Below are 222,500 nucleotides of genomic sequence, written 5' to 3'. Positions count from 1 at the left end.
ATTGAAAGATTGTCAAAACATCAACATATGTTACACATTGTGAGTCTCTGGTGACATCTGCTGGAGTAAAATATAACAATGACATGAAATGAAATGACAACTATGGCCAGTAGATGGCCACATAAGCCAACAAACTTCATTTCTAGATAGTATTGCATGTTATGCATTGGATATACAGTATATCTAGACAATGTAAAACTCAAGTATTTGTAAAATTGTAGCATTTTTTTTAAATCACGTGTGTTTGAAGGTTGAGATTTTACAATGATGCAACAACATGCTTACGATCAAACCTGACCATAGACTTTGATCTCACCTTGAAGTGTGCGTTCTGCATTGAGGATGTGTTATAGACTCACCCCTTTATTTCATTAGTGTGTAATTGTGTGTATTCTGTACTGTGGATGTTTTATTGTATGACCCATTGCTTTATGTGTGTGTGTTCTTCACAATAAGTTCATGTTTTGTATTTCGTTTGTAGATATTTATTTGACAAATGTAAAAAAATGCTCTGTGTTTTAGTCTCACCCATTCATTTCATATAGCAGGTCATATTTAACTCAAGCAGTTTGAACCGGGGACTTTTTGTTAAACCACCTAGACTCATCAAATCTAGTCCAATTAGTTTTGTGTGCACAGGTGCAAAGTTTAGAAGGTCACCAAGCTTTGTACCGCTAAGATGAATGAAACCATTATATATATATATACATATATTAAAAAACATGATTCGGGTCAAAAATGAGCCAAACAGTCATTAGGGATAAAGTTACAGAGCACTGAAGGAAAGTACAAAAATATATAGTTGTAAAATGGTGAATGCAAGAAGTTTTAGACCATTATTACATGCAACATTTGCTTCATGTGTCACATTTCTCTTGCTTGATTTTCAGGGAATTACCTCAAACGAGAACTATGCCAAAGCTCAAGGTGCCGCATTTACAGTTCTCCAGGCGGATGACCAGGTTGTGAAGGCATTATTTGGAGAAATTGCTATGACGTGTCTAATCACTATGGTGGTGTTACTGGGCGCAGTTAACAACAGGAGCAAAAGTGCTTTGGTTCCCTTTATGATTGGCTGCACTGTCATTATTAATGTGCTGGCAGGGTGAGTTGATTTATAAGGTGTCATATATATCTAGCACAGAAACACATCTGCTTGTGTGCCACTTGGAAATGAAATGATTCTCTGGGGTTTCTAGGGGTGGCGTGTCTGGTACCTGTCTGAATCCTGCAAGAGCTTTGGGACCTGCAGTGCTGACCAACTACTGGACTCACCACTGGGTCTACTGGGTTGGACCCATTTCTGGTGGGCTCATTGCTGCTGCATTAGTCAGGTAAGGCTCTCGTTATAGTGGACAGCTACTGTAATCAGGCAACAAAACCGTACATTATAAGAGAGAATTCATGTAAAACAAGTGGGATCTTGTTAAAGGAATATTCAATACAAGTTAAGCTCAATCGACAGCATTTGTGGCATAATGTTGATTAACACAAAAAAAAAAAAAAATTGCGTTAACGCTTATCTTTAAAATAAAAAGCAAAAATGGAGGTTACAGTGAGGCACTTACATTGGAAGTCAATGGGGCCAATTTTTAGAGGGTTTAAAGGCAGAAATGTGAAGCTTCTAATTCCATAAAAGCTTTTACATTCATTCAAATGTTAAAACTCATGTATTATTTGAGTTGTAAAGTTGTTTAAATCATGTTCACAGTCACATTAGTGTTTGCGACTGTACGTTGTCATGGCAACAATGTTGTAAAATTGGATATAACTTTACACAGTAAAGGTTAGCAAGTGATTTGATCACACTAAAATCAAGTCGACACGCATATCGTTTATGTCTTGTGGCCATACTTTTGAAATAGCTGAGTATATTTTAGATTTCAGATTGGCCCCCGTTCACTTCCATTGTAAGTGCCGAACTGTAACCAAGATTTTTGAGAAAAGGAGGGACAAATCGAAATTAAATTTTAAATGCTGTTTGCCACTAATGCTGTCAATTGAGCTTAACTTCCTGTTGAGAAAATGAAGATATAAGCTACCGCATATTTCAAATAATTTAGCTAAAAACCCTTTAACCATTTTCTCTTCCAGACTTTTACTCGGAGACAATAATACGCGCTTGCTGATGAAGTAACATTCAATGCAGACTTTCCATTTTTATTGTGTCAATTCTACATTTGAGTTTCAGCTTTACTAATGAGAACTCAACTGAACAGAGCGTCACATCAACACTATGGTAAAATGTGTTAATTCCCAACTGAGAAGTTTATATGTTTTGTTATTATATAGTAGTTCAAATTTGTCTCTTTTTTTTAAATCACATCTTAAAGGGAAAGTTCACCCAAAAAATTAAAATTCTCTCATCATTTACTCACCCTCATGCCAATCCAATGTATTCATTTCTTTGTTCTGCAGAACACAAATGAAGATTTTTAGAAGAATATTTCAGATCTGTAGGTCCATACAATGCACATGAATGGTGACCAGAACTTTTAAGCTCCAAAAGCACATAAAGGCAGCATTAAAGTAACCCATACAACTCCACTGGTTAAATTAATATATTCAGAAGCAATATTATAGTTAATTATGTAAGCATTCAAGATATTTAAGTCAATAAATCTCCACTTTCACTTTCTTTTTCTTGTTTTTGGCGATTCACATTATTTGTGCATGTCGCCACATACTGAGCAGGGAGGAGAATTTATACTAAAACTGACTTAATATTGATCTAATTCTCACCCACACCTGTCATATCACTTCAGAAGACATGGATTAAACCACTGGAGACATATGGATTACTTTTATGCTGCATTTATGTGCTTTTTTGGAGCATTAATATTTTAGTACCCAATTCGCTTGCATTGTACTGACCTACAGAGATGAAATATTCTTCTAAAAACCTTAATTTGTGTTCTGCAGAAGAAAGAAAGTCACACACATCTGGGATGGCATGAGGGTGAGTAAATGATGAACTCATTTTCATTTTTGGCTGAACTGTCCCTTTAATGGATAGTCACTTGTATAGAACTGCAAGTGTTATGAATTGGTGATATAAATCCTCACAGATAAAGCTTACTTCAAAGTGCATAGCTTGTATGTGCATTAATGGTTATATATTGTGTCAATCATGAGTGTCAGGGCGCATGAAGATGTTATTCATATAAATAATGGGTTTACTGGAGAAGTGCCTGATAACATTTTGTTCCCTGAATTCAAACATCAATATTCATGAAACGCATAAAGCCTCAGGGGTGACAGTTGTGCAATAATAATGGTTTAACTCAAGATCAATTAAATTCACTTTGGCAGATATATTTAATCCTGTAAAAATGTTGAAGACAATGATTTGTAAATCCTGCACATTAATGTCAGAAGCATGGGAGAAAGGTCATGTACATGGGCACGGTAGTCAATTCCATATTAAACATGTATGGCTATTTGACATCAAATCACGTAAACCATATTAAATTTGTTTATTGTTTTGTTTATACATGCACATTGATATATTCCATGTGTTGAGCAATCAGTATAATTAAAAGTCTACAATACAAATGTCTCTTTTATGAATGATTTTCACATGTTCGATGAGCCCAAAATGTGCTTATGTAGAATCACATGTTCAAATTGTGTAAATAACAACAAAACATCAAATGTGGTGTTGTGTTTGAGGCTGTTAACAACTATGAGATTTATAGGTTTCTGTGCATTACACCGGTTATACATCAACAGAATGATTTCGCTGAATGAGTGAATGACTAGTTGGAAGCACAGAGGCATGACACATTTTGGGAACCTTTAAAATCACCATGTCAAAGGTGATGACCCTGTCAAATCTGTCAGTCCATGTAATTCACCTTTTGGTAATAATTCAGTACACAGTGCTGTGGAAATAGTTTTCAATCTTCAAATGAGATGTAACATAAAACAAAGACAACATGAGTAAACACAAAATGTTTTCATACATTATAGCAAAAATTAGCCAACACCTTTATCACCCATGTGAAAAACTAACTGCCCCCTGAAACTTAATAGCTGGTTGTGCCAAGTTTATCAGCAACATCTGCAACCAAACGCTTCAGATAACTGGAGATCAGTCTTTCACAACGCTGTGGGGGAGATTTATCTCACTCTTCTGTGCAGAACTGCTTTAGTTCAGTGCCAAGTTTTCTCCGTTTGGAGGTAATGGCTCTCCCTGTGGTGCTTTGGAGTCCGAGAGTCTTTGATAGCTTTATAACCCTTCCCAGACTGATGTATTTCAGTCTCCTTTTTCCTCATCATTTCTGGAATTTCTTTCAAACTTGGCATAATGTTCTACTGTAAGGCATTTTAGCCAACTTCACGCAGGCTGAAAAAGTTATCTTTATGTTCATCTGATTGAACAGGGCTGTCAGTAATCAGGTCTGACTGTGTCTCCTCCAGCTGAACCCCATTATGAATGCAGTTTCATCCATTTGGGTATTTAGTAACAGAGGGGGCAAATACTTTTTCACACATGCCCGGTTGTTGTTGGATAACTTTTTTGCTTGAATAAATAACATTAGCATTTAAAAACTGTATTTTGTTTTTACCCAGATTGCCTTTGTTTTATATTAGATTTCGTTTTAATTTTTTGAAACAATTTAATATGAGATAAACACAAAAACAGAAGAAATCAGGATGGGGCACTATTGATATTGATAACACTTAAAAATCACTTTCATTAATATGTCAGCAAACATGAAATAATGCTTAAGATATCAGTAGTTCATGCACATTCAGATATGAAAATATATCATTGAAAATACATGAATCGAAGGTTACTGTTTATATATTCATGACCTAATAATAGGCTATGTTACGCAATATTATAAGTTTGTTAGTAGACTTATATATATATATACTTAATATAGGCCTACTTATATATATATATATATATATATATATATATATATATATATATATATATATATATATATATATATATATATATATATATATAGGTCAAATGTGTTTGTTTGTTAAAGTAATGACTATTCTACAATATAAATTGAGGTCGCATTAGTTTTAGTTAATGCACGCGCACGGTGTGGCAACGAGCATCAGTCGCGAGCTCGTGCAATATCGAGCGGTCACGCAATCATTGACGCTCCACTCAAACGGTAAAACACGTTTAACATTTATTATTTTTTTTTCAAGTAAGGCGGCTGAGAAATGTTATATATATTATACACATATATTATTCAATATTTTTTCTGGAATATTTTTTTTTATATATAATGTTTCATTAAGCGTTGAGTTTTTAAAAAAATGGCCCAAAGAGTCTCCATCTTTAATTTAAAATGTTCAACTGAAACAATTACATTTTTTTTTTATTATGTTTATGGCCTATTAAATCATATTGAGCAGGAGTTTTTTTTTGTTTGTTTATTTGCTTTTTGTTTGGCATTTAATTTTTAAGTACAAATCAAAGGCTATTGGTGAGACTGGGATTTTAGGAGTCAGGACCTGCTTAAATTCATTGCGACATCTTGTGGTTTTCAATGGACTGGATTTTCCCCAAACATGCATCTTCACCTTCACAAGCGTCAGAATTCCCATTTCAATCCTGCATGGTGATTTGCAATCACCCCGTTATTTTTAAACAAATTTCAGAGTTTGCATTTGTATTATTATTTATTTTTACAATATTGATAAAAAAAACTAATCATTCATTTAATGATCCATTAATCATTTAAACAGTCTGATTTAATTTATATTAAACATGGCCCAAGACGGCCAAACAATCTTGAGAATGACGTCAGTTCTTGACATTTCTGTCACTACGTGTTTTATTTTTTATAAAACCCAGAAAGGACACATCATGTTAATAATAACATTAACAATATATTGATGTCTATAAATATAGTATAAAATACTATATTTTGATTTTGTCTACTCTTCAGACCATAATAAGCTGCATCTGCATCGGTGGATATAAATGAACAAATAAAACATGTATTCACAAAAGTGGGTAAATGAGCCCGATTAGATGCACTGAGTGTCCTGCGGATTCAGTCTGAGAGAGTTTGGAAAGCTTTAAACATTCATTTATTTACTAAATCACTAAATGTAAGGTTTGTGATTCAAACAGAGAGAAACGCACAAGGATGAAAAGCTTTTCTTTCCCTGTATGTGCTGGACTGCATATTCTCAATAATTGTGTGAATTTACTCGATAATGAAAAAAGGCTCGAAGATACAAATGCAATTTTATTATTCAATATTTTAAGCGACACATCTCTGCGGAACTCTTGTTTACTCTAAACAGTTTATTTAGAGGTTATCGTGTATTCTTGTTTTCAGCTTCTCGTTAGAGGAGCGGCATGTGTGAATGTGAGGCACATTTTTAGAAGTATTTGAAACACATATTTGCATCTTGCGTTCCTAAATCTTAAATGCTGGTGCCTTTATATATATATATATATATATATATGCATCTTATTTCCTTGTTATTTTTTAAAGGATGTGCTTTAATAAAGACTACTTTTATATAGACCAAAATATATAAGATCTCACCAAAAAACAACAACAACAATAATATTTTCATAAAAGATGAAAATGGTAAAGATGTCCTCCAAAAAGGTGCATTAAAATGATAATGTGTGTTAACAGCATCTACGCCAACATTCATTATAAAGCTGAAGGCAGCAACAAAGAAACAAATCAACTGGTGTACATCACATACAATCTGGGACATAGTAAAATACACTTCATTTTCATAGAAAATGTGAATAGATCTGTAGGCTAAACATAGACTCATATATATATATATATATACACACACACACACACACACACACTACCAGTCAAAAGTTTAAGTTTGCTTAAATGTTTGAAATTAGTTTTGTAGGCAAAAATATAATTGTGCCGCCATTTTAATTTTTTTCATTGTAAAACGAAAATTGGATTAAAAAAAAAAGTTTTTGAAATTAATGACTTGGACCAAATAATAAAGAAAAGCAGCCAATAAGTGCCCAAGATGGGAACTCCTTCATTACTGTTTAAAAAGCATCCCAGGATGAATCCTCAAGAAGTTGGTGGAGAAAAGAGTTCATTTCTGCAAATTCTAGGCAAAGCGGGAATACTGTGAAGATGCTCAAATATAACACAGTTGTGATTTATTTTGGATTTTCTTTAGATTTTTAGCAACAACATAATTCCCATATTTCCATTTGTTATTCCATAGTTGTGATTAATTTACTATTATCCTTAAATGTGGAAAAAAAAAACACAATTATAATAAGTTTCAAAACTTTAGACCAGTAGTGTATTTATAGGCTCTCTCTCTCTCTCTATATATATATACACATATATATATATATATACACACACACATACATGATTGCAAGACTTTACTGTGCAGTTACATATAATTATTTAGAAATTTAGGCTTTTTCTATTTGGAGTCAAACATTTCACTTTAAAAAAAAATTATATAATGTTTTTTTCTTTAAAGAAACCTTTGTCAGTTGAACTCTCTTTAATGGTCACAGTCAAAGAGTTACTCGTTACATCCGTAACAACAATTTTCTCCATGTTCTTCAAACAGGGCAACCAGGACTCCTCTGTTTCCTCCACAAAACTCAGAGACAGTTGCTCCCTGGTTTTACCGGTGGGTCGAAATAGATTACTTTTAGGTCGATTATATATGGCACCAATGGTACTGTCCTTCGATCGATGCCCCAAAATACCAACCCCTGTTTTTATGATGGTGCCACCATGTGTATAAACGTCATCACTTGACCTTCTTCCCATTTGCTTTTTAACGTGGCTGGATTCCGCTTGGATCTGCGATAAATGCATAATGTCACAGCTCGATGCCTCTCCCGATCTCCCCGTTTTTGAAGGCCTGTAAGAGGACGGTTCAAATGCTTTTCTTTTAAAGCCTTCGGTAGACGAACCTCCACTTAGACCCGCGGCGGGACGCAATTTTGGTTTTGGTCCTCGCTTTTTCTGCGAATTGGCAAGATCCAAAGGGCGTTGCGGTGACGTCAGTGGGATTCTCTCGGGGTCTGGTGGTCGGACGCGAACACTCTCGCCTCTATTGACGGCGCTCGGTGGGAAAATGGTCGGCACGACTGCCCGTAGTCCCTCGCGAGCTCTTGGCGTCACAACCGGCTCTGCGACCGGGAAGGACACCTGCATACCTGGAGACATCTCCCGTCTAAACTCAAAGCGTGTGCATTTTTCTTTAGCTTTTGCCTATAGACATAAATACAATAATGTTTTGAATAACAAAGCACAATATTTTCCAAAGTCTAAAATGACCAACTAAAATACCCAGAAAACCAAAAGACATGCGTTGAAGTATGCAAGTAAACGGGCCTACGAGGCCATTTAAAAGGAATATTCCGGGTTTAATAAAAGGATAGCTCAATCGACAGCATTTGTGGCATAATGTTGAGTATCACAACAATTATTTCGACTCATCCCTCGTTTTCTTAAAGAAGCAAAAATCGAGGTTACAGGGAGGCACTTGCAATGGAAGTCAATTGGGCCAATTTTTCGAGAGTTTAAAAAGGCATAAATATGAAGCTTATAATTTTCTAAAGCACTTACATTAATTATTCTGTTAAAACTGGTTAATTATTTGAGCTGTAAAGTTGTTTAAATCATCATTTTTACACATTGTCATGGCAACGAAGTTGTAAATGTGGCTATATCTTTCCACAGAAAAGGTTAGTATGCGATTTTATCACACTAAAAATCGTATTTAACGCATATTGTTTAAATCTTATAACTATACTGTTAAAATAGTGAATATTTTAATGTTTACAGATTGGCCCCCATTCACTTCCATTGTAGCCTAAGTGCCGCGCTGTAACCGAACCTCGATTTTCTCCTTTTTCATTTATTAATTTATTTTTTTAAAAAAGGAGGGATGAGTCGAAATATATTTTCGTGGGAATCAGCATTATTATACATATACATGAAATTATTCTCTCACCTTTAACAAGAACGTTTCGGTTTTGGGTCCCCTCTTTTTTGGCCCGAACAATTCTCTCTCACGCTCCCTACAACAGACAAATAAGCATAACGATAAAAATAAAAAAAGCAGTCGGAAAGTAAACCGGCTGCAGGGATGTTTTAATAAAATAGCTTATAAGTTCGTTTATTGCAGCCTTTTCCAGAAATAACAGAGACACACAAACCTCTCTTCAAAAGCGGCGAAAAGGCGTTCATCTAGAATATTTTCCTCTGGTTCCCAAGTGCTGTATCTGCACCAATAATTACAAGTTCAATTATCAGCAAGTCATAACGCACAGACGATTCAAAGAGCGCAAAAATAAATAAACGGCACAAAAAAACATTTCAAGTGTCACATATTTTAGCGCATTTTTATTGCGTGTAAATATGTGCGCGTGTAACATTTATTAACTCATATTTAAATGCATGCATGTACAGTGTTAATGCAACGAAAAGCCTTGTTTTGAATCATGCAACTAAATCTTCTGGAGTCTTGACGGTCTCCGATCACTGGCCTTGTTCACCGGAGCCCCGTTACACAGTGCCGGGCTTCAGCCGGGCTAACATTCAGCGAGCTCAGGAAGCCGAAACCGCGTCTTCCGTCGCGATCTCTGCACTTAATGTGTCATTACCACTCACTTTTGAGACCAGCCTTTCCATTTGACCAGATACTCCATCCGTCCCTGAAAATGAAAGCGCAGACAGGTTCACATTAGCAAGCTAATGCTGCTAAGCTAACCTATAGCGTACAACATGTCACTTCAGCAATCGTAAACAAATAAACAACCGCTTTTAACGGAACCGAAACGCTGACGGGGCAGTTGCGTAGAGCACTTACTCTCCTAATGCGCCGTTTAATGATGGATTCAGCGGCGAAGACCCTCTCCCCGACGGCCGAGAGCTCCATGTTTACTTCTATTTTTTTCCACAGCTCTCTCTGCCTAACGGATCCTCGATAGCCCATAATACTCTCTCCGAAGGGACGTCATCACGTTCTAAACCGTTACCATGGCGCAGCAGAACGGCGTTGCTGTGTGAGTGGAGCTGGCGTTCGATGAGGGAGGAGTCGAATCACCGTGGACAAGGCGAACACATGTTAGACATGGTTTGAAAAGGCAAATATGAAGGCCTGATATTATGACCAGTCAGGCCTGATATCGACAAGTCTCCTGTTAGTAATACTAGTTGGAATAGTCAAAAATAAAACAAACAATAAATACTAAATAGCCAAATACACTATAAGCAAAATTAACAATAATAATAAACAATATATATTAATAAGCGCCGTATCGATATTTTACTCTGTCGGCTACATCTCCGAAACTCGCTAGCATACCAACCCAGGAAAATCTAGATAGGTCAAGTGTGCATTCGGGTAATACAATTAATGATAGATGACTTGCAATGATGCACAAACCATGATTTTTTATTTTTATTTAAATGTCTTTGGACTTTAAAGACATAAAACGTTTCCTGAATATTTTTGATAAATGTATTTAACCATTCGATTAGCTTATAGATAACCCCTTTCTTTCTTTCTTTCTTTCTTTCTTTCTTTCTTTCTTTCTTTCTTTCTTTCTTTCTTTCTTTAACGACTAAACAAATATAATAAATATATTCATTATCAAAATAATAAATATAATAATAATTATTATTATTATTATGTCGGTTTTTATAATCTTGTTTTATAAGATTTTGTTTTGTTTCGCTTGGCTATCAAAACAAGTTTTTATCTTTATGAAATGTATATAACTTACATGATCAAATATTAAATATTTTTCCTCCCTCCTCATGTGTAAACCTAATTTTTTAACTTTGAAATTGGAAACTATTTTCACCAATCACTCTTATTTTATTAGAGCGATTCATTCGATTTTTACATGTTTTGTTTGTTTGTTTTTGGTGTTATTTGTTTCGATTCGATGAATTCAGAATTTCCCTGGTTTCATATTATTATTGTTGTTGGTGTGACGAATGTAAATAAGCAGCCGTAACTTCCGTTTTTATACGATTTTATTAAGGACAAATCCTAGTTTTTGTCTAATCAAGTCCGAATTGTTATCGAAAAAAATGTAATAAATTGTATTAATAACACAAATAGTGCTTAAACCATTGGTTGATTTACCCATTAATAGATTCGGGCTAGCGATGGTTTGTGTGTGATGATTAAAGGTAAACTATAATTATTTAGGCTATAATAATAATAATAATAATAATAATAATAATAATAATGATATATAGGCCTATATATATATACATACACTACAGGTCAAAACTTCTGAATCACGACTGAAATGTTTCTCATGATCTTAAAAATATTTTGATCTGACGGCGTTTGATTCAATAATTGAAATTAGTTTTGTGGACAGAAATATAATTGTGCCGCCATATTAATTTATTTCATTGTAAAACGAAAATGTGATTAAAAAAGTTTTAATAATCAAATAATTAAGAAAAGCAGCCAATAAGTGCCCAAAAAAGGGGGATCTACTGTGAAGATGCTCAAATATAACACAGTTGTGATTTATTTTGGATTTTGTTTAGTAACAACATAATTCCCATATTTCCATTTATGTTCTTCTACAGTATTGATGACTTTACTATTATTCTAAAATGTGGAAAAAAGAAATATATATATAAAATAACGAATGAGTGTGTTTCAAATCGTTTTACTGGTAGTATATATATATATATATATTCTTTGTTAAATCCAAATTGGCCAATATTATTTTAAAAACATTGATCTAAATATTTGGGTTCACTGTATCAATGACAAACACAAGACAACAGGATTTAAACGTATACAAAAATTACAACAACAAATAAACATGGAAATGTGATGAAGCGGCATTAAGTGTTTTATAAGTGGTTAATTTCACCGAGTCTCTAAAGACTCAAATGAGTCACTAATAATTATGATTATTTTATTCTTTTAACAAAAGCTCAAATGAAGAGTAGCGAATAGAGTTTACGGAAAGGCAAAGAGGGGAAAGTAATACGCATTTACGAACAGAAAGAAAAACGTTTCTTGAATATTTATTTGTATTTCGACTAGATTAAAATGAGCTTCAAGCACCATCAGAAGATCATAACAAACAATCACATAAAGCAGACACGCATTGTTTATATATATATAGGCTATATATAGGCCTATACACAAAATGTCAACAATGTACAGTACAATTGCCCATCGTTGTAAAACATATCGATAATGTCTTTTCCCCCCTTCCAAATTAACCTTCTCTCCATTCCTATCTCTGTTGAACTATTTATATCTGTTTGCTCATTCCGAATGACACGTCGTTTCTAGGAAACTGGTCGCAGAGATAAGAAATAGAAATACATAAATAGCACGCGTCATGCTGCACGTAGACGACTCCAAGTACTATTTCTGAACGGGAAACAGGTTTGCAGGTTTATCTCTCTCTCTTTAAAACAAGCGAATTATTATTTATTGTTGGTACAGAATTATGGGGCAGAGTTGTGACGCCTCGCAGTGCGTCATAATGGCATCTGTCTCACAACAGCACAGCTCGAATGTGGTTCCAGTGTTGTGATTGGTTACCGTGTTGCTATACCGATACCTTGTTAAAACCATGAAGATGAACCATCTTCATGACGTTGTAAAAACATTTAGCTGCCCGGCCTAGTCAGATGACCCACCTGCATATTAGACTTTAGACTTGTGCTATCCACTTTAGAAAGAGTAATGCTTTCAATTTTCATATCTAATATTTTTTATCGAAACCATCAATTTTTTATGGTCAAGATACAAAAAAACATTTAAAGAGTTCACCTATACAAATAAAAACATCTCTCATCATTTTCTCAGCAACACAAATTATGACTTCTAGAAGAATATCTCAGCTCTGTAGGTCCATACATTGTAAGTAAATGGTGGCCAGAACTTTGAAGCTCCAAAAGCACATAAATACAGCATAAAAGTAATCTATGAGACTCAATTGGTTTAATATATGATATGAGAGGTGTGTGCGAGAAACAGATCAATATTCAAATCCTTTTTTCCTATAAATCTCCACCTTTGACCAGCCCCCGAATATGCATGGAGAATGCAAATCACCCAAAAAAAACAAAACAAAAGAAGATTGTGGAGATTTATAGAAAAAAAGGACTTTTGATCTGTTTCTCACCCACACCTATCATGTCACTTCTGAAGACATGGATTAAACCTCTAGAGTTGTTTGGATTGCTTTTATGCTGCCTTTATGTGCTTTTTGGAGCTTCAAAGTTCTGGCCATCATTCACTTGCATTGTATGGACCAACAGAGCTGAAATATTCTTCTAAAATATTAGTTTGTGTTTAGCAGAAGAAAGAAAGTCATACACATCTGGCATGAAGGTGAGTAAATGGTGAGGTTTTTTAATTTTGGGTGAGCTATCCCTTTAATCAGTTAATTGATTTCATTGAACATGGTACTGCAGCATTCCCAAATTTCTAGTCACAACTCTGACCCTTAATTTTAAACTAAGCAAAACAGTCTTCATAACAGTATCGGGTCATGCATACTTCCATAGAAAGAATGTCAAATGTCAAAATAAAATTATCCCATTAACAAATGTTTACATTGGCCAAATGTTTAGGATTCTTGCAGTTTTGCGTCTCTGATTGCACTCAGATATTGAGCCATAATAAAGCAAAAAGTAAATTGCACAATCACAAATTCTCTTTCTATTTTTTTTAATTAAAATTAAACAGTGTAATATAGATTTAAGAAACATTTTCAAATGACAGGTTTTGCATTAAATGCATATTTTATGCATACAAAATAGCTTTAACCTTGATGGCATTATTGCGTGTGTTGGAGTGGTGGTGTAGTGGTCTAAACCACATAACTGGTAAACTGGTAATCAGAAGGTTGCTGGTTCGATCCCCACAGCCACCACCATTGTGTCCTTGAGCAAGGCACTTAACTCCAGGTTGCTCCAGTGGGATTGTCCCTGTAATAAGTGCACTGTAAGTCGCTTTGGATAAAAGTGTCTGCCAAATGCATAAATGTAAATGTATTGGCAGCAAATACATGCTAAAGCTATTGAAAGACACTGTCCAATGTAAGCATCAATCCCATTTTGTCATACAGTGACCAAACATTTTAAACTGTTTGCATGTTATGATGATATCCAATCAATCATAGTCATACTGCAATATAAATGTGGCTTTTATTGGATTTTTATTGAGTTCAATATCAAAACATTTCCAAGAGATGATAAAGTGCAACTTAAACGTCTTCCGGGTAGGGAACATCAAAAAAATCCAGTTGTTTATCTAGAATTGCACAAGACCTCACAGGTCAACGGTGGGTATTCATATACGGTACATTTCTGATGACAAGCAACTCAAGATGAATAGATTATATGTACTGAAAATGTCTTAAATCCCAAACAATCGGAGAATAATTCTGTCATTACTTTTGTATAAGATGATTTAAGGTACGTTGATTCACAATGTCCATATAAATCAAACTATCCAATTGTCATGGGCATTTAAAGTTGTGGGTAAATGCATTCAACATTGACGAAATATTCCGGGTTCAATACAAGTTAAGCTCAATCGACATCATTTGTGGCATAATGTTGATCACCAAAAAATGTATTTTGACTTGGTAGGTAACAGGGAGGCACTTACAATGGAAGTGAATGGGGGCCAATATGTAAACATTAAAATACTCACTATAAGTATAATACATTAATACTTTAAAAGTATAGTTATAAGGTATAAACAATATGCAAGTAAATATGATTTTAGTGTGATAAAATCACTAACTAACCTTTTCAGTTTAAAGTTATAGCCAATTTTACAACTTCGTTGCCGTGACAACATAACGGCATAAATCCTGAATACCTAAAACAACTGTAAAAGCGACAATTTAAACAACTTTACAGCTCTAAATTTTCACACAATAATGAATGTAAGGACTTTAAATCCTCCAAAATGTGTCCCTCTTCACCTCAATTGTTAGTGTCTCTCTGTAACCTAAAATTTAGCTTTTTTCATGCATTAAATTCTGTCGATTGAGCTTAACTTGCATTGAACTTGGAATATTCCTTTAAGCTTCACTGGGGAAGAGAAATCGACCCCGAAGGTTCGCCCGTTTCGTGGCCGGCCCACCGGGAAAAGTCCCGGTTCTCCTTATGGCCCGTCCGCCACTGGTGCGCTCTCCATTAGGCAGCCATTTCCTCAGATTGGTAAAAATTCATAACAATCCAAAGCTTTATACAAGGTATTGAACACTGTACATGTATGTGGCTTCAATTTCACTTTCCTTGGATTTACCCTGAAACTACCGACCATCTCGATTTTATGCATTACAAAACACATTCAGTCTAAACGAATAAACCCTACATATATATAGTTTTCTTATTTGACAATTATATTTATATATAAATGGTTTATTTGCTTTAATAAACATGTAAATATGTCTTCAGGAATGGCTATAATCAGTGCATTTGATACGCATCCGTTTTTGAGCAGGTTCATCCAATGAACTTTCACTGTCCTGGAACGTATTCCTTAAAGGTCACGGTTAAGCAATTCGTTGTGATGTCTGTGATTATAACATTTCCCACAAATGGTTTAAAATGATTGTCCGTGTTCTGAGCCTTCTTAGGGCTTTCTGAAACCTTGTCCATTGCAGAAGGAACATCTGTTTGAAACGGTTTTGGAGTTCTTGTTGGACCACAGCTTAAGTCAATGGGCTCTTCCAGAATTGTGTCGGTAAAGTCATAACTACAACTTCTGCTGGTTTGCCAGCCTCTGTAATGTAAGTTTATAGGTTCTGTCTGAGGGGACGAGATAACTGTACTTGGTGCACTGATGCTCCTCTGACAGAAGAACTGCTTACAAACTCTTTCGTCCTCACTGGGGTCCGAAAGGGTCCGCTTACGGTGACTGAGATTGGTGTCCGTGTGGGATGGCGCAGCCTTCTCCACTATCATGGATGAGGAGTTCCGTTGATCTTTACATATTTCCATCTGATCGCTTACCATGTCCACTGTTTCTTCTGTTTGCATAGGCTTAGCCTTTGGAAGTTCAAACGCTTCATGGACCTCTTTATGAAAACACTCACTAGCAGGAGAAACTTTGCAGTTGTTCTCATTAGAACCATTCTTATGACCCTGTGCTTGATCTGATGTGCCACCGTCAGGCCGATTGTATGCATGATTCTTAACAGATTCCTCTTTGTGTTGTGCTTTTTCCACTTCAGAAGCATCCCTGTTTTTAACTCTAGATGAGTGCACACCATTGTCCATGTATTTGCTCATCACAATGACGATTCGGCCGTTTTTGTTTTTATTCTTGATGATTTTCATCTTACTGCGGAGGCTGTTCGGAAGCATAAACTCTTTAGAACTTGTCTTAAGTGCCCGTTCTGCTTTGTTAGCATTATCCGGCAGTCCTTTAGGCTCAACGGACTGATCCTTCACTTTGCTCAGGCAGCCTGAGTCTTTGTTCCGTATCCACTTCTGTTGCAGGGCTGGAGGGAGGTTCCACCCTTTGTTGGAAGGATCTTGACCCTTGGCCTCTTTGGGTCCTGTGAGCTGTGTGTCATACATCTTAGGGTCTGGCTGGTAATGATGATGCTTTTTGCTATTTAGCTGGTAGAAGTGTTTCTTTTTCCCGCGGATGTGTGCTTCTGCCGGTATCTCCTTGCAGCTGGGCAGGTACTGATGGTGTTTTTTACTGTTCATCTGGTAGTGCTGCAGCCGTGGTCGGTGGAACTGAAGTGAGTCCACTTTGGGCTGGTTCTCTTCGTCCAATGATGTGTCCTGAAGACCACCCATGATGCTGGATGTGCGAGCAAAGGCAGGCAGCTGGAAAAACAACAAAGTGTTTCTTTGAACATCTCAAATGAACTGACAGTTCAACATGTGTTAATTATTTTACAACACCCTAACTTTACTCTAGAGATAGGGTTTACTACAGATAGGGTTTGTCATAAATTTAAATAGAAATCCATAAGTCACCATGAATGATTTGCCTATGGCACAAGCATTAGTAACCTCAGTACATTAAGTGACGTGCAGATAGACAGAAAGGAGCCATCGGCAAACATAATTAAAGTGGAAACCAACGTAGACACTGGCTGATAGGATGACAGCAGTATAAAAGCTATCAGTGCAATTTCCATGCATGTTCTTACACTGAATATGCTTAATAAGCCAACAATGTATGTGGTCATGTAAATGCATTAAACAGCTTTCCTTTATCCGTGTATGCTCATAAATGGCTTAAGAAAAAACAATCAACATGGGCAGATTTGTGCCCATTGCCTCACTGGCTTATCCAATGTGTGCATGTGTTGTGTGCATGCTTCTTCACGTTTGACATCAAAAGCAGAGAACAACTTGATTATTTCAAATCTCATGTAAACACGATTTTCTTGCTTTGTCTGATTTTGTTCAATAATCTGATTCTTTGGGAGTTATCAGCATATTGCTGTGCATGTAAACGGGCTCAATACATGATGTACCTGGACCAGGGTGTGCTTGGGTTTGGGCCCTCTTTTACGATATCCCACCAACTGCTCTTGTCTCTCTCTGAAAACAATGCAAAACAGGTATAATATATCTACTGGTTTCAGTACTAATGGTTAGACATTGAATTTGACACAATGCATTTTATATATATTGTGTGTTCAATATACAATTGAAATTGCTATAGATATTGGTCAAGAGCTAAAATGTTGTAAGGAACATTCATGAAAGGAATAGAAAGTGAGGCACTTACAATGGAAGTGAACGGGGCATATCTCTAAGTGTTAAAATAGTCACTGTTTGTTTTTTCTCCCCAATTTGGCATGCCCAAATCCCAATGACCTCCAAGTCCTTATAGTGGTGTAGTGACTCGCCACAATCCGGGTGGCGGAGGACGAATCTCAGTTGCCTCTGCGTCTGAGACCATCAGTCAGCGCATCTTATCACGTGGCTTGTTGAGCACGTTACCGTGGAGACCTAGTGCGTGTGGAGACTTCATGCTATTCTCCGTGGCATCCACGCACAACTCACCACACACCCCACTGAGAGCGAATAACACCACGAGGAGGTTAACCCAACGTGACTCTATCCACCCTAAGAATCGGGCCAATCGGTTGCTTAGGAAGCCTGACTGGAGTCACTCATCACGCCCTGGATTCAAACTTGCGACTTCAGGTGTGATAGTCAGTGTCTTTGCTTGCTGAGCTACCCAGGGCCACAAAATACTCACTGTTTCAAAATTATAGCCACAAGATGTAAACAATATTTGTATTAACATGATTTCCGAGTGATAAAATCCCTTACTAACCTCCAAAAATTGTCCCATTCACCTCAATTGTAATGGCCTCACTTTAACCTCTCTTTGATCACCAAGTTACAACACAAAACAAGGGCGCAATGGGTACCATGACACCATCCATCCATCCATCGTCAACCGCTTATCCTGTGTACAGGGTCGCGGGGGGCTGGAGCCTATCCCAGCTAACATTGGGCGAAAGGCGGGGGACACCCTGGACAGGTCGCCAGTCCATCGCAGGGTACCATGACACATTTAAACAAAATCTTAAAGCACAACCCAACAGACATCTTGCGAAATCGGCAATCGAATAGTTTTCCAAGAGATTCTTTTTTTCTACTTCTAACTTCTGAAAGGAGCAGTGAGCTCAGAGGAGTGTGTTAATATCACAAGACCATTGAAAGAGTAGATTTGATCTTAAACAAGAGTTTAGAAGCCATTTCCACTTGTGAGCACTGCGAATGCAGTATGTCATACGTATGTGTCCACATCTACAAAAACAATGCTTTATGATCGAAATTTGTCCAAAGTGTGCATGCCCAATTTCTATAGCTTGTTCCTCTGAGTAGGCCTACTTCCCTAGAACTGTCATCAGAGTTGAAGTAAACAATCATGGGTCTATGCAATGCTACATCCATTTAGTATGACTTGCAGTAGTAACGGCAAAGGGGTGTTTCCAAAATGGATAAAAGGCAAGCATCAAGAGAGGCTTTGTACTCAGACCTGACCCATGGGGCTACAATTAATCTTCAGCTCTGGAGCGCTAGAGGACAAGCGGTGACTGTGCATGGAGTTAGCCCCGCCTCCCATGACCATATATGGTCATCACCACAAGTCCAGTTATTCGTCCTCCATCTCACCTGTTTTGGAAAGCGACAAGAAGCCGCGGATCCAAAATGTTCTCCTCGGGTTCCCATGTGTTATATCTGTAATATTAGGGAAGGTATAGTTAATCATGCAGAACAACACTTAATGTGATATTGTGCAAATTGTATCGCAAACATGTAAAGCAGTTTGCTATGGAAGCGTTCATAACATTGGTGGCGTTCTGATTATGAAAACAATTAAATACACATAGGCCTATATAAGCGGAACGCTTAACGTCGAAATTCGGGAAACCAATTTTGGAAAGGTTTTTTTTTTTTTTTGCACTTACTTAAACTGACTGGATGGTGGCCATCATGCACTATTATTATACTTCTTTTCATGCCAAAACGCACATAAACACAGCAATGCATAAATAAAATAAAATGCCACATCGTGACAAAACGATCTTCACACGCTAAAATTCGTGATGGAATCCGTAAAAACACGCGCGCGCCTCTCTCGCGCCCAGTGCCATGTAGGGTATGCTACCAGACTTTCAAAACCCAGCACTGCTCGTTAATCAGCGTTTATGTGTCTACAAAAGAGAATATAAAGACTTACTTGGCTGACCATCCTCGCCACTTCACCAGATATTCGAATCTGCCCTGAAAAACGATGAAAACGGGCATGAGAACAACACCAATACCCTCCTCACCATTTACGGCAGTTCTTGTTTGCGCCAGTTTTACCTTCCGTAGTCGCTTCTTCTCGATGCCCTCCACCGCGAAGACATGCTCCCCGACGGCAGGTAGATCCATTCTCTCTCCGCCTCGCGTTTGAAGCGATTTTACACGTCAAATCTACGATGCAATGGTTCACTGTCTCTATGTCGCTTCGCGTTCTGCCACCGCTGTCGCCAAAGATTAATTTGTCCCTCACCCCTCCTCCTCCTGCCCCTCTCTCTCTCCCTCTGACTTTAAGCGTTGGGCACGAGAAAAACTTACTGGTGGTGCTACTACAGAAAATAGTTCTTGCAATAATAAGCAAAGGCAGGCGCGTGACGTCAGCGCGCGAGGAGGTGGAAAACTATGGCAAATACTGAATGGAAAGCTGTGGTGTGTGTAAACAGTGTTTTGTTGCAGTAACTAGAATTTGGAAATATGCATGAATATTGAACGGATAGCTTCGGTTTATAAAGCCCACATCTATCTATCTATCTATCTATCTATCTATCTATCTATCTATCTATCTATCTATCTGTCTGTCTGTCTGTCTGTCTGTCTGTCTGTCTGTCTCTATTTATCTGTCTGTCTATGTGTCTGTCTGTCTGTCTGTCAGTGTGTGTGTGTATCTGTCTGTCTATATCTGTCTGTCTGTGTGTGTGTCTATCTATCTATGTGTCTGTCTATATATCTGTCTGTCTGTCTGTGTATATCTATGTATCTGTCTGTCTGTCTGTCAGTGTGTGTGTATCTGTCTGTCTGTCTATATATATCCGTCTGTCTGCCAGTGTGTGTGTGTCTGTGTATATCTATCTATCTATCTATTTATCCGTCTGTCTATCAGTGTGTGTGTATCTGTCTGCCTGTCTGTCTGTCTATCAGTGTGTGTGTATCTGTCTGCCTGTCTGTCTGTCTATCAGTGTGTGTGTATCTGTCTGCCTGTCTGTCTGTCTATCTATATATCTGTCTGTGTGTGTGTCTGTCTGTCTATCTATCTATCTATCTATCTATCTATCTATATATCTATATTTATCTGTCTGTCTGTCTGTGTGTGTCTTTATCTGTCTGTGTGTGTGTGTGTCTGTCTGTCTGTGTTTGTATTTATCTGTTTGTCTGTGTGTGTGTGTGTGTGTGTGTGTGTCTATTTATCTGTTTGTCTATGTGTGTGTGGCTGTCTGTCTGTGTGTGTCTATTTATCTGTCTGTCTGTCTGTCTGTCCATCTATCTATTAGGGATGCACCGAAATTTCGGCCGCCAGAAAATCATGCATTTTATGATCAAAGAGTTGCATATTTACAATCCATACTATTATCTCTTCATCCTCAGACACCTGCGTGCTTATAACCTGAGCTGAATCTAAAAAAACAAGTCCCAAATTACTAGTATTTGGTCTCACATTATTTCCCCATAAATGTACCACATAGCAACAAAACACACACCTGTACCCCTCTAAATCTGTACATCAAATGATCTTTTCTATTTGCTGAAGTCATGTTTAAATTAGCGGTAAATGAATCGCTCGATTCGATTGTTCGCGCGCTCGGTTCCGTTCAGCGGCAGTGAATGAATCGCTCATCTTAACATCGTTATAATGTTATTTCAGCGTATATGTACTGCCTTTTAAGCACCTTTATGCAAAATAAAAAAAAACTGCTCTGTATCGCGTAACGAATTCACTACGTTTAACTAAGAGTGACAATAACATGTTATCGCGGTGGAGTTTAAATCGCGTCCCTAAAACGCAATAAGTGAGTTGCATCAATAATAAGATGTTATCTTAATATTAAATATTGCCAGCGAATAAAATACAGCAACTAAAGGGTTAAAACGAGGTTGAGGCGCCAACAGCAGACTAATCTCCATATATGGGAATGAAAGAGAAATGGCCAAATATATCGGGTTCCTGCGTTTTGATTACATTTCTTACGCGCAAACCGAAATATTTACGCAATAAGCTGTGTAATACGACATATATGGACGGAAAGTGTTTGTGCATGAAGCAAAAATGATCGTCGTTTTGTGCTGCATTACTATTGACGGGAATACGCCCTGCTGCCGTGAAACGGAGACAAGAACACTGGTTGAAATAGCCTTTCTATTAACCACTGGGATTGATATCTCGACACCTGCTCAATCTCTATGACATCTATTTGCAGTTTAATTCATAAGAACCCGCCGCCGTTCAAATGTCTTTATATAGTTCAACACATAATAACTCCACGTGCAACACTCAGCAGCACTGTGCATTAGCCATAACAGTAATTGACAGTGCCTGATCTGGAATCCAAAACAATTAATAAGGGCTGCTCACCTTCATCACACAAGCCAATCTTTATCTAGTTCAATGCAGTTTAAATGTACAAGCTTACAAGTTTGAGTGTGAGTATATTCTCTCAGTTAAAGCAACTAAACTCCAACCGAGCTCTTCATTACAGACCATAAGTAGTGGCTTGGATAATGCATGATAATGACAATGACCTTAACCATTGAGAGCACTGGTAGTAATGGGGCTCAGATTGGCAGCAAAAGACAGTTGACTGCATGGCAAACCTTTCCAAAGACATCTTTCAGAGCATTTCCATGTATGGAAAATCTTGCAGGAAACCCAAAATAGGGGTCCCACTTATTCAGTGCCAAGCGCCAAAGAAAGAAAGGGTTTGAAAGAGAGATAGATAGAGAGAGAGAGAGCGGGAGCTATGTGTGCCAGACTATAAGTGTAGCCTCCATTGCCCAATCAAGCGTTGCATTTATCTCATTATAAAGGGTCCCGCAAGAGGTTTGGATTGGCTGGACGGTAATAGAAAATGTAAAGAGGGGCCTGCAGGCATTTTAGTTGAGCTCAGTGGCAGCTCATTAAGCCCCAGTATCCAAATGAGCTAATATCAAAACTGCACGCAACATGACAGAAAGATACTTTTCGAAAAAGTTCTTATAAGCTATCTTTACAAGTGCTTTTACAACGCTGCAGAGCACATTGTGAACATTTTGTGCAGCTCGGTGCTCCACAAAAATGAAGATTCAATCATTTACTCACCCTCATGCCATTCCAAATCTCCGACTTTCTGTCTTCTGTGAAACACAAAAGGGTGTCAGGTAGAATGACAGCCTCAGTCGCCATTTACTTTCATGGTATGGATAAAAGATGCAGTAAAAGTGAATGGTGACTGAGCCTGTCAGTCCCAAATATTGTCTAAAATCCCCACTGAAGAAAGAAAGTCTTATGGGTTTGCAACAACATAAGGCTGAGCAACATTTTGCCAGTCGTAAGGAATGTGATTGCGTTAGAAAAGAACTTGCTACATCAATTTATTTGGTTTAAATGTATTCTTAGCTGCGCGAAACATTCAGATTTAGCATGCATCCAAAACGAGTCCCGCCTCATTCTCTCGCAGCATTGCAAGTTTCAAGTTCTCAATTATTTTTCAATTATTGCATAATTGTTGCAATAAACCAGAGTGCCTCTCTTCATTTTCTGGTTGCATTTTAATCCAGTCTTTAATTAAATTTATGTAGACTCTCTGTACGTCATTGTCATGCACATTGCTGGTAGGAGTGTCTGCTCATCATCAGAATGTACCCATGGCGCGATGCCTCTACCCCCAGAGCAGACGAAGGGGGTTGGGATTGTCGGTTGAGGGGGAGGGGGTCCGAAAACAGACAGCGAAGTTCCCCAGGGTGCAAAAGGGATCCAGTACTGCAGTGGCTGAGCTGTCAATACTATATTAAGCACTGAAGCATGCTCTCCACTTCCATCTTTGCTCTGAAATGCTGTATTCTGTATTAATCACATACAAAGAGCCGAGACAGCAGCATATGTGCTGGGCAATGAAGGCTTTGATCATGATGGTCATTTTGATTCTGCATAAAGGTTTGTATGGAAAATTATTTTGCTTGTGATTCTACCCATCCACTGTAAAAACAAAAGAAAACCTGGTTGAATTTACGGTAAATAAACTGGCAGCTGTGGTTGTGAGAAGCTAACTGTAAAAAATACTGTGACCTTGTTTTTAGGCATTACTTTGGTAACTTTGATGCCTGTCTGTTTTAGAGTTCATTACTGTATGTATAATTAAATGATGTAATGTTTTAATTAAAGTAAACCAACCTACTGGAACTACAAAAGTCAGCTTTGCATTTTAAATGTAATGTTAATCACTATATAACACAGGTTGAAAAACAAAAGGCCACATGGTGACACATTTATTGGCAATTAATATGTATAGAAAGAGCAAAGTGTCCCATACACAAACACAAACATCATCAGGGTAACACGTGACACTAAAATAATACAATAAACAATAACTAAACAACATTAAATGTAACATAAAACACTCCAAAGTACATAACTGATATAAAAATAATAAGAAACATATATATTTCAATAAAAGAGTATGGGTCACACATGGACTTCTGGGAACGGCCATTTAAAAAAAATGTAAAATTTAAAAAATATTTACAGTAAAAGTATATGTATTGTCATGTTAGACATGATAAACAATTTCTCCATGAACTATACGGTAAATTAATTTACCATTATATTATTATATTTAATTATATTGCTTTTATATATTTTTTATATTTTATATATTGTCACTTAACAAGTAAAAACACAGTTTTTTTTTTTTTACTGTAGTATTTCAGTAGAAATTACAATCAAGTTTTAAAGCGTGGGAGCACTCAATTTTTTACCGTCATTTAAACAATAATTTACTGTAAAAAACAAACAAACATTTATTGTCTTGTTAAACATAATTTACATTTTCACCAATAACTACTTGTTAAATCACACTTTTTACTTCTAAATATTTTGTTTTGCGGTATTTTACCGTACTTTACTGTAGTAGCCTATATTTACATTATTTTTCTGCTAAAATCACAAACATGTGTTACTGTGTGGGAGCACCCAATATTTCACCATTATTTTAACTATAATATTTTACTGTAAAATAAATAGTCTTGTTAACCACAATACTCATTTTCACCAACAACTACGGTAAATAATACTTCATAAATACCTTGTACCGTACTTGTTTGTAAAATGATCAATGGAAAGGAGGAGGCGAGAACCGGCTTGACAATATAAATAATGGTTTAATGATAAACTTAAAAGAAGACACAAACACACACATGACGGACATGTCCGCTAACGATCTCTCTCTCCCGCACGATCCTCTGCAGTCGACCTTTATCCCTCACGGTGGCTTAATTAGCCTAATATGGGACCGGGTGTGTAGGATCACGACCCGGCCCCGCCCTCCGCCCAACCACATTGTTTTATCAACATTTTATTCGTATTTTCTTTATTATTTTATTTGTTCTGAGATCAAATAAAATGTTCACTGTACATGGTAACGTTACCAGTTAACAGTTAACATTAACTTAAGTTAAGCATATTTACATTCTGTTTCCATTACAATTACACACAGTTGTTTCTCCAAGTCAGCAATGGAGACTCTTTAAATCTGTTTGACCCCAGTAATTTCACATTTCTCCTCAAGCGTTTCTGAAGTGTTCTCAGATTTTCCAAGACACTGAAGTCTGCAGTCAAAAGTGAGAGATTCAATACGATCTCAAACTCATCCAAGATCAAATGAGCTCTGTTTGCTAGCCACATTAATTGTGTGCCTATATAGTCTTACTGATGTCTCATTTGCTTCCATTTTCATTTGTCCCAAGGAAGTTTTGGATATGTATAAAAAATGGATACACATATGAGATCTTCATTACGTCTCCTAAGCTTCAAAGGAGCAACCTTTGAGTAATGAAAAGTACCTCTGGGCAATGCCATGCAAATCAAGATTGGCATATGCTTTTTTTTTTGACGATTTGGCTTTCCCTTCCTCTGTAGCTTCTCTTGGGAAAGTCTATTTGACTGTTTTCCTTTCATTTTAATTCTCATTTACCTGGCAGCGAAGCTTAAGGTACCCTTCTTCTGCCACAGCCTTGACAATAGACGGTCTGGTCTCAGGGTCAATGAAGCTATTTCACACAGCAACCTTGAGTTCCTGGTGCCCTGTAACCATACCACAAGCTGATGTTACAGCATAGTGTATTCATATATTAAGCACACGAACCCAATCACACACACGGTCGTGGAAATGCCAGGGAAGGGGCCTGCATGGGTGGGGAAGATGAAACATATTAAAAAAGAATATCTCGAACAAACGTTGATGGGATAAATGGACAATGCAATGCACTTTAATGTGGTGCTCGATCTATATGGAAATGCAGGAGTGTTGGACTCCTTCTCATCGCTGCCAGGGAATGTTGAGTAGCCTGTGTTGTGTTTCAAACTGTGATTGGAATGTGGAATTTGGAATTGTCAAGCTGTTATATAATGTTTTCCGTATGAAAAACAAATAAAAAATTGTTTATTTATGAATCAAACGGCATTTATTGCACACTTAAAGGAACAGTTTGGCAAAAATGTATATTTACAGTAAAACAGATTTTTGTTTGCTTATGTTTCCCTAAAAATGTGTTTCATGTGGGAACGTCTAAATTAACTTAAAATGTTATTTAACCTCACTGAATGTGAATGATTCAGGTGACACCTACAAAATTCATATTAAGGTTTGGATAAGGTAGAAATAGCTCCTTGATGTATTGCAGGTTACCACTTTTTACTGCGATATAATTTACCCACATGTCGTTCCAAACATATTTGCTGTTATTTTTGCTGTGGAACGCATATGGACAAATTTAGAGTAATGTACAGTACACGCAACTCCTTTACATTCAATGACTGTTCATGTGTCAATGCATTTGTGTGAGGAACCGACTGAAATTGAAGTCCTAACTTTAACCAATTAATAACATTCTAAGAAAGTTCTTTTTAGGTTTTATTATATTTAATGTATATAATAGAATATATAAAATATTATAATGCATTTTGTAAGCTGATTATGGCATAGCACCATTTACGTTAAACATCTAAATCTCACCCAGCAAGAATTTTATGGAAAATTCTTTTTTTAGGTTTTATTTTTCTAATCGTGCATTTTATTCAGTTAACCATGGTATAGTCCTCCTTACGTTAAACATCTAAATTCTTCTTTTTAGGTTTTATTTTGAATATTAAGCCTATTTATTTTGTATTTTTCTCATTTATTTTCCATTTGGTTATTTTTTTGGGAACCAATTCATAACATTCTAGGAATTTTCCTTTTAGGAATTTTTTTTAATATTATGCATTTCTGTACATAAAGAATGGGATATTATACATTATACATAAACATCTAAATCTTAACCAGAAGACACTGAAGAATTATCCTCTAACGTCAGTGTATGGTTCCCATTTGATTATTTCTAAAAAACAATTCATACCTTTCTAGGAACACATATATATATATATACACAGTATATATACACTGGTGGCCAAAAGTTTGTAATAATGCACAGATTTAGCTGTTTTGGAAGGAAATTGGTACTTTATTTCACCAAAGTGGCATTCAACTGATAAAGTATACAGTAGTCAGGACATTACTGATGTAAAAACGACACATCACTATTTGAAAAAAGTCATTTATGATCAAATCTAGACAGACCCCATTTCCAGCAGCCATCACTCCAACATCTTATCCTTGAGTAATCATGCTAAATTTGGTACTAGAAAATCACTTTCCATTATATCAAACACAGCTGAAAGCTATTTCATTTGTTAAATGAAGCTTAACATTGTGTTTGTTTTTGAGTTGCCACAGTATGCAATAGACTGACATGTCTTGAGATCAATATTAGGGAAAAAATGTCAACAAATAAAGAAACCGCTTACTCTAGAAACTCATCTGTCAATCATTGTTTTGAGGAATGATGGTTATACAATGCTTGAAATTGCCAAAAAACTGAAGATGTCATACAAAGGTGTAACTACAGTCTTCAAAGACAAAAGGACAACTGGCTCTAACAAGGACATAAAGAGATGTGGAAGACCAGATGTGCAACTAAACTAGAGTATAAGCACATCAGAGTCTCTTGTTTGAGAAATAGAGGCCTCGCATGTCCTCCGCTGACAGCTTCATTGAATTCTACCCGCTCAAAACCAGTTTCATGTACAACAGTAAAGAGAAGACTCAGGAGGTCTTATGGGAAGAATTGCAAAGAAAAAGACACTTTTGAAACAGGAAAACAAAAAGAAAAGGTTAGAGGTGGAAAAGAAACACAGACATTGGACAACAGATAATTGGAAGAGTGTTATGGATCTGAACCCCATTGAGCTTTTGTGGGATCAGCTAGACTGTAAGGTTCATGAGAAGTGCCCGACAAGACTGACACATCTATGGCAAGTGCAACAGGAAGTGTGGGGTGAAATGTCCCCTGAGAATCTCGACAAACTGACTGTTTGAATGCCAAAGGATCTGCAAAGCTGTCATTGATGTACATGGAGGATTTTGTAATGAACTCTTTGAAGCAGTTTAAGAAAATGTAATTTTTTTCTCGTTATTAATGTCCTGACTATACATTGTGATCAGTTGAATGCCACTCTGGTGAATAAAAGTACCAATTTTTTTTCCATTAGAGCAAAATATGTACGTTATATCAAACGTTTGTCCGCCAGTGTGTGTGTGTGTGTGTGTGTATATATAAATTATGCATTTCTTTGTGTAAAACATGTTATGTTTACATTAAACACCTAAATCTTACCCAGCAGACAAAGAAGAATGTTCCCTTAACTTTAGTGTGGTTCATTTTGGGGCCAAATAAAAGAAATGTTCTCTCACTTTCAACTGCTTTTAAGTACTGCAGTGCATCTCCTCCTCATGGACTGCACCAGATTTGCCAGTTCTCTCTGTGAGATGTTACCCCACTCTTCCACCAAAGCAATTGCAAGCCCTCACCCTCTGATCCAACAGGTCCCAGATGTGCTCAATGGGATTGAGATCCGGGCTCTTCGCTGGCCATGGCAGAACACTGTCATTCCTGTCTTGCAGGAAATCATGCACAGAACGAGCAGTATGGCTGGTAGCATTGTCATGCTGGGGGATCATGTCAGGATGAGCCTGCAAGAAGGGTACCACATGAGGGAGGAGGATGTCTTCCCTGTAACGCACAGGATTGAGATTGCCTGCAGTGACAACATGCTCAGTCCAATGATGCTGTGACACACCGCCCCAGACCATGACGGACCCGCCACCTCCAAATCGATCCTGTTCCAGAGTACAGGCCTCGGTATAATGCTCATTCCTTCGACGATAAATGTGAGTCCGACCATCACCCTTGATTAGACAAAACCGTGACTTGTCAGTGAAGAGCACTTTTTGCCAATCCTGTCTGATCCAGCGAAGGTGGGTTTGTGATCATAGGCGACGTTGTTGCCGGTTATGTCTAAGTTTTCATAACTGTGCCTACCGTCTGTAAGCTGTTAGTGTCTTAACGACCATTCCACAGGTGCATGATCATTAATTGTTTATGGTTCATTGAACAAGCATGGAAAACTATGTTTAAACACTTTACAATAAAGAAAATTATCTTGAAAATACAGTGTCCTGAAAAAGCTTTTTGCTGAGTTTCTATTACCTTCTAGGAGCGTTCTCTACAGCTTTATTTTTATAATAAGCATTTCTGTTGCTAAACCATGTAATATTTACATTAAACATCTAAATCTTAACCCAACACATATAGTACAGTAAAGTTCTTGGAACATTCAGTTTCACTTTTATTGTTTTATAACCATAAACTAACATTTCCAGAACGTTCTGCGATCCAAAAATTGTTTGTTGGGTTAAAGCCTATGCTGTGAAAATCTGTCTGTGCCTTTTACATTAGAGAAATGGAAAATGACATAACAGAGAATGTAAACGGAAGTCAATGAAATATATTTGCACGTCACATGATAGCCATTACGTAGTCTTGTTTTGTGTCAAACAAACCACATTTGATAACAGTATCACTTATTGTATTACACTGCTGTTACATCTCGCACATTGGCCTGAGCAAATTTGATGGTTATTTAAAGGGACAGCCATTGATGTTTACATCCTATTGAAATGAATGGTAAATCAATAAGCCTGTCTTCACTTGTAACTCTTGTAACCTTTTCAGAACCTTTTCAGAACCTCAGAAGATTATAAAAGCAAACAGAATTATAGAAGAAGAATGTATGTGTTGTGATGTTTAATTTATTATTTACCAGCATTAATTTCAGCTTTTGAGAGTTTCTTGCTTAACTGTAGTGGGCTCACGGGTCTACAGTATCTCTGTGTAACATGGATGCATGGCATGGTTTTGGTTGGCTGTGTTTGCTCAGTTTGGTCGTTATTTGACATCAGGTTCTGGATGTGAGACTTACATTTCTCTGACAGAACTGTGAATCAAACAGAACATATAGATTCTGGTGTATTTTACAGCACATTGTAAAAATTCCATAATCTCAAGCCAAATATAGAGACCGAAATATCATAGAGACTTTTGATTTGGGCCAGTAAGCAACCATACTAGCAACCATAATAATTAGAATAATTGTTTTTTTTAATCCATTTTCAAGTTCTCCCCCTTCGACACTGTTTCCTCTTCCAATGACAAATCTTTCAATGTCAACACAATGCACGTTATGCACCTCATTGCCTCTGAGCCACGTGAACTCCCTGCTTTTGTATAAGATGCACATAAAGAAGCACAATAAGCCAATGTTTACAAAACCTCTTGAGCTTTTCTTACTCTTCCTGGAGCTTGGGATTGGGCACATGCTCACAAACAGCACTGACGCAGGTACGACGCAGGACACTGAAACAAAGGCATTATTCTGACCTCTATATCCCCAAGCCTGCACAGCATCCATTCACTGGAGTTTTACAGCCCTCTGTGCTGTGCGATTGCTCTCCTTGTCCCTCCGTGCTCCCCGGCTCCTGGGGTTTCAGGAATATCTGCCTCACAAAAACAATCAAGGCTGCTCTGCTGAGGCTTACATGCCCTGGGATAATGGAAATCTGTGCTGTAGTAAACAAAATAAATGCAGTCAGAAATACTGGCACAATTCAAGAAAAACTAGAACTATTGCATTGCTTGTAAACATGTTTTAAACCTGTCTGTCTGTCTGTCTGTCTGTCTGTCTGTCTGTCTGTCTGTCTATATATCTATCTATCTATCTATCTATCTATCTATCTATCTATCTATCTATCTATCTATCTATCTATCTATCTATCTATCTATCTATCTATCATGTCTGTCTGTCTGCCTGCCTCTCTGTCTGTCTGTCTGTCTGTCTGTCTGTCTGTCTGTCTATCTATCTATCTATCTATCTATCATGTCTGTCTGTCTGTCTGTCTGTCTGTCTGTCTGTCTATCTATCATGTCTGTCTGTCTGTCTGTCTGTCTGTCTGTCTGTCTATCTATCTATCTATCTATCTATCATGTCTGTCTGTCTGTCTGCCTGCCTCTCTATCTATCTATCATGTCTGTCTGTCTGTCTGCCTGCCTCTCTATCTATCTATCTATCTATCTATCTATCTATCTATCTATCTATCTATCTATCTATCTATCTATCTATCTATCTATCTATCTATCTATCTATCTATCTATCTATCTATCTATCTATCATGTCTGTCTGTCTGTCTGCCTGCCTCTCTATCTATCTATCTATCTATCTATCTATCTATCTATCTATCTATCTATCTATCTATCTATCTATCTATCTATCTATCTATCTATCTATCTATCTATCTATCTATCATGTCTGTCTGTCTATCTATATACCTATCATGTATGTCTGTCTGTCTATCTATATATATCTGTCTGTCTATCTATCTATCTATCTATCTATCTATCTATCTATCTATCTATCTGTCTGTCTGTCTGTCTGTCTGTCTGTCTGTCTGTCTGTCTGTCTGTCTATATCTATCTATCTATCTATCTATCTATCTATCTATCTATCTATCTATCTATCTATCTATCTATCTATCTATCTATCTATCTATATATCTATCTATCATGTCTGTCTGTCTGTCTGCCTGCCTCTCTATCTATCTATCTATCTATCTATCTATCTATCTATCTATCTATCTATCTATCTATCTATCTATCTATCTATCTATCATGTCTGTCTGTCTATGTATATATCTATCATGTATGTCTGTCTGTCTGTCTATCTATATATATCTGTCTGTCTATCTATCTATCTATCTATCTATCTATCTATCTATCTATCTATCTATCTATCTATCTATCTATCTATCTATCTATCTATCTATCTATCTATCTATCTATCTGTCTGTCTGTCTATATCTATCTATCTATCTATCTATCTATCTATCTATCTATCTATCTATCTATCTATCTATCTATCTATGTCTATCTATCTATCTATCTATCTATCTATCATGTCTGTCTGTCTATCTATATATCTATCATGTATGTCTGTCTGTCTGTCTGTCTGTCTGTCTGTCTATCTATATATATCTGTCTGTCTATCTATCTATCTATCTATCTATCTATCTATCTATCTATCTATCTATCTATCTATCTATCTATCTATCTATCTATCTGTCTGTCTGTCTGTCTGTCTGTCTGTCTGTCTGTCTATCTATCTATCTATCTATCTATCTATCTATCTATCTATCTATCTATCTATCTATCTATCTATCTATCTATCTATCTATCTATCATGTCTGTCTGTCTATCTATATATCTATCATGTATGTCTGTCTGTCTGTCTGTCTGTCTGTCTATCTATATATATCTGTCTGTCTATCTATCTATCTATCTATCTATCTATCTATCTATCTATCTATCTATCTATCTATCTATCTATCTATCTATCTATCTATCTATCTATCTATCTGTCTGTCTGTCTATATCTATCTATCTATCTATCTATCTATCTATCTATCTATCTATCTATCTATCTATCATGTCTGTCTGTCTATCTATATATCTATCATGTATGTCTGTCTGTCTGTCTGTCTGTCTGTCTATCTATATATATCTGTCTGTCTATCTATCTATCTATCTATCTATCTATCTATCTATCTATCTATCTATCTATCTATCTATCTATCTATCTATCTATCTGTCTGTCTGTCTGTCTGTCTGTCTGTCTGTCTGTCTGTCTATATCTATCTATCTATCTATCTATCTATCTATCTATCTATCTATCTATCTATCTATCTATCTATCTATCTATCTATCTATCATGTCTGTCTGTCTATCTATATATCTATCATGTATGTCTGTCTGTCTGTCTGTCTGTCTGTCTGTCTATCTATATATATCTGTCTGTCTATCTATCTATCTATCTATCTATCTATCTATCTATCTATCTATCTATCTATCTATCTATCTATCTATCTATCTGTCTGTCTGTCTGTCTGTCTGTCTGTCTGTCTGTCTGTCTATATCTATCGATCTATTTATCTATCTATCTATCTATCTATCTATCTATCTATCTATCTATCTATCTATCTATCATGTCTGTCTGTCTATCTATATATCTATCATGTATGTCTGTCTGTCTGTCTGTCTGTCTGTCTATCTATATATATCTATCTATCTATCTATCTATCTATCTATCTATCTATCTATCTATCTATCTATCTATCTATCTATCTATCTATCTATCTATCTGTCTGTCTGTCTATATCTATCTATCTATCTATCTATCTATCTATCTATCTATCTATCTATCTATCTATCTATCTATCATGTCTGTCTGTCTATCTATATATCTATCATGTATGTCTGTCTGTCTGTCTGTCTGTCTGTCTATCTATATATATCTGTCTGTCTATCTATCTATCTATCTATCTATCTATCTATCTATCTATCTATCTATCTATCTATCTATCTATCTATCTGTCTGTCTGTCTGTCTGTCTGTCTGTCTGTCTGTCTGTCTGTCTATATCTATCTATCTATCTATCTATCTAGCTAGCTAGCTAGCTAGCTAGCTATCTATCATGTCTGTCTGTCTATCTATCTATCTATCATGTCTGTCTGTCTATCTATATATCTGTCTGTCTGTCTATCATGTCTGTCTGTCTGTCTATTTATATATCTGTCTGTCTGTCTATCTATCTATCTATCTATCTATCTATCTATCTGTCTGTCTGCCTGCCTCTCTGTCTATCTATCTATCTATCTATCTATCTATCTATCTATCTATCTATCTATCTATCTATCTATCTATCTATCTATCTATCTATCTATCTATCTGTCTGTCTATCATGTCTGTCTATCTATCTGTCTGTCTGTCTATCTGTCTTCCTGTCTGTCTGTCTGTCTTTCTGTCTATCTGTCCGTCCGTCTGTCTATCTATCATGTCTGTTTGTATATTACAAATAACATATTTCTTTCTTGATTAATTAAATGAAACATAACATTTCGATTTTTATGCAGACATGTGTACTTTATCATCAACGTTTATAATATCAAACTTAAGATGAAAGGATTAGTATGCAGCACTAGAGGTAAATTAATAAATGCCTTGTACATCAGACATAAGAAATCTAAAGGTCACTTTGACATCCTCTTTTGTTTTGTAATTGTATTATTTTCCCTGAGGTCCACTTATAATGTTAGTAAAGTTTATTTGCACTGTCTTTTGCATGTTTATGTAGAAAACTTTAAAAATAGTCCAGACGGGCACAAGAAGGTGTCCTTTGTAAGTCCACTGTGGTGTAGAGAAAGTTGGCCTATCTATCTTGTTCTCTCATCTTCACCTTTCTGACTGAGCGATAGTGGGTGGGCCAAGGTGCAATGATGGAAAAGTATACGCTGATGTCTTGCTATAGAGGCAGTCATGTGCTGATGTATTTATCCACATGATGCCACAAAAGTATGGGAAATCCAAACAAGTCGTTTTTGCCACTTTGTTTAAATAAATGCTCTTTTTGTACTGTTTTGAGTTCTAAAACTTACAGTATGTTATTACAGTTTAATGAACTCTTGCGTAAAGAAAGCCCTTGATGCTTGAGTGAATCTAAAGGTCACAGATGTGCAAACTATGACTAGATGTCTGAAGTCAAAGCCATCCAAATGAAAAATATGCCTGCACATGAAGATGGGATTCAGTGGCACATGCAAATTCTCTTGGCACGATGTGCTGTAGTCTTATTAAAATGCAATAGAGCAAATGAGAATTGGGAAGCTGGTGAAAGATGCTTCCCTTAATCCACTTTTCTCCATTTCATACCTTAAAGGTTGTTGACGGCCAGCTCTGAGTCAATAATATTTATTGATGATGTTTCTCCTGTTGCAAGTGTCGGATATTGTGAGGAAGAAGATTTGAGATCTGGAAACGAGGGCTCACTCAGTGAGCTACCGTCAGAAACTGCGAGGGTAGGATGCAGAATTTGAGGGGTGGGGGGTTATGGTTTCAGGCGTGGAGAGATGCTCACTATCCTTAGAGAGATGACTCCTGAAAACCAACAATCATAACAAACCAAAGAGACCATTGCGCTGCATCTTGGCATTCCTGTGTTATTGTGTAGTTCTCTGTTCTTGAGATTATCAATTTGTTAAGGGGTCATTTACATTTACACTTAAATTTATTCAATTTGCACTTTTGGACACTTTTATCCAAAATTACTTATCAATGGGAAAACAAAATGTATCTTAAAGGAGCCAACAATATTGGCAGTGGAAAAAAAAAGGGGTGTTTGGTGCAGGAACGCTGTTATGGACTATGCACGATTCAGATGGGTTAAGCCATTGAGCATAATTTCCAGAATGAATGTGGGGTCCAACTTGGGGTGGCAAAGCTCATTTTTAGGGTGGCAACTTCCCCGCCTGTGCAATGCACACATAAGTTGTGGGGGAAACACAGATGCTTCACTCTAGTGGGTCATGTTAATGCGGCTGGGTTTGTTTTGTACAAAAAATATGGTTAAGTGGTCCTTTCATATGATCGCTTGATCATAAACATGGAATCACTGTTGTGTGTGTGTTTTTGTGGTGTGTACATCAATGTAATGACCCCGGACACATTGCAAAGTTTCTGCCCTATTCCAACCAGTGTTCAAAACTCACACAGAGCTGAATAAAATGTCAGAATCAGTCAGTTGTTGAAATACAGTCAGAGTATAGAACCATGAGATTAACATGGATAGCATAGACAAGATCATTTGGTTTTGGGAGTGTTTGATGTTGACTTTTAATTGCAGACTTTGGTATCTTGGCAAATCTGGGCTCAATGTGAAGGATTGTTGAGATCTCTAGAAGCTCTGGAGACACATGTGAGATCACTGAAGTTTTTCTCTATGGAGTCTATCTTTGCAGCCAAAAGTCTCTATTTGCTCTCCGTTTAATCCTATTGCTGTCCAGGGGAAACAATTGAGATATTGAAGAGAACTCATTAGTGATGTGTTTTCTTTCCTACGAGAAATTAATATATCATAAGCTTTACACTGGTGGAATTTGTAGAAGGGCAGCTAAATCCAAGACAAATACCTGTCAAAGAAAAAACCTATTATAGTCTAATTTTCAACCCTTCGGCTGTGTTAATGTTTGGTGGAAAAAGAAGAAGCCTCCAGATGCCTTCTTTTTATAATGAAATGGGTAGCCACCTTGTGTGAATCATTACTCCCAGTAATTGGTTGTCAAGGTCAAATAATGGTCAAAGAATCTGAGACGTCTCACAAAACCCGGTGCACCCTGTGCTACAAAACTGTTCTCGTAAGATATCCTGCAACGTTCAGTTCAGAAATCATGTGACGGCGTTGCAGGAAGGACTGAAGCTGTTCTGAAAACAAACAAAGGCCCAAATCCATTGAAATCAGCACTTTCCATGAATCCACTTGGTGTCCCATTACTTTTATAAAGCATTAGAAGGATTCATTTCTCATCACAGAAAAAGGGTTTTGTCATTAAAATATTAGATATGTTATATAAACTATTATCTAACATAAAATTAACGTAGCATGACAAGTAGCTAGTTTTAAACGCATCAAATGTCAGTTTGTGGTGATTTTGGCAGCCTGATCTCATGAAAATTACGTTACCCTGGCAACATTTTTGCAAAACAAAATGACATGCTTAATTTCACGTTTCGTTGTGGTTGCCCAGTGAAATGTCCAGCGGGGGGAGCTAAAAGTGAGTGAAATGGTGCCATTATCAGACAAGGTTTTTAAGGTGAATGTTATATAGAGGTTTTAATGAATCAAGCGTACCTCCTAACCTAAACTTTAACCTAATTCTAACCAATAGAGAGTCCTAAAATGAAATGAGAGCCAAACAAACAGACATCCTTACCCTAAACCGAAACCTAAACTTAACCGATTGTGTTGTAAAAGCAAATGCGACATGAAAAGAAAATTTTCGGAGGCAACCATTGACACTCTCATGTGTCCGTTTGCGTGACTGGCTGGACTTGGTACCCCTTGACTCTTTTGCTATCAGCCAGGGGGCATCAGAAGTTTCTGGTGAGGCCTGAGGCAAATCTAGGGGGGCTATGCACCCACTTAGTACCCCTTAGCCCTAGCTATGGACCCTACTGAGTTAAGCTAATTTTAGGCTAGATTAGTAACCTTGTTTAAATGTTGATTTAATTAGAATTTTTTTTTTCATGTTCATTGCTCCTAAAAAACAAAATTACACATTTTATCTAAAATAATTGGACATTTACAATTACAGACCTCATATGACATTAATAAAATACCTCTATTTTGCACTTATTCGTGGAAAGTGTCTATCAATATATTTTTGATATTTTACAATCCAAACAGCTAGAATAACATGAGCGGTGATGATGAGATGAGCTTTGAAGTGTGGAGTGATTAAGGGTGGTGAGGTGTCCTGATATTTGACTGTGCTTTTCCCAATCTCAGTTCAGTCACTTCCTGTGATTATAGCGCTGCAGACGTCATGGCTCACCATACTGGGATGCCAGCGTCCCTTCTCATCCTCTTTTGATGATGGGAAATGAGTTCCAGGTGTTGCTGCCCCACTTGCTGCATCTGTTTTGTTAAGGTTGCCCATGGCAACGCTGGCATGTGCTTCGACGGCTAGACATCACATAGAGATGAAAGAGGAGAGAGAAAGAGGCAGGAAAACCATGAATGAATGGATGAACAGAAAGCAAACCCCTTATTACATACAGTACTTCCAGAAAAAAAAGACAAATATTAGTGACCCATTTGGAATTGAATTTTTGAATGAATGGCACCTAAAATTATATTGATTAAATAATAGGGAAATCATTACCAAACATGCATTAAAGGAATATTTCACCCAAAAAATCCTCCCATGCCATCCCAGATGTGTATGGCATTCTTTCTTCTGCTGAACACAAAGGAAGGGTTTTAGAAGAATATTTCAGCTCTTTTACAATATTTACTGTAATTATTTAATTTATTTAAGAATTATTTTTATGAAAGATTTATACAGAAATTCTTTCTGCTCGTGTTCTGCTCATGAATGAGGTCCAGGGAGTTTGTAAACTGGATTAAAATGTTATTAAAATGTTATTTTGTCTGAATCCAATTGACTCAAAATCCAATGAATTGTTTGAATGATTTATAATGTCATTATGTGATTGCCTTATATACATATGACCAAAAAAAACACCATTTATCTTCCAGTAAATTTCAATTCTAATAAATATTCTGTTTATTTAAACATATTTAGTAAATCCAGGGGTGCAATTTCATACAATCCTGTCAATGTGTGACATTATGAGTACAGTTTTTCAACTTTGTTACCTGAAACAAATTTTTTTTAAAAGGGTCATGCAATGTAAAATCTATTTTCCCTTGATATTTAGACATATAAGAGGTAACTGTACTATAAAACATACTGTAAATTTGAGAACTCAAAACTTCCTTCCCAGTCTAAAAAGAGAATTTATAGTTCCCACTTTTCTGAAACATCTCATTTAGAAAACTGTGTGTTTGTGATGTCACAAGACATTGCTCAGTTGTATTGACACGCCACACAACATGCATCATCGCACCCTTGGCCCCGCCCACTGGTGTTCAATTCGTATCGTAAACAGAGAGGGAGAGAGACAGGCCTAGTGTGACCAACGATTTTGTTTATTTATAACATGCATTAGACAGACATCATTGACAGTTGTCATGTCTATCACGTCACTTTTAAAAGACAGGGTGTCAAGTTACAACTCAGAAAAGGAGATGCCATTCAGTTTCATTCATCTGCTCTGCGTCTTGTTTTTCTTGCGCCCATTTGAGCTATTTTTGAGCTGACGTCTTTGATCGTTTGGATTAGGGATGTCCCCGAAGCCAAATACCTTATTCGGAAATGCACGAATAATGACTTCAAAACAAATAACAGGTTCATCTGAATAATATAACTAATATTCGTATGACTGATTATCCCAAAAGCACAATGATTAAGCAACATTTTATATAAACATATACATAATTACAAAGAATGTATGAACTGTGAGCCAATATTTACCTTATGCGCGTTGTGTTTTCAGATCGGATGGCAGCGGTCTCGACTCTGTTTGCAGTCTCTGTTAATTGTGCACATCTGGAGCTTATCAAGTGTAACATTAACTAAGGTACGACATCAGATACACTTTCCACATCTTGAAATGTCTTTGTTAATGTATCACACGATTCACACGTGATTCCCATGTATTCATGTATAGCCTAAACCTGATCGATGTTAAAAACCTGAAGTGATGATTTCACGTCAGAACCCGTCTATCCGTCTTTTAAAGTTGACCACATTTATGTCCACATCAGCGATTAAGAAAATGATCTTATTAAGACTTGATTCATTAATGTACCATAAAGGCTTAAATGCTCCATAGAGTATTCATCTATTAGGACATCTTCTTCTTTAAACTGTTCTATCTCTGGTAAGACGTTATATAAATGTATCTAAACAATGGTGCCTCATTGTTAAAATTCCTGATAGACTTACGGGACTTTCACCTGTTTGTACGCTATTTTGATTTTATTTTAATTTGATTATAAATTCACGTTTAAAATGTATTATTCACTGCAAAATGTGTGCTTGACATTTCAAATTTTGCTTGATGCCTCTTGCCTCCAGAATAATGTAGTTATACACGCACAGACAAATAAAAACGATGTTTCATGCAGATATTAATATCTGAAATACCAGGAGAAACCACATGTTCCACAGTTCAAGTATTCAGCTTCACCTGCTCCGAAAAACAAAATCATATTTTTTTAAAATAATTTAATAATAATAATAAAAATTATTATTATTATTAGGCTATTATTATGAAAAGGCATATACAAGCCCTATTTTATTAATCTAAACTACAAATGTAAGAGTAACATTCCAGTTTAAGCCCCGCCCACACCCGGTTCTATCCGAGTGACACAGGTGATTTTGCTTAATGAATAGATACAGATCCAAATATATATTGTTTGGTATTATTTTGAATTGAAAACTGTGATCCAACACAATGTGATTACAACATAATGATACAACATACAACAGTATATACTTTTATTTGCAAAATCTTACATACAGTATATTCCAAACACTTCCAGGAAAATATCTGCATAACAGTGTCTATTAGCTGATTAAAATGTTGAAAGTGAAGCTGACTGATCCAACCGAGATAGGTCTCTTGAGATGCCCAAACTGGAAAACAATGGAACACGAGCTGGGGAGGGCGGCCATGTGTGCTCAGCTGTTTGTTATCTGGCAACAATTGCTTCCCTCAACTTCATTTCACAAACCACAAATGATTCTCTGGGCTTTGTATAGTCTGTTCTTCTACGCCAGTTTTCACAACATAAAGTAATTGATTGCCATACCTCACATCGAATCAAATTGTTGTTTTTTAAATACAGGAAACCTTTCTCAGTTGTTTTTGCTGTCTATAACCCACAGTTCACCAAAAACAGTATTGTACCTAGTGAAAAAACCAAGTGAGCTGTCTTGCTGCTTCCTGCCTAGGCAGCTGCCTTCTGTGGCAGCATACTAACGGAAATGGAGCCTCATAATTTGGATCGTTCTTCTTAGGGCATAAGCTGCGCTGTAACCACCATAGCTAGATGTAGCCTACGGCGTAGGTTTGACACAGAAGTATATATCGACCTTAAGGCCAAACTATACTCAGGTTGTATGCGTTACTGAGTATACATACTACAGTATGCATAACGCAAATTTAGTCATCAGCACAGTCTGCGTGGCCTGACTGCGCATGCCCAAAAATGTCTCGACCCAGCCGCCCTTGTCTGTACGCATCCTCAGTGCATGCGCGACCATTCGGCCTTGAAGGCCAAAGTTTACTTCGGTTGTAGTAAAAAAAAGTCATTTCAAAGGCAACATGGTCGACCAGATTTCCGATCCAGAAATGCACAAAAAAATTAAGTATACCTACATACATATACATATCACACATACAGTATTTTGAGTAAAATATAGTCAGTTGTTTATTACTTTAAACTATTTACTCAATACTTGAAGTATTAAATGGATTGTGAATATGTTTACAAACAACATAATCAGCCTGGTCTCATGAAATGTACGTGAACCTGACAACATTTTTTGCACTTTAAAATGTACATGCTGTATAACACGTTTGGCTGCAGGTTTTCAGTGAAATGTCCAGTTGGGAGCGCCAAAAGCAAATAAAATGGTGTCGTATTCAGACGTGTTTTTAAGGTGAATTTTAGATTTATTTTTTTAAAACATACCTCCCTAATTTAAAACTTTTACCTGAACCTAAACAATAGTGTTTTAAAATATAAATATAAAAATACAAATTGGTGGTGGCATAGTGGGCTAAAGCACATAACTGGTAACCAGAAGGTTGCTGGTTAGATCCCCACAGCCACCACCATTGTGTCCTTGAGCAAGGCACTTAACTCCAGGTTACTCCGGGGGGATTGTCCCTGTAATAAGGGCTCTGTAAGTCACTTTGGACAAAAGCATCTGCCAAATGCATAAAAATGTTAAATAAAAATTATGACGTTTAAAAAAGACATCCTTACCAAATCAAAGCCTAAATTTAACCCTTAGTGTTTTAAAATGCAGAAGCGAAATGTAAAAGTGCATTTTCTGAATCAACCACCTCATTTCGTGCTGCTTCTATGATTCACGTGTCATCTTTGTTATACTTATCAATACACTTTTTATTGATTCTTGAAAAAAAAAAAACAGACTAAACAAAATATATAAACACAGACCTCACACCTGCCTAATATTGTGTAGGTCCCCCTTGTGCTGCTAAAACAGCATCAACCCGCATCTCAGAATAGAAATGAAATTATATTCTTCTCACCACAATTGTACAGAGCTGTTATCTGAGTTACAGTAGACTTTTTCAGTTCGAACCAATCTGGACATTCTCTGTTGACCTCTCTCATCAACAAGGTGTTTCCATCCGAAGAACTGCTGCTCACAGAATGTTTTTTATTTTTTGCACCGTTCTAAGTAAATTCTAGAGACTGTTGTGTGTGAAAATCCCAGGAGATCAGCGGCTACAATAATACTCAAACCAGCCCATCTGGCACCTACAATCAGCCATGTGATTATCTAATCAGCCAATCGTATGGCAGCAGTGCATTGCATATAATCATGCAGATACGGGTCAGAGGCTTCAGTTCGTGTTTACATCAACCATCAGAATGGGGAAAAAAATGTGATCTCAATGATTTGGACCGTGGCATGATTGTTGGTGCCAGATGGTTTGATGGGATACAAGTTCTAAACATGGAATTCTGTTAAAGCTCTGACTTGACAGTTGTAATATTGGCCATTTATTGCTATAGGCAGTATTTTCTGCCGCTTAGAGCCTCTAAGCCTCACAGAGTAAAGTATTTTTTTTTTAAAACATTTATAATTGTTTTTACTGTGAGTAAAAACTGTGAGTAATGTTTTAGGGTGCCCCCTTGTGGCGCGAGAAGGAAGGGAGCGTGTTACTGCAAGGAGAGAGTTGTAGCTGGATGTGACAGGCACGCTCAACAGGTTTTTTTGTCATCGTGAAGCACATCAACAAGTCAGGAGCGGAAAAAAGAAAATAGGAGGAAAGGAATAGGAGATGAAACGCAGCCAGACCACTGGTAAGAAATGAATGAAAGCCAGCTACCTTGCTAGATGGTGTTTGTTCATTGTCATGCATCTGGGCTTTCAAGGATTCCAAGTAGGATTTCGCTTAGGGCCCCCATATGCTCTGTTGTGACGTCATGAACAACGATGACACATTTCTGTTTGTGAGCTTTTTTTGTTCTTAAACATTTTGCAGTGTAGTAATGACATATTTTGCTGTCATCAACTACAAAGCCACACATTGATCCGTTAAGGTTTTATGAGCGTTACCATAGAAACAAATGAATTCTGAGTTTTGGGATGTGAAGAGCTTATTTTCTTTCATGTATTATTCAGTTTGCTTCATCATGGAAAGAAAGACATGTTTTTGTCATGGAGTTCCATATGAGGGTTTCACTGCAGGCTCTGGATCCCTGGAGAGACCACGTGTGCAAGAACTTTGATCAGCACTGGACGGATTAAAGACAAATCTGTGCATTTTGGAGAGATGTTACAATTAGTTTTGAGCTGAATCACAAAGTGAAACAATCAAAACATGTTCAATCTGCCAAGATCATCACATTCATCTCCAAAGAACTCATCCAAAATAGAGCAGAAACACAAAGTGAACTCCAAGATGAATCAGTCAGCAAGACTGTATATCAAGTACACACACAGACCTTTAATAATACTATGTGTGCCAGTGTAATGGTGGGCAGCTGATAGATAGCTGTGCAATGTGTATAAACATCACTCTCCTGACCTCAAGCAGTGCACTAGCGATTGATGCTAGAGGCTTTAGCCTTTAGCCTCCTTGTTAGTGCACCCGCCTCCTATGCCGGAGACGCCGGTTCAAGTCCCGTACGGAGCAGGTAGAACAGGAGCATCACAATGGTGCCGTGAACCGGATGGGAGTGAGGATTAGGGGGGTGAGTGTAATGGTGGGCAGCTGATAGATAGCTGTGCCATATGTATAAACCTCACTCTCCTGACCTCAAGAGGTGCACTAGTGACTGATGCTAGGTTCGAGCCCCGTACGGAGTGGATAGAACTGGAGCATCACAATGGTGCCGTGACCCGGATGGGAGATAAGTTTAGTGGGGTGAGTGTAATGGTGGCCAGCTGATAGATAGCTGTGCCATATGTATAAACCTCACTCTCCTGACCTCAAGTGGTGCACTAGCAATTGACGCTAGAGGCTTTAGCCTTTAGTCTCCTTGTTAGTGCACCCGCCTTCCATGACGCCGGTTCAAGCTCCATAAAGAGCGGGTAGAACTGGAGCATCACAATGGTGCCGTGACCCGGATGGGAGATAAGTTTAGTGGGGTGAGTGTAATGGTGGGCAGCTGATAGATAGCTGTGCAATGTGTATAAACCTCACTCTCCTGACATCAAGAGGTACACTAGCGACTGATGCTAGGTTCGAGCCCCGTACGGAGCGGGTAGAACTGGAGCATCACAATGGTGCCGAGTGAGGATAAGGGGGTGAGTGTTATGGTGGGCAGCTGATAGATAGCTGTGCAATGTGTATAAATCTCACTCTCCTGACATCAAGAGGAGCACTTGAGAGTGATGATAGAGGCTGTAGCCTTTAGCCTCCTTGTTAGCGCAACAGCCTCCAATGCCTCCAATGCCGGTTGGAGCCCCGTACTGAGCGGATAGAACAGGAGCGTCACACCAGGCAGTGTGTGCCAGATACCCCATGTTACAAATGTCCCACATTAAGTCAGATCCCTCTGTACCACTCCGTTCCCTTTAGTGACATTGAGTCCTTATTGTTTTTCTTTCCATGATCTTGTTGTCTGCGGTGCACAACTGCTCTGCTCTCACAGACACACAGAGAGGCGTCATAACCATGAGCGATTTGGGCACTTATGTGTGTCATAGAGGGATTTCAGAGCCTGTTCCCAAGAACATGACTGTTAGAATGGTGGTATTTTATCCTGACAGGAACGATTTTCTGTGAGAGGCTCTAATTACGGTGGAAAACCCCTGTCATGAGTACAGAAGACTGTGAGTCATAGAAGCACATCAATGCTTTAAACATAAATGCAGAAGCCAAAGGATCCATTCTATTACCAAACGTATTACCACAAAAAACTATAGGGCAGGCCGGGGCTAGCTGTCACACTTTAATCCAGTAAATATTTCCCAGGGTAGGTTTATTTTTGAAAGTTAATCTCTGTATAGCCACATACCCTAAAGTCGAATGTTTTCACTGATATTGCCCAGGAAACAGATACAAGTTTACCTTTTGTGACAACTTTCCCCAATATCGACCTCTCTTTGAATTATCACATGCATTTAATTGCCAATTATAGACTGTTTAGTAATGTTTACTGGAACAAAAATATGAGAGTCAGAATTTACTTACTAATGTAGCAGGGGTTTGAACTAGGTGTTTGAAAAAACAAATAAACAATAAATAAATATGGTTTCAAATTTGTGTTTGACCTACTGGCCAATCTAAGTTGATTTTTAAGGGGACATTTAACGAAAAGTTCTTTAAAGTCATTATAATGGAACGGGTACAAAATGATCTCAAAAGACTTCAATATCGTCTGTTAATCCAGAATCAAGCAGATTGCAAAATGGACAAAACTCAAAATTGTTCCTTTTTCCTTTGTGTGTGATGAGAGGGTTCCCGACAAATAACTGTGCAAGAGTTCACTGTAAAATCATTCAGCACTTGATAACATCAGAGTTCATGACTAACATAATAAAAGTTCTGTTCACAGAAGACTGCCATAGAGAAAACCAAAGAAGAAAAAAACCTTCATTCCTGCAGGGACTAAAAATGAAATTAATCTGAGCAGTTGTTTTGTTCTGGTTTGGGCATTCTGCGGCCTCCTTTCCAAAAGTTAACCAGTTAGAATTAAATCAAAGATAGGGTACATTTTAAAATGACAGTACTCTGGTGATATGTCAGTTGCGGTGTTTCCAGATCTGACAAGAGAAACAAGGCACCTGTTTTGGGGGACAAAACAAGCTCAAAATAAGGGACTTGCAAAAAAAGCTTGCTGCCTGTATAGTTTGTGTTCCACAGACTTCTGAATAGACAAAATCGACTCTTGAATCTGTAGAAAGACCCAAAGACCACCACTCACAGATGTTCATCATTAAATCTGATAATAATTCTGCCAAAAAAAGAGTTAAAAAATCTGCACAAATCCACTTTTGGAAAGCTGGTATACGATTCAGTTCCAATTATGATAATCAAATTATTGAATAATCAAGGTGACCTTCTTTGTGAATCTTGCTATCTGTCAGCTGATCAACATATAATCTATGGTAATTCAATTGAGGAAGAATTGAGAAAGAAGGGTTAGGAAATATTTAGTGCTGTAGGTGACAGAAACAGATTAAAAAACATTTCACAGATACATTGTGATATTTAGAGATGTTTGAAGGCTGTTTAATTATTTAAGTGGTTATAAATGTAGCCAAGTGGAGCAATTTCATGTTATTTAACTCTAGTCATGAACTGGACAAGGCCCTTTTAAGAACCGGAGTTTTGCGACACCCGCTTTCCGCCACTCTCTCGTGTTAAACACATGTGTGCTGGTTAGAGACGTGAGAACATGTACTGTTCAAGTGAGCTCCCAGTTTTGAAAATTCTTTGGGTAAATAGCAAATTGTACACAAAATACTTATACATTGCATTAGATATGTGTTCAGAAGAGTCATAAGTTAAAATTAAGTTTTTGATATGGATCAGTTTGAAGGACGCATATAGATTACATGTGTGGAGTTTGACAATGTTTTCAAGATATGTAAGGACTGGGTATCCAAATGTATTTTTTATAATATCTAATTTAATGATTTATAGCCCAGTGTTTAGTGAATAAATGTAATATGTGTTAAATGTGAAAATATGTGTAATGAAAGATGTAGTGTTTTAAACTGTTGTATATGTCCTTAAAGCCTGGTTAAAATGCATAAAATACTGTCAGTGTTTAAGCATGTGATAAATGCATAAAATACTGTGAGTGTTTAAGCATGTGTTAAATGCATAAAATACTGTGAATGTTTAAGCATGTGTTAAATGCATAAAATACTGTGAGTGTTTAAGCATGTGTTAAATGCATAAAATACTGTGAACGTTTAAGCACGTGTTAAATGCATAAAATACTGTGAGTGTTTAAGCACGTGTTAAATGCATAAAATACTGTGAGTGTTTAAGCACGTGTTAAATGCATAAAATACTGTGAGTGTTTAAGCATGTGTTAAATGCATAAAATACTGTGAGTGTATAAGCATGTGTTAAATGCATAAATACAGTGCGTGTTTAAGCACGTGTTAAATGCATAAATACTGTGCGTGTTTAAGCTTGTGTTAAATGCATAAATACTGTGCGTGTTTAAGCACGTGTTAAATGCATAAATACTGTGCGTGTTTAAGCATGTGTTAAATGCATAAATACTGTGAATGTTTAAGCACGTGTTAAATGCATAAATACTGTGCGTGTTTAAGCATGTGTTAAATGCATAAATACTGTGAGTGTTTAAGCATGTGTTAAATGCATAAATACTGTGCGTGTTTAAGCTTGTGTTAAATGCATAAATACTGTGTGTGTTTAAGCACGTGTTAAATGCATAAAATACTGTGAGTGTTTTTAGCATTTGTTAAATGCATAAAAATACTGTGAGTGTTTAAGCATTTGTTAAATGCATAAAAATACTGTGAGTGTTTAAGCTTGTGTTAAATGCATAAATACTGTGTGTGTTTAAGCACGTGTTAAATGCATAAAATACTGTGAGTGTTTAAGCATTTGTTAAATGCATAAAAATACTGTGAGTGTTTAAGCATTTGTTAAATGCATAAAATACTGTGAGTGTTTAAGCTTGTGTTAAATGCATAAAATACTGTGAGTGTTTAAGCACGTGTTAAATGCATAAAAATACTGTGAGTGTTTAAGCATTTGTTAAATGCATAAAATACTGTGAGTGTTTAAGCATTTGTTAAATGCATAAAAATACTGTGAGTGTTTAAGCTTGTGTTAAATGCATAAAATACTGTGAGTGTTTAAGCATTTGTTAAATGCATAAAATACTGTGAGTGTTTAAGCATTTGTTAAATGCATAAAATACTGTGAGTGTTTAAGCACGTGTTAAATGCATAAAAATACTGTGAGTGTTTAAGCATTTGTTAAATGCATAAAATACTGTGAGTGTTTAAGCATTTGTTAAATGCATAAAAATACTGTGAGTGTTTAAGCTTGTGTTAAATGCATAAATACTGTGTGTGTTTAAGCACGTGTTAAATGCATAAAATACTGTGAGTGTTTAAGCATTTGTTAAATGCATAAAAATACTGTGAGTGTTTAAGCATGTGTTAAATGCATAAATATACTGTGAGTGTTTAAGCATTTGTTAAATGCATAAAAATACTGTGAGTGTTTAAGCATGTGTTAAATGCATAAAAATACTGTGAGTGTTTAAGCATGTGTTAAATGCATAAATACTGTGCGTGTTTAAGCATGTGTTAAATGCATAAATACTGTGCGTGTTTAAGCATTTGTTAAATGCATAAAAATACTGTGAGTGTTTAAGCATTTGTTAAATGCATAAAAATACTGTGAGTGTTTAAGCATTTGTTAAATGCATAAAAATACTGTGAGTGTTTAAGCATGTGTTAAATGCATAAATACTGTGCGTGTTTAAGCATGTGTTAAATGCATAAATACTGTGAATGTTTAAGCACATGTTAAATGCATAAATACTGTGCGTGTTTAAGCACGTGTTAAATGCATAAATACTGTGAGTGTTTAAGCATGTGTTAAATGCATAAATACTGTGCGTGTTTAAGCACGTGTTAAATGCATAAATACTGTGAGTGTTTAAGCATTTGTTAAATGCATAAAAATACTGTGAGTGTTTAAGCATTTGTTAAATGCATAAAAATACTGTGAGTGTTTAAGCTTGTGTTAAATGCATAAATACTGTGTGTGTTTAAGCACGTGTTAAATGCATAAATACTGTGAGTGTTTAAGCATTTGTTAAATGCATAAAAATACTGTGAGTGTTTAAGCATTTGTTAAATGCATAAAAATACTGTGAGTGTTTAAGCTTGTGTTAAATGCATAAATACTGTGAGTGTTTAAGCATTTGTTAAATGCATAGAAATACTGTGAGTGTTTAAGCATTTGTTAAATGCATAAAAATACTGTGAGTGTTTAAGCTTGTGTTAAATGCATAAATACTGTGCGTGTTTAAGCACGTGTTAAATGCATAAATACTGTGAGTGTTTAAGCATTTGTTAAATGCATAAAAATACTGTGAGTGTTTAAGCATTTGTTAAATGCATAAAAATACTGTGAGTGTTTAAGCTTGTGTTAAATGCATAAATACTGTGAGTGTTTAAGCATTTGTTAAATGCATAAAAATACTGTGAGTGTTTAAGCATTTGTTAAATGCATAAAAATACTGTGAGTGTTTAAGCTTATGTTAAATGCATAAATACTGTGTGTGTTTAAGCACGTGTTAAATGCATAAAATTCTGTGTGTGTTTAAGCATTTGTTAAATGCATAAAAATACTGTGAGTGTTTAAGCATTTGTTAAATGCATAAAAATACTGTGAGTGTTTAAGCTTGTGTTAAATGCATAAATACTGTGTGTGTTTAAGCACGTGTTAAATGCATAAAATACTGTGAGTGTTTAAGCATTTGTTAAATGCATAAAAATACTGTGAGTGTTTAAGCATTTGTTAAATGCATAAAAATACTGTGAGTGTTTAAGCATTTGTTAAATGCATAAAAATACTGTGTGTGTTTAAGCATGTGTTAAATGCATAAATACTGTGAATGTTTAAGCATTTTTTGAATGCATAAAAATACTGTGAGTGTTTAAGCATGCGTTAAATGTAAAAATACTGTGAGTGTTTAAGCATGTGTTAAATGCATAAAATACTGTGCGTGTATAAGCATGTGTTAAATGCATAAATACAGTGCGTGTTTAAGCACGTGTTAAATGCATAAATACTGTGCGTGTTTAAGCTTGTGTTAAATGCATAAATACTGTGCGTGTTTAAGCACGTGTTAAATGCATAAATACTGTGCGTGTTTAAGCATGTGTTAAATGCATAAATACTGTGAATGTTTAAGCACGTGTTAAATGCATAAATACTGTGCGTGTTTAAGCATGTGTTAAATGCATAAATACTGTGAATGTTTAAGCATGTGTTAAATGCATAAATACTGTGCGTGTTTAAGCATGTGTTAAATGCATAAATACTGTGAATGTTTAAGCATGTGTTAAATGCATAAATACTGTGAATGTTTAAGCACGTGTTAAATGCATAAATACTGTGAATGTTTAAGCATGTGTTAAATGCATAAATACTGTGAGTGTTTAAGCATGTGTTAAATGCATAAATACTGTGCGTGTTTAAGCATGTGTTAAATGCATAAATACTGTGAATGTTTAAGCATGTGTTAAATGCATAAATACTGTGCGTGTTTAAGCATGTGTTAAATGCATAAATACTGTGAATGTTTAAGCATGTGTTAAATGCATAAATACTGTGAATGTTTAAGCATGTGTTAAATGCATAAATACTGTGAATGTTTAAGCATGTGTTAAATGCATAAATACTGTGTGTGTTTAAGCACGTGTTAAATGCATAAAATACTGTGAGTGTTTAAGCATTTGTTAAATGCATAAAAATGCTGTGAGTGTTTAAGCATTTGTTAAATGCATAAAAATACTGTGCGTGTTTAAGCTTGTGTTAAATGCATAAATACTGTGTGTGTTTAAGCACGTGTTAAATGCATAAAATACTGTGAGTGTTTAAGCATTTGTTAAATGCATAAAAATACTGTGAGTGTTTAAGCATTTGTTAAATGCATTAAAATACTGTGCGTGTTTAAGCTTGTGTTAAATGCATAAATACTGTGCGTGTTTAAGCATTTGTTAAATGCATAAAAATACTGTGAGCGTTTAAGCATTTGTTAAATGCATAAAAATACTGTGGGTGTTAAAGCATGCGTGAAATGCATACAATGATGTGGATGATAAAAATATGTATTAAGAATGTATGCTGAAACATATGAGTATTTTTTTGTGTGTTTTGGGTGTTTGTATTTTCTTTTGACATTAGCCTCTACCGTATTTCATGTTTGTATTTCATTTATTCCTTCTTTTTTTTTTTAAATACAATACCATCAACCACTCTTTTTCTTTTCTTCTTTTTTATGTTTATTAAACAGCCATCAGATAAAACCCCCCAAAAAGTGTTTGTGTTCTGTGTTGTTTATTTACAACCCACCGCCGGCTACGTAAAAAATTTGAAGCTTTGGTATTTATATTCTGCAATTGATTGCTACATAATCAGAACACCTAAGTATAAGTAAGTATATGCAGCATGGGTCTCAGTATTTGCGAGGCATTTTACCTGCTCAAGTGCTCTTGTTTGTCTGAGATGTAAGAGTTGATTTGGGAGTTCCAAAGCAGCACCCTGGAAACCGTCACCAAGGAAATTTCCTGCTGGCAGGGGAATAGCAGGACCACAGGGAAAATTCTACAGCTTAAAATCTCATAAAAATGACTTACCTCTGTCTGCTGTTGAGGTTAATTCTTCCTTTATTGAAATTCATGAATGCTCAGGATTTATTTCAAGGTCTGTTCATTTTAATAATTAAATGTATTTTCCCCCTAATCCCCTTAAATGCACAATAGTACTTTTTCATAGTACCCAGTTTGTGGTATGAATGCCTTTATCCTTTGCTATGAGTATTTATGAACAGAAAACACAACTTTTAGCTGTGCAATATCTATTTAAGTTCAACTTAGTATTTATTTAATTGACTCAAACAGACAAATAAAAAGCTGTCGACAATCATTTGTGTTTCATTTAAACACTGTAATAATTTCAACACACTGCACACACAGTGTTATACAGGCATTCAGGGTGACACATACAACGTAACAGTACACACAAACTACCGCTGTCATGCATGCATCACTAATCAATATTCACACAGCAGATACAGTAACACACATTAGAGTCATTTTCACTGTATATGATAATGAGGCAGTGGGACTGAAAGAAACAGGCCTCCGAAATCATCCTGAGAATAACAAAGCATTGTCCTATTTACTCCAACTTTCAATATGCTGCATGAGGCTGTTTTGATAAAGCTTAGAAAAATAAATATATCATCTTGTGTCATGCAGTCCCACACCCTGCTGTGGTATTTCCATTGTACTCTCACAAACGCACACAAAAGCATTTATTGTGTCAGATAGTGCACAAATATATAATAGTGCCTGCTTCAATTGGCTAATGGCATTAATGTAGAAGTGTTGTTGTGTATTACTCAAACCAATCGGCCAAACTGAAATTCTATGCTTGAACAAATGGACCATCAATCTCTTATTTTGGTTTCAGTGTATTTCCAGTTTTGTGTTTATGCAAGATAGGGCCCTACAGAAATCTGCCATGGACATAATTGAATGTATACAATTACAGTACGTACAGTTTATGTAGGCATATGTGAACATATTCCACTGTGATTTGGGGAAACATAGGTCACATTTATGAAAACGGATATTTCTGTAGTATTTTGAAATATATTTGTTGCACATATGTATACGTTTGTCATATACAGTGAAAGCCATATATGAACATGCATATAGTATGTGTTTAACAACCCCAATTCCAAGTAAGTTTATTCACTCTGTGCTATATTGAAAGCACAACAACACTTTTATTTCATGTTTTACCCAGTAAATTGCATTTTCAAATCAGATGATTGTGACACGCTCTAATAAATTGAGACAGGGGCAATTTAGGACTAGGACTGATAACAATGCATCAGCAAATAATCCAGCCCTTTGAGAACAATGATCCCAAAAGGCAAATGGCAAGGACTTAGTGTGCACAATATAGATAAAAGATTCAATGAATCCGATCAATTCTCAATGTGTAAAGGACAAGGCCGAAAAACACTTCTGAATGTGTGTGATCTCCGATACCTCAGACGTAACGGTCTTAAAAACCGTCATGCATCACTTATGGAAATCATAAAAAGGGCTCGAGAATACTTCGGTAAACCTTTGTCAGCCAACATCATTCACCGCTGCATCCACAGGTGCATGTTAAGGCTTTACTGTGCAAAGGAGAAGCCGTACATCATCACTGTCCAGAAGTGCCACTGACTTCTCTGGGCTCATTCTCATCTGAGATGGAAAGTGGAACAGTGGAATCGTGTTTTGTGGTTATTAGCATTTTCCATGCCGTCCCAACTTTTTCAGAATTGGGGTTGTATATATAGTGCCATATATCAGACTTACACAAAGTCAGTGAAAACCAGACTACATACAACAATTCATACATATACATGAAAAAGATCAAACTTTTTGTTTTAGAGTACATTTTTGGAGAGTAAACTGCATTGCTTAAATTGTCAATGTAAAAATAATATAGGTATGAAATGATAATTAATTCACTTAAATGGAATAATCAGTGCACTGAACAGTTAAACTTGGATTTGAAATTACAGGCATGATAGACAATAAGATGGAAACATAACTTGCCTCTTCAAGATCTCTATAAAGCGTTGCTATATTGTCAAACAGACTTCAATGTTCAATGAACGTTCAAGTGTAAATGACTTAAACATTTGTTTTTATGATTGCTTGCCACATTGCTTTGATTTTAGATTTTCTATATCATATATTGAGATGCACTCAAAAAAATAATAATAATAATAATTTAGCCTGCTTTTAAAATTCATGCATTTCACATTCATAACAAAATATGAATTGTGTAATGTTTAACTAAATATAATTAATTAAACTTAAATTATTTATGCGTTTTTACATTTTATTTCATTCTAGATTACTCAATTCAATATGGTGGAACTATTTTTGTGTGTGTGATTTATCCCAGTTTTTAAATGTAAATCTATTTTGCTCGTTTTTTTCTAACGTAGCTGGACACATTTTACAAATAATGTAACAGAAAATCATAGAATCTGATTATTACAGACTGAAGATAATAACAAGCGAAATATTCTTAAAATATGGAAGGCATGGCCTGTTCTAGTGTCCATGATTAGAGGTTCTGTTCATGTAGAAACCCAACTGAAAGACCCTTGCTGACAGCCACCCCCAGGCCTGGGTTCATTAGCACCACAGCCTGCTCCAGGTGGGACTGCCAGGCACAGATAATTGATAATTAGGGGCTATAACACAGCAGTCATTGCAGTTTCACTGTAGGGGGTTCGGCTGCAACTAGCACTGCCATTCAAAGATAGAGGAGGAGATGCATACAGAGACAGGTCCGACGAGGGGACACACGGTGGGGAAACTAAAAGCATTAATGTTGGGAAGATACCCACTTTCAAAATGCTTTTTATATGATATAGAAAAATCCATAATCTGAACGTTATGATAATTGCTATAGTGTGAAGCTCTACTGTAAAGAAAGTACACAGGTTGAATAAAGCAACCTGATAATTCTAGGGATGCAATGAAGGGCGGATGTTGTTACCTGGATCATGATTTTATCAGAGATTTTCCTTTCCTGATATGCCTTACCTGCAGGAAACTGAAAACTTTGATTCCACTAAGCGAACGGTTTAATGGTGTTACGTTATCATGGCAACAAAGTTGAAATATGGATATAACTTTACAGTGATACGGTTAATAAGCACTTTTATCACACTGAATCCATGCTATAACATGATGTTTATGTCATGTGTCTATTCTTTTGAAAATGTGTGTGTGTTTTAATGTTTATGCACTATTCAATTGTATTGTAAGTGCTGCACTGCAACCACAATTTTTGCCTTTTTTTAAATAAAATAAAATTAAATAAAAATATGTTCGTCGCAATCATTATGCCACAAATGAAGTCGACTGAGCTTAACTTCTACTGAACCCAGAACATTCATTTAAAGCATACAGTGGTGTATGTTCTGGTTTCTGGCAAACAGAAAGAGAGATTTGTTTGAATGCCATCATGTTTCTAACAGATCATGCATGCTAATTAGCTGGTTTTGTAAACAGACTGTCTGCTATATAGAAAATCCATATGGTTCAATAAGCAGAACTTCTGGAGGACAATCTCTGCGTGCGTGTTTGTCTGTTGAATAACATCTTTCATGGTCATGCAGGCTATGAGAAGCACATCTTGTCTCTGCTAAGACAAACAAATAACAAATGCACATCTTCAGGGAGGCTAATATCCTACATAAACAATAAAATGTGAATAAAATGACTTTTACGCTAATCTATTATTTTATATTGTTGGGAAAATCTCATGAAAATGGGTTATAGATTAACACCCATTTCTGGGTTATTTTTTAACACAAAATCAAAAGGCAAATTAAGAACTTTAATTTTGCTTTAAGAAAATGAAGCCTATTTTTAGGACCAGATTCTAATTAGCATAATGTATAATGAGTTTTATTTATGTATGATTATTCAGTGATGATGCACAATATATTATCATTACTGTAATATGGTATTATGACTGTAATGACAAGGCAGTACAACAGATACTAAGGTGCATTAATAATTTACAATTTAATAAATGTAATATATATATATATATATATATATATATATATATATATATATATATATATATACACTATCATAACTATTAATATTAATAATAATTTACATAGCATGTAATTGTATTTAATATTATTAATAATTACCATGTATAGGAGTTAATTTTAAATACTAAATAATATTAATTAATTACTGATTTATTATCATCTTAGCAAATATCTTAATGATAAACATATCTGATATTTTTATTACAGTAATTATAATTGTTTTGCATTACTGTAATCAAACGTGCCTACATGTCATTTAAATGTCACAATGCAAAATAATAATATTATTAATAATAATAATAATCTTAAAGGTGCAAAAATAGGCCTCATTGGGTTTTTTTTTTTGCTCATCCTCTAATTATTTCACAAGCGTGTCATCATCCCTTAACACTTTTCAGAAGTGTCACCCATGCCTCAATGGCTCTTGGGGTATTTGAGAGAGCAGCCCAGTTTCCTAATGGCTTAAAAATAAAAGCCCCTAATGCACAACACTGATGGAGACTGCATGTTGAGAGGCAAATCTCATCTTTAAGAGACTAATGTCACCTTCTGACAGCAATTTGCCGATATCTGCCTTAAAACAGGCTCTGGGGGAAACTTAAAGACACCAACCACCTTCATGTTCATTGTTCACTCACGCTGAAACACTGCACTCAACTGCAGAGCGTAATCTTTAAGAGCGGCGTGTTCCCATTTAACCACCATCACCAGATAAACTAATTAAAGTCAGTCTCCCTCTTGGGTTTGGATTTAGGATCATTCTGTTTTGAAGAAGATTAAGACCTTCTGCTATAGCAGTGATTTTAACATGGGAACACGGAGTACAAACACAAAACTGCAAAATGCACAAAACACACACAAAAGATTGCGAATGGACTGAAATCTCTTTTTTAGAATAAAAAAATGTTTTAGAAAACACTTCAGGGTGAGTCAAATTTCTAAACCTATGTATGGGCAATAGTTATTGTGGAGCTTTTCTTGGCAATAATAATAATAAATACATTTAATACATTTAGGGATGGTTCACCAAAAATGAAAATTCTCTCATTATTCACCCTCATGCCATCCCAAATATGTGACTTTCTTTCTTCTGCTGAACAGAAACAAAGATTTTAAGAGGAATATCTCAGCTCTGTTGGTCCATACAATGCAAGTGACTGGTGACCAGAACTTTGAAGCTTAAAAAGCACATAAAAAGTAGCATAAAGGTAATCCATCGACTCCAGTGGTTTCATCCATGTGTTCAGAAGTGATATGAGAGGTGTGGTTCTTTAGGTCCTTTTTTAACTATTGTCCACGTTCACTGTCACTTCCACATTCTTCTTTTATTTTTGGCAATTGCATTCTTCCTGCATATCGCCACCTACTGGGCAGGGAGAATTTATAGTAAAAAGGATTAAATATTGTTCTGTTTCTCAACCACACCTATCATATCACTTCTGAACACATGGATTAAACCACTGGAGTTGTATGGATTACCTTTATGCTGCCTTTATGTGCTTTTTTTAAGATTCAAAGTTCTGGTCACCATTCACTTGCATTGTATGGACCTACAGAGCTGATATATTCCTCTTAAAATCTTAATTTGTGTTCTGCAGAAGAAAGAAAGTCATATAGATCTGGGATGGCATAGAGGGTGAGTAAATGATGAGAGAATTTTCATTTTTGGCTGAACTGTCACTTTAAGTGAATATGTCAGTAAGGTGGAAATAACATTTTTACCCTTCATAATAAATAGTTTATTGTGAAGTACTAAAGACTCATTCCAGTAAATAAACAGCATTTGTTCAAAATCCACTTTTGGGTTGCATGGGATAGTTCCAAATAGTCCTGTAATTAGACATATAATCCCTTTTTAATTGCACTAATGTGCCAGCTATACTTACAAGAGACCTTACACCGTCCATATAATGAGATTTATTGTGAAGATATGAAAGCATAAATGCCAAAAAAATCTGAAATATATGACATAATAAGTCTGTGATATGATGAACAAATAAATGAATTGCTACATATATTAGCATCCAGCCAAAATGTTTGGCCAGTAATGAACATGAGCAAGATTCATTCGAGTTTAGAGATTGCACAGAATAGAAACAAAAATATCCAGCAATGTGATCAACGTAAACTAAGCTGAAAAACACAAAACTCCTTCGACTGTGGTAACATACCACACAAACGTCAACACATGCAGACAAGTGATAGTTCACCCCAAAACTTTAATCATGCCATCATTTACTCACCCTCATCTATCTAAACAACATGAGGGTAAGTAAATTACAGAATTAAAATGTGTGGGTGTACTATCACTTTAACCCTTAAGAAGAGGCCGTCAGCACTGGTTTCCTGGCAGTGTTTGATACCAGATGTGGATTGCAGCTTCCTAAATCTTTGATGAACAAAATGAAAGTGAAGTTTCGGAGTCCTGTTTGATTCAGGAGTGCTTCCGGAAGGTGAAAATGTCTCGTGTCTTGGAGCCTCTCTTGCCCTCTCTGGGCTGGTGTGGGCTGGGTAAGGGTGGGCTTTCGTGCATGGCGGTGCCTCCATAGGGGCAGCTCTGAGAGTCGGCATGCTCTCCGGAACATTCTACAGCAGGGATGTAGCGACTATCCCACATTCCGGGCCCGCACAGTTTACACAGGTCGTGTAAGCTGCAGGGAATTCTGGGAAGAAGGCGGAACTGATAGAGCAGGCTACGCGCCTAGAATTAGACACAATTGGAGACAAAAGAAGAGAAAGAGATGGATTGTGAATCTATTAGTACTGTAAATAGAATGCATATTTGGTCAAATAAAAAGAATACATAATAAAAGGGTTATTCAGTGTCAACTCAATCAGATGTCCCAGGCTCAAAATGTTCTTTCTAATATTTTTCAATGTGGCTCCATCTGAAAAACGTTACATTTTTACCCATTTCCAATTGGCCGAAAAACCAAAAGTCGGTAGCATGCAGGGCTGGACCGGTAATCGGGCATACCGGGCATTTTCCCGGTGGGCAGACGCACTTTGGGGCCGATCGGGGGCAGACTGGCCATCGGGAGAACCGAGCGAGTTTAACATAAATAAACAGCTCTAAATCAGTGTTGATGCATCACTGAAAATGCCTTTTAAATATCATAACTTAAAATGTAGAGTTAGAATACAGTAACTGCCTTAAAGTTATCTTGTTGAGATAACTCAATTGTACACGTTTTTGTTGGCTGAACTTGTTATAAGTTATTGAACTTAGAAAAACTATTCCGCTGAAATCAAAAATATAATCAAGAGAACTATGCACATCATGCTTGCCCAGCATGCACTGCGGCATCCAAAAATTATGCAAATTGCAATTCTACTGTCTTTTCATGTTATTTACTGTTTGCTGTTTTATTTGTGCTGTTGTTGTGTTTGTTGTCACTTTCAGTTATTTTACCTCTGACAATGGGAGAGTCCTAACTAACTCTATGGGCCACCGCTGGCCAAATTGAGCTGAATTGAGCTGCCCGTATCTCTCTCTCTCTCTGTCGCACTGCCGTCTCCGGTCGCCTTTATCCCTCCCGGGCTTAATCAGCCTAATTAGGGGCCAAATGTGTGGAATCACGAACCCGCCCTCCGCACTGCCACAAGGTGCAATTAGTATCTACCATTATTGGCACCAGGTCGGGGTAAAAATAATATCTATGTAATAACCCACACACACACACACCAAAACTTTGCAATGTGCCGAGTCAAAAAAGAGTTGTATTGTTCTGAGGAAGCTTCGTACGAGTCAAAACGTTAACCACATGCTTTTGTGGCACTTTTCCACTGCACCTTACGGTTCGACTCGTCTCAACTCTACTCACTTTACTTTTCTGAGCTTGCATTTCCACTGTAGTTTAGTGCCACCTCAGCGTGGGCGGGATTATAGGCTGATCGTCATAGTTGCGCCGCCTCTACTGCCGTGACATCATCTTAAACACGACACAAACTGACAACAATAACACGACTGCTAGCTGTTAGCTACTAGCTCATTGTGCTGCATAAAGCAGTTGTTGCATGGTGATTTTACACAAGTGTAACAGTTAAATTGGTCTGGTTGTTTCAGAAGCTTCCAGTAGCTGGTCAACTAAATAAAGTGAAGCTTTACATAACAAGCATAATAAAACGTACCATCCTCCATCGTGGATCAACACCAGTCCAGGGCACTCTCACTCCCATTGCTCACCGTTTAGATAGTGTCCATTTGGTCAAACCACTTCCACTTTTCCTTGATGGTTCTGTAGTCACTTTTAATTTTTGTATTTTGTTTTTACTTTTCCCCACACTGTTGGTAGGTCCGGTGGTAGCCGTGTGCGGAGAGACTATTTCGTTTTGCTCATCGCTAACGTGTGGACCGTCTGGACCTCGTTTATTGAACATGGCGTGGTTTTGCGCACAGCCATTTCTTTTTTCACAATTCGAAAATTCACGTGAACAAATGATACTGTTATCGCTGTTGCTAACTATAAAACTAGCGGGTTGATGTCGCGTTTCGTTAATCCAGTGCAAAAATAATATATGCTGCTATTTGCACTGGGGTGTAAATTATTTAGTGTTAATGGGGAATAATTGCTGCTAATTACATATAATAAGAGTTGCTTTTAAGACAAATTTCTCTATATAAAACACCATGTTCAACAATAATTTGGCACACAAAATAACCTTTGTTTACAGCAGTATGGAGATAAATCGCTTTTGTTTGACAAGACAACAGTGCAGCATGCATAACCATGAAGAGGTCTGTGGGGAGGCAGAGCGCTCACAGTGTGTGTGTGTGTGTGTGTGTGTGTGTGTTCATACCTTCTTCAGCACCAGTTCTCCATTCATGTGCATGGAGAGGTTACTAAAGTGCAGCAGCATTTGATCGGTGGCGAGCTGCTCTTCGGTAACATCATCGCCGTAAAGCACAATAATGGCAACACACAGGAACAGATGGAAGTAGTCAGTCTGCCAAAGAGCATACAGATACATTACAGAGAACCCATACTTGAACAACCAGCACCATACATTAAGCGTTATTTCTGAAAACAACCAATAAAATACCAGGTCGCATAACCTCGACCAATCCCGATGAGGCTAAATGTAAATAGAGCCAATTACGAAGCAGTAAATGTCGACATGCAATTAAGGGGAGCACTTTACTCCTTAAATCACCTCATTATTACCATGCCAATGTATGCATATGGCATTCTGTGAAAGCCTCATAATTAGCATCTCATCTTCATTAGACACTCTGCAGAGATCCATAAAGTGATACTGACACCCATACATTTATCTAATGGGTAGGAATTAGCATGTTTGTCTGTTTTCTCCAACCGTAGTGCATTTAAGGAACACTGAACTGTGCTGTGTACAGCAAGATCATTTACTAATGGTTTCCAAGGTTTCAGTTACAGACAGAAGGAAGCATTGTAAGCAACTGTACAAAGTAACATGATAACAAATGTTGAAGGGATAGTTGACCCAGAAATGTAATTGTGCGATAAAAATCGGACTTGACTTCTAGATATATACATTTATGCACAGAACAGTTCTTCATACCGCTTGAAGTTTTACACATTTTTGAACTTTCACATATTTCTCCTTGAATTTTGCAAGAAATATCATAAAAAAGAAAGAAAGGAGGAAGTCAAAAAGGGGAAATAAACATCTGCAGTTTATGTAGGGACACTTCAGATTTAAACTAAATCCATGAGGGGGAGTTTTCACTTCTTTTCAAGAGAAAACCTCCAATACCGCATAACCACGAGACAGTTCAGACTACATAAAACATCACTTCTTTGTGCGTGTATGATATGAATGATTGTTCATGATCTAATACTTAATAGCAGTTATAGATCTCGATCAATCATTTTATGCTAAAATTTTAGCCCCCAATTCTAATAACCATTAGACATTATGATATTCTCATTACAGTAACATGAGAATCGAATAATCGCACAGTTTTCCGAGATTAATCATGTTTAAATTATGATACATAACAACAAACATGAAAAAAATGATCATAAACATATATACTTTGTCTCAAAGAACTTGCAAGAAATTGGCTAGTCATCATTTATTTTAATTAATCATATACTGTATGTACGTGTAAAACAAAATCGTTTTTAAGGCCCAAGCACTGAAAGTGCGGAGGCCCTGTTGTTCTTCTAAGGATTCTTCTTCTTATTATAATTGGTTCTGCCCTAAAAGTGAATGGGCAGCAAAGACAGTAAGTCCTAGAGTGTAACCCGTACACACACACACACAAGACGAGACAGTCACAATGCAAGTCAAAACTGCTTTATTAGATAAAAAGCAGGCGAAGGTACAGTGGGGAAAATCCAGAGGGAGAATGGTCGAGGAAAGCGTAGGGTCAAGAGCTGGGAAAATCAGGATATTACAAAAGGGCAAATCTACAATAGAGTGGTCAAGGAAAGCAAGGGGTCAAAGCCGGGGTAATCAGAATAAACGCAGTAATCTAACAAGTAGAATAAACAGGGGGAGCTAGGGGAACACTAGTGCTGGCAAAGTGAAGGGGTAACTAAACAATAACCAACCCGAGTGAGACGAAAGGGTTGTGATATATATAGGGGAACAAACGAGCGGTGCAGGTGAAACGAATAACAGGTGATTGGGACGAGTACAGGTGAAACTAATGATCCCGTGATTGGGTGCGAGCATAGAGCCAGAGGGGGGTGTGTGGGAGTGAGCGAGTGAGCTCGATCGAGGGGCGTGAGCGTGTAAGCTCGCGGAGTGAGCGCGTGAGCTCGACGGAGGGAAGCGAGCATGTAAGCTCGTGGAGTGAGCATGGGAGCTCGATGGAGGGAAGCGAGCGTGTAATCTCGCGGAGTGAGTGTGTGAGCTCGAAGGAGGGAAGCAAGCGTGTAAGCTTGTGGAGTGAGTGTGTGAGTTCGAAGGCGGGGAGCGAGCGTGTAAGCTCGCGGAGTGAGTGTGCGTGTGTGCCCGACGAAGCGGGGAGAAGCAGAGGAGCGGGGTACGTGACAGTACTCTCCCCTCTGTAACGGACGGCTCCTGACGGCTGCACTCGGCTGCGAGGAGCGCGACCTCTGGGAAGCGGTGCAGGATGATCGGGATGCTGGCGATTCCAACAAACAAAAACCCCAGAACAGAAACCCCACACAACACAAAAAACAAAAATGAGGGCAGTCCAAGGGGCACAGAGGGCACAAAGGGAAATGAAACAGTCCATGGGGGTCAATGGGCAGTTCAAGGCAAGGTCAGGGGGAACATAGCGGACAGGCGGGTGGTCGGGAGATCTGGGGGGCAGCCATCGGGCAGAGACTGGGTCAGGGGGTCTGGAAGGCGACTGGAGGACAGGGACTGGGTCCGGGGGCCTAGACGGTGACCACCGGACAGGGACGGGACTAGGGGACCTGGGATGAGGCAACAGGGCCGGGACAGGGTCAGGAAGCCACCGGACAGGGTTAGGAGGCCAGGGAAGAGGCCACAGGATAGGGTCAGGAGGCCAGGGAAGAGGCCATAGGATAGGGACAGGGTCAGGAGGCCAGGGAAAAGGCCACAGGGCAGGAAGAGGGTCAGGAGGCCACCGGACAGGGTCAGGAGGCCAGGGAAGAGGCCACAGGACAGGGAGAGGGTCAGGAGGCCTGGGAGGAGCCGTGAAAGGCGGAGCCGTGGAGGACTTGGGAGACGGAGCCGTGAGAGACTCGGCAGGCGGGGCACTGAGAGACTGAGGAGGTGGCGCCATAGGGAGCCCAAGAGACAGGGCAGAGGGATGTGGTGCCGCAGGAGGCTCAAGAGGCGGAGGCCTGGAAGGCTCTGGAGGTGGAGCCGAAGGAGGCTTTAGGGGCGAAGGCCTGGAAGGCTCAGGAGGTGGAGCCAATGACGGTGGCGCCGTGGGAGGCTCTAGCGAGGTAGGCCTGGAAGGCTCTGGAGGGGGAGCCGTAGGAGGCCCGAGAGGTGGAGCCGTAGGAGGCTCTAGTGGCAGAGTCCTGGAAGGCTCGAGAGGCTTGGGGGGCGGAGCCCTGAGAGGCTCGAGAGGAGGAGGAGCCCTGAGAGACTCGAGAGACGAAGCCGTGAGAGGCTTGAGGGGTGGAGCCCTGAGAGGTTCGAGGGGAGGAGGCGCCCTGAAAGACTCGAGAGGGGAAGCCCTGAGAGGCTTGAGAGGGGGAGGAGCCCTGAGAGACTTGAGAGGCAAAGCCGTGAGAGGCTTGAGGGGTGGAGCCATGAAAGACTCGAGGGGTAGAGCTCTGGGAGGCTCGAGAGACTTGAAAGGCAGAACCCTGGGGGGCTTGGGAGGTAGAGCTCTGGGAGGCTCGAGAAACGGAGCCCTAGGAGGCTCGAGAGGAGGAGCCCTGGGAGGCTCAAGAGGAGGAGCCCTGGGAGGCTCAAGAGGAGGAGCCTTGGGAGGCTCGTGAGGCGGAGGCCACGAGGGCTCTGAGGGGCGGAGCAAAACCTGGCAGAGACGTGGAAGACTCTAAGGGCGGAGCAGAACCCAGCAGAGCTGTGGAAGACTCTGAGGGTGGAGCAGAGGTTGGTAGAGCTGTGGAAGACTGTGAGGGAACCTCTGCAGTCTTGAGCACAAGACGAGACTGGGGAGAAGGGGCCCTCTTCCTTCTTTTACGTCTTCGGCCAACCGGGGACGTGGCCATGGGGACGGTCGAGGCTACAGGCGCTGGCTCTGGGGCGGTCGAGGCTACAGGCGCTGGCTCGCTGACCGTGGCAGACATGGGCACTGGCTCGCCGGCCGTGGCGGGCATGGGCGCTGGCTCGTTGGCCGTGGCGGGCATGGGCGCTGGCTCGTTGGCCGTGGTGGGCATGGGCGCTGGCTCTCTGGCCGTGCCAGGCTTCAAGACTGGGGCCGTGACCGGCTTCGGGACTGGGGCCGTGTCAGGCTTCGGGACTGGGGCCGTGTCAGGCTTCGGGACGTGGGCCGTGTCAGGCTTCGGGACTGGGGCCGTGTCAGGCTTCGGGACGTGGGCCGTGTCAGGCTTCGGGACGTGGGCCGTGTCAGGCTTCGGGACGGGGGCCGTGTCAGGCTTTGGGACGGGGGCCGTGACAGGCTTCGGGACGGGGGCCGTGACAGGCTCCAAGACGGGGGCCGTGGTAGGCTTCAAGACGGGGGCCGTGGTAGGCTTCCAGACGGGGGCCGTGGTGGCTTCCAGACGGGGGCCGTGGTAGGCTTCCAGACGGGGGCCGTGGTAGGCTTCGAGACGGGGGCCGTGGTAAGCTTCGAGATGGGGGCCGTGGTAGGGAACGCTGGTTCAGTTTCTGCCTCCCCCACAGTAAACGAGGAACCAGCGTACAGTAGGGCAAGGTCAATAAACTGAGCCAGGTTGAGGGAGCAGCGACCACCAGGCATAACTGATGAGGTTGGCTCATTCAGCCCAAATTGAAAAATGTCTTTCAGAGCCACCTCATCAAAGTTCACCTGGTTAGCCAGGGCACAAAAGTCAACCACGTAAGCCTCCAAGGGTTGACTCCCCTGACGCAAAGCCAAGAGTCGGGCCGCTGGCTCCAAAAAGTTAAGGGCAGGGTTTACCGTTCTATAACCGCTGCCCTGCTTAAACAACCCTTGGCAAGCGTCCGAAGAGCCATCAAACCTCTCAGGGGGTTGAAGGCTTACGGCGCTCGGGGATGGGTTGGGAGCATAAACGGGCTCAGGGACAGACACAGGTAGAACAGGGTGACATAAATCAAAAATCGCACGTACCTGCTGTCCCTGGGCTGTGAGCGCTCGATCATGTCTCCCAACCGTAGGTCCTCCTGCAGAACGTGCCGTGAACATCCACTCTAGTGAGCTGCGAAAATCCACCGGGGAATACAATGTGACTGTCTTCTGTATGGGTTGGTTATTCTGTAACCCGTACACACACACACACAAGACGAGACAGTCACAATGCAAGTCAAAACTGCTTTATTAGATAAAAAGCAGGCGAAGGTACAGTGGGGAAAATCCAGAGGGAGAATGGTCGAGGAAAGCGTAGGGCCAAGAGCCGGGAAAATCAGGATATTACAAAAGGGCAAATCTACAATAGAGTGGTCAAGGAAAGCAAGGGGTCAAAGCCGGGGTAATCAGAATAAACGCAGTAATCTAACAAGTAGAATAAACAGGGGGAGCTAGGGGAACACTAGTGCTGGCAAAGTGAAGGGGTAACTAGACAATAACCAACCCGAGTGAGACGAAAGGGTTGTGATATATATAGGGGAACAAACGAGCGGTGCAGGTGAAACGAATAACAGGTGATTGGGACGAGTACAGGTGAAACTAATGATCCCGTGATTGGGTGTGAGCATAGAGCCAGAGGGGGGTGTGTGGGAGTGAGCGAGTGAGCTCGATCGAGGGGCGTGAGCGTGTAAGCTCGCGGAGTGAGCGCGTGAGCTCGACGGAGGGAAGCGAGCGTGTAAGCTCGCGGAGTGAGCGTGGGAGCTCGATGGAGGGAAGCGAGCGTGTAAGCTCGCGGAGTGAGTGTGTGAGCTCGAAGGAGGGAAGCGAGCGTGTAAGCTCGCAGAGTGAGTGTGTGAGTTCGAAGGCAGGGAGCGAGCGTGTAAGCTCGCGGAGTGAGTGTGCGTGTGTGCCCGACGAAGCGGGGAGAAGCAGAGGAGCGGGGTACGTGACATAGAGACACCAAATTTGACAGGATGGTCCCAAATCCCGGCCGCTACTCAGGCAAATACACACATGCCCATCCGACTCTAGGTGGCGCTATAATAAGCACCTTTATATTTTAGCTCATATCTCCGCAACCTTTTATATCAGCGATTTCATTTCAATCTATAAACATTTCCTGCATTTTGAATTTTTGAAAAACATGCTTTTTGAACTCCTCTTAGGCTGTTTGTCCGATTGGCACAAAAGTTGGTATACATAATCTACAGACCCTCCTGGCAAAAAGCTGTTCAAAGCATTTCGATAAGCCAAATCATCCCGAACAAAACAATTCCAATGATTTAACATGAGTAATTTATCAATATCTACTCAATGCAAACTCCAAACGTAAACAAACTCGGTATACATAGTCAGCATGACATTTTGAAGATGTATGCAAAGTTTCGTACAGTTCTGCCACTAGGGGGCATAGCTACACAGTAGTTTGAATGATAAAGTTCATATTAAATATACATCTTTGGTTTGAGTGCTAACATATTCTTAAAAAATGGATTTGACAAATCAACAAATATGGCTGCCAAATTTCAGCACCTAATAACTCATATTGGTAATGGTCGATGGTTGTTAAACTTACTATACACAAGCAGGGTGTCTACATGAAGTGGTATATAACATTTTGTGACAATCGGCCACACGGTGGCACAATAATTGGCTAATTCACATTTTTTTGTGTCCACAGCATCCACAGGATCTTTTTATAGGATCAACTCACTATATTTGCTTGGCCCCCGACAAGATTGTGGCTATATTTATTATTATTATTATTATTATTATTATTACTACTATTTTCAAGATTTTCTGTACCTTTGGGGTATTTAACATTTTGCACACACATTAGAGTCATCAACCATTAGGGCTGGGCAAAGTTGCAGGGGGGGCTCTGTAGCACCCCCTTCAAAATGGGCACGTAAGAGGGGCTCTGTAACACACATTTTCACCTACAGTAACAATAATCCCAAACAACTTTCATACTCACAGTCATTAGCTCCACCCAACAGGAAGTTGACCATTTTGGATTTTGGAAAAATCGCAGGTTCTGGACTTTTAAATACTGCCAAATTCATGTGACTGGCACCAAATATGTGTAACATCATGCCAAGGCACTGTAGATTTTTTATATTTTGAATGTTGTCACCATGGCGAATCAATACATTTATGGCAAAAAATGGAAAAGTGCCTTATATTTTCTGTTTGCATTGTGTGATTTTGATGAAAATTCAGCGGTATGTTTGGAAATGGGGGCTGATCACATTGATGCGGCCATTATGGGTCACGGTCATTATGCCACCAATGGGCAGCAGGAAGTATGGCACTTTTAACAGACTTTGAAATAGCCTTCTTGTGTTGACATGAATTGCTTCAAAATTCTTTAGAATAATGTGAAGACACTGCTGATATAAATTTGTAAAGGGATATTTGATATCTTAAATACTGTTGCTATGGCAACCCATTAAGCATTATTATTCCGTTCTTCCTATATTTAGGTGTTTTTGAGGTACTTGTCATTTAATTAAATTTTCCACACACATCAGAGTTGTTGGCCATTAGTTCTGGGCAAAAGTTCATGCATGGGCGTGTAGGGGGGGCTCTGTAGCGCCCTCTTTAAAACAGGTGTGTAAGACGGCCTCTGTAGCACCCCCATTTTCACCAGGCGTCACCAAAATTGGTACATATATAGTACTCATCAAGCCGGACAACTTTCATAATAATAGTCAATAGATCCGCCCAACAGGAAGTCGGCCATTAATTTTTTTTAAAATATTGCACTCTCTGAATTTTTAAATACTCCTAGGTCATTCACGAGACTGTCACCACATTTTGACAACATTATGCCAAGAGACTGAAATTGTGAACAGATTTTGATATATCGAATGATGGTGCCATGGCGAGGCATTCAATTAATGGTGAAAAATGGGAAACATGAAGTGTCTCATATCTTCTGTGAGCAATTTGTGATTTTCATCAAAAATGAGAAGTATTTTTAATCTTGGGGGCTAATCACATGGATTTTACCATTTTGGGTCACAGTCATAGCGCCATCACCTGGCAGCAAGAAGTGTGGCTCTTAGAACAGACTTTAAAATAGTCCTCTTATATTTACCCAAATTGCTTCAAAATTGTTTAGCATAATGTCAAATGCCAAATGCATGTCCATCTTGCATTGTTTTCCAAAAGCCACTGGGTGGAAATGGACCAGTTGTGGATGGGCCCGTCATCGCTGCTTGCAGCTATATTTTCTTTTTTCTTTTGTCGGATTGAGTTAATTAGACACATTTTTTACAGGTATTAATCTTTGATTCAAGTATATGTATACATGTCATAAAATCAGCGGACATGTTGCAGTTACAATTTGGGCAAACTCTTCTGCGATGGGAGAAAGGTCCAATATGTTGTTCCTGGCTAATTAAGGTTACTCTTAATTGTATTACAGTAAAAACATGACTGGTAATAAGAATTCCCATTAAAAACAACGGGTATAGTACAAGTAAAACGTCTGGAAATGTTACACTAATATGAATTGGAGAGTAAATGTGCTTCAGTGTCCTGAAAATTACCTTTATGGTCCTAACTGTAGGCTTCATTTTCTTCATGCAAAATATCATTTGACATTTGTTCCGTGTTTAATATGGCCAAGACATTTTCTCGACGGTTTCCTGTGAATCACTCACATAATACACCCTAGCCAATTGTGAAAACAATCTCTGTATGTGAAACATCTTCAATGCTTCTTAACCAATCTCTGATAACACAAAATCCCATGTAGAACCTCTAAATTGAACCTTATATTTCACCAAATTTTCAGCACTTGATTAATAACCCCCATATTAATAAATAATAACCCCCAAATTCTGTCTTACGAAAATAACCCTAACCCCTAACCTAACCCTTTACCCACAACTGCTAACAGTGTGTGTTTTACCTGATAGTGAGCCCAGCAGGCCTCCCACATGCGCAGGGCTTCAGTGTCAGGAAACTCACGTTTGAAACACAGAAGAACCCAGCGGTGGCAGAACAGCAACTGAAGTCCATCCTCACCCAACCGAGTCAGATGCTGGTGGAACCGAGGCAACATCAACCGCAAGAGCTCTCGCAGGTACATCTGAACACGGCATGAAAAACACATATATTGCACTGTAAATATACTCAGCTCAGTAGGCCCTTAAAATTCAAGTGAATTGTGATATGACATTTGAAGCTCCAAAAATCATAGACAGGCAGCATAAACTTCATCCATATGACACCAGCTGTTAAATTAATGGCTTCTAATGCAACACAATTGCTTTTGGTGCGAAAAGAACAATATACAAGAACTTTTTAAACTCTAAATCGTCGCTTCCGGTCAGCAGCAGTATGCGCGTGATTTAATCACGTTGGCACGTGAGACACAGACGGAAGAGCAGCGCTGTTTACAGGTGAGTAGGAGGAACGCTGTACAGAGGCTTCGTTGGTTTTGGTTAAGATCTGTATTTGTATCTGTTTGTTTACTCACAATGATGCATTTGTGTGCTTATCCTGGATGTCTCACCCGAGAAAAGAATGTAAGATTACATCTGTAACATGCCAATGTGAATATGTCACATGAGAGTCTGCGTGAACTTCACCCTCTCATGAAGCTTTTTGGAAATTATGGTTTATAGTTGAACAGTACTTAAATATTGACCTTTTTTGCACTAGAACCGATCGTATCGCTTCAGAAGACATTCATTTAATTGTTGGAGTCGTATGGATGGCGTTTATGTTAACTGTCTGATCTTTTTTGAGCTTCAAAAGTCTGATCACCATCCACTTGTGTTTTAAGGAACTACTGAGCGGAGATATATTTCTATTTTTCTTCAAACGTGTTCTGCAGAAGAAAGTAAGTCATACACACCTGGGATATCATGAGGGTGAGTAAACGGTGAGAGAACTTTCTTTTTTGGGTGGACTATCCCTTTAAGAAACTGCACCCTCCTTTTGTCCTCCGGGTCATTTTTGACCCATATTGAAAACCGTTAAAAAAAAAACGGCACTAAAGACCCCCTTAATGAAAATCTGTTTTATTGTAGTCCCAAAGTGTGTAATGATAACGGAATATATATTGAATATTAATGGAGTAACATAATTTTTAAAGAATTAAAAAAAAAAAAAAACATTTTAAAAACTTTAAATTTCAAACACCTTTGGCATTTTATAATATCTATAATATTTTATAGTTTATATTACAACAATTTCTGATTTATTCTACTTGCATTAAATCAACAGAGAATATTTAGAGTTATAATTTTACTACATGCCTATTTCAGAAATGAATCTATTGCCTTTTCCAGCATCAATATGGGCCCAATTACACATCCACTGTGACGAATCCATCCCTTCCCACTAATGTCAAAAAGTTATTGCAGTGTTACAGGGTTTTAATAATGTGCCGTAATAGTTCATTCTGCCATCTAATGTTTTAGAAATGTAAAATGTAATTTAAAATAGAAGAAAATAACATCCAATAAGTATTTTACCAATGGGGGGCCTTCAGCCCCATTGTACCCTTTCATATAAAACCATGTTAGTAAACTTATTTACAAACATATTACCCTTTCAAACTATAAAAAATACTCTCTCTGTGTGTCTGGACATGCATGTGTGTACAAACTCTGTCTGAGAGGAAAGTGCGCAGTACCCAGTGGAGCAGGTAGGGGAGCTAGAGGACCATATCAGGGCAAAGTTCGAGGAAATATGAAAGACTTTTAGGTCAAATTTGATTCATAGACGTGAAAACCAAAAACATTTTTTAAAAGCTGTATAACATCCAGAAAATCCCAAGGTAACCTTACATATGGGTCAGTTTGACCAAGGAATAATCTGTTTTAAATTTGTATTTCTTTTAAACCATTATATACTATGTGTTTTGATGGTCTTGACAAAGTCACAATGCTTGGTCCCAGCCACAAAAACGATGCAGTTTTTATAATGCATTCTTTACCTGTGCAGGGTCAAAAATGACCGGAAGACACTAGGAGGGTTAAAGGGTGTTCACCGAAGAAGAAGAAGAAGAAAGAAGAAGAAGAAGAAGAAGAAGAAGAAGAAGAAGAAGAAGAAGAAGAAGAAGAAGAAGAAGAAGAAGAAGAAGAAGAAGAAGAAGAAGAAGAAGAAGAAGAAGAAGAAGAAGAAGAAGAAGAAGAAGAAGAAGAAGAAGAAGAAGAAGAAGAAGAAGAAGAAGAAGAAGAAGAAGAAGAAGAAGAAGAAAGAATAATAATAATAAGAAGAAAGTGAAACTGAAGTGGAGATTGACTGGGCAGGGAGGAGAATTTATTGCAAAAAAAAGGGCTTTCTTACCCACACCTATCATATCACTTATGAAGACATGGATTAAAACTACTGGAGTCATATGAATTTCTATTATGTTGAACTAATGTGGATTTTGGAGCTTAAATATTTTGGCACCCATTCACTTGCATTGTATGGACCTACAGAGCTGAGATATTCTTCTAAAAATCTTAATTTGTGTTCTGCAGAAGAAAGAAAGTCTTATACATCTGGGATGGCATGAGGGTGAGTAAATGATGAGAGCATTATATTTTTGGGTGAACTGTCCCTTTAAATAAAAACAGTTATTAAAGGGAGTTGTTGAATTAAAGTATTAAACATGATGTCAGTTTTGTTGTACATCTTGATTTATAGTGGTTTAGTGGCAAGCTCGAGTTTTAATTATAGCATATTACATTTTAATTTTAAGTCTTCTTGAGGACCTTAAGTCTTGGACATTTGTCAATTTGTACACTATTTTTGCTTCCAATTAAAATTTGCAATGAGAAATGCATTTATCACTTTTTTTTACCAACAAACATTACTAAAATTCCACAAATCTGCCAAAGTACACCATTATAATTTGTCTCGACAAAGTTCCACTGGTAAAGAGTTGCACCAGCAGATTGCAAGTTCAATATGCAATAAGCCTTCGATAAACTCCATGAGATAACTTCAATAAGCCATCCAATAAGGCTGCAAGTTGGGCCATTAAGTTCACACTAAGAGCTTAGTAACTACTTAGTAAACTTGTAACTCGGTACCTAATTTGGTAGCACCATCTGTTGTTAATGCAAGGTTTATTTGGTAATTCATAAGCTCTCCATGACGTATGATGACAGACTTTATTGATGATAATTAAACTTTTTTAATTTTTTAGCAAACAGTTGTGGTGAAGGGAGTGAATTTTACTGCTAACTTGTCACAGCTGCCAGGCATCAGCAGGGAAAAAGTCAAAACTGTAAAATGTTGTGGCGTAAAACTATATTTGAGTAGGGGAAGAGAAAAGAAATTTCAGACACACTTAAATTATTGGTTTAATTAATGGTTATAAAGAGAGAAAACATTTTTGAGACAGAAGAGCATCCTCACCAGTTGCTTCTCCATATCCTCATCTCTAGGAGAACTAATGAAGATGGTGTTCTCCATAAGACCCACGAAGCACCAGAAAGTGTCGCTCTCGGCCTGGATCTCCGTCAGTAGAGGAGCTACCAGGTCTGACATGCCCTGACAGTAGCCCATCTCTGGATTAAACACGGCATAGTTCAACAGGATTCGTCTGAGAGGGACGTGGAAAAACGAAACCTCAATAAAAACAGCTTGAAAGTTTAATTGTGCAAGATTAAATAAAACAGGCATTTTGAGAATAACTGGATTGATTAATATTATACTGTATGTTATTCATAGAATGAGGAAGACTTTTTCTTTCATTTATCTTACAGTACAGTGGAAAAAAGGTGGTTGCATGACTTTTGCAATATTGCAAAATGTAAATTGATTTGATAAGTCTTATATTAAAATGTAAGACAATCAATGCATCTCCATAGACTATAAAGTTAAATGTGGGTTATCCTTTTATATATGGTTGTTCTGTTAAGAAAACAGCTTGTACATGTCTGAAACATGTTATACATGTTTGAAACATGTTCAGCAAGCGTACATGTTAAATACAGACATTTCCATAAGGAGCCATGTAATCATGGCACTATGAGGTGAGGTATACAGTAAATGAGTCAAATTTGTTGCTGATATTATTATTGCATGTTGCATGTTGTAAAATGTTTGGAATTAAAAGAAAATATATATTTGCTATAGGAAGATGGATGAGTGGATGTCCAAAGAAAGAGGGCAGATGATAAATTCTAACCTCATGATTTCTACATTAGGGTTGTTCTCTCCCCTGAAGAACACGTTGCTTCTATCTGTTCTCACAACGTCTTTATCCACAGTGAACTGGACCTTCCTCCAGAACTCACTGTGCTCCTCTGGACTCATGGACAATCTGTAGAGTGAATGGTAAAATGAAAGAGATGAACCAAACAACAACAAAAAAGATGGATTTCCTGATCTGAAAATAGACGAACAAAGAGTTGATAGAAAATGTGGATTTTTTTTATTTTTATATATTTACATTTACATTTGTGCATTTGGCTGACGCTTTTATCCAAAGTGACTTACAGTGCACTTATTACAGGGACAATCCCCCCGGAGCAACCTGGAGTTAAGTGCCTTGCTCAAGGACAGAATGGTGGTGGCTGTGGGGATCAAACCAGCAACCTTCTGATTACCAGTTATGTGCTTTAGCCCACTACGCCACCACCACTCCACTCCACTCCGCACACTTATATATAACTACTAAACAAATAAATAAATATCACAAAATCAAAAGAAAACAGAACAATACAAAAACAAAACATAAAACAAAAAGCAAAAATAAAGAAAACAAATCAATACAATAACAAAGCAAAAAACAAACAAAACAATATAAAAACAAAAAACAAAACAAACAAACATAACAATACAAAAACAAAAGCAAAAAACAAGCAAAACAATATAAAAAAAACCATAAAACAAAACAAAGCAAAAACAAGCAAAACAATATAAAAACAAAAAACAAAACAACAATACAAAAACAAAACAAAGCAAAAAACAAGCAAACCAATATAAAAACAAAACATAAAAGAAAAGCCAAGCAAATATAAAGAACACAGATCAATACAAAAACAAAAGTAAAGAAAAACAAACAAACAATACAACCAAAACCAGAACAGAACAAAACAGAATAAAACAGTACCGAACAGAAGAAATTACGTTGTGTTAAAACACTATGTTCAACATCATAACATTCTCGTCCTTAACCCATGGTGGCCTCTAAGGCTTTACACATTCTCAAAGCAAGCAGGTGGGATTTCATTAACACTGTTTGTTTTGTTCGAATCAATGCCAGACCTGATGCAACTTCATGTAAGTGTTTCGAGACCTCTGTTTGTGTGAACTATTCCCACATCTCTCTCTCCGACTACCCCTCGGGCCCTCGAGGTTTAGACAGCTGACTGCACAGCAACACCATTTACACACACTATCAACCTATCAATTATTAAAACATCAGCAAATATAATCACTGCGAGAGACTAAGTGCATTGGCATTATTGTAATGAAACATGTCATTCAATGCCTCGGTAACAGCACTGCAATAGTGGACATATTTTTGAAATGACTTTCCCCACACCTTTTTGTTATAGAAATGCTTTAAATTAAAATAAACTGCACAAAATATTCCAACAAAGGGACAACAGTATATTTGAAGTTATCTAAAACAAAACCACAGAATTAAAAATGTAGGCACTCAATTGAAGTATGTTAATATTCAAGTATGTACTGTAGATATTTGCCACGTGACAAAGACTTAAAGAGCCGTGCCAACGTAATTTGATATGTAGCATGGCAATGAATGATTAACATCTTCATGTACCAAGGTATTTACACAATACTGCAGTTCAAAGAATGCAATGATATTACCGTGATACTTTTCATACGTTGTGTTAATCAAGCTCTGTGGTTTCAGCATTTAAATCATCCATTTTGAACCAGCAACAAGAAAGAGGAAGACTCAAAGCAGAATCTGGTTTGTCATTATTAGGGTTCATAAATTAATTCAGTTTGTTTTAATAAGATTGCAAATAATTTCTATACTTTTGTATATAATATAACTGTGTAAGTGCGTTCTGTATTGGCCAAAGGTCAAAAAATATATAATATAATATAATAATTATTATTATTGCCATTGGTCGATACACAACACCCATCCAAAGTTATTTATTATGTATTTTATAAAATATGATAATAAACTAAATCAAACTCAGGCATTAGGCTTTATGAATGTTCTAAAAGCCTCACAAAATATGATACAATTTTTTTTATAATATATTAAAATATAATAATTATTATTTTTGCCATTGGTTGATGCACAACACCCTGACAAAGTTACCTTAATACAACATTTTAAAATCAAATCAAACTCAGGCATTAGGCTTCATAAGTGTTCTAACAGCTTGACAATGATTTAATGAGCTTAGTTAATTGTTTCATTTAAAACAAATTAAGTCACATTTGCACTCATGTACTGATTGCTACTGTGACAGGGCGGAGGGCGGGGCTGGGTCGTGATGACACATACCCGGCCCCTAATCAGGCTAATCAAGCCTCAGAGAGGGATAAAGGCCGACACCTGTGTGTGTGTGCGTATGCGTGTGTGTCTGTCTGTCTGTCTCTCTGTCTGTCTGTCTGCCTGTCTCTCTGTCTGCCTGTCTGTCTGCCTGTCTGTCAGTTAAGTTTATTATTAAAATATTATTTATATTATCAAGCCGGTTCTCGCCTCCTATTTTCCATTAATCCCTTTACACTGGTAAAGAAACCCGTTAAGGAGGAGGGATGCCCCACCCTCCGCCCTGCCACAGCCACCTAAATTTCTATTTTGAAAAATATCTATATATATATTTTTTTTTGTCTACTTTACGTATACACTAAAATTACAATGTAGTCCGTGTAAAATGGACTGAAATGCAGATTTTTTCCAAAAGGCAAAAATGATAACTAAATACAAAATTCACATATTGAATGTTTTGCACCTCAGACTTCATAGTAGCAAGATTAAGTGCATCTAGATCAGCACTAGTCCAGCTAAGACAACAGTCTAACCTTCTCTGCTGGATCTCCTGGTACTCCACACGCTTCTGCAGTCTCCAGGCCTCGCGCTCTTCAGAGGTGGACTCATAGCTGTAGTAGTGCAGCAGGAAGGGCCACACCTCACCACGAATAGACGGGTCAATACCCCCGAAGAAAATTGCCTGAGAAAACAAAGATACCAAGAGACTCAAATTCAGAACAATTTAACTTCTAAACATCCTCTACACCTTTCTTACACAAATCTCCAATCTGAAATGAAGATTTGTGACTAAAAGTGCAAAGACTGAGATGATAAGCACCATTATGAATGCAATACAAATATAAAGTAAAGGCTCTCTTCAATCAAGCATGAGATTTCATGTAAATACAATACATGCTGGTGACCATTAGTGTTGATCTTTAGCAAGGCATAGTCTTTAGCATTGTCACTCTGACCTTTCTGAGCTTGTACTCCTCCACCACCTGACCGCTGTTGTTCAGATGACGGAGCCAAGAGCTGACATCCAGCCGTCGATACAGCCGCTCCTCTGGGTGCATCTCAGCAGAAGGTAACATGGGTCTGCGGATGGAGAACTGCATGCATGACTTCTCATCTGACACCTGAAGACACCAGAAGAGGAAAAAAAAAACCATTGACATGACTTACATTTTTTGAGTGGTCCTCGCTAGTTAAAAAGGCTAATAAATGTACCAAATCATGTTTTGCTTTACATCTACTCATCTTAACAGGCTTACATGAAGGTTAGGTTTACCTCTGTATAAAAACATTGTGTCTATATGGAGTCCTCACTAATATAGTGAAACAAATGCCTCTCCAAACCTGGTCTTTGAGCTGGGTCTCCCTGCAGCATTTCCACTGCTGAAACACCTCGGCCAGTTTATCCAGCCCAGCGTGGTGGAAGTGAAGTATCTTGTACTGACTTTCTCTGCTGGCGATGACCAGCTGTCCACACGTGCACGCCTCATCGCTACAACAGACACCCATGACAAACAAACATACTTTCACAACACTAGACTCAATAAACACCACATCCTGGAGATAACAGGAGAAATGCAGAGAAATAAAAGTTAACTAAAGGAACAGCAGGGGTTTTGGTATTTCTGAGCATAAATCTGACAAAAGAGAAGGCTTGCACACAATGTCCATAGAAAAAACCTTTCAGGAATATATTAAGAGTTCAAAAAGTTCAACAAGTGCAAACGTGCTCAGTGCACAAACAAACATTTTCGATTTACAGTACATCGCCATCGGTGTCCAAATAACAGCAGCGCACCTCAATCCATTTATAGGTCAGGATAAAGAGTTTACCGTAACACCTCTAGTTGAACATACTCAAAAATATATGAAATATAATGAAATAATATTCATATAATATATACTGCCGATAGAAGTCAAAAATCATCGTAGGATCTTGACTGACCTGAAGAACAGACGCAGTGACCTCATATGACCCAGGTCAACTCTGAAAACCCCACAAAGATGCTCCAAAGCCATAACTTTCTGCTGCTCCTCCCACCGAACACCCAATGATTGGCTACTTTCAAAGGGGGCGTGGCTGTCCAGACTGGAGGCGGAGCTTGCAGAGTGAGCCATGGGTTCATCACACTCCCTGGAAATGATGGTTTGAGGTTATTACTAGCATTTGAACTCGTCCCATAGCATGCTAGAGAAAAGAATAACACCTTGAATCATGCGGCTTGTTAAGGAGAGGTGTGCTTTTATTTTTTTAGGCAATCAGACTTATGATTGATGCCTGGCAGACCATAAAACAGGAGAAAAAGTCCCATAGACTTGTGCTGAATGAGGGACCCAATCCATAGAGACCAGAATATCAGATTTGGGGTTGGGCTCTATTGACTTGGTCTAGTAAGCAACACCCACCTAGCAATGCACTGGCAAACACTCACAACATACTAACATCAGTGTGCTAGTGGCAATGAGTTTTGCACAGGCAAAAATGGTGAAAGTCTAGTTTTGTTATTCCATTCGGTGTAAAAGGAATACAGATTTTACTCCATTTTTATCTAGTTTATTTTTGCAGTTCCATTTGGTGAAACTAGCAGTGCAGAAAATTTCCACTTCATCTTTCAGAGTCGAACAAATCGTTTCTTCAGATTTCAAATTATGGCTTTTTATTTGATGAACTTTCATGAGCTTCACCAGACAACTCAACTCAGCAAGTCACTCGACTGTAAACCAGCTGCACAGTTAATCTGTTCTGCTGATGGGTTTTTAGTGTGAAACTCTGTGACAGCTGTAGATATGAGAGAATGTGTGTGAGAGGACACCAAAAGCGGACAGGAATTAGAGGAATGCTAGGAGGTTATTGTGCTGGCAGGAGTCGAGCACAGACACAAATCAAGAGGCCTGGCAGCCAATTTCCCCCGACATCTCTGCTCTCTCTTTCTGTGTGTGCGTGTCTCACTTTGTTACTGTGTTGCTCGGCCTCTTGCTGTTATACTGCCAGAGATGTAACCTGAAGCGCGGGACCTATGCCTCTCTCTCACACTCGTCTTTTCTCTAACAGAGCACGTCTAACAGGGCAGCAGCCCCTCCAGACACGACCCCTGTCACAGATCCACTGTGGGAGCGCAGTGTTTATGGCTTATGTGGTATTCGAGAGGTCCACACTACAGCAGGATCACACACAAGGCCATATGGCAGACTGAGGCAGTGTTAGACAGTATAGAGTGCTATGTTACATATCATGTTCATTACAGTCCCTTCCTTTCCATGTTTGAGTTTTACAGAGGCTTTAAAAATCATAAAATAAACACTACATTTTTTATTAAACAAAATAAATAAAAAATGTAAACTGATCGATCCAATCTATCCATCATCCATCCATCTTAACTACCCAATTAATTACCTAATTATCCATCCAAAAAACACCATAACTACTAACCCACCCATCCATCCATCCACCCAACCACATCATCCATCCATCTACCTACCCCACTGGCTACCATCCATCCATCCATCCAAACACCCAACCCCACCATCCATCCATCTACCTATCCCACTAGCTACCATCCATCCACCCAACCACATCATCCATCCATCTACCTACCCCACTGGCTACCATCCATCCATCCATCCATCCACCCAACCACATCATCCATCCATCTACCTACCCCACTGGCTACCATCCATCCATCCATCCAAACACCCAACCCCACCATCCATCCATCCATCTACCTAACCCACTAGCTACCATCCATCCATCCATCCATCCATATATCCACTCCATCCATCCATCCATCCACCCAACCCCACCATCCATCCATCTACCTAACCCACTAGCTACCCATCCATCCATCCATCCATCCATCCATCCAAACACCCAACCCCACCATCCATCCATCTACCTACCCCACTAGCTACCCCATACATCCATACATCCACCCACCCAAACCCACCATCCATCCCACTAACCTCCAATCGATCCATCCATCCATCTACCCACCTAACTAACAACCCATCCATCTATATACCCAACTGTCTACTCATCCAACTAACTACAAATCAATCTATCATCCATCCACCTACCAACCCAAATAACAACCTAACTACTCAACTAACTGACTGTCTATCCATCCATCCACCTTAACTACCATCTACCTACCAAACTACCTACCTACCTTCCTACCCATCAATCTATCCATACATCCATCCATCCACCCACCCCTCTAATGTCCCATCCATCCATCCATCCATCCACCCACCCCTCTAATGTCCCATCCATCCATCCATCCACCCACCCCTCTAATGTCCCATCCATCCATCCATCCATCCATCCATCCACCCACCCCTCTAATGTCCCATCAATCCATCCATCTATCTATCCATCCACCCACCACCAAACCAGTTACCCTTCTATCCATCTACCTATCCATGTATAGACCCAACTGTCTACTCACCCAAATAACTACCCATCAATCCATCCATCCACCCAACTAACTACACATCAATATATCCATCCATCCATCCATCCATCCATCCATCCACCCAACTAACTAACAGCCTATCCATCATCCACCTTAACTACCAACTACCTACCTACTTATCAGTCCATCCATACATCCATGCATCTATCCATCCATCTACCTATCTACCATCTGTCTACCCACCCACCACTGCCTGATTTCACTTATTGCATTTTTTCCCTTTGTTTCGGTCTTCTACTCATTTCTTTCATTAATTCAATATGTATGTATATAGGATCTTACAGTATATATCATATACAGTGCGTTTTATAATTCTTACATACAATAACTTAAAGTGTATATTTAATGGAAAACATTATTTCTCTTGCTCTTTTAAGGTGCTTAATGTACTAGTAAATATTATCAAACATTCACAGTGTGCAAAACTCCAATCCCAGTCTGGCCTGACCATTGATATAAAAAGTAGCAAAGAGTAAATAAATAAAACAATAGTCTGAAAAAGTCAAATTAACAAATATTTTAATTTAGAGTGAATTTCATGAGTATGAGATATACAGTAAAAAAAAAAGAAAAAAAATTTATACAAGAGAAGTCACAAATCAGGAGCAAAATCAGAGCTGACACAAAATATAAATATAACGGATCCACAGAGGAAGTGAAAACCAGAAAACAAATCATTGAAAAAACAGGCCAGATAGAACTTCCTTCACCCAAAGCAGTGCAGAGGAATGAATACTCCATCATAGTTTGAGTCAAACTACTAATATTTATCATCATGATGGACAGCTCGTGTCCCGGCCTCAACCCTGCAGCTCAGGCCAAAACAACAAAAGGAGGAAACTAAGCTGAAAAGAGGGAATGTTAGATTAAGCATATGGGGGAGGAAATCTGGTGTTGCCTCATATCTAGACACTGAGCTCTATTCCTGCCAAAACACCGCACTTCTGCAAAGCTCTCTCTTGTAGATTCGCTTGTAATGTCTCCCCCATGTGGCCGCAGAGCAGCATTACAAGTATAACACACAGGCATAATAGCACATTTTAATTCAGTTGGGTTTGCAATATTACGAATGCTGAAATTAATATCAGCAGGTAAAAACATTCAAATTGAGAAATAAAGTTCAAATAGAGCCTTTAAATAACTTCAAGCTTTGTAAATACACAATGCCATTCAACTTTATATTTTTCATTTGAGAAAAATGTCTATTCAATACTAAACTATGACTATTAACATTCCTGTATATGTGTATTTCTTGCAATCATAATATCAATTCTTATAAAATATTTAAAAGGAATGTTAACACAAGGTGAACAATAAGCATTATTATTATTTTCTTAATGTTTTGTAAAACCCATACGCTATTATTTCACCAGTGGAATGCAAAAGTAGGATCTTTGTCATGTCACTGTTTAAGGGATAGTTCACCCTAAAATGTAAAATTCTCTCATCATTTACTCACCCTCATGCTATTCGTGATGTGTATGAATTTCTGTCTTCTGCAGAACACAAATGAAGATTTTAAGAAGAATATCTCAGCTCTGTAGGTCCTTACAATGCAAGTGGATGTGACCAGAAGCTCCAAAATCCACATACAGGGAGCATAAAAAAATTACATAAGATTCCAGTGGTTAAATCCATGTATTTAAACACAATATGATAAGTGTGGCTGAGAAACAGATCAATGTTTAAGTAATTTTTTTTATCATAAATTCTCCTCCCTGCCCAGTAGGGGGCGTGAAGAAAGTGAATGCATGAAGAAAGTGACTCACCAAAAACAGAAGAAGGAGAAAGTGAAAGTGAAGAAAACAGGACTTAAATTCTGATCTGTTTTTCACCCACACCTATCATATCTCTTCTGAAGACATGGATTTAACCACCCACCCGTATGGAGTACTTTTATGCTGCCTTTATGTTGATTTTGGAGCTTCAAAATTATGGCACCCATTCACTTGAACTATTCTCCTAAAAATCTTGATGAAGAAAGTCACACACATCTAGGATGGCATGAGGGTGAGTAAATGATAAGAGCATTTTCATTTTGAACAATCCCTTTAAAGCAACATTTAGGTCATAACTCAACGTAAACATACTGCAGTTCTGCCTTTGTAGGGCACTATAGAATAGTGTTTCTCAACAGGAGATGAAAAATTGCTCGTAGGTCTGTTCAGATTAGGGTTGCGCACAGCAGGGAAAGAAAAATGACAGGGTTCTTCCTCCATCATAAACCTTTCACCGCTTTATACGCGCTAAATATGCTTCTCATCTGAAACGCATGTGTGGCGTGAGCTATTACCAAACTACTCGCGCAAAGAACGTGCGCCTCAACCGGGTTTTTATTGCAGCATTTTAAATTAAAATATGTATAAACAATAAATGTTTATTGGACATTGCGGTCTTTTATCACATTGCTGTTTTTATTCTCAATTGACTTTTTGGTTTATTTTGTGTTCCACAAAGCAAAAGAAAATAGCACATGGGTTTGAAACGACACGAGGGTGAATAAAAACTGTAAATAATGACAGAATTTTCATTTCTGGGTGAACCATCCCTTTAGAACAACTGAGGCAACTAGTTTCACATCATGCACACAATTGTGTCAGGTTCCTGGTGCAACATCCTTTGTTGAAAGAGAAAATGTAAGAGGTGTTTTTTCAATACAAGAGTGTTGTGAATGGCAGCTTGAGCTTTGCTATGTGATTGCTTAAGTGTTCTAGGTAGTTGCTAGTGGGTACTAGCTTGTTCCAGCCCATTTCTAAGTCTCTATGATCTTTGGGTCTCTATATACAGTATGGCTCGTGTCACTCCTTCAATGTTTTATTGTCGCTAAGCACCAATTGTAAGTAGGCTTGGACAAGTAACAGCACACCTCTTCACAACATGCCATAAGATTTGAGGTTTCATTCCTGTCTGTAGAACAGATGGTAAGTGACTGTAAGAAATTATGGTTTTAATTCCATAATTAAAACCATAATTATGGTAAGAGATTCCAAGATGAACATTTTTGAAAATTTTTATTATACAATTAAGACTTTGCTAAGTCTTATGAGAGCTGGTCTGTGGCAGTTATAGGATGCTCTGTATGTTTAAAGAGTGATCAAAATATGAGACCTGCTGCTGCACTGAAGGATGCAGCCATGCTGAGCTGATCTATGAATTATGAATAAGCTCGAAGCGGCTCTTCTTACTACACACAGTCACTATGCAGATCTGCGGTAACAAAACTGAAACATTACAGCATACACCCACTGGAAACCTTTTCAATCACAGGTGTAATTTATTGCTTTGCCCAAATTCAATTCAAAAGGTTGGTAAAACATATCACAAAATATCATCATTCTAATAGCTTTTAGTGTTGAGGATGGATGGATGGATGGATGGATGGGTAATTAGTTGGATGGATGGATGGATGGATGGGTAATTAGTTGGATGGATGGATGGATGGATGGATGGGTAATTAGTTGGGTGGATGGATGGATGGATAGTCAGTTGGGTGGATGGATGGATGAATGGATGGGTAGTTAGTTGGGTGGATGAATGGATGGGTAGTTAGTTGGGTGGATGGGTAGTTAGTTGGGTGGATGGATGGATGGGTAGTTAGTTGGGTGGATGAAAGGATGGGTAGTTAGTTGGGTGGATGGGTAGTTAGTTGGGTGGGTGGATGGATGGATGGATGGGTAGTCTGTTTGGTGGATGGATGGATGGTTAGTCAGTTGGGTGGATGAATGGATGGGTAGTTAGTTGGGTGGATGAATGGATGGGTAGTTAGTTGGGTGGATGGGTAGTTAGTTGGGTGGGTGGATGGATGGATGGATGGATGGGTAGTCAGTTGGGTGGATGGATGGATGGGTAGTCAGTTGGGTGGATGAATGGATGGGTAGTTAGTTGGGTGGATGAATGGATGGGTAGTTAGTTGGGTGGATGGGTAGTTAGGTGGGTGGATGGGTAGTTAGGTGGGTGGATGGATGGATGGATGGGTAGTTAGTTGGGTGGATGGATGGATGGATGGATTGATGGGTAGTCAGTTGGGTGGATGGATGGATGGATGGGTAGTTAGTTGGGTGGATGGATGGATGAATGGATGGGTAGTTAGTTGGGTGGATGGATGGATTGATGGGTAGTCAGTTGGGTGGATGGATGGATGGATTGATGGGTAGTCAGTTGGGTGGATGGATGGATGGATTGATGGGTAGTCAGTTGGGTGGATGGATGGATGGATTGATGTGTAGTCAGTTGGGTGGATGGATGGATGGATTGATGGGTAGTCAGTTGGGTGGATGGATGGATGGATTGATGGGGTAGTCAGTTGGGTGGATGGATGGATGGATGGATTGATGGGTAGTCAGTTGGGTGGATGGATGGATGGATGGATTGATGGGTAGTCAGTTGGGTGGATGGATGGATGGATTGATGGGTAGTCAGTTGAGTGAGTAGACAATTGGGTCTATACATGGATAGGTAGATGGATAGAAGGGTAGTTAGTTGGGTGGGTAGATGGACGGATAGATGAATGGATGGATGGGACGTTAGAGGGGTGGGTGGATGGATGGATGGATGGAAAATTTAAATATGTGCCTGCCCGAGAAGGAGGCTGATCTCTATTTCGGAAAGTTTTTAAGGCAAAAGTTATTCAAAACCTTTCATACATGCATTGGAGAAGCATTATAAATGTGAGGATCTTGCTCAAAAGTAAAGCTTCTTGCCTCATTGTGTTCAAGGTCTCCGTATTTCGAAATTTTAAGCTTTTACTCACCTGCTCTCATTATCCAGGAAGACCGAGCTGCAGCTCTCGGCCAGGGCCTCGCTGACGGGCGACAGGCAGAAGGGTGAGGAGAAGGTGTCCGAGTCTGAGCCGAGGGTGCTGTCTCGACTCACCTCGTCTGCGGAGAGCTCGCTGCAGCCTTCGTCGCCTTCTTCTGAAAGCTGCTGGTTCTGCTGGCTTGACTCTGTCCCATCATCATCCTCTTCTTCCTCAGGGGTGGGCGGAGGGCGAGAGTGGCCCCTGTGGGCTCTGTGGCGGAAGTTGTGGCGGACAGGCGAGCTTTCGGGCGTGATGTAGCGGAGCGCTTCCTCGTCCTGGCGCTGGATACGGGAGTTGGGCACCCAGGTAAGGATGAGGGTGGAGCCGAGCGTCTCGTCTTTCTCCAGGTGCACACACAGGTAACCTGAAATAGGAGACAATCAGAGAGTCAGATGTGTATACAAGTCAGATTCTTCAACTATTCAATGGTGCAAACGTGTGTGTTACCTGGGTGATGTTCAGGCAGTCCAGGCAGGGGCTCGGCTGGGTGCACACATACATTGTTCTTAGAGAAGATGATCTCTCCGTCCAGCACAGCTCGTGATCCCCCTGTGCCCACGTTAAAGGTCAAGAGGTCAGAGGCTTTGGACGATGCACGCCGCAGGAGTCGACCGAATGACATCTCCTCCAGTCACCACTCACTGCGCCCATCCTCTGAAAGACAGAGAGAGACCAATGAAAATTTCAAACCCTGCAAGGTAGTGAGATCTTAAAATCGTCAGCTTTATTGTGTCGATAGGAAATATCAATGTTAGACTCCCAAACATTACTTCTGCATACAGAAAAGAATAGAAGAACAGGGAGCCCTGCAACAGATGCCATGGCCTCCACAGAGACCCCCACTGAACATCGGGTCAGTCTGAGATTACATAAAGAGACAGAAGCAATTGAGACAGCCGAAATAGACAGAAGAACTGTGACGAATTCTCCTTGGAACATCCTATCTGCCAACAACCAAGAAAAACTGTGTCCAGGTATATCTAGAAGAATTGGGGCAGTTTTAAAGGTAAAGGTGGCCACACCGAATATTGATTTAGCTTTATGTTTACTGGACTTTGTATGACATTAAGTGATAAATTAAAACTATTTATGTCATTATTTTTGAAGACATCCTCACTATGCAACATTTTTCACAAGTGCCTAAAACTTTTTCACAGTATTGTGTAATTATTGCTTAACATTGAGTAAATAAATACAAAATTATTAGAATTTGTAATGAGTACACTCGAGTAATTATACAGATGAAAATTAAATTTGAAAAAATTATTGAGAAAATGTGAGTGGTGCTTGCCTGTGTAAATATTACCACAAATATTTTGAATAAAATAAGCCAATAAGCCAATTATCCAATAACCAAACCATGAGAACACTGAATTTATAAATGTAAATGTAAATAAATAAATTAGCCTAGTGATTACAAGTAATTACAGATAAAAACTTGATTTTATTATTATTGAATTGTTTTCTTAATAAAATGTAAGAGGTGCTTGCCCATGCAAAAATTCACATCCATGTTCACTTCCCTGACAAACTGCTTGGTTAATTGAGTCTAAATCATACATAGTTACACCTTAAACAAACACACTTGTAACAGACGGAAGCTTAAGTGTGCCAAAGGTTAGAAGAAAACAGAACATTTTCTAGTTCCTTGTTTCATCAGCCACTGCCATTTCTGTTTGAATCTTGATAATGTTCAAAAACCAACAAGTCATACAAGAAGGTAAAACGGCAGATGACGTCAAGAAGTGGCAGCTGTGTCCTGCACTATATGCCACTAAAACAAAAACTATAATGAATAACATTTGTACATGCAGCTTTATGACCTCATAATAATGTCTACTGCTATTATCATATAAGTGTGAATTTGAACAAACCCCTAACCCCAAGTATTAAACTTTACACTTGAAGCAGGAAGTTTACATACAACTTAGCCAAATACATTTAAAATCTCTCAATTCCTGATATTTAATCATAGAAAACATTCCCTGTCTTTGGCCAGTAAGGATCATTACTTTATTTTAAGAATGTAAAATGTCAGTGTGGCAGACTGCCTTCCCTACCGAGGAGGAAGCGGAAACCGAAGTGAACAATCAACAGAACCTTAATTTCAAACTCAAATTTAAACAGTACAATGAAACACACACACACACACACACACACACACACACACACACACACACACACACACACACACACACACACACACACACACTCCTCTCTTCAACTGGCATCTCCGGCTCATCCTTTTCTCCCACCCAGCTGATTAGGACAATTCAGTGCCGGAAGTGCATCCTCACGGCCCAGCTATGTCCTCCTCCATGTCACAGTCAGAATAACAGTAGATTGAATGATTGATTTACATTTATGCATTTGGCAGACGCTTTTATACAAAGCAACTTACAGTGCACTTATTACAGGGACAATCCCCCAGATTGCAACCTGGAGTTAAGTGCCTTGCTCAAGGGCCCAACCGTGGCATCTTGGTGGTGCTGGGGCTTGAACCCCCGACCTTCTGGTCAGTAACCCTGAGCCTCAACCGCTGAGCCACCACTGCCTCATCTGATTTCATCACATTCCCAGTGGGTCAGAAGTTTACACACACTTGGTTAGTATTTGGCATTTAACTTGGGCCAAACGTTTTGGGTAGCCTTCCACAAACTTCACAATAAGTTGCTGGAATTTCGTCCCATTCCTCCAGACAGAACTGGTGTAACCGAGTCAGGTTTGCAGGCCTCCTGTCTCGCACACACTTTTTCAGTCCTGCCCACAAAGTTTCTATCAGATTGAGGTCAGGGCTTTGTGGTGGCCACTCCAATAACTTGACTTTGTTGCCCTCAAGCCATTTTGCCACAATTTGGGGGTATGCTTAAGGTCATTGTCCATTTAGAAGACACATTTGCGACCAACTTCCTGGTTGATGTCTTGAGATTTTTCTTCAATATCTCCACATAATTTTCCTTCCTTATGATGCCATCTATTTTGTGAAGTGCACCAGTCCCTCCTGCAGTAAAGTACCCCCAGAACATGATGTTGCCACCCCCATGCTTCACGGTTGGGATGGTGTTCTTCGGCTTGCAACCTCACCCTTTTTCCTCCAAACATGACGATGGTCATTATGGCCAAACAGTAAAGACCAGAGGAATTTTCTCCAAAAAGTAAGATCTTTGTCCCCATGTGCACTTGCAAACTGTAGTCTGGCTTTTTTATGGCGGTTTTGGAGCAGTGGCTTCTTCCTTGCTGAGCAGCCTTTCAGGTTATGTTGATATAAGACTTGTTTTACTGTGGATATAGATACTTGTCTACCTGTTTCCTCCAGCATCTTCACAAGGTCCTTTGCTGTTGTTCTGGGATTGATTTGCACATTTCCCACAAAACTTCGTTCATCTCTCGGAGACAGAATGCGCCTCCTTGCTGAGTGGTATGATGGCTGTGTGGTCCCATAGTGTTTATACTTGTGTACTATTGTTTGTACAGATGAACGTGGTACCTTCAGGCATTTGGAAATTGTTCCCAATGATGAACCAGACTTGTGGAGGTCCACAATTTCTTTTCTGAGGTCTTGGCTGATTTCTTTTGATTCTCTCATGATGTCAAGCAAAGAGGCACTGAGATTGAATGTAGGCCTTAAAATACATCCACAGGTACACCACCAATTGACTTGAATTAGCCAATTAGCCTATCAGAAGCTAATTAGTAGATGTCCTAAATGACTTGCCAAAACTATAGTTTCTAATAAGAAATCTGTGGAGAGGTTAAAAAATGTGTATCTAATGTGTAAAAAATAAAAAATATGCAGTATCTAATGTGCCTATTAGAAGTCAGTTTCCTTACACATCTCAGAGAACACACACACACACACACACATGTTGTGTTTCCATGTTTTATGGGGACTTTCCATAGACATAATGGTTTTTATACTGTACAAACTTTATATTCTATCCCCTAAACCTAACCCTACCCCTAAACCTAACCCTCACAGAAAACATTCTGCATTTTTACATTTTCAAAAAACATAATTTAGTATGATTTATAAGCTGTTTTCCTCATGGGGACCGACAAAATGTCCCCATAAGGTCAAAAATTTCGGGTTTTACTATCCTTATGGGGACATTTGGTCCCCACAAAGTGATAAATACACGCCACACACACACACACACACACACACACACACACACACACACACACACATGTTGTGTTTCCATGTTTTATGGGGACTTTCCATAGACATAATGGTTTTTATACTGTACAAACTTAATATTCTATCCCCTAAACCTAACCCTACCCCTAAACCTAACCCCCACAGAAAACTTTCTGCATTTTTACATTTTCAAAAACATAATTTAGTATGATTTATAAGCTGTTTCCCTCATGGGGACCGACAAAATGTCCCCACAAGGTCAAACATTTCAGGTTTTACTATCCTTATGGGGACATTTGGTCCCCACAAAGTGATAAATACACGCTCACACACACACACACACACACACACACACACACACACACACACACACACACACACACACACACACACACACACACACACACACACACACACACACACACACACACACACACACACACACACACACACACAGCTAGCTAAAACTAAACCTAATGGCAAGAAAGCAGAAACAATATTACAAATAGTGAACCAGATCTCTAAAACTAAAAAGACTTATTCAACAACTTAACCGTGTTGGGGAGTAACTAAAGTAGCTACACTGGAACTACAAATTTCAGTAGTGTGGCCGTAGCTCCACTGTTTTCAAAAATGAGTATTTTTACAGTAACCATCTACTTTTTCCAACAAGTAGCGGTGTAGCGTGACAAAACTCTCTCTCTAATGTGGGAAGTCTCATTTATTTTACTGAACCGGTTCGTTCCATATAAATGAAACTAATTAATTCATTTGAGTCACTTTGCAGATACACTGAAACCCCTAATAAGTTGACTTTACTCAACTGAATTGAGTAATGGGGTCTCTAAAACGTGTGTTATTAAGTTCAACTTGGTGTTCATATAGAATGAACTTAACTATTTAAGTTAAGGTAAATGTAAGGCTACCTAGATATGGTAGATACAAGTAGACTTAACTCAATCATACAATAACAGCTTAAAAAAAATTACAATTATAATTGATTTTAGGTCAATCAATAAATAAACGTAATTCTCCATGGAAATGCATACAGTATATCTGTTCTTCAATTGCACATGCTCAAAGAGAACTGAAATACAGTTAACAGGGTCCAATTTGAGCAAAGAGGACACAGATCTCCCTAATGGTGACATCACACAGAACAATTTGAAACAAAACAACATAAATAATACTACAAAAGAGCTAAAACCTCTATGAATTCTTAATAACAACTATTTAAATGCTCTCATAAGTGCCCTTTGACCAAGGAAACATAATTTAATCATTTGAGTTCAAAGCATTGGGGGTATTCCCCACAGCCTCAATTTTGCACTCAATAGTTTAAGTTATTAATAGGGCACAACGGGCTAAAGGCTCCATGGGGTAAAAGGCTCCATTGATTTTATTTTCTCCCAAAACACTAAATAGCAACACAAACTTCCATAAGTCTTTCCTAAACACCTGTTTGTAACTACACTGGTCATTAAATAAAATAAAAAAATAATATCTGTCCAATAAGTTAAAGGATAGTATTTGGGGTAAAAAGCCCCCCTGATGCCGGTGCTAAAGGCCCCTAATAAACACAGTTTTTTAAGTGACGTGAAATGGGCTCACGTTGACTCATCCAATCATAATAGAGTTTAGTTTGTACTTGAGGTCTGATAAAATGACAAATGTGTTTGAAATTAACAGGAAATGGTTTTTCAACTTAATTTGTTACTCAAAAAAATTATCTTGCCATCTCAAAATTATTTGCATTACTTGACAAATTGTGCCCTATAACTATTGACCCGGTATCTACACGATATCACTTTTAACAACCTAGGGGCCTTTTACCCCAAGTGAGGGAGACTTTTACCCCGCTCCTTCACCACCTTTTTATTTTTTAAACTGAATTTTAAATCAAAACAACCTTCCGTTATTATATCTTTTCACACAAATGATGTTGCTCCATCAATATATGAGCCAGGCCGCCGACCGCGAAGGGAGAAGGGGCTCCTAGCCGACCGCCTGGAGTGGTCAAGGCCGCTGCCAAGGGCGGGGGGAGACCCCTACCAGCCGCTAAATGCGGCAGGGTCGGGATGACCGCCAGGAGCCGGAAGAATGTCTCCGTTCCGCACAGGGAGGCGCAGTTGTCGTCCATTGGAGGTTGGAGGAGTGGCCGAGGACCAAGCTACGGTGTATCGGAGAACCGGCGAGTAAGTGTTTTCCCCTCTCTCTCTCTCTCTCTCTCTCTCTCTCTTTCCTTAAGGGGAGCCTTTAACCCCATTGTACCCTACTTAAAATCTTATGTCTACTTTTTTTTTAAGAAAAATAAGTTCAAGGAACTTAGATACTTGAGTTATGAGCCCACAGGATCACCTGTTCACCTACTTATTCATGCGATTATCCAATCAGCCAATCGTGTGGCAGCAGTGCATAAAATCATGCATATATGGGTCAGGAGCTTCAGTTAATGTTCACATCAACCATCTGAATGGAGAAACAATGTGATTGCTGGTGCCAGATGGGATTTACGGGAGTGGTGGTGGTGTAGTGGGCTAAAGTGCATAACTGTTAATCAGAAGGTCACTGGTTTGATTCCCACAGTGAACACCATTGTGTGCTTGAGCAAGGCACTTAACTCCAGGTTGCTTCGGGGGGATTGTCCCTGTAATAAGTGCACTGTAAGTCGCTTTGGATAAAAGCGTCTAGCAAATGCATAAATGTAAATGTAACAGTCTCTAGAGTTTACTCAGAATGGTGCTAAAAGCCTGGAGCTTGTTGTAGCTAACTACTTTTTCAAAAAGCGTAGTTGGACTGTAGTTGAATTACTTCAAATTATGAGTAGACGGTAGCTTGACAAGATATACGGTATCAAAAGCAGCTTCCCCAAACACCCTGAGAAAACGCCTCGAGCACTTCCTTGGGAATTTTAGAACCTCGATGAAAACCAACCAACAAAAAGACCATTTGCTATTTCAGGTATTTGGGCAATTTGGAAGCAGACATTTTTAAACGAGCTTGTCCGGTATGGTATCTCTAAAAGTAGAGAGTTAATTTTCCTTCACTTTAATTACGTGGGATATATATACACAGGTGGATGAGGGCCACATGTATCATAAAGCTATGATTGCAGTGCAAACACAATTCCAGTGAATAAACATGCCACATCATGGCACTGGACTATCTTGCAGGCCAAATCAGGGAAAGTGATATTGTACTATCACAACTGTGTATTGAGAAGAGAGTGCCACTAGTAGAAGCATGTGTTGTTTCTCCTTTGAGCTGTCAACACCGCTGGAAACTCATCAGCCATACAACAGAACAACAACTTGAACCGAAATACACTTTGAAAACTACAGAAATAAAAGAGTTTGCAATTGTTAAAATGTCAGAACACATAGTTTCCAATATGACTATTTAAAATAAACTTGTCTGCTATGGAATAAATGTAAAGTGACTATTGCTTACATTTATGCATTTGAATTACAGTGCATTCATTAAACATACAATACATTTGATCAACCTGTTTTCCCTGACTATCCGTCATATTGAACTGGAATAACATTTTGATAGTAGATATAGATGACATAATATCCAATAGTAGGTTACACCTAGAACCAAATATAAAAAATCCTGTACGTATTATCAGGAGGATCTTGTTTCAGTCTTACTATATTTGATCCCATTAGAGCCCAGTGCAAACCCAAACGTTGTCATTACTAGAAAAATCTAGTTTTAATGAAACATTACATGAAATGTAACTCAAACATCTAAAAGTTCTTTGAACTTATTTATCTTACAAATCTATAAGCTTACAATTTTAAGTGTTAATAACTCAAACGATTGAGTACAACATTGAGGCTATGCATGGGGAATATATGGGGAATCAAGTTTATTTATTGATTGACACTGACTTGGCTATGCTATTCTTATTTGTTTCTTCCCCTTTTCTCCCCAATTTGGACGCCCAATTCCCAAGTCCTCGTGGTGGCATAGGGACTCGCCTCAATCCGGGTCATCTGAGACTGTCAATCCGAGCATCTTATCACGTGGCTTGTTGAGCGTGTTACCGCAAAAACATGCGTGTGGAGGCTTCACGCTATTCTATGCGGCATCCACGCACAAATCACCACACACCCCACCAAGAGCGAGAACCCCATTATAGTGACCACGAGGAGGTTACCCCATGTGACTCCTCCCTCCCTAGCAACCGGGCCAATTTGGTTGCTTAAAGAGACCTGTCTGGAGTCACTCAGCATGTCCTGGATTCAAAGGCTATTTAATATTCTTAATAACTTAATTTGAGTAAATTCAACTACAATTATCACGTAGAAACAACAATATTTAAATAGCAAATCTGAGTTAAGTCTACTTGCATCTAGTTAGCTTAACTTAAATAGTTAAGTTCATTATATGAACACCAATTTAAGTGAACTTAATTAGGCCTACACAAGTAACACAAAAATCAATTGACTTATTGATTGAATCAACTTATTATGCTTTTCAGTGAGCAAATGACATAGAATAGCATAGGCTATTCCCTAACCCTAGGCTTTTTTACTGGGAATATTCATAGATGATTCATGACATGCACCCCATTAAAATGTGCATTATTAAACATGCTACTAAACATCTTAATGCATGGAAATGTACTAAAAACCCATACAATATGACAGTGGCATATTAATCCAAATGTTAAAGAGAAAAGTTATAAGTCTTCAGCAATGAAGTGTGTGCATGTCCCGACAATGCAATGCCAAAACTATTATTTCAATAATAACTCATCATAATAAATGCATTTAGATATAGCATGCAGACTATATAAAGCACACCATGTGTTCATTTATTGATCTTGTTCGGGCCTGTGGGCTGTCTGATCGGACTGATTGACCTGTAATAATATTGCAATTAAATGCACAAGCCTTTTCGTGCCACTCTGCGTATCTGAAGCGTCATGTAACGCGTTGGAGAACAGATAACAGACGTAAAACGCGCCGAGAAATTTGGTCCCGTTATAATAGAGGTCCATCTAATGCTTTCCCCATATGGGACGCTGCTTGAACTACTTCAAATACTGACAGCCATTAGAATGAATTAGTAATCGTAAAACAAAAGTCAACACAATTACCTTCAGTAGCAGAAGCGATTATAACCTCTGCCACACGTCCACATCAGAAGCTGTCCAACGGAGAGTAATATATTATAGATATGTGCTGCTATAAATGACGCTGTTCTCTGAGTGTACGCATATGTTCATGAGCGATACGTCACTCCGTACGCCGCTGCTAAACCACGCCCACTGACAATTATGGAGTTAAAAATGTGACACAATTCTGCATGCGTAAAATCGTATTTTGAGCGTGCAACATATTTTTAGCACTTAAGTTGATATTTTGAGTGCAAAAAAATTATTTTGTACACGTAATATGATATTTTGAGTGCAGAAAAAATTTCTGCGTGCGCTAAATTATATTTTGAGGGCACAAAAATGTGATGTGTCAGTGAATGTCAGTTTTGTAAAGCTATGTATCTTCTTGGAAAGATTAATACATTTTTTGCATGTGCAACTTCTCACTCGCTCTCTCTCTCTCCTCATATGCACTCTACAGTGCTTTAGACTGTTGGCTTACTTTTACACCTGTATTCCGACAAGTCCCGTCTCCTATGTCAGGATTGGCTATTAGGAGCTGCCTGCAAGTGCTCTGTGATTGGACAGTTGAGGTAACTACTGCAAGCATGAACATCTCAGTGTTGCACATGAGCCACCAGGCACGATGCCCCAAGTTCAGTACAGACTTTATACACTGTATAAAGTATATACTATATAAAGTATAGTAGCCTCATGGGATCATGCAATGCTAAGGAGTTCTTTCTATTTTCTATTCTCAAACAAATGTACAAATTGTACTTTTAATTTACCCTTTGACAGGAGACATAAATAGCCTCATTTCCTTTTCTTCAGTTTCTTCTCATTAATCATTTTTGCTATAAGGGTTGTGGTAGAATGCTTCATAAAAACAGCATACTGAACATTTCAAAATACCCCACAGCTATGAAATGCAAACATAAAGAGCGTTTCTAATTTATTAACAATAGAATATGTTAATTTCAGGCAATATTTATAATATTCATAATCTATAAAATATACAATGCTTTCAAAAAATAAATAAATAGGAGAGGACACATTAAAGAAGATGGACAAAATAACATGTTTATAAAGAAAATAATATTGTATGTATAATGATAATGGTAGACTGTAATCTGGTCACATTTATTTGAATAAACTGATCTCTCAGAATATACTTTGGGATAGATAGAAGTCAAATCAAGTTCCCCAAAACTATACTATTACGTTTTACAATGTAGTTTTACACATGGGAGAGATTATATTTATATAATTTCAGATATAAGTGGCAGCTAACATGGCCAAGCTAATAGCTACTTAAGTGTAACTTGATAACCTAGAAAACCAAATACTAAAATAGACCAAACTGAGAGCTAGACAGATCTTGCTAGTAAGCCTATTGGCAGTGTACTAACAAATATATTGAATTAAGGTTAAGTAAAAACAGTTAAATCAACAAAAAAACTGCTTTCATGTGGTCATAGCGTGTTACAAATTTCCTTTCTTGACAACAAACTATCACCTTCTCCTCTTCCTCCTGTTTTGATTAGCAAGTTGATCAGTTGTGATCTAGCCAGCCAATCAAAATGTACCACCTCATCTCTAATTGGCTGAAATTCAGGTACATTATAATGTTGTAAACTTGTTGAGCAAGCAAGTGGTCAAAGCTATGACCTGCGCACACAGAGTGGGTAGTAGAAGAGAGCGAGTGAGATTTTGCATGCAAGTTAAATACATTTCAAAAATCTGTGCAAATTCACATTCAAATAATCTTTATTCAAGCGCAAAATAAATTTTTGTTTGCTCAAAATTAATTCAACTTTGCAAGAAGACACATTGCTTTACAAAACTGAGTTCACGCGCGTACAAAATATAATCCTGCGTGCGCAGAGCATTTATGTGTGCTCAAAATAACATCTTGCACACTCAAAATACAATTTTGCGCGCGCAGAATTGTGACACATGTATAACTCCATAGACATACCGCCACTTGCGCTTCCTTTGAAATAAAGGATAAAGACATTAGTCATGTTTATAATAATGACGCGTTTTACAGTATGTAGAAGATAACTGTTTTATGTCAACATACTCCTGAGACAATTAATCATTTATTTTGGAGTGTCCCAAATCACAAGTCTTTAAAAAAATTGTTTAAAAAAAATAAATGAAAAACAAAAGCCAATATTGTTGTTAATTTTGAAGAAAGTGTTAAATTGTATTTTAGTAGTATTTATATGTGATTCAATTGTGCCTATACATACATATGTATATCATATACTTATGTATATCATATACTTATGATATACATAAAGTTAAAAGGACTGAAATGCCTGTATTTGAACAATTTCAAATGTACATACATATTTGGAAACAATATCTTTTTATCAAATTTTTCTAAAGTTTTCTCATTTTCATTTTTATCTAGGCCAAATGTAATTTTTGTTGCTTCCCTTTTGTCTATTTTTTCCCCATATACCCCTGACATGTTTGATTTATAACAATGTTTTTTTTAATTGTTATATTCACTCTTGTTGATACCATTTGAACAGTTTTCGATAAAAAAAATTAAAATTAAATAATGATGTGTAACTTATTAAAAGCAACTACAAAGGGGTTAAATGTTTCTTGTTCACAATTTTGCATGCACAATCATTTAAAAGTGGTCAAAAAGGAAAAGCACATTTTGCACAATTTAAAACAGAAATTTACCAATTATAAGAATTGAAATGCACCAAAACATGAAAAAGTGTGGATTTGTTTGCAAATAAATAAATAGAATCACTATTTAAGCTGATTCAAACCTGTCTTCAATTCCCTATAAACATTCAATACATGAGGGGTCCAGTGGTCTGAGAGGCCACTCTGAAAATCTCATATTTACTTTTCATTTAAACCTTTAAATAAACAAAGTTTGGGGATTTAAAACATTTTCAAAACAGAAAAAATATGGTGTAAAATGAGGAAGGAATCGTTTTCTAGGTCACTTTTTAAATGTTGGCAAATTTGTGGTGTTGGCCATGTTCACTCACTCAAAAGGACACATTACCTTGTTTCCACACTTTAAATGTTTTTTTTTATTTCAGGATGTTTTTAAGATTTACGCATTGAAGTTTCATAACAAAATTCCTTAAATTTATTTTCTTTGCATTGAAGCACACAGCATGCTCTTTGGAACATATTATAAAGATAGTTTATTATTTCGTTATCATTGTATTTAATTCATCATACTTTGTGTTAATTATTTTGTCACTGAATTAATAAAAAAATAAAAAACAACCACAAAGCATTGTATCATTAATTTATGATTGACTCACAATTCTAAACACTAAATAAAGCATTCAACATTCAATATAAAATTCAACAAAACATACATTGTTTATAAACATTCAGTGCATTATTGATGATAATGACATACACAATAATATAAACAATTGCACAAGCATTTACACAGAAGATTTACACAGCAGTACAATCGCAGGGCCTTCATCCTTATATCAACTCCACTGTATTGTGAACATGGCTGTCATGAGTAAATCCAGACCAGGCACTGTAAGAACCTGCAGCACACACACACACACACACACACACACACACACACACACACACACACACACACACACACACACACACACACACACACACACAACTTTAAGTATTTTAATATGAACACCTTGTAGTGAATGTTTTATTTTTTTTACAGGATCTAAACATTTAAAATGCCCTTATTTGATATATATATATATATATAGAACCAACCAAACATTGTAGGTAGAAAGCAGCTTTTGTTGTTTTTTTATGTAAAGCCATTCATATATGTGTGAAAAACTGCAACAGTGATGAGACACAGGGTGCTTACCTTGGTGTCTGAGCTGTATGAGAAGTCACAAACTTTCTCTCCATTGGCCCACACAGCTGTAGGAAGTGTCTGAACCCCAAAAACACGCACTTCCCCGAGGACCAAATGATCAAGAGATCCATTTAATTTCACTGGCTTACCGACCAAATGAGACTAGAGTGGGGAATATAAAAATGAAACTCATGATGGATATAATTTCAACTTGATGGACAAATTGACCAAAGGCTTTGAGAATTCGTCTACAATGCAATTGAGAGTTGGGTTTCCTAGTTAACCATCATTAATAAAAATGTGCATAGAGCAACAACTGAACAACAGCTGTTTGGTAATGGATTACTCCAATGCAGGAGAAGACAACCTTAAAAAAGGGAAAGAAATTATTTGCCATATAAAATACCCTTTGCATTTCAATTTATCAGGATGAAACAGGATATTAGACAAGAAACAGCTTATTTTATCCATCAGTGATTGCAGGATGCAACCAGGGAACATGCATTAAGGAAGTAAGTAAAGTGAACTTCAGAATCAGAATCACAATGAGCTTTTTTGCCAAGTAAGTTTACACTCATGGTTTACACTCATAGACCTGTTTGCTCTATAAGCAAATTGAAGGGGATCCAGGTCATGTCCTTCAGGTGAGCCAACACATTCTCTCAAATTACTTCATAACCACAGACGTCAGAGCGATGGGTCTGTAGTCATTAAGTCCTTTGATCTTGGGTTTGTTTGGGTTGGGGGAGATTATGGAGCATTTGAAGCAGTAGGGAACTTCACACCGCTCCAGTGATCGGTTGACGATCTGTGTGAAGATGAGGGCCAGCTGGTCAGCAAAGGATTTTATACAAGTGGGTGAAACTCCATCTGGGCCCTTTCATTTTCTTGTCTTCTGTTTCCAGAAGACCCGGCACACATCCTCTTCACATATCTTAAGTGCATGTAGAGCAGCAGGAGAGGGGAGGAGGGAGGTGGCAGGAGGTGTAAATGTTTGTGTGCTGTGGTTGTGTGACTGATGTTTTCATATCTACAGTAAAAAACATTCAACAAAATTGGTTTTCAGCTTTTCAGAATAGCTTCTTTTATCAACTCTAAAATCCTTTGTCAGTCTGTATTTGGCCTGATTGTTAAATATTTTATCCCCACTTCTGTAAGCATTCTCTTTGGCCTGGTGGTGGCTGTGGGATTCGAACCAACGACCTTCTGATTACCAGTTTACCAGTTATGTGGTTTAGACCACTACACCACCACCACTCTCTAGGGATAGAGCGCTATGCATCCTTTATTGTTGTGTAGCAGTGATCCAGTGTATTTCTGTCTCTGGTGGGGCTTGTAATGTGCTGTCTGTATTTGGGCAGTTCACGTGAGAGATTTGCCTTGTTAAAATCTCCAATAATAATAATGTGGAGATGTAATTCATCCATTTTGTTAGGAAGAGCAGAGATTCGCTAGATGGATGCTTGGCAGCTCGGTTCGAAAGTTGCGCTTTCGGAGCTTGACCAGCGCGCCAGCTCGCTTTCCACATTTGCGTCTTTTAACGCGCTTGTACAGCACTGCTGCTCCTCCGACTAAAATGTCCAACAGAAATGTTAAAAGATTGTCAGGCGTGTGCTGCCAAATATTCAGCAGTTTGTCTTTGGGAAAACTGATCAGAAATAGATTACTAAACACAGGACAAACCAACAAAAACAACAAAAGAACTGAAGAGCTCCACACTGCGGCAGACATCCGTGGCGCCATCTTATGTAACTTAGAGTTCATGTTAACTTTGACTTTGTCAGACAAACCATATCTCTCTGAATAGAGGAACAAACAGTTCTACCTCTTCAGCCCAGAAGTGAATGTATGAGTAATCTCCCCTTTCAAAAGTGTCCAAACTTTCTCCATCATCCCAGAAGAGCTCCCCTTTGGCCAAGCTCCCTACAGAGAGTGCCACGATTAGGATAAAAGGGTTTCTACGTGACGCAGTAGTAGTCAATGCAGGAACCTGAGAAATATATATAAAAAATAATAATAATAAAAGAAATCGCATGCTAGCACAGCCCAAAATCTATGAAAACCATCTCTCCATTGTACGCCACCTGTTGTGGAATGATGCTTCCCTCTCTCACGTGAACGTTGATGATGTCCAGTGGGGCAGGAAACAGAATGTATTGCCCATTACTGTGATATGCCTGTCCCTGTATGAAAACACAGAGACTTCAATTTCAAATGAAGAGCATTTAAAGGGATATTTCTCCCCAAAATTTAAATTCAGTCATTAACCCTTTCTTTCTTAAGCAGAAAGCAAATGGAACAATTTGAAAGAATGTACAAAATAGCTCTCAATTATCATTTGCACATGTGCACATTCAAACCTAGTGTGTCAGGAAAGTCACCCTAGATTTAATGTAAATGACCCAAAAATAAAACAAATTGTCGCATCATTTACTCACCCTCATGCAAGCCCAGATGAGTATGACTTTCTTTCTTCTGCAGAACACAAATATGTTTAGAAGAACATTTCAGCTCTGTAGGTCCATACAATGCAAGTGAATGATGAGCAGAACTTTGAATCTTTAAAAATAACACAATGGCAGCATAAAAGTAATCCATATAATTCCAGTGGTTTAATCCATGTCTTCAGAAGTGACGTGATAGTTATGCAGGAGAAACGGATCAATATTTAAGTCCTTTTTTTACTATAAATCTCCACCTCTGACCAGCCCCCACCTGTACGTGGCGATACGCACGAATAATGTAAATCGCCAAAAAAACAAAGCAGAATGTGAAAGTGAAAGTGGAGATTTAAGGTACAAATGACTTAAATATTGATCTATTTCTCACCCAAAGCTATTATTATCACTTCTGAAGATATAGATTTAACAACTGGAGGCATATGGATTACTTTTATGTTTCCTTTGTGTGATTTTTTGAGCTACAAAGTTCTGTTCACCATTCACTTGCATTGTGTGGACCTACAGAGCAGAAATATTCTTCCAAAAATCTTAATTTGTGTTCTGCTGAAGAAAGAAAGTCATCCACATCTGGGATGGCATGAGGGTGAGTAAATGATGAGAGAATTTTCATTTTTGGGTGAACTGTCCCTTTAAATATATGGAAGATTTGAGAGCTACAGCAGAGGGGAAGATTTTCAATTAATAATGATTCTATTTTTTTTGCCTGTCCCTCACACCAAGTTATCATAAGACTTCAGAACACTATGAATATAAGAGTCATTTGTACTACTTTTATAATACTTTTTTTTATCTTTGTCGAATAGGAAAGTGCAGCGCAAACATTCCTCAAAATTTCTCTATGTTTCACGGAAAAACCTAATGCCGTTCCAAACCTTTATGCTGTTGAGTACTTTTTTTTGGGTGATATAGTTTTGTACAGAATGTAAAGTACAGTATAAGAGGAAGAATTACATTGTGCAGACTGTACCAAGTCCCTAGAGGGAGATATGCTATCACCTCCACCGCTCCCTGCTCCAAAACCGGACTGATAAGTATTGAACTCCCCCATAGAAACTGCTTATCAATGCTCTGGCAATTTGGATCAGTGGGGAATCTGAAAGAAATGAAGATTCTTAAGAAATGGGCCAACACGGAGTTCAAAAAAGTGATATACAACTATTTTTGGAATGGTCATGTGTACTCAATGAAGAGGGGACGAGCCACAGTGCGGGCAGAGGTGTGTGCATGGTGGAACTGCGTGTAGAGGAAAGGCAGGAGAGAGTATCGCAGCATTACCGCAGCCCTCATGGAGTCTTGGGCTTGTCTGCTGAATACATACGGCTCCTGGGGCTAGGAAAATGGAATATGTTTAAATATACACACACACACACACACACACACACACACACACACACACACACACACACACACACACACACACACACACACATACACATACACATACACACACACACACACATACAAGTATGCAACAAATACATCATATTGTTCAAAGTAATATTATTTTAGGTAACACTTAGGATACGTCATGTTCTTGGGTGCGTTACGAACTGCATCCTGAAATATTTCGCAGTGCAAAAGCTAATGAAAATAGAGCTTGTGTAGCTAGAAGTGTCTGCATTCATACTTGCATACATACTTGGGTAGAGTACAGTGTGATTCAGTCGTTATGTGTTCTTAGTGTGGAGCAATTTAAATGGAATTGACTTGTCCCTTTAGCTAACAGTACAGTGTTGATGTATATCTTACAGCATTTGGCTTGTCGTTATGATTTCTCATAAAGGGGTAAAAGGCTCCAAGTTGTGTCCAGCGCACACAAAGCTCTTCAGTCGTGTCCCCACCAAATCCACACACGTCAGCTCCCACTAACGGAATGCCATAGAGTCCGAACAGCAGCACACCTGATACAGACACACAAACACAGAACTTAACTAACTACAATTACAATACTAAAACGGTTTTAAGAGTATTATTCCGAAACAATCAACAGAAACATGAAGATAATGATATACAGTATGCAAATAATATTTTTGAATAAGACTTGTTTTAAAAGAAAACTTTTGTAGCATTTTATCCACTTTTATTGTTAGTCAATATTTCTATATTCTATATATGAGGCTTTCATGACCATTTTCCATCCTCTGATCCTTAGAATTAAAGGAATAAGTCACGCATATATTAGTCATCCCAGACGTGTATGACTTTCTTTCTTCTGCTGAACCCTAACGAAGATTTTTAGAAGAATATTTCAAATCTGTAGGTCCTCACAATGCAAGTGAATGGTGGCCAGAACTTTGAAGCTCCAAAAAGCACATCAAGGCAGCATAAAAGTAATTCATACGAATCCAGTGGTTAAATCTATGACTTCAGAAGCGATATGATCGGCGTGGGTGAGAAAAGGATCAATATTTAAGACCTTTTTTACTTTAAATTCTCCTCCCTGACCAGTAGGTGGCGACATGCACAGAGAATACGAGTTGCCAAAAACAAAAGAAGAAGGTGAAAGTGAAAGTGGAGATTTATAGTTTTAAAAAATTACTTAAATATGAATCTATTTCTCACCCGTAACTATAATATGGCTTCTGAAGTCATAGATTTATCCACTGGAGTCTTATGGATTACTTTTATGCTGCTTTTATGTGCTTTTTGAGCTTCAAAATGTCTGGCTACCATTCACTTGCATTGTATGAAACTACAGAGCTTAAATATTCATCTAAAATCTTTTTTGGTGTTCTGCAGAAGAAAGAAAGTCATGCAAGGAAGTGTAATCAAGCTTGAAATCATGATCGTGCTTAGAGACTGCAATGGAAAGTTGATCAGTGAAAAAACATTGTATTTTGGTCTGTTTTCACGCAAAGCAGATTCGATTGTCAGAAGACACGGATAATTAATATGCTGCCTTTATGTGCTTTTTGGAGCTTGGTCACCATTCACTTGCATTGAATGGACCAATAGACCTCATGTTGATATGTATTAGTGTCTTTTCTCACCAGGTATTGAAAACCGCAGTTGCTCCCAGTCGCTCTGCACATCTCCTGTCCAGTGTGCAGAGAAACGGCCTAGTCCGGGGAAAGACGACCGGGACAGGACAAAAGGTCGAGTACGCTTCACTTTCAGCAACGCGCTAAAATACACAGCAGTGGAAAGAATGGTGATAAAAAAAAACTTGTTTAATCATGCCAAAGAGCCAGACTTATGGATCTGATTTATTACCAATACACTTTATCTATATGGCCATATCATGTTATTACAGTTTGAATGAGCTGAAGGAGTATTTAACAACCTGACCTGTGAGTCGCGATGGCCTCGGTGAACCCATAGAGATTGTGCAGATTGTAGTGATTGGACAGATACTGCTGAGCGGACATACACAGTGTTCCTGAGTTTAACTGGCCTCCAATCACACCTACAAAACCAGACAGATCGTCACTTCTCTTTGAAATTAATGACTTCCAGTTGCTTTGTTGCCACAAATAACAGTCAGTGTGAATGGTCCGTCAGGAATGTTTACAAGAGTTAACCTGGGGTATATGGTGGTTCCTCCAATTTAGTAACAGGACATCCTTCCACAGAGCCCTGGACAAAATTAGACGGTTCATTCATGTCCTGCGAGCAAAGTGTGAAAGAAGCTAAATGGATTAGTTGGAAATAGCACAGACAATTAAAATAACTAAGAAATCATACAGTGGGTATTACAACCCCAATTCTGAAAAAGTTGGGAATAAAAACGAAAAAGGAATAATTTATAAATTATATTCACCCTTTGCTATATTGAACTACACATAATGTGATGTTTTATCTTGTGAATTTTATTGTTTTTCTTTAAACTGTACAGTAACTTCAAATCAGTTGATTGCAACACACTCCAACAAAGTTGAGATGGGAAATTTAACACTAATAACAATTTGACGAGATGAAATAACAAGATGTTAAACAGGTGAGGCAATCATGTTATAGTATATAAGGAGCCTCCAAAAACAGTCTAAAAGAGCAACGATCATTCGAGACTTGTCAATTTGCAAACAGATGCTTCAGCAAATAATCCAGGACTTTAAGAACAATGTTCCCCAAAGACAAATTGGAAGGATTTGGGGCATTTCACCCTCTACAGTGCACAATATAGTTAAAAGATTCAAGGAATCTGGTCAAATCTCAGGTGCGTAAAGGGCCAGACGAAAACCACTTCTGAATGCGTGTGATCTCTGATTCCTCAGACGTCACTGTCTTAAAAAACATCATTCATCTGTAATGGATATCATGAACATGGGATTGGGATTACTTTAGTAAACCTTTGTTAGTCAACATCACTCACTGCTGCATCCACAGATGCAAGTTAAGAGTTTACTTTGCAAAGGAGAAGCCGTACATCAACACTGTCCAGAAGCGCTGCCGACTTCTCTGGTCTCGGTCTTATCTTAGATGAAAAGTAGAACAGTGTAACTGTGTTTTTGGTCTGAAGAGTCACATTTCAAAAAGTTTTTTGAAAAACACAGCCATCGTGTTATCCGGTCCAAAAAAGGAAAAGGGCCATCCAAGCTGTTATCTGCATCCGTTCCAAAAGCCAGTGTCCGTATGGGCCAGGGGTGTGTCAGTGCCCATAAAATGGGTAACTCGCACATCTTTGAGAACAACATGAATGAAGACAGATATGTAAAAATTATGGAGCAACATATACTGCCATCCAGCACCGTCTTTTCCAGGGACGTCCCTGCATTTTCAGCAGGACAACTTCAAACCACATACTGGCTTGGATTACAAGTGCATGGCTGTGTAAACAGAGAGTACGGGTGCTAGACTGGCCTGCCTGCAGTCCTGACCATCTCCAATTGTGAATGTGTGGTGCATTATGAAGCGCACCATATGGCAATGAAGACTTCGTACAGATGAAGACCTGCATAAAATGGATGAATGGGGGAAAATTCTACTTTCTAAACTTAACAAACTTGTGTCTTCAGTGCCTAAATGCTTAATAAGTGTTATTAGAAGGAATGGTGATGTTTCACAGTGGTAAGCACAACACTTTTTATGAGCGTTGCAATCATCTGATTTGAAATTACTGTAAATGTTTTTAAAATAATGAAATTCACAAGGTAAAACATCATATAATGTGCAGTTGTAGTGCTTTCAATATAGCAATGTGTGAATATAATTTACAAATCACACATTTTTATTTTTATTAGCATTTTTCATACTGTCCCAACTTTTTGGGAATTGGGGTTTTATTAGGTAAAATTGAACATATCATAAAAAAACATGATTTTCTTGCTAGACATTTAAATAGCATGGTATGTATACACTTATGTTCACGATCCAGTGCAGAGTTTAGACAATCATGACAGAGGACGTCTACATATAGAAGTCTTAAAGTTACAGTAGCAAAAAACAGCCTGCTTATAAAAATATTCCAGGTTCAATACAAGTTCAGCTCAATTGACAGCATATGTGCATTATGTTTACTAACACAAAATATATTTTTGACTCGTTCCTTCTTTTCGTTAAAGAGCAGAAATTGCGGTAACAGTGAGTCAATTAAATACAATGGAAGTGTGAATGGGGCCAATTTTTGGGGGGCTTAAAGGCAGAAATGTAAAGCTTATAATTTTATTAAAGCACAATTTGTCTGTTAAAACTCATGTAATAATTGAGCAGTACATATTTTAATTTTGTCATTTTTAGTCATTTTAGAGTTTTAGGGTTACAACGCCATGCAATGAAGTTGTAAAATTGGATATAACTTTACACAAAAAAGGTTAGTAAGTGATTTTATAACACTAAAATTGTGTTAACACATAAATGTATGTGTTGAGGCTATACTTTCAAAGCATAGCCTCAAGTTTAGAGTAGTTTAACATTTACAGATTGGGTCCATTGACTTCCATTGTAAGTGCCACACTTTAACCCAGATTTTTGGGTTTGGAGTAAATAGATTTTCCGAATGGATACGTTTTTTTAAACAGATTAAACCGAATTGAATCTGTCATGTTTTCTATAACTCAATTTTGTTTTTGTTCTCCAAATGACGGTGGCTGTGCCGAAACATGATATATGATTCTGTATCATATGATCGCTATGTGTTTGTATTAGACTAATTGATCACATGTGTGTTGGATAATTGAAGTATATAAGTGTGTTCATGTATATAGAGTAAGCCAAACACTCAAGAAGCTTCTGTGGGACCAAAATGATTGTATCTTTTTTAATATGCATGGAGCGCTTTAATTGCACATTTTTGTATTGATGGAAAAATAAAAGAACAACACTGGATATCTCGGCTGACAGTCCCTATTTTTGTGGATAAATAAAAGTGAGTTGCATATTTTTTCTTGTTTTGATACTATTGAACAATCAACATTATGCCATAAATGCTGTCGATTGAGTTTAAAGGAATAGTTCACCAAAAAATTTAAATTCCCTCATCATTTAATCACCCTGATGTCATCCCAGATGTGTATAACTTTCTTTCATCTGCTGAACTCAAATTAAGATTTTTAGAAGAAAATGTCAGCTCTGTTGGTCCATACAATAAGGGGTTAAATGAGGGTGGGAAAAATAATCTACAAGTACTTACTATCCAAAGTCCATCCACTGGTACCTTGTAGTGAAAGCTTCTGATACAGTCCATCCACCAGTCCTTTGTTGTAGGATTGGTAAAATCTGGGAATGCTGTTGGACCTGGCCATACCTGGTTGGATATAAGGATACACAGCCTTGCCATTTGAACTTGCATCCAACTGTATATCTTATCTAGACTATAATACTATTACTAATTTGGTGAAACAAGTAGAAAATACATAAACGACTTGGTCTTGTTTAACTTTCATAGACAATAACAGTTCTATGGAATTGTGTGTGGAAAAACACTAACCTTCCCAATAAGTATCTGTCCACTGGAGTTGTTGATGAACACTCCACTCTTCAGACCATCATCAAAGGGTTTGTATGAACCAGGAGGACTTGAACTGCTGATGCCTGGATCCTAATACAGTACATGACCACATGCAGTACTGGGTAGTAACGGATTACATGCAATCTGGATTTTGTAATCAGATTACAAAAGTCAAGTACATTTAATTAGAAGTATACTAAAGTAGAATAACAAAGTATAATTCTTCTTTTTAAATACACTTCATTTAAAAAGAAAAAGACAAGCGACCCCCAAATCACTTAAGCACAAACCACGCCCCACAGCTGTGACTAAACCCTCAGGAACGTTTTCATTGGTCATCTCAATCATGTAGTCACCTGTGAATATTTAAGACTTCAGAAAGATTGTGAATAGATCCGATGTCGACATGTGATAAGATGCGTGGATTGACGGTCTCAGAAGCAAAGGCAACAACTCCCCATGCTCCTCACCGAGAGCGAACCACAATATAGCGACCACGAGGAGGTTACCCCATGTGACTACCCTCCCTAGCAACTGGGCAAATTTGGTTGCTTAGGAGACCCAGCTGGAGTCATTCAGCATGCCCTGGATTCAAACTCACGACTGCAGGGGTGGTAGTCAGTGTCAATAATTAGTGAGTTACCAAGGCGCAAGACACAAAAGACACAAAGACGCGTGTTTGATGAAATGTGATTATATTTTGAAGAACAGACGAAACAAAAGCAGAGTGAACGCCTGATTAGCTTGCTTGCCATTAAACTTAATGGAGGGCTATTGCCTAAGTTCTGCTGGCTCTATGGAGATTTTTTTATAGTGGTTTAATATCACAGCAGTGGCAAACAATGTCGAAGTTTAGGGCAAACATTATCCTTACCTAGCTGTCACAAATGAAAGCTGGTCAGGTAGACTTCGATTTTGCTCCTCAGGGCTGAGTGGAGGCTGTGACAAAAAATGTCATAGATGTGCAGGGGCTCGTGTGGTCTCGCAGAATTACAACTTAAGTGCAGATGTCGGGCTCACATTTAATGGATGCCAAGGGCCAAATTTAAATAAAACCTAAAATATAAATAAAAAATAAGAAATGACTTGCAAAAAGGACACTTATCTAGAGAAAGAGGGCGGGTGCTTGAGCACCACTTGGGGTCTATCTGTGCACGTGACTGCCTGCCTGAGTTTCTTCAACAGTTGGAGGCGGCACAACATTTGACAGAGGCGGCCGCCTCATAATTCTCCATGCAGGAAAAACCCTGCATAAATGTACTGTAAGTTTCTCAGTGTTAAGCCCCTCTTTTCTGTTGTTTTCGTGTGTGTGTGTGTGTGTATTTATTAATAGTAAAAAAAAGTTATCACACTTGGCGTAGCAATGTGTGGCCAATCAGCACAGTGATTGAGATGACCAATGAAAATGTTCCTGAGGGTTAGGAACTGCGGGGCGTGGTTTGGGGGGAAAGTTTGTAATGCTAAATTGCTGTAGTAAGAAGGTTTTAAGTGCCTTTTTTATTTCACTAAGAAATAGACAAGGAGTGAGTCAAGCACACCCACAAAATCATATCAAATCTTATATTTTGATCCATTAAATAAGTTCTTTAATGCATTTAAGCATTTTCATCTCCGAACTGCAAATGTAGGCACTGAATTTAGACTTTGCACTGAAAACTGACGCGGCCCTGAAACGTCTCAAGACAATAGCAAATTGAGTTGCGCCTCTTCGTTTACATACAATACACCCACAGTTTGTGTGCATAAACTCATAGATAGCGCAAACACTCCCATTCATGACCACATGTGATTCGTGTTGGCACAAAATTTGCACTTAGAAATAGCACACTCACGAAAATAGGTAATATTATGTCAAAATGGTACCAGTTTATCCTACTCTAAAACGCATGTGACATCAAACAAACAAGAATTACAGGCCAAAAGAAAACAAATTAGATTACCTCAAAAATGTAATCCAAGAGATTACGGAGGTTACGCACAACAATTTTAGTCAAGTAATTTGTAATCAGTATCAAAATACAAATCAGAAGTAATCTACCCAGCACTGATCACATGCTATTCAACCCTGCATCTATCAACTATGTTAAATACAATAATTCAATACAATAATAACTGAGCAATGAATGGATTTAGAAACAGAAAGCAAGTACAGTATAACTCACCAACTTACCAGTATGAGTACATACTTCATGCCCAGCTGATGTAACTCTTGAACCATTTGGGGCAAATCTCCAAACCGGTGCGGATCAAATGTAAAGACTCTTCTTTGGTCTGCATAATCAAGATCATTCCATTGTACGTCCTAAAAATGCAAATGTAACATTATTTTGGAAAGGCTCTAAAACACAGCATCGTGCTAGAGTCGAAAAGCTCCTGTAAGATCTATATGTTTGGAATGGCATACTACCATACTACTCAAACTATGCAGTATGTATACTGTGCAATCTGGAATGCCAGAATGACTTACTACATTAACCAAAATGTGCAGCCTACACAATGCATTGCACTCAACTTCAATTAGGTTTGATTGGACTGCCAAAAGAATTGGAAATAAATACAGTTATTTTGCATTTTTAATCTAAGATGAAAATGCATGGCACTCCATGGATGGAGGTCATGTGACAACAATGTAGACAACAGTAGGAAGTACAAAGTATATACTGTGCAGTATACCAGTATTCCATTCCGAACACAGCCATTATTTATTTTGTTTACATACTAGAGGGAACTTGGATTGGCGCATGATCTGTACCACTGTTCTTGTGATGTTGGTGGAAGTATAACCCCATCGACAGAGGTGGAAGCCTAGTGACCAGTAGGGTGGCATCATGGGGTAACCTCAAATAATAAGACACAAAATGAGTTTCACTCTGGATAAATTGCCAATTTGTAAAATGTCCAATGTTAGCTCTATACCTATAACCTCATGGTACTGTTGAACCACGCTCTGTGGACTTGGGCCTAAGAAGATGTAGAAGTCCAGAATTCCTCCAATGGTCACCCATGTTAATGCTGGAGCGGGCTGCAAAGCCACCTCTATGTTTTCCAAAGTTAAAGAACACAATTAGAGCGATCTTGTGATATTATACCCATTACACCCAAATGATGTGATAGTTTACCCATTGCATTGCTGTTGAGAAGGAAGACCCCATGTGCCTTTCCATCACCTTCTTGGACCAAGAAGAAGGGGTGAGAGCCATACAGGTTGGCACTTCTCTACAATCAGTCATATAAAACATTAATCATAGAAAGGAGGAAGTTAAAGGGACAGTTCATTCACAAATTTGAATTTCGGGTGAACTATACCTTTAAGAATGTGATACAGTATAGTGTGCTTGTCTTACATGCGGTGCCATGTCTCTGTTCCATAATGAAACAGAGGTCCAGTTCAAGTCCAGTGTGATGGGTGTGTAATGTTCACCTAGTCCAGATATCATAGAGGAAGCTAGAGAAGTCGAAATCTGTAGATACTGATCTGCAAACAGGAGGGGTCCTATTGTGGTATTGAGACTAAGAAACAAACACAATGCATTTGTACATTGTCCTAAATAGCCAATACGTAAAATTATTATTGTTAGATTTTATTCTTATCTAATTATTATTAGATAACTATATTACAATTGTTTTCTAACCAAAAAGGTAGGTAAGAGGCAATGCTATATTGTGAATATAGTGAAGGCTACATGGTGTTCTCTGCTAAGACAATTTAAACCAGCCTAAGGTGGTACAAGATCCCTGACATGTAAACAGTGCTGTGCAGTGATAATACACAGTATATACTACAGTGTGTTACCATTTCATGTACAACCCCAATTCTGAAAATGTTAGGAGTTGGAACAGTATGGAAAATGTGTAACGTCTCCATACTATTTGAAATGTGGATTCGTCTGACCACAAAACACGATTCCACTATTCTACTTTCCATCTCAGATGAGACCGAGCCCAGAGAAGTCAGTGGCGCTTCTGGACAGTGATGATGTACGGCTTCTCCTTTGCATTGTAAAACCTTAACTGGCATCTGTGGATGCAGCGACGAAAGATGTAAACTAACAAAGGTTTACCGAAGTATTCTCGAGCCGATTTTATGATTTCCATAAGAGATGCATGACTGTTTTTAAGACCGTTACGTCTGAGGTATCGGAGATCATGCACATTCAGAAGTGGTTTTCTGCCTTGTCCTTTACACATTGAGAATTGATCGGATTCGTTGAATCTTTTATCTATATTGTGCCCTGTAGAGGGAGAAATGCTCAAAATCCTTCAAATTTGTATTTAAGGAACATTCTTCTCAAAGCACTGGATTATTTGCTGGAGCATTGGTAAATTGGCTTTAATAAGTCTTGAACGATCCTTCCTCTTTTGGATTTTTTGGAGGCCCCTTTTATACAATAAAACCTCTCCTACTATTTTCTAAACTGTCCCAACTTATCCAGAATTGGGGTTGTAAGGCTGGAATGTTGTATTGACCAATCAGCATCCAGGGTTGTAAAATAAGAATAAAACAAGGCAGGGCAGTTGTGGCCCAATTTACAAAAAAGAAAATCATACTCACAGAACACAGCCATTGGATTTACGACGTACAATAAACCCAAAAGGGTCTGGCTGAAACTCCACATCATAGAGGAGGTCTTGTTTGTCGCTGTGGCCCCTGGAATAAGAGGTCACGAAGGGGACTTCATATCGAGAAGATAATGGATCCTTCAGCTGTTTTAAAGTACAATTAATGAAGTTAAGTCAGATAACGTAAGACTAAATGGGACTGGACCGGTAGTAAAATGCCAAGTTTTTCTTGGTTGTTGGCAGATAGGACGTTCCAAGCTTCATGGAGAATTTACCACAGTTCTTCTATCTATTCTCAATTGCTTCTGTCTCTTTATGTAATCTCAGACTGACACGGTGTTCATTGGGGGTCTCTGTGGGGAACATGACATCTGTTGCAGGGCTCTCTGATCTTCTATTCTAATCTTTTCTATTTGCAAAAGTAATGATTGTGAGTCTAACGTTTATATTTCCTATTGAAACACTAAAGCTTAAGATATAAATATCCAATTTAAGACAAATGCTTTTGTGAAACATCTTATGTGCATCTTAAAACTTTTGCACAGTAATGTACATTCCAGCAATAAATATGGGCTACTGTACCATTCCAATTTGTAAAAACGGAAAGATTCGCTCACAGTGATGTGGAGACGACCTGAAGATTCAGCCATTACATCTAGTTGTAGTGTGGAGATGTCCCAGGGCAAGTAAGAGGGTTTGGAACGGGTCAGGTTGGCCCTTTGACCCCTATCGCTGGGTAACAGGGGCCCCATGTTGTAACCTGGGTAACGGACTGGGTAGAAGCACCATGGTGGTCCTCTGGATCCAGACTGTGGTTGGGGCACATAACAGCATCTTCTGTCCAAACATTCAGCGTGACTCAAAGATCTGTCACGGCCACAGTCAATTCGGCTCTCCACAGCTATACCACACTGATCACGGTTAGCTTTAGAGCCAGTCATAAGAATATTGCCAAAGTCCTTTTGGGATTGTACAGTCCTGTATGAGATATTTAGAATATGCCAGATTTTCTCTGATGGTGAAAAGGCATATAAAACGTCCTGGTTTTCATGCACCAGGACAAGGAGAACAGATGTCAACAATAACAATGTCAGCAGTACAGAGGTGTGCAGCTGCTCACACCAAATTCTGCCCATTTTTATAGAGTTAACTAGGCTCTTCATGCATTAGGCACATTTGTCAACTTATGGTACCTGCAATATGAGCAATATAATATATTACAATAAATAAAAAGATAAATAAGTAAATCAATAAAGTGGAGCATTTAAGTCCTTTAAAATCAACATAGGTAACAACTTGAGTCGAAACAGGAATCGTCGGCGGAAATGACGCATGCACTCATGCGCAACTCCTCACCGTTTAAAAGTGCATTCAGCCATGAAGCCAACCTAAAAACAGACACCGATAATATATATATATATTTAGATATCTTTGATATATATATAAAAATGTAAGGTCTTTATGTACATTTCGAATTATGTCCTCATCCTGTTTTTATACTTTCTTGTTCCCATGAAAAGGCAAAATATGTGTTAAAGTAGGGTTCAAATGATAATAATAATAAAAATAATTTACGACTGAGATCAAAGCATACCTGGAGACGAAAAAGTGCCAAAATTGAGTGCAATACGAACACTGTCCTGTTTTCTATGCATGGTCGTTTTATATCAAATGTAATTTTGCTTAATTACTGTTTTACATGACGTGTTTATTTTGTAACAATATTATTTAAATGTTTGCATGTATAAGTGCTCTTGCTTGTATTGTTGCTTTCTTCATTAATAAATAAAATAAAGATTTTTTTTTCACAATCTTTGAGAGAAACAAGAGGCATCCGTCACTTCCTCTCTCTAGAGCTCGTGCTGCGGAAGTGTTCGAATGTGCCATTGCGCGAGATTAGCGCGAGCTCCACGCTGCATGAACTGATCTACAGGCCTCTGCACGCGGCATGTGTAAGTAAAGACGCCCGAACGCTACTCTAATATCGGACTACTGTATATATAGTCTATATTTTGGGTTAATAATAATTATTGCGTAGTATGTGTTAGAACAGATATGCATGCTAGACCATGTCCCAAAAATGTACTAAGCCGCTTCTTTCACGTCCATGCTACTTTTTTTAATAATTGATTTTAAGGCCATTACTTGTTTTTTTGAGAGTTTAGAATTGTATAAAGATGCTATTGTAATGACTATTGCGCTTGTTTTGACTGTTAAAGGTTTATTGCACATGATCGTGTATGTACGATTCTGCTTGACCTAGAATTGCTTTATCAAAGTTATTTACATTTGAACGTAAAGGTGACTCGATGTCTAGATCAATAAAGCTTGAATAGCTATAAGATGTTTCTATCAATATGTGTCTATATGTAAGATGGATAAAATGTATAGGATGGTAGACAAGGCCTTACAATGACCATGAGCATTGCATGCTTTTCAATGCTTTGATGTGGCATGATTCCAACAACTGATAAATGGTCAGATCAGACATTAGATTAACCCTTCGACTTGAACTTTTGTGCATTAAATCAGTACTGGATTAAGCTGCCTACAGTTTAAATGCTTTCAGTAGTACCAGATCACCATGGGTGGCAGATATGTGTTGCAATTAGAGAAAATAAAGGAAAAGTTCACCCAAAAATGATCTCATCATTTACTCGCCCTCATGCCATCCCAGATGTGTATGACCTTTGTTCTAATGCAGAACACAAATGAAGATTGTTAGAAGAATATCTCAGCTCTGTAGGTCTATACAACGCAAGTGAATGGTGACCAGACCTTTGAAGCTCCGAAAAGCACATAAAGGCATGATTAAAGTAATCCATAAGACTCCGGTGGTTAAATCAGTATCTTCTGAAGTGATATTACAGGTGTGGGTGAGGAACACATCAAAATATAACTCCCCTTTCACTGTAAATCTTACCATTAAAGTCTCTAGGCACGATCGTCATTTCAAGCTGTATTACATTTCCTAATGCTTGATGCACACGCGGAGCGCTCCATGTAGCAATAAGATCTGTTCTCACCCAAAACCTATTGGATTGCTTCAGAAGACATTGATTTATGCACTGGAGTCATATGGATTACTTTTATGCTACCTTTGTGTGCTTTTTGAAGATTCAAAGGTTTTTTTTTTTTTTTTGTGAATCATACAGTTGTGCAGGATGTGGCCCTTAGTATGATGTTCACTTTGATATTGGTAGCTGTCCCATATCCTCAACAACTTATCTTAATAACGAAGTCAGACATAAGAACAAAGCAGATCTGAAATGTTGGTAGTATTGGACTGAATTGGTCAACAGAAGTTCCCAGACCTCAGAAGTGCAGAAAAGTTGTTTTGCAGTCGCAGATGTTGCAATAGTTGTATAATAAGATGGGCTAGTTTGTTAACACAGGGAACTTGTTTGAAGATATAAATGTCTTTGTGTTGACTTGTGTGCAGGATGGAGTGGCTGCCAGATGAACAAGGGCTCCAGCAGGTGCTTCAGCTCCTGAGAGACTCACAGTCTCCTAACACAGCCACACAGAGAGCTGTACAGCAGGTACCTAATGGGAGATATGTAGTAGAGGTTGACCGATAGTGGATCTTACCGATAATTAAATTGGGCAGTACCTGCCAATAACCAATTAATCAACGATTAATTCTGAATGATTAACACAAAATAAAATGGTACTGACTGAACCATGAAAATTAATTGCACTTTTTTTTTTAAATGAATATATATGAATTAATATTTGAATTTTAAAGTCAGCTTATTTTTTAATTGACGTTGTTTCCTTAGACCACAAGAGGGTGCAATAAATACATAAACCATTTAGCACCATTATATTATTGCATGGAAAATTCCTATCCTGGCTGTTAAAAAAAAAAAAAAAGAGCATTTTATTTTCAATTAATGTTTATAAAAGAAATAAAATGTTTGAATCGGTCAATATTCTCAAATGTTGAGTCTAAAGTAAAATGAGGGGGAAAACGCTTCAATAGACAGTTCAGATTGTTACACACGTGATAGATTACCCATATCGGATCGGAAGAGAAAAAGTGTATCGGTGCATACTCTACAGCCGTGGCCAAAAGTATTGGCAGTGACATTTTGTTTCTCGCAAAGTTTTCTGCTTCAGTTGTTGTGTTGAGTCACATTGTTTCTAGATTATTGTGAAGAGTGATCAGATGCATTTTAAATATTTACAAAAAGCTTCATTGGCAATTTTTTTTTAACTTTATCACAAAAACCCAAATTTCACTGTTTTTTGGCCCTGGCACAAAATGACCAGCTAACATCATTTCACTAATCATAGCAGCACCTGGGAAAGTGTGATCGAGTACTAGTCAGGTGAAATCACTCTATCATTCTGAGTGGATTATAAGAGCAGACTGATTGCTATAAAAGGAGGGAAGAAGTGCTTTCAATCATTGTTTTCTTGTTCGCAATGGTTACCTCTAAAGATAGACGTGCAGCCATCATCGCTTTGCATCAAAAAGGCCTCACATGCAAGGAAATTGCTGCAAAGAATATTGCACCTGTAAGAACCATTTACCGGATCATCTAGAACTTCAAGGAGAGAGGTTCAACTGCAGTGAAGAATGCTTCAGGACGTCCCAGAGTATCCAGCAGACGCCAGGACCGTCTCCTCCTGAGGAATCAGCTACGGAATCGTGTCACCACCAGTGCAGAGCTCAATATTGGCAGTATGTTGGTGTGAGTGCATGTGCACACACAGTGAGGCGAAGACTTTCAGACAATGGCCTGGTGTCAAGAAGGGCAGCAAAGAAGCCACTTCTCTCCAAGAAAAACATCAAGGACAGACTGAAATTCTGCAGGAAGTACAAGGATTGGACAGCAGCAGATTGGTGCAAAGTTATTTTTCTCTGATGAAGCCCCCTTCTGACTGTTTGGGACATCTGGAAAATCGATAGTCTGGAGAAAAAAAGGTGAATGCTATCATGAGTCCTGTGTCGTGCCAACAGTGAAGCTTCCTGAGACCATCCATGTGTGCGGTTGCTTTTCATCCAAGGGAGTGGGCTCTCTCACAATTCTGCCCAAAAACACTGCCATGAATAACGAATGGTATCAAAACATCCTGCAAGAGCAACTTCTCCCAACGATCCATGAGCAATTTGCTGATGATCTGTGCATTTTCCAACATGGTGGAGCACCATGTCACAAGTGATGATGAAGTGGCTCGGAGGTCGTTACATTGAAATTTTAGATCCGTGGCCAGGCAACTCCCTGGATCTTAATCCCATTGAGAACCTGTGGTCAATCCACAAAAGGCGAGTGGACAAGCAGAAGCCCACAAATTGTGATCAGCTCCGAGCACTAATAAGACAAGAATGGATCGCCATCAGTCAGGATTTGGTCCAGAATCTGATATCCAGCATGCCAGAGCGAATTGCAGAGGTTATGAAGAACAAGGGTCAACAATGTAAATATTGACTCTGCATAAATTGAATGTTTTTGCAAATAAAAGCCTTTCAAGCGTATGAAATGCGTATCATTGTTTTCCAGTATACCATAGAAAAATCTACACATACTGAAGCAGCAAACTTTGCAAAACACAAAATGTATGTCACTGCCAATCCTTTTGGCCACGTTTAGTTTAAGCGCTAAGAAACGGAGATGAACTCGCGTGAAGACAAATCCTGTAAAGTCCCAAAGACGTAACATTACTTCACATGAATCAACTTGAAGAGCCTTTGATGAGTGCAGGTTGGAAATATGACAGTTTATTATGACAGTAAATTTGCCTTTCAGGTTGATGCTCACGTTCCCATGAAATGACTGGCACTATGCCAGAATGGCCGCCACATGCCAGTGCAGCTTTTAAAAAGATCCTCTTGTTTCAAATTTCCTAAATGTATTAACATTTACTATTAAACTTTATTTTGCTATGAATCATCTACACAAATACAGCTCGGTGGAAATTAATTATTTCTGCTACACTGTTTCAGTAAAAGTTTCACATAAAAGTTTAGCGTAGATGCATAACCATTCGTGGGACAAAATTTGCTTTAAGCCTATTAAAAACACCTAATCCTTTAAAAATAATTACATTCACCCAATGACTCCCTTGTTGGTTCACCGTTTAAAATCAGACGATGTCGATTTAGTTGGCATGTTGAAAAATATGCAACTGTAAAATAAAGATTATAAAATGTAATTAATAAAAAAAAAAAGGGTTCTGCGTATCGGTTATCAGATGTTAAACAGGCAAATGATCGTATCAGTTAAAAAAATACATAAATAAAAAATCAATATCGGTTGATCTCTAAATTTTGGTTGCAACTAACCCTTTAAATGCTAAATGCTGGTTGATTAAAGTAACCTCTGATTGGTCAATGACACGTGGCTGCTGCAAAAAGAAAAAAATGTGGGAATGTGCTTGACAAGTGGAAAATGTATTAATATACTGCATGTTAGATGCAGGTTGGCGCAGTTTACCTTTTTGTAGATATTGCAGTGAAGCAACAAACAATTCTTATTGCAAATAGTTACAATAAAAACTTCCAGAGTTTAAGACATACCCATATCTAATAATTTCACTGATTAAATATCCAGAAAAATTATCTTGACTATGTGAACATCATATATATATATATATATATATGAGTTGTTAGTGGGGGAAAAGGGTGGAATATATGAGTTGTTAGTGGGGGAAAAGGGTGGAATATATGAGTTGTTAGTGGGGGAAAAGGGTGGAATTTATAGATGCCGGGAACCTTTTTTTTTTTTTTGCATCAGTTTTATTTCATTATTGTCAGTTATTGTATACCATCAGTTACTATTATATCTTCATGTTTAGCCTGCGAATATTAGTTGAATTCACTTTATACTTTCAGAAACTAGAGGAGCTGAACCAATTTCCTGACTTCAACAATTATCTCATCTTCGTCCTGACAAGGCTGAAAACTGAAGGTGGGTACACGTAAATGTAGGATGTGCCACTCTGGCGTCTCTTCGTCCATTTGCCATTTCAGACAGTAACACGTTCATTAAACATGACTTATGTGACTGTTTACTTCCCTCACTCGGTGCAGATGAGCCGACTCGATCTCTCAGCGGTTTGATACTGAAGAATAATGTGAAGGCCCACTATCAGAACTTCCCTCCCGCTGTCGCACACTTCATCAGGCAGGAATGTTTAAACAACATCGGGGACCCTTCCCCGCTCATCCGAGCTACTATCGGTGAGTCTGTTTGATAGGTCTGGAAATATTTGACAAATCTTGTATTGTGTTTGCCATGCAAAAGTGACAATCATTTGATCTGAATAAGATAATCGTATTATCGTGTGCTGAAATGCGATTCTTCCGGTTTCTTTGTGTTTTTTCAGGCATCCTTATCACAACGATTTCCACCAAAGGCGAGCTGCAGACATGGCCGGAGTTACTGCCTCAGCTCTGCAACATGCTCAACTCTGACGACTACAACACCTGCGAGGTCTCCTGCCCACTTTAAAATCCCCTTTATTCTCCTGCTGCTCTCACTCTTTTACATTTCCCTCATTCCTCTGTGCGTTTGTGTAGAAATTAAGCTACACATGCAGACAAGTGTCCTATATGTGTCTCAGCTGCTCTCATTCACAGTTTCTTTCACATGCAGGGTTCATTTGGAGCTTTGCAGAAGATCTGTGAGGACTCGTCTGAGCTGCTGGATAGTGATGCTCTGAACCAACCCCTCAACATCATGATTCCCAAATTCCTGCAGTTCTTCAAGCACTGCAGCCCCAAGATCAGGTCAGACTCTCAGGATGAATATTTCATTTGTGTTAAAGGGATAGTTCACCCAAAAATGAAAATGTCTCATTTACTCACCCTCATGATATCCCAGATGTGTTGGACTTTCTTCAGCAGATCACAAAGATTTTTAGAAGAATATCTCAGCTCTGTAGGTCCATACAATGCAAGTGAAAAAAGACCTTTTGTAGATCCAAAAATGACATAAGGGAAACACAAAAGTAATCCATAAGACTCCAGTAATTAAATCCATATCTTCAGAAGAGAGAGAATCGTTTTGGTGAGAAACAGAACAAAATTTATTTACTCTAAATCTCCACTTTAACCTCTTGATACGCAATTCCCCGCATGTGGTGGTGAGGTCACTCTGCTTGCATTTAATATATAATTTACTGTCTATAAATGTAATTAATGTTAACAAATTATAAATCTTTTTAAAAATCCACTATCGATTGACCTCTGCTGTGGGTTCATCAGTGTACAATATTCTAAAGGGGTGTTTTGTCATCTTTAATCAAAATATACTTGTGACTTTCTCTTAATGAAATGCATTTCCCCAAAATGTATATCACTTTTTTCAGTTAACATTTTGCTGATGTAACGGTCTGTGTGAGTGGGAAACATGATATTAATGGGAGCATTTAGTCACCCTTCTGCCGTCTCAAACTAGTACGACTTCTGAGGAACACGAATGAAGAGATTTTCATAGAGCTATGATGTTTGTATCGATACAATGTAAATTTAATGGGGACCAAAACTTGAAAGCTCCCTATCAATCATTCCATACATCTCGTTGTTTAATCCATGACTTCTGAAGCCACAATAAAGCCAAAATAAATCTCCTTATTCACTATAAATCTTGACATCTACAATTTCCCTGGTGTGATCGTGATTTGAAGCTCGAGTGGAAAACGAGTTACATTTGTCTAAACTGATCGTATCACTTCAGATGACATGGATTAAACCACTTGCGACGTATCAGATTACTTTTATGCTGCCTTTATGTCCTTTTTGGAGCTTTCAAGTTTTGGAGCCCATTGATTTACATAGTTTAGAAATGCATTATACAGCAAAGTAAATGATTTTTTGGTGAACTATCCCTTAACCAATAATGTCATAGTCTGAGCTATTTCACCCAAATCAAATCCCTCCCCAGTGTATTTAACTCAGAAATGCACATTATGGAAGTTTAATGCACCGTTAAAGCAATTGTATGTTGTCTTTTAATAACTGGAATGAATATCTTGTCCTTGATCCTGCAAAAGTGTTTTTTTTTAATTAAGTTGATCAAAATGTTTATTAATGCGAATCTGTTTAAAACATCTTCGTATGGATCTATAGATCTCATGCCATTGCCTGTGTGAACCAGTTTATCATTGGAAGAGCCCAAGCCCTGATGGACAACATTGACCTTTTTATTGAGGTACTTTTAGTCTTGCACTCTTCATATAATTAATTGAACAATTATTTGATGATATCATCATTCTAAACCTTCTCTGTTTTTCAGAGTCTGTTTGTGCTGGCTACAGATGAAGACTCTGAGGTGAGGAAGAACGTCTGCAGGGCTCTGGTCATGCTGCTTGAGGTGCGAGTCGACCGGCTCATCCCACACATGCAGAGCATCGTAGAGGTGAGATGACCCGCCCCGATAAATTTCTCTTGACTGTGTCTTGACTAGTCAGAGCCACTGATGTTGTCAGTTCTGTTTCTGTAGTACATGCTGCAGCGCACACAGGACCCGGATGACAACGTGGCCCTGGAGGCCTGTGAGTTCTGGCTTACATTGGCTGAGCAGCCCATCTGTAAAGACGCCCTGTCTGGACACCTTGCACAGTAAGCCACCTTTTGCCATAGTTATTCATAATAATGTTAATAAATATGAATAATTAATATTATAGCTCATATAATATACTAGTCGTGCCAACATATACTCATGCCATCCCAGATGTGTATGACTCTTTCTTCTACAGAATTCAAACAATGATTTTTAGAAGAATATCTCAGCTCTGTAGGTCCATACAATGGAAGTGAATGGTGATCAGACCTTTTTGAAGCTTAAAAAGCACATATGAATCCAGTGGTTTAATCCTTGTCTTCAGAAGTGATATGATAGGTGTGGGTGAGAAACAGATCAATATTTATGTCCTTTTTACAATAAATCTCAACCTTTGTCCAGCCACAACCAGTAGGTTGTGATATGCACGATTAATATGAATCGCCAAGGAAAATGTGAAAGTGAAAGTAGAGATTTATAGTAAAAACAGACTTAAATTTTGATCTTTTTCACACCCACACCTCTCATATCACTTCGAAAGACAGTTGATTTTACCACTGGAAATTTATGGATTCATTTTTTGCCTCCTAAATGTCATTTTTGGAGCCTACTCTTGCATTGAATGGACCTACAGAGCTGAGATATTCTAAAAATCTTTGTTTTGCGGAAGAAAGAAATTCATACACATGAATGAATAAATTAGAGAATTAACATTTTTGGATGAGCCATTCTTTTAAGAAATTTTAAACTGATCACATGACTCTTTCTCCCTTAGGCTGGTTCCTGTTCTGGTGAATGGGATGAAATACTCTGAGATCGACATAATTTTGCTAAAGGTTAGTAAATTGAATTTCATACGTTTTTTGTTTCCCCTATAAGTCTGAATTTTGGGGGTGACGATATCTTTAATATTGAGATTCTCTATGATATTCATGTATTCATACTGTCTGACCCAAATCCTGGTATGTACATTCTCAGACTGTACATACTGTTTCAGAAAAGCCCATCTCTGACCTTGTGTTTGACCTTATGTTCATGATCCAGGGAGACGTGGAGGAGGATGAGGCTGTGCCCGACAACGAGCAGGACATCAAGCCACGCTTTCACAAGTCTCGTACGGTCACCCTTCATCATGAGGGAGATGAGGGGGAGGAAGGAGAGGACAGCGGAGATGAAGATGACGACGACAGTCTGTCTGACTGGAATCTACGTAAGTGCGGTTACATATTTCGATGATAAAAATCATATAAAAAATAGTAACCAGGCATTCTTAATCGAAAGCATTCTTGCGCTACAAAATACTATACGCAGGTGTCTATTAGCATGCGTGTACAGTTCAAGTTAGAGGTAGACATATATATACAACTGGTGGATCTATAGGCTATAAAAAGCTTAATTTGGTAAATATTCACTTGTTGAAATGGAGACAGCTGTAATTAAAAAATAAGATCCCTGGTGTATTTCACCCTTGTGAAACCAGCGTTATGCACCAAATCTTCATTTCTCTTGTTATTATTGGGATTTTGGTTGCACAATAAACTGCTTTTGGGATTTTATTCATTTTGCAGCTTCAATGTCTGTGCACTTCAAACTAAGTAAGGAATATTATATTTTTTATTATTTAGGTCAATTTTAATAAGCTGATTCAGATATCAGCCTTTTCTACCACCTTAGTTATCCGTATCGGCAAAATCCACTATCCATCGACCTCTAGTTTAAGTTCTCGTTAACTTGACACATCACCTGAAAAAAACGCTCTGTTCCCCCACTAAAAAAAGCAATGAGATGCATGTTTACACAAATACAATAAAAAACTGTTTAGGTGGATGCAAAAACATTCGGTGTTCTGACGGAACGCATTCTTGTGCTAAAAGCTAGACGCAGCGCAACAAATGGAAAATAACACAGCTGTGTTGTGATGAGAGTTTTAAAGATTAACACATTTTGTACATGGCATTGGAAAAAACATTGTGCTACAGCGTAATGCTGCGTTCACACCGGACGCGAATAGCGCGTCAGGCGCGAGTGATTTCAATGTTAAGTCAATGCAAAGACGCGTTACGCGCGTAAAAAATTCCTGCGGCGCGAGTGAGGCGTAGAGACGCGAATACGCCTCATTCGCGCGTCAAGTTCGCGAGAATGGCGCGAATTGAGCGTCTGGCGCGTTATGCGCGAATGGTGCATTTTGTGCATTCACGCGTTTGACGCGAATTCGCGTCTGCCGCCCGAGTTTAAAAATCTGAACTTTGGCGTCAATTCGCGCTGCGTTAACCAATCAGGAGCCTAGCTGCCTGCTGTCACTCAGGAGGTAAAGTGACGTAAACTTTCATTATTATTGTAATGTAAAGACAACGAACATTAGTGTCTGGACAGTGTTGAATAAGGAAAAAAATACAGGACAGGTTAATTACTTTTGGAGGCTGGCTCCATTTATCATCAAAACAAAAATAAATAAATAATTTAACCTGATATAATACCATGGAAAACCTGACATTTTTAAAAAGTCTCAACTTAATAAATGTGCATATTGTGGACCTGACATCCTGGAACTGGGGCTGACAACCTGGGAAAAAAATACAAAATATAATAATAATGGACTATTTTTAGATAGTTTAGCTCTTTATAGGTTTGTGGGTGGCTCTTAAAAGAGCCGTTGTGGGGAAGTCATGAGGAGGACTTCAAACGCTACTCCGTCGGCTGCCATGGTACTGCTCCCTCCGCCGAGAAGTGTGCCATGAAGACATCCCTCACCCGGAGTGCCTCTCTGGAGGAGTTTTTGGCCGCAACCCGACCCAGACCTGGCAGTGGCTCCTCTCCAGCATGTCCCGCGCCCCTCGCTGGTGGACCCAAGTACGGCGACGATGACCCATACGCCGCTGTTCTGCTCTCCAGAGCAAATACAGAGCGGTGACTCTCTCCACGAATGCTCGATCAACATGAGCCGTCTTGTAAAAAGATGGCCGTCATCGGATTTCGCCTCCGACGCGCGTAAATTTCGCTTCAAACTTTTGTTTTTTACGCGCGTCAATTTCGCTCTTGACGCGCGAATGGATTCAAAGTGGTCAAGCGTATAACTAGACGCGGTAGGCGCGAATTTGACGCGCTATTCGCGTCCGGTGTGAACGTAGCATTAGACACAAAAAAAACTGCGACGTGCAATGTTCGGTCTTAACAGCTGCTAAGAAGGCGAGTGTCCTCATTAGATATCTTGATTAAGCCGGTGCCACACTAGCTGATTTTTCCGGTGATTTTAATGTGTGAGCTACATTTACATAATTTCCGGCCAGTAGATGAGAGACAGAGCACGCGTCTGCCAGCGAGATTTCTTTTGACCGTCGGGACTCCCTGCTGAGGTAATGCCTTCAAAAACTTAAACCACATCAGACTTGCTTGAAAAAATCATTCCGTCACAGAGGCGGGCTCTCGTGTCGTCAAGTGACAAATGAGCTGCTGCTTGAGAGACGTCAAGCATAGCTGAACGTTTTTAATCACACTCCGCTGCACATTGACAAACGCTGATTGTAGTCCTTAGTGATTCTGTCACTGTGCATTTTACCACACTAAAATGATTAATGAAATCAAAGTGGAGGCACCACAGTCTGTTTAAATTCATCGTCATTTCTTTACTTTTTTCAGTCTGCAAATGGACATACGGCAAGCTTTGAGGGCATAAACATGCAGTCGCACGAGGTAAAGTTAATCCATGAATGGCATCCTAAATCACTCTTTTACAATTGTTTATGCTCCTGTTGGTATTTCGGCAAGCTCCACTTGACATTGAATCAGAGTGAATTGCGGTGAGACGGGTGTTTCTCACCCCTTCATGGATATTTTACCACTTTGCAATTGTCTGCATCGGCTAGTGTTAACTTTCCCATGTGTCATGTCCAAAATCAACCAGTATATTTTTACTCAGTACTGGTTGTCTTTTGTTAGTTCTTTGTGTACAAATGGTAGAAAATTAGTGTTAATTTAGCTGTAGTTAAATAGTTTTATTGATATCTGCATTTGTCGGATCTCCTCACTAGATATTGGTCTTGACATCGCCATTGCAAAACCCTTGTCGGTCAGCCACTAATCTTGGTGATACTTGGGCCACGTGGTAAAGTTTTTCCCTTGTTGAAGTCTGTGGAGATGATTACATCTTATATCATGAATGCCAGTGATTTTCGAGTATTCATACTGTCTGATCCACAGCACGAGTGTCTGTGATGGATGGGAGGTATCTGAGAACTTAAGCTCTAACATTTCAAGTTCTTCTGTATCTCTGTAGGCAAGTGTTCAGCTGCTGCCCTTGATGTGTTGGCCAATGTGTTTCGTGATGAGTTGTTGCCTCATCTGCTTCCTATGCTGAAGGATCTGCTCTTCCACCCGGACTGGATCGTGAAAGAATCTGGCATTTTGGTGCTGGGAGCCATTGCTGAAGGTACGGGGCTGTAAATGTTGTATTTTTGAAACCCAAAACGTAGGACCGGTGTAACCTGAATTTGCGTGCTTTTACTAAATACAAAATTTTGTACTGTGCTGAGTATAAAGTATACAACCATACTAATCTTACTATTGCTGCAATATCAAATATGTACATTGTGCAGCTTACGCAAACTTTCTGTTGGCATATAAAACCTGGATGTGTAAATACAGTTGCTGAAATGTACAGTATAGAATAAAGCTTACTGTGTGGAACACTGTCTTGCAATGCATTGGGTTTGACCTTCTGTTGCATGATCTTTAAGGAATAAAGCAGAAGAAATATCAGCTGCAATTACTATTGTTTTCCCCCCTGGGGCGGCTGTGGCTCAGGTGGTAGAGCGGGTCGGCCACTAATCGCAGGGTTGGTGGTTAGATTACCGGCTCACATGACTTCACATGCCGAAGTGTCCTTGGGCAAGTCACTGAACCCCAAGTTGCTCCCAATGGCAGGCTAATGCCTTGCATGGCAGCTCTGCCGTCATTGGTGTGTGAATGGGACACAGTGTAAAGTGCTTTGGTAACCATTTACCGAGAGTTCAGGTTATCAGATCGGTGCATCCCTTGTTGGCAGTACATGGTGTATTCAGTAAGCTTGTATTCCATTTCCAACATTTCAACTTGTACTAAACTGGCATAATATATAGGATTGGTAGAGGTGCTGAATCCCAATTCACGAGCTGTCTTCTCCACAGGCTGTATGCAGGATATGGTGCAGTACCTGCCTGATTTGGTTCCTCACCTTATCCAGGGTCTGTGTGATAAGAAAGCTCTGGTTCGATCCATCGCCTGCTGGACTCTGAGCCGTTATGCGCATTGGGTGGTCAGCCAGCCGTCTGACTCCTACCTCAAACCCCTGATGACTGAGCTGCTCAAACGCATCCTTGACAGCAACAAGAGGGTGCAAGAGGCTGCCTGCAGGTATGTTTGACCAGTGAAGTTCCTATAATCAAACCTTTTTGTTTATTTGAAATATTGATTTTTGATTTAGAGACTTATCCTATTTTAATCTTTCCCTTAGTGCATTTGCGACTCTAGAAGAGGAGGCCTGCACAGAACTGGTTCCCTACTTGAGCTTCATTCTGGACACACTGGTTTTTGCCTTTGGCAAGTACCAGCACAAGAACTTGTTGATTCTCTACGATGCCATCGGAACGCTTGCAGACTCAGTTGGGCATCACCTTAACCAGCCAGTAAGTCCCCCATCCAAGGGATGGCAACGCGGCTCTGACACAAGTGCCAACTTTGTTTAACAAAATGATTATCGATTAATTCACAGCTGTTAAATTGAAAAACTGTTTACAAAAAAAATTGTTAATGAATCTGGCAGTGTAGTGTAGGACTGGATAGAGATACAAATTTCCTGATATGATTAGATTCCAGTTCACAAGCTCTCGTCCCGATTTCGACACTTTGATTTGGGTATATTTCAGTAAAAAAAAAACATTCTTACATATGAGAAATTCTTAGTGCTGTCTATTAACATGGAATCTCCTAACTTGGTACACTACAGAAATAATAATTTTAGACTTTAACTAGAGGGCCCAAACTATGCAGTTTGATTGCTATTTTATTTAACAACACACAATTTAATTTAATTTAAACTGACTGATCTCAGTTCAGAAGACTGTGGGCTGTCAGTAAAGAGTTAAACTTTCGATGTACGGATTAATGTGCAAAAACGACATGGCACAGAGCAGAGTTTGTCTTTGGGAGATGCCAAACAAAACTACATCTTAACTTCAAACTACACTTAGGTTGAAGTCATTACAATTCATTTTTTTAATCACTCCACAGATTTAATATTAGCAAACAATAGTTTTGGCAAGTCATTTAGGACATCTACTTTGTGCATGACATGAGTAATTTTTCCAACAATTGTTTACAGGCAGATTGTTTCACTTTAATTTGACAATCACATTTCCAGTGGGTCAGAAGTTTACATACACTAAGTTAATGGTGCCTTTAAGCAGCTTGGAAAATTCCAGAAAATGATGTCAAGAACTTAGGCAATTAGCTTCTGATAGGAGGTGTAACTCTGGATGTATTTTAAGGCCTACCTTCAAACTCAGTGCCTCTTTGCTTGACCTCATGGGAAGATCAAAAGAAATCAGCCAAGACCTCAGAAAACAAATGGTGGACCTTCACATTCTGGTTCATTCTTGGTAGCCTGAATGTACCATGTTCATCTGTACAAACAATAGTACACACAAGGATAAACACCATGGGACCACGCAGCCATCATACCCCTTAGGAAGGAGACGCAATCTGTCTCCTAGAGATGAACGTTTGTTTGCGTAATGTAAGTGTAAAAATCAATCCTAACAGCAAAGAACCTTGTGAAGATGCTGTAGGAAACCGGTAGACAAGTATCTATATCCACAGTAAAAAGAGTCCTAGATTGACATAACCTGAAAGGCTGCTCCGCAACATGTTGTGGGCTGCAGGAGGGACTGGTGCACTTCACAAAATAGATGGCAGCATGAAGGAAAATGATGTGGATGTATTGAAGTAACATCTCAAGACATCAGCCAGGAAGTTAAAGCTCGGCACAAATGGGTCTTCCAAATGGACAATGGCCCCAAGCATACCTCACGTTGTGGCAAAATGGCTTAGGGGCAACAAAGTCAAGGTATTGGAGTGGTCATCACAAAGGTCTGACCTCAATCTGATAGAAAATGTGTTGGCAGAACTTAAAAGCATGTGCGATCAAGGAGGCCTACAAACCTGACTCAGTTACACCAGTTCTGTCTGGAGGAATGGGACACATTTTTTGCTAATTATTGTGAGAAGTTTGTGGAAGGCTACCCAAAACATTTGACCCAAGTTAAACCATTTAAAGGCAATGATACCAAATACTAACAAAGTGTATGTAAACCTCTGTGTAATAAAACACACTTTTGGGGAGGCCTAAGCCTCCTTTGTCAATTGGTCTGTTACTTACTGAAATGCAACCAAGGTTGTTTACATTCCAAATAAAAGACTTTGATATCTATCTATCAAATTGATTAAAACAAAGGGAGAGACAGTAGTATATAATTTAATTTGGGGATACAATTCATTTTTGTAACATTGACCTTCCCTCCCATAGACAAATGTAGTTAAGCCCAGCTATCCACATCACACGAGAACCTTTTCATTAATGGGTCAGAATGAACAATCTCACAAATTAGCTAGAAATAAAATGCCTAAATACCTAATGCCTTGCTTGGGCCATTGAAAGGCACTAGGTTGGAAAGCCGTGGCAGGGCGCTATGCTGTCAGAGCAAGAGCTTCTGGTTTAGACAAATTCACCCTATATCCTGCAAATTTGGAGAAATAATTAATTCTTTGGAGGCTAGGAATAGATCTTTTAAGGTCAGAGACAAAAAATTAAATATCATCTAGGTAGAGTAGAAGTTTATGCAGCACATCTCCTGCTACAATGCCAGGAAAATCATCCTTTTTTCTTATTATGGCTGGTAATGGTTCCAGGGTAAGACGGAACAATAAAGGGCAGAGAGGACAGCCTTCTGGGTTCCCCTACCAAGAGAAAAATGATCTTGAATCCATTAGTTTGCAGTGCCGCTGACAGTTGTTTATAAAGTAACCTAATCCACCCAATAAAAGTGCTTCCAAACCTGCACTCCAGGAAACATTAACAGTTAGATTAAAAAATAAAGTCTGACTTTCTATTGCTTGTCATTTACAATTTCACAACTTGGTCCCACTGAAAATTATTATTAATATTTATCTTTTTTATTAGGCGCTACTATTTACAAATCAAAAAGGGAAATGCACACAGCAGTCATGCTCGGGAGGTTAATAATACATTTTAGTTCAAGCTAAAATACAGCAGACTAAAATGAAGGGAAAATGGCAATCAGACTTCTCAAATATTACATTTTTATATTATTAATGTTTAATACTATGCTGTGTGCAAATAATATGTGGAGTTCCCCATATGCTTTAGTCCATATAAACAATTAGTTGATTTTTTTTTTTAAATATCGAACAATCGTAATGAAATGTCCTAAAAGTTCCTAATACTGAATGTTTTCAGCTTTAATAAAATGTTTTACTCTCTGTACAGGAATACATCCAAAAGCTCATGCCACCACTTATTCAGAAATGGAATGATTTGAAAGATGAAGACAAAGATCTATTCCCCTTATTGGAGGTAAAACCTTTGCTCATGGATTTTGGATTACTGGCATGTTGTTGTTTGTGTGGAAACAAATCATTAAAACATGGGTTAATTTTAGGATATCCTTTCATTTTTACCACTTTTTGCAGTGTCTGTCTTCAGTGGCCACAGCTCTGCAAAGCGGATTCTTGCCCTACTGTGAACCTGTCTACCAACGCTGTGTCACTCTGGTCCAGAAGAACCTTGCCCAATCCATGGTCAGTCAGAAGATATGTTAATGTATATTAAATTGGTAAAACATTATATAACTCTTTAAGCTAAATTTGTACTCAAGAGCTTTCTTGTTGCTGAAGATGTATAACCAGCAGCCTGACCAGTACGAGTCCCCTGATAAAGACTTCATGATTGTGGCACTTGATCTGCTCAGCGGTCTGGCTGAGGGTCTCGGGGGTCACTTAGAACAACTGGTCGCCCGCAGCAACATCATGACCCTGCTCTTCCAGTGTATGCAGGTATGAAGAGATTTGTTGGGGAAAGTGAAGTATGTGTGTGTTTGTGGCTGTCAATGGTTTTGTTCATGCAGCCCATATCAAAGTTTTACAAAATCCGTGCAGAATCATTTGTGGAGTTTTATTAAAATGTATTTTAAACTGTTTTTAGTTTTTACCTATTGAAATGAATGAAATTAAATATGGCACATACATTACACTGATGCACATACCACAACAAACAAATAACAGCGATTCTATGTCAATGATCAAGTGATGAGGAATGGACCTCCTAATGCTATTTTGTTGTTCAAAACAAGCCAAAATGAGACTTGTGACAGAAATAAAGTACTTTGCAGCCACTGTAAGTCACAGTTTAATTACCACAAAGGCACGTCAAGCCTTAACTATCATCAAAACGCAGAATCAGTCGTAGTCAGGTTTTTCATGTGGAGCCAGATGGGCTGATTTGAGTATTCCTGTAACTGCTGATCTCCTGGGATTTTCACGCACATCATTTTCTAGAATTTACTCGGATTGGTGCCAAAAACATCCAATGTGTGGCAGTTCTGCAGATGGAAATGCCTTGTTGATCAGAGAGTTCAGCAGAGAATTGCCAGACTGGTTTGAACTGACTACGGTAACTCAGAAAGCTGCTTTGTATAATTGTGGTGAGGAGAAACTCCTCAGAATGTTATTCTGAGATGCGGGTTGGTGCTGTTTTGGCATCACGAGGGGGACCTACAAAATATTAGGTAGGTGGTTTTAATGTTGTGGCTGATCGGGGAGTGTGTGTGTGTGTGTACAGCCGTGGCCAAAAGTATTGGCAGTGTCATACATTTTGTGTCTTGCAAAGTTTGCTGCTTCAGTATTTGTAAATGATTTTTTCACATATTTCTATGATATACTGGAAAACAATAAGTGTTTCATAAGTTTGAAAGGCTTTTATTGGCAAAAACATTAAATATATGCAAAGAGTCAATATTTACAGTGTTGACCCTTGTTCTTCATAACCTCTGCAATTCGCTCTGGCATGCTGGATATCAGATTCTGGGCCAAATCCTGACTGATGGCAATCCATACTTGCCTTATTAGTGCTCGGAGCTGATCACAATTTGTGGGTTTTCTGCTTGTCCACTCGCCTTTTGAGGATTGACCACAGGTTCTCAATGGGATTAAGATCCGGGGAGTTGCCTGGCCACTGATCCAAAATTTCGATGTAATGATCCGACAGGTAGGTTAACGTTTAGCAAACAATCCAGCAAACAAAATCGGCTAACTTGTAGTGGTACATGCTTGTGTACTTGTTAAATTAACGTTTCTGTGTGCGGTGACAGGCCTATGTAACATTAGATATTGTTTGGATGTATGGCTATAAATGGCTAAATCGATGCTAAAAATGCTTTAAGATTGACCGTAACTGATCAAGTTTAACTCTGATTAAACTTATCTTGTTAAACCGTACTTATCTTTAGGGTTGGCTGAATTAACAGTTTAGCTTTTTTTTTCTTCTTCACATTAATATTATAGCCTGTGACCCTGCCGACCCTGGCATGAGGAGAACAGAAGGCTCAGGAGATGAGTCTTTGAGGCTGTAAAAAAGTCAACAAACTGAATTTTTTGGGTAATGTTTGTATTCTTGTTAAAATGGATTTCATAAAATTGGTATCGAAAAAAAAGTATCGTTTAGGAACCAGTATCGAAGTCAAGATATCGATATTTTTTTGAACGATACCCAGCCCTAATTAGTATGTACAGTATCTCATGAAAGTGAGTACACCCCTCACATTTTTGTAAATATTTGATTATATCTTTTCATGTGACAACACTGACGAAATGACACTTTGCTACAATGTAAAGTAGTGAGTGTACAGCTTGTATAACAATGTAAATTTGCTGCCATTAATGTATAAACCGCTGGCAACAAAAGTGAGTACACCCCTAAGTGAAAATGTCCAATGTGTCAATATTTTGTGTGACCACCATTATTTTCCAGCACTGCTTTAACCCTCTAGGGCATGGAGTTCACCAGAGCTTCACAGGTTGCCACTTTTCCACTCCATGATGACATCACTGAGCTGGTGGATGGACCTTGTGCTCCTCCACCTTCCGTTTGAGGATGCCCCACAGATGCTCAATTGGGTTTAGGTCTGGAGACCTGCTTGGCCAGTCAATCACCTACACCCTCAACTTCTTTAGCAAAGCAGTGGTCGTCTTCGAGGTGTGTTTGGTGTCGTTATCATGCTGGAATACTGCCCTACGGCCCAGTCTCCGAAGGGAGGGGATCATGCTCTGCTTCAGTATGTCACAGTACATGTTGGCATTCATGGTTCCGTCAATGAACTGTAGATCCCCAGTGCTGGCAGCACTCATTCAGCCCCAGACCAGGACCCAACCATGCTTGACTGTAGGCAAGAGACACTTGTCTTTGTACTCCTCACCTGGTTTCCGCCACACACGCTTGACACCATCTGAACCAAATAAGTTTATCTTGGTCTCATCAGACCACAGGACATGTTTCCAGTAATCCATGTCCTTGGTCTGCTTGTCTTCAGCAAACTGTTTGCAGGCTTTCTTGTGCATCATCTTTAGAAGAGGCTTCCTTCTGGGCCGACAGCCACGCAGACAAATTTGATGCAGTGTGCGGTGTATGGTCTGAGCACTGACAGACCGACCCCCCCCCCCCTTCAACCTCTGCCGCAACGCTGGCAGCACTCATACGTCTATTTCCCAAAGACAACTTCTGGATATGGCTCTGAGCACATGCACTCAACTTCTTTGGTCGACCACGGTGAGGCCTGTCCTGTTAAACCGCTGTATGGTCTTGGCAACCGTGCTGCAGCTCAGTGTCAGGGTCTTGGCAATCTTCTTATAGCCTAGGCCATCTTTATGTAGAGCAACAATTCTTTTTCTGAGGACTTTGCTGATTTCTTTAGATTTTTCCCATGATGTCAAGCAAAGAGGCACAGAGTTTAAAGTTAGGCCTTTAAAATACATCCACAGGTAAACCTCCAATTCAGTACAACTATCAGAAGCTTATTGTCTAAAGGCTTGAAATAATTTTCTGGTTTAAAGCTGTTTAAAGGCACAGTTAACTTAGTGTATTTAAACTTCTGACCCACTGGAATTATAACATAGTCAATTAAAAGTTAAACAAATCAGACTCTAAACAATTATTGGAAAAATTACTTGTGTTGTGCACAAAGTAGATGTCCTAAAAGACTTGCCAAAACTATAGTTTCTAATGTGATCGCAATTTGAATTTCCTTTGTGCTTGTGTCTGCCATGTGCAACAATGAAACGGCTTCTGTCATCTAAATCAATGCATTGGTTGGCACTTTGGATGCATGATTTTGTTAGGAATAGTTCACTCAAAATGAAAATTCTGTCAATGTTTGATGTGATTTAAATTGTATTGCTTTAGAAGACTTGTAATGAATGTTTCTATGTGTTAGTGCAAACATGTCTTTGTCATTTCTGAATCTAGATGTAATTTTTAATGCATAGTGCAGGAAATCTTGTTCAAATGTTGAAGGTTGACCTTCGCTCAAATTCTTTTAATTTCAAGTAATCGATTACCTGTGTGTTTTTGTGTGTGACTCATCTATAAAATAAAATTTTACCATCAAAATAGCGATAATAGCTGACATGGTGTTAAAAACAAACATGGCCTAAATACATTTTTGGAAACTTCTGACTCGTTCATTTAGCATTTTGTTGTCTAAAGATCCAGCACTGGCCAAACAATATGGGGGGGGGGAAAACCCCTGATACTTACAAAATGATATAAACCACATCCATATGTATTTTACATTTTGATTAAATCCCATTATTTGATTTTTTTCAACTATCAGAATTAATATACTGGCTTGAAATACTGTCATGCGGATACTTGTAATTACTAAAGCAATCGATGTAATCCAGAAATGGATTGCCCTTCTCTAACAATTATATTGCAAAAGAATGGTGTGGACATCCTGTCCTAAATATTGGATTTCATTGAATAGCAAATCAGAATTGTGCACACTGTGATCAAAATGTAATGCCTTATTTTGTTCTTTTCTAATTAAAGGACACCATGCCAGAAGTGAGACAGAGTTCCTTTGCACTCCTGGGAGACCTGACTAAGGCCTGCTTCCCTCATGTGAAGCCCTGCATCTGTGAGTCATGATTTCTGACTCTCACATACTGAGTAAAGCCAACACACGGAGTCTGTTTCTGATGCCAGCTGTTGCTTGTGTGTGTGTGTTGTGCTGGTCAGTTTGTCATTGGTGTCCGTTTACCCTCTCCAGCTGAATTCATGCCTGTCCTTGGACTCAATCTCAACCCGGAGTTTATATCCGTTTGCAACAATGCCACATGGGCCATTGGGGAGATAGCTATACAGATGGGTGAGTGTTTACATTCCCACTTGTGCACAGTATTTTCAATGAAGTAACATCACATGCTTTTTATACAGTATACACATTTAATCAAACTCTTATTGTATTGGTTATTAAATAAAAAATTTAAAAACAGAGATGGTTTGGGTTGATAAATTGCTATTTATTTCTGGGCAATTTATCGCTCTGATATCAAAAGGTATTTGGACACTTAATCATGTAATGTATGGTGTCGTTGCATTAGACAACAAAATATCCAACCAAGTGTACACCATTTTGGGACACATGTGGTTAAGAAGTTTCTAGCCGCTTTCAAAATCGTCTTAAGTTGTGACTCATATTACCTGCAGAAATTAATGTTGAAGGAGTGGACCACATGCTCAGTATTTCCCTCCTGTCATTTGTATTGATTTGTCTGGTGATTCTCAGGTACGGACATGCAGCCATTTGTGGCCTTGGTTCTCAATAACCTTGTAGAGATCATCAACCGGCCTAATACACCCAAGACCCTGCTGGAGAATACGGGTAAATGCTGTGATTATATATATCCACACTACATGTATAATGAACTCTAAAACAGACATTCGAAATCTGAAATGTCAGTGAAGCATTTCATTCTGATTTGTGTGGTTTGAAATGCAGCTACTTTTTAGCTCATAACTTCATTTGAGAGCGACACTAATACTAACACTAACCCCTTTTATGTGCTTGTCGAACAGCCATTACCATTGGTCGGCTGGGCTATGTGTGTCCACAGGAAGTTGCGCCCATGTTGCCGCAATTTATTCGTCCTTGGTGAGACACTTATTAAACCATTGAATGCCTCTTATATTGACCTGGTTCTGTTGGCATGTAAATTAAAAGACTACAGCTTGTTCCACATCTCTGAACTGAACGGGTCTGTTTTCGGCATAGGTGCACGTCACTTAGAAACATTCGAGACAATGAAGAGAAGGACTCCGCCTTCAGGGGCATTTGCATGATGATTGGGATAAATCCTGGAGGAGTGGTGCAGGTGAGATTATAAAGGGATGAAATCTGATTCTATATTTATTGATTGTTTAAGAAGAGATTACATTTACTCAACCTAGGTTCATAATGTGAACAGTCTGCTGGTAATTCAATGTTCGTTCATGATATTATTCTAAAATGCCTAAATTGGGCTAAATGTTTGATTCATTTTGGTTTTAGTGTATCTGTGTGTTTTCTCAATTCAGGACTTTATCTTTTTCTGTGATGCTGTGGCCTCCTGGGTTACTCCTAAAGATGATCTAAGAGACATGTTTTACAAGGTACAAGCAGTCTTTTTATCAATTATCAACTTCAATTTCATAGATTTGTTTGCTGTTGGGATTACCAGATTTTTCCGGTACAGATAACCAAACTACGGTGGTGGAAAAGGCTGATAACAGATAATTTTATTTAATTATTTCTAGAATGTTTTTAGTCATTTGTTACTGTGGTGGGCACCGACAAAGACACTGCAAGAGTCCAAAATTAATACAATTCCAGATGCAGTTTGTGCGACCCAAATCCCAATAATAAGCAGAAAACAATTACTATTTGGCCATTGACCAAATTAAGCTTTTATTGCCTGTAAATTTCGCCAGGTGAGGTTTAATGAGGAATAAAATTAATTATTATTTAAAAGATATGAATTTGGGGATGCGATGTGCTGACAGCAAATTCTATAGTCTTATTTTTATTTGCATTTTAATTATGCATTAAAGTGAGATATTGAAGTGAGTAAAAATATTGATGAATATTGTCAATGATGACCGATATAATAGTTTCACCAGTGTTACACAGGATGAATTAAAAAAACTGTTGTCATAGACTTTTGCCAACAACCGATAGTTCCAAAAAGCAACTATCGGCACTGATTAATCGGTAAAACTGATATATCGGTCTACCTCTAATTGGCATTGAAGTGAGTCTAAAAATATAGATGAATATTGCCAATGATGACCAACTTAAAAGTTTCACCAGTGTAACAACAATAATGAAAAAAACTCATAGGTTTTGGCCGATAACCAATAGTTTCAAAAAGCAACTATCGGCTCAGATTAATCGGTAAAACCGAAATATAAGGGGTCTATCTCTAGTTGGCAGGGCTGTTGCGGTGCATGCCATTTTTGATTATGTAGCCAATTATATATAAATGGTAATCGGATGATATTTGTCCACTTTATAAAATTATTAGTAATGGTAGTTCCCCCATGTCATTTCTCAGATGTACAGTTTTTACAACAGATCGTGCAATGTAAAATTTCATTTCTCAAACATTTTATTAGACTTTTTTTTTTATTCCTGAGGAAATTATTTTGCTGACACCCATAAAAAAGGTTTTTAACAGTCAGTCCAGAATCAGATTTTCCCTTACATTTATTTTAAACATCTTGTATAGGTTTTTAGTTTTTACCCATTACTATATTTAACCTGAATTCACCATGAAAATAGCTATGGAAGCTGGCATGGTGTCAAAAACAAGCATATATTGGCAGCATCCTATTTGCCTAAAGTGTTGGGCTATGTGTTTAAATTTACACCAATTCACTTGGGGAAAACCTGGCTCTGCATTTCAACTGTCCATTTCCTGCATAGATTCTGCACGGCTTCAAGGATCAGGTAGGGGAGGATAACTGGCAGCAGTTCTCAGAACAGTTTCCCCCACAGCTGAAGGAGAGACTCACTGCCTGCTATGGCGTGTAGATTCCACACCTGCTGGCATAGGATGCATCTATTAGGTGAGCGGGATGTCACTGCTAAAGGAAAACATCAGAAAGTTAAAAAGGGTGCTTGTATTGAACCCAGAACATCTCAAGTTAATGACCACATTTGGAGAAAACAAATATTGTTTCCAGTAATGCCGTTACAGTTGAAGTCTGGGGGGCGTGACACTGCACCAGGATAAATGTTATAATACAAACGTTTAGAGACTGTAAATGCTCTTTTTTTAACATCTCTTTTCCTTTATTTCATGTCTTCTACTCTAGGTTAAATCTACTGGAGGGTTTCTGGGGAACTCGGGGGGCCGACCTGCTGTTAGAGGGCAAAAGGCTTGATTGTGTGTGATCTGGATTGGCTCCCCTTCCTGTGTCTCTGTATAAGGGAGTTAATGTGAAATCAACATTTTTGCTGTCTCTGATTGGCTTCTCACTTGCTAAGAATGGGAATGAAACCAGAAGCTCAGGGATTTTGATTGGGAGGGAGGGAACGTTCAGGCAAAATTCACCAGCTGCTTATTTGAGGAGTGAATAAAACAATGCCAGCTACTAGTCCAGCCTTAGCAAAGCCAGGCTTATCAGGTAGATGCTAAGGAAGGCTGTGCCTGAACGAAATACTGAATGTTATATCTTAAAGGATAGTTCACCCAAAAACGAAAATGGTTTACATCTAATACTGTTGTTGCTCCAAACACACTTTTCCATATTAGAGGAGGAAATGGTGATTTACATCTGACAATGTGTTATTTTCATTTTTGGGTGCACAATAACTTTAAAAGTTAAGAGTGAGACTGGTAATTAATTAACTAGTTTTAACCACATATGGGGTCGGCTAATGACAAAGCATGTGCTTATTATGAAGAAGGAGATGACCTTTAATTTCACAGCTATTCCCAGTAGTAACTTTAGTACATTATCAGTCTTTTTTCTGTATTTCCTGCCTGCTTGGTTAAAACAAAAACAACAACAACAAAAAAAACTTCATTTTAGTGAGGGTTTTTTCAGTCCTTGAACAATCTCTCTTGCTTTTCTCTCTCTAACCCCCCCGCCCCAACCCCCACCCCCAGTCCAGTTTATTGATCACAATTATACTGTAATCGGTTATATAAACACAAATATAATTTTTTATGATTCATTCAACGGTTCAAACAGGTGCCAATTTGTTTATTTTCTCTGCTGAACTAAAACACGCATAGCAAGGAGGGTAATGAGCTTTAGTTTATAAAGTCACAAGTAATACTTTTTCGATTTTATTTTTAACAATGATTCCTTTTTTAGTGTCACTTGCAAAGGTTGATCTAAAACCACCTCCAAGAATTTACTGTAGACAAGGAACGATTGCATCCTCTGCTTTTTAAATGTATAGTAGGAAAATAATTGATAGTGATGAAGCTTAAACTTTAGTTACAGGTTTTAGTTGGATGCACTTTCTAATAACAGTAAGTTCCCCACCTCAATGATGGGAATTTAAGTTATGAAAGTAACATTTTTGTGAACTGAATGTGAGACTTGTGTAAGAATAATCTAATCAATTAAGTATCACATGCAAGCGATGCAAGTTTGAATAAAAGACGGCCAGCCAGCCTTTATTATAGCATGTTATAAAGGTTCTTCACAGCATACAGTCATATTTTAAGACCGATTGTGGAAAAACATATAGGCAGTGCAATACAATTGGATGTGTTATTCAAATTGCTGATACTGTTTGGAATTTATCTCCCATGATTTATACATGCGTATATATATACATACATACACACTTGTGTTTGATACATAAAAGCTCTTGTTTTGGTTTTAAAGCAATATCCACATTTGTCTGTACAAGAGGAGAGTTGCTAACAACTGCATCTTAAGGTTTCTCCTCTCAATATTAAACACTAGCTCTGACAATCTTAACTTTTCAATTCTTACGTCTTTGTAAGCTGTTCCTCCCTTTGGGGTTTAGTTTTTGTCAAATTAAGTTGAGGATATAATAAATTAATACATTAATGTGAGGTGGGCAAATTATTGTTATATTTGAAATCATGCTGTCGAGGATTTTGAATGAATTAACTGAAATTAGCTAAATAGAAGTCATATTCTGAATAGTGAATGCACTGCTGCATTCGCTCCTGTTATTCTAATTACCATATGCTGCCAAGCAGACCTGTTTTGCATTCATTTCATTTTTTTAATTTGTTTTATTTAATGCATTTTAAGTTGAAAGTTTTTGTTTTACACATGCTTTTTCATATATTTTGTGCATGCATGCACAAAGGTTTTTTTTAGACTTTAAAAGTTTTTTTCTTTTCTTTTTGTTTAAAGAATTTTATTTTGTTTTATTCAGACAGTTTAACCATGTGGAATGGAGAAATGTCTTTGGCTTATGATTTTTAGAAAGTCTGCTGAAGCATTGATTTGTGTTTTCCCTTCACCCTTCTTAAATTGGTTGACTTGTTTTTCCACTAATCACCTATTTTTACTCTTTGAATGGGGGAAATAAATGTTTTCTGTCAAAATAAAGCGGAGTTGCTTCTGTTTTTCTTGTTGGCACATGATCAAATCTATTTATTAAACCACAGGATTGTAGTTATGTGTTGGTGTGGTATGCATTAAAGAAACTATTGCATGTAATATAATATTGTCACATCAAAACCCACATTGAATCTGCTTGACAATCAACTAAACTAATCATGTTTTAATTACAGTTTAGACATTGTTGTGCACCCAGACTTTTAAAAGTAGTAATTTTTTGTTTAACCATGTTCAATATGTAAAGTTGATTCTTAAAGATAATTGGAGAATATGATATGACCCATGATGTAACACTACTATTGCTACAGTAATATACAGCAAAAAACATTCAAATAAAGGCAACGTCTTTATTCCGAATAAGGCATTCTATTAGTGATGTCTGATATCTCAATAGAAGCATTATTCCATCTTCCTTTCAGTAGATTAGTTGGCTGTAACTTGTAGTATATTCCCCACCACGATTGTTTTAACGAAGTGGAAGACATTTTCTTTTCAAAATAAAGCAATGTTTTCCTTATAATACATGTGTTCTCAAAACATTGAAAGCATGAGAAAAGGTGTACTGGAGGCCTGAACTTTGAAGCTCCAAAAAGCATGTAAAGGCAGCATAAAAGTAATCCATATGACTCCAGTGGTTTAATCCATGACTTCAGAAGCTATATAAAAGGTGTGGGTGAGAAACCTCAATATTTTAGTCCTTTATTTTAAATCTCCAATTCCACATTCTTTTGTTTTTGGCGATTTACGTTATTCATGCGTATCTCCACCTACTGTTGTGGGGGAGAATTAAAATTAAAAGGATCATATAGCTATCATATCCCTTCAGAATACATTGTTTAAACCACTGGAGTCTCATTGATTACTTTTATGCTGCCTTTACATGCTTTCAAAATTCTGGTCACCATTCGCTTGCATTGTATTGACCAACAGAGCTGAGATATTCTTCTAAAAATCTTTGTGATCTGCTGAAGAAAGAAAGTCTTACACATCTGGGATGGCATGAGTTTGATTGATGTAAATGATGAGACTCTTTTATTTTTTGGATGAACTATCCCTTTAACAAAATGTTCACTTCCTTGTTGGCCCACAACATTTAATTTATATAACAGCAACGTCATCAAATTCCACCAATCAGAGATAACTTCCGAGTCGCTTCTCCCCGCCTCTCTCTGAACGACCATGTTTCCTGCTCACGCACCGTGCACTCTTGAATTATAGTGGATATGATTCCACAAACAACAACAACTTCTGCAGCCGGTGTTTATTAACCAATAGAAACATAATGGGAAGCTTTGCAGGATGCGCGTCACTCTGTATTTACGTCGGGTTTGTTCGCGCGCTGCATCACTGATTGCGAGGACGTCAGAGGAAAACAGTCTCGTGCATTGACAACAAGCGTTATTGCGTCACAGCGTGAACTCGGTGGCAGGTGAGCAGTTTCTGAAAGCAATAACAGTAGCTTTATAAAGTTGTCTGAGTATATATTCTGTATTTTGTGCTGAAACTTTCGCATCATTAAGTAGTTACACATTGAAAATGTAGCATATGCGTATTAATGTTGTGACAGTTGAGGGAAGATATTTAACAATAAATTGCTAGTCATGCTACTCCTATAGCACTTGGACAGGTATATAAGTGATTTAAGTATTGAAATGTAACATTTCTTTCCCTCAGGGTGGTAAACTTTCAGTTCTGAGTGTTGTGTTTACTTCTTGGAGATGGCGGGGGGCATTACAGAGACAGGGGAGCCGTACTCACCTTTTGTAAGTATTCCTAATAACTCTGAGGTTATGTATTATTTTTCAACCCTTATGCGATCTTCGGGACATTTTTGTTGTTTCGATCATTTTGACTGTGTTAATGCCATAGGTGTGAATTGTGGGGGGAATTTTGATATTTCATCCTCAGTTCCTTTAATACATCTACAAAATACTGTGTTCACAAATAGTTATACTCAGGAACTTCAGGACAAAAATGTCCCAATTGAAACTCATTAAAATGGCAATATTTGATCCCAGTGCCATTTAAAGCTTAAAATTGTGAATTCTATGATATTATGCATTCATTCTTGAGCCCTGGCTTCAAAGTTAAAAGAAGCTGTCAATGAGATGGTAATATTATCTTACTTTTATGTATTTCATGGTACTGAATGAGTAATATATTCTTTAACATGATATTTACATGGTGCTCCAAGGTACAAGTCATGTCATGCATGTTTTCATGTTGCGGTTTGCACTGTAATGAATGGTTTCCTCACTCCATTCATGAAATAGTTTGTGTCTAAATTAGGGCTGGGTATCGCCAGCCACCTCACGATACAATAAGTTTTGCGATACACTTCACGTTTCGATATATCACGATACATCATGATATCATGGTTCAGTTTCACTTTTAATTTCAATTAATTTGTGTATAGTTCAGTTATAATGTCCATTTTGCTTGCATACAGTATTAAAGAAATTCTCTTTTAGGTAATGCTGTTATTCATTATACTGGGGGTATTCTAACTTGTTTTTTTGGGGGTTCCTTTCTCCCAATTTTTTCTCTCCCAATTTTTTCTCTCCCAATTTGGAATGCCCAATTCCCAATGTGCTCCAAGTCCTCGTGATGGCATAGTGACTCGCCTCAATACCGTTTTTTGGCAATTTCAAGCATTGTATATACATCATTCCTCAAACCATTGATTGACTTAAGACATGCCAGTCTTGTGCATACTGTGGCAACTCAAAACAAACACAAAGACAATGTTAAGCTTCATTTAATGAACCAAATAGCTTTCAACTGTGTTTGAAATAATGGCAAGTGATTTTCTAGTACCAAATGAGAAATTTTGAATGATTGCTCAAGGATAAGGTGTTGGAGTGATGGCTGCTGGAAATGGTGTCTGTCTAGATTTGATTAAACATTTTTTCAAATAGTGATGGTGCTGTTTTTTATATCAGTAATGTCCTGACTATACATTGTGATCAGTTTTATATCACTTTGGTGACTAAAAGTACCAAATTTCCTTCCATAAGAGCAAAATCTGAGCATTATTCCAAACTTTTGGCTGCCAGTGTATTTGCAATATAATTTATGCAATTTCAATACACCATATTTCTTTATTATTTATTATTAATATTTATTACTGTCTCAGACGCGGAGGCAACTGAGATTCGTCCTCCGCGTCTGAGACAGTCAACCCGCTCATCTTATCACATGGCTTGTTGAGCACGTTACCGCGGAGATATAGCTAACTAGCAATCTCTAGGGGTTGGTAGCCAGCATCTTTACCACTGAGCTACCCAGGCCCCAGCATTCTAACTTGTTAAAATACAGACATATGCATTTTTAAAAAAATGTATATTTTATCATTAGTTTTTCATCATTTTGGTGACATTATAGCTTTTTGTTTTTAAATGTAGGCCATGTTAATCATCAATAAATATAGTGTATTGAAATTGCATATATTATATTGCAAATACACTGGTGGCCAAAAGTTTGGAATAATGCTCAGAGTTTGCTCTTATGGAAGGAAATTGTTACTTTTAGTCACCAAAGTGGCATTCAACTGATCACAAAGTATAGTCAGGACATTACTGATGTAAAAACGGCACCATCACTATTTGAAAAAAATTATTTCCAGCAGCATCACTCCAGCACCTTATCCTTGAGTAATCATGCTAAATTGCTAAATTGGTACTAGAAAATCACTTTCCATTACATCAAACACAGTTGAAAGTTATTTGGTTAATTAAATTAAGCTTAACATTGTCTTTGTGTTTGTTTTTGAGTTGCCACAGTATGCAATAGACTGGCATGACTTAAGGTCAATATTAGGTCAAAAATGACAAAAAATCTCTTTCTCTAGAAACTCTTCAGTCAATCATTGTTTTGAGGAATGAAGAATTTACAATGCTTGAAATTGCCAATAAACTGAAGATTTCATCCAAAGATTACAAGTATTAACTTGGATATGTGGAACAAGTGCTAAAATGGTACTGTCTCTTTAAGACATGTGGCAGGGACTTTGACAGTAGTGTTTGTTTGGTTGAATGGATTCTTTAAAGCAGCCATGCTATGTGTGATTCGAATTTAATGTTTCTTTTTTTTTTTTATAAATAACTGACTGTATAGAAAAGAAAAGATATTTAAAGGAACATTAATAAACAACAAATGGTTTGCTTGGATCTAGTCTTTGGACTCTAAGTAGATAATCAATGTTTTTGACTGGACCTAGAATCTAGAATGTGTGAGGGAGGTCCAGCATGTTCGTGAGAAAAACCTTGAATCTTGCAGGATCAGTTTCAGTCTTTTATGTGCCTAATAGAGGCATCTCTGACTGCACTGAAAATATCACGATATATGGATCTAAGTATCGCTACAATATAGTGAGAAAAAATATTTTGCGATATATTGTATTGACACAGCCGTAGTCTAAAATTTTATTTTTTTCAAGAACAATGTCAGACACAGCCTGACAGTCTTGTATAGTTCTCCTTGCACCCCTTGTCAAGCTTTGATAATCAGAATAATAAAAGTTAACTGTTGTCATAAGGGCTTGAGGTGCTTTTATCTAACAGTCATGAGTCATGTGATTCTGAACCATTTAACTGCCACTAAAGAGGAATTGGGATCATGCAAGTGACTGTAAAAGTCACAAAAACTGAGTGAAAAGGCGATGTGCACCGCAAAAAAAGTTTCAGTGGCTTAAATCAGCAGAAAACCAATGCATGATCTACTATAGGCGTAGGTGTTTTGAGCTTGTTCAACAGCTTGAGCTCATTTTCTCACATGGAAATATTTAGGGTAAGAGCATTCCAGACCCACATTTAAATATTTCGATAGTTAAGAAAATCAGTGAGTGCTTACAAACAAAACAGTGAATGCTTACAAAGAAAGCATGCCAAAATATGCAATACTGATTTTTACACTCAACAATTACAGCCATTTTGGTATAACTAATTCTATAGTACTTGACTGTTAAACTAAACCCCTAGTTTTATATATCATTTATAAAGCAAAATAAATATTACATTAGTTCTGTCCCAATTTGAAAACATTGTATTGTCCAGTACCCACACTTTTTGTTTGTCTAGCATTGGGTAATGGAAAAGATTTTAAAGGTAATCAATAATAGAAATTCTCACCAGTTTCTGTGGGGATTAACAGTAGCTGTTAAGATACCAATTTTAACAAAAAACTTTAGGCCGATACCTATATGTTTGGTCACCAGATCACTGTTTAACTTAGGAATTATGCTTTAAAAATATTGCGCGCTCTCTCTCCTCTCTCTCTGTGTGTGTGTGTGTGTGTGTGTGTGTGTGTGTGTGTGTGTGTGTGAGCATGTATTTATCACTTTGTGGGGACCAAATGTCCCCATAAGGATAGTAAAACCCGAAATGTTTGACCTTGTGGGGACATTTTGTCGGTCCCCATGAGGAAAACAGCTTATAAATCATACTAAATTATGTTTTTTGAAAATGTAAAAATGCAGAAAGTTTTCTGTGAGGGTTAGGTTTAGGGGTAGGGTTAGGTTTAGGGGATAGAATATAGAGTTTGTACAGTATAAAAACCATTATGTCTATGGAAAGTCCCCATAAAACATGGAAACACAACGTGTGTGTGTGTGTGTGTGTGTGTGTGTGTGTGTGTGTGTGTGTGTGTGTGTGTGTGTGTGTGTGTGTGTGTGTGTGTGTGTGTGTGTGTGTGTGTGTGTGTGTGTCACACAATAAATTGTTTATATTGAACATGGTTTGGATTTGACACATGACAGGCCAAAATTTTAAAGAGAACCAACAATGAAAGATATATATATATATAAGACGAACATCTTGACATAAGAAATTTCAACCATATCATGGAGAAAAAATTAATAAATGATTTAACCAAAGAAACAAAACCTCATTTTAAATTGTGTATGATATTGGTATAATGGATAATTCCATCCAGACTGCTAGAGGGCGCCTTTTGCTCACACAGCGCTGACTGAAGCACTTAATGCAGACTATGGATTTATTCCATTTAGAAGTGATCATCCCTACGCCCTATTCCCTTTGAAGACTTTACCACCCCCTCTAAGAGCTTTGAAAGGCTAAAAGGTGTGAGGCTCAAAATTAAGGGTCATCCGGAACTCGCTATACTAGTAATTTTTATTGGGTATCTTACAGAATGTTTATGATGATTGTTCTCCCTTCAAAGTGCCCTTCGGAGGGTGATTTATCCCATTTGGAACACAGGGTATATTTTTAAACAAAGCCTTTTTAAGGTTTGGTAATCACGCATGGCCATATTGCAAATGTAATCTTAATTCAATCAATCATGCAGTATTAATGGTGTGACGAGGAGGAAGGGCGTGGCCGGGACAAGACCACTGGAGCTTAGGTGCCAACCCTTCTACATATTGTGGCTATTATTATTATGTCTGGATGTTGCATTTAAATTCATGTGTGTGAATTTCAAGTGTAACTGCAATTCAAGTGTGCTACTAATTAATTATAAATAATCCATTGTTTTGCATATTGAATGAATATCAGCAGCGGTGCATCCTTTGTAGATTTATCAATATTCATTTGCCTTGTTATTCAGTTATATGTGATTTATTTGCTCGAGTGTGAGGCAATGCAGTGCATTATCTTGCACATTATCTAATTAAAATACATGGTGATGATAAATTGGATGATAAAACTTGAGTGCCTCTTCTGATACCACATTTTCATCTGTGAAAACTTTTGAATCTGCTGTAAGAATTATCTACTGGTGTTTGTTTGTCTTTGTGTAGGTTGGCCTGGTGTACATGTTCAACCTGATTGTTGGCACCGGTGCCCTGACGATGCCCAAGGCTTTTGCTTCAGCTGGTTGGGTAGTCAGCTTGACCCTCATCTCATTTCTGTCTTTCATGAGGTATGTTTCTCCTTCCACACTTTCTTTCGAGCGATCGATTGATCATAAGACAACCAGGGCCTATGCTGCTAAAGCATTAGATATAGTAATGTGATCAATGATAATGTTACTTTGAACATTACTGTGCAGTGTACCAATGTTTAGTGCACAGCTATTCAGGGCTGCCATGAATCTACAGCACCACAACAAAAAATCCTGAGCTTGCATTGTGAGTCTAAAACGTAGTGCTGCACAATAATACAAAGACAATAAGTAGACAAGACTTCTGTCTGTTGCCTTGCTTTCGCTGGCTGCATGCAAAAACAAACATGCACATGTCATCAAATACATCAGCAGTGTTTTCTGATTCAAGAAGGAGTGACTCTTTTTGAGCTGTATCGTTTAATTAGTCAGTAAAATAGACTTGCAAATGTAAATAACTTTATCCATCAACTTACAACAGAAGTGAATGGGACTAGTCCATGACCACTAAAGGAATTTTCCGGGTTTAATGTCCCTTTAACGACCTGTTAAGTGGAATTGGAACCGGAATCACTAAGGGGAAGTCAAGTCATTTTTTTGAAGCAGCTTTGCAAAAAAAATATGATGTAACAGAAAATGATGCTGTAATGTCTATAATGTCTTTTAGTCCTCATTGAGCAGTTAAATGAAAATCATGCTTTGGAAATGATTTGCCTTTAAGCTGCATTAAATTCTAAACTTCTATAATGTGTAAAGTATTTCCAAGTGAAAGAATAATCTAGGGTGGGACTTGATTTTATCGATCTGTATTATATGAAAATATTATGTGTTAGGCTTTAATACTGTTTTTCCAAACCACTTGACCTTGATTACGTCACCGGCAAATAAAAGTATTATTAGAGGTAGAGCGAGCTATTACATTACATTTCATTTCAGGTTTATGAAAACAAAGTTCTTTAGAATAATATGCACTCATGAATTAGGCACAATAATACCAGGAACATTTAATAACCGTTTTTAGGTTTCTCTTCGTATTTTACTCGCACTCTACAGATGAAATAGGAAAGTGTCTTTTTTTAACTCTTCTGTCTTTAGTTTCATGACCACCACATTTGTAATTGAAGCCATGGCTGCTGCCAATGCCCAGCTGCGCTGGAAGAGGAGAGAGCAGGAAGAGGTCAGTGACTGCACCACTGTAATATGGACTCATTCCCTATGAAAATTATACTCTTAATGTAAATGTTGCACTACCCTCAGGAGGTTATCAAGCCAAGAAGTCAGTGAAGCATCATTCTTTGAATGAGACTGACCTATCAATGAATAAGATGGGGCCATATAAGGCAGAAATATTATAATAGTACTACAATTATTAGTTGAAGCAGATGAGAACAAGGCTGGTGCACATCTCATGTTTCTATTCCTTTGCAACCCAAACAAACAGAATATTGGAAACTGCCTTCTTTACTACAGACGCTTATGGCCTATAAAAATCGGTATATTTACCACAGTTCTGTTTTGGTAGATGTTCCTTTCACAAGCAACAGCATATATCACATTTATTTTGAATAAATAAACATGCGATGGAACAGCCAGATAACCTAGACTCTTAGCAACAGTAAAGCTCCTACAAAGATTTTCACATGCTTTTTATTGACATTCCTTTAATTATAGACTATATATAACATAAAGGATCTATAAAAACATATAACAAAGCAATGTTAAATTCAAACAAGGTCATATACAATGTTGTATACATGTGTAATGCATGCAGAAAGGTTTTCCCATGTTGGTTATGACTTTAAAAAAAGGTCCACTGTTGTAACCATCAAGTAATATTTATTAATTGCACCTTAAATAGACAAGGGTAGACAACTTTTAAAAAGTTTTCAAAAGTTTTATTCATGGTAAAAAAAATTATGTTTTTTTAGATACACATTTTCAAGAAGTTTTCATAGGGTTATTCCATTTGACCTAAACCAAATGATATGGCAAAAGAATGACAACCTGTATGTTAGTTACACCACCTGACCAAGTTCCCTCTAATTTTAGTTGTTGCTGAGCAAATCCCATACATACTTCAGCCACCAGAGCGGAAATAAATATATATATATATATATATATATAAGCAATATCACACTCGTAATCATGCTATATGGCCCTACATCAGCACTGCTGTGCCAAGTGCCGTAGGTAATAACAGTAGTGCGGATTTAGGGCCATATAACATGATTGCGAATGTGATATTACTTATATGCAGTGTAAGGAAATAACTGAAAATTAAATGAGGAAAAAATGAGTACGGTCATAAAAACACATTTGAGCATGGAACTACTTTTGCACGACCGATCACAAATTGCCGTTGCTGGTTTAAACCAAATGATGTGTCCAAGCCTCCGTTATTCATTAAAAAATGGCACTTCAGAAACAGTATCACAGCTTGTGCTGTTTCTAACAATTTATTGGATAAACAAGGGTGTGAGTGTGTGAGTGAGAGCATCTTATCATGTGGCTTGTTGAGCGTGTTACCTCGGAGACATAGCGCGTGTGGTGGCTCACACTATTCTCCGCAGCATCCACGCACAACTCACCACGCACCCCACCGAGAGCGAGAACCACATTATAGTGACCAAGAGGAAGTTACCCCATGTGACCCTACCTTCCCTAGCAACCGGGCCAATTTGGTTGCTTAGGAGACCTGGCTGGAGTCACTCTGCACCTCCTGGATTAGAACTTGCGACTCCGGGTGTGGAAGTCAGCGCCTTTACTCGCTGAGCTACCCAGGCCCCGTAAATCTATGCTTTGACCATAAAGCACATTTAACTGTTCCACATTCACCAATAGCACTCGCGCCTCACGGTAAATGGATGTGTTGTTGCACGCAATAATTAATATTTCCACCTAGTTTTCACACAGGATTTCTCCAAAGCTTCAGCTCCATACTGGAAAAATGAACATTCAAATGGACTCCAGTTGAAACGCTGAGCGTGCATTTAGCTCTAATCTAATATGAGAAATCTGCAGGTTTTCCCATACATCTTTGAGGCTGCGTGGGTGCAATAACAGAAGTGTGCAGCTTAGAGAGTGCACCTGACTTAGATTTAGTGGATAATTAATATGTTCTAATTATATATATTAATAATGTTTTTATGTTTTAAATGGGTTCACTCCTTATTTTCTAAATAAATAATAATTTTAATTAATTTAATAATGAATTAAATTAATAAGACTTTATCTATAAAGTATTTATCTATTTATTTATTTTACTGTCTCCTAAACATTTACACCAGAAAATATCAAAATGATTTTGAACACAAAAATTAAAGCATATTCACCATAGTAGAGCTGTTCCCTATGGACATCCATACAACGGTTGCTCCATAGACTTCCATTGTAAGTGAATTTCTGTCAAAAACATTTATAATACATTTTGCATACTGAGATATGAGTCGAAATTAATTACTGAATGCAGTCTGAGAGAAGTTCACAAATGAGATGAAAACTCCTTCAGGGAAGAGAACCAGCACAGTTTCTGTGGAAAAGGGGTTTAAGTGTATTTAAATTGCCTTTGACATTGGGGAAATTGAGCTGAAATAGTTTGAAAACAGTCCAAGTTTTGGGCTGCCTAAATGCATTGGTATCAATGTTTTGCAGGATAGTTATGCCCAAAAAGTGCTTCTATAATGTGAAATTAAACTATGTATATTTTTGTAGCAATCTAACATGCACATTTATGTATGAAGCAATGACACGTGTAAATGTTGGAGTTTGAGAGCATTTTACGTCTGGAGCATTTTTCATTTCCAGAGCATTAGTAAACTAACCAAGTTTGCTGTTATGACCATCTTTAGATCAATGACAGCGACTCCAGCTCGGACTATTCAGATGACGATGACATTATCCGGGGAAGGTCAGAACCCATCGAAACACGACCCATTCTCTCAGTCCGTAAGTACTGTGTTTGCATTTTAATGTGTCTTTGTCAATGCAGTGTTATTGTGTAAACATGCATCTTAAACTAAGGTCATTGTTGTGTCATCATCTTTTATAACAGAGCGTGCCGCCAATTTAGACCACTTTGATATTGTCGAGAGAGTCGAGATGGGACAAATGGCCTCCATGTTTTTTAATAAAGGTAAGACGTCTTGTGTCATTATGCACTAGGAAGTGAACTTCAGTTAAGACATTGAGTTTTATAAGGCTATTAAGAAAGCCTTTTAAAGATAGTTTATGAAGGTTATATGGCGACTCGAGCGAGTTTTGCTTTAATGTTCAATTGCAGCGAGTGAGGTTATTGGCTGTTAATGGGGTGTAATTAAAAATGGTTTAATTGCTTTTGGTTGCAATTACTTCACTACAGAGTGTAATCTGTTATCTGCACTTGTATAAGGAAAGGAGAGGTTTGCGTCAAGATGGAGAACCCAGGTAATGAGAATCCTGCTCATGATGAATATGAAGAAGAGGTGTTTACCTTGAACTCGAGACAGAAGCAACGTTTTGACACATCCAATACCTATTTCTATATTTGTGTTGCTCCATCAGGGTTCTTGCCCTTCTAAGCATCATTTCACATGCAGCGCTACACAATGGCTGACTCAACAGTCCCCTGGGCAGCCTTGTAATATCTCAACAGCATTGCTTTTGGCATCTAGTCCAACCAACACAAAAAGGACGAACATCAGAAATGCCCTGCAGTTAGACCAGTGTTTCTCAACCAGGAAACGGGCCCATTAGTCGGCCTTAGTAACCTTCAAAGGGGGCTGCTTAATGTCTTAAAATTATGTAAAGGGTTAGTTGCATTTACATTTAGTCATTTAGCAGATGCATTTCTCTAGTGCCTTAGAAAATGAGGAACATAAAAAAAAAGTTTTATGAATTATAAAACAATTATACCAAAAATTAAAGTTCTGTCATCATTTACTCACCCCATTTTGTTCCAAACCTGTATGACTTTCTTCAGTGGAACACAAAAGGAGATGTTTGGCAGAATGTTAGTAACTGACTGCCTCAGGTACCATCAGTGTAGGGGGGCTTGTGGCAAAAATGTCCTTAAAAGTAACAAAGATTTCCCTGAAATTCAGAAAATGCCTGGTAATACATTTTATCACATAAAATATGATTTGATGTCGATTTCATTTTTTTGGTAGGAGAAGGTAATGTACGCTCACCGAGTACTTGGGTACACTAAGTGTTAGGTACACTATGGTCCTAATAAAGTGCCCAATGTGGTTTTATGCATGTATAACATGTTGTGCATTCTGAGATGCTATTCTTCTAACTACAATTGTACAGAGCGGCTGTCTGAGTTATCGTAGACTTTTTCAGTTCAAACCAGTCTGGCCATTATCTGTTGACCTCTCTCATCAACAAGGCATTTACATCTGCAGAACTGCCGCTCACTGGATGTTTTTTGTTTTTGCCACCATTCTGAGTAAATTCTAGAGACTGCTGTGTGAGAAAATCCCAGGAGATCAGCAGTTACAGAAATGGTCAAACCAGCCCGTTTGGCACCAACAATCATGCCATGGTCCAAATCAGTAAGATCAAAATCTTCCCATTCTGATGGTTGATGTGAACGTTAGCTGAAGTTCCTGACCCATATCTGCATGATTTTATACATTGCACTGCTGAAACACGATTGGCTGGTTAGATAACCGCGTGCTCTTTAAGTGTATATTTTCAATGTAATTATTCAGACTTTTTGCAATGAATTGATTATATAGATTTATTTGTTTTTATTTAGTACATTTTTATGTTGAGAAAAAAACTTAAGGATAAAATAAATGAAAACAGCCCCTAAAAATTTTATCCAGGGGGGGCAATTATTGCCCCCTTTTTGGAAACGTTCATTTCTGATACTGGTCACCATTCATTGTACCAAAAAATAAATAAAAGTAAATTGTGATTGAGTCATTTTGCCAAACATCATTTTTGTTCACATTTCAAATTTGATTTAACAATTAAAGTCTGAATCTGCCCCAAATTAAAGTGCATCATGAAGCATCATGCTTATAGCTTTGGGGGACAAACTCAACCATGAAAAACTGTCAGCCTGAGAGCTCAGCGGGCAAGTTTTTTAATTTATGTTTTATTTTATTAGCCTCTTGTCAGCGTACCTAAAAAGCTTGTATTGGCAAATTCAGTTTAAGACTTTTTAAGAGGTGTTATGCTTTCTTTCTAAGATTATAGGTTTGTTGAGCAGAGCGAGTAGCAAATTTTAAGAAACGAAGAATGTCTGCAGTAACAAATTCTGCTTCTGGAGAACTTTGTGTACATATTGTGTATATATTTAAGTTTTTTTTCTCTCCTTTTATAAAGGGAAAATGTATTAACATGGTAACTCCAAAAATTATTTACAATTAGATCCTCACAATTAATACAATTTAAAGATGGCCTTTGTTTCTGTTTATAAAAAAAGTTTGTTATTTAAGCAGAAACAACCTGCATACAGGGGACTTTGATTATTGATGTTGATTTTCAGGGTACCTTGGAGATACAAAGGTTGAGAACATATTGTTGGACACTTCCACTGTATGTAATGGCAGACCTCATTCACTAGGTGGTGCACTTGTTGCACACTCATAGACTCTTGAGCCAATGCACAGTAAGCACTTGCATTGTGTGAAAGTAAACACGCTGGCACTTGGAGCTTTTTCGGCACAGACGTCACTCGCTCACTCTGTCGGCTCTTCATTATTCTATTAAGAGTGATGTGTTAAAATAGCCCACTATGATATGACCTTTCCCAGTGAAATATGGAGTAATGTGGCCACTTTGCCTACCTGAGCTGCATAGGAGACTCGTAAATATATTAAATGGCAATGTAACTCACCATAAATTGAGATTAGTTTAGTTAGTGTGACATTAGTATTGACTGTTAGTATAATGCAAGTAAATGGTCTGCACTTATATAGTGCCTCATTTAACCTTAGAGGTTACCAAAGCGCTTTAAACTGTGACCCATTCACACACTATCAACTCACACTCATACACCAGTGGCGGCAGAGCTGACATGCAAGGCGCTAGCCTGCAATTGGGAGCAACTTCGGGTTCAGTGTCTTGCCCAAGGACACTTCGGCATGTGGAGTCGTGTGGGCCGGGAATCAAACCGCCAACCCTGCGTTTAGCGGCCGACCCGCTCTACCACCTGAGCCACAGCTGCCCCGAAAGGACTAATTTGCTCTCCTGTCTTAGGACATGCTCTCTTTTTAAAGCTATCACAATTGTTAAATGCACTTTTTGTAATGGCATCGATCAATCCGTGAGCTGTCATTCAGTGGAAAAGAACAACAGGCTTATACTCTAACAATAGGAAGTCAGACAAGTTTGGCACAAGTTTTGCACTAACATTTTCTTAAGAAAATATAAAAATGTTGTTTACCTTTCTGCACCAACAACTTTTAGAGTCTCAATAAAATCCTCAGTGATTTTAGTCTAGAACATCTGACTACATAATACTAGCAAGACATTATTCACTCTGCGTGCAAATTTTGTCTCGACATATTCTTTAGCTTCTGGCGTTCCCTTGTAGCAATGTTGCATGCATTTAAATGCATGCAGATTTGTGAATCAGAATAGCTGCTTCCTTTTTATACCTTTTTTAATAATGTTAAATTGTAGACTAAAAAGCATGAAGGTTGGGTTTCCATTTAAATCTGGGCAGTTTAAGAATGTCTTAAGTATATTCGTGAGAAAAAAAGAACTTTTCCATATTTCAAGTGATGAACTCACTCTAGTTCCATCATAAATTGTGCTGAATGAATTGTCAAACGAGCACTGCAATTGAATTGGCATTCAATAAAGGTTTTCTGCCAACGTTTGGCCACTCATCTTTGTAAAATGGCGTGGAACTGACAGCAACATTTGCCTCTTTTTATTGTGGGTGGAAAGATGGCTCAGTTAAGCTCGTAAAAGAGTGTAGCGTTAGGATTTTTACATTTAAATGTAGTTTTAAGTGCCTGTTAGCTCTCGTCGATTTCAAAGTAATTAATGAGCTGATTGGTTGGTTGGACCGGTTGAGTTCCTCATAGGAGCTTTGGTGAATGATGAATGCATGTTATTGTGAGCAGGTCTGTCTTTCCTCCTCAACGCTCTCCATCTCATCTCCAACTGGCACAGACTGAGTGATGGATGGAGGAACGGGTGAAGAGGCATGTGGGGTTAATGAAGAGAATAGTGGGGGGAGAATTGCGATAATGAAGTGCTTGTTTGCTTTAATTAGGGTGATTAATACTGCTATGATGCAGCCCCTACACAGTTAGTAGCTTTAGAACGTTTAGGAGGAACATCGGAATCCTCTAGGGATTAATATTGCCCCTCTGCATGTTCAGTGAACCAATCCATCTGTTTGTATCATGTATTTAAAGTGACATTTTAAAGTCGTCAATATGTAGATTGACACACAAGTGTTGTTCCTGCAGTTGGTGTCAACATGTTCTACATCTGCATCATCGTGTACCTCTATGGAGATCTGGCCATTTATGCTGCTGCTGTACCAGTATCTCTGATGGAAGTAGCTTGGTGAGTTCAAGTTCTTATACTTTGTCCATCTTGTCCTTGAGTTTAATTAATCAAGCCTCAACTTGACTTTTCGAATAATGAAAATGTGTGCAGTCTCGTGTAAAATTAATTTGTTAAAACTCAGAGCCTGTTTTCCAACCATAAGAACCTGACTAATTTTGTATTGTTTGAAGACTGTGACAAATCGTCTTCAGCCAATTATAAATTGGTCCTGTTGTCAGATCATTAAAACACGATTATTAGGGTCAACCCCGAAGGGGCGAAAGACCCCTTTTGTTTTCGTTAGTTTTCTTATTATTATTCCGCTGCTGCTGCTTCTTCTGCTATTGAGTCTATGGCAGCCCATAGAAACGCTTGCAGTAAAGTTATGAAATTTGGCACACGGATGGAGGACAGTCTGATATGTCACCACAGCAAATTTGCCATCTCTACCTCAAACCCTCTAGCGCCACCAACTGTCCAAACTTGCACTCACGTTTATGTTAATGACATTTGAACTGTGAGTCCTAGAAACAAAATTATTTTTTTCTCTAATTCCAGGGCTCAAGACGATTTGATTGCATCGACACTACGTCATTTTCCATCATGAAAATGTTTCCGCCATTTTGAATTTTCGGAAAAACCTACTTTTTTTTTTTAACTCGTCCTAGGCCATTTGTCCAATTTGCATGAAAATTGGCCTGAATCATTTAGAGGCACGCACGACAAAAAGTTATTTACAGAATTTTGATAATCAAATTGGTCTCATTAGATTCAGTAGGGCATAGCGAGTCCAACGATATGAAAAAACACTTATGTCGGCCATTTTGAATTTAGTCACGACTTGGCGTACTTTCGTTACGAAACTTGGTATATGTCTTTGGCATGCTCTGTAGGAACTCAAAGTTTCTGGACAGCACCACCTTGTGTCAAAAATAATGATGCTATTTCTATAAATGCTAATAGCGATTGATTCCTTTATCTACTGTAATGAGGCTGGTCTTGATAGATTCAGTGATTCATGCCGAGAACAATGATACCAATTAATGTCATGATTGAGCTAACTTCCTGTCCGCCACTTTTAAATGTTTTGAAAAGCTACGTTTTCGAACTCCTCCTAGACTGTTTCTCTGATTTGCACGAACATTTTTCTGCATCATCTAGAGGCACTCACGGCAAAGAATTATTCACATAATTTTGATAAACTATACCGTTTTGGAATGATGCCTTAATTCATTCTACGAAGAATGTGCAAAATTAAACTTGAGGCTGTATATCTGCAACGCTTTGAGGGATTGGGATGAAACTTTGTACACATCATCACCATTAAGTCCCAAGGTTACCTGCAGCGTTTTGGCACACTGTCCCCTACTGGTCAGGAGATAAAAATAGCTATTTTGGCTCATGCAAGAAAGCATTCAATAGTTATGACATTAGTTACATCCCTAAAATTTAAATGCCTAAAATGATTCTTGTCTTTTCAGACGTAGTTATCAGAAAATGCGTAATCTGGCGTAAAATGACCAATAATTGTCAGATTAATCAGACTGGCCAGTGTTTGGTCCATCACTACTTCACAAACACGCTGAGGAGGGCAGAATTTCCTAAAATGGACCTTAGTTTCATCTATCTGTACTTGATGGTACTATGTATTCTGTTATCTTGTAAACTCTTATATCAATTTGCAAAATGTATCTATTTGTTTGCCTTCCCACAGTGGGAATCTCTCATGCAGTGCCGGGAGTGTGAAATACAATGACACAGACTCGTGCTGGGGACCCGTAAGACGTAAAGATGCCTACAGAGTGTTTCTAGTGAGTGCAGCCATGCCCACCACACATTCAAACATCACACCTCTTTGGTAGCACTTAAATCTCAGCAGGGTGCTGGACATGCTCCAACTGAAGGTACAGATCAACTGCAGCAATTCACATAGAGGTTGAGCGAGTGAGTGAAAGACAGATGAGACTCTTAAAGGGATTGTTCACCCAAAAAAGAAAACTCATAATTTGTTCAACTTCATGTTGTTCCAAACCCGAATGACTTTCTGTCTTCCGTGGAACACAAAAGGAGACAGAATGACTGGTTCAGTCATCATTCACTTTCTTTGTATCTTTTTTCGGTACAATAAAAGTGAATGGTGACTGAGGTTGTTATTCTACATAACATTTGATTTGGCATTCCACAGAAGAAAGTAAGTCATAAGGATTTGGAACATGAGTAAATTACACAATGGCAATTTTTGGGTAAACTGTTCCTTTAATACTTCTGTGTAATCTCTGTAGACTCCTCACCCTAAGCGTTTCAGGAGGTGTTTCATAAGCCCTTGAAATTCATGTTGAGGTACATCACAAGACACCAGTGTGATTTCCTGCTTGCCTTTTGCATTTCAACAGTGATGGATGTGCTGATTCATTTCACTCCATCTCTAGAAATAGAGAGAAGTGGCTGTTCTGTTTGCCAATATAAAGCATTGTTTCAGCTTTTTTAATCTCCTTGCTTGGGTAAGCCTCTTACTGCATGTTTACCACTGGAAATTATGCTAATTTTAGAATTTGCGCCAAGATGTGCCGACTTTACCCTAGGGCTGGGCGATAAAACAATATCGATATTTATCACGATAAAGAAAATCCACGATAAGCTTTTGAGGAATTTTTTTTTTATATTTACTGTGTGTCGCTAAAACACAGAAAGCAGTTTGGCTTTCTCCGGCTGCGTTTCCACTGGGGCGGACGAAATCCACTCAAAGGCACTCACAGCGCTAGGAGAGAGCTTGCTCCGCACCGCTGCCAATCCTACGATCCACCTTGCGAGCATGACGCTCTGTTTTCATAGGAATGAATTGAAAATGCTCTCAGCTTCGCTCACAACGCGCCAGTGGTAACGTTGGGTCAGACTGGATGAACTTGCTAATGCTAGCTGCCTTGCTAACAATTAGGTTACGATTGATTCCATCCGCACCGCAAGACTTCATGACAACAGTTGCGCTCACTCTTCGTCTCTTGTGAAGAGCGCGACAGAACAACAGTGATGTGGACAACAGCTCTGATCTTTCTGTGATGTAATCTTGAATATTGTTCTCTAGCAACAGACGTGCGTAATTTCTGCCCTGTCCCGCTCCGCACACGTTGCCTCTTTTCCCTGCATGTGTGTAGACCTGAAGTGACGCATGAGTTAACGTGGATTCAAAGCACCTTTTAGACCATAACGTTTTTCCCTTCTAAATGTATCTTTTATTAATCAGCATGTTACGAGTCTTTAATAATAAACAAATCGATTTCTGTTTTAATTTTGTTAAAATTAATTACATATCTGGAATGGATAAGGAAAGACTAAAATTACTAGTTGGTAACCTAGTCTCTCACTTTAATGAAAATATACAAATGTTTTTATTTGTATGTTTTTGTATGTATGTTTTTCAAATGTTACAAACTTTTTCAAAATTTTCTCTCGGGACACCCCTGAATCCACAGTCACAAGGGCTTCTATGCCCCATACTTGGGTATCTGAATCTAAAGAAATATTAAAAACATTCATTTTAATGTAAAAATATTCCAACAAATACTGGACTGCTGTCACTATGCTTCAGAACAAACAGATGATCTTTTAACATTAATTTTCAATTGATAAACGGAAAAAGACGGTAAAATTGGTAAAAGATCCCACAGACCCCACTGCTTTGGCCATCTCTGGACCCCCTGTGCAGTTTTTTAGAGACTATTTTGACTTTAGAATTAATTTTTTCTACTTTTCTTCCGTCAACTTTGAAATAAAAAAAAAAGAAAGTGCAATGTGATAAATATTGATATCGAACAATATGAAAAAAATTATCGTGATAACAATTTCGTCCATATCGCCCAGCCCTACTTTACCCATGTGTCTGGATGGGATTCATAAGGAATTGAATGGTTCTTGTTCTGATTTCACTTCTGGGTTTTAAAAAGTGTTAGTTCACCCAAAAATGAAAATTCTCTCATGATTTACCTTGAAGCCATCCTAGATGTTTATGACTTTCCTTCTTCAGCAGAACCAAAGTGAAGATTTTTTATAAGCAGATAACTTTGTCCATACAATGCATGTTAATGGGTGCCATCAGGCTGCTGACTGTTTGACAGTCCAAAAGGCATATTTAGGCATCATAGATGTAATCCACATGACTCCAGTCGATCAATTAATGTCATCTGTAGCAAACCGATATGTTTGTGTAAGAAACAAATAGAAAATATATATTTTTTTACTTTAAATCTTTGCTTCCAACCAGTGCTGTATTTCTGTTTGAAATGAACAAGCGCTCACATGACGTTCGTTCCTCTGTTGACAATTGTTTATTGTCGACGTTGATGATAACTAATCGTTTCAGCCTTAGTATATTGTGTATGAGCTGTAACTGATTTTACTTTATTAGATAATTTCTTTGCTGATGCTTTCAAGCAGCTGGAAGACACATCCTCACCTCATTCATCCCCAAACCCCGCCCCTTTTGACTAGAAAACATCATAAACATCTTGTCTGACATTCCCTTAAATAAATCATTGTTTTTTTTATTGATGAAAAATTAATCCAGTGGGCTTATGAACTGAGTCACTGAGGCCAGTGCCAGTGCTGTTGTGGTGGAGAAAAATTACCCAATTTTTAGTCTGTGGATTGGGACATGTCCAAAGAGGCTGACTGTCTGAGCCACCAACTTTATGAGCTTTATCAAACCATCTGTGTATGTCCCCTGTGTATCTGTGCCACAGGATGTTGTATTCCCGGCCATTTAGCCAAGTGCTTGTGGTTGTGCTTGGGCAGTCCTTGTGATTTAAAACGTAATCCAACATCAAACAGAAATGAAATACAATTGGTTATTTTGAGTAATACATTATTGGAATAACAAATCATGTGATAAACTCTGTTCCAAAGTAACGAAAACATGGCCCGTTAACTGAAAGACCTTTGCTTGAATTGGCAGGGGTAATGGTTTTCTCCTTAATAAGAAATAAAAAATGAGATATTATACTTTGCATAAAGAAAATGACATATTGTAGGGTCATTAAGATTTGCATACTTGCATACATACATTTTTTATTAATTTTATTTATGTTTATTTAAAAAAATGATAGTTGATTATTTTTTGCATGACAGTAAATGTGCTCTATCGTCTTGAAAATAATGGTACAAAATGCCTAAAATCCTAAATATTCCTAAAATATTTGTAAAATAACATTTCCTATTTTTCCTTTGATTTTGGGTTGAAACATGACTGGAAATTTTTTTCGCGAAATTCACCTTTGTGCCGTGAAAGTTACCACCTCAGCGAAATTACACACGCATTGGTGCTTAAATTTTTTAACATGATCAGAAAAATGTCAGGTCACATTTGCATACAAATGAGTGACATTCACATAAATCCACTGTCCTTGCACTTTGTTTTCAGGCTTAGTTTTAACCTTGACTAAACTTTCAGCTAAACCATCATTTAACTGATGTTTTTGATTGCATTTTAACAGTGTGGTCTATCTGCATTTCTTCTACTTTTCCTTTTGGCCCTCAAATTGCTGTAAATTCAAACCAAGATAGGCCGAGTCTAACCAGAATCAGCCTGGTTACTTATCTGTAAAACTATCTGCTGTTCTATTTAGAGGACTGCTGCTGAGACCCAACAGAAATCTATTACAAAGGATTGACTATTACAGACATCATGGTGTGACCATAATCTTTGGAAACATATTCATAACGAGTTTTGGAATGATATTCAGCAGGCCTTGTTCACTGGGGCGTCACATTACGGGGAAATATCCTAGATTATTGAATTGTATCTAACTGCCCATTTGTCCTTCTAACAAATGACTGTATAGTTTAAATGTCTGTCTTTGCCTTTTAACTTTTCCTGTATGGTTATGCAAAGTTTGCATTTACATTTCTACCAGACAAGTTTTAATTTTGACTTGATTTGGAACAGGTTATGAGGCTCAACTAGTTGTCCTACAATCATCTACTTGATCAGTGATGTCGACTAAACTGTTAGAAGTAGAGTTGTTTCTTTTTTTTTTTAATTTATTGGCTGTGTTTTTAATGACTAATCAATTAGTGAGAGCAACCTGTTTTTTTTAGAAATAGATGATTATTTATTATCTATATTCCTAGCAGCGGCTTTAATTAGTTAGCATGCTGTGCTTTAGATTTTAGACAGTTGTCACGATAAACAATTTAGGAAAAGTTGCTTGATAGTTGCGCTTTTAGGAAAATACTTTTTTAGATGAATGTTAAAAATAGTCAATTAGTGCTTTAACACATCTTGATACCTTTGAATTATGTTCAATTTTCTTGTGCAAAAAACACATCGTATGTAAATATGTCATGTCCGATCGGGATAAGGGAGGTTAGCCATTTAGGCAACCGATGATTTTCCGATTTTGAAAAATATGTTTTTTGCACATTCCAAATTATGAACCTACTGCTGCTGTTGCATGATGCATTTTCGTAACTCCTTTTGGTGCGTCGACTGAGTATTTCGACTGGCTTTGGAGTATTTGTAAGCAATGGTCTGTGGGAAGTAAGATTAATGTCTGACACATTAGTGCAGCCTCATGACATTAGCATTAGAAGAGAAACAGGGAAGATTATGAGGGATATTCCCTTTGTGGGTGTCAGACCGTGATACTATTGTTTTCTGTACCTGTTTGACACTCAAAAAGAGATGTTATCTTTAGGGGAATATGGCCAAAGTGATTCCAGGCATTAAAGTCTTCTCAAACTGCACACCTCAGCAAAAAATTGCCTATTTTTCCTTTATAGCAAAGACTGCTGTTCAGCTTTGGACTGCGCAACTGCCATCCATTACAACACAGCCTTACATCAAGTAAAACCTTCTAACTTGTAGTTAATTTTTCTATGTCAGTGTTTCTCAACCTTTTTTCTGCCACGGCATTAAACAAATCCCATGGCACACCTATCTCACTGTCCCACATAACCATCGTTGATAGTTTTCCTTTTCAAAACTTCCATGTTTTCTGTCCATTTTAGTTGCGTGTTTACTCGTAATGTTTGAAATTCGGCTATGCAAAGAACGCAATTCACGTAGGAACGATGTATAATGAGATCACAGTTGGCAAGTGTGCAAATTGGGTAATGAATAAAACAACAAATTTGATTTTTTTTCCCCTTATTTTTAGATTGTTTTCTTGCAAATTAATTCTGGTAATGCCACAGCAAATAATGTTTTATTTATCTATTTATTTACATGGCTCCAAACTAACATTTAAGAGTGTGAAATTCTACAAATGGTCGCACCAGCACTTGAGTTGGTCGCACCGGTTCAACGGAAATAAAATTTGTTTTCTTGCACGGTTTTTTTTAACAGGATTTTGATGATTAAAATAGTCATCTGAAGACAAACAAAGCATTTTTCTACAATCAGAGGGCATTAGAAAAGATTTTACAAAGAAGGAAAGCTCCATTGTATCCATAGTTACAACTGTGGCATTTGCAATAAGATCATAGTAACCAAAAGTAAAACCTTGATTAGCACTAGGCTAACCATAAAACAAATGATGTCATTTTTTGTAAGAAAAACACATCCAGAAATTAAATAGGATTTTCTCACTATTATATTGATGTAAGTTCATGGTAAATATATATTTTTTAATATCTGTGATGTGTGGATTGAAACATTACATTTTCTGTCTGCTCATTTTGCAGATTTCTCCTTTATTCCTTTTCAATGCTGTTTAGAATGTTGGGTCCGTTTAATACAATTTTAAACTGGTTTAATCATCAACACATCATAGGCTTTCATAGAGGTTTTAAACAAATAATCAATGCCAAATTCGTGACCCAGCCCGTGCTTTTCGCAGCTCTGTTAATAATGATCTGCGTGGCTGAGCGATCGAGACCGGTCCACGTGTAAATGCATGTCTCTGCGCTGATCTGTCCATTAAGCAGCGCTGACTGATCTGGGTAAAGCGGTTTGCCGTTTGATATTTCTCATACGGAACAAAAAACGACAGCACAATCAGAGAGTCAGCCAACTTTGTAGGCGCACCAGTGCGACCTCTTGCAAAGTTGATTCGAACTGTTCGGAAAAATGGTTAAAATTGGTCTCAGTCCAGAGCCCTGATTTATTTTGTGGAATCTGATATTTTTCAGTGGTTGGGAAACACTGTTCTATGTAGTTTCATGCTATTATTTTGGAGGGATAGTTCACCCAAAAATGAAAAATCTCCTAATTTGCTAACCCTCATATTGTTTCATCCCCCTATGTCTTTCTTCTTTGGGAAACAAAAAAGGATTAACAGAAGTGTTCACGTGAGATTTTCCATTGTTTTTAGCACTAATTCCAAGTTCTCACATGAAAACCCAAGCCACTGTGACAGAGCTCCTCTCATAGCTCATCTCGCTGGATAAAGGTTGTTCTCTCACCAAAACCTGTCGAATACCTTCATGACGCATGAGTTGCATGGACTTTAAAAAAAAATATTGGGTCATTTAAGCTTAAAATGAGACACTTACTTTTGCCATTGTATTGACCGCAATATTCATTCAAGCATTTCCTTTGTGTTCCGCATAAGAAAAAATGTCATATGTGTTTGGAAGACATGAGAGTGAGTAAATTATGACTCTATCATGAAATAGAATTTTTGGGTGAACTATTCCTTAAATGTTCATTTCTCTCCCACTCCACCTTATGCCAGCAATAAAAGAGTCTTTTCAGAAATGAAGACTACAAAAAAACATAAATTCTATAGATCTGCATGCACTAACAAATCCTGTACAATAAAATCAGGGGCATTTATTTATATAAGTAAATCGAGTTCATTTTGATTTCTTGTTGTCTTTTAAATTACATTGATGATGTCATTTACACCTAGCATCATATTAGGTCTCATAATGAAGAGCATTTGTAACCGTTTGGGATTCATTCGTTTCATTCTCCTCTTCATAATTTTCTCCTTTTAGGCATTTAAGTAGATCACTGCAGTCACATTTACATCCCATCATTTTAAAGAACTATTCCATCACTTCTTGTTTACACAGCAAACAAAATGTCAGGGCAACAGGATGAAGATATAACACCGACTCAAAAGCGAGATGAGAGTAATTTCTACCTTTTTAATTGAGCAGTTTGATCAGTTATGGAACTCTTCATGTACATTAATGGATTTAATTGAATTATCTGAAATGGGTTGAAAAGTACTTCAACTTTTAAAAAGGCATCTCAAGACACCTGCATTATATTCCATTTTGTTGTGCTCCATCTAGCATTTTTCAACGCAAGAGTACGTTCGGTCTGAACGTCCCCACAAACAATATTTTTGTCGGATGACAAAGTTAAACTGGCCTTTCTGCTCCGCAAGAGGCTGCTTTGATCTGTAGTAAAGTTACACACTGCCATTTTATACATTATATTCACTGAAAGCCTATAAGATCACTTGACTGAGACTTCATCTGCTTTCGTTTCGTTTTAGTGTCCAGTTTAAAGAGCTTTTTAAAGAACCAAGATCTCTGTTCAGGCATTTGTGGCTTCTGACCCATTTGAAACAAGCTCATATTTTATGACTTTTTGACTGAGATGTTAGAAAACAAGAACTTTTAAATTTTAATGTTTGACTGAGATGCACTGCAATTAAATCCAAGACAATGTTTTGTTTTTTTATTTTATTTAAGAAATGTATGCAAGTTATTGAGAGTGTTTCGTGGACATTTACAGTATATTGGAGGGATAATGTAGAGTGAGGCTGTAAATGGTTGCATGGACAGGAAGGTGTCCTCTTCACATTGGGATGGTAATTATTTTAAGGGGACGCTTTATTAATGACTGTACAGGAGGATCACTTCTTGTTATATTAACTAATTTCCTTAATCATGTTAATGGGAGGAACCAAGTCTGTATCACCATTCCCATATGGTGGTCATTTACCACATAAAAGACTGCTCAATGAGTCAGTTTTTAATATGAATGCATTTTAATGTTAGTGAGTTAGTTATTTGCTCTAAACTGCTTAAAATGGAGATTATTTATTTATTTATTTATTTATTTATTTTCAATCAGAAAATCAATCAGGCTGGTCACTTCCTGGATGGGAGACCTCCTAGGGAAAACTATGGGTGCTGCTGGAAGAGGTATTAGGGAGGCCATCAGGGGGTGCTCACCCTATTTGTGTTTGGGTCCCAATGCCCCAGTATAGTGACAGGGACACTATACTGTAAAAAGGCACCAGCCTTCGGATGAGACGTTAAACTGAGGTCCTGACTCAATATGGTCATTAAAAATTCCAGGGCACATCTCGTAAAGAGTAGGGGTGTAACCCCGGTGTTCTGGCAAAATTACACAAATTCACTGGCCCTTCTCAATCATGGCCTCCTAATAATCCCCATCCATTAATTGGCTCTATAACTCCTCTCTCCTCTCCACCAATAGCTGATGTGTGGTGCGCGTACTGGTGCCCTATGGCTGCTGTTGCATCATTCAGGTGGATGCTGCACACTGGTGGTGGTTGAGGATACCCCTCTACACTGTGTGCTATATAAATTTTATGTTAATTTATTCAACAATAACAATTAACATAGTAACAGTGATTATTTACATTCATACTAACGCCAGGGTCACGTATCCTCTGTGAGTGGCACGTGAGCGGGGCGGTCGCGTTGGACGTTCACATTTGCTACGTCTCTTCCGTGAGAAACGGCAGAACCTCTGCGCCGAAAATAATGTTATCTATGGGGTCCTCTGCCAAATGTTTTCTTTTATAAGGTCATAATGAGCTGAGGTTATTGCTGCTTCAAAGACAACAGCGGGCATCATGTGCACTTCATCTTTATCAGCACACTTGGTTGTGATTGGTTAATGTTGGGTCTATACTGTAAACCGATATACAAAGAATGGCAAAAGGTCCATCAGTTTATTAGTTCTTTATTAAGTTATTTTATTGAGTTTACTTGCATGGAGACATATACACTCACCTAAAGGATTATTAGGAACACCATACTAATACTGTGTTTGACCCCCTTTCACCTTCAGAACTGCCTTAATTCTACGTGGCATTGATTCAACAAGGTGCTGAAAGCATTCTTTAGAAATGTTGGCCCATATTGATAGGATAGCATCTTGCAGTTGATGGAGATTTGTGGGATGCACATCCAGGGCACGAAGCTCCCGTTCCACCACATCCCAAAGATGCTCTATTGGGTTGAGATCTGGTGACTGTGGGGGCCATTTTAGCACAGTGAACTCATTGTCATGTTCAAGAAACCAATTTGAAATGATTCAAGCTTTGTGACATGGTGCATTATCCTGCTGGAAGTAGCCATCAGAGGATGGGTACATGGTGGCCATAAAGGGATGGACATGGTCAGAAACAATGTTCAGGTAGGCCGTGGCATTTAAACGATGCCCAATTGGCACTAAGGGGCCTAAAGTGTGCCAAGAAAACATCCCCCACACCATTACACCACCACCACCAGCCTGCACAGTGGTAACAAGGCATGATGGATCCATGTTCTCATTCTGTTTATGCCAAATTCTGACTCTACCATCTGAATGTCTCAACAGAAATCGAGACTCATCAGACCAGGCAACATTTTTCCAGTCTTCAACTGTCCAATTTTGGTGAGCTCTTGCAAATTGTAGCCTCTTTTTCCTATTTGTAGTGGAGATGAGTGGTACCCGGTGGGGTCTTCTGCTGTTGTAGCTCATCCGCCTCAAGGTTGTGCATGTTGTGGCTTCACAAATGCTTTGCTGCATACCTCGGTTGTAACGAGTGGTTATTTCAGGCAAAGTTGCTCTTCTATCAGCTTGAATCAATCGGCCCATTCTCCTCTGACCTCTAGCATCAACAAGGCATTTTCAGCCCACAGGACTGCCGCGATACTGGATGTTTTTCCTTTTCACACCATTCTTTGTAAACCCTAGAAATGGTTGTGCGTGAAAATCCCAGTAACTGAGCAGATTGTGAAATACTCAGACCGGCCCGTCTGGCACCAACAACCATGCCACGCTCAAAATGGCTTAAATCACCTTTCTTTCCCATTCTGACATTCAGTTTGGAGTTCAGGAGATTGTCTTGACCAGGACCACACCCCTAAATGCATTGGAGCAACTGCCATGTGATTGGTTGATTAGATAATTGCATTAATGAGAAATTGAACAGGTGTTCCTAATAATCCTTTAGGTGAGTGTACACTGAAGTGTACTATTGGTTCGGTTTGTATAAATTTAATTTGCTTTTGTGTCTTTTCTAGAATCTCCTGATTATTTTAGTGTTGTACTGCATCCAGAGCCGCTAAGCTCAGTGTGAGCTGCGTGATAAAAATAGGCTCAACGCTGAAACTATCCGCGCATGCCGCATCTGGGACGTGTCATCTCGCGACTCGCGCTTGCAGTGGGAACGGTGTAATCTGTTAATATTGGCACTGAAAAGAGAATGCGTCTCTCACGGCCCGCTCATGGAGAATGTATGAACCCTGCATAAAACTTTTTTTATAGTTGACACAAATGTAAACTAACTGATTCCTTAAATCTTGGCCTGTGTCGGGATTTGTGCAGCGGAATGCGGCAGTTCAGGAGAGAGAGCCACATGCAGCTGCCATGTGTGCGTTTGTTTTTGTGTCTGTTTAAGTTCCTATTAAAATATTACTTTGATTGTTCAGCTGGTTCCCGCTGCCTCCTTTCCAATTGAAACCCTGTTAAAATGAGGTTTCTAAGTTTTTGATTTGTGTAGCTCATGAACACTTTAGCAAGGGCCCTGCTGTCGTTTTTATAGTTTGACTTATATGTTGCAATATAAAGTTACTGGTTACTGCATGTATCTTACCAAAGCAAATATTTTGAAACCAATTTTTAGTGTTAGTTTTGGTCATTGGTTGTAAATCTTGACTTGTGAATGGATGCTGTGGTGCATTCAGAAAAATGTAAACAATTTGGCTAAGAGGTACAGTAAGTCAGCACGAAACATAGCAGTTCATGTTAATTAGCGTGGTATACCACATTACTGAAAACAAGCACATGTCTAATTGAAATGGATATTTGGAAAGAACTATAGACATGTTTGCCACTGTTTAAAAATGGCTCCAACTTAGCACTCTCATATTTGCGAGTTGTGACAGAGGACGGTATTTTGCTTGATGACCAAAACAAATTTGTTTTAAATCATTGCAATATTCATGATGTTGGTTAATTTTTATATTATATTGAATAAATTGTAAATATTTGTGAAATCAGCCCAACTCTAGTCAATAATATATGCAGTTGAAGCTCTCTTTGAGAAACTTATTATGCAGTGGATGGCTCTACAGGAATAAGAATGATGGTTTAGTGGATATTCACACAGCAGGATGAGGAGTTTTAGCAGTGGCCCACAAGGAGAAGAGTCCTCTCTATTCCACAATGGGACCATCATGCCAGTGTGAACACTGGCTGACCCACAGCCACTCTAGAAAGTCTTGCCAAGGCAAGCAAAGATTTGTGAGAACAGATGTGTGCTATGACAAACTTGAAAAAGAAAGACATGGAAGTAGTCAACCTTGGGTCAAGATCATGAGATACCATGTCTGTTGCAGACTTGACACCTTTTTATATTCCCTGTAGGAGTTTTTAGCAAGAGGCCCATAAAGATATATAAATATACAGTATAATTAAATGACTTTTCTATCTATTTTAATGAACATTAAGTAATTGTCTGTTAAGCATTATATGTAAGAACTTAATGAAGTACTGTTAGTCGCAGTAATGTTCTTCGTGAATGTAATTATAAAGTGATGCTAAGAAAATCTAGCCTCACAATGGGGAGGTCCTTGGTTTGTCTGAGAGTCTTGGTGGGGGTCTGGGTCTGTAATGGTTAAAAAGGCCTGCTTTAAATGACCCTAAGGCTGTCACCCTGTATTTTAAAGTAGCTTGTTTCTTAATAAGGATGGATGCTTGCTCAGCCATTCAGCACAATATCTATTGCTCATACTTTGGGTTAGGGATTAGAACAAACGTCTAATCCAGAGGTACTCAATAGGCTTACTACAGTCCGGATCCAAAGGACAATTCAATCCGGACTGAGATCTAAATCTTGGACATGCACATTGCCTCTCTCCCCACTATAGACATGAGGCACTAAATAAAGCCTGATTTACTGTATGTACCCATACAGTGTTTTTTTATCTATCAAAATGCAGCCGAGCAGGCTTATAAAGTGGAGGCTGTATTGTGATTGGATGAGATGCCTGATAGAATGAATCCCAAGATCTTCCAGCTAGAACTATGCTTACATATCCAAGTGCCTTCAACTGATGAAGTCTTGATGAAATGGTTTAGTCTTTTGGTAGAAAAGATCTCTCAGACCCCACTGCGTTGGCTGTCTCTGGGCCCCAAATGTCCCTATCCCTGCCCAGTTTTGAAGAGACCATTTTGACTGTTTAGGATATACAGTGTTGTGTAAAGTTACTTTTAAAAGTAACACATTAGAAAATTGCGTTACTCCTTAAAGTAACTTAATTACAAATATTTTTTGGAAAGGAAAGTTACATTACATTTGCATTACTTTTGCATTACTTTTACTTCTGCTATGCCATGCATTGCATACAAGAGACATTACAGGTCATGCTAGCTACTGTACAACACTCATGTCAAAACAACATGCTAAACAAACAGATATTTAGAATGTAGGTCTTCACATCATATTTATAATAAAGAATCAATAACATGAATATGCATTATTTGTGTTTTCATCAACATGGCAGCCAATATGAATAATGAAGAATAACTGCTGTCTTACCTAAAGCAGCAAAGTGCAACACTTGAACTTGCATCATATATACAGTCATCATATGCGGTGCCCATTGACAATGTCAGTCAACTTAAGAGGTTTTTCAAAAGTCTGGATAAAATTCAGTGGGGAATACCAGCCTAAAATATTCAAGGTATTATTAGTCTGATGAATAAATTAATATTTTCACTAAGTCATCTCAGTGCACGCTTGTTTTGAGTTGATCCACGGTGATTGCAGAGGCCACAACTTCAAAGGCGCATGTTGATACAACTTGAGTTTGATCATTAATCAAACTACTTGTTTATTATAAAACCAAAATTTGAATATTTAAAAAACTAAGATATTTTCTCGGTGTACACAATCGATGTATAACGTTGCTCGGAGCCACAGATGGATACAGTGTGTATTAACACAAGAATCAATCGCGTTTAACTCAACCGAATGTTGACCTCATTACACTAAAACACTAAATGCGCATGCAGGTTAGTGAGTTGTTTGACAGGTGATGTCTGAATCTAAAAGGTGATTGGCTCTTTTACCTGCAAGGCAGGTCATCCTTTCTACATCCATTGACTGTTGGGTGCTAAAGCTACTTGTTTGGGCATTCCAAGTGACTCGTCTCTCTCTGCTAAACAGCCTTTGGCCTCACACTCATAAATACAATGGCCATCATGCACAACGACTCCTCCCCAAAGTTTGCATAATTTTACTTCTCGTAGTTTTACTTTCTGATTTCTCGCAATACAGGGACAGTAGATGTGTACACAAGCAACATGTTGCTTTATTTAAAAAGTAACTCCGATATTATGGTCTAAAATAAAAAAAATTGCGTTACGTTACCTGTTACTTGTATAAAGTAATCTGATTACTTAACATGCTACTTTTACCGCACTACCTCCAACACAGTATTTTCATATATGTATTATGTCGGTGTGAAGAATTCAGTTTTTTTAAATATATTTAAAGCAGTTTAGCATAAGGCTGCAACATAACAAAATGGAAAATAAATTAAGGGGTCTGAATAATTTATGAATGCACTGTATATTCAACATTCTCAGATAACACATTTTTCTTCTGCAGTATAGCTCCTAAAGTAAATGGATGTTGTTTAAAAAGAGTTTTAGATATTTCTATTGGAAAACAAAAACAAATCAAAAATGTATTTTGATGCAGTGTATAATGATTATAGTGGGTATAATGGGACTACCCGCTCTCACTTTTTGTTCACTTCAATCCATCTTTCCAAGATGACACAAAAAAAAAGTTACTGAGTGTACCTTTACTTACAGTGACACCTAGTGGTATGGATTCAGCATAATTCAAAATAAATAGTTTTCAGTTACATTCACTATTCACAATCAGCCATGATTTGTTTAATCCAAGAGTGATATTGTCCAATAACAAGATGGTTACTGAGATTAAGCGAGTAGTATTCTAAAATGACAGATCCCATGAGGGCGCGCCTGCCCCATGTCGAATACAACAGTTTTATAAGGTTACTGGTATGACTAGAATCTTCATCTCATATGAGTGGTCATAATTTTATACATGTGTTTCAAAATTACAATAAATTTCTTTAGGAGCAAAGCTTGTTTAATGGGGAAAAATTACTGAGTGCACTTTTAACTCACAAAAAACCTCAGTCTTTTTAATAAAAATGTGGATTGCCCATTTTCTTTACAATAAGAAACATACAGTGACACATAGTATAATTCAATATGTCACAAGCCATCACGTTACAATCTAGGTGCAGCAACGTGCGCACAATGGACGACTGTACCGTACCCACGCTAGTGTGTCCATCAGCCGGGATGCAGTTTCAATCTTTCCCCCTTAGATCGAGTAACTTCACGCAATTCACAGAAGCGGTGCTGACTGCACAGAGAAATACCATTTTTAAGTTTTTACTTATTTACATGACCTGTTACCTTATTAATTTAACTTTAATAAAGGATGCATTAAAAGACGGGGGCTTTAAAGATGCTCGATGCGGAGGTTTTGCTTAAGCGGAACAGCATCTCCGGCTCTGCTTCATTTCACAACAAGAGTGCTTCTTTTTTTACTTATTTAGTATTTTTGTTTAATTCCCTCCTACTTTGCGATCTGCATCATCTGAAGCTGTTTGGTAAGTTTGGTGTGCCTCTGGACCGTGAGCTGTGTGACCTTCTTCCTCTCCTCAACCAGGCGCGAGCTGCAGTGCTCCTCTCGCGCGCCATCATTAGTTTCATATGAACTCATGTTACGTTAAATAAGATCAAAAGTATGTAATTCAAGAAGCTGCGTGAGTAAATCCTCTCTGTCTCTCACTTTCTCTCATGCAGCTGTCAGCAGTGGCAGAATTTTAAGCGTGCGCAGAGAGAAAGTGCTTTGTCCCATAGTTACTGAACTTAAGATGTTACAGATTTATAAACCTTTCTAAACCTGTTAATTTGACATGCAAATGGTATTTTTCATGCTCCGTAAGCGAGCGACACAATAAAACCATATTGTTCCTGTTTATAAACCACAAAGCTGTTAACATTGCAAGTGCGTGTGCCTTTCATATCTTGGCTCTCCCTCATTATTCATAATGCTGCACATTTGAATGGAAGGCAGAAATAGCAGAAATGCTTTGCGTTATGTACCAGCTGTGTAAGGGGGCAATCCAGCTCCCTCCCCTCCCCCAGTCATTTTCAGAATTACATTTCAGACCCTGAGTTTGTTATAATACAATGTTCTCTTTTGGCCCACGACACTCAATCAAGTTTGACTTTTGGCCCTTCGTAGGAAAATGTTTAGGCACATCTGGTCAAGTGATTACCGACTTCCCGCTGGCTGACGCTAATGCATGCTTTGCCTCCCTCCGTCTGGCCGGCGATTATGTAAATAAAGGTCACACCTGAAAATCACTGGAAAAGTCAGCTAGTGTGGCGCTGGCTTAATGTGTGTCCAAAGACGAGACCCACGCAACCCATTTGTCATTAAAATAATGTCTCTTTTAATACCCTCTCAGCTCTTTACAGTCAGTTGTTCATCAAAAACAAAAATTCATTCAATTAAACATTTATAATGTATAGCATGGATGATGTAAAACCATTAGAGTCCTTCCTCACTAATATGCACTAATATATAGACGCTCTTAAGAGAAATGCCGGTTTTCTTAAAGAGACATTACCGGTTTTCACAATGTGTTCAACAAATCATTGTAAACACTTGAAAATAGTACAAATGATGCATGTAATCAATAAAAATAAAAAATTTTATATATGCAATATAATGTTATATTTACCGATGACATGTATTTTTATTTAAAAAAAATATGAATCTGAACCAAATTATGAAAAACTGATAGTTCATCTGAATTAGTAAAATGTACACTCACCTAAAGGATTATTAGGAACACCTCAAATTCTCATTAATGCAATTATCTAATCAACCAATCACATGGCAGTTGCTTCAATGCATTTAGGGGTGTGGTCCTGGTCAAGACAATCTCCTGAACTCCAAACTGAATGTCAGAATGGGAAAGAAAGGTGATTTAAGCAATTTTGAGCGTGGCATGGTTGTTGGTGCCAGACGGGCCGGTCTGAGTATTTCACAATCTGCTCAGTTACTGGGATTTTCACGCACAACCTTTACAAAGAATGGTGTGAAAAGGGAAAAACATCCAATATGCGGCAGTCCTGTGGGCGAAAATGCCTTGTTGATGCTAGAGGTCAGAGGAGAATGGGCCGACTGATTCAAGCTGATAGAAGAGCAACTTTGCCTGAAATAACCACTCGTTACAACCGAGGTATGCAGCAAAGCATTTGTGAAGCCACAACACGCACAACCTTGAGGCGGATGGGCTACAACAGCAGAAGACCCCACCGGGTACCACTCATCTCCACTACAAATAGGAAAAAGAGGATACAATTTGCAAAAGCTCACCAAAATTGGACAGTTGAAGACTGGAAAAATGTTGCCTGGTCTGATGAGTCTCGATTTCTGTTGAGACATTCAGATGGTAGAGTCAGAATTTGGCGTAAACAGGATGAGAACATGGATCCATCATGCCTTGTTACCACTGTGCAGGCTGGTGGTGGTGGTGTAATGGTGTGGGGGATGTTTTCTTGGCACACTTTAGGCCCTTAGGCCCCATTTAAATGCCACGGCCTACCTGAGCATTGTTTTTGACCATGTCCATCCCTTTATGGCCACCATGTTCCCATCCTCTGATGGCTACTTCCAGCAGGATAATGCACCATGTCACAAAGCTCGAATCATTTCAGATTGGTTTCTTGAACATGACAATGAGTTCACTGTGCTAAAATGGCCCCCACAGTCACCAGATCTCAACCCAATAGAGCATCTTTGGGATGTGGTGGAACGGGAGCTTCATGCCCTGGATGTGCATCCCACAAATCTCCATCAACTGCAAGATGCTATCCTATCAATATGGGCCAACATTTCTAAAGAATGCTTTCAGCACCTTGTTGAATCAATGCCACGTAGAATTAAGGCAGTTCTGAAGGCGAAAGGGGGTCAAACACCGTATTAGTGTGGTGTTCCTAATAATCCTTTTGGTGAGTGTATATTTTAATTCTGTACCTAGTTAAAAGTTCCCCTCTATAATTAACAGCATTAGCTGGAAGATATTTGTCAAAAGTAAGAAAAATGGACCATGTAACTCAAATATACCCATATGAATCGATATTGAATCGAATCAAATTCTGAATCGAATAGAGTGAGACATATTCCTGTTATTGATAGAGCGAGAATGTGAAAAATCGATATCAATACCCAGCCCTACTAAGCAATCTGTCTTTAAATTTTAAACATGGTGTATGATGAAATGTGAAAAAGGTCCCATAGACTTGCATTAAAGGAGGGACCAGAGCCATATCTAGACACTAGAATATCATAGAGACTTGTGGGTGTGCTCTTGTAAGAAACAACCTAGCAACACCCTAGCAATCGCATAACAGTGCCCTGGCAACCATTCATAAAATCATTGCATTTTGACAGTGAGTCATGTTCAAGTTTTTATGACTAGTGTCTGCTTTAGGCATTTACATTTCCTGTAAGTCCATTTTAGAATAGTTTCTGCATGCGTAACTTCAGTCCAGTGAACACTGAACAGCTTGTGTGTTCAGTGGCTGCTACCTGCTGGGTACAATATTGTTCTCTGTTCAGAAAAGCTGGTTATCTGGTCCAAGGACATCACAGAATGATCATCCTTGGTGGGTGTCAAGATGAGGCTGTACGTGATTTCCATTAAATGAATTCCACAAGCACAACCGAAGTCTCATTATCAAAACATCCTTTGGTGTCTCGCTCTACACACATCAGCTATTTGTTTGACCTTCATACTAATGTTTGTGGCTTTTGTTTGCCCAGTGGGTAAGCAAATGACCATGTAGGACCATTTTTGAATTAAAAAATATTTGTATTACATGGTTTGAGATGATGACAGAGTAAATACTTCATTTGAGGTAGTAGTTTACCTTAGGGATAGTTTTGTATGTTTCAGCTTGTGAGAACATGAATATCTTCCTCCCTCCCTTCCAGTTCTAGGTTTGGACTACCAAAATGTTGCATGTTCAAAACCTGCAAGATCCTTGATCTCAGCGTTGTGCCTTTTGAGCAACGTATGCAACCCCAAGTTGCTCCAGGGTACTGTCCCTTTAACCTAACATGGTGATGTGGCTTGAATGATGGGTGATAAAACGATCCAATTCAATTTGGCTTGAGTTAAACCAGACAAACAGGACTACGGTTACAAGAGAACTAACTGCTTGGGTGAACTTGACACATAATTACAAAGTCATGAGAATTAGATCAGCTCCTCAGTGGCTCCCACTGTTCTAGAAAGAATTCAGGCTGTGATTTACATCATAGTTACCAGTGTAATCATGCTGTAAATTACTCTAAATGTACGAATGGTTTCATTTTGAAAATGTAAAGATGCATTCTTTACAAAAGGCCTCTGTGAGAGTGCTGCTGACCCATGATTGGTGGAGTAATGCAACTGGCCAGCCTTAACGAACACAAATTATTGGTTCTACAACCATTAGAAATGGATACTTTTGCTATTTTGTAGAGCTTGGTGAGTTTAACATAATTTACTATGGCAGCACAAGAATGATACAATGCACATCAGTTACATGCCTAATGCACAGCTTTTGCTCTTCATTTTGTTTAATTGGCACAAAAAGCTTGTGTTAGTCAGTCAGTGAAAAAGAGAATGAAATGTGAACGATACAATGCGTCTATTTTATTTAAACCATAATACATTTCGGAGGAACTTGAAAATATGAAGTTCCCAGTTGGACTATATCTTTGTGACTAAGTCATTGTGACATGTTAGGGGGGTTTACTCACTGGATATCTTGCATTGACACTCTCATGTAGCATGTCATGTGTTGAGACCAATAAGCAAAACATGTCATGGACTAAACTTGTGGGTCTCTTGGCCTTTACAACTGTCAGATTCAAGCAGACAAAACCAGTGACCTCTCAGAAACCGTGGCTTCCATATTGATTTTCTGGCACTTCCTGTCTTAATATGAAATTCCACCAGGACAGTCAAATATTCATGTTTGCTTTGATTGTAGAGATCAATATCCAAAAGATCTGTCTTGACAACAAGATAATGTCCTGTTCGTCTGTCACAGAGTTCTTGACATTTTGTTTCTTTATTTAATGGTTGCATGGTTCGTTTTGTGGGGAGTGCTTTTTTGCCTTTTATAAGATGGTAGTGTTCTTTTTTTAAAGTCGCTCTTAATGGGAAAAATAATTTTTTGAGCACAGTTGTTGATCGACAGGTGAGAAGGCAGCCCTTCACTTTTGTCCAGTATTAATCAGGATGGACTAGCGTTTACACTACAAATGCAATGTGGACACTCGTGTTTCTGACAAGCTCTAAATGTGGATTGAGGCAAAACGTTTTAGACTCTGTTTACACCTTTACATCAGATACATGGATTGATGTCGACTCTGATACTGACCTTTTAATAGTATTTATTTTACTATTAAAATAAATAAAAAATGTGTATCGAGAACTAGCTTTTCACTGGGATTACTGTTCATTTTTCGGCTGTATTATACGGTAGACATTTTTAAAAACCTGTATATTTTTTTTAATAGGTTACACATTTTTTATCCTGTTTAGTTTTCTCTATTTTGCAGTTAGAGGTTTGTGTTTCTGTCCATATAAAAGAGAACCCCCAATCAGTTCCACACCGTTAGGTATAGATATTCTAAACTGATTAAGAAAAAAACAACATTGGTATCGGATCAGTATTGGCTGATGCAGAAAGTTCAGGGTTCATTGGATCGAAAGAGAAAAAATGGTATCGGTGCATCCCTAGTATCACCCAAGATGGATCTTAATACCAGATGTAAATGGAGTCCAGTGTTGACACGTCGTTTTTTCAGTCACTCTCCACTGTTTACATTTTAGTCGCATTAATAGCTGATTGAATTCCATTCAAAGGTAAGACGATGAAGTGTTCTGCTTGGCACTATCCCCAAAACCAGCAGACTGACATTCCCACATAGATTCATGAAAACAAACTTGCACTGACACTCTTTCGATCCCACAAATCTCTGTTGAATTGAATTGATGATTCTCTCTTGTGTAAATGGCAGTTTAGTCTTTCTGTATAGTTGTTAAATATTGTTCTTTAATCCGTCATCTGTTAGCTGATGTAGAAGCAGCGATCTGCTTTCCCTGTGATCTTGTCTCAGATTCATGGCATGCCTATCAAAGATTAGCAATGGACACAAATGCTTGGGATCTTGGTGCTATGAGGATTGGAAATATAATCCCTGTTTTGCTTATTACTGTCAGTTGAATTGTAATACTGCATTATGTGCTGCCACATGGGCTCTCCCAGAGACAGAAAATGTCCCCTAGGGCCTGTTTAAAGATAATCAAGGGAAATAGAGAAGTTGGCATTTAGAACTGGTCCAACAAGCAGAGCAATGTTTTGAGAGCACCACAAAGCAAGTGTTCCAACCTGGTCTCATAGAAACATGTTATTAAGTGTTTAAGGCACTTTCAGGCTGAAATATACATTAGAGGCGCTAAAACAACAATTACTTTTATTTATTTTCCATCAAATCACTAGTAAAACGTGTTTGGACCCACGTAATATCATTTTGCAAAAATTTTGCCACAGTCACGTAATCTCACTACGTAGATCAGGCTCCAGTGTTTACATACTTTTAGGAAGGCAATCAATTAATGGTTTGCTTAAAGTCTCTGTAGGTTAAACAGGGATTGGAGAAAAAATTTGACATCTTGCAGTGTAACATTGCCAGCATCTCCTGAAGGTTTTTTCTTGTTGTTGTTGTGACAAAAGATTTAGTGCATCAAAAAGTTTACCGATGTAGCTGATGGTAATATTTTTCCTTTTAATTCTAGCGCATAAACTTTATGTTGATACTTCAAATGTCATGAAAAACTGGTTTGGATACACTTTTTGTCGAGAAAATTGGCATTAACGTAAAAATTTTGTGTTACATGACAGAATGTACACCAATCGTTAGCCTGTGTTAATCATGACGACAAGGTTAACATCCTTGAAAGCCAATTTATTGTATGTGAAGCAATACTCGCACTGTTATGGATAGGTCTTAACAGCATACCTGCGCAGATCTGATGCAGCAAACACGTCTGCGTCATGACACTTCCAGGAGTGTCAACATAAATATCTTGTATCATGCACCTGTAATCGACAAGTGCACGGAGAACTAATGAATGGCCGCTCTTTGCAATTTAATGTAATCACAGTAGCCATCCATTTATTCATTAAAGTTGCTTTTCAATTTTTTCAATTTTCAAGTTTTTAAATAAAAACACAATACTAGGGAAAAAAGCTTCAGTGTGTTTTTTTTGGAACGCTAAAAAAAAAAAATGCTAATGAAAACAAAAATGTGTGATTTGTAAATTATAAATAAATAAAAATTAAAAATATTCACCCATTGCTGCATCCACAGATGCAAGTTAAGACTTAACTTTGCAAAGGAGAAGCCGTACATCAACACTGTCCAGAAGCGCTGCTGAACTCTCTGGGCTTGATCTCATCTTAGATGGAAATGTAGAACAGTGGAACCTTGTTTTTTGGTCCACAGAGTCCACATTTCAAACAATTTTTGGAATAAATAGCCATTGTGTTCTCCAGTTCAAAGATCATCCAAGCTGTTATCATCATCAGGTGTAAAAGCCAGTGTCTGTATGGGCCAGTGTTGTGTCAGTGCCCATGGCATGAGTAGCTTGCTCATCTTTGAGGATATTTAATGCAGAAAGCTATGTACACATTTTGGAGCAACGTATACTGCCATCCACACGTTGTCTTTTCCTGGGTCTTCCCTGCATTTTCCAGCAGGAGAATGGCACACCACATACTGCCCGGATTACAAGTGCATGCTGTGCAGAAAGTGCGGGTGCTGAATTGGCTGCCTGCAGTCTTGACCTGTCTCCAATTGAGAATGTGTGACGCATTATGAAGTGCAAAATATGGCAACGAATGCCCTGAACAGTTGCACAGCTGAAGACCTGAATAATGGGGGGAAATTCTGCTTACTGAACTTAAACTTTAAACCCAAAAGTAGAAGAATTTGTGACTGTCCCAACTTTTCTGGAGCGTTTTGCCATGATGTGATTTTGAAATTAGTGTATATTTAAAAAATCTGATTATATGTTGTTGTAGTGCTTTCAACATAGGACGGGGAGAATAGAATTTACAAGAACTGATTTTTGTTTTAATTAGCATTTTCCATACTGTCCCAACTTTTTGGGAATTGGGGTTGTGGAATGATTATAATGTAATGATTATTTGTAGCCCAACCTCTGATTGGAACATGTATTCTGTGCTCTGCGGCAGTGTTTTGCATAACTCCAAAAATGTCTTCCTGTTGACCCATTTCTGCTGGTATATCGATTTAAGCAGTATATTGTGCACCCCTATAGTAGTAATGCTGATAGAGATGCTTGTTAACAAACATCACTAATAATTGATCTGTCCTTTCATTGAATGCACTTTGCTTGACTATTTTACACTCTCACAATTGGGGTTGATCGCTGTGTTCTGATAGCAAGTACAGTATGTCACAATACCTCCTTTCACTCTCTGTGCCATGTCTGAGTCACCCAGCACCCCATTGATCTAATTTTCTCCTTCGCACTCTGCTGCCCTCTCTGCCTGGACCTGTTCTCTCTTTTCTCCCATCCACGCCAAACTTCCTTCCTGTTATAATTTCCTGGCATGCGTGTCCTACTAGCATGCCAATGTTACGCCATTTTTACTACCAGCCTAACAACAGCTTTAGAAGGGGAATGGAAAAGTGTTGCTCTGCCCTCCTGGCATACGAGAAGGAGCCAACCTTGCTGCCCAGCATCCCTTTTCAGATCGGAAACTGTGACATATGTAAAACGTCAGACTTTCGAAATGGAGCTGCAGCACACCCAGCCATCAGAGCTGAGATTGGCTGATGTGTTAGATTAGACATTGCTTCCCATAAAGAAGTGTGTGTGTGTGTGTGTGTGTGTGTGTGTGTGTGTGTGTGTGTGTGTGTGTGTGTGTGTGTGTGTGTGTGTGGTGGGAGTGATAAACGAACCTGCGATAACTGTGAGATAACTCATGATGACAGCAAAACATTATGGGAATTTATCAAGGTGGATTTCTTCTGCTAAAATGGAGTTGCTCATGTCTCATTTTTGTGGGTCATTCTACAAAACTTGTGGTTTTGTTCCTTACCAAAATAATGTTCAGGGTTCAATACAAGTTTAGCCCAGTCAACAGCATTTGTGGCAAAATGTTGATTACCACAAAAAAATTAAAATCCCTATTTTTAATTAAAAAAAACAACAACAGCCTTAGTAAGGCACTATGTGGCCAGTCCATAAATATGAATCTACACACTGTTAAAAAAACCAGCACTACGTTATCATGAAAACAAAGTTTTAATATTGGATTTAACTTGACCCAGATAAGGTTAATAAGTGCTTTTATCACACTAAAATCATGTTATCATAAATATTGTTTAGGTCTTGTGGCTATACTTTTGAAACGGTGTGTATTTTTATGTTTATGGACTGTTTAAAGACATACTCATTTAGTTTGCATGTGCTGCACACTTCAGAGGGAATGTGTGATGCCAGCTGCTCATACACTGAAAACAATATATATTTATATGGAAAACACCATCGTGAGCACCACACGCTCTGTTTGTAGCAGATGACAGTGAGCAGCGCGCTAACTCCCTTTTTAAAGGGCAGCACATTCAGACTACACATTTATTTAATTTAATAGCAGCCTTTTGCAGTTTCATAATCGCAACGGCCCTGCGATCCAAACGGGATAACTCATGAACAGTCATGATGGTAATGCTGTAAGATCTCATCAAATAGCATTTCTAGTAAAATAGTTTTAAAAAGTGAGTTCCGTATGAAGGTTATTTTTGTGCAAGCATCATGATGGACAAACTCCTCACCTCTCAGGAAAAAATATGGCTGGTGTCACTCAATGCCACATTACTTAAATTTCACTCTTTAATGGGAACTTTGTGAATTGTGCTGTATTATGAAAAGAGAAGTGCAGTGTGTTAATTTGTGACTTCTTTGTGATTTCTTAAAACACGCCCCAGGCCTTATTGGGACCAAATCGTGTTAAACTTTTTTTTTATAGCTGAATATCCTGTTTTGCTCAGAAGTACATCACATTGCTGAAGTCGAATGGGTTGCGAACACCATTTTATGTTGACTCTGTTCCTGTTACTGTAATAATTATTCATAAAGTGGAAGGTTTTTGCTCTAGTTTGAAAAACCAAATCGCCATATGCAAAATAGTGAGTCAAAAAGAAGGCAGCTGAATAAGATGTCTGCAAATTTCTTTAAAAAAAAAAACATTTCCATTTGGGAAAACAGACATATATGTGAGCAACATTAAAACAAAAACAAATCATCCTTCAGTGGAGTCATAAAGGTAAAAAAAAAAGACCCAAATCTGAATAATCAGTAACTCAAAATAAATTATATTTAGTTACCATAATGATATAAACAAAACCATAAAAATGATGAACTCTCTGCACAGTTATGCTCAAAGTTTACTGTCTTCTTTCAGAAAGATAAATAGTCCTACTGTCTTTCCATACCAGATGTTTGTTTTTGAATGGAAATTAAAAGACCCGGCCTACAAACAGAAATGAGTTTCATTTTCACAAGAGACATTATGTATGTTTGAGCAATTATTAATACACTTTATTGAGGACACTGATGTCAGTTTACCATATTTTTTTTTTTTTTTACTATGTTGTACCAGCATTGTGGACGACCCCACACACCCCTCACACAAACTCTTTACCCTCCTCCCGTCTGGCAAGAGGTACCGAAGCATTCGGGCCCTCACAGCCAGACTGTGTAACAGCTTCTTCCCCCAAGCCATCAGACTACTCAATACTCAGAGACTGGTTTGACACACACGTGTCCTGAGTTGCACTTTAATTACTGTCACTTTATAACTGTCTGCTACCTCAATAACTGCTATGTGCATAGAACATTATCTCATAGTATGTTATGTTTACATTTTTAGAAACTGTCATCTTTTTGCACTACTGAGTACTGGTCGGCGCTGCACTGTGTCTATTGTCCTGTTCATTGTCAGTAATTTGTTGTACTGTCCTGTACTTTTTGCACATGTTTGCACGTGCACTTTATATAGGTATATGTAGGTTTTTTTATATAGGTATTTTATTTAGTTGTGTTGTCTCATGTGGACCTGTGTTGGTCCTTTGTTGTTTTTATGTAGCACCATGGTCCTGGAGGAACGTTGTCTCATCTTGCTGTGTACTGTACTAACTGTATATGGTTGAAACGACAATAAAAACCACTTGACTTGACTTGACTTGTAAGCTTAAAACCAAAAAGGATGGGATAATCTGTCAAACAAAAAAAGTGCCCTTTTTTTTTGTTTGTGGTGGGACATTCTAGATGGTAAACCGCTTGCTTTCATGCACACAGGACTGCATCTGTCTGTGAAGGTGATAAATTCTGTAATTTATATAAAAGAATAGAAATGTCAGATATCCACAAGTGTATGATGGTGAGGAACATTTCTCATCCCCACTCAACCCAATACAGTTCATCTGAAATGAGTCATGAGTCTATGTCCCTGTGCTACGAAATGCATCAGAAATCAATAACTTTGCGCGCACACAGTACAATATTTAAAAAAATCTTTTTGCTTGTTTACTTACTTGAGATTGAGGCTGTGTGCTTAAATTCATATTTAGTTTTTTGTGGTTAAATATATATATATATATATCGCCTTGTACTATTGACTATAGTTGCAGAGTTGGCTTGTCTACTTTAACCTCTCCTTATGGATCATGTTATACATGTAGGATGGCCTACTGTATACCATATGAAACAAAGTGCACTAGTTTGTTTTAGACTACAACTTATCCTAGAACATTTACCCAGATGTTTAAGTTGCTGTCCTACTTTCTGCACACTGCTGTGACCTAAACGGCTGTATGGTTTCGTTGACTTCATTGACGTTCTTCTCCTTATTTCAGGGTGTCTTTACACTGCTTTTGGGGCCCTTCGCCTTTTTCAATGCGCAGAAGACCAAATACCTCCAGATCATCACCTCTGTCATGAGATGGATTGGTAAGTTGTTCACGCTTTTTTGTTTTATTATTTATTTAAAAATCTAATTTAAAACAATATTTTTGTTTTGGTCTCATTTTTTGTTTGGTTTTTTGCTAAGTTGTTCACACTTTTTTTATTATTATTATTATGCATTTTAAAAAGTGTATTTTTTTTTTTTTTTTTTTTTTAAAATTTATTTTATATAAAATGTATTTAATATATTTAATTACAAAATATATCAATATATTTAATGAAAGAAAAACACATTTTTGGTCTTGTTTTTTTGTTTGTCTTTGTTTAGATTTTTCTGTAATGAGCCGTCTGTTTACAAAATGCAGTGTTTGCACAAAGAACAGCCGACTAAAACTGAATATCCACAGTAGTATTCAAGTTTTACTTTAGACATAAAAATATGTTAGTGCATAAACATTTATGCAAATAACATTTTGTGAAAAACACGACAAAACAGTAGTACAGGAAAAGCCTATTAGCCAATCTAATTGTTTTGTTCAAAATCTGCCTCTTCAAGGTGCACCACCTTGGTTACTACTCTGCGATGTAGCTAGGGTCTGTCCATCATTAAAGCGCCCCACTCCGCGTCTCTGCCTCTGCATCGCCCTCATTCCTCAACCTGACAGCCTAGACAGGCCATCTTAGGCGTGATTGGGCAGTCACTTACTGGTGACAGGACCAAAATAAAACCACCCATCCTCACCCAAATCACAACCGCACTGAACTGTGGCTTCTGCTCCTGTGTGCTTGCACTTATGAATTCACAAAAAATGTACAAAGAACTTATTTTTAATTGAAATGTTCTCAATGGTCATTTAGCTCTAAGGAAACTCCTGTCTGTCCTCTTGTTCACCTTCGTTCCATTGATTCTACACGTCACAATGACAGTCCTAAGTTCTGCATTGTCTTAAAATTCAGAATGCCAAACATGTTCTCAGACTTTTGGACCTCACTGTATGTGTCAGTGAATGTAAAGTCAGACTGTAGATATCTGCTGATTAGAATGTATACCATTTTCTGCCATCTACATTGTAATGTACTGCCACTTAAAGGCACTATAACCTGAAGGGTAGACCTCATCCTGCTTGCTTCAGCAACATACTGCTGTTTGAAGCTGATGAACTTCACAGCCGTGCCGCTATTTCTCACACTGCTTATCCAGAATGTATTCCTGCTCTATTAAGCATATGAATCAATATTGGGTCGTTTGTTCAATGTATGTATTATATATGATTCCTCTCAATCGTGAAGGTGACATCATTGGTCTAGCTGGTTGCGTTTTGCTTTGTTTTGCAGTTTCCATTTATGCAGGTATATATCATGGCTGCCCTGCAGCAAAGCAGCCATCTTTTCCCCTCTTTTTAAATGTGCCTTACTCTTATCTTTGTTCATTGTTTCTGTTTTTCCTTCATCTGTTCTGAACCTCTAGAGGACAGAAGTAATTATTTGATAATGCTTTCTCCTGATTTTTAGTCTCTAGTTCCTGTGAATTTAAAGCCATTCAGCAGGTTTTTTATTTATTTTTTTACTGTATGTAAAATGCCATCCCTCATTAAGGTGTATCTGTGAGTTAAGTATCAAATTATGCCCGATAAAATATAAATACATTTTATATATATATATATTCTACAATATTACTATATATTGTATCTTTAAACATAATGGTATAATGGTAGACATATTGGTGTCCAATTTCAATATTTTTTAAATTAAGGTTTTTAAAGGCATTGAGCCACATCAACTGGTTTAAACAAGGTTATTCCAGTATTCTGGAAGGGTTGCTTCCTTACAAATGGATTGTTTTGCAGCTGTACTTGTTAATCTGGTTGTGGGGCACAATAAATTGATTCACAAGCAAAACAAACAAAACGTATGCCCTCATCATGAAGAAAAAGCATAATCGCCTGTAACTGAATCTTTAAACAAGAATTCAGTTTTTAGGCAGTCCAGCGTTGCTCAGGGGTTTTAGCTCCTTTCTCCTCTTCTTAACATTTGAAAATATTTCTTCACATTAGACATCTAATGCACAAAATTATATATGATTGGTCTTTTTCTAATATTCTTCTTAGAAGCTGCTAGTTAGGATAAAAAAGCATTATCTGCGTTAATAGGTGCCAGGTGAAAATTACTACTATACTATAAATCAGGGGTCGGCAACCTATGGCACTTGTGCCAGCATTGGCATGTGGAGGGGAAATCGCATCAACGGCGAGAGAGGAGTAGACTGTTTTATTAATATAAATTCCGCACCTGCGTTCCAATCTACATCTTGATGTAATCCTTCCTCGTGATCAAGCAGCGTGTTTTCATGAGCTGAATGGAAGGCTAAATTGACTAAGATGATAAATTGAATTGGCATGGCCATTGACCAAGAAAATTAAAAATGGCACTCCATGTCAAAAAGGTTGCTGACCCCTGCTATAAACTGATTGATATGGACACTAATTTTTCCTGAGGAGAAATTCCGGATCAAAACATTAGTAATATTAAATGCACTAGTACACTTTATAACTACAAACATGGTGCAACACATTATGTAATGTGCAAATGAAGTTCACAATGAAGTCCCTGTTCTTTTTTTTTCTAAGCAGTCAAATAACTCATGAAATAGTTACTGGAAAATCAATTTGTAAATATAGATTTCTACAAACATCAGGTAACCATATACAGAGGCCCCAAACAACATTTGGACACTTAAGCCATAGTTAAAACTGTGTGAGTGCTGTTGCACTGAATAACAAAATATTAAACCAAGCAGGGGCGCATTAACACACTGGCTTACACGGGCTGAAGCCAAGGGTCCCACAACTCCCATGGGGCCCAGCAAGCAAACAAAATGTTTTACAAACAGAACTTTTTATCTTGTAAAAGAAAAAACATCTGTATTTTGAAAAAAGAAAAGTCACTTTTTGGTTGTAAAAGGTTAGTGCAACTTGTTCATAGTAAATGTGTTGAACTACACCTGTAGATACTGAGGGGAACTGAAAGCTTCCTCTAATCCACTAAAGCTATAATAAGTACTTCAAATCACCTTGAGACCAGTTGGTTTTTAATTACAAGTCATTACCAAAATAGTTTCGTTTTGAGAAAAGCTCTAGCATCATTTGTTTGCAGATGCCACTTGATTTTATATTTTTCATCTGTGCGATTTTATCAATTTGTGAATTTTACACAGCCTGGCCAAAACACCTCTGTTTGGATTTAAATAAGCAGATACTTCAGAACCTATGATTGGATCATTATTGCTGGATCATTACACCATCAGCTTTGAGGAAAAAAACTTGAATGATTGTGATCAGAGATCACCAAATCGGTTGGGGATGACTCATCAAAAATCGACAGAACTCACGACTATATTTAAAAGCGAAATTAAGAGCGTTTCCACACGCACAATCTGCTGAGAACTTACGGGATTGGATCTAAACAGCTGTGTGGCCACTAGAAAGCCACTTGTTAGTGAGACTAATCAAAAAAAAAAATGAAAAAAAAAAAAAACACTTAAATTTGCTTGGGATCATAGAGATTGGACTGTGGGGCAATGGTGATGTGGTCTGATGAGTCCAGATTTACCCTATTCCAATGCGATGGGCACGTCAAGTTAAGAAGGGAAGTGCATGAAGTGATGCATCCATCATGCATAGTGCCCACTGTACAAGCCTCTGGAGGCAGTTTTATGATCTGGGGTTGCTTCAATTGGTCAGGTCTAGGCTCAGCAACGTTAAAATGAAGTCAGTTGACTACCTGAATGTACTGAATGACCAGGTTATCCCATCAATGGATTGATGACCCATATGATTATATGATCATTTTATCGGCCACAAAGGGCAGTGAGTTATCGTTATCGGCCCAGACATTCCATATCGGTGCATCCCTGCCATATTTAAAGTTTCCATCCTTTTCATTTGTAAGCGTTTGCCGAAATGTGGTACCAGTCGCCTTCCAACTATTTCCCTCTTTTTATCTGTCCTTTCCACACTTGTGCTTTTTCCCATGATCCACTGTGCTCTAAGTCATTACTCACAGCAGACAGCAGGACAAGCAGGCACGTCCCTTGTGTGTCTCTATTCACCCATAATGCACAGAGGGAGAGACCGTGGCTGCACCTTTGTCAAATGAGATGCGGTAAGTAGAGTTTGCTTCAGTTGCCGTCAAGGGAGCCATTTTATGTTCTACCCTCAATGCCACCTACCGTCATCAACTTCATTCCTCTGAGATCATACAATTACCTCAACGACCACGACCGCCTCATACATGAGCTAACACTGCTGTTTGTTGTTTCTTGTCTCGGTTGCAGTAGGTCATGTGTCTCTCTATTTTGTGGACCGATATAAAACCTTAGCTTTCTCAAAGCCCATAGACTCTCCCTTTACAACCACTTGCATGAAATGCATAAAGCCACTTGTTTACTGGGAGCACAGGCATAGCATCTTGCATGCAAACCTGTGGGCCTTTGCAAGCATTATTTAGAAGGCTGTTTTATTGCTTGGGTAATTTAAATGGGAAGGATCACCTTCTCTGCTTTCAGCACTTAAGTAGAGGACATTAATCAGCTTTTGACATCAAGAGCGAAATCTGTCAGTAAGGTTGCCGCTTTAATTCATATTTAGTGTGAACCCAGAGGAACGGACAAAGAGCTTGTGATTACTCCGTGGAGATTAATGACTTCCTCTTGCGTTGCTCTGGTGAGCCACAGAGCATTCTAGAGAGACTGTAGTACTGTTGCTTGAACTTGGGGTGCAAGCCACCCAAAAAATCTGATGTGTTGTTCAGGTCGATTATACCATTGCTCCATTATCTGTTAAAGTGATCGTTGTTCGAGGGCAGTCATAGATCTCCCTCAATCAGAGTTGTTTTTTTTTGTTTTGTTTAGTATCCACTTGGTACCAAAGTACCAGAACTTTTGACATCCCCAGAATCATGGTTTATATAATTCATAAATCATATAGGTGCACAAGTTATAATGCATAAATAATATACTGTAGGTTGTGTACAATTTCTGACAGGCTTATCCACTGGTACAACAGAAAAATGTGATCATTCTTTATTTGTTTTGGTTATGTCTTTTTCGGACTTTAATGCGTGACATGTCATAATAATAACTGCCCAGATCGGCCGTAGGATCTTCCCATGCTCACTCGATGATAGCATTAGACAGAAGACATATGAAATTAACCCAGTCCTGGTTCGGTTATCTCCTGACTGCAAACATTGCAAAATGCTCTAATATGCACATTAAAAAAGCTTTAAATAGCTACTAACAGACCACACTGATGTTGAACATCACCATTCTTCCATACTAAGGATATAGCTGCACACCGTTAACATTCATTTGTTGAAATCCAAGACTTTATGGTGTTTTTATAGGTCAAATATAAAAGGAGTTGGGTCCCGAACAGCATTAGCTTTGGGGATATTCTGCAGCAGTGTAGTCTCGAGGTATTCTGAAATATAGCTGCACCTTAATGAATACCCCAGGCAATGGTTCAGCTCAGAGAGCCTGAAAATTGCTCTCAAGGAAAATGCATTGGTGCCTCTCGTTTTGCAGGACTTGCAGTATGGACAAGCCACAAAGCATCGTACACAACTTTCCTTAACAGACCATAAAACTACTCGCTCATTTCCTTTAGACCTCTGATCATCAATTGGGCTATATTAGACAAAATGGCTTTTGCTGTCCTCGGTGTGGATTCTCTCTACTGAGTTTCACATCTGAATGTGAATTGAGTGAAAAGAGATCTAGAGTGTTTTGAATTTTGCACTCCCTTAGGCCTGCTGGATATTGATGCGCTCCTTTTGACTCTTTAATGAGTTTTAGTTCAACTTTAATTACTTAAAAATATGGTGGAGAATAAACTTCAGGCATTTTGGGAAGATATGTATACTCTATGCTTTCACTGGCTATCATATGACCATTTTCGTTCAATAATTTGCAGCCACATAATTTAATAATAATAATTAATGAATTCCTTACATTTATATAGCGCTTTTCTAGGCACTCAAAGCTCTTTACATCATAGCGAGGGAATCTTCTCAACCACCACCAATGTGCACCATCCACCTGTATAGAATGCCCGCCACACACAAGCTATCAGAGGAGAGGAGAGCACAGTGATGTAGCCATTTTATATGCATAGGGAATCATTAGGAAGCCATGGGCATTTGGCCAGGACACTTGGGTTACACCCCTACTGTTTATTCCATGGAATTTTTAACGACCGCAGGGTCAGGACCTCGGTTTAACTTCTCATCCAAAAGATGGATTTAAGACTGAAGAAATACATAAAGTGAATTAATGTACATTTATTTTGACGTGTCCAAAGAGCCTGAACCCCTTTATATAATGTCAGTCGCTTGCCGTATGAAGAATTTTGGACTGTGTGTAGTTGTTAAAGATCTTGATTGGCTACTTGTAGATTTGAACCTTGCAAAGGTTGATCCATGAACATCACCATTGTATCCTTGAGCAAGACTTTATCCTATGACAATGATTTTGCTATACAGAATGTGTTCCTGCATCAACATCTTTTTCCCTCCCTTTAAAAGTAACCATGATTTTGGTGCGACAGAAGTTTAAACAGTCGTAGCAGGATGCCGCTGACAGATGGCGAACAGCAACTGGCTGCAGTGTGTGTACAAAACAGTGCTTTTTATGTTTACTACACAAATACCACTTTTGCGAATACATGGCCGTCTATAATGATCCTAATTGACATAGAAAAAAGGCGTGTTTGCGTGGAAAAGAAAGGTCATTACTAGGGCTGTCGATTTAAAGCATTAATTCAGTGTATGTAAAATAGCGCATCAAAAATGTATGTCATTAATCATGTCCCCGGACCATTAGGAATATCCCTACCATATGAGCAATTCAAGCTTAAAGTACTACCTGTTTTCAGCAGGGGGCAGTAAGTGAAACTCCAGCTGTATAGGCAACGTGCAGCTTATACAGCGAACAAACCACACTTGCCCTCAGCAGACAGTGAAAACCGGTTCTTGTGTTCAAACACAGCTTGGAGTACAAATCTGAACATAAAAGATGTGTTTTTCTAAGTTTCAAACTACATTGAATTTAAACAGCGACCCAAAAACAGCATGTTTATGATGCGCAGCATGTTTATGATGCGTCCGTCTGAAGCAGGCGTACAACCCCAATTCTGAAAAAGTTGGGACCGTATGAAAAATGCTAATAAAAACAAAAAGAAGTGATTTGTAAATTATATTCACACATTGCTATATTGAAAGCACTACAACTACACATTATATGATGTTGTTCCTTGTGAATTTCATTGTTTTTTGAAAATTTACAGTAATTACAAATCGGATGATTGCAACACGCTCCAAAAAAGTTGGGACAGTGGAGTGTTTACCACTGTGAAACGTCACCATTTGTTCTAATAACACTTATTAAACATTTAGTTTAGAAGACATCAGTTTAAGTTTAGAAAGTGGAGTTTTCCCCCATTCATCCAATATGTAGGTCTTATAACAGCACAATTACACTCACCTAAAGGATTATTAGGAACACCTGTTCAATTTCTCATTAATGCAATTATCTAATCAACCAATCACATGGCAGTTGCTTCAATGCATTTAGGGGTGTGGTCCTGGTCAAGACAATCTCCTGAACTCCAAACGGAATGTCAGAATGGGAAAGAAAGGTGATTTAAGCAATTTTGAGCGTGGCATGGTTGTTGGTGCCAGACGGGCCGGTCTGAGTATTTCACAATCTGCTCAGTTACTGGGATTTTCACGCACAACCTTTACAAAGAATGGTGTGAAAAGGGAAAAACATCCAATATGCGGCAGTCCTGTGGGCGAAAATGCCTTGTTGATGCTAGAGGTCAGAGGAGAATGGGCCGACTGATTCAAGCTGATAGAAGAGCAACTTTGCCTGAAATAACCACTCGTTACAACCGAGGTATGCAGCAAAGCATTTGTGAAGCCACAACACGCACAACCTTGAGGCGGATGGGCTACAACAGTAGAAGACCCCACCGGGTACCACTCATCTCCACTACAAATAGGAAAAAGAGGCTACAATTTGCAAGAGCTCACCAAAATTGGACAGTTGAAGACTGGAAAAATGTTGCCTGGTCTGATGAGTCTCGATTTCTGTTGAGACATTCAGATGGTAGAGTCAGAATTTGGCGTAAACAGAATGAGAACATGGATCCATCATGCCTTGTTACCACTGTGCAGGCTGGTGGTGGTGGTGTAATGTGTTGGGGATGTTTTCTTGGCACACTTTAGGCCCCTTAGTGCCAATTGGGCATCGTTTAAATGCCACGGCCTACCTGAGCATTGTTTCTGAATATGTCCATCCCCTTTATGGCCACCATGTACCCATCCTCTGATGGCTACTTCCAGCAGGATAATGCACCATGTCACAAAGCTCGAATCATTTCAAATTGGTTTCTTGAACATGACAATGAGTTCACTGTACTAAAATGGCCCCCACAGTCTCCAGATCTCAACCCAATAGAGAATTTTTGGGATGTGGTGGAACGGGAGCTTCGTGCCCTGGATGTGCATCCCACAAATCTCCATGAACTGCAAGATGCTATCCTATCAATATGGGCCAACATTTCTAAAGAATGCTTTCAGCACCTTGTTGAATCAATGCCACGTAGAATTAAGGCAGTTCTGAAGGCGAAAGGGGGTCAAACACAGTATTAGTATGGTGTTCCTAATAATCCTTTAGGTGAGTGTATATATGTAATGTAATTGTAATGTGTTTATAATGCACCACACATTCACAATTGGAGATGGTCAGGACTGCAGGCAGGCCAGTCTAGCACCCGCACTCTCTGTTTACACAGCCATGCACTTGTAATCCAAGCAGTATGTGGTTTGAAGTTGTCCTGCTGAAAAATGCAGGGACGCCCCTGGAAAAGACGGTGCTAGATGGCAGTATATGTTGCTCCAAAATTTGTACATATATGTCTTCATTCATGTTGTTCTCAAAGATGTGCGAGTTACCCACTGACACACCCCTGGCCCATACAGACACTGGCTTTTGGACCTGACGCTAATAACAGCTTGGATGGTCCTTTTCGTCTTTGGCCCTTTCAAATCTGAATTTTCAGTCAAATTAAAATAAACTATATATTTGATTCTAAAGCCAATTGTCATACTGTATTATGGTGGATTAGGCTTTTCTCTGCCACAGTAATGTAATGCATTTTAATTATCTGAATTATTATATTTTATAATACATACATTTTATTTATAATTATTTAAATAGCCATATTTATAATTATTTAATCATTAGAGACATAAATGCAATGCAATATTAACTATATTTTAAATAAATCTAAACCAACAAGAAATGTGATGGCATATTTTATTAATTCAATTATTATTTGATCAAGTTCCACTTATTACAGCAAAACACATGTATCTTTAATTATACATTGTCATATGACCAATCAGTCAGGAACTGCATTGCTTGATAAAAGTCTCACAGGTCATCATTAAATAAACAGTAACAGTTCCAGAGACAGTTTAGACTGTGTTTTGTAGCCTAATGTTGTACTTCAGGCTTGTGAGACTTCAACAGTTCTTATTTAATTTCGAGTTGGACATTCATAACTTGCACATCAGTATAAAATTACTGTATTCCGGTCTATGTATGTTTTGCGCTGTAGATTCAACAGAACCGGCTCATTAGAACTTTTTTTTTTTTTTTTTCGGGATCGGGCTATACCGGAAGTGTGAATGTTTCACGCTGTAGATTCAAAATAGCCGACACTGGCAGAGCTGTGTGTTTTATATGCTGTAGAGACAGTAGACGACAGCGCTTCAGAAATGTGCTTTCTGGAAACACTGTCAAAGAATTTCAGGATGATGTTCCAGACGCATCAGCAGAAAATTGGAATGGAAAGTCATGAAGATCATACAGTTCCTGTATTTTTTTAAGAATGGAACCGGTTCTAGGTTCCCAACCCTATTGATGGGCACATTTGCCTCTTTGGAGAAGTGTGCAAAAGTAGTGCAACTGTTTAGTGAATTCGCCTCGGAGTTTATGGATGATAATTTCAAAGATGGGATGTGTAGCTTCGATATCTGCTTAATGTTGTCACTACTGTTTCTTCTTCACTGACTCTTGATCATGATCACATTTGTTATGTGACTCAACCTCATGGGTGCTTTCAGTTTATGAGACGTGTCCTTCAAAACCCAACACACCATGCTTTGGAAAGCTTTAGCAATCAGTGTCAATTTAGTTGTAATGTCATGTTCTGTTTCCCAAAACGTCTGTGCTTTGCTTTGCTTTGACTTTGCTGTTTGAAATTAGGTAGGCCCCTTTTCTGTCCTTGTCTGGCTTGGAGAGAACTACCTGTGTGGCTTCTTCAGCTGGCATTGGTGTCAGAAACAAACATATCAAGTTGAATAAGACTTGAAGACAGTGATTCAAGTGGCATTTTCAATGGCCATCAGTAAGGCACTCTGAGGGAATTGATGCTATGTGATGAATTGCGTGTGTGTCTGAACACAATCACATGTCATCTCTAAACAACAAAGGCCTCTGAGCTGAAGGTTAAGCATCTATACAACAACTTGAGTTGTGTTGTGAGATGTCAAGAGTATTTTTATTAAGTGTGCCCTTGATTTGTATTTTTTTATGCGGTTCGGTGCTTCTTTAAACGGCTAATGTTATGGAGAGGAGTGATGCATCTCGACTCAAACTACATTTTATCCATGTCTGTGCCCTCTATGTTTGGTTCAAAGTGGTTATATTAGCTCTCTCTAAAGTTTTCTCCAGTGATTTGCAGTTCCATCAATACTGATGTCTGCTTTTGTCCTCGAGTTCAGCTGTTACGTATCTGCTATATTAAGCATGTAACACAATGAAGGTTACCTGTATTTTTGCGATTGTTGCGCCTTTTGGCTTGGTCTTCATTATTGTTTTGTCCTTTTGTACCTGACTTATGTCATGGTACTTTTGGGGCAGGGCAGATGTGAATTTTTAGACAATTTTGACATGACTAATGTTACTACAAGTCATAGATCGTTAACCTAATTTCTTACACCAAAGAGGCCCCTCCAGTTGGACATTGGATGAGCTTTCTTAAAGAAACAGTTCACCCAAAAATGGAAATTCTCTCATTGTTATTCAATGTCATGTTGTTCTAATCCTGTATGACTTTATTTCTTTCGTGAAACACTGATTTAAAACCTGTTTAGCAAAATGTTCCTGGTGCTTTTGTCTTTACAATGAAATTGAAAGGGAACAGATGCTGTTAAGCTCCAAAAAGAACCATACAAGTAGTTCTTACTAGTCTTTTGAATCCAACCAACAGTTTTGTGAGAGAAAAAATATGAATTTTAAGTTGCCATTAATGGAAAATCGATTCAGAAGCTCTCAAATCTCATTAATACTTCCACATATTCATACTTGGCATGGGATGATTTGCTGCAAGACATGGGTCTACCAATAGTGTTAAGCTTCATTGACTTTGAATTTTAATATATGTGGTCACAATGAGATTGGTCATACAGGTTTTGAATGGCATAAGTGTGAGTAAATAATTTGATGGAACTAAGTACTGCCACATTGACAGTAATTACAGGATACGGGATATGCTGGTCTGCGATATTTGCTTTTAAACATTAAAGATTTTCTTGGATTTGCTCCAGTTTCTTTGACACTTTGGCTGTTGCCGTAGCCCAATGCCCTCGACAAATAGACCAATATTAGTGCGATCTGCCCTTTGCCTCTTGCTTGCTGCCGGAAAGTTTTACTCTTGCAGGAAAGAATGCATCTTTTTAAGCACTAATGGAGACCTTTGTTTTGATGAGCGCCTTTCCACCACCTCAGATTGATTGCACGTCAACTGGACCCTTAGTGTTTGGAAAGACCCAATCCATTTTCCCAAGCATGTCACATTTACCTTACTCAGAGCTCAGATAGATTTCACCTGTAATAACAATAAGACTTTCGCCCCTAATCTAGCCAGGTGAGGCATTTGGAAAGACAAGAGAGAATTGGAAGAGGACAACTGGTGCTAATCCTCCTTGTGAAGTTTTCGTTGAGGAAAGGATGTGAGTGAAGGACATACAGCTCAATAACAAGAATGCCTAGCTTGATCTGGTATCCTCTTGAGACTTCGGCACAGTGTTAATCAAGAATGAAGCTTTTATGTCATGTCAGCTCACAGCAGGAGGCTAGGACAAGATGGTCTTTAGCATCTTTCTTGTTTGGGGGATTAAAAATTGATGTGGTGGCCCCTTGCTGTGTAACCAATCTGTCAGTGGGGTAACCTGTCAGTACTTTTAGATGCACTTTAAAAGTTTGATTTTAGTTGGACTAAACCAATAATTCATCTTTTTAAAATGTCATGTATTCGCTTTAGTCAAGCTGAAATGAACTGAAATAGGAGTGACTTGGGTTTTTTGTGAGGGCGGACAAAGAAACCCAAGTAATGCAATTGTAGCTTGCCTTTGTCAGAATGTTTACATGCACTTTAAAAGTTTGATTTCAGTCGGACTATAACAATAATTCATCTTTTTAAATGTCATGTAAGAGCTATAGTCTGACTGAAAACACGTTTGTCTTAACAGACCTAGATAATGCGATTGTAGCCCGTCTTCATCCAGCATGTATGCACATTAATTGGACCTCAGTTGGCTGCACATGCTCCAAAAGACAGAGGTAAAGAGCAGCGTGTATTACCGGCATTTCCTCAGCTGACATCTTTGCTTAAAATATTCGACTATGCATTATGTATGCATAGACAAACAGATAAAGACAGTAGCTTGACTATGCAAAAGCCCATTGTAGCATGATTATAACTAGAAACAAACTGACGGTCTAAGGGAGTTGTCAGGGTGACTAGTCAAATTGTGAGGTCGACCCTGTTTATTTATGTACAGTTTTGTTCTTTGTATTTTTTTGGCCAGCTGAACCCTTGTGACCTAAATTGCAACCACCTACAATTTTTTAATATGTAAACATTTGAATAAAATTAATTTCACAACATTTAACTTGTATTGTTATTGTGAATTTAGCTCTACGCAATGTCCTTTCCAGACGTGATGTGACAAGATTTCAGTGACAAACCGTTTGTCTGTTTACAGTGAAATCTAAACTGCTTGGCGGTTCGGCACAATCACAGCCAATCAGAACATATGATGTTTAATGTACAGTTGTAAGTAGCAGGATTTACGACCAATACTTGTTCACAGTATCCGGGGCCACACTGTGCTCACTACAATTGTACAGAAGGGTTATCCGAGTTACCATAGCCTTTCTGTAAGCTCGAACCGGACTGGTCATTCGCTGTTGGCCTCTGATCAACAAGGTGTTTCCATCCACAGAACCGCCGCTTACTGGAAGGTTTTTTTAATTTATTTTTTAGCACCATTCGGAGTAAACTCTAGAGACTGTTGTGCGTTAATATCCCAGGAGCACAGCACCAACAATCATGCCATGGTTGAAATCACTGAGATCACATTTTTCTCCATTCTGATGGTTGATGTGAATATTAACTGTAGCTCCTGACCTGCATCTGCATTATTTTATACATTACACTGCTGCCACATGATTGGCTGATAAGATAATCGCATTAATAAATTGGTGTACAGGTGTTCCTTATAAAGTGCTAAGTGATTGTATGTCAGCTTTTTTTTTTTTTTCATTTTTTGTTTCAGATAGGGCTACTCATTGCTACTCTGAACCCTTAGATCTTTTGTGAAGGCTTAAAAGTATCCGTCGGTAGCTTGTGAGGTCCAGCAGTTGGTAGTAAGAGTGGTGCCCTCTGCCTTCTCAAGCTGCGTATGCACAACAGTCTTTGTCTCTTCATACGTGAGTGGCTGGGTAACTTAAACTCTGGTTTCATTTTCTCTAACATGTTTTGGGAAAAGGGACTCTCCACTAAGAGGCTTCATATCTCCGAATACAAACTTAGCCACACAATTTGTTAGCTTCCTAGCCTGTGGCGACTCAATTGACATCTTTTCCTAGAGTTCAAAGCTTCCCCAATAGGTTGTACCTGTTTACTGCCTTTCGCTGCACACCCCTGCTATTTGCCATGATATCTGTGCACATGGGATATTAGATTGGTTGTGTTCCTGGAGTTTGCCAATTCAGCCTTGCAATTTTTACAAACTGTTTTTGATTTATCCTGGTATTAGCCAGTACCATCAACTCAGAATTCGATTATTTACTTATCGATTATTACTTTTCCCTAAACTCTCCAATTTGTTTGTCCGCCATAACATTACCCACATTAAAACACCATGCGAAAAAACAGCTGCACAAATGAAAGGGAGACAGAGGTGATAACTAAGTATTTAGGACAGTAAATGTTATATTACCCCTTGGTGTCATTAAACGGAAGGTCAACCGACTGTGAATCAGAACGCACAAATTTTAATTACTAAGCAAACAGTAGTCCTTTAGTTCACCTTTTAAATTACAAAAAACAGCACTGATGTTTTTGTTTTTCAAGTTATTTGTTTGGTGATATTTCTCCTGTTCTCGCACATCCCCCCCAGGAGAACTTGGCTGGGTAAGTAGCCTTGATGATTGGTTAAAACTAATCGTGGGAGTGTGGTTTGGACATGAAATTCTTTATTTATTTTTCTCTTTTTAGTTAAAATGATGTAGTACATAGCTGCATATAGTAGAAGCACAGATCACATTCTTTTGTTTTTTTACAAGAAAATAATGTGGCTTCTTCCATTTGTTTTTAATGAAGCTTTACCTACTCCTGAACATCACAGTAAGACAACTAATTTTAGTTGGTCTCTTTATATTTTGGTCAGAGGACCCCAGACCAAAACTCTGGCTACTCGATTCTAGCCTGAAGATATCTCCATAAGCAAGATTTAACCCTCCTGCTCTAGTTGATTGAGAAAACAAATGGATGAGCTGGAGCAGTCATTTGGGGGTTTTCACCATCAGCACTCTACCAGGTTGTCCATGCAGGGGACATCAGAGTTATTGGTCCGTTCTAACCAGCTCAGCATTTTCCACCAGCCCATTACGCCCTTAACAATCTCATCTTGTTCAGCATTGATCGCAACATTGATCAGATTACAAATACAGAAAGACAAGCATTTTAAATGTTTTATTTTTTTAATATTATAGAAGTAAAGAAGGGAAGTAAAAAAGAGGAATGGGTAATTAGGGGCTTAATAAAATGGCTTTTGCTCTGATTCTGACCTGAGGCTGTTTCTGTGTGCAAACCAATTAGTCAAGGCTAATGAATATCCAGTAGTATACATGTGTTTCCTGAGAGAGTGCAAGTCTGCTTTATTTTTATTGTTCCCATATGATTGTATTTACAAATGTGTGTTTGTAATATACTTAAAGGAATGTTTTATGTTCAATACAAGTTAAGCTTAATCAACATCATTTGTGGCATAATATTGATCACCAAAAAACTTTGTCTTAAAAAAAAAATAAAAAAAGCAAAAATTCAGGATATGGCACTTTTCCACTGCACCTTACGGTTCGACTCGTCTCAACTCTACTCTCTTTACTTTTCTGAGCTTGCATTTCCACTGCAGTTTAGTGCCACCTCAGCGTGGGTGAGATTATAGGCTGATCGTCATAGTTGCGCCGCCTCTACTGCCGTGGCATCATCTTAAACACGACACAAACTGACCAAAACAATAACACGACCGCTAGCTGTTAGCTACTAGCTCATTGTGCTGCATAAAGCAGTTGTTGCATGGTGATTTTACACAAGTGTAACAGTTAAATTGGTCTGGTTGTTTCAGAAGCTTCCAGTAGCTGGTCAACTAAATAAAGTGAAGCTTTACATAACAAGCATAATAAAACGTACCATCCTCCATCGTGGATCAACACCAGTCCAGGGCGCTGTCACTCCCATTGCTCACCGTTTAGATAGCGTCCATTTGGTCGAACCACTTCCACTTTTCCTTGATGGTTCTGTAGTCACTTTTAATATTTAATTTTTTTACTTTTCCCTACACTGTTTGGTCCGGTGGTAGCTGTGTGCGGAGAGACTTTTTCATTTCGCTCATCGCTAACGTGTGGACCGTCTGGACCTCGTTTATTGAACATGGCGTGGTTTTGCGCACAGCCATTTCTTTTTTCACAATTCGAATGTCACGTGAACAAATGATACTGTTATCGCTGTTGCTAACTTTAAAATTAGCAGGTTGATGTTGCGTGTCGGTAATCCAGTGACGCTGGTAGTGATGATTCTCCATGACCAATCAGTGATCTGCACTGACGTCACATTTAGTATCGGCTCACTTGGAACCTCGACCGAGGTGATACCAAAAAAGTATCAGGTACCAGGTACTATACACAGTGGAAAACCCCCAAAAAGCAAGCAGAGTCTAGTTGAGTTGAGCTGTACTGTGTGGTGGAAAAGCCCCTTTACAATGGATGTGAATGGGGGCCAGTTCGTACATTTTAAAATACTCACCGTTTCACAGGTATAGCCACAAGGTGTAAACAATATGCGTGTTAACTTGATTACCTTTTATGTAAAGTTATACAATTTTACTGCTTCATTGCCATGATTACATATCCCTGTAAACCCTGCAATGACGGTAACTTGGTAAACCACCAGAAAAACAATTATCAACTTTAACTTTCCAGCTCAAATAATACTGTAAATGAATGCAAGTGCTATTAAAATTAAAAGCTTCATATTTCTGCCTTCAAGCCCTCCAGAAATTGGCCCAATTCATTGCCATTTTATGTGCCTCATTTTCACCTCAATTTTTGCTATATTTAAAGAAAAGGAGGGCGAGTTTAATTTAATTAGATTTTTTTCTTGGTAATCAACATTATGCCACAAATGCTGTCGATTGAGCTTAACTTGTATTGAACCCAGAAAATTCCTATAAATACATGAAACAGGTTCCCAAAAATTTTGTGCAAAAAACAAAAGTGTTTTTTTTCATGTTCAGACTAAATGGATTTGAAAAGAAATCGAATTTGAGCTGCCAATATTAACAAAGCTGTAGTATGATCTCATACTCCTGTTAAAATATGGGATTAATGTACATTAAAGCAAATCAACAAAATACAGTTTTAATTACATTTAGATGTTTATAATGCTGTTTTCTCTCTGCCTCTCTCTCTTTTAGCATTTACCATGATGATTGTCCTGGCTTTGATCCGTATTGGGAAGGGTCACGGGGAGGGCCACCCACCTGTGGCACAGATCTCAGGTGTGCCCAACCTCTTTGGGGTTTGTGTGTACTCTTTCATGTGCCAGCACTCCCTGCCTTCACTTGTGACGCCCATCTCCAATAAACAACGCATGAGTGTCCTGGTTATGGCCGACTACATCCTCATCCTGTGCTTCTACAGCCTTCTATCCTTCACAGCTATCTTTTGCTTCGATAGTTCCCTGTTGCGTGACATGTACACGTTAAATTTCACCGATAACTGTGACGTACTGGGAATTCCAGTGTTACGCTACTTCCTGGGCCTCTTCCCGGTCTTCACCATTAGCACCAACTTTCCCATAATAGCCGTCACACTACGCAACAACTGGAAAACTCTCTTCCACCGGGACGGCGGCACCTACCCTTGGGTGGTGGACCGCATTGTTTTCCCACTCATTACTATGGTGCCGCCCATAATCGTAGCCTTCTGTACCCATGATCTGGAGGCACTTGTGGGCATCACTGGGGCGTATGCCGGCACGGGCATTCAGTATATCATCCCAGCCTTCCTGGTATACTTAAGTCGGCGTCATCTAGAGCCTGTGCTCGGAAGGGATGCAGTAAATAAGCACAGGTCACCGTTCAGGCACAGTTTCTGGGTGTGGTTTGTGATATTGTGGGCAACATTCTGTCTAATGTTTGTTACGGCTAATATTGTCCTTACCGAAACCAAGAACTGAAAATTAAATGATTTTTCTTTGTTAAAGACGCACTGGTTTGTGGTCAGATTATACCTTTGAAACGGTGACATCAGCAGAAATTCTATTCAGTCTAGTTTAATGAAATGTTTAAAAGGGACCAAAAGTCATTTTGGCATTACTTCAACATTACTTTTTTTTTTTTTAGGAGATACTTAATGTTTGTTTTCTCACAGATCCACAATCCACCAGAATTTGAAACCTTTGAGTAACTAGACCTACTCATTCAAAACTTGTTCTTAGTCGGGTGAATCTCATGAAAACAACAAATATTTCAATTCAAATAAAGAGAAAGTTCGAAATTACGTTTTGCATTATGAATATGAAGCCTAGTTTTAGGACTTACTGTACTACCATGATGTATGAATAATCTACATTGTTGTTTATGCATTACTGTTTTTTTTAATACAGTCATGTAAATGAGATTATTTTACATTACAGTAATGCATTTTGGGGGGTGCGTAATTGTCTAAAACATGTCACAATGCAAACATTAATTTAAATTTTTCTTTAAGCAAAATATTTATCAATCTCTTTTGATTTTAGGGTGAAAAATAACATTTTTGACAGGTTTTGTGAGATTCACCCAGTCAGCCTCTGATCTTAGGAAGACACGGTGAGCTGCTGTTTCTTTGTTCTTCTGAACTTGTTGAAAAACAATATTAATCCAAGAACTAGCGTACCAAAAATATTCGTAATGTTCATAAAGCACATACATACAAACAGACTGACAATAAACGTTCTTTGTTTCGTCTTCCAAACCTTGGTTCTGTCTGAGATCATTAGTGCTTCACGGCTGGCATTTCAGTGCTCCTAACTGGCAGCTGGCACCTTGCCGTGTCTCTTGTGGTGACTGATGGTGACACAAGCGCATCGGTTGTCTGAATAATGCGTTCGGCCCTGGAGTTCAATCTCAGTTCATCAGCAGATTGATAGAGCCATTGAATCCTTCCATATGTTCTCCATGTACTGACGTCCTGTCGGTGCTCAAACGGACCCTTAGACAGGCAGGAGTGGAAGACGAACCTGATATTGAATGGACGTGTCTGCCTCATGATCTATAGAGAGAGAGATGTCTGTTGTCAGTAAGTCACTCTACGAAATAAGTCATTATAATTCTGACGAGTTTGGCTTGAATTTAAATCCATATCTATGGCAGCTGATTCCCACCTATTTGTTTTTCATATTGCCTGTTTGGTACTTTCTGTTGGCTTCTTTAAATATAATGTAACATTTAGGGGGGGTCACATGCAGATTTAGTTTTGTTTTGATTGTTGTTGTTTTTTTTGCTTTAATTTTTTGCTTTATTTTTGTTTAATTTTTTGTTTATTGTTTTGTTACTTTCTGTTGGCTTTAAATATAATTTAACATTTACATGCAGATTTAGTTTTGTTTTGATAGTTTTTTTTTTATGTGTTGGCTTCTTTAAATATAATTTAACATTTACGTGTGGGGTGGGGGGTGGGGCTGGGGGGTCCACATACAGGTTTTTTTTTTTTTTTCCTTTCATTTTGATTGTTTTTTGTTTGTTATTGTTTTGGTACTTTCTGTTGGCTTTAAATATAATTTAACATTTACATGGGGGGGGGTGATTTGAATATTTTGTTTAGTTTTGATTGTTTTTTTTTATTTGTGTTTTGTTTTATTTTTTGTTTGATTTGTTGTTTTTTATTTATGTTTTGTGTTTTTGTTTTGAGTTCTTTGTTTTGTCTTTTTTTTTAGGCTCCGTCCACCTTTCATCTGCGTCTGGATTTGGATATTATAGTTTTTGTTTGTTTGGTTGTTTTTGTTTTGAAGTTTTTTGTTTTTTTTTCCCCCTTTGTGTTTTTGTTTTGAAGTTTTTGTGTTTTCCACCTTATGTTTGCCTTAAGATTTGGATGCATTTGGAGTGTATCACAAAGCTTCATCTTCATTAGTTTGTCACTTTACATGATTTCCTTTTGTGTTTTTGACTGCAGTTGATGTGTTTGATCATCTGTGACTTGTTTGATACTATAAACTGATTGCTGCTCTCTATGAGAGCTCTGCCTCCCGATTTAAAGGAAAGTGGCATTAAAACCAAAACTGCTCTAACCCAAGGCATTCTGCCTCTATTTTGGGTTTGTGTTCAAACTGCTATTGATTTTGAGGAAAATACATCATTGTAAATACGATGTTGTTTTATGGACAGAACAGAAGTCTCTTTTCTGTTCAGCTCTTACTCTGATACTGTTTTCCAAAAACTTTAAACTGTAAAGAATTGTAAGATAGTACATGCATTGGCATTCATGTCTCCCTATTAAGCACAAAAACTGCATGAGTGAAAAGGTATAATGTTACCAAATCAATCTGTCCATGTGTTTTATATTTTTTTTCAATTAAACAAATGTGCCTTTTTCCCAGGATCTTCCTACCTTTACCTGAATGATTATTTCTCTCTTTCTGGTTTTTCTCTGTTATCCAAATGTCTTTCATGCCTCTGTGTTGTGCAGCCCATCAAAAACACTTGCATGTAAGTCACTTCAGATACATGACAATCACCTTCTACCACCGTCTCGTTAAAATAAACATGGAAATACTCTTTGATCTTTGAGACTGACTGATGCATTTTGTATTCTTCTATTCGTTTTATTTTGTACTGTGTGTTGCTTCAAGGTAAAATAATACAATTATTTTGTAAGTATTTTTAGCTTATCAGAAACATCATATGTAAAAATGTTAAACATGTTGGAATATGTAAATATATTTGTAAATGTTCATTTTTGAATACTTAAATAGTTATGTGTTATATAAACAGCCTTTCTTGGTTGCATATTAATTCATATGTATAAATTAGATTATCAGTCAAAAGTGTGCACACACACACACCTACTCATTCTTTAGTCCCCATATATATTGGAGACTTGCTGCTTTTATTGCACTAGCCAGTTCAACATTTTAAGTGTTTTAATTCAAATTTTAGATTTATAAGTAAATTCACTCATAGCACAATTTATATTGTTTATAAAATTTCAAGCATAAGTCTTTAGTGTACACTGTGTCAGTTTTAGAATACATTAAATAGGTTTATATGAGTATATTGCTGCTATCTACTGTACCTTTTTCCTGGATGCTGAAGTTTTCCACCACTCATAACAAAAGCCTCTTTTTGTTTTCCGGTGTTCTGTTTTTTCGCTCGCATCGGCATACGTTTTTAGCGGACAAAGCCAATGCTACAATAGGTGTTTTTCCAGTGATTTTCAGATATAAGCTTCATTTACATAATCGCCAGCCAGACGGAGGGAAACAAAGCGCACATTAGTGTCTGCCCGTGGTAGATCGTTAACCACATGACCGTCAGGATTCCCTGCTGAGTTAATGGCTTAAAAAAAGCACATCAGACTTGCTTGAAAAAATCGTTCTGTTGCTGGGACGGAATTTTACATTCTCATCAATTGACCAATGAGCTTCTTGTTTTAATGAGCAACTGACAAGAGGTCAAGCTGATCTGAACCATTTAATCTGCAATCGCACTCAGCAGCATATCATCACAAACGCTGAACCTAACGCTTCCTATCACTCTATTATAATTGTGTATGCTCACACGGTACTCCTTGTTATTTTGGCACGCTCCACGTGACCGAGAGGAGCTGCGGTGAGTTTATATGTCACCCCTCCCCCATTCTTAATTGCCAAGTGTGTCATACCTCCGACTGAAGAGAGCTGGATCTCAGCAAAACAGTCCCTCAGCCAAAATCCAGTTGTTTGGAGTCTGCTAGTGTGGCACCAGCTTAATGTGATGTTTTGGTGTATTCACCCAAGTAAGTAGATGACATGAGGGTTAGATTTTTTTAAGTTGATTTCAACTTTGAGTTATGACCATCAACAACTGCACAAGTTAAGCCTGAACTAATTTTTATTCCAACAAAGTCTTAAAATGGTTGTTGACCTCCATGTGCTCATTTCAGTGTTTTTTTTTTTACATTGATGTCCATAGTTCTCTGAGTTAACTGGTCAAGCTCTTTATTATGACCATAAACCTGCCCTCTGAATTTCAATTCCAATGTACATGTGACAACCCCGTCCTTTTACGTCTGTGCATGGCTGCTGCGTGTTGTACGTTGTCCCTCTTCATTCGCAGCTGATTTAATTTGCTGTGATTTATGCCACATTTGCTGGGTTGTTGCTGGGATGTTGGATTTACACTGTTGGTTTGATTAGATGAAATGTGGCATTTTATGGGTTTAGTTGTTCTCTGTAGAACGTGCTCTGGGCAATGATGGCGAAGCTGTCAATTTCCCATCCACCATAAACCATACTTCACTATCAGGTATTTATTTATGGTTACTTATGCATAAACTACTTATTCCAGCTCTTTGAACAATTTAGGAGACCAAAGCAATGGGGACTTTTCAAAGGCTATACCACACTTTAGCTAATTAAGTTAAATTGCTTAACTCTTAACATTGTTTAAATAAGCTTTTGGGGAATTTAATCCTATAAATCCCAATATCATCATAATATTTTGAACTAGCTGGTAACCAGGGGTTTCAACCTGTAGGATGCGGCACCTGCAAGGTGCGTATGGTCATTTATAGGGATTTGATTCATCATAGTGAGTTGAGTCATTTGAATCCCTTCACCAAAAAGCTTTGTTTTGTCAACATTTCTGCAGACTATCTTTATGCCATTCGGTTGCAACAAATAAGTGTCTTTTATGTGTTCAATCACTGATTCGCTCAAAAACAGTTCAAAACAATGGCAATAATTGAGAACGATTCTTTCATTCAAAAACACAAGATTCATTCACGGATGAACACTGCTAGTTTTTAGGATTATACTCTAGTGACGTGACAAAGATTGGACAAAGCTACCAACCCCACATAAAATACGGATTCACGGGCATGGCTATATATAGGATAAACTTCCACATTGTGTTGTAATTTCTTTAAATCCTGTGAAACTAATAAGACAAATCAAACTCCTGACGTTCGAAGATGAAGCTGATTGACTTCCGTCGTAACGAGTCGGGACAATCAAATACGAACAATGGCCAGCGAAGTGCAAAGAAGCGTTTACCATATTTACTCACATTAAAAGTGACAAACAACACCAATTTCAAATATTACTGTGGTCAGTATTGGTGAATGTTGTCACAAAATGTCAATGTACTGTGTGTTCAGTATATATTCCCCCAGGACAATAATGGTGGAAATGTAGCCAAGACTTTAACATGTGAAATGGGTCTATAAAGAAATTAGCCCCTGTCTCCTTTATATTTGGCCATTGAAAATTACAGTACACAAAGGTTTTGGTTTTGGGCTTAGGCAGAACTTCATGCTACTTTTTTTAGCAGTCAAGTGAATCAATCTCAGCTGGACGTCTTCCATTGGGTCAGCTATGTACATGCAGTTTCACCTGCATTTATTTATGTGTTACTTTTTAGCTCTGCTCTATTGATTGGGTGAAGAAGGATATTGATCTATACCTGCTGCACACACAAGACTTAATAGAGTACAGCATGTGCCCACAACATAGTCTATAACCAGTCTATGTTTTAGATCGAAAATACAGGGAAGAGTTTGCAGATTGTATCTTAATAAACAAGGGTGATATTTAGTGGTGCTTGCAAGCATCACTGTTACTTTTGCTTGAACTTAAGAGAGGGGGCCTGGGTAGCTCTGCCATCATTGATGCTGACTACCACCCCTGGAGTCGTGGGTTCGAATCCAGGGTGTGCTGAGTGACTCCAGCCAGGTCTCCTAAGCAAACAAATTGGCCCAGTTGCTAGGGAAGGTAGAGTCACATGGGATAACCTCCTCGTGGTCGCGATTGGTGGTTCTCACGCTCAATGGGGTGTGTGGTAAATTGTGCATGGATCACGGAGTTTCGCATGAGCCTCCACATGTTGTGGGACTCCGCGTGTCATGCACAGTGAGCCACGTAATAAGATGCGCAGATTGATGTCTCAGAAGCGGGGGCAACTGAGACTTGTCCTCCTCCACCCAGATTGAGGTGAGTAACCGCGCCACCACGTGGACCTACTTTAGCTTGTCCCGCATTGTTTGTGCTCTGGACGTGAATAACACCTCATTGTCCGGTTTATTGAGGGGAGGTGTGTTATTACTTTAAGAAGCAATCAGACCTACACTAGACTTACAAATTTTCTTAGACCAGGATATCATTGAGACTTGGGGTGAACTCAATGACTTTAAACACCCTAGCAACCGCATAGCCACATGCTAACATCCCTTAAAGGAATATTCCGGGTTCAATACAAGTTAAGCTCAATTGACAACATTTGTAGCATACTGATTACCTCTACTTGTTGTTCCAGAGTGGTGGTAGCGTAATGGGCTAAAGCACATATCTGGTAATCAGAAGGTTGCTGGTTTGATCCCCACAGCCACCACCATTGTTTCATTGAGCAAAGCACTCAACTCCAGGTTGCTCCAGGAGGATTGTCCCTGTAATAAGTGCACTGTAAGTCGCTTTGGATAAAAGCATCTGCCAAATGAATAAATGTAAATGTTCCTCTAAAAAATAAAGCAAAAATCTGGGTTTCAGTGAGTTGCTTACAATGGAAGTGAATGGGGCCAATCCATAAACGTTAAAATACTCACTTTTTCAAAAGTATAGCTGTATGACGTAAACGATGTACATGTAAACATAATTTCAATGTGATAAAATCACTTACTAACATTTTCGGTGTAAAGTTATATCCAATTTTACAACTTTGTTGCCATGTCGAAATAAGGCTGTAAACCCTGTAATCCTGGTAAACAGCGATTTAAACAACTTTACAGCTCAAATAATATACATTAATTTAAGTTCTTTAATAAAATGATCAACTTCACATTTATGCGTTAAACCCTCTAAAAATTGCCGCCATTCACTTTTATTGTGACCTCGATTTTTGTTCTTTGTTAAGGACGAACGATTTGAAATAAATTTTTGTGGTAATCAACTTTATACCACAAATGCTGTCGATTGAGCTTAACTTGTATAGAACCCAGAACATTCCTTTAAGAACACCTTGGCAACCTCCAACAACACCCTATCAACGTGGTGAGTTTTGCATTAGCACCGACATTTACTCAAAAATATGGAAACGTGAACATTTACTGTATAATCTTTAATATAGAATTACAAGGACTTTAACTCGCCATGCACCCAATATTTAGGGACAGATAGCATTGTAAATACAGAGCACTTTTAATGCAGACCATCTCACTGTCTATTGATCATCTGTGAGACAGCTGCCGCTTGAGTATTCCAATGTGAGAGCCTGGACAACATGTCAATGTTTGATTTATGGCTCTGCTTCTCACACGACTCTTTATTAAAACCATTTTAATCATAGTCTGCCTAGTGTTTTCTATAATGCTTTTTAGATAGGGATGATAAACAGGCAAATATCTGACTGACTCGAGACTGCTGAAGACTATAGTGTATATGGCTTTTCCAAGAAATAATGTGTTTTAGGGAAAAAAAGCATCGCAAGTACAATCCAAACTATTGATTTTGCTGCTTCCCATCAGAGTTAATGAGTAGGAACGCAGATTTATGTTTTTATTATACATGATTGCTTAATGGTTTTATTGATTGAAATCTATTGCATTGGGTTCAATGAACTTCTGCACCATCTTTCTCTCTCAATGTTGATGGATGTTATAGGACTGGTGTAAAAGGTTGTATTTATTCCAGACAGTTTAACCAGTCTTGTGCTGTCGGGACACAAACACACAGGAACCTCATCTGTAACACAGTTCTGCTTTCTTCATCTCGTGTCAGGATGATTGTGTTTACGAGATGAGCGCACATCACCTCTGAAACTCTGGACCTTCTTAGACTTGGCCTGACTTTCAAATTGGAGGTGTGTTGGTTAAAAGTGACTCGGATGTTGCTTTTGGAAGCAGTCATTTCCTGTTTGAACAAAAAGGACATTTTCATCTCTGCACATCTAACATCACCTCCGTGTTGTGTGTGTGTGTGTGTGTGTGTGTGTGTGTGTGTGTGTGTGTGTGTGTGTATTTGCGCTGTACATAGTCATTCTTTGTAGTCTGCAGCAGCAGAGAGTTGGATCGGTGCTTAAAGCATCAGAGGAGCTGTGGAGAGAGAGCAGGACGAGAGAGCTGAATTTGATCTTGGTGATAAAGCTTGCTGTCAGCACTGCTGTGTTGTCTGACCACGTGCCTTGCATGAAAGATGAGGCCACACTTCTCTTTCATGCGGCACTTGACCAGTGAGTGAAGCTCGTTCATGCCAAAACTGTAGGTAGTTTCTTTAGAGTCATGTCTCTGATTTGACGCAAGTAGTTCATTTTTGCAATGAGAAGATGATACATTTGGAAAATCAAGTCGTTTTATTGATTCATGGGTTCTTTTGCATGTGTGTCTCAACATTTGTGTGATGATATAAAAGGTCATTGCTCCATTCACATTGAGCCGTGTCCTAATGCTGAAGACATAGGTTTGAATCTGGCCAGTCCAGTAGAGATACTGTTCTGTCATCAAAAAAAGCGGCAAAGACTTTTGTGCTTGCGTTCAATACAAACGTGTCAAGATCTGTAACGAGACCCTTGGAAACATATGGGTCATTGACAAATAAGGTTGTTTGAGGTGATAAAAATGAGAAATCTTTTATATATCCAGTTTAAAACACATGAGGCAAAGGTCATCTTTGTGTCCAATTTGGTCACTTTTTACAAAACAATTGAATCAATGACTTTATGTCATGTAGTATAACCAGCAAGTAAAAAGTATTAAATACTTTTCTTGTACCTTAGAAATAATAGATTTCTGACATATTTTTCATGGTAAAAATATTGTGTACAATTATCATGAATTTGATGAATTTGAAATGAAGTCAGGAATATCTATCATTTTTATCAGGGTTACTCTATACTGCAGGACCTTAACAAAATGTGCCCTTTTGTAAAAATGTCAAAATATCTGATATATATATATATATATATATATATATATATATATATATATATATATATATATATATATATATATATATATATATATGGGCTCTCGATTTAATCGTTAATTCAGTGCGATTAATTTGACAAAAAATATTTACGCAATTAATCGCACCATAATAAGGAAGATTCCTGAGAAATGCAAGCTTGTAGTACCACCTGTTTACTCCAGAGGACAGTAAGTAAAATTTCAGCTGTATGAGCAATGCGCAGTTTATACAGTGAAGAAAACACTTCAGTAGACAGAACAACACAAACATACGTTACGTTCTTTCGTTCAAAATACTCGGAGCGCAAATGTGAACTAAGGGATCTCAAGATGTGTTTAAAGATTGAGTATTAAACTATATTTAACTTGACACAGTGTACTAAACATTTTGTTTATGATGCGACGCACCCGAGACGCTACACAAGCATGTCTGACGCAGGTGTACATTGACTCCTTAAACAAGCCCTCATAATAAATCTCCAACTGATTGACAAATTCACTTGTGTAATAGATTTCTGTGAACTGTGTGTCAATGATTGACCTATGATCAATAATATGGTAATAAACAATACATTGTATTCTAAAGCCACTTTTTGTATTGTCTTATCAATGAAGAACTCTTCTGCTACAAGAATGTAATTTTAATAATCTGAATATTAAATATATATATAATTTTTTATTTTATAATTTAAAGATAACTATGTATATAAATATATATTATATATTGATATATGTATAATCATTATATATTGAATTATTGTTATATGAGGGGGCTTTCTCACAAATATTTGTATATGCTATTAATCGCGATTAATTAATTGGGACACCGTGTAATTAATTCAATTAAAAATTGTAATCGATTGACAGCCCTAATATATATATTTACATTTATGCATTTGGCAGATGCTTTTATCCAAAGTGACTTACAGTGCCCTTATTACAGGGACAATCCCCCCGGAGCAACCTGGAGTTAAGTGCCTTGCTCAAGGACACAATGGTGGTGGCTGTGGGGCTCGAACCAGCAACCTTCTGATTACCAGTTATGTGCTTAGACCACTACACCACCACCACTCTATATATATATATATATATATATATATATATATATATATATATATATATATGACAAAAAAAGGCAACCTATATATGACCATATATGATTTTGTGCACAAATATTTCTCAGTTAATAATATTAAAACATAATTTTATAATATTAAAAAAAAAGTTTCGCAGATGATTTTTTCAGAAATAATAATGTAGAGTTAAATAATCAAAAATAAATAATAAAAGATTGTTCTGCATTACTTATGCCAAAATGTATTTTTCCAAAAAATTCACATTTTTCAGAGACCTTAGATTTTTTTTTTATTATTATTATTATATATCACACATCAAGCTCCAATCAAAATTACTTTGATATTTGACAAAACTAATTGAAAACATGTTCATCATTGCATATGTTTCCTCAAGTTTTAATGTATTTTGTAATAACTAAATAGATCCAGACAAAAAAAGGACACATCACGTCATTGTGTCCTACAACTTTTGGCATTATTGATTTCAAACCAGGCACCACGTTTTTTTTTTTAAATACTACGTTTGAATGCACACAAGTGCAAATGAGATTTAAGAGATCTGATGAAGGGGGGTATTTTCTGTAAATAACCTAAATTTCTCACTTTCTCAAAACAGTCATATCGTTTCTTTTTTGAGGTAGACGGTGTGAATTCCAGCACATTTGCTGATACAAAACATCTGCTTTTGTGTTCCTCAGAAGAAAGAAAATAATGTAGATTTGGAGCAACGTGGGGGTGAGTAAATGATGATCATTTTATTTTTGGATGAACTAAAAATGTCCTTTCATTGACACTCATCATACATTAAAAAACAGCCCCAGACCACCATTCCTCCTTTAAAATCTCCTTTTGACACTATTGTTCTGTTGAACCTTTGAACCCTTACAGACATTTTGTGATGTAGGCAGTGCACACCTCTAGGGCACTAGTCTGTAAGGCCACAAGGGTCTGTGGGTTACAAGACCATTTTAGACCATAAAATGATGAATGGGACACCCTACAGCCTCATGGTCACGGTCCCTATGGACTTCATGGACACCTACAAACGAAGGCCACACAGCAAGTGTGCTTGGCACAAAGGCAATGAATTCAGGCTGGATGAGTTCTCTATGCATTTGCCAAACAAAGATTCATCTGATGGACTGCCAGATGGTGAAGTGTAATTTGTCACTTCAGATAACACATTTCCACTGTTCCAGAATCAAATGGTAATAAGCTTTACCTGACTTCAGCCAGATATTGGCACTGTGCATGGTGACCTCAGGCCTGGGTGAAGCTTTATGAAGCTAGTGACCTGCTGGTCTTATGCCAACATACAAGTGTGTTGCAACCAATGACCGATTATGCTCACGCTGTGCATTACATAACACTTTTGACAGACAACTCCATGTTTATCCACCTGTTTGTGTTAATGCATCAGTACACAGTTGCCCAATCTGTCAGTGTATGTGAATGACCTTATTATGGCCTCATACAAGTTGAGGCTTGTAGAGATTTCCATTTCATATTTATGCCACTTCCAGTTGACGGGGACAGCTGTAACAGAGCAATCGTTTCTGAAAGTGGCTTGTTGGAACGGAGCATTCAGTGATGCTACTATGTTGGCATTTTGATGCAGCTGTTATGTTGGGCCATTCTAATGCAACTGTTTGTTTACAGATGTTACATGATTGTTGAATCAAATTTATACAGCTGCCAGTACAGGGTGTGGCTGAAGCCGTCAAATCCACCATTAGAAATTGTGTCCTTGGAGAGCATTTTGGCCATGTGGTACTGTACTTTTAGTTAGCACATCTTTGCCACCCTAAACACATTAGCTATGTTCCATTAGCTTCAGTTCAGCTTAATTTGGCAGCTGCCTTCTAAAGTAGCATGCTAACCAATGCTAAATGATTGATTTGCAACACTCTTCATAAGTAACAACTCCAAACGCCATACAAAAAGTGGTCCGCATGTGAAGTGCACTTGTGCCTCAACTCAGAATTGTCTGTTTTTAGCGGATAAAGCTATGTTTAGCGTGTTGAATTGATAAAAATTGGCAAATAAAACAACGTATGGCTCCAGCTGTTGTGTTGACGTCATTATCTACTTCGAGTTATGATAGCTAACAACTGCACAAGTTGAACCTGATCTCATTCTTACTCTATCTAGCACTTAAAATGGTTGTTGTTCTCCATTTGGATCGCTAATTTCTGTCGTTTTTTATATTGCAGAACCAGAAAACAGTCCAGAGGCAATCAAAATCATCATGGCGATAACCAGTGATTGCATAGAGTTCGGCATCTGCATGTTGCTAAGCTAATGATGTGATACTCTAATGTAGCACACAGATGCTGAAAAAAAATTGGTCATTTGTTTGAACAGGTTGAACTATTTTAAATAAATAAATGTAAAAAAAAATTCTGCATTGAATGAAATTTGTTTATAATAAAAATAAACAAATTCTTGACTCATCCTCTATATTGAATGTTTTTTGTTTTTTTCTGCTGAGCTTGCTGCAATGCATTACTAACCTCACTGCCCTGGCCTCAAGTGGTGCACTAGCGACTGATACTAGAGGCTGAGGCCTTTAGCCTCCATGTTAGTGCGCATGCCTCCCATACTGGCGATGCCGGTTCGAATCCCATTCAGAGTCATACAGTAACTTCAAGTAGGAAAAGTGAGGTTTAGGGGGGTGAGTGTAACAGAAGCCAGCTGGAACGTGATATATGTGTGTTATGTGTAAACATCACTCTCCTGGCCTCAAGAGACACACAAGCGACTGACACTAAAGGTTGTATAGCCTCCTTGTTAGCGTGCCTGCTGGTTATACATTGTTATTTCCTTGCAATAACAACAAGCAATTTTGCCTTAAGTCTTGGTTATTTTTACCTTTGCACGGTGAAATTTCACATGCAAAAACTACTATCAAGCCGAATCTTTTTTTATGCTGCTGTAACCCAGTTTTTCAATTTTGAAGGTGAGTTGATGGTTATTTTGTTTTGTATGAGTTATTGTGTGTTGTTGAGTTTCGCTGTAAAAGTTGTGGTGTTGTAACCAAGTGTACTACCACTGCTCTTGATAAAAGATGGCGAGCCACCCACAGGACGATATTCGATGAGGATATTTGAACTGTTTCTTTGCCTGGAAAGAAGAACTACCGTGTTCATCGAAAGGTGGATCAGACAGACATCAATTGCCCTCAACTTTCTCCGGCGTTTTCCCTACATCAAAGGAAATCCACGAGTTCACAGCCACAGAGATAATTTTTACATACAGCCAATGTTAGGACTGAACTGTTGAATCTAAAAGGGTTTCATTTCGCATCTGGACTAGAACCTAGAATTCTGGTCCTAAACTTCCTCAGTTCTACTTGCCTTATACTTACCTGAAGCTGAACTCTTTTAGTGTTGAGGGGGGCTGTTACACTGCATTGTATTCTACCATTGTATTATTTAACTTCTATTGATTCTTCTTATTGGTCAATGATGTAAATTAGTGTGTCTAAGTACATTTCATTGACACCGAAAGTCCAACAGGCGCAATTCCCATTGGAGTGTCATATTTCACCCAATGCATTTCATTGTAAATGGTCTGCACTTATATAGTGCCTTTTAAATCTTAGAGGCTACCAAAGTGCTTTACACTGTGCCCTATTCACACACCAATGGCAGCAGAGCTGCCATGCAAGGCGCTAACCTGGCATTGGGAGCAACTTGGGGTTCAGTGTCTTGCCCAATGACACTTCGGCATGTGGAGTCATGTGGGCCGGGAAGAATTAAGGTAAGGTATCTTAAGGACCTGGTGTACATAGTTTTTACATTTATTAATTTATTCACCCTGCAATTAGCGGATGACCCGCTCTACCACCTGAGCCACAGCCGCCCTCGATTTTGTCCAAAATTGTGCCAAGGTAAATTTCACAGAGCCTTTAGATTTTGGACCTGGTGATTTTGGACCTTTGGACTTACAAATGAGTTCAACAGAAGCGAATCATCCTAGGGAGGCAGTAGTAACACAAGGCCTGTAATACAAGTTTCAAAATTGTTTAGAGAAGTACCCCTAGCAAGGAGGATGATTTGTTTATTTAAATAAGAAGACACTAGAGGGATTGGGTCATGTGCTCACGAAAGAATTGTGTCTTTAGATGCCTTTTGAAGGATGTTAGAGAACCAGCTGCTCGGGTGGAGTTTGACAGGTCATTCCACCAATGAGGAACAGTTGAAGTGGAAGCCATGGACAGTGATTTTTTGCTTCTTTGAGATGGCATTACAAGGCACCGTTCACCCACAGAATGCAAACTTCTGGAGGGCACGTAGACCTGAATTATTGAGTGTAGATAGGAAGGTGCTGAGTCTGGTGGTTGATTTGTAAGCAAGCATCAATGCCTTAACGTGTGCAATCATTGGCAGCCAGTGCAGTTTGATCAAGAGAGGCGAGATGTGCCCTCTTTTGGGTTTGTTGAAGACCTGTCGCGCTGCTGCATTCTCGATCAATTGCAGAGGTTTTCCGCTATCTGGATAAGATTGCGCCCGGCCAAACGTGTTGCCTTTCCAAGTATACTCTTTTGAATGTGAGTGAATGTGAATGTGATTGACGCATGCACACTAAGCCCAAAGTATACTTCGGTCACACGGGAACACCTACCATCCGCGTACAGGACGCATGAAGCAAATCTTGTCATCAGCAGAGTGCTCGAGCACTGAACACGTGCTGACCAATATTTGTAACAGTGCATCTTTGAACGTGCAGAGTGCGCAAGTGCCTGGATTTATTTGCACGATGAAGTGGATCCACAGGGTGGCAATACTCACATTTGAGCCTTTGCATGGAAGAAAACATAATTGCCGGTAAATGACAGGAGACGAATGTAAAAACAACAACAACAGTCAATATCCATGTCAAGAGCACGTGTGTGAGGAGGTGAGAGTCTTAAGGAATATAAAGACATCTTTATGGGCCTAACTCCTTAAGAGAAATTGTCTGGCGTCTTATGGTAGTCGTAGCGTGCATGCGCAAACTGCATTTGTATGCATGCACCGTCATTTGGAGTATACTTTGACAGGCTTGTGTTCAGCTGTACGCAGACTTTGAGTGTTCGAGTTAAAATCGAAGTATACTTTGGGCTATAGAGTGCATGTGTGTGCGTGCTCCACATTGCTGGATTCCCCATCCCTTTTGAGGCCTCCCATCTGGGCTGGAGCACTTTCAGAGAGAACGTTTGGATTGATGTTGTCTGACTTAAGGGTCAGTCCAACAGCCCCAAGCTCATGTTAGATATTAATAGTTTTGACCCAAATAAGCAAACAAGACAAATCTTTGGAAAGGTTGATGGTACATGGCAGAATGAGTAGTTCTCTGAATCTTTATACAGTATGGTTTGGTGTTTCAAGAGTACTCTGAATTGTGATCTGAGCCAGTTTCCATTGGAACAGATGCGATTACGTAAACATGTGTTTTGCAGATGTCAATTAATATAATTTTATGCACATTCTGAAACACATGCTAATTAAAAACGTCTCTAATGGTAGCATTTGACAGTAACAGACAGATTTACAGCTTCCCAAGAAAGAAAACATATTTTGATGTTGCAGGTTTATTATATTACATTTTGAACTACTGAGCTCTGCACTCCAGTCTCATTTGTTTTCGTGTATGATGCTAAACTGAATTGGTTCTCGCTTGTTTCAAAACCAGTTGTGACGCGGCAAGTTTGAATATGCGCAAGCGTCTTCAAAGGGCTTTGGCAGAGGGGAAGATTTTCAGTGAATAACAACTAAAATTTGGGTCTGTTCCACACACAAATCTATTGTATGAGCACATTAGCTATATGGACTACTTTAATGGTATGTTTTTGGTGCTTTTTGCCATATTTGAAGCCTTCAAATGTCTGTTCTCATTCGCTTTCATTCTGCCTAACATGGGGGTGAACTACTCTTTAACATTATGTCTGGAATTATGTTGTTTTGTTTTTCTCTATGCCTGATGAAACTACTGTACATGTTCTGTGACCAGAATCTGGGTGAACTAAAATATTGAGAATGACCGTAGAATCGAGACTATTTCAGTGGCATTTAAACAGACTTTTGATTAATAAAATTTCTTGTGATTCAAGTACAGAGTGTTACATCATATCTTTGGTGTAAAAGCATTAAAATAATATTTGAATAGTTGATATTTATTCAGTATTTGACAGTAAACATCACAGTAAAGCAGTAGGATTCCCCTCACCCCACTATCAGGGAACACCAGATGTTAACAGGTTTTTCTGATAATTTTACCAGCTTGTTTGAGAGATTGGAGACAAGGTGTCCCAATACAATTCTTGGCCCCAATTAAACCTTTATCTTAACCTCTGACATGTCCTGTGTAAAATATATTCATGGTAGATGAGATTTACATGAAGGGATGATGATGGTCTGAAGCTCTGTAGCACAGATGAATATATGCTAGAATCAGGTGAGCCGCCTACCTAGATTGCCTTTATGGGCTGCAAAAGCCCAGCATATAACATGGAAGCGCTAAAGTGCCAAAAAGTAGAGATTGGATCTAGTTCTGCCTAATATTACCCAATCTTTGTATGTGCTACATAGTTTTGTGCTTTTAAATGCCAAAGTATACTTCAGTTTCTCACATGCCACTATATCTCGTGCATAGTGCACGTGATGGAAATTTCGTCATCAGCACAGAACGCAAGGAATGTCCTCGTGCAGCCCACTTTGCTAGACACGCATCTGTGCACATCAACAACGCACACGCCTGCCGTTGGCTCTTCCAAAATATTCACAAAGCAGTCATTGTGCACATGTAGAATATGTCTGGCAGACTCGCGGTCAAAAGAGTATACTTTAAAATGCTAGAACGCTCAAACCGTGCTCAAGAGGTAACAGCATGTTGAAAAATGAAGTATACCCTAGCCTTAAGTGTCAGCATGGTAGCTTAGCATCATGCTAATGTCAGAATCAATTTTAAACATCAGAAGACACTGTATAAGGTGGAGATGGACCACCCAGTTTTTCTAGGCATGCATCTGTGCATGTCGACACCACATATGCCTGCCGTTGACTGTACCAACATATTCACAAAGCAGTCGTTGTGCGCATGTGTAGAATGTGTCTGACAGACTATCGGTCAAAAGAGTGTACTTTAAAATGCTAGAGTGCTTAACCCTGCGTAAGATGTAACGGCATGTTGAAAATCGAAGTTTACCCAAGCCTCAAGTGTTAGCATGTTAGCTTAGTGACATGCTAATTTTAGAATCAATTTTGAACGTCAGAAGACACCATATAAGGTAGAGATGGACAACTCATAAACAAAATGAATGGGAGAAATTGCAATGCTAAATATGGTGCATTGTAGGAAATTATGTCCCACCTTTAAGAGCCAATCGCCTATTTCAACATAGTCTCATGGCAACTCATAATAATTCTTCAGAGATGGCGAAATCGTAAGATATTGTGTAACCTTTATTCCCATACAGTTCGACCACTAAACATACTATACAGAATTTCAAAACGAGTCAAGGCAACAAATTTTAGCCTCTTATCCATAACTTTATTTTAAGTAATGAAATGTCAATACATTTTGTTACTCCATATTTATTTTTGCAATAGAAATGACGGATGCATGTCAATAACCTGAAATACGCTTCCCATGTCTCTTTCTCTACCCTGATGTTTTCTTTCTTCATGGTACACAACCATGATATTTCTATTAATATCACAATTAGATTTAAGAACCGACATGGCCTGCGGATCCACCAGGCCAAGATGAAGTGTATGCAGAAGGAGGTAGAGTCACAGCGCACAGGAACTACGCCTGGTGAGACGCAGGAGGAGCCAGGCCCAGAGTCACCCCACAGTGCCCGGAGCCTCTAGGTGATGCAATCACCTGACGCACACAGAACATCAGAACATCGTCGGGTGAAGTGGCCCCAAGCTAGCAAGGAGAAGGTGTGGCGCCAGTTTGACGGAGACGCAGACACCATCTTGGAGGCAACTGCCAAAGGGAGAGCTGATCGACGCCTCAAAACGATGACTACAATCATTATCAGCCTAGCTGCAGAGAGGTTTGGACTTGAGGAGAAGCGAGCAACTAAGCCCCCTTATACCATGAACAACAGAGCAAGTAAAATCCATCAGCTCAGGCAGGAGCTGAAGAACTTGAGGCGAAGAGGAGAGGGGACCGCTTGCGGAGCTACGCAGCATAATCCGCAAAAAGCTGATGACCCTGAGGAGAGCGGAGTGGCATAGGAGGAGGAGGAAGGAGAGGTCCAGGAGGAGAGCTGCCTTTCTAGTGAACCCATTTGGATTTACGAAACAGCTGCTAGGACAGAAGCGTAGCGGCCAACTCACCTGCTCTAAAGCTGAGGTTGACCACCACCTCAAGCAATCCTACAGTGATGAGTACAGAGAGCAAGACCTAGGCCCCTGCAGGTTCCTGATCAATCCACCTGCACCAGCTACGGACTTTGACGGGAAAGAGCCAGGCTGGAAGGAGATCCAGGAGGTGGTTAGAAGGGCAAGGGCAAACTCCGCTCCAGGGCCCAGTGGAGTACCGTATAAGGGTTTTAAGAACTGTCCAAGACTACTCCACAGACTCTGGAAGATCCTGAAGGTGATTTGGAGGAGGGGAAAGGTAGTAGACCAGTGGAGACAGGCAGAGGGTGTGTGGATCCCGAAGGAGGAGAAGTCTCAGAAGATCGAGCAGTTCAGGACCATCTCACTGCTGAGTGTTGAAGGAAAGATTTTCTTCAGCCTCATTTCCAGGCGACTGACAGACTACCTCCTGAAGAACTCCTACATCGATACAGCAGTCCAGAAGGGAGGAATCCCAGAGGTATCTGGATGTCTGGAGCATACAGGTGTGGTCACTCAGCTTATCAGGGAAGCCAGGGAGAACAAGGGGGACCTGGCTGTGCTGTGGCTGGACCTCGCAAATGCCTATGGATCCATACCCCATAAGCTGGTCGAAGAGGCGCTGAACTGGCATTATACCCCGAAGAAGTTCAGAGACCTCATCCTGGACTACTATACCAACTTCCATATGAGAGTCTCCTCCGGAACAACAACCTCAGACTGGCACAAGCTTGAGAAGGGAATCATCACTGGCTGTACAATCTCAGTCATCCTTTTTGCACTCGCCATGAACATGCTGGTGAAATCTGCGGAGATGCAGTGCAGGGGGGCCCCTCTCGAAGTCTGGAGTTAGACAGCCACCCATCCGAGCCTTCATGGATGACCTGACAGTGACCACAACATCTGTCCCAGGCTGCAGGTGGATCCTGAACGGCCTCCAGGAGCTGATGTCCTGGGCTCGCATGAACTTCAAGCCGGCTAAGTCAAGGTCCCTCGTGCTGAAGAAAGGGAAGGTCACTGACAAGTTCCACTTCTCACTTGGCACCACCAAGATACCATCACTGACAGAGGAACCTGTGAAGAGCCTGGGGAAGGTGTTCAATTGTAGCCTGAGAGATGCAGCTTCCACAAAAGCGACCAACCAAGACCTGGAGACCTGGCTGGCCGCGGTGGACAAGTCTGGCCTTCCTGGCAAGTTCAAGGCCTGGATTTACCAGCATGGCATCCTCCCTCGGATCCTCTGGCCCCTCCTGGTGTATGAAGTCCCCATTTCAACGGTGGAAGGCTTTGAGATGAGGATTAGCAGGTTTTTGCGCAGGTGGCTGGGACTGCCTCGAAGCCTGAGTAGCATTGCACTATATGGGCAGAACAACAAGCTGAAGCTTCCCATGAGCAGCCTGAGCGAGGAGTTCATGGTTACGCGGTCCAGGGAGGACTTACAGTATCGGGATTCCAGTGATCCAAAGGTTGCCCAGGCTGGGATTGAGGTCAGGACAGGGCGGAAGTGGAGGGCTGCCGTGGCAGTGGACGATGCAGAGTCAAGGCTACGGCAAAGGGTGTTGGTGGGCTCAGTGGCACATGGGAGAGCTGGCCTGGGCAGCAGAAGAACTCCTCGCTATGACAAGGTAGAAGGGAAAGAGAGGAGGTCCCTGATCCTGGAGGAGGTGCGTGCAGGAGTTGAGGAGAAACGAGCTTGCCAGATGGCTGGGATGCGGCAACAGGGCGCCTGGACAAGATGGGAGCGAACAGTGGAGCGCAAAGTCACATGGACTGAGCTTTGGAAGGCTGAACTCTACAGGATAAAATTCCTGATCCAGAAGGTCTATGACGTGTTGCCAAGTCCATCCAACCTCTTCTCCTGGGGAAAGGTGGAGACACCAGCATGCCCCCTATGCCAGAGGAGAGGAATGTTGGAACACATCCTGAGCTGCTGTCCAAAAGCCCTGGGCGAAGGCCGTTACCGCTGGCGGCATGACCAGGTCCTAAAAGCCGTAGCGGATTCTATCTGCAGTGGAATTAGCCACAGCAAGAGCCTTCAGCCCAGTGAAGACCACAGCCTTTGTCAGAGCTGGGGAAAAGTCAATACCAGCTGCCTGGGGCACCTCCTCTGGCCTGTTGGCAACGGCGACGACTGGGAGCTGGCAGTTGATCTGGGCAAGCAGCTGAAGTTCCCTGAAGCAGTTGCCATAACAACATTAAGGCCTGACATTGTGCTCACCTCAGAGGCCTCCAAGCAGGTGATTCTCTTAGAGTTAACAGTGCCTTGGGAGGACTGTATGGAGGAGGCCAACGAAAGAAAGAGGGCAAAGTACTCCCAGCTTGTGGAGGGTTGCCGGAGCAATGGGTGGCGGGCAATATGCCAACCTGTCGAAGTGGGATGTCGAGGGTTTGTGGGCCATTCCCTTTGCAGGGCCTACAAAATGCTTGGCATCACAGGGGCGAGTCAGCGAAGGGCCATCAAGTTGGCCACTGATGCTGCAGAAGTAGCATCGAGGTGGCTGTGGATCAGGAGAGGAGAGGCATGGCGTGTGGGGTAGTAGCGCCACCTGGACATAAGCTGGGACTTGATCACCCCGGCTGGGTCGCCTAGGGGAGGGGTCTGATTGTTGAAAGACCCGAAACCCCCCGTGATCCTAGGTTACATCACTGATGATATGTCCAGGTGCACCAGACGGTGTATCAAAAAGGTTTGGGTTAGGAGTTCAACTTAGGAATACTAGTGACAACATTGTGTTTTGGTTTGTTTTATTTTTCT

The 222,500-nt window shown here is 38.4% G+C and overlaps 7 protein-coding genes, 1 non-coding gene and 1 pseudogene across 10 annotated transcripts in view; 5 read left to right on the top strand and 4 right to left on the bottom strand.

Moving 5' to 3' along the window:
• Positions 1 to 2,240, top strand: part of LOC127647309 (aquaporin-8-like) — a 3,099-nt gene extending 859 nt beyond the window's left edge. Inside the window, exons 3-5 of the mRNA XM_052131477.1 lie at positions 891 to 1,105; positions 1,200 to 1,334; positions 2,095 to 2,240. Coding sequence (XP_051987437.1) covers positions 891 to 1,105; positions 1,200 to 1,334; positions 2,095 to 2,137 — 393 coding nt within the window. The 3' untranslated portion in view covers positions 2,138 to 2,240. The remainder of the gene's footprint in view (positions 1 to 890; positions 1,106 to 1,199; positions 1,335 to 2,094) is intronic.
• A 3,972-nt stretch (positions 2,241 to 6,212) lies between these two features.
• LOC127647304 (chromobox protein homolog 8-like) lies at positions 6,213 to 9,943 on the bottom strand. Its single transcript, XM_052131472.1, has 5 exons — positions 9,826 to 9,943; positions 9,627 to 9,670; positions 9,173 to 9,238; positions 8,968 to 9,034; positions 6,213 to 8,222 (listed from the first exon to the last, which is right to left on the bottom strand). The coding sequence occupies exons 1-5, from the start codon at positions 9,892 to 9,894 to the stop codon at positions 7,452 to 7,454; spliced, it is 1,017 nt and encodes a 338-aa protein (XP_051987432.1). The 5' UTR covers positions 9,895 to 9,943; the 3' UTR covers positions 6,213 to 7,451.
• A 4,220-nt stretch (positions 9,944 to 14,163) lies between these two features.
• On the bottom strand, positions 14,164 to 20,010 carry LOC127647299 (E3 SUMO-protein ligase CBX4-like). Its single transcript, XM_052131466.1, has 5 exons — positions 19,833 to 20,010; positions 19,705 to 19,748; positions 19,137 to 19,202; positions 17,477 to 17,543; positions 14,164 to 16,817 (listed from the first exon to the last, which is right to left on the bottom strand). The coding sequence occupies exons 1-5, from the start codon at positions 19,899 to 19,901 to the stop codon at positions 15,495 to 15,497; spliced, it is 1,569 nt and encodes a 522-aa protein (XP_051987426.1). The 5' UTR covers positions 19,902 to 20,010; the 3' UTR covers positions 14,164 to 15,494.
• Positions 20,011 to 57,028: 37,018 nt separating this feature from the next.
• LOC127647294 (TBC1 domain family member 16-like) lies at positions 57,029 to 94,002 on the bottom strand. 2 transcript variants are annotated; one of them, XM_052131457.1, is made up of 13 exons: positions 93,875 to 94,002; positions 85,074 to 85,280; positions 84,579 to 84,990; positions 77,302 to 77,490; positions 76,701 to 76,848; positions 76,316 to 76,480; positions 75,893 to 76,041; positions 73,062 to 73,196; positions 72,287 to 72,473; positions 68,835 to 69,014; positions 64,958 to 65,101; positions 60,085 to 60,231; positions 57,029 to 57,985 (listed from the first exon to the last, which is right to left on the bottom strand). In XM_052131457.1, exons 2-13 carry the CDS (start codon positions 85,246 to 85,248, stop codon positions 57,719 to 57,721), a joined length of 2,298 nt encoding a protein of 765 aa, XP_051987417.1. In that variant the 5' UTR covers positions 85,249 to 85,280; positions 93,875 to 94,002; the 3' UTR covers positions 57,029 to 57,718. The 2 variants fall into 2 exon arrangements, with proteins under 2 accessions (XP_051987417.1, XP_051987418.1); XM_052131458.1 differs by lacking the exon at positions 64,958 to 65,101 and having other exon boundaries at positions 57,030 to 57,985.
• A 2,596-nt stretch (positions 94,003 to 96,598) lies between these two features.
• Positions 96,599 to 112,931, bottom strand: gaa (alpha glucosidase). Its single transcript, XM_052131445.1, has 19 exons — positions 112,244 to 112,931; positions 111,619 to 111,770; positions 110,411 to 110,576; positions 110,186 to 110,282; positions 109,983 to 110,102; positions 109,786 to 109,904; positions 109,237 to 109,368; positions 107,046 to 107,156; positions 106,749 to 106,862; positions 103,702 to 103,786; positions 103,469 to 103,586; positions 103,171 to 103,304; positions 101,930 to 102,081; positions 101,361 to 101,509; positions 101,132 to 101,273; positions 99,803 to 99,901; positions 99,544 to 99,708; positions 97,728 to 97,880; positions 96,599 to 97,428 (listed from the first exon to the last, which is right to left on the bottom strand). Exons 1-19 carry the CDS (start codon positions 112,787 to 112,789, stop codon positions 97,366 to 97,368), a joined length of 2,817 nt encoding a protein of 938 aa, XP_051987405.1. The 5' UTR covers positions 112,790 to 112,931; the 3' UTR covers positions 96,599 to 97,365.
• A 557-nt stretch (positions 112,932 to 113,488) lies between these two features.
• Positions 113,489 to 140,174, top strand: LOC127647290 (transportin-2-like). 2 transcript variants are annotated; one of them, XM_052131449.1, is made up of 25 exons: positions 113,489 to 113,578; positions 115,069 to 115,168; positions 118,468 to 118,543; positions 118,666 to 118,815; positions 118,962 to 119,068; positions 119,231 to 119,364; positions 120,706 to 120,787; positions 120,872 to 120,994; positions 121,079 to 121,197; positions 121,914 to 121,974; positions 122,183 to 122,348; positions 125,412 to 125,564; positions 126,301 to 126,526; positions 126,627 to 126,798; positions 129,678 to 129,764; positions 129,881 to 129,988; positions 130,085 to 130,243; positions 134,292 to 134,379; positions 134,512 to 134,610; positions 135,031 to 135,126; positions 135,321 to 135,396; positions 135,517 to 135,616; positions 135,819 to 135,893; positions 137,206 to 137,348; positions 137,598 to 140,174. In XM_052131449.1, exons 2-24 carry the CDS (start codon positions 115,070 to 115,072, stop codon positions 137,311 to 137,313), a joined length of 2,664 nt encoding a protein of 887 aa, XP_051987409.1. In that variant the 5' UTR covers positions 113,489 to 113,578; position 115,069; the 3' UTR covers positions 137,314 to 137,348; positions 137,598 to 140,174. The 2 variants fall into 2 exon arrangements, with proteins under 2 accessions (XP_051987409.1, XP_051987410.1); XM_052131450.1 differs by lacking the exons at positions 135,031 to 135,126; positions 135,321 to 135,396; positions 135,517 to 135,616; ... (1 more) ...; positions 137,206 to 137,348; positions 137,598 to 140,174 and having other exon boundaries at positions 134,481 to 134,612.
• On the top strand, positions 122,026 to 122,094 carry LOC127648493 (small nucleolar RNA SNORD41). The gene has a single exon (XR_007971174.1). It is a non-coding gene; the product is annotated as a small nucleolar RNA SNORD41 (small nucleolar RNA).
• An 841-nt stretch (positions 140,175 to 141,015) lies between the features above and the next one.
• On the top strand, positions 141,016 to 202,841 carry LOC127647300 (transmembrane protein 104-like). Its single transcript, XM_052131467.1, has 10 exons — positions 141,016 to 141,270; positions 141,516 to 141,604; positions 146,602 to 146,723; positions 147,780 to 147,861; positions 150,533 to 150,629; positions 150,736 to 150,816; positions 155,102 to 155,201; positions 156,898 to 156,994; positions 183,455 to 183,548; positions 200,616 to 202,841. Exons 2-10 carry the CDS (start codon positions 141,560 to 141,562, stop codon positions 201,377 to 201,379), a joined length of 1,482 nt encoding a protein of 493 aa, XP_051987427.1. The 5' UTR covers positions 141,016 to 141,270; positions 141,516 to 141,559; the 3' UTR covers positions 201,380 to 202,841.
• A 16,373-nt stretch (positions 202,842 to 219,214) lies between these two features.
• On the top strand, positions 219,215 to 222,313 carry LOC127648158 (uncharacterized; annotated as a pseudogene).
• The last annotated feature ends 187 nt before the right edge of the window (positions 222,314 to 222,500 follow it).

This window comes from Xyrauchen texanus, chromosome 8 (genome assembly GCF_025860055.1).
Source record: "Xyrauchen texanus isolate HMW12.3.18 chromosome 8, RBS_HiC_50CHRs, whole genome shotgun sequence".
Classification (NCBI taxonomy): domain Eukaryota; kingdom Metazoa; phylum Chordata; class Actinopteri; order Cypriniformes; family Catostomidae; genus Xyrauchen; species Xyrauchen texanus.
This window is presented reverse-complemented; position numbering and strand designations above follow the sequence as displayed.

What these genes read in the sequence shown, in the direction of transcription:
- LOC127647290 (XM_052131449.1), top strand. Translation starts at nt 115,070, where the DNA reads ATGGAGTGGCTGCCAGATGAACAAGGGCTCCAGCAGGTGCTTCAGCTC. An exon ending in CACAGAGAGCTGTACAGCAG is followed by an intron (nt 115,169 to 118,467) that starts GTACCTAATGGG and finishes TTATACTTTCAG; the next exon opens with AAACTAGAGGAGCTGAACCA. An exon ending in TCATGTGAAGCCCTGCATCT is followed by an intron (nt 134,380 to 134,511) that starts GTGAGTCATGAT and finishes TACCCTCTCCAG; the next exon opens with CTGAATTCATGCCTGTCCTT.
- LOC127647300 (XM_052131467.1), top strand. Translation starts at nt 141,560, where the DNA reads ATGGCGGGGGGCATTACAGAGACAGGGGAGCCGTACTCACCTTTT. An exon ending in TCATTTCTGTCTTTCATGAG is followed by an intron (nt 146,724 to 147,779) that starts GTATGTTTCTCC and finishes TTCTGTCTTTAG; the next exon opens with TTTCATGACCACCACATTTG. An exon ending in TCTCTGATGGAAGTAGCTTG is followed by an intron (nt 155,202 to 156,897) that starts GTGAGTTCAAGT and finishes GCCTTCCCACAG; the next exon opens with TGGGAATCTCTCATGCAGTG.
- LOC127647294 (XM_052131457.1), bottom strand. Translation starts at nt 85,248, where the DNA reads ATGTCATTCGGTCGACTCCTGCGGCGTGCATCGTCCAAAGCCTCTGAC. An exon ending in AGGAGTACAAGCTCAGAAAG is followed by an intron (nt 76,042 to 76,315) that starts GTCAGAGTGACA and finishes TTGTTTTCTCAG; the next exon opens with GCAATTTTCTTCGGGGGTAT. An exon ending in CAGGAGATCCAGCAGAGAAG is followed by an intron (nt 73,197 to 75,892) that starts GTTAGACTGTTG and finishes TTCACTCTACAG; the next exon opens with ATTGTCCATGAGTCCAGAGG.
- gaa (XM_052131445.1), bottom strand. Translation starts at nt 112,789, where the DNA reads ATGAAGAGCCTAGTTAACTCTATAAAAATGGGCAGAATTTGGTGTGAG. An exon ending in GGAACCACCATATACCCCAG is followed by an intron (nt 103,587 to 103,701) that starts GTTAACTCTTGT and finishes CTGGTTTTGTAG; the next exon opens with GTGTGATTGGAGGCCAGTTA. An exon ending in TTCACTTCTGGGCTGAAGAG is followed by an intron (nt 97,881 to 99,543) that starts GTAGAACTGTTT and finishes TCCCCACTCTAG; the next exon opens with TCTCATTTGGTCGGTAAGCC.
- LOC127647304 (XM_052131472.1), bottom strand. Translation starts at nt 9,894, where the DNA reads ATGGAGCTCTCGGCCGTCGGGGAGAGGGTCTTCGCCGCTGAATCCATC. An exon ending in TTAAACGGCGCATTAGGAGA is followed by an intron (nt 9,671 to 9,825) that starts GTAAGTGCTCTA and finishes TTTCATTTTCAG; the next exon opens with GGACGGATGGAGTATCTGGT. An exon ending in TTCGCCGCTTTTGAAGAGAG is followed by an intron (nt 9,035 to 9,172) that starts GTTTGTGTGTCT and finishes TGTCTGTTGTAG; the next exon opens with GGAGCGTGAGAGAGAATTGT.
- LOC127647299 (XM_052131466.1), bottom strand. Translation starts at nt 19,901, where the DNA reads ATGGATCTACCTGCCGTCGGGGAGCATGTCTTCGCGGTGGAGGGCATC. An exon ending in AGAAGAAGCGACTACGGAAG is followed by an intron (nt 19,749 to 19,832) that starts GTAAAACTGGCG and finishes ATCGTTTTTCAG; the next exon opens with GGCAGATTCGAATATCTGGT. An exon ending in CTTGTCGCTTTCCAAAACAG is followed by an intron (nt 17,544 to 19,136) that starts GTGAGATGGAGG and finishes CATTGTTTTCAG; the next exon opens with AGAGAGACAAGAGCAGTTGG.